The sequence below is a fragment of the Gopherus evgoodei genome, chromosome 3 (genome assembly GCF_007399415.2).
Source record: "Gopherus evgoodei ecotype Sinaloan lineage chromosome 3, rGopEvg1_v1.p, whole genome shotgun sequence".
Lineage (NCBI taxonomy): Eukaryota > Metazoa > Chordata > Testudines > Testudinidae > Gopherus > Gopherus evgoodei.
In genome coordinates, this window is record NC_044324.1 from 172,819,700 (window position 1) to 173,063,253 (window position 243,554).

At 43.5% G+C, this 243,554-nt stretch overlaps 1 protein-coding gene, 1 long non-coding RNA gene and 1 other non-coding gene across 10 annotated transcripts; 1 reads left to right on the top strand and 2 right to left on the bottom strand.

Annotated features, from left to right (window-relative positions):
• Positions 1 to 8,584: 8,584 nt before the first annotated feature.
• On the bottom strand, positions 8,585 to 26,913 carry LOC115648995. Its single transcript, XR_003999709.1, has 3 exons — positions 26,524 to 26,913; positions 10,131 to 10,239; positions 8,585 to 8,689 (listed from the first exon to the last, which is right to left on the bottom strand). It is a non-coding gene; the product is annotated as an uncharacterized LOC115648995 (long non-coding RNA).
• A 15,262-nt stretch (positions 26,914 to 42,175) lies between these two features.
• DISP1 (dispatched RND transporter family member 1) lies at positions 42,176 to 223,887 on the bottom strand. 8 transcript variants are annotated; one of them, XM_030557448.1, is made up of 10 exons: positions 222,400 to 223,887; positions 215,960 to 216,028; positions 203,611 to 203,733; positions 104,627 to 105,166; positions 64,369 to 64,398; positions 58,153 to 58,276; positions 56,582 to 56,709; positions 56,018 to 56,115; positions 51,880 to 51,977; positions 42,176 to 46,575 (listed from the first exon to the last, which is right to left on the bottom strand). In XM_030557448.1, the coding sequence occupies exons 4-10, from the start codon at positions 105,133 to 105,135 to the stop codon at positions 42,967 to 42,969; spliced, it is 4,596 nt and encodes a 1,531-aa protein (XP_030413308.1). In that variant the 5' UTR covers positions 105,136 to 105,166; positions 203,611 to 203,733; positions 215,960 to 216,028; positions 222,400 to 223,887; the 3' UTR covers positions 42,176 to 42,966. The 8 variants fall into 8 exon arrangements, with proteins under 8 accessions (XP_030413308.1, XP_030413311.1, XP_030413310.1 ...); XM_030557451.1 differs by lacking the exons at positions 215,960 to 216,028; positions 222,400 to 223,887 and adding exons at positions 213,727 to 213,904; positions 215,337 to 215,351; XM_030557450.1 differs by lacking the exon at positions 215,960 to 216,028.
• Positions 132,388 to 132,550, top strand: LOC115649524. The gene has a single exon (XR_003999849.1). It is a non-coding gene; the product is annotated as a U1 spliceosomal RNA (small nuclear RNA).
• Positions 223,888 to 243,554: the final 19,667 nt, after the last annotated feature.

A 243,554-nucleotide genomic window follows, 5' to 3' on the forward strand; every position in this document is an offset into this window, starting at 1 on the left:
CTGCTGGTCCCGTGGCTTCGGCGGACCTCCTGCAAGCGTGCTGCCGAATCCGTGGGACTGGGGACCTCCCACAGGCAAGCCGCCGCAGGCAGCCTGCCTGCTGTGCTTGGGGCGGCAAAATACCTAGAGCCGTCCCTGCCAGCTATACTGTATCTCGCCAGCCTGGGTTATACCACAGGGTGACCCCAACAGAACTCCAGTCCCAGATCTTCCCCCAGAAATATATGACCTATACTGCCCTGCACTCTTCTGGACAGTACAAATATATTAAGTCATTTATTCCTTTAAGGGAATAATATGCCAGCTTATTGCTTTAAACGGAGTTGCCCAGACACTTCAACTTAAACACACTGGATTAAATAAAACTGTAGCACAAGTTTATTAACTACAAAGAGAGAGATTTTAAGTGAGTATAAATAATGAGGCATAACAGTCAGAAATGGTTACAAGAAAAATAAAGATAAAACACTTACTAGTATCTACTTAAGAAACTATCTTAGTTGCAAAGCAAACTTTCTCACCACATGCTCCAGCAGATTACTGACCAAATTTTCAGGCCAGGAGCCCTCCCCCAGAGTCCAACGGCCCTTTCATTTTGTCTTCTCAAGTACAGAGAATGAGGTGGTCAGGGAGAGAGGGGGTGTGTGCTTTGGGGTGTGCCTTAGAGTGTTTGTCCCTCATTTTTATATTTTCAGTCCTCTTCTTGAAAAACATTTTCAGCTGAAACCCAGGAGACAAAGAGTCTATGTGGAAGGATGTTCTCTGTTGGGTTTTTTCCCTCCACACCTGTTTGAACTTCCTTTGTTTTCCCTCCCTCCTTGATCATAGAGTATCAGGGTTGGAAGGGACCTTGGGAGGTCATCTAGTCCAACCCCCTGCACAAAGCAGGACCAATTCCCAGACAGATTTTTGCCCCAAATTGCCCCCTCAAGGATTGAACTCACAACCCTCGGTTTAACAGGCCAATGATCAAACCACTGAGCTATTCCTCCCCCCAATAATGATAATATCTCTCTTTACTGCTTAAATGCAAATTAAGAAAAGCATACATTCCTTCCTTTGTTTAGGACAGACCTGACTTCTGCCTGGGTAGGGCTGTGGGGTTTGGAACGTGTGTTAATATCATACAGAGGAATCTGATAACATCACATACAATATTGACACTCATATTTTACCAGGACGATACTGACTGGAAAATTATGAGTGTTCAAACGATACCTTACTAGGCATACTATGTACAAAGATTATTTAAAAAGTGTATGTTGAGTGTAACTATTGAGAGGTATATTCTGTCACAGCTGCAAACTGATCTGGGGTCCTCTCCAAAATCAAGGCATCCTTGGCCATTGTTTTCAATTCGTTTTCTAGTTTGAAGGCTATAGTTGCAAGGAAAGGAGCAAGAAACTTAGGGCCTTTTTTTCAGAAGTGCTGAGCACTCACAATGTCATCTGAAGTCACTGCAGGCCACGGCTACTAGCAACTTCGAAAAACAGGCCATTGCTTTTTTAAAATGAAAGAGTAGCCCTGACATTTCTAGTGGATCTGATGGCACTAGGTTACATGCGAGTTCCAGCCAGATACCTGCCCAGAGGATTCAGGGGGCCTTGGGTCTTTGGCGGCAGGGGGCCCCCACTTCAGCAGTAATTTGGCAGCGGGGGGGTCCTTCTGCTCCGGGACCCACTGCCGAAGTGCCCCGAAGACCCGTGGCAGGGACCCCCCGCCACCAAATTACCGCCGAAGACCCGACACTTCAGCAGTAATTTGGAGGCAGGGGGTCCTTCTACTCCGGGGCGGAAGGACCCCCCGCTGCCAAAGACTTGGAGTGGAAGAAGCTCCGGGGGCCTGGGCCCCACGAGAGTTTTCCAGGGCCCCCGGAGCAAGTGAAGGACCCCGCTCCAGGGCCCCCAAAGAACTCTTGTGGGGGCCCCTGCGGTGCCTGGGGCAAATTGCCCTACTTACCAACCCCAGGTGGCCCAATTGAGCAGAAGCCAATGGGGGAGGAGAGTGCCCAACAGTTCCAAGAAGGTGCTTGGTACTTTGTAGGGACACATCTAGAGAGATGAGATGATTCAGATATAGATCAATACAAAGCTAACTAGAGTGACAATATTCACTAGCTTGTATCTTCAAAATTCAATTCAAGAATAATTTGGAATCTGACTTGCTGGAGAATAGACTCTAGTGAGGCACAGTAGAGCCAGTTTAGTTTAAATAAAATTGGAGTTCCTTCCTTTAAGTTCCTGAACCTTCCCCCAGGTGTCACAGTCATGAACCCAAGCTGAACTTTTTCTAACATTTGAAAAAAATCAAGTAGTTTTCCTCCCTCTTCCTCCCATTGTTTCTATGTGTGTGCAGTTCTCCTGTCCCAGATTCTGACTGGGAATGGAAGTAACAAATCACATGAGAAGAACTTGCCTCCATACAGTCTCCAGTCCTGTGTTAGACTCAAGAGATTCTGAACATTTGAGTTCCACCGCTCAATTGCCAGAAGAATATCCTCAGTGTTAAAGCCTATAGTAAAAAAAAAAAAAGAACAAAGTGGTAACATTAGTGATAACTGAAGCTTCATTTTCCAGTGCTGGTCCCTATGTGTACTCTACACACAAGTACCATGTGTGCCATGTGCCTGAAGATGCAAGTTTTTCCAAGCAGTGTTCATTGACCCACACCTGGGCAGTATCTCCCCCATACTCCCAACCGAGTTTAGAAGGGGCGGTGTGGGTTGACATCTCTCCAGTTCCCTCTGCCACATAGTCTGAGTTGAAACCTGTCCTCTTTCGCTCTTTTAATCTCTAAAAGAGTTTTTGTATATATTTGCTATTTAGATATCTTTGTTGTATACATAGTCTAGTATAGTGTAAGAAAACCCTGCACCTCCAGTTGGGGGGAAGCCCTCTTTACCCCAGGGACTATGCCCAGGGTCCCAGGCTTCAAGAACTGTGTCTTCTGCTCTCACTCCTTTTCCATTAGTGATGAACATCAATGGGGCCTTTACTGTCTGGGTGAGGTACACATCTCTGTGAAGTGCATCATCTGCAAGTCCTTCCCATCCAGAACCAGAGAAGCCTGAGAGCTCAGGCTGAGGGAGCACCTGATGAGGCCCAGCTCTGATCCTGGTCAGGAAGACCCTTTGTACATAGGTCTCAGCTGGCCAGCAGTGCCCCTCAAAGCATGAGCCATGGAGCGCAGCCACTGTCCCAAAGCCCAAGGACTAAGAACACAGGGCTCCCCATGACAGTAAGAAACATTCTCATGAGCATGAAGGGCAGATCCCCACAGTGGACTGCCCACAAGAAGCGCATTCCCTCCCAAGCTGTGTCAGGTTGGGTGAAATGTCATGTACGGATACTATGGAACTGGTGCCAAAGGCTCCCCCAACTGGAAGGGAAGGTGAAGACGAGGAATCAGACAGTGACCATGGTACCAGGGCACACAGACAGGCCAATCTCATCCACAGTCCAAATCTATCACAGGTACCGCTTTGGCAATATGGAGACCAGCTAGCTATGGAAGTCGAACTGGGTTCCTTCCATGTCTCGATGGAAACCCTGCAGACTCCAGCCCGTATGGAGACTTTTCTGACACTGAAGGAGGTCTTCCTCCCCTATCCACAGTTTCCACTTCTGTCGGACCCAATGGTTCTCAGGGATGTTCCTATCCCAGAGGAGGAACCACTGCTACAGTTTCAGGAGAGACTCCCCTTATCTATCCTTCAGAGGGGGCCTCCGGGAACCAACAGCATCACCATCAGACTCAGAGAAGATAGTCTCACCAATGTCTCCAACCTGGCTCAGGAGCTCAGACAGAGCCTCAGTAACCCTCTCCACCTGGCTATGACCCCATCCCCAGGCTGGGACTCCTGGTATCACTTCCCAAGGGGAGAAATAGATCTTCCCTATGGCCATACTGGGGACCCAGAGACCCTTATAGCAGACACCCAGCAACATCGCAGGAGTCCTACTGCTCTTCCTCCTCTTGTCTGCTGGTTCTGTTGGTGTATGAGGAGGAAGATGATGAGCTGGTACCACTAGTTCTGACTGGAGCCTCCTCATCACCAGATGACACTCTCATCCCATTGCCACCCTCTCCTCCAGATGACCACCAACAATATCAAGATCTGCTCCAGTGGGTGATGACTGACTTGCAAATCCCACTGGAGTTGGTCCAGGACCTCCAGCACTGTCTCCTGGACATCTTACAGCCACAGGGACCATCCATGGTGGCCCTTCCTACAACAGGCCATACTGGAACCAGACAGCATGGTCTGGCATGCACCAGCATCATGTGTCCCCACCCCAGAGTGAGCCAAGAGATGTTATTTTGTGCTGGCCAAAGGACTTGATTTCCTCTTTACACACCCTACCCCTAATTCACTGGTAGTGCACGCAGCTGTGGAAAGGGCTCGGCAGTACCTGCAGAAATCCGGTACCAGATAAAGGGTCGAAGAGGCTGGATCTCCTGGGCAGGATTGTCTCCTCCTCCTCAGACCTTCAGTTTCGTATAGCCAACTACCAGGTTGGCTAAGTATGACTTTAATACTTATACCAGGCTGGCAGAGTTCAAAGACAAACTCTCTGTGGAAGATCAAGCCCAGTTCCGGGCCATGGTGGATGAGGAGAGGCTAGTGGCAAAGGCAGCTCTCTGGGCCGCAGTGGCTGTGGCTGATACTGCATCCCAGGCCTTGGCCACAGGGCTGATCATGTGTACAGACTGTTAGCTCCAATCATTGGACTTCCCAAAGGAGGTCCAAAATACTATACAGGACCTTCCTTTTGACTAGGTCAATCTTTTCAATGAAAAGACGGATGAGTCTCTGCATTCCCTGAAGGACTCAGGATCCACCCTGAAGTCCCTGGGGACCTACATTCCAGCCTCAGGAGAAAACATCAAAACCAGCCCTTGAGACCACAGCCACCTTTCTCCTGTCTCTTTAACTACCAACGTCCACCTGAATCTTTTTGCAAGCGACCAAGATCCCAGCCCCAACCACTACCACATCATCCACTTACTCCCAACCATGGGCCTGAGGCCATTTTTGACATACGGGTCAAGACCCATGCACCACCATCAATGCTGCCTACTTTGCCACCCATCATCTTTGGAGGAGATTCACCTTCACCCACATTTGGAACAAGATCACCATGGACGGTTTAGTTCTGGAGATTATCCATCATGGATACTCCACGGAGTTCCTTTCCCTCCCTCCTCACAAGCCTCCCACGTGGCTTCCCTGGAGAACCCTTCCCACCAATTGATCATTCAACACGAGGCAGACTCCTTACTCCACCAGGGAGCAATAGAGAGCAACCTGCTCCAATACCAGAGAAGAGGGTTCTTCTCCCCATATTTCCTTGACCCCAAGGAAGGTGGAGGGCAGAGACCCGTCCTGGACCTTCGACAGCTCAATATTTTCATCAGGAAGCTGAAATTCAGGATGATTACACTGGCATCAATAATCCCTGCCCTCCAGAAGGGGCTGTGGTTCACAGCTCTCAACATGAAGGACTCATTTCTATGTGGACATTCACCCATCACACAAGAAATTCCTATGATTCAAGATTGGACAGCAATGCCACTAGTTTTGCATCCTCCCATTTGGTCTTGTGACAGCACCAAGGGTATTCATGAAAGTGTTCTCAGTATTAGTGGCCCAGATGTGTCACCTGGGATATATGATGTTCCCACACCTAGACGACTGGCTTCTGGTGGGACATTCCCAACAAGAAATTGTCTTTGCAATAGAGACTCTTTGATGCCTCCTTGTCTCTTTAGGATCTGCATAAATGAAGACAAGTCTGTTTTGTCACCCCCACAGATGTTACATATCATAGGAGCAAGGTTGGACCGGTCTTGGCACAAACTTTCCTTCCAACAGATAAATTTTATGCAATGAGCAGCCTGATCATTTGCATTACCCACAATCCCTGCACAGTGGTGCATCAGGGAGGGATAGCTCAGTGGTTTGAGCATTGGCCTGTTAAACCAAGAGTTGTGAGTTCAGTACTTGCGGGGGGCCACTTAGGGATCTGGGGCAAAATCAGTACTTGGTCCTGCTAGTGAAGGCAGGGAGCTGGACTCAATGACCTTTCAGGGTCCCTTCCAGTTGTATGAGATAGGTATCTCTCTATATATTAATCATTATTAATGCCTCTCCCTATTGAGCCATATAGCTGTATGCACCTATGTGACACCTTTTGCCAGGCTTCACTTGCAGTACCCATAAGCCTGGTTCCACTCAACCTACTGGCTGATTAGGGACCTCATTGACTCCACCATTCCCTCAGGAGCTCTCACCTCTCTTGCTTGGTGGTCCAGCCTGACCAAGATCATGGTGGGGACCCCCTTCGGCCCTCCCATAACAAGGGCCACCATCATGATGGATGCCTCCCTGAGAGGATGGGATGCTTATCTGGACTGCAATGCAGCTCAAGGTATGGGAATACCACAGGAAGCCAAGCTGCATATAAACTTGCTGGAACTCGGAACAGTCCACCTAGCCTGCAAGGCCTTCCTTCCCCGCATACATTCCCTCCATGTTCAAATCCTATCAAAAAATATCACTGCGGTGGTCTATATAAACAAACGGAGGAGCAAGATCTTATCTCCTCTGCCTGGAGGCAGTCAGGCTGTGTAGCTGGTGTGTCACAAATCAGGTTACCACATAGGCCACATACCTCCCGGGTGTTCAGAACTCCCTACCAGACAGACTAAGCAGAAGTCTCTACATAGACCACAAATGGAAAACACACTACACAGTTCTGACCATCATCTTTGCATAGTGGGGTACTCCTCTCTTTGCATCCCAGACTAACAGAAAGTTTCCCATGTACTGCTCCAGGGGAGCTATAGGCAGTGACTCATAGGACAATGCTTTCCTGCTTCCCTGGATGGGTGACCTCCAATACACCTTCCCCCATATTCCCCTCATACCACAAGTTCTCTGGAAGATTCACTGAGACACAGCTACCATGATCCTTCTAGCATCCTATTGGCCCAGTTCTGGTTCACTGATCTAAAACTGTCCACACCCCCACCCATCAGGATCTGCCTATTGCCAGATCTCCTGATATAAGACCACGACAGGCTCAGGTACCCCAACCCGAGCTCACTCCACCTCCCAGCCTGATGTTTGGATAGGTGTCGGATCTAGCAAACTCATGCTCGGCCAGGAGAGCCTTAACCAAAGCAAGAAAGAGTCAACCAGAACATGCTACTGGTCTAAATGGTGCTGCTTCTCAATTTGGGTGCGCCACCACCACCATTCCCTCTCATCATGGTGGGCATGGCAGTTATCCTCGACTATCCCCTTACCCTGAAAACATCAGGTTTAGCCTTTAGCTTGCTGTATGTACATTAGCAGCGATTAGCACTTTCCTTCCCCTGGTGGAGAGACACTCTATCTTCACGCACCCGACAACAGTATGCTTTATGAAAGGCTTGAGCTGAACCTTCCCAGCAGTCATCAAACCATGCCCCAGTGGGACCTTAACCTTGTCCTGTCAACTCTCCCAGGGCCACCCTTTGAGCCTCTGGCATTCTGTGCCATGACCCACCTCTCCATGAAAGTGGCATTCTTGGTAGTCATCACTTTGGCCAGAAGGGTCAGAGAGCTAGTGGCCATATGACAGACTCTCCTTTTTCCTCCCCAAGATTGTGTCCAAATTCCATATCAACAAATTAATTCCCTTACCTGTATTTTTTCAAAAACCTCATGCCTCTCCTGAGGACAAGAAAATGCACTACTTTAACATCAGATACACCCTGGCTTTCTACCTGCAGAGAAGCAAGCCGTTACAAAGTCTCTGAGCTTCTTTGTCACCATAGCAGAAAGATCAATAGGACAATCCATATCCTCACAGAGAATTTCTATGCAAGTCTCAGGATGCATATTAGAATGCTACAGGATAGCAGACATCCCCCTGCTGGGAATGTTCCAGCTCACTCCACAGGAGTGCAAGCAACCTCCACGGCATCCTTATCGGATGTCCCATTGCAGGACATTTGCAAAGCTGCAACTTGGCGATCTTTCTATACATTTACTGCACAGTATGCCCTGACTCAAGCAATAGCTGCAGATGCAGGAATAAGAAGGGCTGTATTACAAACAGCTCTGCCACCAGCCTTCTCACACCCACCTCCACACCAATCACTGCTCACAAGTCACCCATATGTGGAATTCACATAGGCACCAGCATTCAAAGAAGAAGAGGAGATTACTTACTGAGACTGGAGGTTCTTCGAGGTGTGTGGTCCCTATCTGTATTCCACCACGCGCTCTCCTTCCCCTCTGCTTCAGACTTGATTACAGTAAGAGGGAACTGGAGAGGTGTCAACCTGTACTGCCCCTTATGCCCTCAGTTGGGAGTATGAGGGGAGATACCGCACAAGTACCAGTCAACGGACACTGCTTGGAGAAACTTTCGGACTCAGGCACATGGCACACATGCGCACCCACGTGTAGAATAAAGATAGGCACGTCACAATCATGCCAGGGCCCTGCGCCTTTTTATTTTTATTTTTAACTCACCTGGTGCGGTCCACTCTGGGGGTCTTCGGCGGCATTTCGGTGGCGGAGGGTCCTTTGGTGCCATGGAAGACCTGGAGTGGACCCCGTGCCACTGAAGTGTCGCCAAAGCCCCAGATCACCGCGGAGTATTTGAATCGGGCACTGCAGTTAATAAAGCCGGCCCTGATGAGATACAAGTACTTCACTGAGAGCAGATTTCACCATCACTCAAGTTCACATTAAGAAGAACATTCACCCAAGACAAACACTACCTATTTCAGTGTTCTGCTAAAACTGGAAAATCTTTCCTATTTACCAGCAACGTAAAAAGAAAATAATGCTGGTCAATAGGAAACAGCTCCCCTTGTGTTTTCCTGTCAGAGTATTTTCTCATATTTCTGTGGTCAGTTGTACTAACAGTGTCCTTTTCATCAGTGTTTGTCTCTGAAGAGGCTCATTCATAATATTCTTGTTCAAGTATATACACATGTGCCTTCTTGATACTTAAAAAAAAAATCTACAACTTCATTCATACACCAACACACACACACATCAGAGAGCTGTTAAAAAAACAGGAATTTGCTCACAGCCATGGTCTATTTTCAGACAGACTGGGTTTGGGAATTTTACAATATTGAGAGGACTTGGCAGTATGACTGTATTTCCTCACCAGGACATGTGTGCAGCCAGAACATGTGGGGAAGGAACAGCTACCCTTCAGACTAGGGGAGAGAGATCTACGTTTATTCCATGTTCAATTGGTGACCGGAAAACAGCTCCAATAAGCCACTAGGTCTCCATGATGAGGTAGGCGATTAGGGGTGGAGTCAGCCATTTCAGTGTACAAACAACAGGCCTGTCTTTCTGCCCCGACTGCATTGTACTGCATAATGAGTGAGGGCCCGGCTATACAGACATTTTCATTGTGTTAGAGGATGGGTTTGTTACTAGCTGTATGGGTGGCATGGGACCAAACTGCGTTTTGTGGATGGTGCAGCACTGTAAAGTTCATGGTTAAAAGAGTTTGGTTCCTTCTCTGTATGACCAAATCATGGTAAAATAAATTCAAGAGATTATCCTGATAGACTGTGGTCCTAAAATCTGCCATGTAGATGCCGGGGCTGCAGTTAGATTGTGTAGTAATAATAGGTTTAAGGAAGAACAACAAACCAGCCAGCAGCCAGGGTATTATAATTTTTCTGCCATGCTTTAGTGTAGATCCTAATATGGCACCTGAGGAATGCACCACGATCCTTTTAACTGACACACCCTAGGGATAGCCTATTATGCTGATAAAGTGTCTGTACTGGGTAAGGTGAAACCACTTAAAAGTTTAGAGATTTTAAACAACAAACTACTGGATTGTATAAAAACTCAAGTCTAAAAGGGACACTGGCCACATTTCCATTTTCTTTAGTCTTTATTCTTCTCTAATCAACCAGTAGGCCACAGTTTAGGGTTTCACCCATAACACTGGGTCAAACACCACTAACTACTTTGGGAAGCATTCAAGCAACGCAATGAACGCTGGCCTGATTAAGCAGCAGCCATTGCCATTCGTGGATAAGCTAAATTAGTCTCCTGTAGTCTAAGTCTACAGTTTAGGTAGGGCCTTGTAACTTACCATAGCGCTCCATGTGCTCAGGCCCTCAAGGCTGCTAGGGAGGTACCCATCAGTGCTGCATCACAGAGACCTTGCTGAAGCATTTGGGGCCCTTCCCGCCACCTGGATCCTTCACAGAAGAGGTATCTGGTTAGAACAGACAGCTGTGAATAGCATCTAAGGCTGCATTGAAGGTGGATTTATTTGACTCTGATTTTATTTTAATTTTTTCTGGGGCTACCTCCGGTGCCCCAAGGTAGGCCCTCCACAGGCCCATACTCAATATGCATTAGAGACAGTGGTGAGGAGGAGCCTTGCTGAAGACCCCTGGGTTTTATTCAGAGCCCAGCTACAGTTCTTGTGTACAAAGATTGCACTTTCTGGCCTCGTACATGGATGTTCTTGCTCTGACATGGTTGTGGTTTGTTTTGGTTCTCAGCCAAGCTCAGAATTCACCAAGTTCTTCATTCAAGAAAATGCGACTCTCCAAACTTTGGCTTCTCCATAATTCTGCAACAAGAAGATGGGGAGGAGTGTGGCTGGAGAGGTGTGAGCTCAACTCCATGTGCTGGAGAAGCAGCTTCTCTTTCTCTGTGAACCTCCTGAGGCTCTTAGACTCCTGTTGGAGTTCTCCTCCCTCCTGCTGACGGTCTGTCACTGGCATGACAAGGTAGCACGTCTTGTTTGAACCCAGGAACCTTTGGCTGGGTCCCTCACCTTTCAAGTTCCAGGATATATAAACTAATGGGGCCTGATGACCATGTTTGATTGGCCAACACACTAAAATTGGGCTTCTCTTTGGAAAAAAGATGCTAAGGCATAGAGTCTTGCATCTAACTCCTAGCTCTGCTGTAAGCTTTGCTCTGCCACAGGAATATCAATCACAGTGAAGACAGCAGAGTGCATGCAGCACAACCTGTGAACAGCAACACTTGGTTTTATTCTGGCTTAAAATAAAGGCTGGAGATGTGCCCCCAGTCTCAGTATTTACACTGGGACTTTGAACCACCACAAACCTTGGGAGTTTTTGCACCTATGTGCTTGATTCAGGCTTCTCTGCAATAGAGACTCAATAGCTGTCTAGATCAATTTCTTCAATCTTTGCAGGTTAGTGACCTTTTATTCTAAGTCAAAAACATTTTGTGACACCCCCCTTTCATTTACTGTAAAAAAGTTTAAAAATACATCAATGATAACAATAAGCCTAGATAATGTATTTGTGTGGGTTTCTTGAGATGCTGACAGAAGCTAATTGACCTTGAAGGACAAGGGTGTGTGGGGAGTGGGGGAGCAAGGTCATATTTGCTTTAGATTGTAATAACATTTTCAATGCCTCAGACCAATTGAGAAACACTGTTCTAGATGGCTGCCAAACAGCCTGCAATGCAGCCAGTGCCTTAGTGGAGAATGGAAAGAATGATCTCCCATTTAAAATCATTTCTTTTCCCTCTAATACTACACATGCTAGAAACAAATGCAGTCGACAAGGTAGTGTCTGGTGAGTTAAAAACTTTGATTCCCAAGTATTTAGGCTTTGCCTCTGCTTAGATGCCAGAGGACAGAAAGTGCAATACTCCTTTCCTTATCAGAACATTTCTGATTCATCTGTTTAGTATCTTTATTTCCCTTCTCATGAAGTCTCCAGAAAGTAAGTCTGTCAGCAATTCATGACTGCTTCCCTTCTCACCGCCTAGCCCCTGATCACCAGAAATAAATTAGTGCGATTTATGATTCATGCCTTGCCTTGCCTTGCCAGAACAATATGCAATCTGATTACATCTGGAGACTCTGAAGAAGTGGTGGGCGTTAATACATTGACTTGTAATTCATGTTCAGTCCAGAGATCCCACCCCAGCAAAACCCTATGGTGAAGTGCTACTACAAGTCCCCAGATGGATTTCCAGAATGCGCTCTCCCTTGAAACCATTGCCACCTTCTTCTAGTCACTGCAGAGAAGCAATGGATGTTTCCTATTTACTAGCAAACTCTATTAGGCTATGATTTGTCTGCTCACCAAGAAAGTTAGAGCCTAAATCTAAAAAGAGGCATATGAGGGCTGTGATGTATAAGTGGTGAAGGGGACACCTCAAAAGAGGGACCTTGAAGAATAATGTTTCATGGCTGAATAACATTTCACTGTGTTACACCTCTATTTAAAGAAATCCAGGCTGGTATTACAGGAGGAGAGCTGTTCTTCAGAACAGAAAGGAAAAAACAAAGAGGGTGATACTGAAGTTAGGAGAAACAGCCCAGATTCCTCCATTTATAGTGGTAACCATCTGTTGGATAGGAAAAACTGTGTGTTTTGCCAGCCATTCTAGTAACCGTCAGTGAAACAGACACTTTTCACCCAAAGATCTCCATGTTTCACAACAGTAAGCAAATATCCCTATTGTTAGGAAAACTGAGGTACTGGCAAATTATGTTGCTATCCTAAGGACACAAAAGCAAGACAGTGGTAGCACTGGGAATAATACCTGGATCTCCCCTGCTTTCATCCCCTTGGGCTGTTCTGCCAAAGGGAAGAAGATGCTGCGTTCCACACACACCCCTGTCATAAACAGATAGCTAAGGGTTAATGTCTCTTACACCTGGAAAGAAGTAACCTGAAACACCTGACCAGAGGACCAATCAGGAAACCAGACTTTTTCAGGTCTGGGTGGAGGGAAGTTTGTGTCTGAGTTCTTTGTCTTGTGCCTGTGTCTCTCTCGGCTATGGGAAGGATTTCTCTATTTTCTGCTTTCTAGTCTTCTGTTTCCCAGTTGTAAGTACAAAAAGATAGGTTTGTTTTTTTGTAGTTACATGTGTGTAGTTGCTGGAGTGCTTTGAATTGTATTCTTTTTGAATAAGGCTGTTTATTCATATTTATTTTAAGCAATTGACCCTGTATTTGTCACCTTAATACAGAGAGACCATTTTTATGTATTTTTCTTTCTTTTTTAGACCTGTTGGAGTTTTTCTTTAATGGGGAACTCCAGGGAATTGAGTCTGTGCTCACCAGGGAATTGGTGGGAGGAAGAAGTCAGGGGGAAATCTGTGTGTGTTCAATTTACTAGCCTGACTTTGCATTCCCTCTGGGTGAGGGGGGAAGAGAGATTAGCTCTCGGTACTTCTGTTTTCCAAGGCTGGAAACGGGGAGGGTGGAATCCCTCTGTTTAGATTCACGGAACTTGCTTCTGTGTATCTCTCCAGGAACACCTGGAGGGGGGAAGGGAAAAGGTTTATTTCCCTTTGTTGTGAGACTCAAGGGATTTGGGTCTTGGGGTCCCCAGGGAAGATTTTTGGGGGGACCAGAGTGGCCCAAAACACTCTAATTTTTTGGGTGGTGGCAGCTTTACCAGGTCCAAGCTGGTAACTAAGCTTGCAGGTTTTCATGCTAACCCCCATATTTTGGACGCTAAGGTCCAAATCTGGGACTAGGTTATGACAACCCCCATGCTGCAGTTTCACTAAGTACATTCACTCCCAGAAGGCCATGCTCCCAGACAAGATCTAGACCAGCACAGTGTTTGGTAGGGTTGCCAACTTTCTACTTGCAAAAAACCAAACACCCCTGCCCTACCCCGCCCCTCCTCCAAGACCCCGCCCTGATCCGAGGCCCTGCCCTACTCACTCCATCCCCTCCTCCCCGGCTCTGTTGCTCACTCTCCCCACCATCACTCACTCATTTTCAGTGGGCTTGCTCAGGGGGCTGGGGTATGGGAGCTGGTGATGCTCTGGCTAGGGCTGCAGACTTTGGGGTGGGGCCAGAAATGAAATGTTCAGAGTGTGGGAGGGGGATCCAGGCTGAGGCAGAGGGTTGGGATGCGAGATATGGAGAGGGCTCTGGTGTGGGGCCAGGGATGAGGGATTTGGGGTGCAGGGGTTCAGAGTGTGGAGGGTACTCTGGGCTGGGGCAGGGGGTTGTGGTGCAGGAGGGTGTGAGGGCTCTGGCTGGGAGTTCAAGGGCTCTCGCTGGGGGTGCAGACTCTAGGGTGGGGCAGGGGATAAGGGGTTTGAGGTGCAGGAGGGTGCTCTGGGCTGGGACTGAGAGGTTCAGAGGGTGGGAGGAGGATCAGGGCTGGGTGCAGGCTCCAGGCGGCGCTTACCTCAAGCAGCTCCTGGAAGCAGCGGCATGTCCCCCATCCAGCTCCTACGTGGAGGTGCAGCCAGGCTGCTCTGTGCATTGCCCCATCTGTAGGCGCCACCACTGCAGCTCCCATTGGCCACGGTTCCCAGCCAATGGGAGCTGCGTGGGTGGTGCTTGAGGTGGGGACAGTGTGCAGAGCCCCCAGCTGCCCCTACACGCCGGAGCCGGAGGGGGCACATGCTGGCTGCTTCCTAGGAGCCGCGCGGCGTGGAGGCTAACAGGGAGCCTGCCAGCACCACTGCACAGCACTGCCAACCGGATAGTCAACGGTGCTGACCAGAGCTGCCAGGTTGGGAAGTTTCCTAAGAGGCCTGTGGAAATGGTTCCTTTGTGACTGTGGGTAGTGCCGATGCTTCAATTAGTACAGTGCTGGGAAAATGAAAAGCAATATAGAGGGTCTATTTAGGTTGTTTGTAGAACTCCTGCAAGAGATCAGTGTGACCACAGAACTGACCCCGTGCAGTGCTAAACGCAAAACTCATTTCTCTGACTTAGATTCATCTCCATTTCTTCACACAGCCACACACACTCTCTCACACATACAGATCCTACAAACTAACTGTGCCTATTTCTCTTACAGGCTGGGAAAGGAGAGAGATGCTTATTATGATATCTGTTTTCCAATACTTGGGAGGTGCACAGATATTGTAGTGATGAGGGCTACAGAAATACCTAGATGGGTAGGAAGCAGAGAGAGCTGCCAGGAGATTGTTTGGGAGACAGACTGGCACATGTTGTGTTGAGAGAGAAGAGAATCAGGCACAAGGGACTAACAGCTTTTTTTAAACAATAATCTGAATGGGATCTGACCCAACTCCTACTGAAATCAATGGAAAGATTAATCAGGAGTTCAGCCAGGCCCTCAGCCAAACAAATCCATTCTCATTTCATTCTGAGCAGTTCCATTTTACAGCAAAAGTACAAACTTTGTTTTCCAAACTCTTAATGCTTCTTGAAAAGTTCTGTGTTATGCTAGCTCCTAGTGGGGTGGACCAGGTGGGCCTCAGTCCTTGACATCTCAGGCTGGTAGACTTTGCCCCACAGCATAAAGGATGACCACAATGGCTTCTTCTGCAGATGTGGTTTAGGTGCAGCTGCCTAGGACACCACATCCAACAGAGGATACTGTTGGAAAAGCACTGGGACCACTCGGGTGACTCACCAGTCTTAAATCTCCCTTCTCTGGCTGCAGCATTTCGGCCCGTCTGGTGTCCCCACCCCTTCCCCAGAGAGCATCTGTTTCGGCTGAGTCATGGTTTTCCTGATATGCTCCAGAATCCTGCCCTTGCAGCACCATGTTTATAGCACGAGAGTGTCCAACAGCACAGATGATTGGGTGGAGCATGTGGGAAATAGAGTGCCGGGTGCACATGGCTGCAGGGGCAGCAAAGCCTGCCCAAAAGTAGGGGGGCTGGGACCCAGGGCAGGTGGAGGGACCCAGGCTCCCCACAGCTGCCTGCACAGTGGCTCTTACCCCAACCGCCCATGGCAAGAACCATGCAGGCAGCTGTAAGGAGCCACGGCATGGACCTTCCACTTGCCTGGGCGGAGGACCCATGGGGCAGGGACACAGGCTGGGAGCTGCTCTCAGCGCCCCCTGCATCACACGCAGGTGGAGGGTCCACAACTGTCGGGGCTCCCCTGCCAGGCTCCACCAGCTGATGGCCTGGATGGGGAGTGGGGATGGGAGGGGGGAAGAGGGGAAAGAAGGGCAGAGTCCACCCTGGCAAAAAGTGGGAGGGCCTTGGCCTCCCATTCCGGCACCACTGCATGGCTGACTAGCACATGGCATGTACTTCTGGAAAGGGGCCTTTCGTATGGATTTGGTTCCGTAGCTAGGTGGGAGGGATGGAGGAGGGCAGAGAAATCATCACTTTGGCTACTGTACTAAAGCAGCCGGGACTGGCACAGATAGGCTGCACTCTCTGGGTTTTCCTTACAACAGCCATGCATGAACTTCCACGGTAGCAGCAGGAAATGCGGTTCCTAAAAGCAGCTCATCTGCATTTACTTTAAATCACTTCCATCATTCTAATGCCTTCAGAAATCTCACCCTCAGGGACATTAGGAAATGTGCATTTCCCGCTATCAGCGCATCACACGCAATTCAGGAAAACTAGCTGCCCAGAAAATATTTTGCCCACAAGATGCTAGTAACACCTGGCCTGGTAAACCAGCTTCTCTGCTAGGCTTCTGAAATTAGAAACAACTCTAGGGGAAGGGGAATGTGCAGATCCGTTGTCAGCAGCATGACATATAAATGGCACTTTAATAACACACTTGACAGTAATGAACCAGAAACAGCCATTTATCCTAATTGGAGGGACAGTGATTATATAGGAAAGTGCTGGACCCATGGACAGCACCGTGCAAATGGCATATATTCCAACTTAATGATTAGGTGAACTCTCCTAACAGATTTTGTCCATGTGCATCTTCAGTGCATTCCCCCAAACAGAAAAATCAGCCTGTTGGAAGCTGGTATCAGCGAATGTTTGAAAATGGAGGGTTAATTCTGGTTGCTGAAGATATGTGGCTTGAATAAATGAGAGAGGCCTATAGACAAGGGATGGATCCCATATAGAAATCCTCCCTTAGAAAGGACTGAAAACACCTGAGGTGCATCTGGAATACAAGAAGGGAAACATCCAGTCTGGCAGTTACCTCTGATTGTTATAGGAAACAAGAAGAACTTGCAGGCTTCCTCCCTGTGAAGATAGGTGAATTGAAGTCATGACTGGCTTGCAATAAAGCCTTTGCTGATACTTATTACCTCTGTGTAAGCTTGAAAGCTTGTCTCTTTCACCAACAGAAGTTGGTCTGATAAAAGATATTACCTCACCCACCTTGTCTCTCTAATATCCTGGGACCTATAGGGCTACAACAACTTCATACTTTTCACCTCTGATAGTCACCTCTCTCATTCTGGTAAATCTCATGCTGGAATTTCTTTGTCTTATCTCTAAATGGTTCCCACTGATATGCTTGATAGGCTTCTGACAAGGCTCTGTACTGTCTTTTGGCGGACGAGATTCCTTCCCAGTATTCTCCCAAACCACCAGACTGGAGTTTTGCAGAAGGAATGCAGGCAGTTGCTCATGTGATGTGAGTGCCTCATATCATTCTGCACATCAGCAGCTTCTGAGGCCAGTGAAGAAGCATCTGTGCCAGACTTTGAATGCAGCCCCATTCAGGAAAGTGGTTGTGACACAAGGTCGTGAGGGTTTGGAAGGGTGTAAAACAGGGGACAAATAAAGGGATCCAGAGGGACCCATAATGGACTCCAGCAACACACTGGAATAGGAGATTTCCAAGGTTGGAGGGAGGCAAGCATAGACCCTTGGCCTCAGCTATCACATGAATAAATTACCAGTTTGTACAAACATGCAACAGGCTTTTAAGTTTCTGTTAATTGACCGGATCCTTGAGCCCTATGGAAAAAGAATAAAAACTTTGCCACCTATTAAAAAAATACAATAGGAAAGACAGTGAATTAACAAAACATCCTCTGCCAGCAAAGGAAGCCATCAAAATTTGCTCCTGAGCAACGTGTGACATTAGAATCAGAAAACATTTACACTAAAGCCACATTAGTCAGAGCATTAAGATATTAGCAGAATTGGCTGCATGGAAGCCATGCTAACACAGTGCTAGTTTTATGTGCTGAAGATTCTGGATAAATACACAAGTACTGACCAAACAAGTACAGTGCTGGCAGCTTGGCTAAAAAAACCCATCAGAGAAGCTGTAAAACACCAAGCACAATGTGCTCCCACATAAAAACCAAAACAACCCCCCAACAACCTGGGATAAAAAGACATTCATGGCCTCTGAATACTTAGCAAGATTAGACATAAAAGCCTCTTAGGCTTATTCTGAATTGTACTTTCCTAATGTCAAAGGGTTCCCTTGCCTCAGAGAGATGTTTATACCCTCATGTGGGAAGCCAGAGGCTTTCAGATAAGATAGTGTCTTTGGAAGAGCAGATCTTTAAAGGCTCAGGAAGATAGCAATTATCATCAGTCAACTCTCTGTTCAGAATGGAGGGATTCCTGTTTGAGTTGGCTGCAGTCTCATGCCTCAAGTCTTTGCCCAGGCCATTAAAATAGAACATCGCCCTGCAGCTGAAAAAGGGCAAAGAGCGGAACGTGTAAATAGCAATTTAAAAAAAATCTTGTTAATTAAAAAGATACTCTGTGCTCTCCTCCCTGTAGGTGAGTTCTGCAGCCTGAACAGTCAAACCTGCCACATGAAATATAGTGAGAGTTAAAGGCAACTTTTCCAGAATTACTTTCTGACTGGGGATGACAACATGGTCACTGCTGCTATCTCTGCTTTTATTTTTGTATTAAAGGCAGTGTTTCCTAATGGAGAGAGCTGGGACTCAGGGGACCAGAGTTCTATTCCCAGATCTGCCACTGACCAACTGAGTGACCTTGGGAAGTTACTGTGCCACTCTTGTCTCAGTTTCCCCATCTGTAAGATGGGGATAATATTACTGACCGCTTTGTAAAGTGCTTTGAGAACTACTGAGGAAAAATACTACACTAAGAGCTAGATATTATAGTGTATTGTCATCTTTGTCAGTAACCGCTCCACCTGGGATGATGGACTAGAAATGGGGCAGGCAAACTTTTTGGCTGGAGGGCCTGTAAGGGGAGGTTGTGCTGCCCCAAACAGTCAGGCATGGGCCAGCTAATGCTCCCTCTCTGACTTCCCTCCCCCCGCTTCTCACCCCCTGACAGCCCCCCCCCGGACTCATGCACCATCCAACCCTCCCTGTCCCCTGATGGTCCCCCTGGGACTCTTGCCCCATCCATTTTCCCCTGCTCCCTGTCCCCTGACTGCCCCCCACTGCCCCATCCAACCTCTCCTTTCATTCCTGACTGCCCCCTGCCGCCCCATCCAATCACCCCCTCCTTCCTGACTGCTTCCCCAGGACCCTGCCCCCATGTTCCCCACCCTCTGACTGCCCCGACCCCTATCCCCCCCGACCGCACTAAACTCCCCTGCCCTCTATCCAATCCCCCCTGCTCCCTGCCCCCTTACTGCACTGCCTGGAGCACCAGTGGCTGGCAGCGCTACAGCCGTGCCACCCAGAGCACCTGGACAGGCAGCCACACCACCACGCAGCACAGAGCACTGGGTCAGGCCAGGCTCGGCAGCTATGCTGCCCCAGGAGCTTGCAGCCCCACTACCCAGAGCATTGTGCTGGCAGAGGGAGCGAGCTGAAGCTGCAGGGGAGGGACTGGGGGCGAGCCTCCCGGGTCAGGAGCCAGGCAGGAGGGCCTCACGGCCGGATTTGGCCTGCGGGCCATAGTTTGCTCACCTCTGGACTAGATGGAGAGGGACAATAGCCAAGGGAATTGAACGTGGGTTTGGGAGCCAAGAATCACAGTTTCAGGGTTAACTGCACCTTTGAACTCCCCTCTGCCTTGCTCTTCCTTGAGGGCACTCACATAAGGTTTCAGGCTCCCAGCTGTCACCTCTCTTAGCTGGAGACATGCATCCCCCTCCCTCCAGACCATGGTTTTAGGCTTGCAGTTCCTTTGTATCTCACTGTGATTGCTCCAGCAGGCTGACCAGTGTCCAACACATGCGGTTAACTCTTTCTCCAGGGTACATCAGTTCCCAACCAGCCTTCACAAAGCATGGTACATTTATTCTAAGGGCAAGTGTATTACAAAGAAAATAAAGGAACTTAGATACATGCTAAAAGCTTAGCAGAGGTCACCCCCTTGACTCCAAACAGGGCTCTGGGCAGTGTCAGTTTTTCAATCCTCTCAACTGGGTTTGCTCTCCATGTTACCAATTCATGGCAGGTTTCAGATCAAGAACCAGAACCACTTTGGGACAGTCCAAATGTTTAACACGGTTTGGGCCTTAGATCTTTGGCCTCCTGTGACAGGTAATCACCAGCCAATGGCCTTCTCTTCCGCGTGAAGCTTTAAAAGGCTGAGTTCTTGCCTAACAGGTGTGAAGGAATTTGCATTAATCAGCCATTAGTGATTCCAGATTCTGCAGGAAACCCCACCATACACACCACCTATATTGATACAAAGGGCTATGAATATTCCACAGCTCATACTGTTGGCCCAGCCAATATAATGGCTTTTCATGCTTTCAATTAAAATACCACATGGTTCCCAAAGATACTTCATGGGGTTGCAATATCTGTCACTGCAAGAACTGCAGAGCTCCTTTCCTGACTGCCACTGACTCGCTGTATGATCTCAGGAAAGTCACTTAGGGACAGGGTTTTTTTTAAAGGTATTTAGGTGCCTAAAGATGCAAAAGTGGGATCTTGATATCAATGGGAATTAGGCACTCAAAGGCTTTTGAAAATCTCACCAGGTGCCTAGCTACATCTTTAGGTATTTCAATGCCTTTTAAAATCTGGCCCTTGATGCCCAAGTTTGAAAGGAGCTGAGTGCCCCCAGCTCCTATTTACTTCACTGGGTGTCCCAGGCCCTTAATGTCCGTGGGCCACCCTTTTCTACTCTGTTAAATGCTTATAAATCAGCCCCTATTGCTGTTTCATATAGGGTGACCAGACGTCCCACTTTTAAAGGGACAGTCCCATATTTAAGCTCTCCTGCAGGCATCCCGATTTTTTCTTAAAAACGAGAAAATTGTCCGGTATTTTCTTTCTCACTCCCCATGGGTACTGGTGGGTCCTGCTGCTGGCTGGATTCCTGCTCACCAGCTGCCTGCCCACCAGCAGTGAGTGGGGGGGTCTAGTCGCCAGCGATGGGGGTGGGTGTATAAGGCTGGTGGAGGGGCAAAGATGCAGCGCGTGGGGCCTGCTGCTCCCCCTGCTGGTCCATCAGCACAGCCCCCACTGCGTGCTGGCTCTCAGCCAGCAGGCCCACCTCCCGCCCTGTTTCCAGCCGGTGCTGGCTGTGTGCTGTGGTGGCTGGTGGGTGCAGGCAGGTGCCAGGCAGCGGCCAGTTAGGTGTTGCCTCAGCTGTCCACACAGTGGCCCTTTACGTGCTCCCCCTCTCACTGTCCCCTCCCTGCTTTGCCCCTTCATCCTCCCCCCACCCAGCTCCGCTGCTCCTCCATATCCCCCCCAGCGGGGCATATCTCACTCCCAGCCCATAGTTGGAGCACTCAGCTCACCGACAGCCTGGTTGGCAGGCTGGCTTCTTCCTTCCCCCCAACCTCTGGCTGGGCCAGCGCGCCAGGAAAGCCCCTGAGATGCTGACCAGGAGGAGCTCAGCCCTGCACGTGTCAAAGCCCCGCACAACTCTCCACCCCTCAGCTAAGCTCTGGAGTGGGAGCAATTTCCAGCCTGTTCCTGCCCCAACCCTGCAGGCTCCACAGCAGCCCCTCCAGCAGGGGCTTAGCACCCTCTTCACCTGTCCCTCCCCTGCCCCATCCTGGGTCCTGTCCCCATGTAGTGTAGGGCTGCTCTGTCCCCTAGGTACTCTCCCCTGCTAAGCCACCTCTCTGGACCAGTTCATTGGGCCCTGGTGCATAATATATCCTGAGGGCTTAACCCCTTCCTGTCTGTGCTGTAGTCAGAGGTGGCTTATGCCGGTGACCGGCAGCGGCCTGCAGGTGTTAGCTGCCTTTCAGTACTGTGTGGGTGGGAAGGAACAAGCTGCTTCCAGCCACACGGGTGGGGGGAGGGAGAAGCAATAAACTCTGCAAAGACATGGGCCAGGTCATTCCTTCCCTCCCCATTCTCCCTTGCGGCTGGAAGCAGCTCCCGGCTCTTCCCTCCCATGTAGTGCCAAAAGGTTGCTGCTAGCCACATTCTGGTGTGAACCCTGGGAGAAATTGGGGGGTGGGGTGTGACCCTGTGTGCCTTTCCCCCCACCCACATGTTGCCTTGGGAAGACATGGTACCAGGGGAGGCAAGTCCATCCCAGGGGCCCAGCCCAGCATGGAGGGCAGAGAGTGCCAGACAGGGAGGGAGGGTCAGGTCGGTTGGTCGGTCACCCCCCACATGAGACTGGTGTATGGAAGCGTGTGTGTCACCTCTCCCCCTGCGGGGAGGTAGGGGTATGTGTCACCTCTCCCCGTGTGAACCCTAAAGCCTTAAAGATAAGAAGGTAAGTAAAAAGAAATACTGTGTAGCTGAATTCTTTTAACAGGGGCTCAGTCAACTTGATGTTAATTTGAATGTTTGTACTGCATAGTTCTGACTGATTGCTGTTGAATTCACTTGAATATAAGTAATTTTACCAGGTGTTCTGTATTCAGCATAGGAAAATATGGTCACCCTACTCTCACATGGCTTTGATCAACACAAAGTGCTTTGAGATGATCTGGTGATGGGTGCTCTCTGAATGCAAAATAATGTGATTCCATCTTTGAGAGAAAAAGCACAGGAGTACTTGTGGCACCTTAGAGACTAACAAATATATTTGAGCACAAGCTTTCGTTTGAGAGGAATCTGTAACATCACAGACAGAAAAGCTGTTTTCAGAACATAGGAGATGGGGGATTCGGGGGGAAGAGTTTAAAGGTGAAATTTTTCTCATTCCGAGTGCCATATTCTGCCTTTGATCACATGACTTCAACAGCAACTGCACCCAACTAACATAGAACAAAACTGTCCTCAACAGCTAATTACACATGCAACTAACCCCAGGTAAAATGGACTCCAACGGGGGTTATGTGCACATATCTAGAGGTAGAATTAGGCTCTAGGAGAGTTCTCAGCATCTTTCCTCTCTATTCAGACAGCATTAGAATGGTCTGGAAAGGGCCAGACCCCAGCACACAGGTTCCTATCTTCAGTGTTTAGGCAAACCCTGACACCCAGGACGCTCTTTGAACTAGGTGAGCTCATGTCTGCCAATTTTTAAAAATAGAACAATTTTGAATAAGGAGCTCAGAGAAAGTGTGAGCAGCTACTGTCTATGGTAAATGAAAGGGCCACATACTGCAGCATACCGAGTAACAAAGAGATTGGGGAATTGATGTAGAGAAATCCCTAATACTCCCAGGCACACACCTGTTGGTTAAGGCGGCCAACAGGACGTTGGGTTGAGTTTGTGCCCAAACAGAAGATAAATAAAGAGTATTTCATATTGTAAAAGACATTAGCTAGCTGCCTCCTGAGCCCAGCTTCCTCTGGAACCAGAGCCCTGAAGGATAAAGGCGGGGGGCGCGGTCTGGTTTAAATTTGTTCATCTCCCTTCCTTCATGACCCCTGCCCCATCTGCCCTAGGAAGGGAAGAGATTTGTGTGTGTTTGTTTGGGATGCCTTTGGAATGCTGGGTACATCAGCTGAGTAGATGCAAGTTTAACATGTATGGCTGGAATAACAGCAATTTATGCCTATGCAGTACTTTACAAACATGGATTAATTCCTTGCAGTTGGGTATTGTCAATCCTATTGCACAGCTGTAGAAGCTGAGGCACAAGTGTTTAAATGCCTGGCCTTAAATCACACGGAAAGTCAGTGCCTGAGCCAGGACTGGAACTTTAAAGGTACGTCTACACAGCGAGTGGCAGTGAATCTCAGAGCCCAGGTCAACAGACACAGACTTGCTGGGTTTAGGCTACTGTGCTAAAAATGGCTTGGGCTGGAGCTCAGGCTCTGAAGCCCATGAAGTGGGCCTGAGCTCCAGCCTAAACCACAACTTCTACATGGCTGTTTTTAGCAGGTAGCCTGAGCCCCGCAATCCCAAGTCTGTTGACCCAGGCTCTGGGACTCACTGCAACGGGCTGCCGCATGCTGTGGAGGTGTACCCTTAGTTTCCTGCTCAAACCACTAGACACCACTCTCTGGACATCCAAATAAAAAGCATCTTATAAGTGAGTAAATGAATATCCTGATTTGCCTGGGACAGTCATAGGGTTTGTTGGCCAAGTTCTGAGCGAACTCACTGAAGGCACAAACATCTCCACTGGGAAGGCAGGTTCCTTTCCACTGTGTGGTCCTGTTGGCAGGCCTCAATTCAGATCCCACAGGCCTTGCCTCCCTAAGGAGAGGAGGGATTTGTTTAGCCAAGGAAGGTCAGTGAGTTGTCCTGATATGTTTATAAATCCATCTAGTTTCCAAAGTGTTCAATGCCAAAGCAAAATGTCCTTAACTAAAGAGCTCTTTGTGCGAAAGGTGGAAATGAGCAAAACAGCAGAACTAGATGCTGTTTGGGTTAGACTAATTCATGAATGGAATAGAAGGATGCTGCAGACCAGGACTGAGGTGTATTGCAAAGAAAGCTGGTAAATCACCCAATGTACAACTTCCATGAGAGAAAAGTGCACCTCAAGTAACCCCATGGGAACTGCAGATTGATCTCGGCTTCCCTACTGAGCATTCATTTGACTGGCAGGCTGTAGAGTGCCAGCAATCTTAAAAAAAAAAAAAAAGAAAAAGAAAAAGAGAGAGCACCCTTCTTTCATGAAGAGGAAAGAAGGAAATGAGATTAAGGGACTGTAGAGATGTTGCAGGTATCTCCAAATACAGTGAAGCTCACTGACTGATATTTGGGTAGGGTGGACCTTTTGGGTGAAATCCTGGCTCCATTGAAGTCAATGGCCATTGACTTCAGCGGAGCCAGCAATTCACCCATGGTTTCTGTTTATGTCCCTGTGATGAAACGTCATTCATAGGATGACCACTGCCTGCAGAAAGCAAGGCTAACAAATATGGGCCCATTAAGTTAGCTGCATGAGAGTCAATGCATGATTTGATCCCCTTTACTTTGAAGTGATGGAGACAAATCAGATACTTTTCGACACTGTCACACAGAGACAACTTAATTTCAGTGCATGTCACACTGCGGTGAAGGCTATGCAGACAATTCGCCAGATGGATGCCTGACATTCTTCCCAAATTGGAGTGAAGAAACAGACTGTAGTTTATGTGAAGAGAAGCCAAAGATGAGCAGAGGCCAGAGATAGGAGAACCTCAAAAGAATCATGGGGCTCTATAAAACTAATTGAAATTACTTGAGTATTTTTAAATTGAAAAATGGCATTTTTCAAAAGTAGAAATTTTAACTTTCCCCCCATTTTTTCCTGAGTTGTTGTCTTTTCATTTTTTTTAATGAATCCCCAAACTACAGCATTTTCAGTGTTCATTTCTTGGGTTTTCCTCCATGTTTTTTCTCTCCTCCTGCTCCCTTTAAAGTGGCAAAATGTGGGGGTGGAAAAAAAAAAAGAAACAATGGGAAAGAATGGCGGTTAGGGTGAACGTGGGGGGAAAGTGAAAGGAAGAGAAAGAGGAGTAACTTGAAAATCCAACACCCACCCCATGAAAAACTGGATGTTTTCCATATGAATTTTGGCAAAATGTTTTCAACAAACAAAATCATCATTCTGTAGAATGAAAAGATTTTAAAAGTTTTTATGAGCATTCTTGACCTTTTTTGTACTATAATTAGTTTGATTTGTCATTTTACAACCACTAAAAAAATGCTCCAGAGGGTTTACAAAACACTTATGACATTTCAAGAGTTTTCAAGCTAAAACTAAATGCAAAAAACGTTGCCTCTTTGAGTCTACAGATTCAAATATGATTCTTAGTCTCAGCTGTAACGAAAAGTGAGTGACTTTGCATGGTAATGTGCCTGTTCTGTTTTTTCAGTTGATCTTTTTAAGATGAACATTGACAAGCCTTGTATAGTCCTCTTCACAAAATCCTGTACTGAGCAGAACTTCGTATTAGCTTGGCATTTGCAAGTACAACTCTGGGGCCGAGTACTCTGGCAAGGTGCCAACAAAGAATAATTTCAGAAATGGGTTTTCCAGTGAAAATGTGATAAAATTAAAACATTTTTATTTTAATTTAAAGCTTTTGTCAGATTCTTAGAATTTGCTTAAAATCCCAAACCTGGAAATTTGGGAAGTTTCAGCAACTACAGTGCAATTCAGGACTTTGATTCTACCAATTGCCCCTAGGTTGGAGGGAAGAGAAGGTGGGATGGGGAGAGCTGGGAAGTAGTACTTATTTTAGTCTTCGTTGCGGCTACTGTATGAAAAGAACATCACAGTAAGGTCCTAAAGGTTCCATAAGGATTCTGGTTTATTCCATGATTTGCTTTCTTAGACAAGATGTTTCCTTGGTAGTATTTAGAACAAATTCCTAAACCACAATGGTTTGGGGACGGTTTTGACTTCCTACCTCACTTGAACTGGAATTGTTTGATATATATTATGGGTGAACACCACTTTTATTTATTTTGGGGGGGGGAGCAACACATAATTTCCTCAAGCTGTGTCAATATTTTGCAGTTTTAAAGCCCTAATTTCTCATAACACTAATTATTGTTACATGCACATAAAACATTAAGGGATTATTCCAAATCCTCATTAACTTACCAGCCAAAGGAACAGGAAACTGCAGCAGGAAAAGCCTGTAATTACCACTGTGCATCCCCCGTAACATCAGTCACACAGCATCGGGACACTGTCTGGCTTGTTCTCAGTTTCTCTTCAGCTCAGATATCCTTTGTGCAGAGCCAGCTCAGAGAACACAAAGATGGATTAGACATTTGTCTGAATAAGAATAGCATCTGATGTTACGTTAGCTAGGTAAAAATTAAAAGGGCATATCAGCTGTCACGCTTCAAGGGGATAAGCTGATCACCAGCTGGGGTTAGGAAAAAACACGCCTCCCCACTCCCCAGAACAGGATAAAACAAAGACAATAGGTGCAGGATGAAGTTTTAAACCTTCCTTTGAAACTAGAGGCATTGGAAGCAGGATCCCTGATCAGACATTTCATTCTTCTGGAAAATTCCTATGATGCTACCAAAACTCTGGGCAAGATACAACTTGTCATGTTGGGCCAGATAAGGGTAATATACAAGGATTTTGTCCCCTCCCTTCCCAATGTCCCTTTTCTGGCAGGTTTTATAAGATGAAGCATGTGGATCTGTTTTCTGCAATTTGCACGTACAAATGAGAGCTGCACCATTCTGTCAAGATGGTAAAAACACTGCTTAGCATTTTATCTGCCTTGCTCACGTTTTCCTCCAGGACCAAAATGATAGCTGCGAGCGTTTTCTGAACAGGTTTTTTAAATTATTTATGACGATTGTCCCTACTTGCAAGAGCCAGCTCCTTTCTTACGCCTGTTTTTCTAACTCAGTTCTAAAGCATTGCTGTGTCCATATACAACCCTATTCACAGTGCCAGTAATGACGTGCTGAGTTGAATTCTGCTGTCAGAACTCACGCAACTTGACTTCAGGGAGAGGTATGTGTAGGAGAGAGCAAAACCTGACCCCCTGCTCTTACGTCCCTTCTAGAACTTATTCCATGTGTTGTTTCAGCTTCTCTTCAGAGTGGCTGAGCTTTGAAATGACACTGCAGGGAGCTACGCTTCCTCGCTTTCCCAGTCAATGTTGCAGGCCCCACTTGGGATCTCAAAATCAAGCCAGAGTCTTCCTGCATTTTACATCATTTCTACTAAGAAAAATCCTTAAACTGACATTGGGAGCCAGCAGCAGGATGGTAGCACAGGGGCCTAATGTGCTCCTAGCAGCTTGAGCCACAGAGAATGCAGGCAGCCACGCTCTGTAACAGATGGAGGATGTGCATCATCTTCAGTATGACATGGTACAGCAATCCAGGCTGGAAATGACCCATGCCTGGCTCACTGGGGCCAGGGCCTCCCCCAGGGGAAGGGATGAAGTTCCCTGACAAGCAGGAAGTGGAAGAAAAAAGAGTTATCGACCTTTTGTAACTGTTGTTCTGTGAGATGTGTTGCTCATTCCATTCCATTCTTGGTCTGTGCATGTGGCATGCACACGCCTAGAATGGAATCGACATGAGCAAGCACTCAAAGAAGAAACCATTTCTGGAAACAGATACAAACATGAACTTTAGTCAGTAAAATGAGCCAGTGTGACTCAGAGACCCATAGGGAGCAGACTCATTGAATAAGAACAGGATGGTTTTAACAGTGTCACTTTTATGACAATAACAAACCTTTAAAAGCAGATGTTGCTGTCTCAGCTATACTGCTGGAGCTAGCTGTGTTTCAGTGAAAAATGGATCCCCTGAGAACCACACTCACTCTCTCCTCCTTGTTACAAGAAGGGTCTGTACAGGGCACACAGATGAATTATTAAAAACCTGAACCAGATCCTACAGGATGTACATAATTTTCAGTTGCACAGGTGTGAGCACAGCAACCTTCCTGTCCAGCTCTACTCTGGAGGAGTGAGGAGCCATCATTCGCATGGCCTTAGCCTCTAGATTTTCATGCTGGCAAACTCTGAATTGAAGCTCCAGCTTTTAACTTGGAGAAAAGATGCAAAAATGAAGGCTCTGATTAATACAATTGCAGGACACAAAGGAAATAAGACCAATGGTACTGGCTGAGTTTTGCGCTGATGCCACAGTCCTTACTCAGTCCTGAGCAGCTTTTCCTGTTAAGAGCCACACAAACAAACAAACAGCAGATTAGTCAATTGAATTAAGGCTTTTCAGGCCTGTGTGTAGCAGCTGGAAGAGCTCTGAGCCCAGAAGATAAGCTGGCTTTAAAGCAGCAGCAGCAACAGCAGGGAAGACAGGAGCCAGGCTCAGAGCCAGGGGCCTGATCAAAATGCTGGTGGATGCATCTTGAAACAGGCTACCAGCTCATCCTGGGAAATGAGGATTGTTATTAAAGAACCTTACAGAAGAAGAATGCTAGAGTCTGAGGCCAGGTATACGTGTGAGTCCGTAGTGTAGAACTACATTACTCAGGGGTGCGAAAAATTCTCCCTGATGTAGCTACCGCCTCATGGGGAGCTGGATTAAGTACGCTGACGGGAGAAGCACAGTGGCATCTTCACTAATGCGCTAGCGCACCATAGCTCTGTATATGAAGACAAGCCTTGGTAGGACAGAATGGGAGTCTCTGTGACCCTCTGGTGCCAATAAAGTCTGCACAGAGACTGTATCTTAAAGAATTGAGCTCACCTACTACATTGAATCCCATTGAAAAGCTGTTTTAGAGCTCCCCTTCTCGCACATACACACTGATTGCATAGAGAGGAAGGAGGGTTTTGTGCTTAAGGCGCTGGGCTGGGATTCGGGAGATCTGGATTCAGTCACGGCTCTGCTCCAGACTAAATGGGTGACCTTGGGCAAGTCACTGAATTTCTCAGTGCCCCATCTGTAAAATGGGGCTAATACAACTTCTGCTCTGCCTCCTCTGCTAGGGCAGGGGTTACATCTATACAAACACAGAGCAAGAGCCTAGCACAATGGGGCCTCAGTCTCAGCTGGAGCCCCCCTTATTGTAATACAAACCATAGTTTATTATAGGGTATAAATAGATAGTAATCCCAGGACCTGAGAGCAGTTCATTGCAATATGAATGAGGTACTGAACTGAGTGCTCAGAGCACCCGAAGCTCAGTCCTATCATGACGATTTCCTCATGCTTGCAAGGAGGGGACGCTGCTGGGATGAAGGGAGTGTGGCCCTGCCTTCTTTCCGACCCCAGGCCCCTTATGGTAGCTGCACCTGTGGCTCAGAAGAGCAGATGCTTTCCCATCCTCAGAGGCCATCAGCTTCTCTCTCTGCGCTGGGCACTACATACACATTGCTCCCGCAGCACTCCCAAGCTTGCTAGTTCAAAGAGAAAGGGAGGCAAGGTGAGCTGTCCATGTGCTAGTCCCGCTCTCCCATCTTAGTATGGGAGGTTAGGACTATACTGGCTTCATAGCCACCAAAACACTTCAGCCCCTGGAAAAACACAGAGTGCCAGGCCCACAATTCACAGCTCTTTCTTGTCCAGCTTGTCCCTCAGGTCACTCTCTGCAATGTCAACTGAGGAGCTGCAGGGGACCTAGGATGCATTGCCACCTCCTGCTCCCTGGGTCCAGCCCTGGCAGCATTCAGCTGCTTGCCGCGGCACCTACTACGCACTGACTCCATAACTGCAGATTGAGGCCTGGAACTCAGAGAGCCACTTCATCCCTCCAGATGTTCAAAAGAGTCCAGCTTGAAGTAGGTGCTTTATATGCAGACACGACATCAGGAGGATTTATCTGTTTCCCTTAGTGACTGTCGCTGAGATGCACCAGAACAGCTGCTGCCTTGCAGAACTGAGGGACAAGAGACTGAGAACAAGACTCTCGAACCAATCCAATCCCATCTTTCCCATGTCCCTCACTCTCTAGAAAAGGGCACACATCCAAGAGTCTAGTTCACACTAGCCTACTAGTTTCCACTTCAAGGTCCTTTAAAGCAAAACATGCCAATCTGAGGGCTGTGGTAGCTTGGAGGAAATCGCTAAGACACATCCCAAAGTAGTAAACATGAAGAGGCTGTGGCTTCCTTGCTGTCTGGGTTTCCTAAGGAAGGGCGGACTCCTCTGCAGAGAGAAGGGCAAAGGGAGGGGGTGCAGGGTTGGGGAGGAAAGCACTAACATCAACATGTGATAAAAATCTCTGTTCTCTTAATCCTAAATCACAGCAGCGTGAAACCAGAGCAAGTGTGAGAGCTTAGGACTCCAGCTGGTTTTCACATCAGTCCCTCTTCTTTAATGTTACAGAGTATTAAAGAACTGGGGGCCAGGGGTGAGGGGTGGGGGAGGAAGCAAGTGTGAGTTTGGTCATTAGATGCCAGGGCTGTTTCCAACCCCATGCATAATCAGACTAGCAACTATGCAGACACACAGTCCATCTCTGAAGTGCACACTGCCCATTCTCTGCTCCATCCATGGCAGACCACGCCAGCATTAATACAGACCAGGGCTATGTTTGGGAGTGGGAGGGGACACTATTACAAATGTGAAAGCAACCAGCTCTCCTGTGCGCTGACAAATGGGCCATGCATGAGCAGTTTGGGATGCAAACCAGGGGGCTGGCTTGATGGACAGGAGCAACTGGTGGTGAACTGGTGGCTTGAGGGTGGTACTGGCACAGAAAGGGTCGTTTTTGTAATGAGTCACTGTGATGATTGATGCAGCCTATCAGTATCTGAAGAGAACAAGCACTCAGGAGGGAAAGGTCTTGCAAAGGGGAAGAACAACTAGCAAAGTAATGGGGCAACAATGAGCAAAAGGAAAATTTTATACCGAATCTCAGGCAGATAAATTGCTTAGAGTTCCATTAAACTGAAGAAGAATCCTCCAAGAGGTTACTTGGCCCACTACTCCCCAGTGTGTGGGGTGTCACACCTGCTCAACTACATGAGATCAAGCACTGGCTAGTGACTAGGCGACTGCAGTGGCCAAACTAACACTAGGACTCGATTACCTAATGGGCCTTTTCCAGGATGTCTCTGGGGAGTGGAAGGATAAAAGCAGGGCATACAAAGCCCATAACTGCAATATTAGGGGTCCCCCAAAACTGATTTGAATCCATTCAGTGGGATCTCCAGCCATGTCCCCTTAGGCCATTCAGGCAGCAAAGCAAACAGGAGTTGAGGCTGAGCGAGAGAAGGGAGGACGTGGAAGAGGGAGAGATGGAGGCAGATCATGGAGGAAAGGTTGTTTGAAGGACAAGATGGCGGTGTGAGATGTGGAAAGAAGGGGCACTGGCAGTGGAGTGTAGTTAGGCCTATGTTTAACTATGATGCACCAAAAAAAATTTCCCACTTGTTTCCAACCAGTTTTACAGCCAACTGAAAACTGGCTTGAAGGGATAAACACAGTCAGGCAAGTGGCTGAAGCCCAGCATTTAGATTTTGTTTTTAAAAAGGCATTTTACAAAACAGTGTAATGAGAACCAATAACAAAACACTGAAAACAAAGTCACTGTGCCACTCTAATGCTAGGCCCCTGGTAGAAATACCGGAGTAATGGTTAAAAATTTAAAAGGAGCTGACAGTAATAGGAATACAGTGTTTGGGGCTGTTACTGTAGGATGTATAAAAGGACAAATTAAAAACACAACAAAATTGTATTTCATCAAGACATCCAGAAAATGAAACTGACCAGTTCACTGCCCCTGTTCAGGCTTAGCGAGGTGCAAAATTAAACAGCTAGCTCATATGGCAACAAGTAACTTTTTGGATGAAATAACCCAAGTATTTAGCCAGAGCAGGTAAATAATTTTAAGCAATGGAGCCAGACATCTATTGTCCATATCAGACTCCCATAGAAAGGTTCCTGTTGCCTTTTGAACTTTCAGATTGTCTGGCTGGGCAAAGTCAGCTGAGTTTTTTGTTAAGGGGCAGGGAGCAGTAACCGACTTGAGACTCTCCCATTGCCCAGCCGGTCACAGTCAGGAAAAACAGGAACAAGATTCCTTACTTCCTGTCCCAAGGGAGACCTCAACTCTGACCCACCCATTCTAGAAACGAGAGGCAGTTCAATCTCTAGCTGAAGTCCCAAGCAGTGACAGCCAAATGTGCTGGATTGTGCCTGGTGTGGACTCTTGTCTGCTCAGTACCCTGCTCACTACAGGTTGATATTGTTCTTTTAAATGTGTCTTATTTAAATACTGGTAAATGTTAAGCACTTGGAACGTTGACGTCCCTACATAAACTATAGTGCTCTTTTCCATGGCCCTGGGCTTGCTAACACTTGTTACCATTGCGTACAGTTCTTACTGCTCTGAGGAGTCCCATACAAACCAGCCCCCAAACCTCATGCAAGTTCTCATTATAGTTGTCCTTTTCCAACTCAGGGATCTTAAACATTGTGGTTCACAGACACTTCCCAAGCCAGTGGAAAAGTTAGCATATTTTAAACATTAAACTCCATCTGTATCCTGTTCAAGTGTTCAATATAAATATAGCTTTGGGGTACTTTTTTTTTTTTTTTTTTACTGGACTAATTGAGGGCTATAGAGCTAAATTGTCCAGCGCACCCACTGAGCTGTCTCAAATTCTTGCTTAGGGGCTTAAGTATCTCACAGTTAAAATACTTCAGTTCAAGTTCCATATTGATTTTCAGCTGCAAATGATGAAAGTTCCAGGATAGAGTAACACTTGAGTGATTGTCTTCATTAAGACACCTTCTTTTGGTAAGGTATTATCTTTCCTTAGTGCTGTTCAAATTATGTAATTTATTCAAACTTCTTTGGGAAGTGATACCATCTAAAGATGCCTGCAGACAACTTACTGAATTTTCATTCTGTAATAGAGAATGATATGCTTTTTGCCTTGGATGTATTCATTTTTCTAGATAATTCAAAAGTCTTTTTAGAACCTAGTAAGTACCAAGTTCCCCACCTGGCAAATCATCTTAATCCTAATATTGTTTCCATTTTCTCTGGCTTACTATTTCCTATTAAAAAAAAACCCATTCTTTCTTTGCTAGTTATTTAACACACACTATATACAACACTACACAAACATACATACCATTTACATATGATACAAGGAGGGCTATTTAGATCATAAACTCTTCAGAATAGAGACTTTGCTTATGTCTTTGTGAAGCATATTTTATACAGTATCCGAAGAATACAATTACAACTCATGTAATTACAGGCTGGTGCAAATCTTCAATGTAATGTCAGCCTATGCTTTACTTTCTGCCCTATGCTGTGGTGGAATGTTGCTGTAAATTATGAAAGTTTCATCCCAGAAGTTGTTGAAATCAGTCCTGTGCAAAGTTTTGAGATCCATTTGTTAAATGCTCTGAGATCCATCAAAAAGAAAACGCTTGAGATTCTTCAAGAAGAAAAAAAGAGTTATCTCAACTGTGCATGACTCTATCAAGAGACAAGCAAAGAGAAATCAAGAAACTCCAGATTGTGAACAGTTTTATCTGAAAAGGAAAGTGCCCCCAAATAATGTTATCTCCCAGCAATAAGTTAAATTTTGACAGCTACAGTCAGGTGGGAGAAAAGCCACAGGATGCATAATTATTAACTGAACAGTCCCATAAAGTCCCCTGCCTCATATGAAAATAGATGTAGGTAAATGAATCAAGGGGTTGACCTGCCATCTGACCAGGAATATTGCAGGAGTAAAAATATTTACAACGGAGGAATATTAACCTGCAGAGTATTACAGAGCAAGCTGCTTGGGGCAGGGACCATCTTTTTGTTCTTTCTTTGTACAGCACCTAGCACATGGTCCTGGTCCATGGATCGGGCTCTTATTCATTACTGCAATAACCATTGGTAACCACCACCAACAGTGACCAATTGAAGCAGCAGAATGAAGAGCTCTAAGACCCTATAGAATGAAGGCAAGAAGAAAGATGCTAGAGATGAATGGAAGTATGAGCTCTAGAGAGGCTACGGTACTCAAATTTCAGTGGTAGCTGTGTTAGTCTGTATCAGCAAAAAAATCGAGAGGTCCTTGTGGCACCTTAGAGACTAACCAATTTATTTGGACATAAGCTTTCGTGTGCTAGAACCCACTTCATCAAATGTAAGAAGTGAAAAATACAGGAGCAGGTATAAATACATGAAAGGATGGGGGTGCTTTACCAAGTGTGAGGTCAGTCTAATGAGATAAACCAATTAACAACAGGATACTAAGGGAGGAAAAATAACTTTTGAAGTGGTAAGACAGTGGCCCATTACAGACAGTTGACAAGAAGGTGTGAGTAACACTAGGGAGAAATTAGTATTGGGGAAATTAAGTTTAGGTTTTGTAATGAGTCAACCACCCCTAGTCTTTATTCAGGCCTAATCTGATGGTGTCCAGTTTGCAAACTAATTCCAGTTCTGCAGCTTCACGCTGGAGTCTGTTTCTGAAGTTTTTTTTTGTTGAAGAATTGCCACTTTGCAGTCTGTTATTGAGTGACCAGAGAGATTGAAGTGTTCTCCTACTGGTTTTTGAATGTTATGATTCCTGATGTCAGATTTGTGTCCATTTATTCTTTTGTGTAGAGACTGTCCGGTTTGGCCAATGTACATGGCAGAGGGGCATTGCTGGCACATGATGGCATATATCACATTGGTAGATAACGAGCCCCGGATGGTACTCAAGACATTTTTCAATACCTCAAGGGGGCAGAGAAAGCAACAGAATGGTCTTTAAGCAATGACAAGTGTAATGTATGGATAAATGAAGTACATGGAAGATTAAATAGCCAGCCTCAGCATTCAGAGTAATGGAGAGAGGTCAAAATGAGATACATTTGCCAAAGGAGACAGACTTAAAGGCTTCAGGATCATGCCAGAACAGACAAGTCAAGCAGTTAGGACATCGGAAAACTGACAACATTCCAAGGCCAGATGAGATGCATCCCAGAATTGAGAGGAATGCAGCATGGGAGAATGGATCTTGGCAGTTTCTGCTCTGGAAAGGACTTAAATAGCAGTTTCACATCAGGATTGAGGAGCTGGGTAGACAGAAAAATGTGTACTGAGGACAAGGATTGGCACTGGTCAGCACCATGATTCTTTCCAACTTGAGAACACTAATGTCTCCATCACTTGGAAAGGATTCCCGCAATTCTACAAATTCCTTAAAAATTGAGGAATTTTATTGTAGCCAAAATGAGAGTGGGAATGTACCTAGCTCTGCACATATTGCAATCTGCAGAAAGGCACCCGCCTTTCCTAAATCTACTCTGAAAGTATAATGCAGCCCTTAAGTACTCATGCCACATGCCCTGGTTTACTAGGAACACCCTGTTCTGCTCATTGTAGCACTCTGGACTCCTTGGTCATTGATGGGTTGTGGCTTTACACATATAATCTCCCTTTGCAAATGGGTTTAAGGCCAGGCATTAAAGTGAAACAGGAATTTTTATGACAACCAAAAAGAAAAGGGCTGTGTTTCTCCTCTCGAAACACCACGGTAAGTCCGTTCATTTTAACAAAGTTACTCCTCACTTACACCATTGTGAGAGGGGAATCAGATCTCTGGAATGACATTTGTATAAGACTATCCTATAACCAAGTGTGCGCGTGTGTGTGTGTGTGATTAACCTATACTGAAGTCTGTGTTTGTACGTATATAAGTATATGAAGCGTATGTCTGCATGTGTGATATGAGATATTGAAGAGTGTATGTGTGTACACACACACATACGTCATTGTAAGTTAATCACATATATCTACTATATGTGTCCAGAAATAAATCAGTGCATCATTCATCTAAGTCTTAAACCGTAATTTGTCACTTCATTGAAAACTCTTTGAAATAGTTATCAGAAGAAGATATTAAGGGCAGATGTCAGATTCCTGAGTGTCATTTTTAGGTTTTAATCCAAATATACCTAAAGGGTTGGGATATCAAAATGTGGCTCTAATGTGATTGTAATTAAGAGTCAGCTAAAAATTTGATCCCTTTTTAAATAGAGAAGTTTCCCAGAAGTGGCACCAAGAGAAGACTATGGACATATTTTGGTAAACACTCTTTTCTAGTGTTTAAGAAGGTTGGTTTAGACCCCAAAGGAAAAAAACATCCATCTGCTCTACAGAGTCCTGGTGGGAGAATTGGAGCTCTAACAGTACAATCATTGTGGCTAGCCTGAAGCGAGAGAACAAATGTTAGTCCTGCTGCTTGTAAGACGACAAATCAGCACCAGCTTTAATTAACTTTAATGGTTTGGAAACTAGACCAGACAAACTTGTTTAACTAGCAGAATTTAAATACAAGCAAGAACCAGCGGCTGCCCTGTTTCTTCCCTGGAATGTGTTTACCCGTTCACAGGTAAAGTGACATTTATATCATTTATGCCTTTTTATACTTCTTTGCCATTTTAAACATTGTGCAGGACACATTTGTCAAAACCTCTCTGGAATCCACAAAAAATGAGCTGTTTCTACAAAGTATCTGGGTCTATGGATCTTTGTAAACTGGAGAGGATAGCACAGGATGTACCCTGTGCAAACTCCTCCCCCCCGCAACACAGGAAATGAGCAAAGCCAGAGCTCTCAGTTTAAAGTTGCTTATTAATTAATAGTTGTATTACAATAGCAGCTAGAGACTCCGATCGAGGATCTCTTGTGCTACACACTGTCTATCTCCACACCAGGACGCTACCCTCACCCTAAAGAGCTTACACTCTAATGGCACAGCTCCACTGCAGCTGGAGCTAGAATTTCCAGCTCAGGCAGAAATACATGCGCTAGCTTAGTTGAGCTAGTGAACTGAAAATAGCAGTATTGCCATGGTAGCATGGGCAGCAGCTCGGGCTAGCTGCCCGAGTCCAGTCCCATCAGAGATCCTAGATGTGTACTCGGGCGGCTAGCCCAAGCTGCCACCAGCAAACATCAAGGCTACCGTGCTATTTTTAGCATGCTAGCGTGATCAGAGCTCGCGCATGTACATCTACCTGAACAGGAAATTACACTCCCAGTGGCAGAGCAGATGTTTGCTGAGAAGACAGTACAGATGAAGTGTGGGAGGGGAAAGAGAGGCACAGAGAGGTGAAGTAATTGGTTCAATGTCACAGAGCACGTCAGTGGCAGAGCCAGCAAGAGAAACGAGGTCTCATGAGGGCAACCCGGTGGCACTATCCACTAGACTAGACCATGCTGCCTCCTTCCTATCTGACATAAGGACTTCTTAGGGGGACAGCAGCTCCTCCCATACTTTAAGCAAGAGCCATACGCCTGGGCCAGCAAGCAGCTTGAAATGAATGTCTTCAGTGAATGAGCAGACTAGGCAGAGTCCTTCCTGGCACTGCTGGTTTCTCAGTCTTTTCTTCAATTTTCAAGGATCTCAAAGAACCACCACCACCATAGTACAGCAGCCAAATATATATGCTGCTGAAAGCCTGAGCAGAAAGCATTGTCACTTTCTATATTACTATCCTTGAAAAGAATAATTAGCCCTTTTCATCTTGGAAGCACTTTTCAAACATTAGCTCTCACAATATCCATGTGAGGTAATGTAGGTGTTATCCCCATTTTACAAATGGGAAAACTGAGGCCTGGGTAAAGTAATTAACTTGCCTGAGGTGAGAAACAGAGTCTGTCGGAACTGGGATTGGAATGTAGGAGTTCCTGTTCCTCCGTCCTATGCATCTTACCACAAGTGCATTTCCTTACTAAACTATCAGACAAGGTTTATGCTCACTCTTTGCCACTGCCAGAGCAGAGTCTTAGAAGATAAAGGGCTTACTTCTGATCTTATTTATATCAGTGTAAATCAGGGCTAACTCCACTGAAGTCAATGGAATTTGTAAGAATGCTTTGGGAGGAGAGTCGGGCCCATATTGAATGGAAGCACATGTTTTCAGGACTCTTTTTGTTTTTATTATTAATCATGGTTAACTGTCTGCTTAGCTTACTCTGCTGAGGAGCATTTGAATGTTACACTATGCCTGCACTAGAAACTTTTGCTAGTACAGCAATGTCAGTTAGGGAGTTGGTTTTGGGGGCAAAAAAGCCTCTAGTGTAAATACAATTATTGTGGCATATAAGTGCTTTTGATGGTATAGTTTATTTTGCTCACTGAACTGTATATAAGCTATACAGCAAAAGCCCGTTTGTGCTGATACAAGCTGCATCTACTCTAGTAGCTTGTTGGCAATAGCAATACTAGCAAACTTTTAAAGGCAGACAAGGCCTTAAACTTGTAAAGATAAAAATACATTTTAAAAATAAAAAGGAAAAATTATGTACAAATACAGTATCTTAGGAATCAGCAAGTGAAGGGTAATGAAATAAAAAAGCACAGAGAGGAAGGATTGTCTTGTGATTAAGGCACTAGATTGGAATTCAGGAGAGCTGGATTCAATTCTGGTGCTTCCTGAATGACCTTGACTAAGTCCGTTTCCTTTGCTTTGCCTATACAGAGTGTGAACTCCTTAATGCAGTCATGGTCTCCCGATGAGTCTTGTCTTTACTGTGCCTAGCACAATGGTGCCCCGTTCTTGCTACTGTATTTCAAATACTATTACTGATACTTTACATGCTGTACTACAAATGAAGTTTAATATCGTTTGCCAGCTTTTGGCAAAAATATAAAGGTCAATTTCAATTAAATCAATGGCAGTGTTATCTGAGTAAGCACTGAGCAGAAGCATCCCTCAATTTTTTGAAACCATCTGCTACTTACATGAAGTAGTGTAAGATTTTCTATTAAAATAAAATGCATTTGTATTTCATCACTTTGGACATTTCTTACAGAGTTAAAAACTTGCGACAGGTTAACCTATGTAAGTTTTGATTTATCTTGGATTGACTGTCCAGCTCCCATTTGGCAAAACCAGAGGTCTTCCAAATCCAAGGAACTTTCAAGGGAGTAATCTCACCTTGCCAAAATACAGAACCAGTTACAGCTGATGCCAGATGATCACTAAAGGAGTGTGTTTTCATTTGCAGGAATACAAGCTAAGAAAGCCTTAAAAATGTGGCTCGTTTTCTTGTATTATATGAGACTACTGGCTGCTCCTCCCAACCACGCAGGAGTTGTGCTAAATGTACAGTGCTTGCATATTGGGTGTGGCAAGATATTTTAAAGGGTTTAGCATAACCTTCCTAGTATATTGTTTTTGTTAAATACATTATTTTTATTAGAATGATGTTACTTACCATCCAGTACAAGCACATGGGAAGACACTGTCTATCTTAAAGATCATACAATCTAAATAGACACGACATGAAAGCAATCTAAATAGACAAAACATGAAAGCAAAATGTCATCTATATGTTAGAACTTGGTTTGTTGTTGGCGTTTTTTCCTTCCTCCCCACCCCTGGATCATCTTTTCCTACTTTTCCTCTTGTACTGGTAGTCCAACCAACCTGCTCTGTTATGGCTCCCCTTCTACCATACCAAGCCCTTGCCACGTGTAATGAACTCCCATCATGAGGCATCTGCAAGGACAGAGCCCAGGACCTTAAACACCAAAACACAGGACTTGATCACATGAGTTCAAGGAATAACTGTTAGCTGCTAGCAGTAGAGGAATCTTATCCACTATGCAGACTGGCCGTAGGGAACACACCACACTTGGTTGGTGTGTTACATATAGATTCAGGCGTAGGAGAGACAGCCAGAGAGACTCTGCCCATGGTCAAAGTTTGCTGCAGTCTCTTGTGGGCAGGTGCTTCACTTACCTCCATGCAGTCACTGACAATTCTTGCTCTCTACACGCTATGTATGTTTGGGGCTGGTGCAGTATCGCGGAGTGAGGAAAGATCCCATTTTCTCATTTGCTCTTAGCAGTCACTGGCAGCTTCCCCGAGGGAGGTGGATTACAGTTATTCGATTATTCCTTGGGGAGGATGCCTGGGGGAAGAGTCCCACGTGGTCTCACCTGCCTCCAGCAGTCACTGAGAGCTCCTCTTTTGTTCTTTCCCTCTCACTACATGGGGTGGGTTGGAGCTGGAATGTCTGCCTTGTGTGGATATGCACTGTACTGTATACATGTGCATTTACACAAATGAAACACACATGCACACATCTGTTATAAAGAAACGCCGTCTACGCAAACAATGAACTCATTCTCCTTTAGATATTTCTGATTGCTACTTGTCCAGCTAAGTTTGACTTGGCAGGAATAAAGATGTCAGCAGGGGTGTAATCAGAGTACAAAGTCACAAATGGTAAATGCTATTGTTCATCTGCCAAGTACCGAAGCTCATTTTAATCTTTTGTAAGTACACATTACTTCACAACTCCTTATCTACCCAGATAGTTTTGCTATATCAGCCCTTCTTATGACATACACATCGCTATTTTAAAATATTGGGTTGCTCCTTTATCGCTTACCACCCCTATTATACAAACATTTACTAATAACCAGTAGGATAGGGTTTCCTTAGGCAAAGAGCCTTCACGGAAATGTTATTTAGTAACTAGCTGCCAAACATACCAATACATCTCTGTAGAGTGCCCCAGCACTACAGTTGTCTGGACGAGGGACTTCCAAACGGTCCGTGGATTTCAGTGGCATGAAGATGGATGACCACAGGTGTGGTGAAAGCAACACAAGCATTACACTGTACTTTGGTAGACTAGAGTGAAGGCAGCCTAAACTAGCATCTACATCTTTCTCCTTTTATTTCACACCTTATTGTCTCATAGCTCTAATGGGCCTTACATAGCAACTCCACCACTGCAGGTGCTCTAGGAAGCATTATGGAGAAACCTTCCACTGTAAGAAAGCACATCTACTGGGCCCCTGCCTTTAAGAAAGAGCAGTGAAGCCTCCCTTCCATGACTGGTCAGCTCTGTTAGTCGATGCCACTTGGGCTATCTCGCCTCCCCTATTCCCTTCGAGAGTTGCTAGCACTGCTAACCTCCCCCCGTTATTTACTGAGCCAGAAAATGTGTCTAATGTCTAGCCCATTTGGTGGGGAGATTCTTTGGGTGGTCCTCCCCTTTATGCTTCTGCATAAGGGGGTGGGCATGGTTTGGCCAGGAATTTAGTGAAGATTTGTAAGCCAGAGAAATCTGAGTTTTATTTGCAGATCTAGGGAAGTCAATTACACTACTCTAGTCTATTCTATAATCTTCAGGTTCTTATGCTGACCCCATCTTTGTGGTATCTGAGCATGCTGGGGCTCCCAGCTAAAAGAGAAGTGGTTTGTCACCTGACACTGATTTGTCACGTCCCTTGGACATGAAAAATAGAACAGGAAAAATTTACTCTCCTCTTTCACTGATTCATAGTGTGCTTAATATTGGACAACACCCATTCCATTAAATGAGTCTTTTACAGTTATATTATCTTTAAAAAAATCAGCATAATGTTTGCTGTAACAGCTCAATTACTGGGCACAAGATTAAACACTAACAAATATTCAGTTAAGATACTCTATAAAATTTCATTTCTGAAATCTGCTTTGGCAAACCACTGATACCTGCAGCTCTATGTAAGACAAATCTATATCTGACATCTGAGAAAACTCCGCAGTTCTGTGAATACAAAATGCTTGTAATCCAATTTCTTGGTCATGTGGCTTGGACCAATATTTGTAATTAGGTCACTCCTTTGGGTAAGCAAACCTCAATGTGAAATTAAGACCTAATTGTTTAAAGCCTTTTTGACTTGACCTCCTCCAGCCTATCATCAACAAGACTATAGCATAGTTATCAACCGTGCTTCATCTGCAGGGGTTTCACTTCCAACTTGTACAGAACTCAGTGAAAAAAATACTATATTGGAAGGCCTTTCACTCCTGATTTTAATATTAAATTACATATACGATTTCTCTGCTATTGTCATTAAAAAGTAGGCATTTTCCAGTTACCATCTGAATTAAGGTTACCACTGTTAACCTGTGTCCTTAAGAGGTCTCTATATAGTAACTGTCACTAATGGCCAGTTTTAAATGGGTTCTACTGTACAGTATGTATATCTAGTAATGACATCCAGTGCATCTCTCTCTCTGTTGACCTCCAAAGAGGCTGCTTTTCTTATTTCATTATAATATCACATTAACAATTAAACATACTCCCAACTGAACACACTGAAAACACGGACTACAGGAGATCTTGATTCAAAACAGCCATGGCAACTCCTGCTCTTTCAGGTGCCAGCATTGTGTTCAGCAGAAGGGCTGATTAGATTTGAATCATTCATAGCTCCTGTAAGCCTCCTAAGAGAGCAAAGGAATTGAGTAGGGAGTATACTTGGACAATATGGCAGCATCCCCTTTCCTCAAAATGTTACCAAATCTCCTAAATCGTGGTCTGATAAAGGGTACAGTCTCTTTGGAATGCTTTATTTTTCAGCATGGTGGGAAAAGGAGAACTCAGACTCAAATATCTGGGACAAACTAATTTAAGTGCAAGCCTCTTACTACTTACAGAAAGTCATTCTCAACTTCAGGTTTCATTACATAGTAATGGGTTTTTTAACTAATTTTAACAAGTGTTCATTGTTCTGTAAAATATATTTTCCATTTCAAAATGGTGCTATAATATAAATTTGTTTTATCCATAGTGTTGTTTTTAAATTAAATTAATTTTAAAAGAGACACATAGGATTGCCAAATGTAAGATTTATTATAGCGTTTTTATTAACAAACTTTCATTGGAAAGTTCTGGATGCATTAACAGAGCAGGCACATTGGCTTCAATGTTTGGCATGTGACCGTCAACAGAATTGCACTTCACTGTTATAGTTCTGTTACAATATTGTGTATTTTCAGGGCAAGACTCATACCCAGCCTCTCTCACTATACTGTTCAGTATGTGTTTCTGATCATTTTGGTCAGCCTTCAAAAGTTGGCCGGTTTGCGATGGATTCGGATCTATCTTGATTTCAGTTATCTTCTTCTGCATTGATACTGAAGTTCTCTTGTCTTCATTCTCACTTACTTCTGTACCCCTTAAATCACACTTGTCTCTGATTTTACAAAGTCCCTTTTGGTTACTTGATACATTATTCTCAGCTTCAGAACAAGGTTTTATAAGAGAACCAGCACTTCTGCAGATAAACGGTGAGGAGCTTGTCACCTTTGGAAGAGTTCTTATGCTCTCCTCTGTATTCTGAAGACTAGGTGGATCTCTCCTGTTTATTCTTTCATGTGTTTGAAACTGTTGTACTGAATGCAGAAAAAAATTTCTAGGCAGAGAGTTCTGCATCATGGGTCTTTTCAGTCTCCTCTGAAGACAACTGCAATGGAGCACATGTTGGACTGGGGGAACATAGCTTTCAACAGCTTGCTGTAAAACATTTACAGGAGGCACAGAGTTTTGGATCTGCACAACATTACCAGATGATGGAGCACAATGGTAGCACAGAGTGTCACTTAACTGCCTATATGCATCTGGACAGCTGCACTGCCTGTTCTGAGAGGAGAGTGGGCACACGGGATGCTGATCAATGCATGGCTGTACTATGGTTGAGCCAGCTTCATTTTTGTTGCTTTTATTCAATTCACTGTTATATGCTGAATGCACAGGCATGCATGAATTTGGGGGTCTGCCATTGAAAAGTTCTGAGCAGATGTGGGTTTCTTCATAACTTACTTTCTCCGATAAATTACTATTACTGGTATGTGATGCCAGAGGCTCTAACTCATAATGCTCCTGCTCCATTTCTGGTTTTTGCCCTCCGGAATCCAACTGAAATGTGTTGACAGGATGTGCTTTGTTTTGTCCTTGGTCTCCTTGGCTTCCTGACAAAGCTTGGGAGAAGATGTTGCATTGCAATTTTTTTGGCAGAGGAATCTGGCCACAAGTGCCTTGAGGTCCAAGGCAACGGCACATGCATTGGAAAAAGAAGGTTGCAAAAGCCCAACTAATGCACATTATAAGCATCATGAAAGTGCCAAGTTGGGTGTATGCTAAAACCGTGGAAGGCATCATCATTGCTCCAGCCACAAATGTGGTCAACGCAGCCATTGCAATTGCAGAGCCCATGCGGCTTAGAGAGAAAATGACTTTTCCTTCTCGGTCTGGATCAGGAGCTAAGCGATAAGCAACTCCGTAGTGAACAGCGAAGTCCACAGATAAGCCAACAGCTACAGAAATAGTGACAGACTCTAACACATTTAGCTCCCATCCGAGAAGAACCAGAGAGCCAACAGTGACAAATATAGTTCCAGCTATAGAAACTATTGCATAAAGGCTTATAATTATATTCCAAGTTGTAAGCAGCATTACGCTAAATGCAACAGCAACTGAAAGACCCATGGCAATCAGAGTACCATCAGAAAGACTGTCCTGCAGGTCATAGAACTCTAAATTACTCACAAACCATCCATTGCCAAGACCCTCAGGAGCAGAACTAAGCTCATTAGAAATCCATGAATCCACCTCTCTGTAAAACTGATGCATTTTCTCATAAGCCAGTGTGAAGAGATAGGTGCTTTGGAATTCCAGTACCACAGCCCTGATGGTATCGTTTATGTCAAAGCGAGGCCCTGGGGTTTTGCTGTACAAATGGTACCCAGTGCTTCTTTCTAACTCCATGATGGCCCTCTTGATGCACAACTCAAAAACTTCTTGTTTGTACGGAAATCTCCAATGGCTACAGCAGGGATAAAGAGCTGGCTCATCACAGTCCTGATTTTCCATCCACTGCTTAAATGTCTCAATAAAGCAGCTAGCGAAGTCTTGTTCTTCAGTTTGGTAATAAAACGTTTGATTTCTTAACTTCTGGCAAAAATGTAAAATCCAGACCTGTGAAGCTGGGTTTGCAATATTAAAACTGCTGTCTAGTTTCAGCTTTCCTTTACTTTTAGGATTTAGAGGATCTCCATTATCTTCAGGAGAGACACCCCAGATTACTGTAATTGGCATGTGGAGTTCCTCTCCATGGTGGACACGTTCAAACATAAAAAGCTTTTTGTACTCTGCATCATAGCGTTCAAAAGGGTGAGAAGACCTAAACACCTGAAACTCGGAGAGCTCCAGTGATGGTAATTTCATTTTTGGATTAACACATACAATATATGCTCCACCTACAGTTAAAGCGAGGAACCAGAACAGCCAAATATATCGAAACTTGATAACGATGCATGGCAAGACTTTTTCAAAAAATATCCTGGATGCTTCTGAGACTGCGAAAATAATCTTGTGGCACACTTGGCACAACACTGTGCAGCAGTCTTTGTTGCTATATACCCTTTGCTGAGGTTTTTTGAAACAACTGAATATATTGAGAAGATATCGTTCATGTAACACAACTACTGCTGGTAACCATGTTACCATTAAAACATAATTCACCAATATGGCAGTGCCAGCGTAAACACCAAAACATTGGATTGCTGTAATATTGCTGACGTAATTAGCATAGAAGGCAGCCGCGGTGGTAAAACTGGTTACAAACATGGAAAGAGCAGCATGTTGCAAGGTGATGCTGACCGTCTCAGAAGTATCAGCGTGAGATTTATCAAATTTTGTGTAGTTCCAAACATCACACAGGACAAAAGCATCATCTGCACCAATTCCAACAAGAATAATTAATGCAGTGAGGTTCATAAAAGGGAAAAACTCAAAATTAAATACTACCCGATAAAGAAAGTAAGATACAATCAGGGAACTAATTATTGCAAACATGGTCATCAGCGTGATAAACATGGACTTTGTGTACACACACATGACTAAGAGAACAATGACAATGGCTATGGCAGGATACACAGTATCCATTAATAGGTAATCTTGAAATAAACTATGTTTTATTCCAAACTCAATCCCTGTGATAGTCGTTATACCATCCGAAGAGTTCCAGTTCTCAAAATTATCCAGGTAAATGTTCATCATGCTTTCTCCTTTTTCTGTTGGAGAGAAGAGCATGCTGTACTTTAAAGCTGGTAAGACATAGTCGGCAGTCTTTGGGTTTAGAAAATCTTTGTCCACTAGATAGTGCAGAATCTGGTAAACAGCATTGTACTTTGTACATTTACGAGGCACATTTGTACATTTGAGCTGGTCCTTCCTTTTGGCTGCCACATCCCAGCAATCTGGCCCCAGGGTTCCGTTGTAGTAGTATTTGGCACATGTACGAAGCAGCTTTAGGGTGTGAGAAACATCTCGTTCTACAATTTTTTGACATGATGATCTGTTGTTTAGAATGGCAATATAGTTGCCCAGCGTCCAGCTGGGACAGCATGAAGCAGCAGTGGTCCTCTGGCAGAGATCATCAAACTGGGAATGAGATCTTATCTGTGAAGAGACAGACACAGAGTTATAACATTAGGGCAAGAGCCATTTGAATGGGCACTTTGCATTTAATTTTTAAATTTCAAATAATTCACAGACAGGTTCATCGAGGAGGGATGAGAGTGACACTCATGGAATTCTGTGCCAATATTTGTAATTCTTAAGCACACATACACACAGGCCCTGATCCTCCTCTCAAATACATCAAGGTAAATCAGGAGACCCTCCATAGAAGTTCATAGAGTCCTAACAGTGTAAAAACTAGTATAAGTGATAGGACAATCAGGCCCATATGCTCAGAAATTTTAAGAATATTGTACATTAACAACTATAGTCAGCACATAAGAACACAGGACGGGAAGGAACCTTCTGGTTATTGAGTCCAGTCTCCTGCTATCACAGGCAACCCTGTCATATAATCCCATTCATAAATTCATTAAGCTCCATCTTAAAACCAATTAGATTGCCCCCACTATTCCTACTGGAAGGCTGTTCCAGAACCACACTTATGATTAGAAGCCTTCTTCTACTTCTGCTTGAAGATGCAGCAACTGAGGTGCACTCTTTCCTTCTAATGCTTCCCAATGTTTATTTTTCTAAACTAATCAGTTGCCCAGAGGGTTGGTTGTGATTTGTTCCTCATCCCTCCTGAGACCACACAAAGATGATCCTAGAAGCTGTAGGGACTTCTCCCGGCAGCTCTAGCACAAGCGGATGGGATAGCTCAGGACAAGGTGCTATGTAACCTAAGCTCCCTTTTACAGCTCACTTTGTACATGAGACATTTTTGTCTTTCTGCATTTGGCTGACTTTCCTCTGACTGACTCTAAAGCCTTGTCTACGTATGAAAATTATATCAATTTAACTCCTTAAACTGAGAAACTGATTTAATTAAATCAGTTAAATTAGCTCCATCGGTGTAGAAACTCTTATTTCAGCATAAACAGTGCCTAATACTGATTTAACTTAAATGGGTAAGGAACTGACTTAAGCTAAATCAATATGAATCACTAAAAAGTAAGGGTGTCCAAAAAGAGGGCTGTACTGATTTAACTATGTCAGTTTCTTACCCAATATAGTTACATCAGTAACATTTTCTCAAGTAGACAAAGCCTAAAGGCTAAATAAGGGCTCGAAGAATTTAAGACCCCCAGATTCCATGCACACACTGCAAGTCCAAACTCTTGGCTTGGAAACAACAATGAATTGGAACCAATCTTGCAAACACTCCAGAATGGGCATAACTTCACTCACTTTAATGTGAAGTTACACAGGTGCCTAAGTGTTTACAGGAATGAGCCCTGAAACCTTTATCCATGCAGATTTCACATCAGCTAAATAACTGACATACTACTTCTTATTTATACTGAAATTACACTGGGTTATCATCAGTGATCACTTGTAACACAAACAAAACCCATAATTTGGGGACTGTCATGATGGTTATAAAGCTTTAATATGGACTTAATTTTGTCAAACAATTCCTGAACAAGAATGACCTGACATTCCATAAAAACAGGATAATTCACATTTGATTGTTTCCAGATAAATACACTCACACATGCAAACTCAGGAAAAAATGAACAACCTAATAAATAAAAGGAAGCACTGGAATAGCATATCTGTATTTTTCATGGCACATCTCCAGAATTATCCTATGAGGATATAATATGCAAGTTCTGGGTCAGCCAAGCGAACTGGCAGGAAAGGATTGCATTGTTCTCTCTACATAGTCAAGTTCAAGATAGGACAATGAGGCTTATATGTTATTCTTCAGTACTCGCTGCAAGCTATAAACATTTGCTGGTAAAGTAACTGTTGCCAAAGATCAAGTAACATAAGATGGCAGCTGAAACTTGGAAAGGAAAAACAAAATTTCGTCTGGAATACCTTTTTAAAGCATTATGTAAAAACATTATTTACAAAACATTAGCATTGCAGGATTAGGCCCTACTTTGTTGACTGATCAAAAGATATTGCCAAGGTTAGCTAGAGGGCCAGCTCAGCAAGCAGGTGCTTGGGGCGGCCAAGGGAAAAGGGCGGCATGTCGGGCTCTTTGGTGGCAAGTCCCTTGGTCCCTCTCGGAGGGAAGGATCTGCTGCCGAAGAAGAAAGCAACGCGGTGAAGCTGCTGCCGATTGCAATCGCGATCGGGTTTTTTTTTCCCCCTCTCTCGCTCTCTGCTTGAGGTGGCAAAAACCTTGGAGCCAGCCATGGTTAGCTGGTACTTGCCAGGTCAGCTGTGTCACTGGCAACATCTCCATTTGTTACTGGGATATCTAAAGACGTGAAGGTATGCATTCTGCATGTATGCTACCTACAAGGGCACGCCAGCTTGGCAAATGGATCTGCCTGGTGATGTTGGCTTGTGCTCCTATATTTGGAATCTTTGAAGTTTATGAAAAATAAAAAGCATACGGATAGTAAGGAAAGCTTCCTGTAATTGATTTGGGAAGGAAAGGACTTCTCTAATTCTAGTAATTTAAAAATTAGGGTCCTGATCCTGTAGCCAGTCTGCATGTGGAATTTCCATTGAAGATTATGGGAATGCCATGTGCTGAGCAGCTGCAGGACGGCGCCCTAAGTATTAGTAAACCAGATGGTTAAAGTTGTTATAATATACCCAAGATAATTATTGTGTTTAAATGTTAAGCAGCTGGAAATAAGATTTTAAAGATCCCTTCTTCTGTTGATGTGCAGGAGATTTATACAGATAGCTCATATTATTGCAAATAATAGTTTGGAATAGAGATCCTACATATCAAGAGTAAAATATATGAAACCTTAAGTTTGCACTTCAACTTAACTTGCAAAATTCCAGAAAATGTACTGCCTAGTTTTGCTATCATTGAATTTAACAAAAGTTTTGCCACTGATTTCAATGAAAACAGAACTGGGGCCCTTAATCAGGCGTGAATTTAATAAGTGAACTGTAGCCAACAGAAGAGAGAGTCTAACAAAAACTAAAGGTCAAAAAACACACCCATTTCTTGAGACTCGTTAGAGTGGACACTGACCTATGCAGTAAGAGGTCAAATACCAGCAAAAGAACATAGCAATTGAAAGCAAGGCACATCTAAGCACCTCATGAGATCCAGGAGGTGCTTGAAAAGCAATTACATTTATATATGGTTTAAGAATAGCACAAGCCATTTAGAAGCAATATTTTTATGAAAACAAGTTTTCGTCCAAAATGTCTAAGCAACTGGCACCTAGTTTAACTATTTTTTAATTAAAAGTACTGTGCATATAGACAGGTAATAATTACAACATCCATTCTTATCAAGTTACAAATCCAACTAACTAGCTAGCCACACCACCACCTTGATCCATGCAATTGTTCTCTCCAACTCACTGCTTGATGATTAAATGCTTAACTACAAATCGAAGTTACAAGAAAAAGATCTCTTGTCCAAAATGTTTGATCTGCTACAAATATGCTATATAAAATATCTACAGACACTGCTAAACTTCCATGATCCTAGTACTTAAGTGGTAGTTTGTTTGTTTTTTAAGGGAGAGACGTCTTCATGGCTTACTACATGGTGCTTTTTCTTCAAAGTAGCTGCCTCTTATTCTTCTTTGAAAAGGGTTGACTACTTTTTGGCAATCAGGACTTTTAAATAAGTAGTACTGAGATAATAAATTCTAGAAGTTCAAGGTATATTTAGAATAAAAGGGTAAATTTTTCAGTAACATTACAAGCTCCACAAAATTATCCTTCAGACGTAGCAAGCTATCTTCATTTAGCTATCCAAAAATATATTTCCTTTTTATTTATGACACAAATATGCTGTGACCTGGACTGATCAATGTTGAGTGGCATTTATTTGAAGCAGCAGTCTATGTGGACATTCACAGACTAGCACTTCTTAGATAGCATTTAGAATTAGTCCTTTATATTTAAGTGTCACATACAAATAAAATATAACTTGATATCTTAACTTCAAAATCATTGCCATGACTCCAGAAATCCTACAAAAATTGGGAGTGACTATAGAAAACCACTGTTGTCTTGATTTTGTTAATCTAAATTTCAGCAAGATTAATTTCTCAGCACCACTGGCTGTAACATATTTCACTGCTTATATTGGGAAACTCAGAATCCTAGGCAAGCAAATACCAGCTAAAAAAACCAGGGAGGAAATTGGCTGTCTTATGGTGACTGCCTGACGACACTGATAAAACAACTCTTGATCAAATAACACAATCTAAAAAAACATGACTGGTTAAATGCCTATGTTGTGTTTGTTAGGTTAACCGGTGATGGGAATTTTGTTTGGTGAGGGGGAAAGATAATGGGCCTCCACCCAGGACATTAATTGATAATTTCTAAGGTCATATATTTTTAATTTTATCTAAGTTAATTTCTACACCAGGTCTCTGAGTTTACAAAAAATTACAGTTGCATTGCAATTTAAAGCATTGTGTTTTCAGCGAGTGAGAAGCTTATACTTTTCAGATGTCTTATTCAAATACATTATGCCTTTTAGTTCAGAATGCACTTTGTAACTGTCAGTTAACGTCCATTATTAGTTGAAACCAGACCTCAATCTCAACGATGTGCACAGTTAACTTCTAACACATGCAAGACCAACTATTAAATTCCCTAAGGCTGGCTGTTGCCTTTATCATTTTGACTCTTTACGGAATGAGAGCAAGGCCCTATTGACACTGACCATAGAAAAAATATCTACTAGTCTGGGTTGACAGGGACAAAGTGTCTTCCTTCATTCTTTCATGTTCTAAGGTAGAAGTAAATGTTTAATTCAGAACTATGCAATCTGGACTGGATTACTTTTGCTGTTTGCCTAGAAACTGTATTTATGTCCCTTTGATGTCTCTGATGCCAAGCTATTCTCTTTTGAGTTCATAGGGCTAAGTGACCCACTGACAGCAAGAGATGTATACAGAACAGAACAAAGATGCTGACAGCCTGTTTTAAGGGAAATAAAAGTACGGGGCAAAAATGAAATCCTTGCCTTCTTTGGGAAACAAAATGGTTGGTGTATTATTATGAAAGGAAATACACTGCAAAAGAATAACATGTACCCTTTAGTTCAGAAAGTGCTGGAGCAGGGAAATAGGCTTTATCTTTAGTGAAGATCACTTGAGGTGCAAAAACAGAAATTCTGATCTGTAATCTGGCAAAAATTGTTTCTGAACTAGTGCCGGCCCGTGGATTGCTTACTTTGCAGCAAGAAAACAACTTGAAATGCTTTCATCTAGCGGTTAGCTATAACGGACTGGGAGTTTCAAATATATATTACTCTGCTTAATCCAGATGAAAAAGGTTTTCTTTACTTACCCTCAAATTATCTACACTGCACATTGATTTAATTGCATGCAAGTTCCACAAATTCTCTCCTTCTGTGGAAGTAAACACCACTCGTGAGTATCGATCACCTGGAAATATAGTAAGAGGGTTTATGAATTTCACAGGTATGTCTGATATAAGAGACTAAAACAGATTCCCATCATTCAAAAAGTAGATAATTACTTTAACTATAAGTCTTCAGAACATTTGTCTGAAGGTGGGAAACTACCTTTTTTCCAAGGGAGGAGATGGATGGTCTCTTTATGTGAAAGACTTGATTCCTATAAGAGCTTCAATCTCCCTCAACATCTTAAAGCTGAAAGAATTCTCTAAACTTCAGTCTCCTATCTTAGTCAATTTTATACAGTTCAGCAATCCTAATAAATTTCTAGCCACGCTCATTGTCTGTCCTCTGAAATCTGACAAGAAAGAAGGAAAGGTCTCAGCAGCAAACTATTATAGGCCTACCTTAATTTGCAACATATTGGTAGTGGATACATGATATAATCCAAGGCTGCCTTGGTGAAACAATATACTTGGGGATATCATTAATAATTACAACGACATTTATAAAATGATTTCTTTCCTTTAGGGGCTGGTGACTTCAGTTGAAGTTTCTGGGAAGTCCTTGGGGCCTTTTTAAAAAAAAAATAAAATCTGTATTCTGGAAGTTAGATAGGTCGAATGCACACAAATTCCACCATAAAAGAAGCTTCATTTATTAGTTAAAAAATATTAAGTTACTTTTATCTGAAACAGCTTTCAGCAACAGGGAATAATGTCTTAGTGGCTACCAGAACTTACTACTTAGCTAACCAGGAATGCATATTACACACACACAAATCTTAAGTACCTTGGAGTACAATATGGTACTTTGGGCTTCATATTGCTTGATTTTGTGCAATTTGGGGACAGACATAGAAGACATCCAATAATTCACAATAATGCACTGTAAGTACAACAGGTAGCACAGATGAAGATACTAAAGCCAGAACAGCGAAAGCCATGCCTTTGTAACTCTAAAGCAGATCTCAAGAAACAAAAGTCTTGTCTTCCAAACTAAAATTTGAATATTTAACATCTTTGTAAAGTCAGTCTTACTATATGGCGCTGAAACTTGTAGTCTTAGTAAGGTCTTAATAACTAACCTCCAAGTTTTTCATAAACAACTGCTTTGGACAAATCCTCAGTATCAGATGGCCAACCCTTCTCCCTCTCCCAAAAACCCAACCCCCTCCCCCCCCACACAGCACAAATGAACTCTGGAGGAGGCTGCAACAGAAACCTACAGGACAGAAAATTATAGAATGAAAATGGAGATGACTAGAACATACATGGAGGAAAGACTCGAATAACACGACAAAGCTGGTATTGGACTGGAACCCCCAGGGCAGGAAGCGATAAGGGAGGCCAAGGATAACATGGCAATGCACAACATACGCAGAACTGAACGCTATCTAAATGACATGGGAAGAAGTTAAGAGCAAGAGATCATCAAAGATGGGAGGCAATGGTGAAGGCCCGATGTTCCGCATAGTTTTGTAGTTGAACTTTAAAACATGCACTATTATGAAAAATTATATCAATAGTCATCAGATTAAAAATCTTATTTTAACAAAAGAAAACAGCCAGATCTTCCCCAACTGTCAATGAGCAGAGGAGACAAAAAAACAAACAAACATAAAAACCAGCATGAGGTACACCATACAGAATTGCCACGGAAGAGGGAACAGGCTTTTCTAAGGCCTGGTCTACACGAGGTGGCGGGGTGAGGAAGCGATCTATGTTACATAACTTCAGCTACATGAATAATGTAGCTGAAGTCGACGTACTTAGATCAACTTACTATGGTGTCTTCACCGTGGTGAGTCGACTGCTGCCGCTCCCCCGTCGACTCTGCTTGTGCCTCTCGCCAAGCTGGAGTACAGGAGTCGATGGGAGAGCGCTCAGGGGTCGATTTATCTCATCTAGACTAGACACAATAAATTGACCCCCACTGGATCGATCACTGCCCGCCGATCCAACGGGTAGTGAAGACATAGCCTAAGTGTTTTAGGAGTAGTGAGCCGTAACCTCCCAAATCCTGGTGATCCTGAAGACACACAGGGAGAGAACTCAAGGAACAAAGAAGGCAAAGGGGTCCAAGATGAGAGAGCTACCTTGTTGCCATTGCCTGAGTCCCCTGGGATGGTGTAAATGCTATCATGGATGGGACTGTAGGAGTTAATGCTGCTTCAAGCAGCATTAACTCACAAGTGGATTTCAAGATAGATCCTCCCACATTTGCCCTTGCTCAGGAGAAATCTGCTTGGTCTCAATTATCTCCACTCATGGAAAAGGAAAGGATGATCTGGGCCTGTCATAAACAGATAGCTAAGGGTTAATGTCTCTTTCACCTGAAAAAAAAGTAACCTGAAGCACCTGATCAGAGGACCAATCAGGAAACAGGATTTTTTCAACTCTGGGTGGAGGGAAGTTTGTGTCTGAGTTTTTTGTCTTCTGTCTGCCTGAATCTCTCTCAGCTTTGAGAAGTGATTTCTATTTCCTGCTTTCTAATCTTCTGTTTCCAAGTTGTGAGTACAGAGATCATAAAAACAACAAGGGTTATTGTTTTTCTTTTGTATTTACATGTCTATAGTTGCTGGAGTGCTTTGAATTGTATTCTTTTTGAATAAGGCTGTTTATTCAATATTGTTTTAAGCAATTGACCCTGTATTTGTCACCTTAATACAGAGAGACCATTTTTATGTATTTTTCTTTCTTTTTATATAAAGCTTTCTTTTTAAGACCTGTTGGAGTTTTTCTTTACTGGGGAACTCCAGCGAATTGAGTCTGTACTCACCAGGGAATTGGTGGGAGGAAGAAGTCAGGGGGAAACCTGGGTGTGTTAGATGTACTAGCCTGACTTTGCATTCCCTCTGGGTGAGGGGGGAAGAGAGATTGACTCTCGGTAATTCTGTTCTCCAGGCTGGGAACGGGGAGGGTGGAATCCCTCTGTTTAGATTCACGGAGTTTGCTTCTGTGTATCTCTCCAGGAACACCTGGAGGGGGGGAAGGGAAAAGGTTTATTTCCCTTTGTTGTGAGACTCAAGGGATTTGGGTCTGGGGGTCCCCAGGGAAGGTTTTTGGGGGGACCAGAGTGCCCCAAAATGCTCTAATTTTTTGGGTGGTGGCAGCAGTACCAGGTCCAAGCTGGTAACTAAGCTTGGAGGTTTTCATGCTAACCCCCATATTTTGGACGCTAAGGTCCAAATCTGGGAATAGGTTATTGACAGGGCCAAATTTTCTTACCTTTGTTAGAAGACAGACCTTATATTATTAAAAAAGAGAATTTTATAAAATCTACTTTGGTATTTACTTTGCCTCTCTCTCATTCTGACAATAGAAACAAATTAGTCACTTTCTAGTCAATTCACATTCATGTTCTCATGCAGTGTTATTAACATTTATACTGCAGTAGGCCCCAGAGGCTCCAGATCAAGACTGGGGCCCATGGGTAAGTACTGTGTGCACACATACCAAGACATGGTTCCTGTCCAAAAAGTGCTTACTGTCACAAAGCTGAAATATGTGGCTGGTTAAATATGAAGAGGAATGTTTATTTGTTTTAAATAGCCTTCCCCTTGGGTATTTTAAATTTCATGGAAACATTTCCATTGGTCTTAGGTTTTATAAAGGCTTGATTTTATAAAACCTAAATTTTGGGCCAGATTTGACCTCACAGATGTCCTTTAAAAATAGTGTTGCAAGAAGAATATATAAGGAAAAGTGAATTTCTGTGTTTAGATTTAAGCTAAAGTACGGATAATGCATTACTAATGTCTTAATGTATATTAAGTGCTACTTCTGTACTAATATATTTTAAGGTACTAACATTTAGGATTGTCAACAACTAAAACCAAAACCTTTTCAAGAAATGCTCTATAAGAAAAGATGAGGAGTAGTGCTCAGTGGGAACTGCTGATGGAGTTTAAAATGTGATTTAGTCTAAATTTCTCAGAGCCTTATGCAAAGAGGAAGAAGGTGCATATCAAATATAGGGAGCAAGACCTCTTTTTTCTAATAGTGAAACATTTCCTGTGAATATTCCCACAGTATTCAGATTTACTATTAACACCATTCCACTCACTTGGAATATCGCAGAAAAAGCTGTCTTTGTGGAAATTCCAATCTGCTTGCCTTTTCTCTCTCTCATAGTGATCATCTGACCATCTGTCATCCTGATGACTAAAATAGAGGAAACATTTTTATCTTATTTGAACACAGAATATAAGATTCTTAAAAGGAGTTTCCTAACAACTTACACATTTTACCAGCTTTGGCCAGAGAAAATAGATACAAGTGCTCATATGACTTCAACATTCAATAACTCAAATATTCATGATGCTTTTATTCTCCTAGGGATCTTAAAGCATATTATCTTTATTTTAACACTGAAAAATTCTTGTAGTTCAAAGTGAAAAACACAAGACATTTTCAATTGTTACACTATATCATAGGGTAAGTTTTATCAAACCCTCTCTTCAGTCTAGTTCCATACATGAGGCCTAAGGAATATTGGGGGGGAGGAAGGGGGTTTGTCTGATCCAATGTCCCTTCAAGTCCATGGGAGTGTACTCATTGACTTCTGGGGGCGTTGGAGCAGGCTCTATTGCAGAAAGCTGAGACAATAAGATGATTAAAAAATTCTTACCTTTTAGCCTGTTCATCTGCATATTTAAAAGGATAATTTGCCAATGTTGCTTTGTACCCTGTGTTTTTCACCATATTATTCCATGTGACTAATCTCTGGCCTATTGCAGTCCCTCTTGGCTCGAAACCCTAAGGCAGAACATTACAGAATTTTATTAGTACATTTCATTCCGTTGCTTTAAAAGAAGAATGGAAAACATGAACATCAAAGTGATGGACAACTATAATTAGAAAGTTCAGTTACTCCAGACATCTAGTTTAGAGGTGAATTGCTTTATAACAGGATGTTTTGACATAATAATGACCAATTGCATACGTCTTACAGAGTGGTTATAAATTCTGATTTATGTTACACACCATCAGTCAGAAATAGTGATTGTCTATACTGCCTAACCAATCAGTAAATTGGCTCTTGATATTTTCAGCGGATAAATGGTTTGAGCTAACTTATCTCAATTACAGAATATTTTGTAGCGTGAATAATTATCTCTGTTGTTATGTCTGCATGTCTCTTGTCTTTTTTCCATTCCCAGAAGAATAACTCAAAGCCTAAGAACCATTTAAAAGAAAAAAATGTCTTGACTAATGCAATTTAAAGGACTGCTAACTGTTTCAAGAAATACGAGTTTACTGAATTCCATTTTTTTTTTGTACAGTGGAATGGTATTATAGTATCAATATAACAGTAACTTTGTAGTACGTTAGGATAGTCAAGTAAAACTCTTTCCATGACAGTTCTAAATACATGGTTGAGCTGGTTCAGAACAAATAAGAACTGACGGCAGTCTTTATCAGAATCAGATAAAGATTCCTTTCAGACCTTCAGTATGGATAGGACTCCATCACTCAAAGGTTCTTAGGTTCCCTCTTCCTTTAATAGATCCTGGCACCCTACTCTGAAACCTAATTTAGAATGTATGATCTCCAGGATGGAGAACCTGTCTTCTGTGATTATGTTCTAATACGTTGAGTAAATTCGCAACAATATTAAATGCATAGAAATTCATTTGTGGAACATGTATAAGTTTTGGATAGTTGTCTGCTGGGTACTGGAATTCAAATCTAGTGCATAACAGACGCTGATGTGCAACCACCTCTTTGTATCCCTCTTAACTCTTTTGGTGTCTTGATCTAATAGGACATTTGCATTAGAAGAAATACCAGGAACTCTACTATCTACTACTCTCTTCCATAGGATTCATTAGATAAGTCTCACAACATCTGTTAGCCTTGCTAATACAAGAACTTCTCTCTTAAAATATACTCAGAACAACCCAAATAGATTTATGGTGACAGAAAAATGTCATTTTTACAAACAAAATCTGAAAAATTCAGCAGCTCCTCATCCCTTGTGAAAATATAACTGGGTCTGGACTGCAAAGTTCATATCCAAATACCCTAAAAGCTCAGGTGTGCTCAGAATTGGGGTTTTGGTTTGGGCACATCTGTATTGGAAAGCAATGTAACAAGTTCTCTAAATACTACTTAGGTTACCTGTTTACTATTATTGTTGGGGGAAATAGTACAGCAGAGAAAATTATCTGACAGTACAGGAAACAGTTGCTAGCTTACCAGCAAAGGATCAGAGAAGTCTGGAAGATCTGGAACTAATATGCCAACCAATGCACACACCACTATTAACACAGTACACATGCCTAGAACCACCACAGGCCAGTCGGCTATCAGGGCTGCATAACTATAAGGAAAGAAAAAAAAATCTTAGCAAGGAAAGAGGAATTTGAAAACAAAAGAAGGCAAGAACAGAATTATCACACACCTCTCTCCTTATGGAATAAGACCCATCTAAAGCATGGTACTATTTTTTATTACACCTAAATGGAGGCTTCAGACCTTTGCCAGGTATCTATGTGAGATCCAGTTTAATCTCATTTTCATTTTTTTTTAATTGAAGTGAGAAACAGATCAAAAAAGATGATGTTAATCTCCAGCAAATCCCTCTCCTCTTGAAACTTCATTTGGGTTCTTGTTGGAAAAAGTCTTTTTCACCAGTCCATTGGTATTTCTTTCAAGATTGTTATAAAAATATAGATTTCAGTTTAGCATTTTTTGTGTGCTGCTACTGCCTCTAAGATGATTATTTCTGACTTACTCAAAAATAGATTTCTTTGGTTTACAGGTCAGGTAATGATAATTGCTACTTTTACTCAATCTATTCTGGCAACTATGGATAAAGCACAATTAACATCATTTTAAGTCCAATTGCTTCATAAGACCAAGTATGCATTATTGATTTTTATACTACTTCCTCAACTTTATAGTTCTGGTTTGGTCAGAATGTTTTCTCTGATCCATACTACACAAGAAAATAAGTGATTTGCATAAGCCAGAAGAACCATTTGCTTTGTAACTTAAATCTACAATTTTAAAAAAGTTACTCAGAGCCTATTATGATAGTCCACAGAATTTGCTGCAAGTTCAAGGGTGAAAATAAACTGCAATACCCACACATATACTCAGATTCTTGGGGCAAAGAAGCTTTTACACATGCTTAATTAAATATTTATCTCAATAAGAGGTTCTTGTTAAATTGACAAAAAGTGTGCAATAAAAAAGCAAGAAAATGAAAACCAGAAGTACAAAGTTGACTATAATTAGTCTTAAATCAGTCACTTGAAATCAAGGTCCTGGAGTTCCAAGGACAACTTTACAGAAAGGTTATGCTGTCTAATCTTCAGAACAGAGGGGACAAAGTCCGGTGAGGTTTGTGATGCATTTTGAAAAAACATTTGAGTATGAATCATAGCATATTGATATTAGTTGTACACATGTAAATATTGATCAGGACAATTTATATTCTACTTCTTCCTCAATCTCCATGCAGACTAAAAGAAAGGTTAGTTTATATTACAGTTCTCTCTATACCTACTTTCACTACCCCAAGAGACTGTTGTTCTTTTGAAAATCAGACCAGCACAACATCTGTATGTTCTTACCTGGATCCAGTTACACTCTGTCCAGAGATTTTCTGTCCTATTGCTAAAACAAAATCTAATTCCTCTTTTTATCCAAAGGCAACAGGACAGCCACTCTGGCAGCAGTTTACCATTTCTCTATAATAAATCCAACAGTATCCAACAATGCTGTTACTGACTGGTTTGGGGGTCCTCTGCAGTGTGCCTCAGCCTGAAAAATCTTCACTCCAGCAATGAGAAAGGGGTATGTTCTATAGGGTTCAGCACAGATTTGGGAAGATTCAAGTGCTATTGTGGCTTTGCCTCAGTTTCTCCATAGATAAATGTGGAATAATTTTTACCAATCTCACACAGGAATTCTCAAGCTTATTTAGTGAAAGTTTCTAAATCTGTTTGAAGTGCAATTTGTTATTAAAAAAACATAAATGTACAATTTGCCCAAGTATCTAACTGCGCAAAATTTAAGGGAGAGGGAGTAGATGACTTAACAACATTTTTCTATTTACAGGATTCAATATTTCTATACACACCGGATTCTACCTTGACTAGTTAAATGTTTGTCGAGAGCTCTGAAGACTTGAAAAGTTATTTTTCACCGTTGTGTTGGTGAAATTTGTGTTGCTACTGCAAGAATGATCCCTTTACCCTGTTGTGTGTGTGATTCCATTCTCTGCTGAGCAGCTTGCTCTCATCTCAGTTGAGCAGAACTCTACAATCTATAACTAACAATAAAGAAAGTTGTGGTCTATGTGACCTGTTTGAGGACTTTAATAAACCTTATATAGGAAACATTACCAGATCTTTACTCTTGTAAATTGTCCTACTTTTTTTATGTCAGTGTAGTGGGAAGATCTGATGACCAGCAAGCCTAGTGGATAGGTCTTGGCCTTACGGTTTCTGCTGGCCTAGTCATCCCAGAGGAAGCCCCAGTTGTGGTCTCAATCGCCCCCTTGTGCTCTGACTGGTCCCCCACTTAAGGAGCAGGAGAAAGGGTGCAAAGTAGGGAACCCAGGCCCCCCTACTTCACCGGGTCCCAAACCAGGGCCCTAGAGGTTATCAAAGTGTCCAGCCCAGTTACTGAACTACCCCAAATTATGTGTTCTCTGAGCTTGCTTCCTAACATCTGGAGCTCCTTTGTTTGGGGCATGATCACAGACTACGCAGACTTTCCTCAGTCTCTTACTGTCCTGTTCAGTTAGTTAATATCTGTTAGAGCTTTCAACTCCCAAAGAAAGAGGGTGAATCCAAGTCCCTGCTGCAAGAGCAGCCTTCACAAAGCTGTTGCTACTCTTGACACAACTCTCAGCATCAGCCTGGCTTCCTGGTGTCACATGCAGGGCCGCCCAGAGGATTCAAGGGGCCTGGGGCAAAGCAATTTCGGGGGCCCCTTGCATTAAAAAAAGTAAAGCAGCAAAGAATCCTGTGGCACCTTATAGACTAACAGGATTCTTTGCTGCTTTTACGGATCCAGACTAACACGGCTACCCCTCTGATACATAAAAAAAAGTTGCAATGCTATAGAATACTATATTCTCATGGGGGGCTTGCCCCACTTGCCCCCCCCCGGGTGGCCCTGGTCACATGCGCTCATTTCCCCCTTCTCCTAGCAGTAGTATCCTTTAAAAACAGTTCCTGGACTGAGAACGTGCTATGCAAGTTGCACTTGATAAGGGGCGGGGGGCCTCCCTAGCCCAGCATTGCTCCACTCCCCACCCTGGTTCAGTGTTGGTCTCATCACAGTCATACACTGGATATTTGTATCAGCAATGATCACTGCAGCCAGAACAGCAAAAGCATCCATTTGAACTATGTGACAACATTTGTTTCTATATGTAAGCAGAGTCAGGATGGCCTCTACCCTGACATCTGGTGGTGAATTATGGGGAGTGTGGAAAGAATTTCAGGGAGTGTGGAAAAGAATTTCAGGTGTCTGCATTGCCCACGGCAGCCTGGGATGGTTATTTTGACAGCTCTGGGATCCTCCATTTCTTTGTTATTGGGGCAGGAGGAATAAAGTGTTGTCACCCTGATTATGTGAATGAGGAACTATGAGACTGCTTTATGACAGAGTCTCACCATCAATTAAGTAGCACTTGCTAGACAACGGACATGGGTGCCAAATGCCAATGAATTGGGAGAGGTTGGGGACTGGTGTGTGCACCTGATGGGATGGGCCATTTTTGAGGGCCTGGAACACCAATTGCACCTCTGCCTCTCTCCACTGTTCAAGAGCACAGTTAATTTTGATTCCAGTAGGAGTCCATCTAGAGGCTGCTGAGCTGAATTCACTTTGGCCTAATGGTGCACCAGCACTGGGGCTCCCCTACTACAAGCTGAAATCACTAAGAGCTGAAATCACTAAAAGAGCTAAACTTACTCAGCTGAGATCACTGAGTGCTGTGTTAACTAGTGGGGGAGCCTGAAGATCTATCGCTAAGAGGCGGGCAGAGTGGAGCAATTTGCAGCATATTGGAGCAGCCCAGGGAACAGTGAGCAGAGCAGAGCAGAGCAGAGTGGAGTGGTTTGCGGTGACGGCTGGAGCGGGTCGGCTGGAGGAGTGGCACAGAGTGTGTGGAGTGGAGCTGGTCGTGGTGAAGGCTGCAGCAGAACTCCACGGAGAGGCGGAGCAGTCGGCCCCAGCCCACGTAAGGTGCCCCTTAACACCCTGTGTGGCCGCCCCCCATTTCCACCCAGGCTGGGGATGTAAAACTCTGCAGATAAACTTTTGAACTCTGGGGCGGCGCTGACCAGGGACAGAGACTTTTGGGTTGTTGGACTTTGGGGTGATTGGACTTAAGACCCTAAGGGGAAAAGGACATTGCCAAAACTTATTTGGTGGGTCTTTTGCTCAAGGTTTATGTTATGAATCCTGTTTGTGGTGTTTCCCCAATATGATGCCACATTGTTTCCCTCCTTTATTAAAAGGATTTTGCTACACTCAGACTCTGTGCTTGCGAGAGGGGAAGTATTGCCTCCTAGAAGTGCCCGGGGGGGGGTGGTATGTAGTTGTCCCAGGTCACTGGGTGGGGACTCGAGCCAGTTTTGCATTGCGTTATTGAAACGGAACCCCTGGATACTGAACCCGGCCCCTGTTGCTGCCAACTCAGAGGGGCAGAAGGGTTACATATATAATTTGCAATCCTTGTTGGTTTTCAACACTCTGATGCATTTTGTTAATTAGCCTGTTATGTGCTTTTTAGTACCTTGAGCATGCAAACTGAAAATGCAAAAAAATGGCATGAGTATGTGTATCAAGTAGATTCACAATAATTTTAAGTAGCCTCTGACAAATCTGGAAATATCATTACCTTTCCAGCCAGTACACATTTTTGAGACACAGTAACTAATTCTCTTTTCTCAACTTCAGATTTTGTTTGTCTGAGCTTCATTTGGTAGCACTAATGACACTGGCGTAAAGCAAGAAGTCTCTCCAAGTGATTTGTCCACAAACAACCGAGATCCTAAGTTGTTATCCAAAAGGAAAAGTTGGTCTCTCCACTTCTACTTATTTCGTAGCCATTGTGTTGGAGGTGCGAATTTTAAAATTAAACTGTAGTACTTCCCCTAAAAGGCAAGGTGTGGATTTGACTTGAATTTTAAAAATGTGGGTGCATTGACCTGAAGATGAAAGTGACTGACCTCAGACTTCTGCCCCCAAATCAGAAAAGCAATTAAGCATCTGCGTAAATCCACCCCTATTCAAGAAAGAACTCAAATTTTAAAACGGCATGCTTAAAGTTAAAGATGTGTTTAAGAGCTTTCCTGAATCAAGTCCTCAGTTTCCTGCTTTATACCAGCTGATCAAACCCACGAATACATTGGTGCAACTGGTTGAGAAGAGTCAGAGGACTGGTAAGCAAGTCATTTCTTCGGCCATTCAGTAGTCCGAATCAACTGGAAGTTCCCACTAGCCACAAAATTCATAGCTGCCTGAAATTTATTTTATGCCAAAACATCTGCTGCATTCAGTCTAGTCTGTAGTACATAAATGTCTCCTACACTTCTTTGTGATATGGTGCTACATGTTCCTAATCTACCCAATCTATATACTTGTGATTCTTTACTTGCCTCACTGCACTTCTAATGAGCTGGGAAATTATGTCTGCATACTAAGCAATAAAATAATGCTTAGGAGTTCCCCTCTGTGAATCTGTATCTCCGTGTATAATAAGAAAAACCTGGTTCATCATAATCTGGTTGCACACAAAAAGATATATACAACTTTTCAAAACATCTAGTTGTTGTATATTTAAGAGGTTTTCAATTGTTTCAAGTACAGTGGAAATGTATTTGATTGGATTTATATGCAGTATATTAACTGAACAGATCTATTATTTACTGAGGGAAATTCCTGCACGTGGATTATTCCTTTAACATGTGTTCATTTGAAATGGTATCTAATATTTCAGGTGCAAGCACAATTTTGGGTAAGCCATTCTACTTTCTTCCATTAAATGTACAGAGCCTGTAACCATGCTGAATTTGTGTTTAAGGATAGGAAAGATTATTGCAATGTCCTCTCCTGAGCTTTTTAAACCGAAGTGTTTTATAATTATTGCTGTTGGACCAGGGATTTTCTGGAGGTACACTCAGGAGCAGGACCGTGGTCAGCTTTCTTTGTGTGCGCCCGCACACACACACTATTCATAAAGAAAATAAAATTAAAAAAGAATCAGAAGACAACACGGGATATTTGTCCAATTAGTATTATTCTTTCATCTGTTTCTAGAAGGAAACCTAGTCATATGCACAACAGCTAATTTTACAATACACTAACACCTGTGCACGAGACATAGTTTTCTTAACACAGGAAAGAACATGCACAAGATTTGTAAGTGCTTATATGGTACCTTACCTTTTTGGTAATTTGAATGGTCTGGCAGGTCTGGAAAAAAAAAAAAAAAAGAATTGTTGAACATAGACAAAATGCACTAATACCTGCGCACTAATATTTTTTCCCTGTGCAGTTCCAGGGAAGAAAATATTTTAAATTGGCATATTCTAGCCTGGCATTATCCAGAAAAATGGAACCCCCAAAGGTACCCAAATAAAACCTATTTCAACTGCTAATGTTGTTGCTTCTTTACTAGAAATCTAACTCTACCAAAGTTATTCTGAATAGTAAGAGAGAACAGGCACAAATGTATTGTTGCTAATACTTGTTCTTCTTCAAAACTGATCTTCTTTCATGGAGTAATAATCTTCGATATACACTTCATATTTTAAAAAATTGTAATTAAGATGACCAAAAGCGGTCTCTGGGGGGAAAACCATAAATCTACCTAAAGATTCAATATCTATGGATATGATAAACAGATGTTCCGAAGATGTAACTAAAACCACAGTTTCAGGTAAAGCATGAACTTGGCTTACTTTCAATAGTCATCTTTAATACTGTTTCTATATTCTGCAGATAGAAGACACTAACCAATAGACCATTTTTCACAAAAAATTCTCAGTTCTCTGAAAGAATACAGATTTGCTAATTCCCACACCACTGTATTAATGGCTCAAAATTTATGAAGGCTTCTGAGATTGTTCCAGAAGCAACTAAAAAAAAAATCCATTTGTCTAAAAATAAGATACATTGTCCCTGCAAAAGATACGGAGTGAAATCCTGGCTCAGGGGAATGAACTGTACCATTATAAGCATCTTTGTACAGGTAAAACTGTGTCCACACTAGGGTGTTGTACTGCTTTAACTACATATGTTACTAAACCAAAATAGTTATGGTGACAAAAAACAAAGAAACAAAAACCACCCGTGTATAAAACAGCCCCTAAAAAGTTACGACTCTTAGGCAAAGCAGAAAGCACCATCTTATGTAGAATAACGTTACATATCACTTTACACATATGCTGACCAGCACAGTTGTGATAAGAAAGGAATAATCAAAAATATGTTTTTCAAGCAATACTCTAATTCAAAGCATCAAATAAGCTACACATTAGCATACCTATTACTGAGCATCATCAGTGACACACTCCTTACATCAGCTGTGAAGATGAAAGAACAGATAAGGCTAGACAAACTAAACCTAGTTTCTAATCCATCTTTTAAGCATCATGGCTAAGTGCTTGTGGTCTGTGTCAAATGATACAGAATAACTACAACTCTTAACTACTTAATTCCTGATAAATAAATAAAGATAAAGATAAATTAAAATGACATAGCATTTTTAATGTAACTGTACTTTAGAAATACAAAGGAATCACAAGAAAACAAACATTTTCAGTTTATAACCAAAATAGGATGAAAAGGCATAAGTCCTTAAAAACCAAAAACAAAACTAAACCTAGTAGACAGTTATGTTTTACTGTAGGTTGCCCTCAGCTTTTAGAATATTAAATAAAGCATTTATTTTCCTACTGTTATGCTATCGAAACTGATATTTTGATTAAACCCAAACTGATGACTTCAAGAAGTTGAACACATATTTGTAAATAATCATGGAACTCATCACTATTGATGGAGCAGGTGCTCATAATTCCCAGAATTTATAGGGAAAACGGAAAGTCTCATTGCATTTGGTGCTGAACAAACTGGGAAACTTGAGGTAATGGAGGACTTGAAAAATCCATCTGCCACTGGAGAGTAAGCAGCTTTTCCTGACGCATAGAAGAACCTATGCCAAATTCTGCAGAATTTTAGTTTTCCTTTGACTTAATTAAATGAAGAGTTTCTATCCCTTGTTCTTGCGAAGATTAAATGCATTTCACATTTGGAAGGCTAACAATGCAGTGTTGTCTTGCTGGGTCTGGAGAGAGATAGAGGACTGTAATACCCCGCTGCTGCTGCTGGTCCTGCTCCTCAGAGTTCTCCTATGATTTAACAGAGTGAAAACAGACTTGATAGTTGTTACTTTTTACTGCTCCTATTCTGAAAACTGAGGGCAACCATAAACTGACATCCCATCAATTGTACTACTGCTTGAGAAAGCTATGAGCAGCAGTGGAAACAGACATCAGAGCTATTAACTGGGATATAAATGGGAGGAATATAGATTAGCAAACATTGCTTTGTGTTAGCAGCCAGGAAGCTGGAGGGAAGTGGTAGGATGGCAGAATGCCCAGTGCCCAGCTACAACAGCCAGGAAGCAGAGGAGGCATTGTGGAGCCCCTTACCTATGCAGAAGATAGGAGGCTTTGGGATGGGAAGGAGAAGAGAGAGAATGCGCCTTCCCTTCAATAGCCAAAGGGGGCTGGTAACTGGCACATTTGAAACCTTCCTTTTAGCTGGAGGGTGATATGAAAGATGGAATCTCTTAAGTGGGATTTAGGAATCCATATGCAAGATCTAGTAGGAATCTCATGACCCTTCCCCATTTCTAGGAGTAGAGGGACTGGACTTCTCACCATGGTACTACCTCTGGACAGTGGGGCCTTCCCATCTTTCACAATGGACTCTGGAAAGTAGATTAAGTTCTCTGGCAAATAGGTGCCTGCAAAAAAATTTTAAGCCTTGATGTAATAACCTTGATCTAAGATTCAAAACTCCTAGCCTATATGGTAAACTCTATCAGGCAATCACTTGTCCTTTATTGTCTCTGAAAAGCATGACACGCTTATAAATCTCTATATAAATGTTAGAAGAAAAAAAAATCTCCAAGGAAGAAGTTAAGATGGGGTATCATTTTCCCACCTACATTAGAGACCTACTTAGAACATCAATTTTACATATAGGTTTCTCTGTCGTGTTCATCATTGTAGCATGTAAGCATCACACAAACAGTAAACCTGCACTTATTCTCACATCATCCATAGGGAAGGATTATAATTCCCTATTTACAAATCAGAAACTCAAACAGAGATTAAGGTCAAAATTATCACATGGTCCACTAACTTTGGGTGTCCAGTGTGAGAAACTTAAAACAGAGATGCTGAAAAGACTCAACTTCAGATGAGGTCAATGCAGTTACCTCTGAAAAAATAATCAAATTAGAAAGCCAAAATTTGTAGCATCCAAAACTAGTGGACTCTCTCAAAATGTTATGCCTAAGTGACTTGCCCAAGATCACACACGAATTCTGTTGCAGAGTTAGGAACAGATCCCAGATCTACTCATTCCCAATATAAGACCATCCTTCCTCTTTCAGCCCAGTTGGCAGATACCTGGTTTTTAGAAGTCAGGGTGGCTGAGTGTTCTGAATGTGGTAAGGACAAAGTTCTGCAAACCACTCTCAAGGTATCACCAATATATGGTGAGGTTTCTACCCAAAATTATTTGAATCATCGTTGAGTAGCAATAAGACCATGTATGAAAAGAAATGTTCACATACACCAACAAGCTTTTGGATTACCTCAAAGCCAAAAGGCTTATAAACAAGAATAAACAAAGGACAAATTAGCTAGAAAGCTATAATTAAGTGCTCAAGAATTTTTCAGAATGACAGCCACTCTCAATTTAAGGTATCATTCATATAACTATACAAATTATGAACCTCAGCCTTCATTCATGTAATAAAAAAGGTTAAAGCTCTGGTGGCATGATCAACTCTTTTGAGTAGAGGGCTGAGGGAAGAAAACAAAGGAAAGATTTTTGAAATCTGACTGTACACTCAGGTTGAAGTACAAGAGAGAGGTGGATATCTACTCTTAGTTTTAGTACATTGACCCAATGAACAACCGATTTCTAGTCTTTAGAAATAAAAGATTTGCATTCCAATGCATGTTCTTTCACCTGTGAAAATGAATTTCATTCTCCAATCTGGACATTACTACAAATAACTGAACCGCCACATTATTTGGCACATGTGGCAGCATACAACCCAGAGAGATCAGTCTGGTACTGGAATGGTATGGGCTATTGCAAGCAGATTTGTGATGTGTTGGCAGGGTTATGTAGAGAAGTTTGCCAAGCACATGCCTGACTCGCATCAATTCCAATAGCCTTCACTTTAATCAGTAGATAATTAAACCATAAAAAAGAAAGATTAAGTAAGTGGCCGCTGTATAGAGACAAATACTCTCCTCTCCACAAAACTGGCTTTCCACTGAGGTGCTCCAGAGACCAGAACACTCCTCTTTCCCCAACCACTCCATTCACCTCAGGCTGCAGAGCCGCTGCAGTAGCTTCCATGGCAGCTATCCCCTCTCCTCAACCCTTAACTGGTTCATCTGGGTATCACGGCCACACCTGTACTCCTGTCCCCAAAATACCCCCAGAAGGTGGTCTGGTTGGAACAATGTATTTCTGAAGTATGCTGTGACACCTTCCCAGCAAAACTGCAACAGCATCTGCTGCCTGTTCAGTCAGACAAGGTTGGATAGGGAACTGTGTTCATTTTGCATAATTAGGGCTCACTGAACATTTCCATTAAAAGTCTGTAATGAGGAGTCTTTGTACAAAATGTTTTTCCTAGGCAAAAACCTCATTTTCTTTTATACGGAAAAAAACAAAAACAAAAACAAAAACACACACCCCCCCAACTTCAATATCTTTGTGAAAACAAAACCCCTCAAACCCACATTTCTCTTCTGTTTTCTCTCTGCACAAAGTATATTCAGTGCTGAACAAATGAGGATGATTAAGTTCTTCAAGTCTGGGAAGGTTAAAGGTCACACCTGCTATCAAATTTTTTTTCAAAAGGCACGCATAAAAAAAATGCTGTGTACACCAGAATGAATTCCAACAGTGTAACCAATACCTTGCAGCTGTTACAATATCTTTATTACACTGATCAGTAGGAAAAGTTATCCCCACAAACTTCACTAACAAATTCTTTCGTTATGCCCTAAAATACAGAAATGCATAGCAAAATGGCTCTTTCCTTCTTAATTAATCCTGTGTGTGGTTTTTAAAACAGTGGACAGTGTCTACATAACTCTATTAAACTCTAAAGAAACTTTTGGTGAAGAAAAAGATTGTTCATCAATCTTTATGAGAAAGGAACTGCAGGTTTTGCAATAACTTCACTGAACACACTAACAATGTACGTAAGTTACTCATACAAGAAACCTAGCTGGAGAGGATTCAAATTCAACTCAAAGCTAAAATACCTCTGTGCTTAGCACAACAGGGGTAATGCTGAAAAGTGATACGGCAAGGATTTAAGATGGGACAATGCAGGATTGAATTGCTGCATCACAGCACTAGTACAATTTCAGTAAATGCTATGGAAAAGATTGAAGAGGGGACCTTGTAGTGGATCTGAACTCATCCACAATTTACTATGAGCCCTCCACCACGGTAGTTGCAGCCCTCATACCCCATTCCATCCTTCCCTAATGGTTCATGCAGAGGCACAGAAGACCATACACAGAGCTGTTTTAGGCTCTGTGCAGACTCAGCAAAAGCACAATGCATCAGTTTGCATTAGAAAGATTCCCTCTGCAACCTCAACTAGCAATTTAGTTTTAAACAGCAGGGAGCACAGTGTTCTGCCATATTCTGTCTCCAATGCTCTACATTGGAGCCCAAGTCTGTTCTTAGTAACACCCAGGTATTCCCATAGACATCAATAGAGTTGCATGGATGTAATAGAGGGGACAGTTTGGCCCCAAAGTCTTATCCTTTGGCTATAACAAAATATTATTAATTCACATCAGGTTTCTAACTTTCAACTGGACGTTTCCTTGCATAAAGCAATGTTAAGTTAGCATGTGCCTCACTATAGAATCATAAAAATGTAGGGCTGGCAGTGACCTCAAAAGGTCATCTAGTCCACCCCCGGTGCTGAGGCAGTATCAAGTATATCTAGACTATCCCTCACTGATGCTGGTCAAAACTATTCTTAAAAATCTCCAAATGGTGGAGATTCTCCATCTGGACCCAGGAAGGACCCTACTAGCTATGCCCTCCCAGTTTCGCAGTAAACCATTGATAACTGCTCTGAGTACTGTCAAACAGTTATGCACCCACCTCATAGTAATTTCATCTAGACCACATTTGCCTAATTTGTTCATAAGAATGTCATTTGGGACTGTGTCAAAAACCTCACTAAAAGCAAGCTGCATCAATATGGAACTGTGCTAATTGAATTTAATGCTCATCAATAAAAGTTATGCATGGTCTGGTGCTTTTAGCAATCTCTTTGGTTCTTTGACCTAAAGTGCGTTAGAGGAAAACAGTTTGCAAGAAACCCAAATATGTTAAGGACAAGTGGTGCTCTTTAAAATTACATAGAGCTTTTTTCTCAGCCCTCCCATTGCACTTCTAGGTTGGGAGGAAAAAACAGTTACTCACCTTCTTGTAACTGTTGTTCTTCGAGATGTGTTGCTCATATCTATTCCAGTTAGGTGTGTGCATGCTCTGCGTGATGGATGTTGGAAACTTTTACCCTAGCAGCTACCCTTCGGGCCGGCTGAGGAGCCCCCTGGAGTGGCGCCAAAATGGCGATCTATATAAGCTCCTGCTGGCCCGACCCCCCTTCAGTTCCTTCATGCCGGCTACTACGACAGAGGGGAAGGTGGGAGGTGAATGGAATAGATATGAGCAACACATCTTGAAGAACAGTTACAAGAAGGTGAGTAACCGTTTTTTCTTCTTTGAGAGATTGCTCATATCAATTCCAGTTAGGTCACTCCCAAGCCTTACCTTGGAGGTGGGGTCGGAGTCAGTGAACCACACATTGAAGGACCGACCTGCCAAAGGCTGCATCATCCCTAGAAGGCTAGACAATGGCATAATGGGATGTGAAGGTATGAACAGAGGACCACCTGGTAGCTCTGCAGATTTCCTGGAGAGGAATGTGTGTCAGGAAAGCAGCTGATGATGCCCGAGCTCTCTTGGAGTGACGTTTGCCAGATTGTAGCAAGCGCGAATACACCCGATGATCCACGACGATATTGGTTGAGAGGAGACCGGAGCGCCTTTCATCTGCTCCGCAATGGTGACAAACAGCTGGGTTGTTTTACGAAAGGGCTTTGTCCAGTCTATATAAAAGGCAAGTGCCCTTCTGACGGCGAGAGAATGGAGATGCTGTTCACATAGGTCAGAGTGCAATTTCAGATAGAAAACCGGCAAAAAGATATCCTGGCTCACATGGAAGCAGGACAACGCTTTTAGTAAGAAGGCAGGGTGGGGTCTTAGTTACACTTTGTCTTTGTGAAAAATGGTATATGGTGGATCACAGGTGAGAGCCCTTAGTTCAGAGACCTGGTGTGCAGAAGTGATGGCCACCAGGAAGATGACCTTCCAGGAGAGGCAGAGAAGAGAGCAGGTGGCCAGCGGTTCGAAGGGGGGACCAAGTTGAGGTCCCACGCAGGCACAGGTGGCTTCACTGGAGGGTGGATTTTCTCTAGACCTTTGAGGAAGCGCCACATGACCGGATGGGAGAACATGGAGCACCGCGTCATGCCTGGGTGGAATGCAGAAATGGCTGCAAGGTGGATCTTAAGGGATCCGAAGGTTAGGCGCTGGTCTTTTAGGGACCTCAGATAGTAGCAAATGCAGGAAATGGAAGCTCAGAGTGGGTACACCTGCCGCTGAGCGTACCAGATGGAAACCTCTTCCATTTCGCCTCGTAGGTACGCCTGGTCGATGGCTTGTGGCTTTCTAGAAGGACCTGCCATACCAAGGCAGAACAGGCTCATTCAGTCCGGTTCAGCCACGGATCCTCCAGACTGTGAGATGGAGCAAGTGGAGGAGTCGACTGTGGTTCTGGGATATGAGGTCGGGATAGAGAGGCAGGCGTATGGGAGCCTGGATGCACAAGTCCAGGAGAGTCGGGAACCAACACTGTTGTGGTCAGGCTGGGGCTACCAGTATCACATCCCCCTTGTCCCGTTGGATCTTGAGTATTACCTTGTGACCCAGCGGGACAGGCAAGACAGATTGCCCTGAGCTCTCTGATGTTGATGCGCAATGACAGCTCACTCTCGAGCCATAAGCCCTGTATCGTCAGGCCTCCCATCCCAACGCAGACGCGTCTGTAACTAGAGTCAGAGTGGGCTGGGGAGGATGAAATGGGATCCTGGCTCCCACCATCTGAGGGTCCAGCCACCATTGGAGGGATTTGAGTATGCGCTTTGGGATCATGATGCCCATGTCTAGACTGCCGTGTCCTGGTCAGTAGGTTGACGCCAGCCACGCCTGAAGAGGCCTGAGTCTGAGCCTGGTGAGTTGTACAACGTATGTGCAGGATGCCATGTGGCCCAGCAGTCTGAGACACTGCCTTGCCGAAGTGATTGGAAACCTGCTGAGGTTGGTAATTACGTCCGCTATGGCCAGACGCCGTGCCTCGGGAAGGAAGGATCTGTCTTGGTCTGTGTCCAGGACTGCTCCTATAAATTCTATTACTTGAGTAGAGGCGAGGATGGACTTGCTGAGGTTTACCAGGATGTCTAAGTGAATGAATGTGTCCAGCACTAGGCACACATGCGACTGTTCTTGGTGGCAAGATCGGCCCTGTATAAGCCAGTCGTTCAGGTATGGGAAGATGTGTACGTGATAGCGGCGGAGGAAAGCAGCCATGACCGTCATGCACTTGGTAAAGACGCAGGGGGCTGTGCACAAGCCGAATGGAAGGGCTGTGAATTGATAGTGCGTCTTGCCCACTACAAAGTTGAGGAACTGTCTGTGGGATGGGACAATGGCAATGTGGAAATATGTGTCTTTCATATCAAAGGCGGCATACCAGTCTCCAGGGTCCAGTGAGGGAATGATGGTGGCTAGTGAGACTATGCGGAACCCGAGGTTGACGATGTACTTGTTGAGTCCCGAGATCTAGACTAAGTCTTAGGCCTCCCTTTGCCTTGGGCACAAGGAAGTAGTGGGAGTAGAACCCCTTGCCCCTGAGCTCCTGAGGGATTTCTTCCACTGCCCCTAGGATGAGGAAGGATTGAACTTCCTGCATTAGGAGTTGCTCGTGAGAAGGGTCCCTGAAGAGGGATCGAGGGGGAAGGGGGATGGAATGGAACCGGATAGAATATCCCATTTTCACTGTGAGGAGGACCCAACAGTCCAAGGTAATATGGAACCAGGCATGGTAGAAACATGATAGCCGGTCCAGAAAGGGACAATTCTCCTGGGTGAGAACTGGTAGTCCATCTTCCGACGCACCTTCAAAACGGGCACTTAGGGCCCGGGAGCGGCTCAGACTGTCCTTGACCTTGACCAGAGGGAGTTTGAGACGACCTATGTTGGGAATAGGTGTTTCTCTGACAAGAGGGATCCTGTTGCGGCCTCGGTTGAAAAGGGCGTTGCTGATTGGTCTGAGGACTAAAGGGCTTCCTTTGGGTGGCCGGGGTATGCATACCTAGGGACTTAATAGTGTTTCTTGTGTTCTTTAAGGTATGTAGACGGGAGTCAGTCTGATCTGCAAACAAGCCCTGGCCAAGCGCTCTGCCACATGGCGACTCCTGACGTCAGGGTGCACGCAGCTGCGTGTGCCACGTCGAGAGCGCCCTGGAGGGAGGTCCTAGCAATGAATTTACCCACCTCAGCAATGGCGCCCAGTTCCGTATGAACCTATGTTGATAGAAGATCTTGGAACTTTAGGACTTCAGACCAAGAATTAAAATTGTACCTGCTGAGGATCGGCAACTGGTTAGAGATCTACAGCGAGAGACCCTCGGTGGAATAAACCTCTCCCCCAAAAAGGTCCATTTGCTTCACTTCTTTTGACGTGGGAGTGGGTCCCTGCTGGTCTTGCCTCTCCCTGACGTTTACTGCATCTACTACAGGGAACGTGGGGCAGGGTGGGTAAACAGGTATGTGCGACCTTTGGTAGGGACGAAGTATTTTCGCTCCACTCCCTTAGCCATGGGGGGAATGGAGGCTGGAGTTTGCCAGAGGGCTTTTGCGTTGTTTTGAATAGTTTTGTTCATGGGAAGGGCCAAACTGGAGGGCCCTTCTGGGCCGAGATTGTCCACCATTGGGTCCTCATCCTCCACGACCTCCTGAACTTGTAGGTTCATATTGAGGGCCACACGCCTCAACAGCTCCTGGAGGACCCTAAAGTCCATCGGGAGGGGGTCCAGAGGAGGATGTGCCAGCCACAGCCTCGTCAGGTGAGAATGAAGATGACTCCACAAGCAGGATGGGAGGAGGTGGAACATCATGATCAGAGGTGGCTGGTTCCTCCGGGGGAGCCAAAGTAGCCTGCAGTGCAGGTGCTGGATCAACAGTCTGGTCCATGTCCTGGGGAGGGCGACTAAGTGCAGCCTCAGGAGGTCTGCTGGTAGGAAGAGACGGCGGCCGGACAAGTGAGGGAGTGCCCTGGGCTTGATGGTATGCCCAAGGCATCCAAAATTGCCATTGGGGTTGCCAGTAGGTTGCTGGGGGAACTTGAGCCAGGCTTCCTGGAGCAGAGTGTGGAATGTCCAAGACCCCAGATGCCCTCTCTGACCTTCCCGAAGGAGATCTAGAATGCGACGGCCATGGGGGAGCGGTGCAGGAATGGGCTACAACATGCATCGAGTCACTTGGCTGGTACGGGTCATGGTGCCCAGTTGGAGAACGGTGCCCAGCTGGAAAACAGTGCTGGTGTGGGGAGTGGTGCTGGAATGTGGAGCAGTGCCGAGCTGGGGATCAGTGCCACTGTGGTGATCGCTGACCCGGAGATCGGGAATCTGCAGCACGTTGGGCGAGGTCACAGATCGAGATCTGGACTTTGAGCGGGACCAGGAGTGGGCAGTCAAAAACAACCCTGAGCATGACTGGCTCCGAGGTTTGAGATCGCTGGACCAGCGCCATGAGTCATACCAGTTCCATGAGTCAGACCAAGACCTGTAGTGGTGCCAGGACTCAGAAGGGTGCCGGGACTCTGAGCAGGGCTGAGGTGCCGGATCTGAGGCTGGCGGCCAAAACACCGCTAGCTTACCCTTAGACGGGACCGGGAGTTGAGGCTTGTGCCGGTGTCGGAGGTACGGGGGCTGTCATCTCAATGAGACCCCTTGCCACCTCGAAGATATCCAGTGTAGAAAGGAGGATGATCTCTTCCAGCTGTGTCATCTCGTGAGGAGGAGTGGACGTATTAGGAATTAGTCCATGGTCCTGCACCATCGGGCCTGTGACCTCTGTCTCGAGTCTACGAGATGGCCCCGCCGGAGACTGCCTCTTGGCAGCAACCGGGGAATGGGATCGGTGCTGAGGTGGATGTTTTTGCAGCCGGGGAGAGCATCGGTCCTGAGAAGAGCGTGGGATCTTCCGTGGCGCCGGGGCTGGTACCACCCGGGGAGCACTCTGCACCGAGTCACTCGGGCTCACATCCTGAGACGGCCGCAAAGCCGACTCCATAAGAAGTTGAAGGCGAAACTCCCTCTCCTTGCATGTTCGGGGTTTGAACGCCTTACAAATCCTGCACCTATCAGCTTGATGTCCCTCACCAAGACACCTGAGACAGGAATTGTGGGGGTTGCCTGTGAGCATGGGCTTGCCACAGGACTTGCAAGGTTTGAAGCCCTGGGTCGACATGCCCCAGGGCTCCACAGGGATGGCTGTTGACAAGACTGACCTCTAACAACTAACTACACTTAACACTATAAGAGAACAATTAACACTTACTAACTACTAACTATTTACAACAAGAGATAACACTAGGGATAAGTGGAACACTTGAAAAAACAAGAGACCACTGTTCCAACAACTGTCACAGGCGGTAAGAAGGAACTTAAGGGGGGTCGGGCCAGCAGGGGCTTATATAGATCACCATTTCCGTGCCACTCCAGGGGGCTCCCCAGCCGGCCCGATGGGTAGCTGCTAGGATAAAAGTTTCCAACATCCGTGCACATGGCGTGCCACACACCTAACGGGAATTGATATGAGCAATCACTCGAAGAACTCTTTTTACTCCACAGATAGGAACTGTCACACTGGATCATTACTAGATGCTCCAGGAGGTGATAGAAACGCTATCGAAGGCTGGTATGGATTAACCAACACAAAAGGCCATGGGAAAACTAGCAAAATAAGCTGTGGTTTGAAACATGTTTAACCAACAAATTTTCACTTTAAAAAGGATTTTCCACAGCGTAGACAGTGCAAATTGTGTTAAAAAATCTGTTAGCTGAGTTGACAAATGACCGGTTAGCATTTTTTTTTTAACAGCATGACTTGCCTTTTGTACACTAATGTTTAAAAACCGTTAGCTAAACACATTTCAAAACACAACCTACTATAGGCATAGCCAGTTCCTTCCAAAACTTTTAAAAAAAATTCTATAACTATAGATATTCTTGTTTCTCACATAAGTGTTCAAACCTTCTTCAAATCCTGCTAAATTCCTGACCTTTTCAAATGTTACCTTGTGATAATTTAATTGAATGTCCCCTCATTAATGTATTATTAGAAAGAGTGAACAGAAGTTCCTGACCCACATTCTCTATACCATTCATTAATTTCTATGCTTTTCTCAGATTCTCTCTCAACTGTCTACTCTTCAAGATAAACAGTTCCAGTTTATTCTATTTCTCTTCAAGAGAATTTTTCCATGACTAACTATTCTTGTCTCTCGTTTCTGAACCTCCTCTATTTCTGCTATATCCTTTTTGAGATGAGATGACAAGAAATGAACCCAGGATTCCAAAAGGGGAGATATTGATTTATAACACATTTTATTTTAGCACTATTCTTAATCATATTCCTTATACAGCCTAACATTCTGTTCCCCCCCTGCCCCCTCTTTTTTTTTTGGTTAATGCCTGCCCCACAACCACCCAAGGAGTTCATTAAGCTCTTCATTGTGATGGTCAGGTCCTTTTGTCCAAGTTGTTACAGCTAACTTGGAACTCAGTAAGGTACATGAGTAATTCAAATTATTCCTTTATATTTGCATTGCTTTGCATTTGTCTGCATTTACTTTAGCTACAGTCATGTTTTTCATTTAGCTAGCATGGCTGGATCTCTCTTAAGGTCCCCCAGTCTTGACTACTCTAAACAGCTGTACGTCATCTGCTAATTTTGACACAATTCTTCAGCCCTTTCCTGTGATCACTAAACACCAGCCTTAGCATGAAATCTTGTGGCACCCCACCCTTATCCTTTCACCAGGAGAACTGACCATTTAAGCTTGTTTTCTCTCTCTCTTAGCCAGTTTATGATCCAGTCCATTATTTTGCCTCTCACTCTTAGTTTCCTACAATGATGCTTCGAAAAGGTGCTAAAACAATACTACTTTATACTTTTGCCATAGAAGCCACACACATAGAGAGAACTGGCATCTGGTTATTCCTGGCAGATATTATAGATGGTTGGACAAGAATATGGGTCTGTTATATTTGTGTACAGTCTCTTAGTACAATAGGGGTCTGTCCCATGATTAGGACTCCTGTGTACTACTGCATAAAATATAAACAAACAACAATTAAAGGAATTTACATACCCAAAAAGGCTAGTATACAAAATTAGCCTCAAAGTAATTTTAGCTACTAACAAAGAAATGTCAAGAGCCCTTCTGTTTCCAAATCACGTAACTACGGTAAAACAAATGTTTAAACTTTTGTTCAAGCTGCGGTGAGCACATATCTGTCTATCTAGGATCTCATATGCCCCACTATCATTGAAATAGCTTAAGCATCTCCCAAATATTTAAGGATTTCTCCTTAACATATTTGTTAAACCAGAAAGTGTTAGTTCTATTTTACCAATGGGGAACTCAGACAGAGACAAGTAAAGTGATTCACCGAAGTTCATATAAGATGACTACTGGAGAGTAAGGAATGAAATCCCTTTTCCTTCCTAACATGAAACTCAAATAAATCTTTATCTATGCAGGCCTACTAGTAACAATTGGATCCTAAGCACCTCATCACTTGAGACACTTAAAATAAATCTAGACAAAACACTAGATATCATATTGAACGGGACAATCCTGTACTGGCAGGATAATGGCTAGACCAATCACTTCCAATCTGTAGTTCACAGAGATTTGCCTGCTCAAAGTGCTGGCTGTTCTCCTTGGTTTCAGCTACTAGGTTACGCTAAAAGTTGAAAATACATTAAATATTTTCCATATAAACAACTGCTGCAATTGCAACAAGGATATTAAGCTATCATCAGTGAGATGGTCCACCTGATAACAAATAGAAAGTGGTCCATGAGAATCACTCTAATGAGATGTAGTCCACTGTTAGTGACAGTTTAAGAATCCAGAAGTCAGACAATTTAATAGGTCTTCTCCAGCTCCAATTTCTGTGATTAAGGTCAAAGACCATTTCTACTTTACTGAACAAGTCCCTCACCTCCATCTTCCTACTTGCATCATTGCATTTCACTTTGCTCTGAAGTTCACTCTTAAGACAGTCATAATATTAAGTTACAAAGAGCTATACTTACTGAAAGACTTATCAATAGAAAGACTCCTCTGTTCAAGGATTATGAAGTAGTTAACAGTGGCATTTTATTTTGCCCAAGGGAAGTTCTCCCCTTTGTCGGTAGATCTGGTTACAAATAGTGATAAAACATAGCTTTTTATCATCTACTACACTGAGGGATAAGCTAAAACCCTGCAAGACAGAACTAGATCTGAATCACATTGTTCATCTTCCATCAGAACTTACAACAGAAGCTAAATCCCTATCAGGAAAATAACTCTGCTTTCATCATACTGTTCATCATCAGAACTACTTCAACCATTTTTACATGTTTTTTTTGTAATTAAACTGGAAACAACATCTGATAATTTAAACTATCAGTTTAAGAGGCTGAGCAACAACTCAACCAACAAATCCAGATGATTAGATCAAGTTACCCTAAAACGTTTAACAAACCCTACTGATTTAATTTTCTGTTATGTTGTATGACACCTTTCCAGTGTCAGACCGGCTCCTGAAACAGTTTAACCACGTGGTATTTGCACCTTGGTTTGTGCTTAGCTTTGCTTATTGAGATCTAGAAAACTGGAAGTCTTAGACAACACACAGCAGAACATTGCACCAATGTTGTACAAGTTCTGAAGATGCTGAATTCTTCATTTGATAACTCCTTTTGTTTTCCCCTTAGCAAAAAGCAGTAAGAAAGATGCAGAGAAACTTCTGATCAACTTAAATGTACATTTACAAGCAGTAATTCAGAATGCTTTTGTTTCTCTCTTTCTCATGTTGTTAGGATGATATGGGTCCTAAAATAATACTAACTAAAGGTTCATCATATCACAGTCTAAGGCGGTGATCTTGCAAAGACTTACACGTGTGCTAACCCTTATGCATATGAATTACTACTTCAATGAGATAGTTCACATGCATTAATTGATGCATGGATGCAAGTCTTCGCAGTACAGAGGCCAAAAATCAAATTTCATTACAACGCTGACTAAAATATACATAGCATGCATGTCATATTTTTACAACTGAGACAGCCAGACTTAAGGGGTCTCATGTTTTGCTTGTATTCTATCTCGCTTCTCATGTTATTTGGCACATCTTGCCCTACACTCACAGTAAATGTGAGCAACTAAAATTGCCTGTTTCTGCAAGGGAAGGAAGTGGAATTAAGAGAATCAACAAAAAAGCTACACTCTCTAAATGCTGCTTGTTACCACTGATGACTTTGCCAAGGAAACTTCTGCTCTGGTGAGTTAGTGTAGCAAATGTATTGGGAGAAATCCTGGCCCTATTGAAGTCCATGGCAAAACTCCACAAATGTCTTTCTGGTAGTAAACCTACATTAAATCCATTTGGCAGTTAACTGATCCACTTTTGAAAAAGCAAAACCACTTTAGACATCTACTGATCATGAGCTTTCAGCTGATGGCATGACATGCAGATCAGTTCAGCAGGAAAATGGGTTCTGATGGGCAACAGAAGTGTGAAGAATTTTGTACATACTTAATTTGAGTTGGACATTTTTATTTTGATATTTAATGTCAGAGTATAATTATATACTATTTTAAAAATTAAAGCTTCTATAATGTTCAGAAATATATACCCCATAGATAACTTTGAAATCTAATTTTCACAAAAATGCTCCAAACTCTCTTTCATGCTGCCCCATATGGAAAGAACATCCTTCCTGAATTTGTAAGGCCTCCGACTCTGTATTTAAGCTCCTCCAGGAGACTCATTTTTGCCATTCTGCCATCTGATTTATACTGTGATCCCTAAACACATTAACCTTTCCACACTTCCCATCCACGTTCCCTAAGAATAGACCAAGTATCACCTCATCCATTCTGTTTGCTGGTTGTGCCCCTTCCCCTAGTTTCTAGTCTGTTTGCCTGCCTTTAGATGGTGAGCGTATTGGGACAGAAACCATGCCTTCTCTGTCTGGAGGCCACCCAGCACATTATGGGTGCTAATACACAAAACTCTACACACTAAGGATTTTATTTTCCCTCTATCTCCCTTTCACTATAAGTACCTAGCTCTCTCAAGTCATATTCTGAGATAATAATGTATCACATTAAATGTACTCCAAACAGCTGCTCTCCAAACAGGGCAATCACTTTTAAGGACAATTCTTACATACACAACAAACAAGGATATTGCCAACAACACACTTAAAAGGTCTCATCACAGTTAACCATATCTGTAGTAATATTCTCAATGACAGAATTTATAAATTTAGCACAAAGTAATTTCTTCTTCCTGAGACCTAAATGAAGTTTATATATTCTTTCCAAATGGCACTAAAAGCAAAGCTACACAATGCTTTGCAAGTTAAACAAAAGTTTTGAACTATTCAGGAAGACAATAAAAAGGCTTTTTATAATACCACCATAAATCACTATTTGAAAACTAGCCAATAACTAATTTGGAGCAGACTAAAATTATTTCAAGATCCTTCATAAGTCAGAAGACGTTTGTCTTATTGCCTTTCTTTATAATTATAGTGAAATTAACAGATCTGTTCTGGGACTTAAATGATTGCTGGAGTAGTTTTCAGCAGCTTTTTTGGCACAAAGCTACTTCCTTACAAAATGTTATTTATGTAAATACACATATTAAAAAACTAAGCTGTTATTATACTTCCCAGTTTAATGTAGTAATGCAAGGTCATGGTTCCATCTTGTAGGTCTCTGATGGACAGGAAATGAACATGACGTAACAAAACACGATATATGTATGTGCACCAAAAAAAATATAAAAATTATCAAATGACACCAAGGAGGACAAAACGGATGTATGTGAGCATATATTTTAATACATGTATTTCTAAACAGAAGGTTTTGCACTATTTTATTACAAGCCAAACTAACTCAAATGAAGTATGTACAACTTTGACTCTGGAATCAGGAGGCTACAGATTTTCCATGTATTAGCACTTCAGCTGGTACATGCTTCAGTCTTCCTTCCTGTGCAGATGCAAGGACTTGTGAATGTAAGTTGCCAAAGGGTCCACTTCTACTTATTGCACAGTCCTGCAGGTGTGGTAAACTTTGATCCAAATCTTTTTGAAGATAAGCAACAATCTATTACAGTTACTTCCAAAATGCTAAATTATGGGGATGGGAAACATTACTTTTTACCTTTCTATATTATTAAATCTTCTTTAAAAACACTCTGGCTTTACTTCAACAATTTTGTCCCCAGTTCAACGAAGTGCTCTGCTTAATAAGAATGGACTTAAGCATGTGCTTTAATGTTTTGCCAAATCAGGACCTTTAAGGTCACATTCTCACATAAATACACGAGCATAGCTCCCATTGAGGTCTATTGTATTTACATGCAAATATTTGAGGGGAAAATTTCACCGTATGGACTTTATAACCCTATGTATATGTCTACTCATGAGACTATGCGCTGAAGGCAAACTCATACCAGTCTGCCCAGGAAGCCATCTTGCACTCAAAATCAGTCACATGAGCAATATTAGCTACAATGCAAATGTAACTCACCCTTTGTGCTGGATCCAGAGGATGATAGTCAATTAGAGCCCAACTACAGAGCCTAGATATTTATCCCAAGCTGTTGAAACTTGTGCTTTTTAAGCACAAAAGTTCTCTGGTTCAATCCCTACTGTCAGTCAAAATGGTGGTTATGAACATTTGCATGAGTATTTACATATAAATTCACATCCATTTAATAAAAATAAATCTTTGAAAGCCATTTTGGATTCTCCACAATATAAAACAAGTTTGAGATATAGTCATGTAACCGTTAATATGTAAATGTGCATACAGACAAATCTGTACAGGATTTACAGTTTAACCTAACTAAACTGCATTTCTACTTAGGATTTTCCACAGTCATACCACAGAGATATTCTGATATTAGAATTTTTAGTGCCACAATTACATCCATTTTTTAAAAATAGCAGCATATAACAATGCATATTCAACCGCAGTACTAAAACATTACAATGACTTAATATACCCATTATTTTATTTTATTTTAAAAAAAAAGAGGCTTCTCTAATCCATTGCTGACTTTGAGTATGGCTACACTGGAGAATTGCAGCACTGGTGGTGGGTTTACAGCGCTGCAACTTACCGTCCACACTTGCAAGGCACATACAGCGCTGCATCTCCCTGGCTGCAGCACTGCTCCGCCAGTGTGGCCACCAAAAGTGCTGTAATTGGCCTCCAGAGTATTCGGAGGTATCCCAGAATGCCTGTTCAGCCACTCTGCTCATCAGCTCGAAATCTACTGCCCTGGCCCCAGGTGACCCGCCCTTTAAGTGCCCTGGGAATTTTAAAAATCCCCTTCCTGTTTGCTCAGCCAGGTGTGGAGTGCAATCAGAATCTTTCCAAGTTTCCATGCCTCCACGCGCCAAACGAGTGCCAGCATGGAGCAATGGGAGTTGCTGGACCTCATCAGTGTTTGGGGGGAGGAAGCTGTGCAGTCCCAGCTGCGCTCCAGCCGTAGGACTTACGATACCTATGGACAGATATCAAGGGCCATGCTGGAAAGGGGCCATGACCGGGACGCGGTGCAGTGCAGAGTTAAAGTGAAGGAGCTGCGGAGTGCCTATTGCAAAGCCCGCGAGGGAAACTGCCGCTCCGGTGCTGCCCCTACGACCTGCTGTTTTTACAAGGAGCTGGACGCGATACTTGGGGGTGACCCCACTGCCAATCCAACAACCACGATGGACACTTCAGAGCGAGGGAGGAGTAGGGGAGAGGAGGAGGACGAGGGGGAGGGGGAGGAAACCGAGAGTGAGGGTACTGGGGTGGAGGGAGACATCCCAGAGTCCCAGGAGGCATGCAGCCAGGAGCTCTTCTCAAGCCAGGAGGAAGGTAGCCAGTCGCAGCAGCCGGTACTTGGTGAAGGACAAGCAGAGGAGCGGGTTCCCAGTAAGCGGCTTTTATTTTCAGGATGGAAATGTTTCGGGAGAGGAGGGAGGGTTAGGGCTGCATGCATGCATACCTAGATGTGGAATAGCCCATTGATGTGGTCTATCACGTCACAGTAATCGGCCTCGGTAATCTCTTCAAAAGTTTCAGCCAGAGCGTGGGCAATGCGCTTGCACAAGTTTATAGGGAGAGCCACTGTGGTCCTTGTCCCAGTCAGGCTAACGCGTCCGCGCTACTGTGCCGTGAGGGGTGGGGGGACCATTGCTGCACACAGACAAGCTGCATAGGGGCCAGGGCAGAATCCGTATTGCTGTAGAAGACCCTCTCGCTCTTCCCAGGTGACCCGCAGCAGCGAGATAGCTTCCAGGATTAACTCCTGTGGAAAATGTTGGGATACTGCTCAGTGTAGATGCCCCTTGCAGCAGTTTGCTTTCCCCAATGCACAGAAACCCCTGCACATCCCTGAAGCAATCAGTCCCCCTTACTTACCATTTCGTGGCTCCTGTGGGTTGTGTGTGCTCTGTTTGCTATGGGAAAAGTATGCAAAAGTGAAGACTGCAAACTCCTTCACTGTGTGGGAATAACTGTCTGGGTGAGATTATAAACAATGCAGCCTCTGTTAACTGTTGCCATTTGAAAAGTGTCCTTGACTACTCGACTGCCCGTATCGTCCACTGCTCAGAGGCTACAAAACCTCAGGAAGAAGCGGCAAAAAAGCAAAGAAGATATGCTGAAAGCAGTTATGGATCACTCTGCCAGAGAGAGTAAAAAACTGCAGGACTGGAGGGAAAGGGAAAGCAGGCTCCGCCAGAGAAACGCAGCGGCTAAGAAAAGAACAAAACAGCTGATAAGCATGCTGGCGCACCAAACGGACTCTATCCAGTCACTCGTAGCCATGCAGGCAGAGTACTACCGTGCCGGCCCCCCACATCCCAAAGGTCTTTCCCTTGTGCCCCAATATCAGCTCAAAACCCACTTCCCCAGCATCCAGGTTCTTACCACCACCAGCTGCCCCCAACACCTGTACGTTCACCAACCAGCCCAGAGAACTACGACCCTTACCCTCTGCAGTCAGCCCCCATCAGGATGAAAATACTGCATGGTGAAGTGCAGCAGTCATTGCACAGCACACCAGACAGGACATATTCAAACCTCTGACTGTACAGTTCACCACCCCACCCCCCTGCTCTTTTAGGTTCCCAAAATGATGTGTGTTTGTCAAGAAAGTTATTTTATTTTCAATAAATGAATTCCTGGCTTTGAAAACAGTCTTTATTATTGCAGAAAGTGAAAGATACTGTAGCCCAGGAAAGAAACAGGCACTGCAAATGATTTCAGGAAAAACAGATTCCTACTAACATTGTAACCACTGCACTTCACTCCCGTGCAAGGCACCAAACATTACTGCTGGTTTTCAGCCTCAAATTCCTCCCTCAAGGCATCCCTAATCCTTGTAGCCCTGTGCTGGGCCTCTATAGTAGCCCTGCTTTCTGGCTGTGCAAATTCAGCTTCCAGGCGTTGAACCTCGGAGGTCCATTCCTGACTGAATATTTCACCCTTCCCTTCACAAATATTATGGAGGGTACAGCACGTGGATATAACCATAGGGATGCTGCTTTCCCCCAAGTCTAGCTTCCCATACAGAGATCTCCAGCGCCCTTTTAAACAGCCAAAAGCTCACTCCACAGTCATTCGGCACCGGCTCAGCCTGTAGTTGAACCAGTCCTTGCTCCTGTCAAGCTTCCCTGTATACGGTTTCATGAGCCAAGGCATTAACGGGTAAGCGAGGTCTCCAAGGATCACAATGGGCATTTTGACGTCCCCTACTGTGATCTTCCGGCCTGGGAAAAAAGTCCTGGCCTGCAGCTTCCTGAACAGGCCACTATTCCGAAAGATGCGTGCATCATGCACCTTTCCAGGCCAGCCTGTGTTAATGTCAATGAAAAGCCCACGGTGATCCACAAGCACATGGAGAACCAGAGAAATACCCCTTCCGATTAATGTACTCGGATGCTAGGTGGGGTGGTGCCAGAATAGGAATACGCGTCCCATCTATCGCCCCTCCACAGTTAGGGAAACTCATTTGTGCAAAGCCACCCAGAATGTCCTGCACGTTCCTCAGAGTCATGGTTCTTCTTAGCAGGATACGATTAATGGCCCTGCAAACTTGCATCAACACGATTCCAACGGTTGACTTTCCCACTCCAAACTGGTTCCCAACCGATCGGTAGCTGTCTGGAGTTGCCAGCTTCCAGACTGCAATAGCCACCCGCTTCTCCACCGGCAGGGCAGCTCTCAATCTCGTATCCTTGCGCCGCAGGGTGGGGGCGAGCTCAGCATACAGTCCCATGAAAGTGGCTTTTCTCATCCGAAAGTTCTGCAGCCACTGCTTGTCATCCCAGACTTCCATGACGATGCGATCCCACCACTCAGTGCTTGTTTCCCGAGCCCAAAAGTGGCGTTCCATGGTGCTGAGCATTTCCGTGAATGCCACAAGCAATTTAGTGTCATACACGTCAGGCGACTCGATATCATCGTCAGACTCCTCACTGTCATTTTGGATCTTAAGGAATAGCTCAAACTGCCAAATGTGATGTGCTGGCGACACTCATCAGCAAAGTCCTCAGCAGCTCGGGCTCCATTTCCCACAGAAATCGCGCTGCACAGAAACCGTTGGGAGACTCACAATGGCGCCAAACATGGACGGAAAAACAGTGACTGCTGGGATGTGAAGCGATGCATCACGGGGTGTTGGGACAGGAAGCGGAATGACCCTCACCCTTCCGTCCCCTTCCCACAACCCACGGCGCCAAAATGGGACGAGGTGCTCTGTGTGATAGCTGCCCATAATGCACCACTCCCAACAGCGCTGCAAATGCTGCAAATGTGGCCACACTGCAGTGCTGGTAGCTGCCAGTGTGGCCACACTGCAGTGCTTTCCCTACACAGCTGTACGAAGACAGCTGTAACTCCCAGCTCTAAGTGTAGCCATACCCTAAGCCTATTAAATTCACTCATCTTGTTCAGACATCATCTACTTTATTTCCTGAGAATAAATTCATTATTTGAATCTGGTTTACTTATTAAGAAGCAAGTGAGAAAAAATTCAGGACTTGGTAAAAATGTCAGTGGTTCAGTATTTTATTTATGGAAAAGAATAAAAAGAGTACTAGATTACTGGATAAATTAAAGAAAGAAGGATTAATGTAATTGGTGTTTGTCAGCATAAAAAAGTTATGAGAAGAATAAAAAGTCTGCATAAAACCATCCGTCAGTGGAATCAACTAGATATACAATGAACTTTTAAATTTTAGCATAAGAAGAATTCTGCAGAAGTATTTTCTTATAGAATATGACAGTGAATACTGGAAATGTGAGGAAAAAAATAATGTGATCATTGTATCTAATGATCCTTTTCTGAACATTCATGAAATTTTTGCAGTTTGCTTAAAAGGCAAACAGGAGCCTGCAGACTCCAATCACACAACTCAAATTAGATTCCATGGTCTAGTCACCAAAATTTTGTTTTCCAGTCTGCAAAATTCCATAATGCTGCTAAGAGTTGGCATTCACTAAATCACTATTCTGTGGTCTGCTAGTTAGTACATGGGACTGGGAGTAGGGAAAAACCAGGTTCTGTTCACAGCTCTGCTACTGATTTTCCATGTAAAATTGGGGAATTAATTCAGGACAGATCATGATATCCTTACTCATAGTGAATAGTACCTTAGGCCATGGCTACACTAGAGAGTTGCAGCGCTGGTGAGGGGGTTACAGCGCTGCAACTTAGGATGTGGCCACACTTGCAAAGCACGGCCAGCGTTGCAACTCCCTGGTTGCAGCGCTGGCTGTACACCCGGTCGAGCCTCGGGTGTAGGGATTCCAGCGCTGGTGATCCAGCACTGGTCAGCAAGTGTGGACGCCCACCAGCGCTTTTATTGACCTCTGGGGTATAAGGAGGTATCCCAGCATATCTTAGAAGCCTCTCTGATAATCATGCACACTCCACTGCCCTGGGCTCAGCTGACCCCACCTTTAAATGCCCCGGGAATTTTAAAAATCCCCTTCCTGTTTGCTCAGCCAGATGTGGAGTGCAATCAATCATTCAATCAATCAGCGACCATGCCTCCACGCCCCAAACGAGCCCCAGCATGGGACAATTCCGAGCTGCAGGACCTCATCAGTGTTTGGGGTGAGGAAGCTGTGCAAGCACAGCTGCGCTCCAGAAGGAGAAATTATGATACCTATGGGCAGATATCACAGTCCTTGCTGAGAAGGGGCCATGAACGGGACGCGTTGCAGTGCAGGGTCAAAATAAAAGAGCTGAGGAGTGCTTACTGCAAAGCTCGTGAGGGAAATCGCCGCTCAGGAGCTGCCCCCACAACCTGCCGTTTTTACAAGGAGCTGGATGCCATACTTGGGTGTGACCCCACTGCCAATCCTAGGAGCACGATGGAGAGTTCAGAGCAGGGAGAAGTGGGGGAGAGTGTAGAGGAAGCCGACAGTGAGGCTACTGGTGTGGAGGGAGACACCCTGGAGTCCCAGGAGGCATGCAGCCAGGAGCTCTTCTCAAGCCAGGAGGAGGCTAGCCAGTTGCAGCAGCTGGAAGTTGCTGGTGAGGAAGAAGCTGAGGAGTGTGCTCGGGGTAAGCAGATTTTTATATTTTGGGAGAGGAGGGTTTGGGTTATGGCTGCCTGCATGCATGCCTAAACGTGGAATAGCCCATTGATTTGCTCTATCACGTCTCTGTAATCTGCCTCGGTAATCTCTTGAAAAGTTGCAGCCAGAGCGTAGGCAATGTGCTTTCGCAAGTTTATAGGGAGAGTCACCGTGGTCCTTGTCCCGGTCAGGCTAACTCGTCCGATCCACTGTGCAGCGAGGGGTGGGGGACCATGGCTGCACACAGGCAAGCTGCATAGGGGCCAGGGCGGAATCCACATTGCTGTAGAAGACCCTCCCTCTCTTCCCAGGTAACACGCAGCAGTGATATATCTGGCAATAGGAAACCCTGTTGAGAATTTAGGGATACTTGAGTGCAGGGCGCCAGGTTCGCAGTCCCCCCCCAGCCCCGCGGTGCGCTCTGGTCTCCCCCCCACCTTCCCAGCACGTAGCCAGCCCCACGGTGCGCTCCGGTCTTCCCCCCATCTTCCCAGCATGTAGCCAGCCCCACGGTGCGCTCCGGTCTCTCCCCCCCCTTCCCAGCAGGCAGCCAGCCCCGCGGTGCGCTCCGGTCTCTCCCCCCCCTTCCCAGCAGGCAGCCAGCCCCGCGGTGCGCTCTGGTCTCTCCCCCCCGTTCCCAGCAGGCAGCCAGCACAGCTGTGCATTTCCCCCCCCCTCACCAGCAGGCCGGCAGTTACGCGGACCGCCCCCCCCCCCCCGCCAGCAGCTCGCCACCTTCCTGTTCACTACTGTCCCCTGTGCAGGACACCAGCTACCTCCTGTACCCAGTGCAGATAAACCCCAGTGACCCATCGGTCAATTCCCCCTCCCAGGTGCAGTCGGGGCAGAAACACTCACACCATTGCTCGCCATGCCTTCGCTTCCCTGGCCTGTCTGTGTTATGTTAGGTATGTGGGAAGGATGCTACAGAAAGTCTAAAAACTCCTTCACTGTGTGATAATAAACAATGCAGCCTCTGTGTATTACATGTTTCTATCTATGTTTTTTTTAGTGACCTTGACTAATGCAGCCGGATCACCGGCCTCACATCGCTTGCAGAACTTGAGAAAAAATCCGCGAAAATCAAAAGAAGAATTGATCAAAGCAGTTATGATTCACTACAACAGAGAAAGTAGGAAGACGCAGGAATGGAGAGAGAAAATGTATGAGTGGAGGCAAACAGAAAGCAGGAGAAAGGAATTCGCTACCAAAAAAACCTCAAAGCAGATGATAAGCCTCCTGGCTCACCAAACTAAGTCTTTCGAGTCTCTCGTAGCCATGCAGGCAGATCTGTACCGTGGTAACCCACACCCCTCCCAAAGCTCTCTTTCTTGTTCCCCAGTATTTGCACAAAACACCTTTCTCCAGCAGCCAGTTTCTTATTACCCCCAGCTGCCCCCAACACCTGTACGATCACCTACCAGCCCTGATAACTACAATTCTTACCCTGTGCATTCCACCCCCATTACCCTGCAGCATAGTAATCCTGAAGTGCAGCAGACATTGAACAGTAATCCAAACAGGACATATTCAAACCTCTGAATGTACAGTCCACCACCCTAACCCCCCTGGCCTTTTATGTACTGTACTTTGAATAAAGGATTTTATGGCTTTTACAATACGTTTTATTATTGCAGGAAGTGGTAAATAATGTACCCCAAGGTAGAACAAAGCACAGCAAAGGCACCAAACATTACTGTTGGCTCTCAGCATCAAATTGCTCCCTTAAGGCATCCCTAATCCTTGAAGCCCTTTCCTGGGCTTCTCTAGTAGTCCTGCTCTCTGGCTGTGCAAATTCATCCTCTAGGCGTCGAACCTCGGAGGTCCATTCCTCACTGAATCTTTCACCCTTCCCTTCACAAATATTATGGAGGGTACAGCATGCGGATATAACCATAGGGATGCTGCTTTCCCCCAAGTCTAGCTTCCCATACAGAGATCTCCAGCGCCCTTTTAAACAGTCAAAAGCTCACTCCACAGTCATTCGGCACCGGCTCAGCCTGTAGTTGAACCGGTCCTTGCTCCTGTCAAGCTTCCCTGTATACGGTTTCATGAGCCATGGCATTAAGGGGTAAGCGGGGTCTCCAAGGATCACAGTGGGCATTTCGACGTCGCCTACTGTGATCTTGCGGTCTGGGAAAAAAGTCCCGGCCCTCAGCCTCCTGAACAGGGCACTTTTCCGAAAGATGCGTGCATCATGCACCTTTCCAGGCCATCCTGAGTAAATGTCAGTGAAACGCCCACGGTGATCCACAAGCGCTTGCAGAACCACGGAGAAATACCCCTTGCGATTAACGTACTCTGATGCCAGGTGGGGTGGTGACAGAATAGGAATATGCGTCCCATCTATTGCCCCTCCACAGTTAGGGAAACCCATTTCTGCAAAGCCATCCACAATGTCCTGCACGTTCCCCAGAGTCACAGTTCTTCTTAGCAGGGTGCGATTAATGGCTGTGCAAACTTGCATCAGCACCATTCTAACGGTGGACTTTCCCACTCCAAACTGGTTCGCCACCGATTGGTAGCTGTCTGGAGTTGCCAACTTCCAGACTGCAATAGCTACCCGCTTCTCCACTGGCAGGGCAGCTCTCAATCTCGTGTCCCTGCGCAGCAGGGTAGGTGCGAGCTCAGCACACAGTCTCATGAAAGTGGCTTTTCTCATCCGAAAGTTCTGCAGCCACTGCTCGTCATCCCAGGCTTGCAGGACGATGTGATCCCACCACTCAGTGCTGGTTTCCCGAGCCCAAAGGCGCCATTCCACGGTGCTGAGCACGTCTGTTACTGCCACAAGCAACTGAGTGTCTTGAGCGACAGGCATTTCAATATCATCGTCTGACTCCTCACTGTCACTTTGCAGCTGAAAGAATAGCTCCACTGCCATGCGTGATGTGCTGGCAACATTCATCAGCAAGGTCCTCAGCAGCTCAGGCTCCATTTGTAACAGAAATCTCAGAAATCGCGCTGCAGACTCACAATGCCGGCAAAGTGCTCGGAATGTGTAGCAAAGCACCACGGGGCATTGGAACAGGAAGCGGAAAGACCCGCACACTTCCTTCCCCTTCCCATAAGCCACAGCGCCAAAATGGGACGAGGTGCTCTGTGGGATAGCTGCCCACAATGCACCACTCCCAACAGCGCTGCAAGTGCTGCAAATGTGGCCACACTGCAGCGCTGGTAGCTGTCAGTGTGGCCACACTGCAGCGCTGGCCCTACACAGCTGTACGAACACAGCTGTAACTACCAGCGCTGCAAAACTGTAAGTGTAGCCATGGCCTCAGACTAGGAGTAGTCGTCTCTGGAATCAATAGGAATACTTGAGAAGGTACTAAACATGAGTAGAGGTTTCACAATCTAGCCCTCAGTCTCGGATTTCCAAAGGTATTTAGGCTCTTAGCTTCCACTGAAATCTGTGAAGTTTACAGCCTAAACACCTTTCAGGATCTGGGTCTTAGTGCCTCAAGTTTACTTATCTTAATGTTTACAGGTAGACAATTACCTACACAGGTGGGCTGTAAGGTGTAAATGATTTGTAAAGAACTCTGAGGTGCTACAGTAAAAGAAACTACAGATTTTTATTATTGTCTCTCAAACTTGCCAGTTTGCGATCGTTTTATAGTTCTGTTAATAACTACCATTTTCCCAGGGCAAAAATAGGTCTTAAAATTGTTTGCATATTTTTCATTTTTCTTTAATCATAGATGCCTGAGACAGAGAATTGCTTGTATGATATCTGTGAGGAAGGCAGACAAACTGTGCAATAAAACAGGTACCACAGTGGAAAAAACTACAGATTAAAAGGATTCTATATTTTCAGATTTTCCAAGGTTTTCACACTGAAAGAACCAAAGATTGAAAAACTGCTTCCATGAGGAATAATCAACGTTCTTCCTTTAGCCAATACAAGGATGAAAAGAGTGACCATCCATAGTATAAGCGACCAGATAGCTATGTCTCAAATTAATGTCAAATCTTTTGTCATCTCACTTAGTTGTCGTAATGAGCAACTTATTAGAATTCCCATATAATGCCTACAGTTTGTTAATACACATTGCACCTCTGAATTAGAAACAAAATAAAGTTCAGTTTCCAGTATATTCATATTTGTAAATACTCAGCTAAGTAAATCATGTCATGCGTGCTCTCAAAAAAATGTTTCAACCACTCAGTATATAGTACATGCTTTTATATAACGGTACAGTCACCTCCTGTCATTTATACAAGAGCAATGGCAATACTATATCAAAACTAGTTTTATTTCTGTAGAGCAGTGGTTCCCAAAGTTGTTCTGCTGCTTGTGTAGGGAAAGCCCCTGGCAGTCCAGGCCGATTTGTGTAACTGCCACGTCTGCAGGTTCGACCAACTGCAGTTTCCACTGGCTGTGGGTTCGCTGATGGGAGCTGATGGCCTGGAGCAATGAACCGCGGCCAGTGGGAGATGTGATCAGCTGAACCTGCGGACGCGGCAAGTACAAAAATTGGCCTGGACCGCCAGGGGCTTTCCCTGCACAAGCGGCGGAACAAGTCTGGAAACCACTGCTGTAGAATATCTTTAAATACATTCCATAATGTCAATGAATGATTACTAAGATTCCAGTAAACCCAGGATTACTACATGTAAAAAACATGTACATTGTTCCACTAGTGCAACTGGACAACTTGTAGAATGAACATCAATGCAATATTGATAAAGATTTATTTATTTAGCAAGGGTGGTGGGGAGAAATCTCATACTGCTGTTGTTGTTGTAACAAAATGAATGTCAATTACACTCAGGAGGCTCACAATTTGGTCTGGGTCTACACCTTAAATCTGGGTTTCCATAGCAATGTTGTACAGTGTATGAAAAATCCACATTCTTGATCAATTTAGCTATGCCAACCTAACGTCAGTGTAGCAGCAACTAGGTTAACAGAAGAATGCTTCCCTCGACCTAGCTACCATTGCTCGTGGAGATGGAGTTCCTATACTGATGGAAAAACCTTTCCATCCACACAGGCTGCATTCTGCACTGTGGTGGCACAGCTACAGTGCTGTAGCTATGCTGGTAAAATCTCTGTAGTGTAGAAATGGTCATGCTGTTTTCTCATACACATTTATTCTCCCTTCTCTGTTCAAGTACTTTTGCTTCACTGAGAAATGTGTGCATCAACTATTAAATTACTTGCTGCTAGATGAAGATGGAATTATGAAATGCTGTCACAGGGGAGGAAGGACAGATTGTTGGAAGGGGCTATATATAGAGAATTGTGGTTATTTACAAGCTGCTTTTTGAAGTCCATCTTCTTCATCCCTCAAACAGAAAAAAGCCTCAGAATACTAGGAATATACCCAGCCCTACATACAGCATCTCCATGAGAATACTGAAAAGCAGAGAGACAGCCTTGTTGAGTCTAGTTTCTCCCTCCATCCCCGAAATGTCTAGTGTTGTCTTGTTTTGAAACTGCACCTTGTTATTAGCCTACTATAAAATGTCTGGAGAATGAAAACAGACAGTATATTTGGCCAAAAAAAAACAAAAAAACAAAAACTAAAAAGAAGTGTGGTGGGTTTTTTTAACTGCCTGTTTTCTTGCTCTGCATGTACTTTCACAAACAAGCTTTATGTAATTTATGCAAATTTTAAAAGTTGTCCCAACCACAAAACCAGACCATCCTCTTAAAGGGGAGCACAGTTGATGCTATTTTTCCAGCCAATTTAGTAAACAAGGAAGGACTTGTTATGTTGTTTGCCACTCCTCTTATATTATCTGTTAATTTCTCTCTTCTGAAGACTACAGTTCAAAGGCCTAGCAGATCACTAGTTAAGTACTAACTATTCTGTTGTTCACAGAAAGGTGAGGGATCCAGGGCATGGGAAATTCATTTTCAAACACACTTGGTCTCTGCCACTTACAAGCACCAGGTTCTAAAGGTCAAAAGACTGTAAGACTCTGGTACTCTGCAGCACACAGACCAAAGCAGGAATTTTAGAAGTTCTTTTTGCTATTGCATAGACACTTAGCTCAAAGCAATCTGAAGTCTAGACAGATAGCAGTGCTTACTTAGTATGATTAAAAAGCCTGAAAAAGTCATTAGATTGCTTAATGAATAAGTTGTTTAAGACCATTTAGTTTTGACCTGCACAGACTATTTTAATTTTGTCAAGCATTTCACTATGAACTGCCTTTTTTTTTGCACTATGGTTTCTGCATGTTATCCCATTGCCTGAAGCTCTGTGTAAGTGTCTAATGAAAAATACAGAATATTGTTTTCATAAGCAACTTATGTACAATAGTCATCATCATGGGAACTAAGAATACCTATTAAGCCAGAACAAGCCCAATAAATTAAGACTGAGTATGACTAATTTGTAAAAGGGAAGTCGGACTGAAGACTAAAAACCTAGGCTGACAAACTGACACTCGAAGATCAGTCAGTTTGGGAAAAGAAAACAGAGCCAACCTGAAATTTCAGTCAGAGGGACGATTCTTTCCCTTTACTTGCACAAGAGGATAGAACCCAGATTTGGCAAACCTGGCTGGTATCACAAAAGGGATGTACCAGTTGGCTTCACTAACCCTTCCCTTCCCTGGCCCATGGAAGTCCTCATTATAGGTATCCCATGGAGCAACATGTTTCATGGGTAGGGAAAGGAGCTGGCTAAATTGGGGCCCCTGCTCTCCCAAGCATTGTACTTCCAGCCGCCATGGGAACTCAGAGTAAAATAATTCCACAAGACTGTGTGAAGCAGACCTTCGCGCCCCGCTCTCCCCCCATGAGAATAAAGAGATGGACGGGATTGGGAATGCTTTATTGTCACAACGTAGATTACTACCACGCAGCAACTGCTGGCACATACTGTGAATTTTTAGTGCATTTATGGGTGGACATCAATCCACTACGTACAAGAAGCAAAGTAAGTGAACAACAGAAACTGCCATTTAGCTGTTTGAATGTTGATTAAACAGATCAGAACCATCTCCTCAGGGGTGATCTGAATAAGTGATTACTTTTGGAAACGTGTATTATTTTAGTTTTATAACAAGGTTTATTGAGATAAGTCTCTGTCTTACAGATGTTTATTATGGTTTATGCACATACACTGTACACAAAAAGTAATTTATACCTCAACATAAAAATTAAAACAAAGGAGCCTTTAAATTTACCTTTAAATGTGTGAAACACATTGTAAACTAAATATGTTTATATTGAAAAGTGTTTGAAAGTATGCAAAATATTTTTAAATGAGATTCAGCATAGAAGTATTTTTAGAACAGTTTTTAAATATTGCTGAAGTGAGAAATAACCTCCTAAAACATTAAAGTCAGTAATTTCTTCTTAAATATAATATATAGCAGCTCTGCAAGCACTTGAGGAATGTACTAGATAACAAATATCCTTTTCCTGGAATTGAGGAGGGAGCTGTTTCATAACAAAGTCATGTTATTATGACTTGGTATTTGGCAAACCTTTCCACTCATTTTTAAAAAGCCTTTTTAAAAACAAGAGCTTTTTATTTCTTTCTGGTTCTCAGCTGTCTGCCAAGTAACTAGCAGCAAACTGTAAAATGGATAGGAGGCAGCTAAAAAAAATTCCATCCCCAGTTCACAACTTTTCAGCCACACAATTTTATAAAACCCCCTTTTTTTTTTTAAGGCTCTCATTAAAAGGACAACTGTATTAAAACATTTGGAAAATGCAATTTAGACAAGTGTGTGACACCAAACTCTGAGATATAGCAGACCCTAGAATCCCAGAACTCAAGACATAAATTACTGACCTCACAATAGTTTTTTTTAAAAGTGGACTTAAATTGACTGAAAGTTACATTTGCAACAGAAGATGAATGATAGGTCTGAAAACATGAGCGCTTTCTTAGCACTTTATGTATCTATGTAAAGTAGCGTATTTTAGTCTTACGTAAAATGTGAACAGTTTTGCCACTGATGCGCTATGTCTGCACTGTTGCTGAATTCTGCAGTTTTATCTCCTCTCATAAAATGTGATGTTCTTACTGAAACTTCAGCTCCTGGAATCATGTGACAAGATGAGAAGCTCAGCTTTCATTTAAAAAGCAAATTTTTAGCACTCATGGTTGCTGAGAAAAAGATGTAAAGCTAAAGCCTAAAAAAACAAGGAAAAAAAAGCCAAATTTGTTATTTTTAGAAGTATCAATTTTAAGTTAATATAAAGATTTTTTGTGTGGTTTGACTCATTTTGGAATGCTTCAGGTTGACAACACTGTAGTGTGACCTTAGAGCAGTGGTGGGCAACCTGCGGCCCATTAGGGTAATCTGCTGGTGGGTCGCGAGACAGTGTTTTACATTGACCATCCAAAGGCATGGCCGCCCGCAGCTTCCAGTGGCCACAGTTTGCCATTCCCGGCCAATGGGCGCTGTGGGAAGTGGCACAGGCTGTAGGGACATGCTGGCTGCTGCTTCCCGCAGCTCCCATTTACCAGGAACAGTGAACCGCAGCCACTGGGAGCTGCGGGGGGTCATGCCCACAGTCAATGTAAACACGGTCTCGCAGCTGGCCAGCGGATTACCCTGATGGGCCTCAGGTTGCCCACCACTGCCTTAGAGAAACCACCACCTACTTGTGTCAGTTTACCAATCTGTAAAATGGGGATACCACCTTCTATTCTTTGCAGAGAGTTGTAAGGCTCAATTGTTTGTATAGTATTTTGTATATGTGAAACACCATGAATTAGTATTGTACTTTTAATTTTCTTTAATGCAGTGTTTTGTTCCATTTGAAAAATTCATCACATTGACTTTTGTTCTCTCTCTCTCCCCCTATATGCTGGGCTGCATAGTGTCCATCTTCCCTGGCAGCTCCAGTCCCACCAGTACTTCTGGTTGTGAAGATGGGTCATACCACCTCTCCTCCTCCTTTTGGAGGACAGGAGACTCTAATAATGGTTTTCCTGATTCCTCCCCCCTTGTCTCCATCTCCTTCTTTGTGGTGAGTACCCTGGTTGGCTATAGAAGTAGCTGAAAACAAAGGTACAGCAAGAATAAGACCAATGTGACTTGCCAGCGTTCCAAACACTACAGTTTGAGAATTGCTGATGTGCCCAAGCTCCGCCTCTCTCAGCCTCAGTGAGGGTCACTGGGATGTGGGAGCATTTGAAAAGGGGGGAGGAGGTAGAAAGTCCTCCAAAAACTGACTAAAAGTAAACCACAACCCTCCCTATGAAAAATAAAATTCAGAAAACATTGGTTTGAAAGCAAAATTTAATGTCTGGGTAATTTAATTCTATAGTTTGGGCAGGCAGCTGGGATTTCAGAGATAATAAACCATTTTACAATGAGATCTTTTGCTCATGGCAAGAGAATTAATTCAAATGTTTTCTTAACCATGTCCCAAGTGTTAAGTTAATTCAGGACATTTGCCATCTCTTACCCAAGATTTTCAAATCTCAGAGGTTTGATTTGTTAAAAGGACATCGTCAGTGTTATTAGGCCCAACATTTGATCTATTTTATCTACTTCTATATGCATGGACTTTGCAAATAATTCTTTTATGTACTATACCCACCATCACAAAACTCAGCCCACTCCTAACATGTTCAACGTTTCCCCCATCCCCATTGTAAAATAAAATAGCAACAGCTCAGGTCCCCCCTGAGCAACCTTTCATACACAGGTAACTAGTTCTTCCCACTCAACCACAAATATTTAGTGAATGAAAGAGATTTAAGTTTTAAAGCTGTAAAAGGTTATAAAAACTGAGTAAAATGAGATTTTAAAAGTTATTCAAAAATATATTAATTTGATGGTATTCATCTGAACAGTTCTTGTTAGATGTAGAAATTTTATTGCAAATGTAGTCAAACTACAAAATTTCAAGTTGAACACATTATAAACCCTGCAATCCAGCTCAGTTTAAAAGACAAGCACAAATGTGCATTACTTCAGTCTCTCTTCTTTATACTCTTTAATCCACAGGGATATACCAGCCCTTAATTCTTTTAAGATTAGGTCACTGACAAATGTTATGCTTTAGGCTTGAAAAACTTGACAAAACCAGCCATGCTGAATAATTGGTTACCTTCCTATAAGCTTTACATTTTAGTGAAAAGATTTGTGCAGTTTCTTTCCATATAATGTACCTTCTTCTCCAACTCTGCAATTGTAACCAATACCTGAATATATATTTATACAATTGAAGGATAGCAATGAGAGCTAGCTTGATTATACACTAAATTTAACTAAACTTAGGAAAACTTGCATTTAAAAATACTTTTGCCAATACACACAAATGATTTCCAAATTAGTGTATGTATGAAGAAACATCTCTTTAAACCTCAAAAATTAGACTGATTAGTTTCCTGTTCAAGTATGGTTATGTTTGAGTAAAAATGGCACTAACTCAACAGATCCATTCCTTTTGTGTATTCAGTGCTATCTGATCTATTTAGCAACAAAAATATGGTTTTACTGTTTTATACTTTTTTAAACACTGCAAAGCCCACAAACAGTAAACTGAACAACTGTCCTCCCCTTCAAGTGCCTTTACAAGCAAGGTCACAGGGATCAATCCCCACTCGTTTAACAGCTATGAGACCATTTGTAGTGGAGGTAGTGAAACACCAGTTCTTTTGCCAAAAGCATAATTGAGGACGCTCAATTTTTTCTGTGACTGCAACCATCCCCACCATGCCACAATATATACAAGAGATCAACAACTAGATCAGGGATCGGCAACCTTTGGCACCCGGCCCGTCAGGGTAAGCCCCTGGTGGGCCAGGCCAGTTTGTTTGCTGCAGTGTCCGCAGGTTCGGCCGATCGCAGCTTCCACTGGCCGCGGTTCCCCGCTCCAGGCCAATGGGGGCTGCAGGAAGCGGCGTGGGCTGAGGGATGCGCTGGCCGCCCTTTCCGCAGCCCCCACTGGCCTGAAACTGCAAACCGCAGCCAGTGGAGCTGCAACTGGCCGAACCTGCGGACGTTGCAGGTAAACAAACCGGCCCGGCCCACCAGGGGCTTTCCCTGATGGGCCGGGTGTCAAAGGTTGTCAATCCCTGAGTCTGACCTAGATGTACAGCAGCTAGCTCGACCAAAATGACCCTGATCAGAAAGGGATGGGGGGGGACGTTGCACTTCCAATTATGATGAGAGCATACTCTCTTCACATATAAGGTATCTCCCCTTAGTTCTCAGCATGGCACCCAGCCTCAGATTCCCGGTCACCTCATTAAACCTAAATGAGGAGGTGAAGATTATCAAAGACATCTGGGTAGGGGAATGAGCTGTTGGAAGAAGCGAGACAAATTCAGAGTCTGACCACCTATTAGCAGTGCTGTGAAATCTCTCCTGAGAAAACATGCTCACTATAAAAGGAATGATACGTGGGGGGAAGAATGTCCCAAACATTTTCGTATAATGATGGATAGAGAACCCCAACACTGATAGTTAATAGTAGCAGATCCTACATAAAGTTCTAATTGCAGGGTCAAATTCTGTCCTTATTTGCAGCAACACAACCCTATTGCTGACACAGGGATTACACAGGTGTAGCAATTTACCCCAGATAACTTTTATTACTGGTGATGAGGTGCAGTGAGGAAAAAATGCCTCAAGATCCCTGATGTAGCTGTCATAAACAGATAGTTAAGGGTTAATAGAACAGGAGTACTTCATGTCTCTTTTGCCTGTAAAGGGTTAACAAGTTCAGTAAGCCTAGCTGTCACCTGACCAGAGGACCAATCAGGGGACAGGATACTTTCAAATCTTGAGGGAGGGAAGTTTGTGTGTGTGCTGTTAGAATTTTGTGGTTGTTCTCTCTGGGTTCTGAGAGTGACTAGACGTGCAACCAGGTTTCTCTCCAATCTCCCTGATACAGGCTCTTATAGATTCAAAATAGTAAGTACTAGGTGATAAGGCAAGTTAGACTTATGTTTGTTTTCTTTATTTGCAAATGTGTATTTGGCTGGGAGGAGTTCAAATGTGTATTTGGCTGGAAGGATTTTAATTTGTACTTGAATACGTAGGCTGGGAGGGTGTTCCCAGTGTCTATAGCTGAAAGACCCTGTGATATACTCCATCTTAAATTTACAAAGATAATTTTTACTGTTTTTCTTTCTTTAATTAAAAGCTTTTCTTGTTTAAGAACCTGATTGTTTTTTTTATTCTGGTGAGACCCCAGGGAACTGGGTCTGGATCCACCGGGGAATTGGTGGGGAGAAAGGAGGGAAGGGGGAGAGATAAAGGTTAATTTCTCTCTGTGTTACGATTACTTTCTCTCTCTCACGGAGAGTCTGGGAGGGGGAGAGAGAAGGAGGGGGGAAGGTGGATTTTCCTCTCTGTTGTAAGATTCAAGGAGTTTGAATCACAGTGATCTTCCACGGTAACCCAGGGAGGGGAAGCCTGGGAGAGGCAACGGTGAGGGAAAGGGTTTACTTTCCCTGTGTTAAGATCCAGAGGGACTGGGTCTTGGGGGTCCCCGGGCAAGGTTTTGGGGGGACCAGGCACTGGAATTCCTGGTTGGTGGCAGCGCTACAAGTACTAAGCTGGTAATTGAGCTTAGAGGAATTCATGTTGGTACCCCATCTTTTGGACGCTAAGGTTCAGAGTGGGGAATTATACCATGACAGTAGCCATTAGAAAAAACATCTTTTTATTTTTAAATTGAGCAAATTTGACTTGAAAATCAATGCATCACAATATATATGGAAACTCATGACGCCCATTTCAGACAGTAAGTTGTCTTCAGCAGCATTCAACTGCATGATCAACAAGACCATCTTTTCTCTTCCTGCAGAACCCTCCCTTGTTATTCTACAGACAACAGCCTCCTTCACTACACAAACCTGATTCATTCCCTGAACAGTATCCATCCTGTGCACTAAGACTGCATCATACAAACACATAAAGAGCACAAATCAAGGTTGAATAAGCTACCTTAATTTTGGTATTTCTTAGACGTGCAGTGGTTGAATTTGAACCTTAACATTAAAATAATGTAGGTTTTTGTATGTGATTTTGTAAGCTTAAAAAAAACCCAAAAAAAAATGAAAACAAATTCATTAGGTGGAATTATACTGGCTGTCACTTGGGTCATTATCAAATTTGGGCCCACTGACTTCTACCAGTTGAGCTAACAGAATTAAGTGGTAAAGCAGGTGAAAATCTCGTTATGTTACGCATGAAAATTTGAAAAAAACATTTTTTTTTCCTCTTGGAAATTTATCACAAAATTGATGAAAAACCATAGCAACTCGGGTTTTGAAAATAATTTTTTATTTTAAAAAGTTTATTTTCAAAACCCCAAAACATTTTCACTAAAAATGAATATTTTTACTGCCAAAATTTTGGTTCCTGGTTTTTCATTTAGATTAAACATAAATTTTCCACCAAAATGTTTATTTTGGTTGAAAAACTAATTACATTTATTTTGACAAACATTTTGAACAGCTTTACTAATTAGGAGTATCAATGGGCTGTTATTCTTTTATATTGATCAACCATCGGGGGGGCAGAGGCAGGGACTACCCATACACTCTGCCAGCGCATAACTGTTTGCTAGACAGTAGAGTACTATTGAGACTCAGAAATCCTGGGTTCTCTTCTAGAGAGGGAATGTTCTGCCATGGTCTCCACACCCCTTCTACTCCACCAGAAACTTCCTAAAGACTTCTACATCTGGGCTCCAACAAGGGCTAGCACTGAGAGCACAAGAAAGATGGTCTCCTCGCTGTCAGTTTTGTTGCCCAGTGACAGTGGACCCCAGCAACCGGAAAGAGCAATTGCAAGGAAAATCCTTTATAGCCATGCAACAAGATCACTCACAATCCAGATGGAATCCTCTAAAAATCTAGCTGCCAGAGTCTAACAAGCCTCTACTGAGCACAGACGCATGGTAATTTCCCCATCCCCCGCCCCCGAGTATTAGAGCTGAGCCAAACTGAATGGCTTTTCACAGGGACAAGAAAAGCCACCTCTCTGACCCTAGGGTGAACCCATCTGGTAAATTGCAAGTGCCAGCTCTAAAGCATGGAGATGCTTGTCAAATAGTTGTAAGAATTTAATGTTGGTGAAACATTTTTTTTCCCCCAAACCTCACTGGCAGAAATGGCCGAACTATTTTTGTTGAAACGTCTCAAAACAAAAACAAACAAAAAAATTCAGCTGAGGCAGACACCAAACATTGAAAATTTCAAGCTGAACAGTCTGACAATGTTATTAAAAAAACTGAAAATAGGGTCTTATAATGGAAACTTTTAGGTAACTTTAACTATTGAGACTTTGCCAGGTCAGCCTATAATAAATGTAATAAATTTCATTGCTGGAGCTATTTATATTCACAAAGTTTTCTTCACATCCAGGTAGGCTGGATAGTTTTTCACTACCCCAAGAAAACAGTTTTTAATCAAGGTTGGGAACCACTGATGTACAGTGAGATTCAGGAAATTAAAGTGCTAAACTGGGTTCCCTAAATCCTGTAGTCTTCACCCAACGCAGCAATCCTTCATCTGTGTCTGTGGCGCTCTATAGCTATGAAGGAACGAATACAATTTGTTCCATAATGTGTGATTCTATTATAAAAACAGGCTTCTATCCCTCACTCTACAAAGTTCCTCTGTGATGATTTGCTAGTAACTTCACCTGTGAAAAGTTTGGCTTTTCCTCATTTTCAGGGTGCCAATTTGAGAGGCGGAGCCTGATTCACAAAACTGCTGATTACTGACAGTTGTAACTGACAGCAGCAGGAGCTGTGCTTTGAAGAAAAAGAGTCCTGAAGAGACTGCTGTAATTTTAATAACCACTATCTAGATAAAAGTATCAGAGGGGAACTGTGTTAGTCTGGATCTGTAAAAGCAGCAAAGAGTCCTGTGCTACCTTATAGACTAACAGATGTTTTGGAGCATGAGCTTTGGTGGGTGAATATGTGACATGCATCCGACGAAGTAGGTATTCATCTACGAAATCTCATACTCCAAAACGTCTGTTAGTCTACAAGGTGCCACAGGACTCTTTGCTGCTTATCTAGATAAAGTGTAACAAACCTTGAATTGATTGAATTGGGAGGCTTAGGACTTGTCTATACTGGCAAGTTTTGTTGCCAAAAAACTGCCTTTTGGCGACAAAACAGTAAGAGTGTACACACCACAATGGGACTTTTGTTGCAAAAAACGCCCAGTTTTGGCGACAAAAAACTTCCACACCTATGAGAAATGTTTGTCTTCTCCCTTCCCTTTTTTGTCCACAAAGAGTCAGTGTAGACACTGCTGATTGTTTTGTCGACAGAACTGGCTTCCACCAGTATCCCACAATGGCTGCTCTGATTGCTCTGCTCAGTGTTTTGATCTCTGCTGCCCTGCAGGCATGCGCCCCTCATCCCCGCCTTCAAAGCTCCGGGAAAATATCTGTGTGCTGCTCCGTTTGGGGAACAAAGAGCAAATCACTGGAATGCTCCTGTTCTACCCTGCACTAGGAACACAGCAGCAGGCAGACTGCTGCTGCAGGGGGAGGGGGCTAGACTGCTTTGCCATTCCTCAACACGGAGAGCTCATGGAGCTACTCTTGATGCTGCTCTCCGCAGCTATGGGGGCTGTGGGAGAACTCAGCAAGAACCCCAAGATACACAGAGATCAGCTCTTCCTTCCCACTATAAGATACATACCCACGGTGCATTGCTCATCCTGTCGATGATGGTGTCCTCAATGTGGACATGATCTGTCGACAGAGGGAGCAAGTGTGAACACCCTTTGGCGATTTTTGTTTTGTCGACTTTTGGGTGTTGACATAAGTTTTGTCTGCAAAACTTGGTAGTGTAGACAAGCCCTAAGGCGTCTGATAGATGAATGAGTCTCACTTTCAGATCCAAAAGATCAGATAACAACAGAAATACTGAATGAAAGATTGCAGCCCATTTGCTATCTGTGATCTTCTCAACTGGTTGCATAATTCTAACAATTCAGCTAAAATGATCACTATTTGCTCTCCTAGAAGCCCAAGAGCTGACTAGCAATGAGAAGTAGTTGTAGGTGATATCACCTGAAAGCTGTAGGTGATAACTGATTAACAGAAAGAACTGCATGACTTCCAGATGACCCAACCAACTCCAAGGAGGGTATGTCTTTCCTACACTACATAAATGTTATTGACATGAATTAGTTCCCCCTGAACACTAAACCCTCAAATTCAAATAGTGAAATTATTAAGATAAAGTATATCATCCACACAGTTTGCATGCATTTAAGTGGGGTGTGCCTCAGATTTTATTGTCTGCAAAACAGTATGTATAAAAGGTTTAACTCAATCTTCCTTTTGACCTTTTCTTATATTTGTAAAAAGTAAAATGGAATATATGGAGAATTAGTTGCGTATTGAACACCATTGAAAATTCATTCCACTCACCTTACACTGGCTACATGTTGTTGAACAGACTGATGTTGAAAATGGTCAGGCCATTGATGATGAAGGCAGAATGATGGGGAGTGTTGAAGGCAGCAGGTGGCCTGATACATAGGCGTATGTTTTTGGCAGATAGATGCTGAATATTCAGTATGTGGCTGCAGGCAGCAGGAAGTCATAGGAGATGGTGCTGTGCTCCCAGCCAGTGAATGACATTCTTGCTGCTTATTATGGCTACTTATAGGATGATGGTATGGGCAAGGGTGGCAGCAGTGTGTCAACATCTGTTGAGTTCTTTGGTTGTCTAAAGGCAGAAAGGATGGTTTGATTGTACCATTAAGTTGCAGGCATCCATTTGGACTCACTTTTGCTCTTGGTGCTTCCTTAGAGGGGAGATGTTGGGCTGCAATGCCTCCATCAGTAGCTGAAAGGATGCTGGGACTGGTAGCACTGGAGAGGATGCTGCCATTACTCAGGACCACAAAATCACTATTGCCATTGTTCATAGCCATACTCCGATTGCTAGATGGATCTGCAGTATTTCTGGAGAAAATTAAATAAATCAAATTTAGCAGGCGGCATAATTTTTTTCCAGTGTTCAAAAATTTGAAACAAACAGTTTACATCGAAAACAGTAAGACCCTAGTCCTAAAACTAGATCTCCATATACCTCCCAAATTCATACAACTAGATCCAAGGTAGGTGGACCCTTACCTACATTAAACAGCATGGACTTTCTGCAGGCATAAGGGCCTGCCAGTAGATCTAAGGGCTTGTCTACATCACAAAGTTGCAGCGCTGGTGAGGGGGTTACAGCGCTGCAACTTAGGAGGTGTACACATCTGCAGGGCATCACCAGCGCTGCAACTCCCTGTTTGCAGCGCTGGCCGTACTCCCGTTTTGTCTCGAGTGTAGAGGATCCAGCGCTGGTGATCCAGCACTGGTAATCAAGTGTAGACACTTACCAGCGTTTTTCTTGACCTCCGTGGAATAAGCAGGTATCCCAGCATACCTGAGGAAGCCTCTCTGGTAATCAAGCAGTTCTCCTTCCCCGCGGTGTGCTCTCGCGTTCCCCGAACCCCCGTGCAAGCAGGTCTCCTTCCCCGCGGTTTGCAGGGGAGTTCGGGGAACGTGAGAGCAAACCGCGGGGAAGGAGACCTGCTTGCACAGGGGTTCAGGGAACGCGAGAGCAAACCGCGGGGAAGGAGACCTGCTTGCACGGGGGTTCGGGGAACACTGGAGCAAACCGGGGAAGGAGACCTGCTTCCCCGCGGTTTGCTCTCGCGTTCCCCGAACCCCCCTTGAAGCCGCCCAACAGCGCTGCAGTGTGGCCACATCTAACACCACTTGCAGCGCTGGTTGCTGTAAGTGTGGCCACTCTGCAGCGCTGGCCCTATACAGCTGTACTAATACAGCTGTAACAACCAGCGCTGCAAAATTGTAGATGTAGACATACCCTAACTGTATTGTTGAGGCTTAAAGCCCGGATTTAGCAAAGTACTTCAGTACATGCTTTTGTTTCTCCATGCAGAGTATATCATTGCTGTACATTTCTTAAATGGAAAAATAAGCATCTCTCCAAGAATTAAGGACAACCTCTCTGAAAAGGAGATCTTATATTTTAAAAAAACTGATTATTACATCAGTGGAAATGATTAAGTTGGATAACAGAATAAATGAGACAAAAAGTTAAAGCCTGATAATAAGATTACAATAAATATCACATAAGAGATGGGTGGTTTTTTTTTTTACAGTAATGATTAAAAATGCATCAGATTTTAAAAAGCTAAAGTGTGACATAATCACCTTTTGGGAGCTTAGTCAACAGGATAGTTGAGTTCTAAAGTTGATTTTATCCAACTTCCACTCTTGACTAAGGCCATGTCTACATCTACAATTTTGCAGCGCTGGTTGTTACAGCTGTATTAGTACAGCTGTATAGGGCCAGCGCTGCAGAGTGGCCACACTTACAGCAACCAGCGCTGCAAGTGGTGTTAGATGTGGCCACACTGCAGCGCTGTTGGGCGGCTTCAAGGGGGGTTCGGGGAACGCGAGAGCAAACCGGGAAAGGAGACCAGCTTCGCCGCGTTTGCTCTCGCGTTCCCCGAACCACCCTGCAAACCGCAGGGAAGGAGACCTGCTTGTTCGGGGAACGCGAGAGCAAACCGCGGCGAAGCTGGTCTCCTTCCCCAGCTTGCTCTCTCGTTCCCCGAACCCCCGAGCAAGCAGGTCTCCTTCCCTGCGGTTTGCAGGGTGGTTCGGGGAACGCGAGAGCAAACCGCGGCGAAGCTGGTCTCCTTTCCTGGTTTGCTCTCGCATTCCCCGAACCACCCTGCAAACCGCAGGGAAGGAGACCTGCTTGCTCGGGGGTTCGGGGAACGAGAGAGCAAACTGGGAAAGGAGACCAGCTTCGCCGCGGTTTGCTCTCGCGTTCCCCGAACCCCCCTGCAAACCCCAGGGAAGGAGACCTGCTTGCTCGGGGGTTCGGGGAACGAGAGAGCAAGCCGGGGAAGGAGACCAGCTTCGCCGCGGTTTGCTCTCGCGTTCCCCGAACCACCCTGCAAACCGCAGGGAAGGAGACCTGCTTGCTCGGGGGTTCGGGGAACGAGAGAGCAAACCGGGAAAGGAGACCAGCTTCGCCGCGGTTTGCTCTCGCGTTCCCCGAACCACCCTGCAAACCGTAGGGAAGGAGACCTGCTTGTTCGGGGAACGCGATAGCAAACCGGGGAAGGAGACCAGCTTCGCCGCGGTTTGCTCTCGCGTTCCCGGAACCACCCAGCAAACCTCAGGGAAGGAGACCTGCTTGCTCGGGGTTCGGGGAACGCGAGAGCAAGCTGGGGAAGGAGACCAGTTTGATTACCAGAGGCTTCCTCAGGTATGCTGGGATACCTGCTTATTCCACGGAGGTCAAGAAAAGCGCTGGTAAGTGTCTATACTTGATTACCAGCGCTGGATCACCAGCGCTGGATCCTCTACACCCGAGACAAAACGGGAGTACGGCCAGCGCTGCAAACAGGGAGTTGCAGCGCTGGTGGTGCCCTGCAGATGTGGACACCTCCTAAGTTGCAGCGCTGTAACTCCCTCACCAGTGCTGCAGCTTTCTGATGTAGACAAGCCCTGAATAAGAAAACAACTGTCTTCAAAGTGGTATGTAGAAACCACAGGCACAAAGCCTCAGGCAATTCAGCAGGAAACAGCTCAAATCATCAGCCTCTTAGCTGGGAGCCACTAGGTTAAAGTTCTCTAAAGCAAAAGGTGACGATTGAATCCTTTTTGCAAGTGGGCTCTTAGGGATGTCGTGGGCTCTACAGCCGGCTTCATGGAAGGCCACGTTCTGTGGATCTGTGCAGTCTTCTTACTGCCAGCCCCAACATGCCTTCCAAATATCCCTGCTGATGAGTGCAAAGATAGCCCTTCAAGAACTGGGCTCCCCAAATCCTGCCTCCCATTCAGGGAGCTACATTGCATACAGAAAAGAGGCAGAGAGCAGGATGAGCTCTCTCTAAAAAAAAAAAGGACATCAGCAGGAATGGAATAAGCCATAGGCAGCTGTGTCTCCGTTTCAAAGGCCTTTTACTTGTTCAACTAAAACCTGAAGTTAAAAGTGACACCAGACCAAAATACATAATTAAAATGAACACATTCTGTTGGCTGTCTCTGGTTTACAGCCAGCTAGCTTGTGGTTGAGAAGCAGTAGTGCACCCTAGAGCTGGCTGGAAAAAGTTCACTTTGGTCAGTATAAAGACTAACTGAAAAAGTACTATTTATAAAAACAGACTTCAATGTAAACTAAAAGTAACCATCAAAACCGTCCACTGCAGTTTGCCGACACCTTTTTAACAGTTAGTGAGAGAGACAGGGCTGCACAGCAGCCAGCATTTAGCAGTAATCAACATGGTGGTTACAGTTTCTGCCCTCCCCTCACATCAACCACTAGCCATTGAAAACCAAGCTTATAAATATTTTGAAGAGATTCTTTTTAAAGGCTATTTTAAGAAATCAAAACACTTTAGTTTGCCATCTAGAAGTCTCTGTAGATGTTTGAGATAATGCATAATAGCACCACAAACCGTACGGTTAGACTCGGAATATCTAGCACAACCAACATGCTTTCCAAAACTTAAATTTAAAAAAAATTCAAGTATGACAAAATCCCAGGCTTAAGTTATTTTCCACTGAGCCAGTTGAGGAACTCACCCTTCTTACTAGCAGCAATCCTGAGGACAATTAGGATGAGCACTGTGGTGGAAGCATTAGCTTAAACAGTGAAGAAAGGTATTAAAGACAAAGTTTTTCTTACAGATGATTTTGTTCTGTGTACACAGTGTAAATAGGTCACAGTTACGTACATTGGAGCAGCGATTGAGAGAGAGTGGCTGAAAGCCAATGAGAATTTAAGGTGCCAGCAACAGCTAATCTGCCTCTCTTTTTAACTATAATTTTGTTTTACGATTTGAAAGAAGGCATGAGAAGATTTGGATAATTTTAAAAAATAAAACAAAAAGGTCTTCAAATACCACACCTAGCCAGGATAGGAATTTGTTTCACAAGTACCTTTGTAGATTATTTTGGGGGTGGGGGGGAAGAAGGGTGAGAATAAGATACTGTTAAAAATAATTCCCTCATACTTTTAAAAATAAGATAAATCAGGTCATTAAAACCACTTTACCCATCTTAATTGATTAAATACAACATTAAAATTTAGGATTAATAGTCTGACAGGTGTTAAGTGCGAGTGGTAACTTACTGGTCTGAGGCCATGTCTACACTACCACTATGTCAGCAAAATTTGTCACTTGGGTTGTGAAAAAAACATCTCCCCGAGTGACGCAAGTGTCACCAGCATAAGTGATAGAGTGAACAGCACCATGTCAGTGGAAGAGTGTCTCCCACTGACACAGCTACCACTGCTTGTTGGAGATGGTTTAATTCTGTTGACAAGCATGGGAGGCCGATGAACTGACCGTTGGGGGAGGCTAGTCCCCAGCCCCTCTCCTTCTGCCTGAGGCCATGTCCCTCTCCTTCCTCTTCTATCTTCCTCCCTCACAGGAGCCCAGAGCACCCCACTGTGACCCCTAGTCCCAGCCCTGGATGGCATGGCCACAGGACCCCCAGGGGCTGGTGGTGCTGTCCAAGCCACTCTATGAGTCCCAGCAGCAGGCAGACCAACCCACACCCCAGCCCCAGCCAGCCTGGGCCACGGAAGAGCACTGGGAACTGCAGGAGGGCGTTTGGGGGTAGAGCATTGGCAGGGTCATGCCAGGCTGTTTGGGGAGGCACAGCCTCCCCAAGCCTATGATACCCGCCGCCCATGTCGATGGGAGAGCTGTTTCCCATTGGCACAGAGTGACTATGGGAGAGGTGCAGCTGCATGGTACAGCTGTGCTGCTCTAAGGTCTCTAGTGTAGACATAGCCTTAGACGTTGCAGGAAGACACAAGCACACAGATAAAGAATGAAAGATAAGCAAGAAAGTTTAACTCGTTTTCTTCTCCTATACTGCCACTGAGCATTTAGAGGGCTAAGAATGTTCAGCCAGCTGAGCTATTCAATTGGTTGAACAACTAATATCAAGCAGAAAGTGCTTTTGCCCAATGGAACGCTCCCCATGGCAAACCCTGGTCCTGCGTCTCAGATGTTATCCTTCCCAATCCTCAACTTCTAAAACGAAAGGAAAATGTAACCTCTGATAATGCACCCTATGCTATTTGTTATGGATCATATGCAGAGCCCAATTCTTTATGAAGTTAACTCTAAATAGTAACTAGTCAGAATATGACAACCGACACATTTGCTAAACAGTATTTTCTCAACAGTCCAATTCCTCAAATTCTTTCTGAATATTCCCTCCTCTGCTCTGAACAAGTCGAACCTTTTAAGAAACTTTTCACCAAGCACAGAAGAGTAAATTCAAGTGGCTGCTAAAGCTTGTCTCAGTGTGAAAAGACATTAGTTATATGAAACACTGTTGTGTTTGAACAGCCTAGTTTTCTCCTCAGCTGCATGGTAGCTTCAAAAAGAGGCTGCTACAGGGGACATAGCTCAACATCCAGAAAAAGAAAACTCTTATTGAGTTGTCTGGCTGCATTTTAGGAATTTCTGTCTGCTTATATTTGCTCATTCATGGATAGGATTGATATGCTGCACGATGACATTGATAATTAGTTCTGAACAGGAAATTACAGTGCATCTGTATCATTGCTTGAGGAAATTGTATCTTTGATTGGCTTACAGGAGTTCTAAAGTATTTACTAGTGCTATCAATAATACAACAAGGTGTGCAAGAATACCAGATGCCTAGACACTTCAGCAGGATGAAAGTGGTTGATTTTTGGTCTTTAAGTGCAACACATTTGTAGCATATATCAATGAATGTAACAACACTTCTTGGAGAACTGTGATTTTATGTGGTACGTTTTGTAGCAGTTAAGTACCACTATATCTATAATCATACTGGATAACCAGTTAATGTAGAATTTTTGTCAGCATCATGGTCATTTTAAACAAAGTCTGAAAAGATGAAGAAATAAGTCTTTATTTGATGTCACTAATAACTATACCAGATGAATGGCTATGAAAATACATTCAAAGTGGGTTGGAAGTTGGTCTCTATAGGAAATATTGCATTAATGGTGGCTCTATATTATTAAGGAAGTATCACATTGTGTAAAAGCATGTAAATCCCATGGATTCAGTACAGAACTGGAATTCAAGAGACCTAAGCTAATTTCTTCTATTGATTCACTGTGCACCCTTGGGCAAGCCATTTGAGCTTTGTGACTTAGTTTCCCTATTTGTAGAAAAATTGGGATGATGTTTACTTGATTGTAAAGCAATTTGAAATATACAGATAAAACGCACCATGCAAGTGCTTAAATATTTGCTAAAATTATGCTATTTTAATAAATCATATTTCAAAATGTTTTAAGAAGAAACTGTTAAATGTATATACACAACGCTTACTGGTAAATGGAGTGACTACTGTATATACAGTAGTCCATACATGGTCTTGGAAATTAGGTCCTCTGTCAGCCAGCTTTGGACATCACATTTATCCACTACTCCTACTACTGGGCAATGCCCAGGGATTCTTCAGCCTCCACTAAAAACATGCAAAGGGGTATCAGTTTAACATCTTCTGTGAAGACCAGATGAAATTGTATTCTAAAAGAGATGCTGCCTCTGCTTGAATGTTAGAAATCTCTTCATGTGGAAATTCGGAGACAATCTTCAGAAAGAGTTGTTTAGAAGCTGTTTGATTTGGCTCAGGTCAGATCACATTACAGACTGCCATCTTCCACAAGGTCGTATATAAGATTTGATGCAGCTCAGTATTTGTTCATGCACCTCTCTTGGTGACCAGACTACTTGTGAACTATTTCAAGAGATGAGGATTCTGCAGATGAAGCTGATGCATTCTTTCCTTTAAAGTACCAGAAACTTTAGTTTTGTCAGTTTTCATGGAGCCTTCCAGCAATGCGGTTAAGCACCTGTTTCTCTTGAAGGATATTAGCCTCATTCAGGTAAATGGGACCAACTACCTCACAAGCCTAAGTGCTTTGCTGGATCAGAACTGGAGAGAGGTTAATGTAGTATAAGGATCATAAAGCAAAATAAGAGTTTGGTTTGTTTCTATTCATTAGGTTTGATGAGCTATCTTGTGCTTTTATATAAACTAAAAAGCACTTGTCAAAAGAGTACCAACAAGAAGTTTTAATTTTGTTTCAATTAGCTCATTCTGCAGAGTCTAACTGAAAACTTCACTGAACTATTCTGTTCTTTATTCAAAGTTCATTGGGTTTTTAAAAGTACAGGAAGTTACACAGCAAGTAGAAGGTAAGAATAAAGCATTACAGTATCCAATTCCATTGTGTCAGACTCTGGTGCATACACAGATTGATATTAAAAGCAATGAGTCAAATTCTTTTCAAGATTCTGGTATCATACAGGCTTAAAAAATGAAAATTTGAAAATTATGGTTAAGACTAAAAATACAATTCAGTAAAATCTTTCAGAATATTCAACAGTTAACAATTCATTTCACTGCTGTATATCACCAGAATTTAGTTTTATTCAGATTTACAAATGAAAGCTTCAAAGTGATGGATGGAAACTCTAGACAGATATTGAGGCTATGGCTACTGCAGGTCACATATACCCAGCTCTAGTTACTCTTAAAGAGTAACTTTAGTCTTATCTGAATATTTAATATAGTACACACATAAATGCACCCACTAGTCTGGCTGGCTGAATGGCCAGCATTTTGAAGGTTAACGTCCATCTAGAAACGATGCCAGTTGGATTACCACCAAAAAGAAGGTGGAATTGCCTTTAACTATTGTATACTTGACGATGGAAATCGCTGAAAGAAGGTACTTCAATGATACAGTCAAGGCCAATAGTTTGGAGCATCGTCATATCTGGAAGCTACTGCACCATATAAAGGCAATGTTATATAACAACAGTTTTATGAGTGATCCCTCTATTATTTGGAGAGTTAATACTGAACTCTGCTTACCCAGCAGACCTCTCTACCATGTAGGCTGCAAAGCCTTCAGAAAGTACCCAATACCTAAAGATGTTAAAAACGTAGGATTTGGTGTTCCTTAACTTCTATGTTCTTTTAAAACTTAGATAAAGTCACCTGTTACTTTGGCTGAAACTGAAAGAATTTTCATGGCTTTAAAGTTTGTTAAAAAAATGCATAGGGCTTAAAAAAAAACATGAGTTCAAGAAATACCATCTGGACTAATAATGCTTGCAGCTGAGAATGACAGAAGTGCAAATTCAAATATGAAGGATGTCGTGGAAATTTGGTAGAAGCAGCTATATAGCATAGATAATTTATGGATCTTTAAAAGAAGTTTGGAACATAAGAACAGCCATATTGGGCCAGACCAATGGTCCATCTAACCCAGTATCCTTTCTTCTGACAGTGGCTGGGGCCAGATTCTTCAGAGGGAATGAACAGAACAGGACAAGTATCAAGTGACCCATCCCCTAGTCCCAGCTTCTGGCAGTCAGGATTTTAGGGACATCCAGAGCATGGGGTTGCATCCCTATCTTGGCTAACAGCCATTGATGGACCTATCCTACGTGAATTTAATTCTTTTTTGAACTGAACCTAGTCGTACTTTTGGCCTTCATAACGTTCCCCGACAACAAGTTTCAAGAGTTGACTGTGTGAAGAAGTACTTCCTTATGTTTGTTTTAAACCTACTGCCTATTAATTTTATTGGGTGACCCCAGGTTCTTCTGTTATGGGAAGGGGTAACTTCCTTATTCACTTTCTCCACACCACTTATGATTTTATAGACTTCTATCAGATTCCCCTTTAGTCACCTCTCTTCTAAAATGAACAATCCCAGTCTTTTTAATCTCTCCTCACAGGGAAACTGTTCCATATCCCTAATCATTTTTGTTGCCCTTCTCTGTACCCTGTTCCAATTCCAGTGCATCTTTTTTGAGATGGGGCAACCAGAACTGCACATGGTATTCAAGGTTTTGGCGTACCATGGATTTATATAGTGGCACTGTGATATTTTCCGTCTTCTTATCTATCCCTTTCCTAATGGTTCCTAACACTGTTTGCTCAATGTGCCGCAGCAGTCAAAAAAGCTGATGTTTTCAGAGAACTATCCACAATGACTCCAAGATCTCTTTCTTGAGTGGTAACAGCTAATTTAGAACCCATCATATTGGATGTATAGTTGGGATTATGTTTTCCAACATTCATTACTTTGCACTTAATACTGAATCTACTGTTTTGTTGCCCAGTCACCCAGTTTTGAGAGATCCCTTTACAACTCTTCTCAGGCAGCTTTGGACTTAACTGTTTTGAGTGATATTGGATCGTCTGCAAACTTTGCTATCTCACTGTTTACCTCTTTTCCCAGATGATTTATGAATATATTGAACAGCACTAGTCCCAGGACAGATTCTTGGGGGACTCTGCTATTTACCTGGTACTGAAGTTAGGCTTACTGGCCTGTAATTGCCAGGATTGCCTCTGGAGCCTTTTTAAAAAATTGGCATTACATTAGCTATCCTCCAGTCATGTGGTACAGAGACTGATCTACGTGATAGTTAGGAAACAACTAATTAGTTTATTAAACCATTTAAGAAAATGTATCTCTCAAATCTCTGTCTTGCACCAAAATATAACCCCCAAACTGGTTTATAATAGTTCGCTTCTTTTAAATTTAGGGTAGGATACAGCTCAGACTGCATTTTAAAGTATCTAAAACATTCCAGATCAGGAGCTGCAGACATCCTCCAGACAAACAATCTATTAAAACTGTTTTTTTGTTTGTTTTGTTTTTTTAAGAGAACGATAGTCCTGATAATAAGCATGATACTTGATGTGATGAAAATCTCTCTCCATGCCAAAAGTTTGTCTGAAACAATTTAATCCTAAATGTTGCAAGAAGTGACACATTCTTAAACTGAGCAATATTTAACAATCTTAGCTATCTATTAGTCTCCTTCCAGAAGAAACAGTATAATGGATTCAAGTCCCATCACACTACAGATTTGTTAGTACATAAGTGTGTACCCTTGTTCTCAGTTCTATAAACTCAGATAAATCCTTCCAAGACTCCATTTACTATACCATTAATTCAATGCACAACCATTCTGAAGAGGCCTTTCTCCCCTTTCACTTCACCAAAATTATTTTTGCCATTGCTTCCTCCTCCCCCCTCAAAGTTCACAAAAGTAACAAGTGGCGCCTAGTCTTTGATATTGTCTTTCATAGGACAGCCTAATTCTCTATCAAAGCAGTATTTGTTCAGAAGAAACTTTTAAATGCTTTATGATTGTTGATCTGTTTTTGGCTCTCAGATGGACATTCCTAAAATTCTCTAGCATTTAATTTTTGTGTGTTCACAATATGTGGGAGTTGGTTTCTCTCAATTTCCTGATTCTTGCTTTTTATTTTGGTTGTAAACCGCTAGTTCGTCCTTGAAAAGCCTTCATTATTTAGTTACGGAAAACTATCACAAAATAACAAAAAGCAAAGGTCCGTCCTCTCCACATATAGAACACTTTTCATTTACTTAGTTTATGTCTACTTTAAAATTTATCATCTGTGTAAGAAGAGACGTCTTTTCAGTTTCTATTCAGTAGCAATTGTTTATAAGAAATTCTTAGCAATTTTTAAAACACTTTTAAACATATTACAGTCTTTTTAACACGTTGAGTATACCAGTGTTAAACATTTTTGAATGCTACAGCTACATTTTGGATGTTTGATGGTACTGAACTTATATACTTCCTATTTGTCTGGGATTTTTGCATTTTTTTTCACTGTACAGTAACTAAGTGGACCATAATCATAATAATCTCACTTTTGAATATATTCATGCCTTTCTTTGCTGATAAATAGCTTTTCAGTAATCTAAATATTTGTGACAAAGTAATGGTTAGGGTACAAACATAATAAAGCTACCTACCCAAGCCATATAAAAGAAGAAGAAAGCATCAAATTTACAGAATAAAAAATTCTTCTTCTTCTCTTGCCACATTCAGTATCTATATTAAGCTGTTTTTCCTCCATCCCCTTCAACGGCTTGATATGCTAACAAGCTGGCCTGTCTTAAACCTGGGACACTATGATTTCATTTCCTGCATTGCAGGCTAGGTCAGGAATTGCAATTCCTGTGACAGGGAGTTTCCAGATGTCACCAAGCCAGGATTGTAGATCATGCTGCAAATGGGCACCTAGTGAATTGATTTCATTCAGCTGGCACACTAAGTAACCCATCAACAGCTAGGAAGTGAAGGAGTGGGGATTGTGGAAAAGAGCCAAGGGTGGGGAAGACAATATTTTTAAGACCTTCATAAATATCTTATTAACCAGAAGTTAACTTGTGTAGCACGAGCTATGAAAAATAGATTATTATTGGAACCGTCTGTGGTGCTTTGACAAGCCCTTTTTTCTGGAGAGAGAAAGAGAGAGTCTGGAGGTGTGTGTGTAAGTAAAAGATAGTTTAATACTTTTGTTTGCTCATACAAAAACTACCTGAAGAGGATTTACCAGTTTATTGCAGTTTGTTTTTAATACCATCACATTTGTGATTCAACAAAAAACTAAATGCACAGGGAAGAACAAAAAGGAATTATAATAGGTCACTGCAAAAATTACTGTTTTGGAAAAAGGCATATAGCTAGAGACAAGTATGATCACTACAAATGTTTTCTTTATATCTATTTATCTCAGTGTATTAGCAGAAATAGCTCAGCAAAATGTAAGAGCATGGAAAGCAGTAAAAACTCATTGCCTGCAACGGAAGTACTGTCCTTACACTTAATCTTATTCTTAGTTTAGTGACTTTCTATTACCATATAAAGGGTACTTAAGTTTTCATAATCACTAATACTCTTATCCAAAATAACCCTACTCCATGTACACTCAAAAATCAGAATCACTCTTTTTTTGGGTGTGTAAAAGGAGTTACTTGTACTAAAAGATTCAAAGGGATTTAGTAAATTGTATAATGGGGTTACCATATAAATATACCTGCAGAATGTCACCAAAAAGAAACCCTTTGCTATGGTACAATTACTGCTATAACAAACCACTACAATGCCAATTTGAAAGATATGTTATGTAACAGGTTAAAAACCTGTATATTTTACAGATTCATTACACAGGAGTGTATTGCACTAACAAAACTCTCTGTACCTAAAAAAATTCTGTTTCTCTCTTGATTATACCATGCCCACTGATTTGTAATTATGATATAAACTGGTAAATTTTATGCTGAAATTTTTTAGTACACATCCAAATTTCAAAATAAAATTATATTTGGAGATCCTTAAAAATTCCATTACTAATGATTTTCTCTTAAAATGAGAAAAATGATGTGTATTAAATATGCAACCAAAGTGATAAATATGCATGTCAATACACATCAAGCAGAGATATTATAACCACTACATCAGTTTACTTGCTAATAAAAATAAAATGCATTATCCATAAGTAGTAGCAGATACTTTACTAAAACCATTGTATGTGCAAAAACAGATTAAAAAGAACATTCATTACACTTCAGCAATATTTTTCTTATTAAGCTAGACATCCTAATAATAATTTTTTGCAATACACTTTTCAATGTACTTCATTCCTGCATTAAAATTAAAAAATAGCTATTTAATCTCACATTAGTTAATTTAGACTCTGAAAAACAAGTGAGAAACTACATATAATACTGCTATAACAAAAGATCAAACCTACCTACTATAGTAACAATGGATATTTGTATTAGCCCTGTTCTGTTCCAGGCACTCAAATGTTTCTGAACAGCTGTAACCTTTTACAAGAAAGGAGTCTGCTTGTTACAGTCAGCGTAAGTTTTTAGTGCAAATAAAGTGAATATACATCAAAGTCTTAAATCTACATTTGTAATAACTTCTAAAATATCAAACAGTTTAATCTCTAGCCTAAAATGTATTACAGAAAAAATGGTTGGATTTTAAATACATTTCTATGTAAAATACTTTCCATGCTTCCTAAACACAAATAAAACAAATTAGCAGTTATAGAAAGAAATGCTACCTTGAAATTGACTAACAGTATCTCCAAGGTACGACAATCATCTTTTATGAAATCATCTGGAAGCAGAGCGTGATTTGTGAACTACTCAAACAGCAGCAACACAACAGAAAAACAAGCTGGTTGGAGCTGCCCTACAATACTGCAGAGACAAGCCTGAATGACAAGCATACGCAGATTGCCTTGAATTGGGCATGTTAGGGGCTGGAACTTTCAGTGTTTGCTCTCCTATAGACAGCTGAGTTTCTCTCCTACTTAACCCTTGGGGGCAAGATCTTAATGGTTACAGCTGGTATGGTGAGGGCTTGATCTCAACACAAGGTCAGGAAGCCAGGATATGAAGATGACAAGTAATTTCTAGCTTTTTCCTGCCTCTACAGGAGTATTCCACCAAATGCTGCTGTTAGTTATAACTTTCTTTGATCTTTTTGATTTAGGTTAGTAGATTAAAGCCTGTTGGATGGTGTTATTTGATGCTTAGACTTATTTTAAGTTTTAGGGATTCAGCTTTCTAGCACATCAGTTTTATCACTTAAGTTTATATGATCAGTATTAAATCTGTGTATATTTCTATGGATTTTGCAGACCAAACTCTCTCTTACCTTTACATTCTAAGGGGGAAAATATAAATGGATGCAACTTGCTCCAAAAACAAGTTATTTATTTATTTTTGACATGAGAATAATTTTATGGAAAATGGGATACCAAAGACAGAACTGGTTACAATATGCTCCTTTCAAATTCACTCTGGTCCTTTCCTGTCTCCTATACCACAACTCTCAAAAAGCCCAACAAATCTGACAAACCATGCAGAACAAGTGTGTTGTTTACAGATGACACAGAAAACTACCGTACCTCACCTTTCCTAAACAAGTAAAATTTAAAAACTCCAACCCCTTAAAAAGCAAAAAGAAAAACTGGTCGACTAATAATTGAAAAATGTTGTCTCTAAAACTAAAGAAATTATGGGTGGGGCAGATAGAGATTCTCATGCATATAAGCCATATCAGTGCTTTGCCCTGTGCTGCTTTTTAAATTTGTGAATTTTTTTTTGTTACATGACTATTAAAAAACAAGGATGCTCAACAAGCTAAGTTATCAGACTTGGTGCTACTATAGTTTTCAGAACTCCATAGGTCTTATTCATAAGTATTTTACCAAAACAACAGCCAGAAGAGCTTTTGTCTTTAGTCTTGGCTTCCCATTAGGCTACAACATAGCCAGCTAACATGACTTCATCATCATCAGACTCTTATCAGACCCGGTCTACACCTAAAACTTAGGTCAACCAAGCTACAATGTTCAGTGCTGTGAAAAATTTCACACCCTGCGTCATGTAGTTTGGTTGACCTAACCTCAACTATTGAAGCATCTAGGTTGATGTAAGAATTCTTTCGTCAACCTAGCTACCCCCTCTGAAATGTGGGTTACCTGCATCAACAGAAAAAACCCCATTGCCGTTGTAGCCTAGACATACCCTCATCATGCCTGCTTCCATTCCATCTTTGATGCTTAGGAAAAGACTTCCTCAACCAGCAGGCTGAACTGCCATCAGCTCTTAAAATGCCTTAACACATTTCTTCCTCAGTCTTTCAATAACAAATAAATAGGCACATTCTAATGATAGGCTATTAGACCACTTTGAGATCAGAACTTCTGATCATCTTCATCACCTAATGTTCGGTGTCAGAATTATGATCTGTCCAACGCAGACAAATCTCTTTTGGGGCATGAGCTGTGTCTTCTGTAATTTGGACCATGCTCTGAATGATGACAGTGCTCAATAACTTTGTTTATTTTTACTATTTTGTTTATTTCTTCAAACTTCTTTAAAGCACCTTTCTCAACAGTTCTAGGCACTTTTATCGATATTTAAAATATAAGAGAAGGCATACTACTTGCTAATGTAAAATAGTAAAGACAAATTGATATCTTCCCTCATCTATTATGAATTAATGAGCTGTTGTCTCAGCACTACCAGCTAAAGCAGCACTGCAGTGCCAATTTTTCATTTTAGGAACACAAACAGAAAATTATTTTATTCAGTACTGTTTCTTTTGGGGGAAACTCCCCAAAACACTTAAAATATTGCCAGAGTACAAAGACTGCACATATAGATTGAAACACTTGTTAGAAGCTACAGCATACCTGATAACCATACAAAATTATCTTTTAAAAAGATTACATAAAAACCACACATCCATTCCTGATGTATTAGATTTCAAAATGTACAATCTTGAAATGTTTAAGCCAAGGTGGATCTGAGTACTACTAACTATGACTTGGAAGGGTCTTTTTTCACTGAAAACACAAATCTCTGCTTGTGTCCTGGAGCTTCCACACCTTCTTAAGAAAAGCATGGAGTGTGCTGGGCTCCTATCTCACAGGGATTTAAGAGTTGTGAAGATAGCATGCTCTTTCAATGAGAGTAATCACCTTTACCCAAGCACTTGAGATACTGGATATGTTGGTCCAAAAATGAACTATCTGGGAGGCAAAATCCATTTTCTACTAAATGCTAGAAAACGTACATGCCGTCCAAAATCCCCAAACTCACATTAATAACTAAATTAAGAATAAAAATCTGAGTTAATTTACTTAACTTTCTAAAAAAAAAAAAAAAAAAAAGAGAGACCGTTGCTTAGACATATTCCCCTCAGCATCAACCTGGCTACAGGAGCGCTGGTTTCCATGCTACACCCTTCAGGGCCAGATTGTGGCAGTAAGGAAGCGAACACTGGTTTAGCAAAGGAATTTTTTAGCCATAAACACAAACTCTTCAAAAACCAAAACACAAACAAAATACCCCACACAGCATAAGAGAGTTACAGATCTTAGGAAACAATTAACTCCTGAAACCAACACCTCCTTGTTACTATGACCTCCCCAACTGTATAAATCCTTGGTTTAGTCTAAGTCCTTAGACCAGGCAGCTCTTCTGCTAGTGGAAATGAAATGACCTCTATTCATAGAGAAGCACTAAGCACCACCTTTTAAAAACACAGCTTCACACCTTTCTTGCCCATGCACTTCTGCTGGGGAATTTCAAGGCCTCCCACAGCTGCCAGGTAGAGTTGCTCAAAATCAATGGCCCTGCGAGTAGAAAACCCATTGTTCCACCAGACTGGAGCCATGCAGTGTTGATGGCCTTTAGCTGCTCTATCCTAGCTTCCCGGACATAGTCTCTCCACTAGGGCAAGGATAACACTACAGTTTAAGTCGACAAGTTATGTCGCTCAGTGGTGTGAATTAGCCAACCTCCTGAGCGACAAAACTTATGCTGACTTAAGCGCAGATGTGGACAGTGCTATTTTGATTGAAAAACGTCTCCCACCAACATAGCTACCACTGCTCGCAGGGGCTGGAGTAACTAAGCCAGTGGGAGAGCTCTGTAAGCCGTCGGCTTAGAGAGGCTCCACTAGAGACCGTGCAGCAGCACTGCAGTAAACTCTCTAATGTAGCCATAGCTTAGGTGTCAAATCCCAACTACAAAATGGATGCTCTAACTCACACTAATGATTACATTCAAAATGGAGTTAAACATAACAACATTCACAAAAGACAATGGAATGCATAATTTGACACAGATACACTCCCCAAATCGCCACAAGCAGAATGTAAGAAAGCTAATCTCAGTCACAGAAAGTTAATTCACCAGATATTTTTGCAAAAGCTACCTAACTTATAAAATACCATCTCTGTTTGTGGTCATTAAAGATCATATACACCGCTACCTTGAAATAACGCTGTCCTCGGGAGCCAAAAAATCTTACTGCATTATAGGTGAAACTGCGTTATAGAATCATAGACTTTAAGGTCAGAAGGGACCATTATGATCATCTAGTCTGACCTCCTGCACAATGCAGGCCACAGAATCTCACCCACCCACTCCTGTATCAAATCTGTGTCTGAGCCACTGAAGTCCTCGAATCATGGTTTAAAGACTTCAAGGTGCAGAGAATCTTTCAGCAAGTGACCTGTGCCCCACACTAAAGAGGAAGGCGAAAAACCCCCAGGGCTTCTGCCAATCTGCCCTGTAGGAAAATTCCTTCTTGACCCCAGATATGGAAATCAGCTAAACCCTGAGCATGTGGACAAGACTCACCAGCCAGACACCCAGGAAAGAATTCTCTGTAGTAACTCAGATCCTACCCCATCTGACATCTCATCACAAGACACTGGTATATTGAACATGACTCTAGGAGCCAGTCTCGCCGTCACTCACCGCGCCGGTCGACCTCCCGGCACCGAGCTGGTGGCAGGTCCCGGTCCCGGTCGACCTCCCGGCACCGCGTCGGTGGCAGGTCCCGGTCCCGATCCTGGCACCGAAGTAGCGGCCGGTACCGATCCAGATCCCGGCACCGAGACAGAACCCGGTCCCGATCCCGGCGCCGCTATGACTCCCGGTACCGATCCCCGGCACCGAGAAGATCTTCGGTGCCGAACCGCGCAGACCCTTATCAGCCCGGGTCGGCCCCGCCATGGCCTTCTAGGCAGCCGTCGGTGTCGTCTCAAGCGGACAGCGTGTATGCGCTGGGCACCGACAGGCAGGCGGCATTGTTTCAGGACCCTCCGCAACAGGACCAGGGTCCGCAGCAGTGGGGGTTTTGGACCCCCTGGGCATACCATCAAGCCCAGGGCCCCCAACACATTCCTGCTAGGCCTGCAACGGCGGAGCACAGGGTGCCAGAGGCTTCATTGTCTCGCCCTCCTCCCTCCCCAGATGGAGAGGAAGGATCGAAGCAGCAAGACCCTGCTCTTGCTCCTGAGACAGAGGCGAGGGCTGAGGGGGACCTTCCACTGGACACTTTCTTGCCGGGGGTCTCCTCATCCTCCTCCCCCGACGAAGCGGTGGCTGGCACCTCCTCCAGTAGCCCTCCTCCGCTGGATCTCAGGGCGCACCAAGACCTCCTTAGGCGAGTAGCTCAGAATCTGAGCCTGCAAGCCGAGGAGGTCTCTGAGATCGAGGACTCTATCGTCACCATCCTCTCATCTGATGCTCCCACCAGGGTCGCCCTACCCTTCATTAGGACGATCCAGGCCAACGCCAATACAATCTGGCAGTCACCGGCCTCCATCCCCCCTACGGTGAGGGGCGTCGAGAGGAAGTACATGGCCCCCTCCAAGGGCTACGAGTACCTCCACGTCCACCCGACACCGTGTTCCCTGGTGGTACAGTCGGTGAACGAGAGGGAGCGCCACGGACAGGAAGCTCCAGCCCCCAAATCCAAAGAGGCCAGGCGTATGGACCTCCTCGGCCGTAAGGTCTATTCGGCTGGGGCCCTTCAGCTCAGGGTTTCAAATCAACAAGCCCTGCTCAGCAGATATGCTTTTAACTCGTGGGTGGCAGCGGACAAATTCAAAGAGCTGCTGCCACAGAAGGCCCGCCAAGAATTTGTGGCCATTCTGGACGAGGGCAAGAAGGTTGCACGAACCTCGTTGCAAGCTTCTTTGGACGCTGCAGACTCGGCTGCCTGCACCCTCGCCTCGGGGGTAACGATGCGCCGTATCTCCTGGCTTCAGGTCTCTGGCCTTCCACCGGAGCTCCAATACACCATCCAGGACCTCCCGTTCGAAGGCCAGGGCCTGTTTTCAGAAAAGACAGACCCCAGACTTAAAAGTCTCAAAGACAATCGGGTCATTATGCGCTCCCTCGGGATGCACATGCCGGGAACGCAGCGCAGACCCTTCCGGCCACAGCAGCAACAGCAGCGCAGGCCATACCCCCAATTCCGCCAACGGCAGGACCTCAATAGGCGCCGTGGCAGGAATGGAAGGCGTAGACATTCGGGGAACCAGGGGGGGCAGAATCAAAGCTCCTCTAAGCCCCCGCCTGGGCCCAAGCCTTCGTTTTGAAGGTGCGCCCGAGGGCGCAGTAACAGTTTTCCCCCCGGATCCTTCCCCCCCGTTTTCCAACCGCCTTTCGTTTTTCCTCCCGGCGTGGACCCAAATAACATCGGACCGCTGGGTCTTACACACGGTGCAGGCGGGATACCGCCTGCAGTTTATATCTTTTCCTCCTTCCCGCCCCCTTCCTCGTCCCTCTTCACGAGCAATTCCTTCGACAGGAGGTACAGACGCTCCTCGACAAAGGAGCTATAGAGGCGGTTCCGGAAAACGAGAAAGGCAAGGGGTTTTATTCCCGCTACTTTCTGATCCCCAAGGCCAAGGGAGGCCTCAGGCCTATCCTCGACCTGCGAGAGCTCAACAAATACCTAGTGAAGTTGAAGTTCCGCATGGTATCCCTGGGGACCATTATCCCATCCCTGGATCCGGGAGACTGGTACGCCGCCCTCGACATGCAGGACGCTTATTTTCACATTGCCATTTGGCCACACCACAGACGTTTCCTTCGATTCGTGATGGGCTGCCTTCACTACCAATTTGCAGTCCTCCCATTTGGCCTTTCTACGGCCCCGAGGGTATTCACAAAATGCATGGCAGTCGTTGTGGCACATCTTCAGCGCAGTCGTATCCACGTGTTCCCTTACCTAGACGATTGGTTAATTCGGGGCACGTCGGAACTACAGGTTGGCAGCCACGTCCGCAGGATCACCGGCCTGTTTGCTACCTTGGGCCTCATGATCAACATAGACAAGTCCACCCTGCTCCCCACGCAGAGGGTGGAGTTCATTGGGGCCGTCCTGGACTCCACCGTGGCCAGGGCTCTTCTGCCGTTACCGAGGTTCCAGGCGTTGTCGGCGATCGTTCAGCGATTGCGGGCAGCCCCCTTGACATCAATACGGACATGTCTAACCCTGTTAGGCCACATGGCAGCATGCACATTTGTGACCGGTTACGCTCGGCTCCACATGAGGCCCCTCCAGTTGTGGCTCATCGCACATTACCGGCCGGCAAGGCAACCGCTAGACATGCTGATCACAATCCCCCAGGGGGTGTTAGATTCTCTCGGCTTGTGGTTAGACCAGTCCGTAGTGTGTGCGGGGCTCCCTTTCCACCCACCTCAGCCTTCGGTGTCCCTAACAACGGATGCCTCAGATCTCGGCTGGGGGGCCCACCTGGGAACCCTGAGAACACAGGGCCTGTGGTCCCTGCAGGAGGTGAAGCTGCACATCAACATGCGGGAGTTGAGAGCGGTCCGCCTTGCTTGTCAAACGTTCTGTCACCAGCTTCGAGGTCATTGTGTCGTGGTATTTACCGACAACACGACGACCATGTACTATATCAACAAGCAGGGCGGCACCAGATCCTCTCCCCTATGTCACGAGGCGATGCGACTCTGGGACTTTTGTGTAGCCCACTCCATTCACCTCACGGCTTCCTTCCTCCCCGGAGTACGGAACACGCTGGCGGATCGCCTGAGCAGATCCTTCCTATCACACGAGTGGTCCCTTCGCCCGGACGTCACCCTCTCAATCTTCCAGAGGTGGGGTTATCCCCGTGTGGACCTCTTCGCGTCCGGGGGGAACAAGAAATGCCAGGCGTTCTGCTCCTTTCAGGGCAGGGAGCCCGGGTCTATAGCGGATGCCTTCCTTATTCCGTGGACGACCCACTTGTACTACGCGTTTCCCCCGTTCCCACTGGTCCACAGGGTCCTTCTGAAGGTGCGCAGGGACAGGGCTCGCGTGATCATGGTAGCCCCGGCGTGGCCCAGGCAACATTGGTACCCCATGCTGCTGGACCTGGCCATAGCTGACCCAGTTCCCCTGCCCCTTCACCCGGACCTGATCACCAAGGAACACGGGACTCTCTGTCACCCGGACCTGCAGTCGCTACACCTAGCGGCGTGGTTCCTGCGTGGCTGACCAGTTCTGAACTGCGCTGCTCCACCCCGGTACGGGAGGTACTTTTGGGCAGCAGGAAGCCTTCCACTAGAGCGACATACTCGGCCAAGTGGAAGCGTTTCTCCTGTTGGTGCGTGGAGCAAGGTCTCCGCCCTATGGAAGTTTCGGTGGCCAATATTTTAGACTATATTTGGTCCCTCAAACAACAGGGCCTGGCGATATCGTCTTTGCGGGTCCACCTGGCAGCTATCTCCACCTTTCACCCAGGTGGGGATGGCCGCTCCGTTTTTTCTCACCCTACGGTGACTAGATTCCTGAAGGGGCTGGAACGTTTATACCCTGACGTCCGACTCCCTGCTCCAACCTGGGATCTTAACCTGGTGTTGTCTCGGCTCATGGGGCCCCCCTTTGAGCCATTAGCTACTTGCTCCCTACTCTATCTCTCTTGGAAGACTGCCTTTCTAGTAGCTATCACCTCAGCTAGACGGGTGTCGGAACTCCGGGCTCTCGTGGTAGACCCTCCGTATACAGTCTTCCACAAAGATAAGGTGCAGCTGAGGCCACACCCTGCCTTTCTCCCCAAGGTGGTCTCGGCCTTCCACATCAACCAAGAGATATTCCTCCCGGTTTTTTTCCCGAAACCTCACTCTTCAGGCAGGGAGCAACAGCTCCACTCGCTTGATGTCCGTAGGGCTCTCGCGTTCTATGTGGAGAGGACTAAACCGTTCCGCAAATCCCCCCAGCTTTTTGTGGCAGTAGCGGACCGCATGAAGGGGCTTCCTATCTCCTCGCAGAGGTTATCCTCATGGGTAACATCCTGTATCAGGACCTGCTATGACTTGGCCCACGTCCCTACGGGCCGTGTGACTGCGCATTCTACCAGGGCGCAGGCGTCGTCGCTGGCTTTCCTCGCCCGTGTGCCCATCCAGGAAATCTGTCGGGCAGCGACCTGGTCATCGGTCCACACCTTTGCTTCCCACTACGCCCTGGTCCAGCAGTCAAGAGAGGATGCGGCCTTCGGATCTGCAGTGCTCCATGCCGCTACTTCTCTCTCCGACCCCACCGCCTAGGTATGGCTTGGGATTCACCTAACTGGAATGGATGTGAGCAATCACTCGAAGAAGAAAAGACGGTTACTCACCTTTGTAACTGTTGTTCTTCGAGATGTGTTGCTCACATCCATTCCACACCCGCCCACCTTCCCCACTGTCGGAGTAGCCGGCAAGAAGGAACTGAGGAGCGGGTGGGCCGGCAGGGGTATATATCGAGCGCCATGGCGGCGCCACTCTAGGGGGCGACCTGCCGGCCCACTGGAGTTGCTAGGGTAAAAAGTTTCCGACGAGCGTGCACGCACGGCGCGCACACCTAACTGGAATGGATGTGAGCAACACATCTCGAAGAACAACAGTTACAAAGGTGAGTAACCGTCTTATACTGTTTGTAAATTATGAGGGTCCCTGAGCTGGAACCTGGAGTACAGTGAGAGCCTGGGTTCCTGTACCAGCCACTGGGAAAGGGTACAATCTGGTCAATAGAAAGAAAGACTTCCTGAGACAGATAGTTTTGAGGGACTTTGATACCTCATAATGGAAAAACTATAATGACCTAGTGAAACCAGACATAGGGGGAGCACCCTGAGTTACGGAGAGGGATCAGTCGAGTCCAAATAGAGAGAAGGAGAGACATAGTGTGAGGAACTAAAGGAAGGGGCATCAGACTGGTCAAAAGCTAATCCCCAGCCACATGGAGGCGTCACAGCAGTGAGCAGTAAACCCAATGACAGGGTCACTTCCAGGATACTGGTCACAGGTGAGGCATTGACCAGACCATGTGACTGATACCTTTCCAACATGGCAGCAGCTCCTGCCTACACCTTCTTCGCTGGCTGCCTCCTCACCCTTCTCTATGCCTAGTACACCTATGGGAGAAGCATTACAGATACCCTTTGACACGGCAATGTCTTCTGAAGGAAGAAAGCTATTCACGAAAAGGGAGCTGAAGGACTTTGCTTGTACTAGATGCTAAGAGGAAAGCTAAGGGTCTTTGTGGGAGCTTTGCACACTTCTATAGCCCTTCAGCCAGAGAGGAGTTCAGGCGCTTTGGGAATTCTGTGGGAAGGAGACAGGGTGTGTGACATAATATTTTTTACTGGACCAACTTCTGTTGGTGAGAAAGACAAGCTTTTGAGCTTACACAGAGCTCTTCTTTGGGGGAAGGTGGGGGCTAATGGGCTTTACAGGACACTGCAGGAATGCTGTCAGGATGTTACAAGAGGCTGAAGGACTGGAGAGAAATAAGAGCGGTGGATTAGAGAGAAGAGATTTATAGAGAAAAGAGGAAAAAAGTTATTCAGAGGTTAAAATGGCCAAGATAGACTTGTTCCATATGAGACAGACAATACTATGCAAGTATTTTAAACGTCTTTACTTTTTTGTTTTAAATAATTCCTATCTCTCTGCTAGAGTTTACTCATGGTATTTTTCTTGGGTAGAATATGCTTATTGCAATTTTGATGCCAATATAAAATACAGAGTCAGCAATGAAGCTAACCTTATTTACAAGAAAAGGGACAGGGGACAAAAGAAAACGCAAAATTTGGCTGTGAACAGTGTTCCCTCTAAGTTTTTCCCATGTACGGAATAAATTTTGTTACATGCACCAATATGGAAGTGATGTGTGACACATCACCTCCATATCATCACTTCCATATTGGTGCACGTAACAAAATTCATGTGGCAGGGGTGGGGCCGAGGGGTTTGGAGTGTGGGACGGGGCTCAGGGCTGGAGCAGGGGGTGAGGGCTCTGGCTGGGGGTGTGGGCTCTGGGGTGGGGCCAGGGATGAGGGGCTCAGGGCTGGAGCCAGGGATAAGGGCTCCAGCTGGGAGTGCGGATTCCAGGCTGGGGCCAGAAGTTAGGGGTTCAGGGTACGGGAGGCGGCTCCAGGCTGGGGCAGAGGGTTGAGGTTAAGGTGGGGGTGGTGAGAGCTCTGGCTAGGGATGCGGACTCTGCGATGGGGCTGGGGATGAGGGCTTTGGGGTACAGGCTGCTCTGGGTCTACGGCAGGGAGAGAGAACTCCCCCCAGCTCTCTCTCCCCGTAGCAGCACCTGCGCTAAGGGGGGGAGAGGCGCTCTCACTGCCATGGCAGCTCCAGGGCACCTCTCCCGTGGCAGGGCTGGGCTGAGGGAGGGGCGCCTCTCCCGTGGCAGGTCCGGGGCAACCGTGAGTTTAGAGAGAACTTAGGCTGTGACTCCAATGTATATTAGTTAAGATTAGTTATCTGTTAAATGGAAAAGGTGCCAGATTCAAAAAGCAAAGGCATTCCATTTCTGTTGGGTGGGGAATGATGGATTGTTCATTTTCACTGACATGTTATATGCCACTAAGTACTCTTGGCTGCTTATCCAATTCCTTTGGGTCAAGAACAGAGTAGAAACTGAGGCTCTCTGAAAAAAATAAAACAGAAGAGGGTAATAGTACCCGGGACATTAGATATGACAAGAAGCAGGTAAACCATCTTACGTATCTTTTCATTTCAATTGTTTATGGTATAAAATAGATTAATCAGATCCAAGCCCTTTATTTCAAAAGTCACAAGTCATTGCAGTCACAAACATGGTTTCAAAGGAGCCACAAAGGTTGCTGCTAAGGACACTCTACTCCTGTACAATCACCTGAGATGAAATCCTAGCCCCACTGAAATTAATGGGTGGGTTTTGCCATGAACTTCAATGGGATCAGGATTTCACTCCTGGTCTTAGGCAGGAAAGTCCAAGGTTTTGGTGGATTCAGGCTCCAGTTAGGCTTTATCCATTGCATATACTATGTAGTAGACTGAAACTTTTAGCACAGCATGGTGTTAAACTGCATAAATAAGCAAACAACATACTAAAACATGAAGTGGAGTGGTTTGGTGCTTTATCCAGGATGTGATTAGACGAGGCCACAATACATGGACGGGACTGAAAGAAAAGGCTGAAGTGGTGGGAATGGTAGGTCCTTTAGTCACCAATCCTGCAAACACATATACACATGTAGTTTTACTCAGGTGAATAGTTACATGTTTTCAGTATGTAAGCCTTAGAAGTTAAACTATAGATAAAGTTTTGACTTGCTTCAACTGCTTAATATTTACTGTGTTTTATGTGAATTTAATTTTCCTCATCTCAGGGATGCAACAATCCAGAGGGCAAGGATTCCTTTAGTTCATGTCTCACTAAGGAAGGTGTGCTTACCCAACCATCTCTCATCATTTAAGCTACCACTTATGTGGCAGCTGTACAAAAGGACTATTCAAAGCCTGATGAAGACTGTATCATCCCATGGCAAGGGGGTAAGAATAATTACAAGTAAAGCATGTACCTTTGTACTATCTAGACTTTTAGAAACTGGGGGAAAATTTAATTAAATACAAATTGTGAAAACTATTTTCTTGTATATTAGAGGAAACACTGATGGAGCAGTAGCCACTTATGTTTTCCCCTTTTTTATATAAAAAAAATAAAAGCACAAACTGAGCAACTCAAACTGCCTTCTCCTAAGGGATTGGAATGGGAGAAGGAAAACAAAACTACAAAGGTACTGAAGAATGTACATATGTACTTCTATGTAAATAAATGTGTGTTTTTGTCATATTTGTGGATTAGGGGAAAGAGCTAAGAGGTATGGTGGGAGAGAAGGGAATGGATGGAAAGGATCCAAGATATTTAAAACGGTTGCTGCTTTATCCTGGCATTCATCTAAATATCCTCTCTTTTCAGCAAAGTTTACACAAACACAGGTCTAACAAGACCGCTAGATACATATGCAAATCACTCCCAACATAGGGAATCATCATATCCCTAGGAATTAAGTACTGAGCCTTTCAGCTTTAGGCTGCCAGTTTGAAATCTCCCCAGTTTAGTGATGGCCAAAAATTACTGCTATCTGATAGATCCTCAGTAGATACGATGTAAATTGGTTGTCCCAATCCAGTTCCCCACTCAATAGGCCTTTATCACAAAATTTTCCACAACAGGCACCCTAAAGAAATTGAGTTTGAGAAGAATGAATGGAGTGTAGAGAATGCCCTACCACTTAAGGCCCAAGAAGCAGTCCTTCCAGCTCCAGGCAGAAATACACTGTAGAGAGTGGAGTAGGAAGGGAAAACGTTAAGGGTCGATACCGCCCATGCTGTAACTTCGTCGATGGATAAACAGATGCTTTCAGGCTCTTAATCTAGGACATTTTGGAAGCAGGAAATCCACCAAACACTAAGACTATTAAACAGAACTAGACACCTTTGATGATTTGTTTGTTTAAACCCAGTGAAAAAGAAATATTTGAAGTTGCATCATCTTAAGTGATACTGAAGGCTAAGTAGTGCAGACTGAAGGTGTCTAGTTCAAAGAGTGTTGTAACAAAATAAGAGTTGAACTTCTTAGGGCAAGACGGTGTTACTCGTCTATGCAGTGCCCAGTACAATGTGGTTCCAATGCTGACTGGAGTAGACACTCAAATCACTATGGGCATGGCTACACTTGCACATGTAGAGCGTTTTGAGTTAAACCAGCCTTCATAGAGCGCAGTAGGAAAAGTGCTGCAATCTGTCCCACTCTGACAGCTGCAAGTGCACTGGCATGGCCACATTAGCAGCTCTTGCAATAACCATAGAGAGCAGTTCATTGTGGTAAGTATCCCAGCATGCAAGTGGCTGCAACGTGCTTTTCAAATGAGGGGAGTGGGGTGGAGCGTGACAGGGAGTGTGTTGTGTGTATGCAGGGGGAGAGAGAGTGGGTTTTGGGGGGGTTGATTGCATGTCAGCATGCTGTCTTGTAAGTTCAGACAGCAGCAAACCCCCTTTCCCTCTCCCCACCCCACCTCTATCTCTCTCTCACATACAGCATTCCACAGTAATGGTTGCTTTGTCTCGGAACAGATAACCATGCCAGCTGTCAGAAACTGAGCTTTCAAAGGGTGTATCGGCATGCCTGCCGTGATTCCAAAACAATGACAAGAGTAGCCACTTAAGGGGATTATGGGAAGTTTCCGGAGGCTGATCAGAGTGCAGTAACGCAACACCTCGTTCACACTGATGCTTGGGTGTTCCAGCCAATGCGCACCAAGTGTTAATCTTCTCGCTGAGGTGGAGTACCAGGAGTGCTCTAGCCTGGAGTCAGAGTGCTCTACATGCTTTGTCAGTGTGGACAGGTAGTGAGTTAGGGCGCTCAGGGCTGCTTTAATGCACTCTAACTCGCAAGTCTAGGCAAGCCCTTAGGTTCTGCAAACAAATACAGTAGTGTAGAAATAGTGGTTACTTATTTATTAAATATTTTAAGCGATTCCAAATATGACAATCATGTTTTCCTAGTCTTTATATAAAATGGTAACAAGCCATTCTCTCCAGCAGGGATTCTCGGACTTGGGTATTTGAGAAGAACTTGGCTGTACCATACATCCCAGCTGTGCCTATAGCTGCATCTTACTACATAGGTATTGGCAAGGGAGATACCATGATCATGAAAGTGGTTCTCCCAGGGTGAGGCTCATCCATTCCACCGCAGGTGTGCTGACCCCTGCGATTTCCCCAAATGCGGGAAACTCGACTGCATAATTTGTGGTAGTGGGGGATTGCATTTGCACTTTCCCCTGGCACTTGGTCAAAGACACAAAAATAAATAGATAGGTATTGTATCCTACTGCTCAATTTGTTACGCACTGCCTACTTATAGATGATTAGAAAAACTACAGTATCAGTTAACTTCGCTGTAGATCAAATGGAGATAAACGTTTTACTGACAATGTCCTTGCATTAATATTGACATTAATTGGAAGTAGCCCTACATTGCACCACAAAAACTACAGAGTGCTACGTCCCACAGAATTATGCACCACTAACAAACTAACACTTTCCTCCTCACCCACATACATGGGCTTGGGAGCCAGTAGCCACACTTTTAAAATAAAAAAAAATCCAAGTAATTTATTAAGCAGAAAGTATCACAAGCAGCAAATTCAGACTGAATATATTCTTGTACAAATAATGTGGACTATGAAATAATGCCTTCATAAATAAGGCAAAGCATGTAGGTTAAGACACAAGGTTTTAATATCTTATGTAATTTTCAAGTGATGATATGAGCACCTCTTGTTCAAAGCAAAGCCTATTTGAAGACGAAAATTGATTGGTTTCATTAGCTACCTGCTAGTAATGGTACCTAATTTTTCAAAGCAAAGTTTAATAGTTCTGTTATTAACCAAAATGCATTGCATGATTCTATAAACAGAGAACAAGTTACATTAAAGTGCAGCTGTAAAAACATATTTACACACCCTTACATACCACAAATGTACGTTTTCCACTATGAACTGGAACTTATAAGAATCTTACTTAAATATGCACGCACAGAATATCAAACTAGGGTGTTTTATAATTACCATGGAGGGAAAGCTATAAAGGAGTGCTTTATCTATATACCCCAAAAAAACAAATGACGCATAGTGATATGTAATAAGCATTCTTTGTACAATATTAATATTCTAACCACTTAATAGCATTATCTTGATGCTATAGTAAAACTGCTTGCACTTAGGATTCTACAGCAAATATCACGTATATTTCTGACTAGTGCAATTAATCATGCAAACAACATGAAAGTGTGCTCTCTCCTAGCATTTGGAAAAATTTAGGCAACAACAGTAGTACAAAAAAAAATGCAACTGCCACTATACCAAGTTAATGTAACCACAGGAATTTTTTGTCCAAATTCACGTTCCTATTTCAGATAATAAAAATGCCTACCCTGTTGTATTAATTCAGGTATTAAGCATACTGATTTTTAAAAGGTACAGAACATTTGTAGTCTTTAAGCATCAAAAGCACTAAACTAGAATCAGAATTTACTATGACCACAAAAATATTAATAATGCAGATAATACATACCCTGTGGAGTTCAGAATTATTCTTTTTTGTTATTCTCCTTCATGGATGAAGGCAAAACGTTGGAAGTGTTCAATTAAGAGAAAATTAGGCAACCTTTGTAGCTCTCAAACATTTCTTCTACCGAATGAAGAGTTCAGACTTCAACCTGGGAGGTTACTGCTTAGTCAAAAAAAACCTGCTATGCCAAGCACTCTAATCACTTGTTTTTTCAAGGAATTTCCAAAAAGCAATGTCCAAATCTTCAAAGAATGCACGAGCTGCTCCCCCCGCCCCACATTTTGTTCAGCAGCAACAGTTTATCCACACCTTTCTTGATTAGGGAAATGAAATAAGCACCAGACGACTTTTCTTCTTCACAAAAAAGCTCCAAGTGGTTTGAGTAAACGGACACTGCTACAGCTCATACAGAAGGTTTTATTTGATTTTAGCTTGCTGACACACTAATGAAGGCCCAAGCAGACAAAGCAACAGAAAAATGTTATTTGAGCACAAATTTAATGTTTATTCACTAGCCTGCTTGTCTTTGAGAGAGGGTTGCCCAAACATAACTCTTGCAATGCAGAGTCAATCTTTTCTAGTTGTCTCTTAGCAAACATATGGGAGCCTGGGAATTTCTCATGCATTCAGATAAATCAAGAACCAGACCTTTCAGACCACTAACATTTAGAACCTTTAGAAGATGTCAGATTTCTCTGAGACTTTACATTGTTCAGATTACACCAAAGCCACCTCTTTTAAAAATCAAAACAAAATTATTTCATATTCAATGGGGACTTCTTCCTTTCAAAGGCAGTTCTCTAAAACAAATCTGAGACAAACATGTTTTTACTTTTACTATTGTAGGTCTCAAACTTTATAACAAACAAACCTAAACTATTAAATATATGCATCATATCTGGCTCTTAAAATGTAAAGCAGCTTCTCTATTTGTCTGCATAATTTTCCAAATGCCACATCTATCCTTTTTCGATCACGATTCTTACACATATTCAGAAGTCATGCCTTAAAAAACTGGGTCCAATGTTTTCAGCAAAGCAGCCGTGCTCATCAATTACCTGAAGCTAAACCACTTTGGGTTATATCCTTGTTGGATCTCCTGAACTATGCATGACTAGTCATTACTCTGATAGGAGTCTCAAAAGTCCTAGAAAAAAACACCGGTGCTGCAGGAAGTTGTATTGCAATATAGCCAAACACTTTAAACTCCCACAAAATTATTTTAAAAATCATACACACTTTTTTCTTGGGACCAGTTCAACTCACTCCACATATCCAGAAAGTTAGGTCTTTCCAGAATGGCCACTTGTCCACATTTTAAGGCTTGCCAAGGGCTTGGTATGTTCAATGGGACATCTGGCTAAGAAAAAAAGTTCAGAGTCTGGCTGAACTCTGACTATTTTGGCTATAATTTTTCAATTAAAAACAAATCTCTGCTTGTACAATTACTAGGTAGACAAACAAGGCTACCTGTTTCGAGCTATACTTATCTGTATGAGCTATATCTATTTTTAGGTGACAGTTTATTTAATATTACATTTCCATTTACCACTGGAGAAATTTCTTTTTAAATAGATAAGATGTAACAACTCAATTCTCTTAATACTTCCCAAACAGGAATTAAACCATCTGAAAGGGATCTAAACCTCAAACAGTTTAACTATAGAAAAAGAACTGTACTTAAGATAAAACTTTCTTTAAATATCCTCCTCTTCCTGCACTCCCTCCCTCCCTCCCTCCCCACCCCCCCCACCCCCCCGGCAGGCCTTGGGAACCCTGAAAGCACCAAAACAGTTGCAGTTCCCCTGTGTAAGAAGAGAGGATTTAGGAAGGCTGAACAGGGGTTTTATAGCACCCTGCACATCAGAGAGCACAGCCCTGTGAGGGATCATTGTACTCCAGCACAGAAGGGAGCTTGGGCATGGACCAGTGGATCCACTCAGTACAGATTCAGTGACAAAATACCATTCTCACCCTGGACAAAACATTAGGTGAGAAGTACACAGCAGCTTCAGAGATTATTGTAGCCCTAAGGGCTTGGCTACACTTGCAAGTTAGAGTGCGTTAAAGCAGCTCCAGTGCCGTAACTCACAACCCATCCACACTGGCAAGGCACTTAGAGCACTCTGACTCCGTGGCTAGAGCACTCCTAGTAATTCACTTCGGGGAGAAGCAAAGCGCTTGCTGTGCCTTGGGTGAAACGCCTGGTTCTTGATTTATCTGAATGCATGCTCTCAGCCCCCCAAAAACCCACTCTCTCCCCCCCACATACACACAACACACTCCCTGTCACACTCCTCCCCCCCATTTGAAAAAACACATTGCAGCCACTTGCGTGCTGGGATAGCTACCACAATGAACTGCTCTCTGTGGCCGCTGCAAGTGCCGCAAATGTGGCCATGCCAGTGTGCTTGCATCTGTCAGTGTGGACAGACTGCAGCGCTTTCCCTACTGCGCTCTACAAAGGCTAGTTTAACTCAAAGCGCTCTACGTTTGTAAGTGTAGCCATGCCCTAAGACAGCAGCAGCTGCAGAGCAGTTCCACAGCCTGAAGAAAAAAAACTGTTCTTCTCTTAACAACTCCCCCTTCAGCCCACTTAGTTGGGCTATGTACTGCCTTTAGAATTTGGGCATTAGTAATCTTAGGCCTGGTCTACACCTCAAATGTAGGTCCAACAGGTGGTGTTGCTCAGGGATGTGAAATGTCTCCTCATGAGAGAGACAGTTAAGTCGATCTAACCTCACTATAGACAGTGCTAGGGGTTGACAAAAAAATTCTTCTGTCAGCCAAGTTACTGCCTCTCAGAAATGTGGATTTACTACAGTGACAGAAGAACCCCTTCTGTCACTGCGGTAAGTGTCCACACTATAGTACCACACTAGTGCAGTTGCAGCTGTGCTGCTGTAATATTGTAGTTAAGCTGACTTACGCCCTCCTGTAGACAGTGCTAGGTCAACAGAAGAATTTACTCCTGGAGGGATTCTGTGCCACTGCGCGTGCGCAGAATTTATGTTCCCCACAAATTTCTTTACTTCCCCCCAGAAAAATGACTTCCTGACAGGGAAGCAAAGGGAAGCCAAAAGAGGAGTCATGCAACCTTCTCCAGCAGTATGTTTTGGGTGCCCAAAGCAGCTGGCAGACAGGTAAATCACTGTGGGGCAGGAGGCGGGACTGGTGAAGACCCAGCTGGTGGCTCCTACCCTATGCTGGGCTCAGCTGGTAGTCACAGCTTGGCTGGGGAGGATGGGACTTCCTCTTCTCCTGCACAGCATCTGGGGTCAGGTCAGACCCACCCCCAGATTTCTCTCCTGGCTGCAGGAAGCTCTGCAAACTCCCCCCCGTACTCCGCCCCTGCTTCCTGCACCCATTGCTCCTCAGCTGCAGGGGGAGGGATCCCAGTACAGGGAGCTGCTCCTCCATCTATCCAACCCCATGCATCCAGACCGTCCCGCCAAGCCTCACTCCCCCACATTCCGAACTCCCCCGATGAGTCCCACTGCCCCTGCACCTGGACCAGCGCAACAAACCACCCGCACCTGGATTCTCACCATACCAAGCCCCAACTAGCTGCTCCTGGATCCCCACCCCACCGAGCCCCACTCCCCCAGCATCTGGACCCCCCACTAAGCACCTCACACCCAGATCCCCCTGCCAAGCTCTATCATCCCACATCCAGACACCCCCTGTGCTGAGCCCCAACCACCTTCTCCTTGACTCCCCTGCAGTCTCCCATTACTGTTGCACTCAGAACCCCCCAACAAGCCCCTGTGCATCCAGATCCCCCCACACCTGGATCCCCCACTGAGCTGCCCACACCCAGATTGCCCCACATAGAACCTTCTCAACCCACAGCTGGTTCCCCCCACATTAAGCCCCTCCACACTTGGATCCTGCCTTGCTGACCCTGTCTGCCCACACAGAGGTGCAAGGCCCTGGGATGTTTCTGGGCCTGGCCCAATCCTTACGCTGTGTCAGGGTTGGGTGCAGCCTCACCGTTGAGTCCATGTCCTGTAGTGGAGCTGCACAATGATCTCCCACCTCTGTGCAGCTAGTGGCCTGTGCTCCCCAATGCCATGCTGGAGCCTCCACATTTATTTGATGAATAAAATTTGCAGAATTTTAAAATATTGTATGCAGAATTTTTAATTTTTTGGCATGGAATTTAATTTTTTTGGTGCAGAATGCCCTCAGGAGTAAGAATTCTTCAGTGGACCTAACTTCTGCATCTGGAGAGGATATATTTACTACAGCAAGGGAAAAAGTCTTCTGTCACTATAGCAAGTATCTACACTACAGTACTGCAGCTGTGTCACTCTAGCATTTGTAATGTAGACATACCCTTAATAAAGCTAAGAAGTAGCAAGCTGTTGAATAAAAAGCAGTGTTCTAATATTAAAACTTGACAACTTTTTTATATTAAATCTTACTTAATAGAACAGTCATGTGTAGTCTACAGTATTCAACATGCTTCAGCCAGATATTACTACACTGTACCTGTCACCACAGTAATATTGACCCTTTCCAGCAGCAATACAATTCTCAAATATTTATTTGGTACAAAAGTCACTTGACTAGTAAAAGGAGCCACAACTCTGGATTTTATACAATTTACTAAGAAGCCCATTCATAGATTTACAGTATCTGGAACTTCTGCATGCTGGAAAATTACATACTCCTTAGTTCTGTTAACTAATGTACACACAGTAAATTTCTATTCAGATTACAAGAGCTGGGTCTCTGTGTGTTATTTCACCCCCCCACACCCCCCCCAAAATCCCTACAATATTTAAAAAAAAATGTATTACACAGTGTTCTTCAAATTTTAAGTTCACCATAAGTTGCATTCTGCTGAACTGAGCAACCCTCCTATCACTAGAATTGGTCTCTGCAGGTCAGAATTAAGACATTGGTGGGATGCCTGCACTGCTTCTGTTGAGGACACACTCACTATGAATAACTAAAGGAATTCCATTTCCAGAACTGAATCTAAATTTCTATTTTTCATTTTTACCCAAATTACTGTACTTCTCTTTCAGCATAGACATTTGTAACTGTTCAACCAGAGAGCCTAATTATCTTTATCATGTATACAGTAGCCTTCATAACATTAGTAAGTTTTTCGGTTTCTGTGAACAATGGTCAGAAAGTAAATGTCCATACTTTCAGAAGAATACACAGATCATAAATAAAATGGCTGGGCTTCTCACTAAAGAGCCTGTTTTAAGACTACAGAGTGTCATGAGTTAGCTTGCAAACCACCAGAATAAGAGGAACAAATGACAGCCAAAAAAAGTTGTACTGCTGACTATTTATAGATTCATAGACTCTAGGACTGGAAGGGACCTCAAGAGGTCATTGAGTCCAGTCCCCTGCCCTCATGGCAGGACCAAATACTATCTAGTCCATCCCTGATAGACATTTATATAACCTACGCTTAAATATTTCCACGGAGATTCCACAACCTCCCTAGGCAATTTATTCCAGTGCTTAACTACCCTGACAGTTAGGAACTTTTTTCTAATGTCCAACCTAAATCTCCCTTGCTGCAGTTTAAGTCCATTGCTTCTTGTTCTATCATTAGAGGCTAAAGTGAACAAGTTTTCTCCCTCCTCCTGATGACACTCTTTTACATACCTGAAAACTGCCATCATGTCCCCTCTCAGTCTTCTCTTTTCCAAACTAAATAAACCCAATTCTTTCAGCCTTCCTTCATAGGTCATGTTCTCAAGACCTTTAATCATTCTTGTTGCTCTTCTCTGGACCCTCTCCAATTTCTCCACATCTTTCTTGAAATGCGGTGCCCAGAACTGGACACAATATTCCAGTTGAGGCCTAACCAGCGCAGAATAGAGCGGAAGAAGGACTTCTCATGTCTTGTTTACAACACACCTGTTAATGTATCCCAGAATCACGTTTGCCTTTTTTGCAACAGTATCACACTGTTGACTCATATTTAGCTTGTGGTCCACTGTGACCCCTAGATCTTTCTGCCATACTCCTTCCTAGACAGTCTCTTCCCATTCTGTATGTGTGAAACTGATTGTTCCTTCCTAAGTGGAGCACTTCGCATTTGTCTTTATTGAACTTCATCCGGTTTACCTCAGACCATTTCTCCAATTTGTCCAGTTCATTTTGAATTTTGACCCTGTCCTCCAAAGCAGTTGCAATCCCTCCCAGTTTGGTATCGTCTGCAAACTTAATAAGCGTACTTTCTATGCCAACATCTAAGTCATTGATGAAGATATTGAACAGAGCCGGTCCCAAAACAGACCCCTGCGGAACTTGTTATAACTTTCCAGCAGGATTGGAAGCCATTAATAACTACTCTCTGAGTACGGTTATCCAGCCAGTTATGCACCCACCTTATAGTAGCCCCATCTAAATTGTATTTGCCTAGTTTATCGATAAGGATATCATGCAAGACCGTATCAAATGACTTACTAAAGTCTAGGTATACCACATCCACCGCTTCTCCCTTATCCACAAGACTTGTTATCCTATCAAAGAACGCTATCAGATTGGTTTGACACGATTTGTTCTTTAATGTTGTTTTTTAAACATGTCATCTTATTAGAATTCTGATGGAAGAATATTTCAAGAAAAACTGATTTACCCTGTATATTGTTGAGGTTTGTACAGGGCTTAGAGAAAGTCCCTGTATCTTCTCAAAATACAAGAGCAGGTAACTCCAGTTAAATTTACTACACATACCCCCATATATTTCAACAAGGAAAAATTCTTCCCCAAGGGAATGTCTCAATTTCTGGATTAAACTCAGTATTATCAGCTGCAGAATGAAATTATTAGTGACAGGTTCATTGAATTACTTCTTACAGGCGGTCACTAGAGCTTCCTCTAAACCTAAAACTGCCACTGTAAATTTAACTAATGACAAATGATTTTTAAACTTTAAAATTAGAGGTAAACACCACATTAATGGACCTCAGTTTCAGCATTCCAGTTATCTCACTCAAAATCACTTTAATATGAGACTGCCCAGTGATGAAAGCACATTTTAATGCAAGATTTAGCATAACCCCAAATAGAGCATGATGAAATGAAAAGATATACAAGACTCAGAGAGCATCAATGAAGTGTTTTGCATTTTTCTAGATAAATTAATTGTAGCCTTTTACTGTGCATGACAGTCACAACATACAAAAGAGAAACTGTCACTTTGAGTTTAAATACATGCATATCATTAAAATCAGAGTCATTTTCCTCTATCAATCCACAAACCGAAAAAATCCAACTAAAGGAGAGGATTTACAGGCACTGAATTATTGGTCACAGTAGAAACGGAACTTAAAAAAGGGGGCACTGTAAAGTTATATAAAACATAATTTGAACAATATTTTTCACCCACTTCATTGCCAAGCCTACAATTTCTTTAGATATTCTCCCTCTGTCTTCCTTCATCTGTACACAAGTACTTAAATACTTCTAATAAAAATATTTTTAGTTTATTAGTGATGACAGATGCAGATAGTCCTGCTTGGAAACATGCATTTTCCTTTTGTCAACATAAACAGGTACAGTATGGGTAACAGTAGTACCAACCTTCCTCCCTACTTCAGTGACTTGCCAGCATGCCTTGCCTGACCAGAACAGCGACAGAAAATAAACCTAGTTCAGACTTGGCCTCTTCACTTCATACTAACAAGGAGCGCAACCATGATGCCTTTGATGTAGATACCTGGTAATGACAGGCCCCCTGATGTTAATTCTTTTGGATAGTGGATGATTTTTGTTCTTAGGCTTAATCACCAAATTAATACTGCAGCTACAAGCACATTCTGCCATGAGTAGCAGAAAAAGGCTTGACCTCAAAACCTCACAGTTTCTTTCTGTGGTAGGTGCAGACCAGACTACTGTACCCCTTTCGGTACCCTGTGGTGCCCCTCTTCTGCCTCTCCCCCCCCAGCCCAGGTGCTCCTGCGTAGAGAACTGGGGTGAGTCCTCCCTCCCCACTGTAGCCCTGGAACACCCTCCAGCACCCCCAAACCCCACATCCCCAGCCAAAGCCATCCCCTCCACCCTACAACTATGCTCCATCCCTGAGCCCCTCATCCATGGCCCCACCCCACCCCCAGCTGGAGCCCTCACATCCCTGCACCCCAACCCTCTGCCCCAGCCCTGAGCTCCCTCCCACACTCCAAACCCCTCAGTCCCACCCCCACCATATGAATTTTGTTATGAACACCAATATGAAGGTGATGTGTCACACATCACCTCCATACTGGTGCACATAACAAAATTCATTCCACACATGGGTGGGAAAAATTAGAGGGATCACTGCTAAGAGACACTTTCCAGCAAATCAATTAGTGAGTTTCCCCTCTCACGGAGGTTACAATTTCCATTGCACCATATTTCTTTCCTCTCATGCCACAGTCACCATCCAGCTAGAATCTCTTCCATGGTTGCTTCAAACTGGTGGGAAAAGTCAGTCAGTCCACTGCCCCCAAATATCCTGTATTTTTATAGACACCTGTTAATTGATAAAGGAATATAAAAAAAATTCAGTGAATATAAAGCCCTCTTCACAAGACAGGCCATAATCCATCAGTAACACACAACAGAGTGTGTTACTGGCTCATGAGTGCATTCCAGTGTGCATTGTGCAGCCTTTAGTTTTTACTTGGAAAAAACTAGAGATGGGGGAAGGAAGAAGGTAGTAGCTAAATTCTGTTTTTCAGCCAGCCGATGATACCAGTGTCACAAGCCATACTTTTAGCAAAACCAGAAGAGAAGTTTTATAGGTGTGGCTCTGTGTACCAAAACCATTTCACACAGCACTGCTTGTCTACCAACAGCCGTCTCTTCCCACCCTCCAAAACATAGCACTATCTCCCTCACTCTTTCCTTCTGCTTTTCTTTCCCTTATCCCTGATCACTTATTTCCATTCCTCCTTACTTTCCCTAGTGCCTTTGGACCATGCCACTTTCTGAGTCAGACTGGCAGTTCAAAAGGTGTATTTCATGCGGTGGCAGGTTTTCTAGAAGCAGCAGTTTCTTGCATTGTCTTTCAAAATAAGGGAGGAGAAATCCCTGTATCCGTCCTCACAGGCAGGCTCAGTATACAGTAAATCTGGCAGGATAAACACTATTTATCATTTCATAATGTTTAGAATCAGGAGACAGTTCTAACAAATCACTAAAATATTTCCATATGCATGCTGATTCCACATAACCATAACACCATCCCATTCACCAGTTTCACCTTCTAATCATTACAGTGAGCTTCACTGCACTTGTATTCGAACCAACACTGAAATGTCAGCCACCATACAGCTTGTTTATGAGATATATGTCAAGTTCTCCATGTTTAGGCTATAATAGTCATAAAGCAATTTAAGATCATGGCTACACTACCCCTTATGTCGGCAAAACTTATGTCACTCAGGGGTGTGGAAAAAACCATACCCCTGGGCAACATACATTTAGCTGTGCATAAGCACTCATGGGCACAGCGCTGTGTTGGTAGGAGATACACTCTCCCACCGACAAAGCTACCTCTGCTCATTTAGGTGGTTTTATTACGGCAACGGGAGAGCTCTCTCCCATCAGCATAGAGGGGCTACACAAGCAATCTTACATTGGTACAGCTTTGCCGCTGTAAGCTTGCTAGCATAGACATGGCCTAAACTGATAAGAAGGAGAAACAGAAAATGGGAATTTTGCTGTGCTTTAAATTAGTGATCGCACCACCCTTTATGTCTGTAGTACTTTACATCCTCCCTCCTGCCACACAAGTACATATACCAATTAAAAAAAATATCAACATGCAACTCTCATTAAACATTAAAAACAGTAAGGTATTGATTCAAAACAGATCCATTTAAATATATAGTAAGTGAGAGATGCTTAGTGGCATCACACTGTTGTTACTAGTGTGATAGATGCACCTGTTTTCTGGAGCAGAGCAATTTCACAAATTCCACAAATGAGCCAATGATCCATTGAAATAAGAGCAAAAGAACTATGATTGTGGTCAATGCTTACAATTAAATGTGCATACCGTGTCATAGCAAAAGGATTAATGTACAGATGGCAACACCTTTTCGTAATACTATGCAAGCTTAATAGAAACCCATAATGCACAGCGCCAGCTAGAGTCAAATGCATAGTGCCATCTGAGGACCTGATATGTCTGGAGGAATCGGCTTTGCCCCAAAACGTCTGTTAGTCTATAAGGCGTCACAGGACTCTGTTGCTTTTTACAAGTTTGCTTGTTATTCATTGTGGTGGGTAAAGTGTGTGCATTTTCCTCCCCTAAAGCATCTCACGCCCTTCACAAAATACATTCCGCACCCCTCAGTTTGAGAATCTCTGCTTTAAATGACTATCAGTGACAAACTAACTTTTAAAGGAGGCATTAAACGGGTGTCCATTGTTTTACAAATGTGACCATCTTGAAAATATGTTAGTCAGATCTTTCAAAATGTGGGGTGGTAGATTACAGCTAAGTGGGTGTGGTCAGAGGGTTTCTCCTCCAATATTGAAGCTGGTTTTCTTGGGGTATCTGAGTGGCTTGTTCCATGATGTGATCTACTTTCCTGGTGGAGTGTCCTTGTTTGGTAAAGGCGATTTTAAGTGTGGTGAGGTGTGTATCCCAGCCTTTCTCCTTGAACCATATTCTATGGTATCTGAGTGCCTGGTTGTAGATAACAGATTTCTTGGTGTGTTTGGACTAATTACTCTATCTGTGAGGGTAAGTGTGGTGATCCGTGGGCTTCCCATATCTAGTTGTCTATATGGTCACATTGTTGAAACTGACTGTGGTGTCCAGGAAGTTGATGCTGGTGCAGGAGAGTTCTAGAGAGAGTTTGATGGATGGGTAGTGGTTGTTGAAGTTGTAGTGGAAATTATGAGGGAGTTTAGGTTGTCTGTCCAGAGGAGGAAAATAATAATATCCATGCATCTCACGTATATAATTGGTTTTTGTAGTGTATTTGTCCAGAAATTCTTCCTTGAGGTGGACCAGGAAGAGCTTGGCATATCGAGGAGCCATCTCAGTACCCATGTCTGTTCCCATGGTCTGGACAAAACTATTGTTGAATGTAAAACTGTTATGGTTGAGGATGAAATGGATGAGTTTGGTGATACGTTTCTGGTGAATTTATGAGCATTGTCCATTGTCTTGTAGATATTTGAGACAGGCATTGATGCCATCATTTTGAGGAATGTTAGTGTATAGGGAAATGACACCCATGGTGGCAAGGATAGTGTTCTGAGGGAGGTGATTAATGTTGGGGTCTTTCTGAAGGTCAGTTGTGCCCTGGAGGAAGGTGGTCCTTTGTATAGTGAGTGATTTGAGGATGGTTTCTGAGTCCTGATATTCCTTCAGTAAGAGTTCCGTGAAGAGACATGAATGGTCTCTCTGGGTTCCCTTGTTTGTATATCTTGGGAAGCATATAGAACATCTCTCGGGTGGGTTAATGGAAGATGAGGTTGTAGACTCTCTCTTGGAGCTGTTTGGGAAAGGATTCGAGGATATTCTTAAATTCCTGGGTGAACTGTGGTGTGGGATCTTTGAGTTCTTTATAGTGGGTGGTATCAAAGTTGTAATCATCACAGTTGAGAACTACAATAGGACTCCCCTTTATCTGCTGGTTTGACCACTATCTGGTGGTTGGATTTCAGAGGCCTTCGCTACACTGGAGAGTTGCAGCGCTGGTAGTGGCTTTACAGCGCTGCAACTCACTCACCATCCACACTTGAAAGGCACATACAGTACTGTATCTCCCTGGCTACAGCGCTGGCTGTACTCCACCTCGGCCTGGGGAATAACAACTGCAGCGCTGGTGATGCAGCGCTGCTCTGCCAGTGTGGCCACCAAAAGCGCTATTATTGCCCTCCAGAGGTATCCCAGAATGCCTGTTCAGCCACTCTGCTCATCAGTTCGAACTCTACTGACCTGGCCTCAGGTGACCTGCCCTTTAAATGCCCTGAGAATTTAAAAAATCCCCCTCCTGTTTGCTCAGCCAGGTGTAGAGTGCAATCAGTGAACCTTTCCAGGTGACCATGCGTCCACGTGCCAAACGAGCCCCAACATGGAGCAATGGCAAGTTGCTGGACCTCATCAGTGTTTGGGGGGAGGAAGCTGTGCAGTCACAGCTGTGCTCCAGCCGTAGGAATTACGATACCTATGGGCAGATATCAAGGACTATGCTGGAAAGGGGCCATGACCGGGATACGTTGCAGTGCAGGGTTAAAGTGAAGGAGCTGCGGCATGCCTATTGCAAAGCACGCGAGGGAAACTGCCACTCTGGTGCTGCCCCCACGACCTGCTGTTTCTACAAAGAACTGGATGTGATACTTGGGGGTGACTCCACCATCACTCCGACGACCACGATGGACACTTCAGAGCGGGGGGGAGGAGGAAACCGAGAGTAAGAGTACTGGGGTGGCGGGAGACACCCTGGAGTCCCAGGAGGCACGCAGTCAGGAGCTCTTCTCAAGACAGGAGGAAGATAGCCAGTCGCAGTACTACTTGGTGGAGGACAAACAGAGGAGCGGGTTCCTGGTAAGTGGCTTTTATTTTCAGGATGGAAATATTTCATGAGAGGAGGGAGGGTTACGGCTGCATGCATGCATGCATGCCTAGATGTGGAATAGTCCATTGATGTGGTCTATCACATGGCGGTAATTGGCCTCGGTAATCTCTTCAAAAGTTTCAGCCAGAGCGTGGGCAATGCACTTGCGCAAGTTTATTGGGAGAGCCACTGTGGTCCTTGTCCCAGTCAGGCTAACATGTCCGCACCACTGTGCCGCGAGGGGTGGGGGGACCATTGCTGTACACAGGCAAGCTGCATAGGGGCCAGGGCGGAATCCGCATTGCTGTAGAAGACCCTCCTGCTCTTCCCAGGTGACCCGCAGCAGCGAGACATCTTCCAGGATCAAGTCTTGTGAAAAATGTCAGGAGAGTGTTCAGTGTAGATGCCCCCTGCAGCTGTTTGCTTTCCCCAATGCACAGAAACCCCGAGGACAGTACAGCCCTGAAGCAATCAGTCCCCCTTACTCACTATTTCGGGGCTCCCGTAGGTTATGTGCGCTCTCTTTGGGATGGGAAAATTATGCTATTGTGAAGACTGTAAACTCCTTCACGGTGTGGGAATAACTGTCTGATATAAACAATGCTGCCTCTGTTAAGTGTTGCATTTTTTGCCTTTTTACAAAGAACCTTGAGATCTCGGCTGCCCGTGTTATCGACAGCTCAAAGACTACAAAACCTCCAGAAGAAGCAGAGAAAAAGCAAAGACGACATGCTGCAAGCAGTTATGGATCACTGTCACAGAGAATCAAAAAGTGTAGGACTGGAGGGAAAGGGCAAGCAGGATCCATCAGAAAAATGCAGCGGCCAGGAAGAAAAGCAAAAAGCAGCTGATAAGCATCCTGGCGTGCCAAGCAGACTCTATCCAGGCGCTCGTAGCCATGCAGGCAGAGCACTACCGCGCCAGCCCTCCCTCCCCCGTCCCAAAGCTCTTTCCCTTGTGCCCCAATGTCAGCTCAAAACCCCCTTACCCAGCATCCAGGTTCTTACCACCACCAGCTGCCTCCAACACCTGTACGTTCACCAACCAGTCCTGAGAACTACAACCCTTACCCTCTGCACTCAACCCCCATCACCATGCAGTATTGGCGTCCTGAATTGCAGCAGTCATTGCACAGCACTCCAACAGAACACATTCAAACCTTTGACTGTGCAGTTCCCCACCCTACCCCCCTGCCCTTTTAGGTTCCCAAAATGATGTGTGTCTGTCAAGAAAGTTATTTTCTTTTCAATAAATGAATTCCTGGCTTTGAAAACAGTCTTTATTATTGCAGAAAGTCAAAGATACCTTAGCCCAGGAAAGAAACAGGCACTGCAAATCAACTTAGGAAACACAGATTCCTACTAACATTGTAACCACTGCACTTCACTCCCGTGCAAGGCACCAAACATTACTGTTGGTTTTCAGCCTCAAATTCCTCCCTCAAGGCATCCCTAATCCTTGCAACCCTGTGCTGGGCCTCTCTAGTAGCCCTGCTCTCTGGCTGTGCAAATTTAGCCCCTAAGTGTTGAACCTCAGAGGTCCATGCCTGACTGAATCTTTCACCCTTCCCTTCACAAATATTATGGAGGGTACAGCACATGGATATAACCGTGGGGATGCTGCTTTCCCCTAAGTCTAGCTTCCCATACAGAGATCGCCAGTGCCCTTTTAAACGGCCAAAAGCACACTCCACCGGCTCAGCCTGTAATTGAACCAGTCCTTGCTCCTGTCAAGCTTCCCTGTATACTGTTTCATGAGCCAAGGCATTAACAGGTAAGGGGGGTCTCTAAGGATCACAGTGGGCATTTCGACGTCCCCTACTGCGATCTTCCGGTCTGGGAAAAAAGTTCCTGTCTACAGCTTCCTGAACAGGCCACTGTTCCGAAAGATGCGTGCATCATGCACCTTTCCAGGCCAGCCTGTGTTAATGTCAATGAAAAGCCCACGGTGATCCACAAGCGCCTGGAGAACCATAGAGAAATACCCCTTCTGATTAACGTACTCGGATGCTAGGTGGGGTGGTGCCAGAATAGGAATATGCGTCCCATCTATCGCCCCTCCACAGTTAGGGAAACCCATTTGTGTAAAGCCATCTACTCTGTCCTGCACATTCCCCACAGTCACGGTTCTTCTTAGCAGGATGCGATTAATGGCCCTGCAAACTTGCATCAACACGATTCCAACGGTCGACTTTCCCACTCCAAACTGGTTCCCAACTGATAGGTAGCTGTCTGGAGTTGCCAGCTTCCAGACTGCAATAACCACTCGCTTCTCCACCGGCAGGACAGCTCTCAATCTCGTGTCCTTGCGCCGGAGGGTGGGGGCGAGCTCCTCACACAGTCCCATGAAAGTGGCTTTTCTCATCCGAAAGTTCTGCAGCCACTGCTCATCATCCCAGACTTCCATGACGATGTGAACCCACCACTCAGTGCTTGTTTCCCAAGCCCAAAAGCAGCGTTCCACGGTGCTGAGCATTTCCGTGAATGCCAGAAGAAATTTAGTGTCATACGTGTCAGGCGACTCACTATCATCATCGGACTCCTCATCAGTTTGGATCTTAAGGAATAGCTTAACTGCCAAACGTGATGTGCTGGCGAGACTCTTCAGCATATTTCTCAGCAGTTCGGACTCCATTTCCCACAGAAATCACGCTGCACAGAGATTGTTGAAAGAGGCAAGATGGCGCCAAACGTGGACAGAAAAACAGGGATTGCTGGGATGTGAAGCGATGCATCACAGGGCGTTGGGACAGGAAGCAGAATGACCCTCTCCCCACAACTCATGGCGCCAAAATGGGACAAGGTGCTCTGTAGGATAGCTGCCCATAATGCACCACTCCCAACAGCGCTGCAAATGCTGCAAATGTGGCCACACTGCAGCGCTGGTAGCTGTCAATGTGGCCACACTCCAGCGCTTTCCCTGCAGAGCTGTACGAAGACAGCTGTAACTCCCAGCGCTGCACACATGCAAGTGTAGCCAAACCCAGAGACTGTATAGCTGTTCTTGTGGCAGTGGAGAGATTGTGGTGGATGTGATTAAGCATTTCAAAGTCAATTTTTTCCCTTGAAGCAATTAATATAATGATCAAATGTGTGATTTTGCCTAGTGTGGGGTGTCTAGTCAGATGATTTTTTTTTCTTACAATTATTGGTGGGGAGGTGTCATCATTGTTGTGAAAGAATTCTTCTAGTTCTCCACAATTTAGTACGGTATCAGGTTCCGTGGTAGGGTTCTTTGGAAAGAGCACATAATTCAGCACCAGTGAAGGATAGTTTTGATAAATTGACGATGTTGGGGTGTCTGGAAGTGGGTCTTGGAGCCATGGTTTCTCCCTGAGGTAGTGTTCGCTGGGTTGCAGAGTTTGTTCCACTTTTTGTTCTTGTGCTGGATAACTGTCATCAAGTTTTTTTGATAGTAGTTTGGGCTTCATGTATGATTTCCAGGTATGTTTCCTGGGTTTTTTTTTTTTCTTCTTTCCAGTGAGCAAGAGCATATGATGATTTCTTGTTTGAGGTGATCCCTTCTAATAATATGCCAGATATTTTCATCCTCTGGACAGACAACTTAAACTCCTTCATAGATTTCCACCACAACTTCAACCCCCAACACCCACCCATCAAACTCTCTCTAGAACATTCCCGTATCAGCATCAACTTCATGGACACCACAATTAGCTTCAACAATGGAACCCTACAAACAACTGCATACAAGAAACTCATGAATCACTCTTACCTTCACAGATCCAGAAACCACCCCAACAAACCAAGAAATCTGTTATCTTCAGCTAGACACCACAGAACATGCTCCAAGGAGAAAATCCGGGGTAGACACCTCACTATAATTAAAATCGCCTTTACCAAACAATAACATTCCACCAGGGAAGACGATTGCATCATGGAACAAGGCACACTAATACCCTGAGAGAACTAGCTTCAATGTGGGGACTGCATACTCCAAGCTGTCACCTAGCATCCCATACTGGAACCCATACGGGGTATCAAACAATTACAACTCATACTCAGTGGGGATAGCATCTTGAAAAAAACCTTTCCTGAACCCGCTCATTTGGCCTTCAAAAAAACCCCAACAAAACAACCCAACTTTGCCAAGCTCATCATCAGAAGCAAGCTCCTGTCATAAACAGATAGCTAAGGGTTAATGTCTCTTTCACCTGGAAAGGGGTAACAAACAACACCTGACCAGAGGACCAATCAGGAAACAAGACTTTTTCAAATCTGGGTGGAGGGAAGTTTTGGGTGTGAGTTCTTTGTCTTGGTTCGGTGACCCTCTCGGCTCCGAGAGTGATTTTTCTATCTCCAGGCGTTCTAATCTTCTGTTTCCAAGTTGTAAGTACAAGGATAGTAAGACAATAGGTTTATATTGTTTTTTGTATTTACATGTGTGTAGTTGCTGGAATGTTTTAAATTGTATTCTTTTTGGATAAGGCTGTTTATTCATTTTTTTCCTTTAAGCAATTGACCCTGTATATTGTCACCTTAATACAGAGACCATTTTATGTCCTTTTTCTTTCTTTTTATATAAAGCTTTCTTTTTAAGATTTGTTTGAGTGTTTTTCACTGGTTAAGGCTAAGAAACGAAGGGAGGGGGAAAGTCTCTTTGTGTTAGATTTACTAAGCCTGACTTTGCATACCCTCTGGGTGAGGGGGGAGAGAGGTTAGATCTCTCGGTACCTGTGTTTCAAGGACTGGAAGCAGGGAATCTCCTAGGGTCATCCAGGGAGGGGAGCCAGGGAGGAAGTAACAAGGAAACAAGGGGAGGGGGTTATTTCCCTTTGTTGTAAGACTCAAGGCATCTGAGTCTGGGGGTCCCCCAGGGAAGGTTTTGGGGAGACCACTGTATAATGGCACTGTATAATTCCTGGCTGGTGGCAGCGATACCAGGTCCAAGCTGGTAACTAAGCTTGGAGATTTTCATGCTAACACCCATATTTTGGACGCTAAGGTCCAGATCTGGGAAGAAATGTTATGACATGGTGTGCAGCGTTGTGGGAAAGATAGAATCCAGAAGCCAGCAGGAATATTCTATTTTTCTTTTCTCTGCTAGGGGCTTTTAAGCAGAGAGGGTTTGGTTTTAAAAGGAACCAGTGAGAAATTTTTTTTTCTGTTCTCTCCTGGCAGTAGCTTGCATATTAAGCAAGGAACTATCAAGCTGTGACAAAGGGTCTTTTGTAAACACTAGCACTCCGATTGTGAGTCAAGTACCCAGCAAAACACACATGCAAATAAAGTGGTATTTCTGGTTTAATTTACATTTAAAAGATTAGCTAGACCAAGAAAAAAAGGCACTGTTGCTAGGCAAATGCCAGGGGACAACAGAGAGCCTGCAGTTCAGACAATAAACACCAGAGGGCACCCCAACACAAGAAAAGAGGAACCATGCCTTCCAAGACAAAACGGGATACAGAGGGACAAATCAAAGACGCAGACCACAGGCGACAAATGGAAAAAAGAGAAAAAGAGGTGGAGCTGAAAGAAAGAGAAGAACAGATCAAAGAGGCAGCCCATAAAAGAGAACAAGAAGCCAAAAATGCAGCCCACCACAGAAAACAAGAAGAAGAAGAGGTAGCCCACTGCCGAGAAATGGAAAAACAACAAAAAGAAAGTGAAGAGAGGGAAAAACAGAGAAAACATGAACTGGAGTTAGCGCAGGCTGGGCAGCATGCTCCAGCCAATCCTAACAACCCTTCACCAATTATGGTTCCACATCCCAAGAAATTTCCCACCTACAAGGCAGGTGATGACACTGAGGCCTTCTTAGAAAATTTTGAAAGAGCCTGTCTTGGGTACAGCATCTCTGAAGACCAGTACATGTTAGAATTGAGGCCACAGCTCAGTGGACCTTTAGCAGAGGTGGCAGCTGAAATGCCAAAGGACCGAATGAACGATTATAAACTGTTTCAAAACAAGGCCAGATTAAGAATGGGGATAACCCCGGATCATGCCCGTCAGCGTTTCAGAACCCAAAAGTGGAAACCAGAGGTGTCATTTCCCAAACACGCCTACTATGTTGGAAAGAATTATGAGGCCTGGATATCAGGAACCAATGTTAAATCCATAGACGAGCTTCACCTCCTCATACAAATGGAACAGTTCTTGGATGGTGTTCCTGAGGACATAACACGGTACATACAAGATGGAAAACCCAAAAATCTCACCGAGGCGGGGGAGATTGGAGCCAGATGGATGGAAATGGCAGAAAGCAAGAAAGCTACGGTCAAGGGGAACGAATACCCCAGAGGGCATACCGACAATAAACCCTACAACCGAGGGCAGCCAAAGACCCCACCTACAACCGAAAGAAAGCCACAGACACCCTATTCTTCCACCTCACCAGTCTCCAGTAACTCACCTCAACCCAGTGACCAGTCAGCTGGAAGATGCTTTAAGTGTAATGAACTGGGACATATAAAGGCCAACTGCCCAAAGAACGCCAACCGAGTGCAGTTCATTACACCACCATCACACCAAAGATCCCCAGGCCCAGATGCCTCTCAAATACCCTTGGAGCAAAGGGAAAATTTGAGAGTGGGCGGAAAGAAGGTTACCGTGTGAGAGACATGGGGGCACAAGTGTCAGCTATCCATCAATCCTTCGTCAACCCCAAATTCATCAACCCAAAGGACCAAGTGACAATTTACCCCTTCATGTCACAAGCTGTAGACTTGCCTACAGCTAAACTGCCTATCCAGTACAAAGGCTGGTCAGGAATGTGGACTTTTGCAGTCTATGACAATTATTCCATTCCCATGCTACTGGGGGAAGACTTGGCCAACCAGGTGAAGCGGGCCAAGAGAGTGGGAATGGTTACACATAGCCAAACTAGGCAAGCTTCCAGACTCATTCCTGTTCCTGAGCCGTCCACAGGAAACCCATCTGTGCTACCAGAGACCCAGACAGAGGTAGTGGACCCGGATTCCATGCCAGCCACTGAAACAGCCACAGCACCTCCAGTCCCAGGCCCGGAACTGGAACAGCAACCAGCACCAGCAATTGCAACATCTTCAAACTCAACGCCAGAAGGCGCCAGCGAGCCAGAACTGGCAGAAGCAACAGACAGCCATACCCAAAAGGCTCAGCCAGAGCCTGAAATACCCTCAGGTGCACCAGCGGAGAGCGGTTCACCAGCAACGGAAACAACCCCATCACCTACATCGCTTCCAGAGGGACCAAGTCCAAGTCCACAGTCTGAGGAAGAACTGGTGACCCCAGCCTCAAGGGAACAGTTCCAGACTGAGCAGGAAGTAGATGACAGCCTTCAGAAAGCTTGGGCGGCAGCACGGAGCACCCCACCGCCTCTCAGCTCTTCTCACCGATCCCGGTTTGTTATAGACCAAGGACTTTTATACAAGGAGATTCTTTCTGGTGGACACCGGGAAGAATGGCAGCCGCAAAAACAGTTGGTGGTTCCAACTAAGTACCGGGGGAAGCTCTTAAGCTTAGCCCATGATCATCCCAGTGGCCATGCTGGGGTGAACAGAACCAAAGACAGATTGGGGAAGTCCTTCCACTGGGAGGGGATGGGCAAGGACGTTGCCAAGTATGTCCGGTCTTGTGAGGTATGCCAAAGAGTGGGAAAACCCCAAGACCAGATCAAGGCCCCTCTCCAGCCACTCCCCATAATTGAGGCCCCATTTCAGCGAGTAGCTGTGGATATTCTGGGTCCTTTCCCAAAAAAGACGCCCAGAGGAAAGCAGTACGTATTGGCTTTCGTGGACTTTGCTACCCGATGGCCGGAAGCAGTAGCTCTAGGCAACACCAGGGCTAATGCTGTGTGTCAGGCCCTAACAGACATTTTTGCCAGGGTAGGTTGGCCCTCTGACATCCTTACAGATTCATGATCTAATTTCCTGGCAGGGACCATGCAAAAACTGTGGGAAACTCATGGGGTGAACCACTTGGTTGCCACCCCGTACCACCATCAAAGCAATGGCCTGGTGGAAAGGTTTAATGGAACTTTGGGGGCCATGATATGTAAATTCGTCAACGAACACTCCAATAATTGGGACCTAGTGTTGCAGCAGTTGCTGTTTGCCTATAGGGCTGTACCACATCCCCGTTTAGGGTTTTCACCATTTGAACTTGTGTATGGCCACGAGGCTAAGGGGCCATTACAGTTGGTGAAGTAGGAATGGGAGGGGTTTACGCCTTCTCCAGGAACTAACATTCTGGACTTTGTAACTCCAAGCGCCACGCAGACCCTGCCAGAACAGACATATCTCCACTGATATGATGATCAACAACCCCCACAACACACCTTTCAAGATCCATGGGTTCTACATATGCCTATGACAACATGTGGGTGTACCTCATCCAGTGCATTAACAGCATGAACAACAACTATGCGGGTGAAACCAAACGATCACTACACTCTTGAATGAACTCAAAGAAAAATGATTTAAGCCCCCCCCGTACAATATCACCTATGGGTGAACACTTTCCACAAACAATTGCTCTGTATCTGACCTCTCAGTCCTTATCCTCAAAAGAAATTTGCACAACACCTTCAAACGATGAAGGTGGGAGCATAAGTTTGCTAGACACTAAAAATCATGCTCTTAATAAAGATACTTGATTTAAAGCTTATTACAACAATCTGTAACCTGATAACCCCCCTTTTTTGTCCTGTGACTGCAAAGGTGTTAACAGGCCACTTCACTTTGAATGGTCTCTTACAATAAGCGTTAACTACTAGTACTAAACAATCTGGTCCACCTTGCATTTGGCTGAGACACTCTTGAGTACCTTTTACAGACCTGAAGAGCCCCGTGCAGCTTGTTTCTTTCAGAAATTGGTCCAATAAAAGATATTACCTCACTCATCTTGTCTCACTAATATCCTGGGAGCAACATGGCTACAACGCCAACAATACGGAATAGAAATGGTTACAGCCCTAAATCAGTTTCAAACCAGACCAGTTAATTACACAAAACTGTTAACTGAGTAAACCTCATCTGTTAATTATCAAAGCCCCAGCCTTAGTTGAAACGCCTGAAATAGATTTCTAATATTTAAGCCCTTTTCATACAGAAGTTTAAAAATATTAGGACAGGTGGGGTGAGGTTCTTTAGTTGCTACGGAACTATTTCAGAAGCTCATTTGTCTTGTTTAAAGCACTTCTCTTTAGTACTAGATAAAGCTTTAAAAAAAGTTACAGGGTCAATTTGATGTTCTTACTGTTAGTCATTAAAATTAGAAAGTGATTTAAAAAAAAGCTTAGAAGTCTTTCCTATTTTCCATCACAAACGGTTCCTACAGTAACCAACTTGTTTCACTTCAGCTATTTCATCTTCCTTGGTCTCAGATGCATGAAACTTATTAGCATTTTTAAAAGAGCAGACAAATTTGAAGACTTGGGCAGTTTGACTGCTTTGCTTTCCATTTTACCTACATTCCTTAAGGACCCCTAAAGACACATCATTTTCCCTCATTTAAATGCCACCTTCAGTGTCTTTATCCCAGTTACTCTGAGTGTTCAGAGTATTAGCCACAAGGATGGTATGTCTACATTGCAATTAAAACCCCATGGCTGGCCCATGCTAGCTGGTTCAGGGTGGGGCTATTTAATTGTGGTGTAGACATTCAGGCTGGAGATGGAGCCTGGGTTCTAAGACCCTGGAGGTGGGAAGGTACAAGATCTCGTTCTGCAACCTGAGCCCCAATGAACTCCTGAACCACAGTTAAACAGCCGGAGCCCTCCAAGCCCAAGTCAACTGGCATGGGACAGCCACAGGTTTTTAATTTTACTGTAGATATATTCTTCAATTAACATAAAGATATTCTCTCGCTGCTGCCCCAGAGTTGAGCCCATTGATCTGCAGGACTCCCAACCTCTGTGCATGCACCCAGATACATTAAAAAACATTTATAGTTTGTAAATGCTACAGAATTTAGTGATTGACAGCCTAAAATACTTTAGATAAGAAACTGCAATTACCAAAACTGCAATTTTCTAGGAATTGCTTTGCAATAAAGCTAAACCAAAATGTGCCATATGCCATTTAACTTCCATTGGCCTTCTGTATAATCTGAAAATACTTCTCTTGCGAGTGAAAACATGGTCTCCAATAATAGTTTGGAAACTAGAAAAGCTAGAGAACCCATGCTCCACAGGAATTGTCACAATATGGTCATTAGTTTACACCACATTCCATGATAGAGACAGAAAACAGAATATATAGTACACCAGATATTTATAAACATCCTATGGAAAAGGCAACATTGGCAGACATATATGTATTAGAAAATACCTACTCTATGAATAGAGCCTTGCAAATCCGCGGGTACCTACTTTATATCCGTGGACCATATTTGCGGATCACAGCTCGAATGCAGATTCAAATTTTATAACCACACAGGGCTCTGCAACACAGACTCACGAGAATAGAGCAGCTATCATGCAGCCCACAGGCTCCAGCTCGGCTCTGTGAATCACGCAGCAGCAGGGATAGCCTGCTGGGCATTCTGGAGTTGTAGTCCTCAGCTTGCTTGGATGGAGGTAAACTACAACTCCCAGAAGGGAGTAAGCCAAGCGCCATTTTGAAAGAGTTGTGGTTGTAATTTAAACTAGTGTGTGGCAAGGGTGCATGCTATGAAGCAAGTAGTTGTCACCACTGTCTGTACGGACCGGGTCTGCATGCATGACAACCACTGCAGCTACACAGGGGTGTCTGAGCTGCCCGCTCCTCCCCCCAGAAGGGTGGTGCTGCACACAAGGGCCCAGGATTGTAGCCCTCCTCCTGGGAGTGGGGAAGGAGGTATGGCAAAGGTGGAGCAGGTGGTGGGGCAGGGGGTCTCTGGGGAGAAGTGAGGGGCAGTTGGGAGTCGGGGGCTTGGCACAGCCCTGCATCAATGCTGCGTGGTGACCTGTGGAGCTGTTTAGAACCCTGCAAATCCGCAGACAATTTTTGCGGATTGTGGATCGGATGCGGATACACATTTTTTTAATTAATGCAGGGCTCTATGAACCCTAGTGGAATACAGCCATGGTAGAAACTTGAGCTGTATCTCACTTGTGTTAAGACTAGAACAGACTTATTGCCAGCATTTTAATCACTACGTTGTCAGTCCGGCTCAGAGCAGGTCTAGAACAACTCCAGAGGTTATAGCCAGATTCTAGTGGTTCTTCTGTGGAGCTGCTCCACCAATAGTACTGCGGAATGCAATTTAAAGAAAAATGCTCACGTATACAAGGCCCTAGAGAACATCTTTTATCCAAGGATCTGAAAGTGCCTTACAAACATGGGTAAGTAACCTCATTTTACAGACAGCAAAACTGGGGAACCAAAAGCTGAACGCTGCCAAAGTCCACACTGAGTGTAGCTGAGTAAGTAATAGGCCTCCTGCCTCCCACACTCTCTAAGCAACACTTGCAGAAAAAGATCCTCAAAATTTGGAAAGATGATGATAAGGTTGTCTTTCAGCCAGGGCCGGCTCCAGGCACCAGTTTATCAATCAGGTGCTTGGGGCGGCAACTCGGGAGCGGGGCGGCACTTTCAGGTATTCGGCGGCAATTCAGCAGAGGGTCCCTCACTCTCGCTTGGAGTGAAGGACCTCCAGCTGAATTGCGGCAGATCTCGATCGCGTATTTTTTTTTGTTGGGGGGGAGGTTGGCTGCTTGGGGCGGCAAAACCCCTGGAGCCGGCCTTGCTTTCAGCTCATGAAAAAGCAGAAAGTAGCTGAAGACAAGTTACTAGACAAACAAAGCTTGACCATTAATTTCTTCTAGTTTAAGAATCATATCTGTGCTACCCTCTCTTGTCAAAACTACTTGCCGATAACAATTATGCTTTTTTTATTAAGATGTTTAGAATTTGTGACCTTTCTAAAGTAATAAATAATCTTTAAAATCTACAGCTCATTGTGTATTCATTCTATTATAACTTTCCAAGGTTGTGCAGTGCCTCAGGTGCTGGTGAGATTTTACAATGGAGGCTGATCAAAGGGAAAGGTTTCCAAAATTAAAATTTTACCACACTACTATTATCTTCTTGTTTGATGTATTTGCTAACACAGCTGCTGGCTTGGAATGGAACTTCAAAACTAGTGAGTAAAACATAACAAAGAAGCTAAAGAAAATATATCAAAGTTAACTTTCAATTATATTTTAAATGCAGGAACCGAAGGCTCAAATACAATTGAAGTCTGAATCAGTCTTCTTAGAAACCTTTGTTTTACCAAATAAGTCACAAACTTTCTCATTCATCTTATTGAAGGGCTACACTGCTGAAAGATGGGCTTTGTCCTAGACAGACTAAAAGTCTGACTGAGACCCTAACACTGTACAGGGAACATCCTTATTCCTTAGCAGCTAACAGATATGGAAGACTAAAGCCATATCCACATTAGGCGATTAACTGAGCTAAAGAAACATGGTTAAGCAAGTCTGCAATACAAAATAGCAAGTCAGAGCTTGCCTACTTAAGTTAAAAACAGTAGTTTAAAAAGCCACAGAACAGCTCATCCACACGGACTGGTCAAATTGCATTAGAAATTAGTTTAAACTAGAATGTGTTTAAACAAATATTAGCCTTGTATATACTATAAAAAAAATCAAGTTAAGGGACCTGGCCACATGAGAACATATATATATATATGTGCTTCTATAATGCTCTCCATATCTTTATGCTGTGGTGCTTCATGGCACTTCAGGGAATTTTGTCCAGTCCTGCTCAGTTGGTATGATGTTAATTGCAAGATAGGACTGAGGCAACAGGGAGTAAGAGAATGAGGTAAAAGAAGACCCTAGTGGGTATAAGGAAAATAAGTAAAATGGTTCCAAAAAGGATGTCACCACATTGAAGGCTGCTATATAAACTTAGATCCATACTTTCTTTAATTCTTCTCTCTCTAAGAAATATTCTTTTTTTTTTATTTTTGAGGAAAAATTTTAAAAAACATTTCAAAGAGAGGCACAAAAATAGAGTAATTGCAAGCCAACTTACACACGCTACAGTTCCCAAGAAAAGAAAGTTTAAAAACTCTAAAGACAACATGGCTTATCTTTTTGCAGCTTGTCTTTTACATTCGTCACCACAGACTAGACTATGAGGGATCTGAATTTCAGACATTTTGTGAAGATTATGGATGTACCTGTGGGGGAAAGGATAGCTCAGTGGTTTGAGCATTGGCCTGCTAAACTCAAGGTTGTGAGTTCAATCCCACTTGGGGATCTAGGGCAAAAAACAGTAATTGGTCCTGCTAGTGAAGGCAGGGAGGCTGGACTTGATGACCTTTCAGGGTCCCTTCCAGTTCTATGAGATAGGTAAATCTCCATAAATTATAATGCCTAGAAAAGCTGACATTATGGCTATGTCTACACTAGCACTTTTGTCCGTAAAACTTTTATTGGTCACGGCTGTGAAAAAACACCCCTAACTGACAAAAGTTTCTCCAACAAAAACACAGTGTGGAGAACGCTATCTCCCACTAGGGTGACCAGACAAGTGTGAAAAATCGGGACAGGGCTTGGTGGGTAATAGGAGCCTATATAAGAAAAAGACCCAAAAATCAGGACTGTTTCTATAAAATTGGGACATCTGGTCACCCTAGTGACATAGCTACTGCCGCTCGCTGGGAGTGATTTAATTATGCCAGCAGGAGAGCTCTCTCCTACCAGCATAAAGCAGCTACACAGGAGACTTTACAGCGATACAGCCTAGTTCAGCAAATAGCTAAGGAAACGGCCAAACAGGAAAGAAACTGACAACACAAGTAAACCATGGTTGTTCACTTGTCAGACAGCTTTGTCAAGCAATTTTATCTGAGTAAAAAATAAAATATTCCCCCAATCCTGTCTGACTTAACTGATAGCGTGACTGATGAGAAACAACTAACTTCAGAACAGCATACCAAATAGGCTTCCAGAAACAGGGACACATTGAATTAGGGTCTAAACAAAGAGTTATTGCCAGCTTTAACTGCATAAAAAGAAAAACAAGAACACATTTCCTGGGAGTTTTTTAATTGCACTTCAAGCGCTATTGTTACTAATGGCTGCTTCAAGCTGTAAAAATTGCAGCCTCTGAGGGCAAAGGGCAAAGCAATCTCACTGATTGCTCACACCATTAAGATCATTTGGGAACAAGCCTTAAGGTTATCAGAAATTTCTAGTCACTTGCCCATAATACATTTTGCAGCATTTCTGCATCTTAATGATCAGCAGCAGTGAAGCAGAAATCCTTTAACCTAATAGGTTGCATTGGAAGGTAATTTGGATAACTATGTATTTCACATTTCCAAGTGCAAAATCAGAGAAATGAATTGGACAATAATTTAGAAACTTGTTCACTGACCTCAAGTTTTACAATGATCTTAAAATGTTTCTACAAAAATTTGTTAATCACAAAAATAGTTTCTGTGCTAGTACCTGCATGTAATACTACAATGAGAAAAATACACACAAACATACATATAGAAGTTAAACATTGTCTTAAAATTACATGTCTTTTTAGAGAGACAAAGTGAGTAAGTTTCCAACACCTGAAGAAGAGCTCTGTGTAAGCTCAAAAGCTTGTGTCTCTCATAAATTACCTCACCCACCTTGTCTCTCTAATATCCCAGGACCAACCTGGCTACAACAACATTGATATCTTTTTGATTATTTGCAGAAAATAAAGTTTCATGCAGGCAGAGATAATTCAAACTGAACGAACAAACTATGTAAGCTTAATTACATTAGAAGTTGCTGCTTTGACTAATTCTTGGGAAATTCTGCACCACTGCACGCACGCAGAATTCATGTCCCCCACAGATTTCTTAGCTTCCCCACCAAAAAAGTGGCTTTCTGGTGGAAAAGCAAAGGGAAGCCACAAAAGCGATCACATGCCCCTCCCCAAAAACGCAGGCACATCATTTCATGAGCTCAGAGCCACGGGAGGAAAGATAAATCACTGCAGGAGGAGGGAGTGGGGCTCAAGAGCCCTCAGCCAGTGGCTCCCACCCTGGGCTGGGCTGGGCTGGGGAGAATGAGACTTGCTCTTTGTCTGCAAGGAATGGATGGGGCTAGGTCAGATCCACCCTCAGAAATCTCCCCCGGCTGCAAGCTCTTCGTTCCCCCCTCACCCCTGCATCCAGACCACCACCCACTGAGCCTCTCACACTCGAACTCCCCACCCCAATGAGCCCCACCCACCCTGCACCTGGACCACTCAGAGAAGCCGCCCACACTAGACCCACTCCCCACTGAGCCCCAACCAGCTGCACCCGGACCTCCAGCCCACGAAGCCTCACTCCCACCAACATCCAGACCCCCATGCTGAGCTCCTCACATGCAGACCCCCCCATGCCAAGCCCCATCCTCTCACACTCAGACCCCCCGCTAAGTCCCAACCATGGTCACCAGGACCCCCCTATAGAGTCTCACTGCCCCTCCACCTGGACCCCCCCCCATCAAGTTCCTGTGCATCCAGATTCCCCCGCACTCTCCACCAAGCTGCCCACACCTGGCTTGCCCAACACAGAACCCTTTCATCCCACACCTGGATCCCCCCCACACTTGGATCCTGCCAGGCTGAGCTTGCCTGCCCACATCTGGTGCTCTTGGCATGGAGGGACTGGACCTCAGGTGTTTCTGGGCAGGCCTGGCCCATGCGCTGTGTGAGGGTCGAGTGCAGCCTCACTGCCAAGTCCCTGTCCCAAGAGGGAAAGGGGGCTGCAGGGCGATCTCCCACTTCCGTGCAGCCAGTGGCCTGTGCTCCCCACCTGGAGCCTCCACATTTATTGACAAATCAAATTAGCAGAATTTTAAAATATTGTACATAGAATTTTTATTTTTTTGGCACTGAATTCCCTTGGGAGTATTTGACAAGGGCAGGAAGTGCTGCAGAAGTCTTCAGGAAGAAGGGGCAGGAGACAACCTTATGTTGCTAAACAACAACTTCTGCCAATTAAGGAATCATACTGAGGACCACCTAAGCGTATACCTTCACTGCATAGTTAACCTGGGCTCTTACCCTGGGCCTCCCCCTACTGTACACATATATAAAAACTTTTACCTTGGTTTATATGTGCTTTAAGCCCAGACTTGCTTAATCAGCAGTGGGTATAGGTTAAAGTGAAACTCAGGTCCTAAAATAGCCTCTAACCTGCCTGATCTGCAGCATGGACACAGGCTAAATCGCAAGTTAGAAAACTCAGGCTCCAATAGTCCTCCAATACCTTCCCACAATTCTAAGGACTCTACTTTGCTGCCCTTCTACCTACTCACTGCTTTTGAACCAGAAGTCACTTGCCAGTTTACATACACTTAGTTGACATCTGAGTGCTCCATATGCGCTCAGCACTCAGACACTCGGGAGACCGTCGTCCCAGTGGGAGGCTAGCTGGCAGAGGCTCACACCAGTGTTCTAGTGGACTACTGATATGAGGTCTGTAGGGTCCAATATTTGGAGTGATGTACCTTACTGGTCTGGCTGATCCCCCAAACCTCACAGTGCCTGAAATCACCACCTGTATGATAACATCACCAATAGCCTGTCAAAGAAAGAGATTAAGCTGATGGTGATTTAGTAGAGGGAGAGAAAAAACTTGAAATCCACATACTACAAGGCAAAAGACATCAACAGCAAGTCTGGAAACTCACTGTCAACCTGCTCCCGCTACAAGGAGTAGAACCAAGTGCTCAGCACCACCCCAACCACACAACTCACTGTTGTGCCTGACAGGCTTTGGAGACTGAAGATGTCCATTTTTGGACTGCAGCCAGAGACCCTTGGCAGCAGATGGGCATCCTGTGCCTGGAATCCACAGACCTGGTTTGCGGAAGGGGCCAGGGAACAGACCAGCAAAGAAGCAGCAGCATAGCCACAGCTGGGTAAGAGGCTACTACATCTTTGCTATTGTTTGGGGAAAAGTACAGCACATGTGGGAAGGTTTTGCTGTGCTATGACCAATGCAATTATTGTTATGGAAGATATTATGTGCTGCAGGACACCCTTTACTTCAACTGAGCACTTGTTTGGACCCAGGCACCCACTCAGGCCTCTTGGGAGAGGACCCTCAACCAGTAGAGGAAAAGAAAAAGGATCAGGGACAATCAACTGCAGGACATGCAGAAGGATGCTGACTGCAAGTTGGACCAGCACTTAGAGATCCAGAGGCAAATGATGGAACACAGGAAGAGGGAGGCAATAATGGTGGCAGAGTACTTCAAGCACAACAGGGTGTTGCAGGAGCGGAACTGACAGCAGCAGAGGGAACTAAGCAGCTCTGTCTGTTAGCCAGAAGGCAACAGAACCCCAGCACCTGAACGTATGGACTCTCCTCTATGCTACCATGTTTTGCCGCCAGCACAGTCAATGGAAAATTCTGGAGGAGATGTATGGAATGAGCCAATTGATGCATCAGTGGAATGGAAGTGTACCTGGGCAGATGTACCCTGTTCACTCTACCTGACATGCAACCACAGAGGAAAGAGAATGGCTACACTGGAGTTTGCAATTCTATTACCAGTGACACTGCACCAACTGGTGTTACTGTTGGTTTAATTGGCATGCTGTGCTCTTCATTTTTATTAACATTTACACTACGTAGTGGCAGCTGAGATGCTTGTGTTTTTAATTATTTATTTGCACAACTAATCAGTGTGTGAGTGCTTGGGAAACAAGAAAAGAGACAGGAAATATCCTTTCAATGAAGTCTCAAATAACTGATATGTATAGCGAATCACTTTGCTTCACATTTCCCCATGGAAAGCCAGGAGGTGGTCACACAGCGTAACCCTTGCTCTTCTAGACCCAGGCCAATTACCAGAAGTGCACTTTCTGGTTGCCTGTACCATACTTGTAAACCAGCACTGTCTTCCACCCAGTCCTGATAAAAGTTCTCCCTCTTACTTACACATACACTGTGCAGTGCACTGCACACCCCAACATGAATGGTACTGGACACACTGATATCCAAACAGATCTTCAGGCAATACCTTCCTGTCCAAACAGGTGATTACCTGATCTTCTGAGCATTCTAGCGTCATACACTCTGTAAGTGCATCCCCTTTTGGGGTTCATGAACCTCCCTCAATGGTTGTCCATAATGAGTGAGTAGCATCTTTTCTGGATGACATATTCATGTGCACTTGTGGGGTGAAGTGATGGGGACACAGACAATGGCCACATGTCATTAATGGCCCCAGCACAGTTCAGGGACCCCATCTCCCAAAGTCAGCTATTATTTTGGGAGCATTAGCAATTGTCATCACACATGGGTAGGGCCTTATCAAATTCACGGTCATGAAAAATGTGCCACGGACCGTGAAATCTGGTCTCCCCCATGGTATCCGATCTTTTGTGTGCTTTTACCCTATACAGTACAGATATGACGGGGGAGACCAGCATTTCTCGAACTGGGGGTCCTTATCCAAAAGGGAATTGCAGGGGTGGGGGTCACAAGGTTATTTTAGGAGGGTTATTTTGTCATCCTTACTTCTGTGCTGCTGCCTTCAGAGCTGGACAGACGAAGAGCAGTGGCTGTTGGCCAGGCGCCCAGCTCTGAAGGTGGTGCCCCACCAGCAGCACCCCAGAAGTAAGAGTGGCACTACCATACCATGCCACGCTTACTTCTGCACTGCTGCTGGCAGAGGCTCTGCCTTCAGAGCTGGGCTCCTAGCCAGCAGCCATCACTCTCCAGCTGCCCAGCTCTGAAGGCAGCACTGCCACCTGCTGCAGTGCATAAGTAAGGGTAGCAGTACCATAACCCGCCCATACAATAACCTTGTGCAGTGGTGAATTTAGAGTTAGTGAGGCCCTGCACACAGCTTCATTTTTGGGAGACCCCCTCCACAGGACCCAGCCAAGAAAAAGAACATTCTTTCTTATCTACCACCCGTTTTTCATTTTTTTTTTAATCCTCCTCCTATAAGTAAAAGGAAGTACATGAAAATAAAATGAGGTACCTTGATTGGGGCAGGGAGTTAGGGTGCAGGAGAATGTGCGGGGGTCAGGCTCTGGGAGGAAGTTTGGATGCGGGCTCTGAGCTGGAGGTGGGGTGTGAGAGGGGTCAGGGGAGTGGCACATACCGTGGGCGGTGCAGCTCCCAAAGCGACCGGGACACCCCTCTGGCCACAGCTCCTAGGCAAGGAGTGGGACAGGGTTTTCTGTGCACCACTGCCCGCAGGTGCCACCCCCACAGCTCCCATTGGCTGCAGTTCCCAGCCAATGCGAGCTGCGGAGTTGGTACTCGGGGCAGGGGCAATGCGCAGACACACATATCCCAGGGGCTGCAGGGACATGCTGGCCACTTCCGGGAGCGGCATGGCGCAGAGGGAGGGAGGCAGCACAGGCAGGGAGCTGCCTTAGCCCTGCTGTGCTGCTACTGGCATGTCTCTGTGCACCCCTTGGTGGGAGGGGGGCAGCAGATCTCTGTTTACTGTCTGGGGCAGGGGCAACGCATGGAGCCACCTCCCGCCACCAGGGACACACAGAGGCATGCCAGCAGCCAGCCGCTTCCAGGAGCGGCGTGGGGCCCCTGGCCATGCAATGCAGGCAATCTGCCTGCCTCAACCCTACTGCGACACCGGCCGGGACTCAGGGGCAGGTTGTCAGATTAGATTTGTCTTGCATTTTGGGGGTCCCCTGTCAGTGGGGGCCCCGTGCCACCACAATGTCTCATGGTAAATCTGCCTTTGACCTTGTGACCACCCCACAACTTCTTTTTGAATCTGGATCCCTACAATTACAACATCGTGAAATTTCAGATTTAAAAACAGCTTAAATCATTAAATTTACAATTTTACAATTTACAATTTAAAAATCCCATGACTGTGAAATTGACCAAAATGGACTGTGAATTTGGTAGGGCCCTACATATGGGTAAACCACAACAACAGCTGCCTCCCAAACCTCAACCATCACAGCACCTACAGCTGACTTGACAACACTGAACTGGTTAGTCACTGACTGAGAGCAGTCTGGGGTAGCAAGCTTCCAGATGGCAACAGCAGCCCACTTCTGGACTGGCATGGCCTCCCTCATCAATGTGTCCTGGTGCTGGAAGATCAGGGCAAGCCCCTCACATAAGACCCTGAAGCTCTCCTTCCTCATGCAGTAGTTCTGGAGCCAGTGCTGGTCATCCCAGGGCTGCAGGATGATGCAATCACACTACTCTGTGCTCATGGCCCTGCTCCAGGTCAGCAAAGAGGAGATTCCACAGCTATTGCAACCTGAATCAACTATCTACACTCCATCACATTTTCATGCAGCCCTCCTCATCAAGCACGTCACCCTCAGAAGTGGTGACAAGATGCTGCCAAAATGTCATCTACTGTGTCTCAAACACTCTGCTTCTACTTGTAGAAATGGGCATTGCATTAACTACGCCAAAAGTCCTGAGCTGGATCCATGCCTGGACACCATCTAGAATGGAGGTTGCAGGCAGAAATGAGAAGTGTGCCAAGCCAGAAGTGCAGTAGTTAACGGTGCTGATAAGCTAAGATCATTTCAGTACAAGGGCCCAGGAAGAACAGACAATACTGTGAAACAATTCATAGAGCAGCATAGCTTACTGCGGTGCTCAGAATCATGGAACATGCCCCCTGAGACCCTAGCACCTAACCCAGGTTACTGCAGTAGCAGTGTGGATGCTGCTCCATGGGTATGACTTGAGCGTAGCTTTGCAGCACACATACTAGCAGCTGGGCTTGGTTAGCTCAGGTTCCCAGGGCAGCCAGTTATATGCAGGGCTGGCTCCAGGCACCAGCTTGGGGCAGCAGATTCTACAGGGGCGGCATTCCGCCAAATCCCAGGGCAGCATGGACTTTTTTTTTTTTGATTTGCCGATTAGGCCGCCCTCTAGGGGGCGGTGGTGTGAAGGAGGGGAGCGCCCTGAGTGCTCCATCTGCCCCAGCCCGGCAGCCCACGTTCTTCCCTCTCCGCCGACCGGAACGGCGCAAAGCCCGCCCGGCAGGCAGCGTGGCGGTCGGGGCCACGTGGCGAGCGCCCCGCTGAAGCCCTGGCCGCCCCCCTTCTCTCTCTCCTCCCCGTTCCCTCCCCCATCCCCCGCTAGCCGGGGCACGTCTGCAGCGCAGGAGTCCCCCTGCACCCTGGCTCTGGCCACCCTGCAGGTTTGTTTTTCCCCCTCTGCTTTGCTGCTCCGGCCGCACTGCAGGTTTCCTCCCCTCCTTCTCCCCGCTTTGCCGCTCCAGCCGCACCACAGGGTTTTTTTCCCCCTGCTTTGCCGCTCCGGCCGCACTGCAGGTTTTTTGGGGTTTTTTTTTTGCTTGGGGCAGCAAAAAAGCCAGAGCTGGCCCTGGTTATATGGGCCCATGGTGCCTGTGAGCCAGCAAATTCAGGGCCTGAGGGCCCGGCTCCACCGATGTTCGGGGCCGGTCTCTACCTCAGCCCTGCCTGCTGCCACTGTGTGCCTGCCCCAGAGTGTTCCTGCCTGCCCTGGGCAGCGGGCAGAGAGTCATCACATGCAGAGGGAGATGGTACACACGTGGTGGCGGGCCCCCGGTACCGGGGACTTCCTGGACCTGAAAGCAGCCCGGCCCGTAAAAGCACATGCAGTGACTGTGCCAGGTGAGTGTGGTGCTGGAGGGAGGGGGAGGGGAGAGGAAGAGTGGGGCCCCTCTCCTGGAGCTCATTGCTGCCGATGGGGAGAGGTTTAGGGGTGGGGACTGTGGAGTCCTCCTCTCTGGCCCCAGCACTGGGGCAGCCTGTCTGCGCCCCAAACTCCTCATCACAGCCCTATCCCACCCCAAAGCCTGCACCCCCAGCCAGAGTCTTCACCCCCCCCACTCCAACACTCTGCCTAGCCCTGAGCCCCTCCCACACACCAAACTTCTCATCCCCAGCCAGCCAGAGCACTTACCCCCCAGCCCTCATTGTGCAATATAGGGAAACTGTGAAACACTTACTGTTTCCAGTCCATTTTTACATTATTTTAAAATATATATATCAGCTTACAAGGCAGGGGCTGGGGGGAGACTTGGACCTGTTCTGGATACCACCAAAAATTATCCAAACCTGCCTCACACCCAGGTAAATTCTGCAGTTAAGATATATCCTAAATAAATCAGACCCACCATCCTTCCAGCTGATAGATGGAGTGTGATGAAGATTCTCAAAGTGTTAGATGCGTGAAGTAGAGGAAAATACAATATGATGGTGACCAGGAATATTTGGGAAACAAAACAAAATGACTGAAAAAAAGATAACTACCACAGAATCCCCTTTAGAGGCACAGTAGCTACACAAGCCAAGAAAGCTCATAAAAGGTGCATTAGTGGAGCCACTCTCCTTAAACCTATTATTAATAGAGACTGCTACTCATACAAGGACTAAGTTTTCTCCTCAACTACTAGGACAAAACTAATCCATTAAAAAAAGGTTTAATTACCAATTAACTTCTCTCTCTGCCAGTTAATGTGACCTGACCTGTGTTGGACATGTGACTAGATTTAACAGCATCAGTCTTTTACAGGTGATGTTTTGGCACAAAGAAAGTTTTTGTCTGAGCTGCCTCCATGCCTTGGTGATCCATCCTATTCAATAATTTTTTTCTTTCTCACTGTAGATTAATTGCAAATGAGAACCAAAATATATTTAAGACATTACTGCCCCCAAAATGTAGATTTTGTAAGAAGGTTTTACAAAGCACAATATTAAAATAAATGCTATTAGGCTTTTAAAAATTCCATTGAATGCAGTTGGTTTGGATTTATTCATGCCTCTGCAGCATTTACAACCCAAAAAAGTGCAGCATTTCTAGAGCATAAGAACCAGAAAATGAAGGTGGCCAGTCTGTTTGCTTCTTTTTTGCCTACATTATTTTGCTTAGTTCAGGCACTAACAAAGAGCAAAACCAGCCAGAAGTGAAATGAAAAACACTTATAATCTCAGGAGTTATAAATGAGACCGGTGAGGATTTTTTTTTTTATCCTGACCGTTCTTTTTAACTGAATATAAACATTGAGAACCAGTAAGATACCAGACCACTAATTTCAATTCCTTGCACGCTGAATAGTCCAGAAAATAACTAAGTAGTACAGGGATTAGCAATGGGATATAAAGTTTTTTTTAGCTCTAAATGACTAGTTTATGTCTAGCACAGGTCAATAAGGATCAAAAATAATCAAACCATTTTTTAGTTGCTTATGTAAAATGAATCTGTGATCTCCATTTACAGTACAATTGTTAGTCTTTGCAAAGGGTTGAATGAATTCTTGGGCAACCATCAAGCTTTTTCCTCACTACTGGTAAAGGTTAGGGCCATGGCTGTTTAAAAATAAATAAAATAAATAAATATAATCTCATCTCTCCAAAGCAAAAAGATTTCTTCTTCTTAGAGGAATGCCTGAGAAAACAGATAAATCTTACTTTGCAGAGTACCCTGAAGACTGAACTTGAGCTCCACCGGACTCAGGGTGGATGTGGAACATGCAGATTTTAGAGTCAAGGACACTCTGAGGAGCATACCCTGCATTAAGCACCTAGATGTACAATTCTGTAGTCTGTTAAATCCATTGCCCTGCTAATCTCATCTACCATATGAACAGAAAAATCTCCCAGCCATCCTCAAAAATGTAACTAAATTTGTTATCTTAAACAATAAAAGAAGATGCAAGTATATTAATGTGTTTTAGTGGCAGACCTCTAGAATTCTTAAAAACTGATTCATGTCAGGAATATAATCTTAAATCTACAGATTCTTTACTCAAAGTGGTGAATATAATTCAGCTGTAAGCACATTTTTGCTTGTTACCCATGACCACACCTTTTTTGCACAGAACATTTTATGAAGCTCCCTCCAGACAAAAGTTTTTAATTAGAAGCATGTTAGAAAACTCTGCCTCAAGCTGTCTGAAATTTTGGAGCATTACTCTTTGGATCTCAAGGCACAAACTGTTCCTTGAAATTTGGAAAAAGAACGTTAAAAGAAGTACCTGTACCTGGATTAGTAATGACAGACAGAAACACAGCCTGCAACTATGAGTTTCATCGGGCAGGAAGGAATCTCAGTCCAGAAATTTCTAGCTGGAGCTGTTTTCTGGGAGTTTTCAACAATTAAACATTGTATGGGACGTCTGTGCTGATCACTGCAACATAGTATTCAGGAGGGGAAAAGTTGTATCAGTTCTGCAAACGGAGTATTTGAATAAAATATGGATTTTTTTAAAAACGTGTGGGGTATAAACACTCTAGAATTAGATGCGTGAAGTAGAGGAAAATACAGTATGATGGTGATCAGGAATATTTGGGAAACAAAACAAAATGACTGAAAAAAAGATAACTACCACAGAATCCCCTTTAGAGGCACAGTAGCTACACATGCCGAGAGAGCTTATAAAAGGTGCATTAGTCGATCCACTCTCCTTAAATCTATTATTAGTAGAGACTGCTACTCATACAAGGACTAAAAACTCTAGTACCAAAGACTATGCAAAAGTAGTTGGGACTGTCCTGATTTTAATTCATGAAACTTAATTTTCAAGCTGTAAATCTCAAATCTCTGAAAACAGCATGTCTTTACAAATTAAACAACTTTATTACTATATGGAAATATTTCCTCACTAATTTAAGTCTGTTTTTAAAATTTAGCTCTCATAACCTAGGCAGCTGTCTGCTTTTTTTTAAACTGCAACTGATAAACTAATACATGACAGGAATATGAAAAGAAACGCTGATTTGGTGATTAGGTGAGTAGCAAAGCCCTTTTACTGTAGCCATCTCTCTGCCATCTCAAGATATATGCATAACAGAGTATTTCCAGCAAATATTTTTCCTGTTTTACTTCTGAGCATGAAAGTAAAAAATGCTACTGTGAAATAATCAATTGTATCACTTTACAGAAACTATGAACTACTTCTCTTCAGACCTTGCACTTAAAAGATCAAAGCAAGGCAGTTAATGGCAAGGAACAATACAAATTCAAGTCAAAGCACTAACAAATCTGATCTAAAAATTTCTGCAAACGTTGAAAGAAATACATTTACTAACAATGCAATGATCACTGCTCATAAAACTTGTAAACATTACTTCTGATTCAGAATGTTTTGTTTGGAGTTTGTGACCATTTAACTGTAAGGTTGCATTTATATTCAGGTGTCTAAACAGGTTGGATAATTAGTTTACCCTGGAGACTACTCTCCCATTAACAAGATAAGCATTTATAGGCATAACTCTTGTCAGCATTATATGCAGTTAAAACCCACACACATTGATGGGACAACAGACTCCTTTGTCTACACAGGTCTCTATCTGCCACAGAAATACATCAGAGGTGCTGCAAAGGCCTAGATTTTCTACACACATATCCAGTGCAACTCCTTGTAAATATGCCACTTGATGCAAACGTAACTAAAAATGTTACCATAAAAAATATCGTGCTAAATTCCTGCAACACGGTAATAAGGCCAATGAGCTGATTTTCTGATTAAACAAAAACTATAGTTAAAGTGAAAAATAAAGAAATAAAATACAGGTAAAGTGATGCAACTGTATATTTGGGTCCCCTCGCCCCCCGCCCAGGTTAAAAGTCTTCTTTAAAATTTGAATTCTAGTTTTATGTAAAATAATATAATTTCTCAAGGCCATGTCAACACTAGCACTTATGTCAGCGAAACTTTTGTTGCTTAGGAGTGTGAAAAGCAAAAAAACCCACCCCTGAGCAATGCAAGTTTTGCCGCCTTTAGCGCTGGTGTGCACAACACTACGTCGGCAGGAGACATTTGTTGAGCTGGTTTTATGTTGTTGACAGGAAAGCTCTCTCTCATTGGCATAAAAGCTACAAGAGTGCTCCTAAAGCGGCACAGCTAGATCGGCACACCTGTGCTACTCTAAGCTTATAAGTATAGACATGGTCTGACATGTCTTGTAAACACAAGAGGAAGGTGGCTCTAGAAGTTCATCTCTGCCAGTGCTGACTGAACGGTACCAGCAGTTTTGGTGGTGGAGCCACATAGCTAGTTAAAATCTTTGCCTGAAAAGGTGTTATAAATAGTGCTGGGGTAAAATTGGCCAGTGGTGCAACATAATCAACAAGCTGTCCAGATAAGATGGCAGCCAGCCACTTATTTTAGTGACTGTGAGTTTGTTGGTATTAACTTTAATTATGAAAACTGGATTTTTTGTGGGGGAAGAGATGGGAAGAAAGAGGTGGAAATCCATATTATAAGGCCTAACTCTAAAAACAGAGTCCCCAGAACTCTACATTTATAACAACTATCAGAGGAATGTGGAATTTTATAAACATTAACTCTCAATGTCCACATCAAATGGACAACAGTACAACATTTTGCAGCCTGGCAATTCACTTTACTTCTCTGCACCTCAGTTTACCCAAGGCCAAATGCAAGTCAGAGGCAGGGCTGGAACTAGAAACCAGGGGTCCTGACAGGTTTTACTACGCCTATTGCTTACCTGCAGAGGGACAGCACAGCCTGCACAGGCTGGGAGGAAAATGCTTATGTTGCTCATGGCTGGTGGAGTTGAGGAGCATCAAACTAGTGTAAATGTTAAATGTTATTATTTATATTAATACCTAAATCCTGATTTGAATCTTAAATTCTCTGCCTCAGTACTACTCTTGTGGCAGTCAGTTCCGCAGCTTAGTTGTGTACTGTGTAAAAAAGCATGTCAATTTTTAAAGAAATGCTATCAGTTTGAAATCTAATATCTTTTAGAAAATGAGTTTAAAAGTATTTTCAGTTATAAATGGAGACCCGCTACAGTGGAACTCTGCAAGTACAGAGCCTCGGGGTGTATTCCAATAGAACCCAATGCAGGACTGGAGACTAAGGGCCAGGTTTTTAAAAGGTATTTAGGTGCTAAATGATTATATAGGGGGAGAGCAATGAAAGCATCTCTCTGTATATAGTTAATTAAATATACAAAGTAAAAAAAAGTGAAGAGAAAAAATAAATCGAGTTTTTAGGTATTATAATCTTGGATATTACTTGGATAGAACAGTGATTAAGACGATGTTCCTTGAAATGTGTTTTCTTTTAATTTAATTGTGTGTCTTCTTGATAACACTGATATTTCTGCAGACTCACCATTTTGTTGCAATTCCTACACATTGTATTTGCCAAGACTAAAGACAAGCAGTTATTTCTGATTTAAAAAAAAACCACACAGGATTAAGGGCTGTGAAATGCAGCCAGACATCTGATTCCTATATAGTCTGCACCTGTGACATGATCATGATTAAATGGTTGAAATTAAGCAGCACCATGACAGGGACACACAGTGTTGAAGCAATACATACTTTTCTACACTTCCCTGCTTTACCATCATGTGAAAAATGCTAGTTACTGGACACTTGAGAAAGCTGAAGTTACTTGTGAACTTGTGATGCAAAAAAACTCACCGAGCTTCCTCAACCAAAACCACGCTGAGATGCAACAGACTAACATACTAACAGATGTAACAAATTACATTAAGATTTCAAAGATAAGCTCTCAAAGCTAGGAAATGAAGAATTGAGGTTGTCCATGCAACCTTAATTTGAGCCTCCTTTGCATGTGCATTATGATCCAGTCTTTAGTTAAACGATCACTAGCATGTTTTCCACAGGACCCTTGCCTCATTCATTTCACAAGATGGACAGTATTCGATGAATGGGTTGCTATCTAATATTTATTTTTATCTTTATCATTCAATGTGCGCCCTCATCATATTTACTGCACTCTCTTCAGACACAACTCTAAACACTGAATTGCTAATTTCCTCATGGGCTTATTTATGGTGTTCACCATAGGATCTGAGTGTTTCACAAACACTAATGAATTTAGCTTCACAATTCCCCCATGAGGTACTGTGGTATTAATATCCCCATTTTAAGGATGGGTAACTGAGGCAGAGAGAGACTAAGATAAAAAATGAGCTTTAATTTTGGGTGTCTGACGTGGGTGTCCAGTTGCTGGAACGCATCTACCAATCAGACTTATGCCCTGAGTCTTCATGATATTTAGCAGTTGGCACTTTTTAGGTTCAGAGCACAGATCCCATTGACTTCAGTTACCCTTATGAGTGTTCAGCACTTCTGTAAACCAGCCCCAAGCATCTGAAGGTGGGCACCCAGATAGAGAGAAACATGTAATTAGTAGCCACCTGTAAAAAAAAGTTTGGTTTCAGCGACTTTCCTAGAATCATACACAACCCTGATTCATTCCCTGAGCACTATCCATCCTGTGTACTGAATAAGGTAGAGCGTCAGGGGTGTGGGGGAGGGAGCATATATCACACTGCATATGCACAAGGGGGTGAACCTTAATTAATCACCTTATGCATATGCATAAGGGGATGCAGTCTTAATTCTAGCACTTCCTGGTTTGAGTTCTTGATTTTGCAGTAGTAACGTTCTTTGAACATCCTGATCCCCACGTCAGTCATCAGCCCAGTTGGAACCTTTAGATCAGGGGTCAGCAACCTTTCAGAAGTGGTGTGCTGAGTCTTCATTTATTCACTCTAATTTAAGGTTTTGCATGCCAGCAATACATATTAACGTTTTTAGAAGGTCTCTTTATAGAAATCTATAATATATAACTAACCTAGTGTTGTATGTAAAGTAAATAAGGTTTTTAAAATGTTTAAGCAGCTTCATTTAAAATTAAATTAAAATGCAGATCCCCCCAGACCGGTGGCCAGGACCCAATCATTGAAAATCAGCTCGTGTGCCACCTTCGGCACTCGTGCCATAGGTTGCCTACCTCTGCTTTAGATCTATATCACAGATCTCTGCCTCTTGTGCCAACAGAGCAACTGATGGCAGCAGGTTCCCGTCTTGTATGTGGGATGGGGGCCACCCACTAAAGCGAGATCACATTTTGCTGGGGAGTTTCACAGCTATTTCCTGACAGCTAGGGACTGTTGAGAATGTAAAAGGAAAAATATCCTACTAAATAAAAAAAAATGGAGCATATTGCAGAGGAAAGATTAAGGATTATCAAGTATACATTTGTTAAAATCTTTTACTATTTGGCAAGCTTTATTCAATTAAACTAGTTGTGAACAGTCAGACAAGTATATGGGCCCAGCCTTCCTCCGTTCAAGGAGAGGTTACCACAGTACAGTTCTTAAGAAGGAGCTGATGTAAATCAAAGTGCTCTGTTGGCAAAAACAAGCACTTTCTTCTATGAAGAAGTGCTATGAGTGCCACAGGCTATCAAATTAATTTAGTTTTCTACTTAAGAATTTCTCCTCATTTGGTGAAAGTAGGAATCTATGATAGAAGTTTTCTTTGAGTGCTTCATGAGGCAAATTTTATCTTTTTTCTGCAGTCCCATTTCTGTAGGTCTCACTACACTTAGAATGCCTTTGAAGGAAAGCGCTATTCAAGCTAGGTCCAGAGCAAAAATACCCATATTCTTGGCATGCCTATGGATTAAGATCCCTAGCAGACCATATTTATTGAAAGTTTTACTGCTGTGCTCCTGGACTTGAAAGATATTTAGGTATGTATCATTTACAACCTACATAATTTATACAAAGCACTTATGAGTAAACCCAGCAGAAGGCCAAATCCCAGTCAACCTAAGAGTTGTCCTATTTTACTAAAATGACTATGAGAAGTGTTCAGGAGAAGAGATTAGAGAACAGAGACTATAAAAGTAAAAGTTTATTTTCCATATGATCCCGATAACCAAGGCAAAAGAAAGGACCTTGAAGGAGTGATATAGGTCTTTCTGAACTAAAGAATCCACTGCAACATGTGCTTTTTGCACATATCCTATATTAAGAGTGTGTTTTCTAGAACCACACATCACGAGATTTTAAGGATGATGAGGTGGGAGGGAAATCAGAGAATTCTCTTGTTTTACAATTACTCCATGCGCTATATGTCAAACCTGTTTCAATGCAACTCTCATGACTGCATGCTTTGGCTGTTTTTACTATTATGCCACAAATGCTCATTATTAGCTCTTATTCTTAGTTTTCTGATCTAATTTATTATCTGCTGGGATATTCTGTTTTCTGATCAAATAGGTAGACATCCATTTTAGCATCTAGGCCAACTGGCAAGCGTGCTTTACAACAAAATGTATCTGATTATGCTTTTTGGACTTAAGTACCATCTCCACACCAATTACACACAAATCTACCTGTCCACTCCTGACCTTTATCCTTCCAAGCCCACATTGCAACCTGACTTCAAGGCCAGATTAAGAAAGTTTGGGATCCTAGACACACCATTACACTGCGGTCCCTTCCCTCCACCCCCCGTCCAATGGCCCTGCTCTTTGCTTGATATGATAGTAACAGGGGGTCCCCTTCCTTTCCAAAGGGGCAAGGAGCAGCAGAATGGTGCCCTCTTCTCTTTCTCATGAGAGGCAAAGGCTCTCCGCCCTGTCGGAGAAGCAGAAAGGCAGAAGTGGTAGCAGGGGAGCCCCCAGCAGGTCAGTGTCAGAGCCAGGAATAGAGCCCAGGTTTTCTGAGTGACAGCCCACTGTTCTCAGTTCCCCATCCAGAGGGTAAGGGCTTCTCCAAATGCTAGCTCACAAGGGGGCCACAGGAAGGGAGAAGAGCTCTGACCCCGCCCTCCCCAGGACAAACCCCCTCCTCCCCACCAGATCTCATGGGAGGGGCAGGGAAATCAGAAACCCCCAGAACAGTAACCCTTCCCCAGATCCTGGTTCCCACATAGGGCGGAACAGAGACGGGGCAGACCACCCAAGCATAGAGCCTCCCAACCCCACTCACATGAGGGGGACAGGGAGAAAGACTCACACACCTCCAGGACCTCCCCTCCCCCAGATCCCAGTACACCTATGGGAGGGGAAAATGTGGGGCTGACAGGTGGCCCCCGTTCCAATCCCTCCCACTGATCCTGACACCCCCATCCCCCCGTCAACCCCTAGTGCACCTCTGTTCCCTCTCCCTTAATCCCCACCACCTCTGACAAGCTAACCCCTGCCCTCCAGACTTCCCCACTAACACCCTTTTATTCCCCCCCGCTGCTGCCCCAAATTCTTCTCTCCTTATTCCCTGATTCCTCTGCTCCCTAATTCCCACTCCCCTCCCAGTAACAAGCATGTGTATTTTTCCCTTTTCCAAAAAGAAGTGGAGTGCCTTCTGAACTTTCTGCTATACTCAGATTATATTTCCCCAAAGTAAAACAAAACACCCTACAATAGAGGCAGATTGTAGCAAGATGCCTCCCTTTTTTACTTCAGATTTCTACCATGGGTTGGATTTGAATTCTCAGTGCCTAGGTGGTGCACAGATTTGATGACTATAGCATTCCCTCAGAGCTAGGTAAAGTCCTGTGACTCTCAGAATCATACAATATCAGGGTTGGAAGGGACCTCAGGAGCTCATCTAGTCCAGCCCTCTACTCAGAGGACCAATCCCCTGACAGATTTTTGCCTCAAATCCCTAAATGGCCCCCTCCAAGGTTGAACTCACAACTCTAGGTTTAGAAAGCCAATGCTCAAACCAGCACTGACGGTGCGAGTAGAGAGCCCAAGGGTGATGAAAGGCACTTATGTTTGCTTCTAAGCATTAGGTCAGGGGTAGGCAACCCATGGCACGTGAGCCGATTTTTAATGGCACGCTGGAGCCTGCTGGGACTCCAGTGTGCCATTAAAAATCCTGCCGATGCGGCAAGCTGCAGGGTCTGCGCTGCCTGGCCTGAGCGTCCGGCCCAGCGCAGCAAGCCGCCGGCCCCTCCCCCTCTTCCCCTGGAGTCCTGCCGCCGCGCGCGCAGCACTCTGAGGGCCGGGACTGCGCGCTCCCGCGGGGCAAAGTTTGGCTCCGTGGGGAGGGAAAACTGTTCCCCGCTCATTCGGAGCAACGCCACGCGTACACAGCGCTCTGAGGGGCGGAGCTGTATGCGCATGACAGCGACAAAACTCCAGATAAGCGGGGAGCCTCATGGTAAGGGGTCCGGGTCTGGGGGTGGGTTGGATAAGGGGTGGGGGCAGTCAGGGGACAGGGAGCAGGGTGGGTTGGATGGGGGGGTGGGATCCCGGGGGGTGGTTAGGGGCGGGGGGTCTCTGGAGGGGGCAGTCAGGAAGCAGCGGGGGTGCATGGGGCATGGGAGTCCCGGAGTCTGTTAGGGGGTGAAGGGTGGATAGGGGTCAGGGCAGTCAGGGGACAGTGAGCAAGGAGGGTCCGGGGGCGGGGGTCTCTGGAGTGGCTGGTCAGGGGACAAGGAGCTGTGGGGGGCTGGATGAGTCGGGAGTTCTGGGGGGGCGGGGCTATCAGGAGGTAGGGGTGTGGAGAGGGGTTGGGACAGGCAGTGAGCGGGGGGGGTTGTATGGGTCCAGAGTTCTGGGGGTCCTGTCAGGCGGGGAACGATAGGCATGGGAGTCCAGGGGGTCTGTCTGGGTGTGGGGGTGTGGATAAGGGTTGGGGCAGTCAGGGGACAAGTAGGCGGTAGAGTCCTAGGGGGGCAGTCAAGGGACAAGGGGCAGGGAGGCTTAGATAGGGGGTGGGGTCTTAGGAGGGGGTAGTCGAGACAAGGAGCGGGGAGGGTTGGGGCTTCTGGGAGTGGGGCAGTCATCCAGCCCTCTGTCCTAACCCTCCCCCCCCCCCACACACACGCACACACAGCCCTCTGCCCTGAACCCTGCACCCCCACACACACCCCAGACCCCTGCCCTGAGCCCTGTACCACCCAGCCCTCTGACTCCTTCACCTCCACCATGACCCCAGCCCTGACTCTGGCACCCCCACAAATACCCAGCCCCCCTACCCTGACACATGCACTCCCTTCACTTGCTCCCAGCCCTCTGCCCTGACTCTTGCACCCCGCACATCCTCAGCCCCCCCCCACATCCCATGCACCCTGCACATCCCCACCCCCACCCTGAGGACCAAACGGGAGCTCCTGCACCCCCACTCACATTCCCACCTGCACCCCTCACACCAAATGGGAGCTGACCAGGTAAGTCCCCCCACACACAAACCTCCTGCCCCAACCCTGAGCCCCCTCCCTCATTCTAGCTCCTGGCCAGACCCTCCACCCCCAGCCCTGTGCTCGGTCCACTCCCGCCCTCAGCTCAGCGCAGAGAGAGGAAGAGAATGGGCCAGAACCAGGGAGAAGGTAGGTACCCACTGTATGTGGGGAGGGCCAGGATCCCAGACTGGCAGCGGGCTGAGCGGATCTGGCAGCCGGGATGCCGGCTGGCAGGAGGAACCCTGAGTGACAGTGGGCTGAGCCGCTCAGCCCACTGTTGGTCTGGGGTTCCGGCTGCAGGCCCCGCACAGCCCGCTACCGGTTTGGAGTTCTGGCCGCAGGCCCCACTCAGCCCACTGCCGGCCTAGGTGAACAGAACCCCAGACCAGCAGCAGGCTGGCGGCGTAAGATCAACATTTTAATTTAATTTTAAATGAAGCTTCTTACATATTTTGAAAACCTTGTTTATTTTACAATACAACACTAGTTTACTTATATAATATACAGACTTGTAGAGAGAGACCTTCTAAAAAACATTAAAATGTATCACTGGCACGCGAAACCTTAAATTAGAGTGAATAAATGAAGACTCGGCACACCACTTCTGAAAGGTTGCCGACCCCTGCATTAGGTTATGTATGAAGCTACACTCTCTTTTGAATGTCATTTTCAGTTTTGCTCAAGTCACTCCAAATTCAGATTGCTAACCCTACACTGCATCTCCTTGAGACACAGCAAATTTCAAAAATCAATCCCAATGACTACGTGGGAACTTGGAGCATTTAGAAGAATCTACCTTTAAACAAAAAGCTGTTCTTACCCTCCGCTATATACTGTGCCAACTATTTAGGCCAATGTATGGAATAAGTGGAACTCTGGCTCCTAGCCCTGTGTGCATTCCTCTAGATCACATGACCTCTAGGCGAACACTATCTCCACTTTATGTATTTTCATTAGGCCATGTCTACACTAACGAGCTTACAATGGCATAGCTGTACCGATGCAGCTGTGCCACTGTAAGATTGCTCATGTAGCCACTATGCCAACAGGAGAGAGCTCTCCCGTCAACATCATAAAACCGCTTCCACAAACAGCAGTAGCTATGTCGGTTTGAGAAGCTCTCCCGCCGACAATGCGCTGTGCACACCGGCACATCTGTCAGTGTATTTTATGTCACTCGGGGGGTGTTTTTTCACACCCCTGAGCAAACTAAGTTATACTGACAAAAGTTGTAATCTAGACATGGCCTTAGTCTGTACCCACGTGAGAGCTGACTGAACCGCCATAATGCACATCTCAGTGCCATGTACAAGGTGGGCACTTTGTATACCACAGCAGTTCCAAGAGCTTTCTAAGGCATGCAAAGCAGCTGCTTTGCATGTGGAGACCCTCAGCTGTGCAAAATACCATCAAACATTTCTGGACTCTCACATCCAGCTAGTGCTGATTTCTTAAGACAGCATGTGACACTAAGAATTTCACAGGGGTCATAACATACACAAGTTGGTTTAACATCCAAATTCCAACAGGAAAATATTCAAAAGTAGTCAAGGATACCAATCTTCTCCAAGATAGATTAAAACAAACAGAGGTTTCAAGGCCAACCTGCTTGGGAGCTACAATAAATCAAAAACACATTAAACAATTAAAATTATCTCCCAAACGTGATCAGGGTTGCCTCAAAGTCTCTAGAAAAATTCTACTAAGGTTTAAAAGAAGTTTGGTCTTTTAGGCAGACTAGTTTAGCTTTGGCAAAACTAGAGCATCTAAAAATCAGATTTATACTTATAATGGAAAACATTTTTCTCCAACTAGACAGAGGATAAGAGATGTTCTACATTTACAAAAGGTAAATTGTAAATACTGTTCTAGAGTGAAGAAAGCTTGTAGTGGGGAAGGAACTCAAGATCAAAATATTTTATGCTTGTGCAATTCAAAGCAAGCTTACAAGTGTGTAGAGAAAAGCAACTAGAAATAAATTGTACATTTTAAATTATTAACCAATTAAGACCATTTGTCTCAGATCATTTGCAATTCCTGACAAATCTGGGTTTGCTGACATCATCAGACTATGAATCATATATCTCACAAGGCTGGGGTGAAGGAAAGCCAGAGACCTATTATGGCAATGAGATATGTAACCTACAAGGTTAGAACTGCTTGTTAGGAAATTGTTTACAGCCCTTTGAGTTGTGATCACTGAAGGTATTTCCTCAATTCACAGGATTTCTTAGATGAAACAATCACTTTGAATAAAACGTGGCTTCATGTATACTAAAAGGAGAGATTCAGCACCATTGTGGAGGATTTGAAGGGTACCAGAATTACGTTAAGTTCTTTTAGTCAAAGAAATAGACCTGTTTCAATGGCATAGTATGCTAGTTCAGAGACCACATCTTAGTTAAGACAGAGTTTTTCCTTATTTGGTCCAAGCTATTCCCTTTTTAATTCCAGATGCAAGTTCCTACTGGGTCAAGCCCCAGGCAACATTCACTCTTGAAGTTTAAATCAAAGAGCAAATCAATTTAAGGAAGAAACCAATCATTACAGTAATAAACAAATAATCCATGGCCTGTGTACATTTCCCAAAACACTATCTGGGTCTATCTAAGTATAAATATAGCCTCTAATGGAATGTCTACACTGCCATTAAAACCTTGCAGCAGGCCAGCTGACTTGCACTCACAGTGCTTGGGTTAAGAGACTATTTAACTGCGGCCTAGACGTTCAAGCTCAGGTCCAGAGTTCACACTGCTGCATAAGCCTCAATGTCTACCCCGCTATTAAACTGTCCGGGCCAGCCACAGGTGTTTAATTACAGTGTAGACATACCAGAGCCACTGCCTTCCCAGTCTGCATATCCTCTCCATCCTTGCTCTTTAAGCAGGGCAAAGACCAACTAGCCAGCAGTGGAGAAAAAGAGCCACACCGATTAAAATTTCACCACTATGGATGGCTTTGTCTACACTATCACTTTTGTAGATTGGGGGGCAGGGGGGAGGTGGAGTGTTTTTCTGCATACAACTTAAGTTTCACTGACTAAAGTGCTCGTGTGGACAGTACTATGACAGGAGGAGAGGCTCTCCTGCCAACATAGCTAACATTGCTCAGAGGGGGTGGTTTAATTATATATTATAAAGAGCGGCTACACAGGAGAGGTTACAGTGGTACAGCTGTGCCACTGTAAGGTCTGTAGTGTAGATATAGCCTAGGTCATGCCTTCAGTAGTTTGCTCTAAACTTAATTAGATGGTTGTCAGTCATCATTATCTCAGTCACACTCACCCTCACCCAAGTAGTTTGTACCCTATCAGCTGCCGGACTGATTCAGAGCAGGTTCAATAGGCAACAATCAACTGATTCTCTCTGCTAAAATGATTATTTATCATATTTAATCTGGCCCAACTTTTTTTGCTTAGTTGTTTGATCAGCTCTTAACCAACTGATTGCCTTGCTAATTAACCAAATTACTTGCCATTACACTGACTTTGCTGCTTGATTTGTTTCCTCTCTGCATTTTTAGCTTTGTACCTGTTCTCCCCACCACTATCCCTCTGTGCTTGCACAGGAAGAGGGGAAGCCCTTACACCAGGCATCCTCACTTCCCTCCTCAGAACGTATTTCTTTCACCCTGTCTTCCACTATTAACTTCCATTCCCGTGCTGTCAACTCCTCCACTCTTCCCCTACCTCAGACTCTACCTAAACTATCAGAAGGTTTAATATTCTTTTCCTACAGTAAAGAACTCAATCTTATATTCTAGTATTTCTTTCCTTTACTAAACCCCTTTAGCTTCAGGCCCTATGGTGATCTAATTTTGACTGTAAGCTTCTTGGGGCAGTAATGATGTCTTTTTAGAATATCTTTGTTAAGTGCCATGCAAAATGATGGTGCTACAAAAAAGCAATACTTACATTTCTTCAGCTGTTCAATTCTACAGCCATACAAAGTTTGACTTTCTTTTAAAAGAGACTGCTATCTAGCAAAAACTGCTGAATGTTCAACTAGGGTTAAACAGGACAAATCACTGAAATCTAGCTGAACTTTTTTCAAACAGCATATTAGAAGAACACATTCTAATATACCAGAAAAGTTTAAAGATCAGAGGTGAATTTTTGCACTGAACTACTTTCTGTTTGACACAGTGCTCTAATGTTCTACTGACTGTGGGAACACCACATACATGGTATTAATATAAAACCTTCAGTAAAGGAAGAGTACCTTCATTTGGACACTGTAGTTAGTTGACTTGTGTGAAATTGAGGGTAAAAAAAAAATTAGAATAAAAACCATCCCAACTATATTTAACTTTACAACATAAATGAAGAGTGATTATATTTTCAGCTAGAAGGTAAATACTAAAATAACTATGTATTTTAATCTAATTCTTCCAAATTAAGGATGTGGAGGCATTAGTATGCAATATTTGTCAGTTCATACATTCAGTAGGGGATATTGACTTTTTTTCAGAGTTCATAGATTCTAAGGCCAAAAGGGACCATTCTGATCATCTACTCTGACCTCCTGTACAACACGGGCCATAAAACTTCCCTAAAATAATTCCTAGACCATATCTTTTAGAAAAACATCCAATCTTGATTTAAAAATTGTCAGTGATGGAAAACCATCAGTGCCTTTGGTAAATTATTTCAGTGGTTAATTACTCTTACTGTTAAAAATTTACACCTTATTTCTAGAGTGAATTTGTCACTAGCTTCAACTTCCAGTCACTGGATTATGTTATACCTTTTTCTGCTAGATTGAAAAGCCCATTATTAAACGTTTGTTCCCTGTGTAGATTCTTATATACTGTAATTAAGTCACCCCTTAACCTTCTCTTTGTTACTAAATAGAATGAGCTTCTTGAGCTTAATCCATGTTGATGGTAGAATTTTGATGCACTCTCCACAGGCTTCATGAGACGTTATAAAATCAGTTCACAATAACCAGTGATAACACACACACGACCATTTTGCCAAGGGAGAGCAAGCTTGGATTCTCCTTAATTAACAAACTTGGGACTAGATTAGTTTTGGATTATTTCGCATTCTTAGGAACCCTTAATTCAAATATTTAAAGAAATAAGAACACTTTTCTTATATGCAGAAAACCACTTTGAACTATATGAATGAATACCACATTTCTATATTTTTCTGTTCATAACTGCATATTCCCTTTAGAGAGAGAGAGTTACACAGCCTTTACAAACTGGGTATAGGAGAAACAAAGAGTACAGTACAATTCAAGACACCAGGAAAAGAAATGATGGTTCAACCATGTATAAAGGTTGCAAAACGGTCATGCAGTATAACTTAGGGCTTGTCAAACCTAAAATGCTATAGTGGCATAGCTGCGTTGCTGCACCGCTGCACTGTACCTATACCGATGGGAGGGATTCTCCTGTCAGTATAGGTAATTCATCTCCCCAAGAGGCGGTAGCTATGTTGACAGAAGAATTCCTCTGTTGACCTAGTGCGGCCTACTCTACACCAGCGTGTAGCTACAACAGCAAGCAGCGTGTGGATTTTTCATGCTCCTGAGAGATGTAGCTATATCAATGTAGACCAGGCCCGACTGTAGATCAGTTTGGCAGCAGCCATCCTCATATAACAAGGTATGATGAACATTTAAAAAATCAAGTCTAATCATATAAATTGTGAATGCGCCATGAAGATTTATTTCTTGAGCTATCCAGAACTTCAACTATACTAATGTTACTATTACTTAGTCATACCATATGGGTTTCTGCAAGAGCTTTTTTTGTGTTTAGTCAGAAGCAGGGTTACATCATTTTATCAGTTTCATCACTTTATAGTTCAATACATTCACAAGTCCACTTATAATCCAAATAAATGACAATATAGTATTTAGTAATTCCATGTAGATAAGGGAAAACTGTTGTTTCATTTTAATACCTTAGGGTTACATTTTCCTTTACAGTGCATATTGCTGGCTATTCCACTCCCCCGGCTTGTGTCAAAATCCCTCAGTGAGTTCATCAAGAGTTTCAACAACACAGGAAGAGTCGAACAGATACCAGGAAAAGCACTGCATGCATTACAGAAAGAATTTAGCCCTTAGATTGCTAAGGAGGAAGTCTGGATGGTTCACATTAAGAGAATGTGGAGCTTTTTGACTCCAGAACAATCAGTACCCAGTCCCAATCTGTAGTGACTCATAGTTACTACCTTCTTAATGGCCTCTAAGAAGCTAGTTCTCTCCAGTTTTTAGTGGACCTATATCCATATTAGAACACACACACAAAAGCCATAAACCTCACATCATTACCCTAATAAGTTCCCTTCGTAACAATTTCAGCACAGAAACCAAGGATTGAGAAAGCATAAAACTGAACTAACTTCTGCCACCTGCACTCTAGGTCAGGGCTGCCCAGTTGGGGCAGTCATGCTTCTACTACTGTACCTGCATAAAACCTATGGCTATCAATCCAAAATCTGTCTGAAATCTGACAATCATGATTTTCAAAATGGTTTCTACAAATACAGAGATACCAGACAGTAACGTGTAACAGTGAACGCTGGTCCTGTCTCAGGACTTGTCTACACTTAAAACGCTACAGTGGCTCACCTGTACCACAGTAGTGTTTCAGCATAGACACCACCTATGCCAGTGGGAGGATTTCTCACATTGGCATAGGTAATCTACCTCCCTGAAAGGCGACCTAGCACTGTCTACACGGGGACTTAGATTGGCTTAATAATGCCACTAGGGGTATGGATTTTTCACATCCCTGACAGACACAGTTAAACCAACCTAATTTTCTAGCGTAGACCGGGTCACGCACTCCACTACCATTTTACTGCTTTTCCCAGCAGCAGACTCGTCTGCAGTGATAACAGTTTTGGATGAAATGCTTCTCAGCATTTGAGAATGAATAAGAAAGAGCTGAAGCTTCATCTACTTTAAGTTAAGTTCTAGAAAGATTTGCAGAGAAAATAGATACTGTTCATGTTATGCCCTATTAAAATAGAATTTGCCCTACAACAGCTTTGAAAAATCTCCTGCTTCTCTTGTGCATATTCAGCAGCTGAATATTTCCTTAGTCATAGAGCAAATATAACTCCCTGGTTCATTAGCCATTTTTATTTTATTCATTTTTTTCCAAATCCAATTTACATTTTTCATAATATAAATAATAAATATTAAAATAAAGTAGCTTGTCTTCTTTATAAGCAAGTTCAGCAAATCCTATCTTTTATCAGCTTCATTTGTTAAGTCTTATAATGCTTTCCAATTTTGGGGCAGCTTAAAGTTTTGGGAGCCTTTATACAACTATCCAAAAACCACCTCATAAGAAGTGTAATGTCCCTTTAAAAGACTTATTTGTATTACAGCATGATTATGTCACAGTCTGTTTTGTGGATAATTTATTATTTCACTTTATAAATGCAAGTGTTATTGTAATTGTTGTCCTCTGTTCCTTCCCTCCCAAATCTCCACATATCATAACACTACACAATGTAATCTTTTGCACTTTAAAAATCCAACTTCTTGCTTGGAAACAGCTTTGAAAAGTTGGCATCTAGCCGACTTGCAAATGATACTACAGTTTAAATACCTTCCCAGCAAAGTTGCACATTAACTTCAAAATACTCTGGGATCAGCCATTAAAATGTTTTTGTTTCAGTTACAACACTAATGAAAACCAAATGTCTGAATATATTTTAAGCTGGTCTAATGCACTAGGGATTTCACTTAAAAGAGAAAGGTCTGAATCAACTTCCATTTACCCAAATGAACACAGATTAGTCAGTACTACACTATGCAGATGTATGGCCAACACTTGGAGTAAGATTAAATAATTATAAAGAACATTTCAACCACAGATCAAATGAAGAAAGTCTGAGTAATTGGCTGAATTTGATTCTTCTCCTAAATCTTTTAGTTACAGTCCGCTAAAGCTATTGAGCTGCAAGCTTACAAAATCCCATTTACAGGTGGATTCAGGACCCTAAACCTCTGCTTTGTTAATGTGTAAGCCAGCGGTTCCCAAACTTATTCTGCCGCTTGTGCAGGGAAAGCCCCGGGCGGGCCGGGCCAGTTTGTTTACCTGCTGTGTCCACAGATTCAGCCGATCGCGGCTCCCAGTGGCTGCAGTTCGCTGCTCCAGGCCAATGGGAGCTGCTGGAAGCAGTGGTCAGTACATCCCTCGGCCCGCGCCACTTCCAGCAGCTCCCATTGGCTTGGAGCAGCAAACCACGGTCACATCTGTGGACGCGACAGGTAGACAAAATAGCCCGGCCCACCAGGGGCTTTCTCTGCACAAGTGGCGGACAAGGTTCGGGAACCACTGATCTAAGCCATTGCAAAATACAGATTTTCACCTATCCATGGTAAGGCACATCAATTGATCTTGCTCTGTAAGTTTAAGCAAACCCTAAATATTTGCTTGCACAACGAAGACCTTTGAAGGAACCTATTCATTCTATCAGAAAAATGAGTTTGTCTAAGCTAACCCTTTATGGGATGATTCAAAAACTGCATCTTAAGAGGTCAGACAGCGAGGACAACCAGAAAAATAGGCTATACCCCTAAAAGAGTGATTTTATGTACTGGATTGTGAACCAGTAAAAGACAAAGAAACAATTTTAACTTTAGGATTCTGGACTTGTGAGTTTCTACCAGAACTTCGTCAACATAATTATTTTGACAAGTTCCTATTAAGTGTTCAAAGGGTAGAGGGTAGTCTTGTGGTTAAGGCATAGGACTGGACTTAGGAGATTCATTTCCTTGCTTTGCCAGTGACTTCCTGATGACCCTGGCGTATCACTTTATATCCAAAACTCAGTACTCTGTGTGTAAAATAAAGTTAATTCTTCCCTACTTCAGAAGGGTTTTATGAGGATTAATGTTTAAGAATCTCAGATATCATGGTGAAGAGGGTTTCGTAAACAGATTACCCAATTTACTTAAGGCCATATCCGAATTTCTGAATATCAGTTCTCTCAGGCTACAGCAGAATTTCTCATTGTTGTCCAAATTACTTCCAATCTAATTCTACCTTTGAATTTTCACTTTAAATTAATGTATTTGTTGCATTCATTTCTTCAAGGTCATTCCCCGCAGCCAAAAGAGAACTGTTAAAAAAGCTAATGCGGTTTTAGGATGCATCAGGTGAGGTATTTCCACCAAAGATAAGGAGGTGTTAGTACCGTTATATAAGGCACTGGTGAGACCCCACCTGGAATACTGTGTGCAGTTCTGGTCTCCCATGTTTAAGAAGGATGAATTCAAACTGGAACAGGTTCAGAGACGGGCTACTAGGATGATCCGAGGAATGGAAAACCTGTCATATGAAAGGAGACTCAAAGGGCTTGGCTTGTTTAGTCTAGCCAAAAGAAGGCTCAGGGGGGATATGCTTGCTCTTTATAAATACATCAGAGGGATTAATATTAGGGAGGGAGAGGAATTATTTAAGCTTAGTATCAATGTAGACACAAGAACAAATGGGTATAAACTGGACACTAGGAAGTTTAGACTTGAAATTAGACAAAGGTTTCTAACCATCAGAGGAGTGAAGTTCTGGAACAGCCTTCCAAGGGGAGTAGTGGGGGCAAAAGACATATCTGGCTTTAAGACTAAGCTTGATAAGTTTATGGAAGGGATGGTATGATGGGATAGCTAAATTTTGGCAATTTATCTTTGATTATCAGCAGATAAGTATGCCCAGTGGTCGGTGATGGGATGTTGGATGGGATGGGATCTGAGTTACTGCAGAGAATTCTTTTCTGAGTGCTGGCTGGTGAGTCTTGCCCACATGCTCAGGGTTTAGCTGATCGCCATATTTGGGGTCGGGAAGGAATTTTCCTCCGGGGCAGATTGGCAGAGGCCCTGGAGGTTTTTCGCCTTCCTCTGCAGCATGGGGCATGGGTCACTTGCTGGTGGATTCTCTGCAGCTTGAGGTCTTCAAACCACAATTTGAAGACTTCAATAACTCGGACATAGGTTAGGGGTTTGTTATAGAAATGGACGGGTAGGGTTCTGTGGCCTGCTTTGTGCAGGGGGTCGGACTAGATGATCACATTGGTCCCTTCTGACCCTAGAGTCTATGAGTCTATATTTAATCCCCCAAAAAGAACTGTTTAATTGTCCAGTGATTGTTATTATTGCAGTCTTGTGGTTAATTAAAGAGAGCATTAGTCTGAGAATACAGAGTTAGCTTCTAGCATGATCATCATATTTTGATGTGCCACACCTTTATCGAAGCCTCAGGAGTTACTAGGTGTGAAGAGACATTTTAAATAACAATTAAATTAAACATAAGCTTTAGGAATAAAGAAGAAAAATTCAGTCCTGAGTAACACTACAGTAGGTCATACGCATAAAAGAATTATTTCTTTCTATAGCAAAATTAACCGCTCTGTTGTTGAAAATAATTAAAAACCCCAGACCTTTAAAAAGTCAACTAATTAATGAAAAACTACATTTCCATTAACTTTTTAAAAAAATTAATAGTCAAGGAATTTAAAAAAGAAGAGTACTTCTCACCACTGTATCAATACTTGTCCAAAAGTCAACCTAAAAATTGCATTCCGTAAACAATGAATACCTTGTGTAGGAGATAAAGCGCAAACTATGAAATGCAAGTTACAAAATAGCTTTTTTAGCCAAGAATCAAGACAACCTGTTGACAATTTATTTCTTTAACAATTAAATTAGAAATGTAACCTATTTCAATGAAAGCTATAATGATAATTGGATATGAATCATAAAGCAAAATTTTTCCCTGAAGAAATACATTGTAGAAAACCCTGCAGGTACCTTTCCATGGCAAATACTGTACATTTCTCTGAAAGAACCAAAAACTCAGCACAAGCTATCCCAGAACTTATACCAACATCTAATTTTTCATGACATGCTCTGACAACTTTGTTGATTATGGTCCATATTTCAAAAGTTTAGAACATAGGCCACCTGTTTCCGACTAGCATTCAAACTGTTTCTATTGTACAATCAACAACAGCTGCTGAAGAGTCTAAAATATCAAGGATTAGAAACAGACAATTATTAATGGCTATATTATACTAAGACAGGTCAAAAACTTCCTGCTAAAGATGTATATATTTCAAATGTACATTTCACACTGCTTTCTTCATTTTGTTCTTAAGACCATTTACTGTAATTCAAACTTTAGGGTTGTTTTACCTGCAAGAACAGCAAATAGTTGTGCCACTCTGATTGTGCTAGGGACAGCAGAGGAGGTGAGCTGTGCAGAACCCTGCATGTAAGCTTCCAGATCACTGCATGGTTAAGAAGTTCTTAACAGGGGATTTTCAAATTCTCATGTGTGTAAATTAATACTTGTTATTCATCCAAGAGGCTGTACAATATCTTACTGTTAGAACATTTTTGTGGATAGATTAAAAAGTCTGCAGCGACAACAGGAACTGTCTCACCCAAGCAGAGATGCTAAGCATGCACATTCCAAGCCAAGAAGGAAACCAAAGATGCAGGCAAGTGAAAGTTGACAATTCAATCAAGTAAAATCTAAAAAGTAGCATCTGGCAAGAATTAAAGCAAGAATTTTGATGTCATTTATCAAGTGGTTAATTGTTTAAAAAGAAAGTTTAAGACCCAGCTAGTGCTTTGCTTAAAACAAAAAGCATATTTATAAACTGATATATTCCCATCAGACTTTCAGAAGTGTGATGAACCATAAGGGCTTGTCTCCAGGTCAAATTTGTTGTGGATCAACTTGAAATGTTTCTCATTAAAACATCTTACAGCCATACACAAAATGTTTTGTTACAAATCTTGCTCTTTAATGGATGTTATAAAACCCACTTTGGAGGTGGGTTTACTTAGATGCAGGAAGAGCTTATCCACAGCAAAATATATTTGGATACATCTGCATCCTGTACCATGTGTTGCACATCTATCAAGTCTTCTCACCAGTACCCCATACTGCTTTGCTGTCTACCTTAGTCTCCTATATACCTCATTTTGCTCTGGGGTCATTCTGACCGGGTGTAACCTCACTGTTTAAAAGGTCATCCTCAGCCAGGTGCCGTCCTTTGTGATTCCATCATGAGGAGTTCACACATAGCAGTGTTATACTTGTGATAAATCTCTAGTAATGCCTCATACTGCTGTTTTGTGATCCCTATGATTCTGGCTTTTTAGTCCTCTTGGGATAAGAGCTTTATCTAGCCTGGCTGGCTGGCAGTAAACCGATATGCAAGTATCATGGCAATTGTTCAGTAAGGGGCACAACCTGAACACTTTCCAGTGCTGCAGTATAACAGAGGAGCTCCAGCTGAGACTATGGACATTCAAAGTACAATTTGTCCGAACAGAGAAGTAGCACAGTCTGATCTTACTATGTGGACTTTGACTGTTCATTGCTCCATGTGTCACCATTGTACCAGTGTTTGTAGTGAACAGTCTGACTGATCCACAATGACCTAGGTGAACCCTGTGCCACTCAGTCATGAGGGTCCCACCACCTCTATTCAGAGCAGACGGATGAGTCTGAACCACAAACAGAGACTCATACTGTGGATAGCATCAATTCTTGGAAGTATTAAAATGATACCTCAAAATACAACACAACAAGAGGGCAGGCTACATATGTTGGGTACTGTAAGGATATCTCTATGCTGGCAGAACTTCTTACTGATTCATGGGCTTTTAAACTCCACCCCCAATGCTTAATGCAAAGGTGGCACTGGAGACTGCACAAACTCATTTATAGTAATAAAATACCCACAGAAACACTGTGTAACCTTCCTATGTCCTGTCCCATACCCTCATTGCAGTACTTATTAGTCTTTCCCCTCCACACAATCACCTCCTCTTCCTTCACAAAAACAGTGGAATTGCATAGCATAACAAGAAAAAAGATTCTTACTGAAAATGATCTTTTTTATTCTTTTTTTTCCAGCATGTCAGTAGGATCAGGAAGAAAAGAAAAAGAAAGAAGCACATTGGATTATGGAGAGGCAGGCTACATTCCTAGAGCAGATGGCCTACTAACTTTGCACAGCAGTGTAGCAGCTCAATAAAATTTTAAAATGCTTATAAAGTTCATCTTTATTTATTATTTGTATTGTTTACAAAAATAATTTGAAAGTGTGTTTTCATTCATGTTTGAATCTTAGACCTTCCTTTCTATTGCAAAGCATCCAGTTAAAACCACCTTACTGGTACAATAATTCCATCAAAAGTAGAACTGTATTAAAAGCATAGCTTTACAAACTATACATACAATGCATTAAGAATAAAGAAATATATGTAATAATGTTATCATATGCCTTATACAACATACGCATTTCTCATGAGTAGGAGCACAATATATCCATCACAATTATTCTACACATAGGCCTCCTCCCTCGCTCTTCAAAATGTTCACCACGTGTGCACATCCCACTCCCATCACGTGCAATGCTCTCCCTTGCTCTCACAAAGGTTGTACAAAACACAGCAACCAGATATAATCAGAAGATGTCCCTCATCAGCATCCAGACCTGACAGGATCCTCCATCTACCTTTCAGTCTTCCAAATGCACATTCCACAGTCTTTCTGTAACTACTCAGGGTATAACTAACCAGGTCCTTTTGCCTCTCCAGTGACAGGCTTCCTAGGCCAGGAGAGCAGAGAGTAAACTCTCTCTTAGAATGACTGGAGGAATGGCAATGTCATTAATGTTCATATAGACCATCAGTGCAAAAGTTCCATTTGTCATTACATGAAAGTGTCCAAACCTTCTAAAAATCATGGTGTCATAGACCTTTCCAGATCACTCCACATAAATATCAGTGAAAGTTCCACACTGATCAACCAAGCCATGCAGTACCACAGAGAAATAATCCTTTCTGTTGATGAACCCTGAAGCCTGATGTAGGAGGCAAAGAATGGGCACATGGGCCCCATCAACATCCCCTATAAATTAAGAAACCCCAATCATGCAAAGCCATTAATAGCTCCCTGCATATTGCCTAGAATTATGACCTAGAAGGAGAGCACCTTCTTGACTGTGGTGCACGCCTCCATTGCAACAGCTTGATGTTTGATCTACCAACACCAAACTGGCTACGAACTGATCAGTAGCAGTCAGGGGTGAAAAGCTTCCAGATGGCAATAGCCACATGCTTCTCCATGCTGAGGGAAGCTCTCACGTACCTGGTCTACCACTACAGCTCCAGGGGCAAGCTCTGCACAAAGTTCTAGGAAAGTGGCTTTTGACATCTTGAAGTTGTGCCACCACTGCTGTCATCTCAGGTCTGCACCACTATCCTGTCCCACCAGTCAGTACATTGCAAAGCCAAAAAGCAGTGTTCTGAGTGAGTCTGCTCCAGTAAAAGCCGAGGAAGTGTGATTGTTTTCAGACTCTTCCTTCTCAGGTTCCCGTATTATTCTGGTTGTACAGCCATTGCACAACTTGAGATATTATACCAGCAGTCTTTATATGTATGTCAACAAAGATTGCAGTGCTCAACAACACTTCCTTCGTGCTGTCTGACAGTGCTTTAAATGTGGCACTGGATCACAGAAACAAGGAGGCTGATGGGGTGAAACAAGATGAAACATAAAAGTTATTCTGTTTGACCACAAACTCCAGAATTCCATTGCTTTCTGGCACAAAAAACTCAAAATGCAGAGCGCAAAAAAAAAAAAATCCCAGAAGGCATGCAGCAGCATGGCAGAACAACGATGCTATGTCTGACCAAAATGCTGAGTGCTCGTTGCAAAACAGTGCTGTAATGGATGGCCACAAAGATATGAAGCAACATTAACTATTTACTCCTGGGGAGATTCTGTGCCAAAAAGTTAAAAATTCTGCCAAATTCTGCATATTTTGTCAAAATAACACTATATAATCATGCCAGTTTCAATTACTTTGGTAATTTTTTTCAAAATACCTGTCAACAAGTATGTCTGTAACAAAACACACACAAAACCTCCCCCAGAAGTAGTGCATTAAAGAAACCCATTAAAGAAACCTATTTCTCTGCCCCCTGTCCCCCATCCTCCCCAGAGTCCAGCTGTGCCACCCCCAGCCCAGACACGTGCACCCCTCCTCCCCCAGAGCCCATCTGCGGCCTCCCCCACAGCCCAGACACCTACACCCCTCCCCCCTGGAGCCCAGCCATGGGGCACCCTCCCAGCCCAGACACTCTCATCCCTCTCCCACAGAGTCCAGGGATCAAGAGGGAGAAACAGCCTGATACTAGGCTTGCGTGGAGTTTCCTGCATGCTGCTTTTCTTCCTTTCAGGGCAAGCCAGGAACTGCAGCTGCCAGGAACTCTCCAGCTCCCTCTACCTTCCTGAGGCAGCATCTTTGATTTGCAAGCTGGACTCTGCAGAGTCCAGTGGCCCCTAGTGGCAGCCAGCAGCTCTGCAGCCCATTTCTGGGGGAGGGAAGAAGGGAATCCTGCATGCACATTAATTTCTGTGCAAATTCTGCATGTGCAGTGGCGCAGAATTCCCCCAAGAGTAATTTAACTTGATTGCAGGATAACAATGTAGGGTGTAGAAATTAATTGTGCAACAGTTGTTGCGCATCACTTAACATGGATAAACAAAACCTGCACCAAGTTCAAAACGTAGACATACTCTCAGTTGCTTTCTCTCTTCTATAGCACTCCTGCATTCGAAACATAGTTGGAAACTGCAACAGTCATAGCAAAAGGCCATTTTTGTTTTTTTCAGAAGGTTACAGGTCACATTTACTAAAAAACTAGACGTTATCTTTGCACTTACTGCTAACAGTTGTCACTGTCCTCATAACAAATCCAATCAATTTAATTTGTTTGTATAGTTTAGCTTTTCTCCTCCATCAAAGCCAGAAGATAGAATTTCAATATTGAACTTAACGTGAAAACATTTAGCAGCTGTTTTATCTCTCAAAGGGAGCAAAAGGAGAAAGACAGCGAACAGGAGAAACTCTCTAGTGTTGGTACATGTGAACACCTTGTCACATCTTACAAAGAAGAACTCGTGCTGCAAGAACATTGAAAACCTTGTACAGTGTCAGACACATTCAGAAGTTGAGCCTGAGTTATTGTGACCTTTTAGCTAGATGCCAACCATCTCTACCCTCACTACAGACACCAACTAAAGGAACTCTCTACTTCAAACTTCTAGCTAAATTTCTACCAATAGAATGCAGCAAATGTCATTAAGAAGCTAAGTTGGTTGCAGCATGAGACTAGTACTCATCCATCCCAAACATGTCACCTGTAAAACACACTTGCTGTCCACCACTCTAGGGAAAGGAAGACCCAATAAATTTCTTAACTGTGTGATAAGCTTGAACACTAACTGTACAAGACAATAAAAGCCACAAAGACTCAATGTACTGTAGTATGATTCTACAACTACCCCACCTCCGCCCCCCACAAAAAAAAAAATTTTGTGCACCCAAAACCATTACAAAGTCACTTCTAAATTTCAGTTCTGTGAAAACCTGAAGACATACTTACAAAACACTCAGTTTTAACTAGACAAAAGGTCCTTGATTAATGATCTCACTCCACTGCATGAATGTCTTCAATTCCCATTAAGGAAGTTTAACTGCGATTCATATGCCAACACTTAACATTTAGAATGGGACTAGGAAAATACTTATTTTGTGCATTCCCTGTAGGATGCCAATACAAAGCATTTTGGATTAAATGAGTACGCTTCCCAAAGGTCAGTCTAGTTAAATAGGCCACTGCACTGACTCAGGGAAGGGGGGGGGGAGGAAAACAGCACTAACAGCAGCCATACTGGGTCAGACCAATGGTCCATCTAGCCCAGTATCCTGTCTTCCAACTGTTGCCAGTGCCAAATGCTTCAGACAGAATGAACAATACAGGGCAACTTTCAAGTGATCCATCCCCTGCTGTCCAGTACCAGCTTCTTGCAGTTAGATATCCCTAGGCTCTAGGGACAAGAGGTTGCATTCCCAGACTATCCTGACTATTAGCCACTTATGGACCTACACTCCATTAACATTTCTAATTCTTTTTTGAAACAAGCCCAGGCATACTTTTAGCATTCACAGAAACCCTGGCAATGAGTTCCACAGGTTGGTTGTGCGTTGTGTGAAGAAGTATTTCCTTATGTTTGTTTTAAACGTGCTCCCTGTTAATGTCACAGGGTAACCCCTGGTTCTTTTGTTGTGTGAAAGGGTAAATAACACTTCCTTATTAACTTTCTCCACACCAGTCAACATTTTATAGACCTCTGTCGTATTCCCCTTAGTGGTCTCTTTTCTAAGCTTAAACAGTCACAGTCTCTCTCTCTCTCCTCATAGGGAAGCTGTTCCATACCCTTATTCATTTTTGTTGCCCTTCTCTATACCTGTTTCAATTCTAACATATATTTTTTGAGATACGCCAACCAGAAATGAACACAGTATTTAAGGTGTGGGCGTACCATGGATTTATATAGTGGCACTGTGATATCTTCTGTCTTCTTATCTATCCCTTTCCTAATGGTTCCTAACATTCTGTTGGCTTTTTTGACTGCCGCAGTAGTTTGAACAGATGATTTCAGAGAACTATCCTTAATGATTCCAAGATCTCTTTCTTGAATGGTAACAGCTAATTTAGATCATCATTTTGTATGTATAGCTCGGACGATGTTTTCCAATGTTCATTACTTTGAATTATCAACAATGAATTTCATCTGCCCTTTTGTTGCCTAAGTCACCCAGTTCTCCGAGATCCCTTTGTAATTCTTCTTAGGCAGCTTTAGACTTAACTGTCTTGAATAATTTTGTATCATCTGCAAACCTTGCCACCTTACTGCTCACCCCACTTTCCAGATCGTTTATGAGAATGTTAAACGGCATTGGTCCCAGGACAGATCCTTGGGAGACCCTGCTATTTACCTCTCTCCACTGTGAGAACTGACCATTTATTCCTACCCTTTGTTTCCTACCTTTTAACCAGTTACTGAGCCACGAAAGGACCTCCCCTCTTATCCCATGACTGTCTACTTTGCTTAAGAGCCTTTGGTGGAGGACCCTGTCAAACGCTTTCTGAAAGTCCAAGTGCACTATATCAATGGGATCCCCCTTGTCCACAAGCTTGACGACACCCTCAAAGAATTCTAATAGATTGGTGTGGTATGGATTTCCCTTTACCAAAGCCATGTTGACTCTTCCCCAATCTAGAGTGTTCATCTATGTATCTTGTTAAAAATATAGTGAACAACAGAATTATCAGACTGTCAGGTATTGAAGTTAGGCTTATCAGATTGTAATTGCCACTTCACCTCTGCAGCAGTTTTTTAAAAATTGGGCTTATATTAGTTATCCTCTGAGAGTCCTCAGGTACAAGAGGCTGATTTAAGGGATAGGTTACATACCACAATTAGTAGATCTGCAATTTCATATTTGAATTCATTCACAACTCTTGGCTGAATACCGTCTGGCCCTGGCGACTTATTACAGTTTAATATATCAAGCTGTTTCAAAACCTCCACCACTGACACCACAATCTGGGACAGTTCCTCAGATCTGTCACTTTAAAATGGTTCAGGTGTGAGAATCTCCCTCACATCCTCTGCAGTGAAAACTGATATATAGAATTTGTTTAGCTTTTCCACAGTGGTCCTGTCTTCCTTGAGCACTCTTTTAGCACTTCTTCATCCAGTGATCCCCATTAATTGTTTGGCAGGCTTTCTGCTTTTGATAGAATTAAAACATTTTGCTGTTAAGTTTCTGTTTTTTCTAGTTGCTCTTCACATTTTTTTTGGCCTGCCTAATTATATTTTTATACTTGACTTGCCAGAGTTTATGCTCCTTTCTACTTTCCTCAGTAGGATTTGACTACTAGTTTTTAAAGGATGTCTTTTTGCCTGTAACTGCCTCTTTTACTTTGTTGGTTAGCCATGGTGGCTTTTTTAAAAAAAAATTGGTATATACATTTAGCTTGAAGGCAATTCATTCTTCCGACTGTTCCTTTTAATTTATGTTTAACTAGCATCATTTTTGTGTAATTTGCCTTTCTGAAGTTAAATGCTATTGTAGTGGGTTTCATTGGCACTTTCCCCCTACAAGGGGGAATTTAATTATGTGATGGTTGCTTTTAATAAGCAGTTCAGCTACAGTCACCTCTTGGACCAGATCCTGTGCTGCACTTAGGACTCTCCCCTTGTGGATTCCAGAAGTGACTGCTCTAAGAAGCAGTAATTAACGATGTCTAGAAATTGTATTTAGTGTCCTTCTATCTTGCATCTCTTCCTCAGGTGACATATATCCAGTCAATATGGGGATAGTTGAAATCCTGCATTACTGTTGGGGTTTCTGTTTCTGTAGCCTGTCTAATCTCCCTGAGCATTTCACAATCATCATACCGGTCAGGTGGTCAGTAGTATATTCCTACTGCTATATTCTGATTATTTAAGTATGGAATTTCTATCCACAGAGATTCAATGATATAGTTTGATTAATTTAAGATTTTTACTATGTTTGACTCTATGATTTCTTTCATAGAGGCCACTTCTGCCCCCACATGATCTATTCTGTCATTCCCACATATTTTGCACCCTGGAATCATCATGTCCCATTGACTATCATAATTTTACCAAGTTTCTGTGATGCCTATTATATCAATATTCTCATTCACAACCAGGCACTCAAGTTTACCTATCTTAGTATTTAGAATTCTAGCGTTTGTGAATAACCACTTATAAACTTTGTCAATATTTAGTTGTCTGCCTTCATGTGATGTAATTGAGGGAGATTCTTTCGTTTGACTGTTTTGCTTCATTTCCCATCTGTACTTTATCAGTTTCTATTCTTTCTTCTTTACTAGGATCTAGAGTATTCCCTTTAATAAATCCTCCCTTAAGGGACATCTTTGTCCAAACAGTGTGCTCCTTCACACCTGCTTTCCCCCAGCCCTTACTTTAAAAAGTGCTCTACAAACTTTTTAATTTTACATGCCAGCAACCTGATTCCATTTTGGTTTAGGTGGAGCCAATCCCTCCTGTACAGGCCCCTCCTTTCCCAAAAGGTTCCCCAGTGCCTGATAAACTTAAATCCCTCTTCTGAATACCACTGTCTTATCCACAAACTGAGACCCTGCAGTTGTGTCTGTCTGTCTAACTGGTCCTGCAGGTTGAACTGGGAGCATTGCAGAAAACATTACAATGGAGGTCCTGGACTTTAATCTCTTACCTAGAAGACTAAATTTGGCCTCCAGCACCTCTTTCCTACTTTTCCCTATGTCACTGGTACCTACATGTACCACAACCACTGGCTTCTCTCCAGCATTGCCCATAAGCCTATATAAATGTCTCAAGAGGTCTGCACCCGCCAGACAGTTCACCATGTGGCTCTCCTCGTCATCACAAACCCAACTATCTGTATTTCTAATAATTTAATCCCCCATGATTATTAACTGTCTCTTCCTAATAACTGGGGTTCCTTCCCCTAGATGGGTATCCTCAGTGCAAGAGGATATCCTGACATTTGGAAGGAAGGTCCCAACTATGCGATCATTTCCCTCCACTCCAGATTCATGTTCTCCTTCCCTAACACTGTCATCCTCAACTATGTCCCTGAAAGTTTCATCTATGTACCCCTGTCTCCCTTAGCTTCTCCATCTTAGCTATTCTGGTCTCAAGAGCCTGTACTCAGTCTCTGAGGTCCATAAGCTGATTGCACCAAACGTACATCTGCCCACAGGCAGGTAATCGATCATAAATGCTGCATTCAGTGCAACAAACTAGATAGCCCCCAGTCTGCTGCTGGACTTCTGCCTGCGTTTTTACTCTTGCAGGGGTTTTTGCTTCTTTGTGCTATGATTTTTTGTTTGTTTGGGGGGGGCATCACTGGCCTAAGTTTAGAGTACGTTTGTTAGGTTTATCTGGCTCTCACATGCCTTCTCTAAACTCCTCTGTTTCCTAGCTCCTCTGGTTGCTTAGAAGCTGGTTTTTTAAACCCCTGTTCTCCCTGAGTTAGCCCCGACCCCTGGTCAAGGGATCCTAAAGAAGTTAGGAATCCAAGGGTATGTCTACATCTACAATTTTGCAGCGCTGGTTGTTACAGCTGTATTAGTACAGCTGTATAGGGCCAGCGCTGCAGAGTGGCCACACTTACAGCAACCAGCGCTGCAAGTGGTGTTAGATGTGGCCACACTGCAGCGCTGTTGGGCGGCTTCAAGGGGGGTTCGGGGAACGCGAGAGCCAACCGCAGGGAAGGAGACCTGCTTGCTTGGGGATTCGGGGAACGCGAGAGCAAACCGGGGAAGGAGACCAGCTTCGCCGCGGTTTGCTCTCACGTTCCCCGAACCCCCCTGCAAACCGCAGGGAAGGAGACCTGCTTGCTCGGGGATTCGGGGAACGCGAGAGCAAACCGCAGGGAAGGAGACCTGCTTGCACGGAGGTTCGGGGAACGCGAGAGCAAACTGGGGAAGGAGACCAGCTTCGCCGCGGTTTGCTCTCGCGTTCCCCGAACCCCCCTGCAAACCGCAGGGAAGGAGACCTGCTTGCACGGGGGTTCGGGGAACGCGAGAGCAAACCGGGAAAGGAGACCAGCTTCGCCGCGGTTTGCTCTCGCGTTCCCCGAACCCCCCTGCAAACCGCAGGGAAGGAGACCTGCTTGATTACCAGACGCTTCCTCAGGTATGCTGGGATACCTGCTTATTCCACGGAGGTCAAGAAAAGCGCTGGTAAGTGTCTACACTTGATTACCAGCGCTGGATCACCAGCGCTGGATCCTCTACACCCGAGACAAAACGGGAGTACGGCCAGCGCTGCAAACTGGGAGTTGTAGCGCTGGGGATGCCCTGCAGATGTGTACACCTCCTAAGTTGCAGCGCTGTAACCCCCTCACCAGCGCTGCAACTTTGTGATGTAGACAAGCCCCAAGAATAGCAGGCTACAGCCTCATTAGGAAGCTTTCAGCCTAGCCTAGCAGGAATCTAGGCTCAGCACACAGCCCTCAAGAGAAACCATACTATAAAATTGAATCAAGCAGGCACATGGCAAGCAGACACATGACAAAATACTAAGACAACAAACTCACTCCAAGGATTACATAGTTGCTCCTCTTTCACCTGGAGCACTTCTTCACAAAACTCCCATTTGCTGCTCCTGTTTGCTAGCTAACTGTCATGTATTGCTTCCAGCCCTATAAGGTAGTGCATGGGTGTAGATCCTGAACTTTCGAAAGATCTATTTTTTCCTCAGCTGAAAGTATGAAGACATCTGCAGCCAACTACATTATTCCAAATACTCAAATAGAGGCTTATTCCTTTCATACAAAAGGTGCCCCTGAAAAAAGGGAGGCAGCTACAAAAAAGTCAGATTAATAATACAAATTAAAAATGCCTCCAAAATATTGGATCTGTGCCCTAGCTGGCTTCTGAAGTAGTTTATCTGGTTTACTGGCTTAGATAAGGAGTCACCATGGGAACTATAAAATGAAGAGGGACTAAAAGGGGGAAATGAAATTTATAAAGCAACAGTGAAATTCTCTTCAGCGTAACAGACTGATCTTTGAATTTTTTTCATTTCTATAACAGCTCTGTCACTTTAACAATCTGATAGGTCCATAGGAATTGTGTTACAGGAACCCCAAGAGCCCCCGCACAACCACTTTCCTATTAACAGTTGCTCCAAGCAGGGTTTGTTCAATTAGCTAACAACACTATGGGGTAGGGGGAAGCAGATTTGAATGCAAGCCAGAGTGGAAGTCTATATTTAAAAACATCTGGACAAAGAAAGCTACATAGACAGTAACAGGCACGCTTGAATTTGAAAACGAGAACTTCCTGCCCCTTTCAGGACCCTGCATTCTACCCATGGAAGTTCAGCACTAAGACCTTGGTAAAACTTTTCCAGGTAGACAGTTATATTGGTAAAACCACCACCCCATCCCACCCCAGACACTCTTATTACAGTATATGAGTGACTTTTTAAAAAAAATTAGCTTAAGTCCCTACCCAAACAACATGAGCTAATCCGAAAAAAGCAACTATTACACAGGGGTTATACCAGTACAACTATATCAGCTTAAACACACATCCTAGCTTATACTGGTATGAATCTCCCATGTAGACAAGCCCTAAATGTGACAGTAACTGTAGCTCTTCAAATATTCTGTTGCAAGCTTTGCATAGATTTTTTTATATATTGCCATAGTCAGCCAACTGAAAATATGCACTGCATTCTGCAGAAGTTTTCAAAGTAACAAGGGAAATAATCCTGGAGCAATTTTTTTGTATCATCATTTAAAAAAAAACAAAAACAGGTAAAAATAATTAGAAAACTTGTGCCATCATGGTAAATGTTATCACTGTAGTGGGTTTTAGCTAGCAAAATCTTAACTATGGGTACGCACTCTCTGCAGCAAAAAGCCAAAGAAGGAAGTATCAAATATGCTTAGTCAGTCTCAAGTCAAGGGCTCTGGTCTTCACTATGTTAGATAGTAATTCATTTTTTCTGCATAAAAAGGTTTGTTGGGGGACTTCCAATCTTTAAAGAGCTGGACAAAATTAATTCTCACAGCACCCATCTGAGGCATTAGCCACATTCTACAGGAGGAGAAGAGAAGTAGATTAGATTTCAGGGGGTTCTGTCTCCCAGGCCTAGTCTCCCTCCAGTGATCCATACTCTCCCTTATTTTTGCATCTTTTACTTTTAATTGTTAGTTCAAGAGAAAAAGACCAGCATTTGAAATTAAGAGATTGAGATATGGAATATAACAACTCCAACTAGAGCAATAAGTAAATCAGACTGAAACCTTGAAATTTGACATACTGTACCCAACATAATTTGATAAGAGATGTGATTTTTCAGCTCTGGGGGTAAACTTGCTCTGGGGGGGCTGCAGTACAGCAGCAATGTGTACCTCACTGATTGACCCAAAGATCTCATTTGTTTGTATAAAGCAGCAGTGTAGCAACAGTTTCAGTAGAAGGTTCTTGTCCTGTCCTCCTAGCTGGAGGAAAGATGCAGTAGTTCTCTTTGAGAAGGAGGGAGTAGGAATACCAGATATATAATAAAGATGTGACACTAACTAAGATACCCAAGGCCCAACATCATCACAAGAAGAGAAAATGCATGATGAGGACCTGAGATTAACAACCACCATTGTATCCTTTTTATTTATATTTGTTGCATTGAGCCGTATTCTGATTCTATGCACAGTGAAATAGAAGAAAAGGCCTTGCGCTCAAAGAGTGCATCATAAAGTGCTCACTGAAATTCAGATATAGTGAACCTTGATTTAGAAAGAAGTTGGCTGGGGAAAAAAGAAAAGTGATTTCAAGACAAAAGAGTCACTGAAACTTAAAGATGTCTATTAAATACCTGTTTTATTGCATAATGAATTCCAGTCTACAATATTTAAACCAGACCAAGATTAAAACTTGAAATTTCTGAAGAATGGAACTTCCAGAATTCTGCATGACCTACCTTTAGATCAATGTCACAGCTCCGATCTCAGCTGAAATTGCTATTTCCCAACGTCGTAAAACTCACCCTCTAAGACAGTTAAGAGTATAAAGCCAAGATCCTGTGCCAATTGCTTGTAGATACCTAAAAGGGAAAACAGTATACGTTTAGTCATACGATTGTACACAAGAGGCCCTTGATTGTTATTACTTATAGTACTAAAGAATTATATCTGAAGTTTTTTTTCCCTCCAAAGTACGCACAAAACCAGTCAGAATCTACAGGTATACGGTGACTCAAGTTGTGTGGGAAATGATTTTGCCATCCTGGGAAATTTTTTAATATTGCAAAAAGTTTTCCCTTTCCAAATTGGGACAAGATCAAAATCTTGAAAAATTTCAAACTGAAACTAAAAAAACCCCAATTTGTTCAAACATTATTTCATTTAAATACTTTTGAAATGTTTTGTTTGGCTTTTATTTAAATTTCACTACAAATTAAATTTCAAAACAAAGGTATTTCAAACCAAAAGATGGAACTTCTGCTCTGAAAGTGCCAAAACAGGACATAATACCAAAAATTAAAAAACTTTTGACATGGAAATATTTAGTTGAAGAATTCTCAGCCAGCTCTACTTATGACAATTGTTGATCTGGTCATCTGCATCATAATAAACTAAGTGCTCAACAGCATGCAGTCTTCATATGCGACCAATCAGCCTACTTTGGTACAAGGAACTTGTTAAATAAAGCTGCTAAAAATATTTGGCCTTGCCTGAATACTGTAATAGTACATTTCTGTTCTACAAACTCATACTAACTAAAGGACTGAGTTTAGGTTACGTCACTAAATTGAACAGCATTGGTATCAGTTTCTAAATAAGTACTGGCATCCTGGGCAGGAGGAAGCATGTGCAGTCAGAAACATTATTATTATTATTAATCAATAAATAAAAAATAATAATAGCTAAAATTACTTGATTTAACTGACTGAAGATTTATGAATTAATAACCAATACAGATTCAAATACACAAAGAGGGTGAGGGGATGAGAAGTGGAAGAGTTAAAACTACAAAAAGGGAAAAAATTGCTGCATAATTTTTCTATTGAGTGAAACAGTGCAAGCAATACTGATACGTGTTAATCTTTTCCCACGTGTGTTAATTAAACATGAAACTAAAGCTCTTTCCTCCCACCCCCCAACTGGGTCAATCTCAAATAAGGCAACTTCAAAGTAATTAGTGCCCAGTAAGAAACAGCTACCTTTAGTTTCACAACTGAGATTACATTGTAACACAACACAACACTGTTTTCTTTTGCATAATTTTATTATTGATACAACACTCGTCATACGAGTCCACAATAATAAAAGAAAGAAAATTTGTCACATAAGCATGAAATAAAGGAAGACCTACACACAATCAGCCTTGGTGTTAACTCTAGTTGGAGGCCTTAGCAAAACCACATAACCTTCTTGGTGACATAGTTCAGCCTTAGAAGAACTAGTCAACGTTAGCACCATTATCAGTTAATATTGTGAACTACTGAGGCAGCTCTTCACATAACCCTGCTTACAAAAAGGAAAGAACACTGCACGACAGAGTGGACAGGCAGGAACTTTGCTGGCCAAGCTTATATACTGTTAAACATCACTGGACTCCCAGAGCAGAGAGATGTCTTAGGTCTTTCAACACTTTAAATGCTACAGCAGCACAGCTGCACCACTACAGTTGCTATGTTACAGTTGTAGACACCACTTACACTGACAAGAGGGTTCTCCCGTTGGTATAGGTAATCCACGTCCCTGAGAGGCACTAGCTAGGTCAACGGAAGAATTCTTCCATTTACTCAGCTCTCTCTACATGGGGATTTAGCTTAACAATGCCACTCCGAGGTGTGGATTTTTCATGTCACTGACCAACATAGTTAAACTGACCTAATTTTCCAGTGCTTTCTAGACCAGGCTTTAGCCTTGTCATCCCATCATCATAGCTTTAGCCTGGGCTTCTTACAGCACAAAAAGTCAAAGTCACAACTGCACCAGGAAGCTCTAGACAAACAATACAGCCAGACCATCTCTCTTTAGGGCTAGTGAGGAAGAACATCAAGATAATTCCAAAGAGAAACACTGAGATCACAAGCTCACGAATGCTATGTTACTTGTACATACTTAAACGATAGCTAAATACCAGACCCACTGTTGAATTTTTCTGAAACTCAACCTATTATCTTTGTTGGATGTACTGTTGTTAAGTGCGCTTATCGGAAAAGTCAACATAAAAAGCATTATGGAAATTTCTGCATTTCTGGTTTTTAAAAAATAAAACAGCTGAGAAAATACCAACAACTTGCTTTTCATTTTACTGACCACTCACACACGCCCCACTATAAGCAAAAGAACGCTTTAAAACAGCTGCTTAATTTCCTGGTCAAGATATTTGGTTTGTAGCACTTGAAGATATTCAAGACAAAGATAAAACACAATCACATCATCCCCTTATGGAAAGACCATGGAAAAGTCTATGTTCGGATGTACGTTGGCTGGACAAATGAAAGTACTTAATCATTATTCACCACCACCACCACTCACAAAGCAAGTACCAGTAATTGTTTCCTCAAATTGTTTCCACAGTCTCTATCACTTTTAACAGAAAACAAAATTACCAAGGTACCAAATTTAACCTGAAACTGGCAATGTCCACTACTAACAGTAAATTAATGCAAAAATCTATGTTAATGCAACAGTTAAGTATCTACATCAGAAAATGTCTAGCTAAAGTTGTATGTTCAGCCTTAATACAACTTCCTTGTGCACATGCATGATGATAACCTAATTACATGATATACTATTTCTCAAGTACAATATGTATTATTTTCTAAACTCTTAGATACAATTGTAGTATCTTGTAATTTTTTCCTCATTCTTGTATGCTTACATTGGCCCATATGGAGCTCCTTGTAAGATCAGGGTCTCAGTCTTCTTATATGATCAGGAACATCTCTAAACTAGGTATTTTAATAACTTTATCAGACTACCACAGAAACACAATGAGCTGTACTAAAAATGTTAGTAACTAAAAATAAAAAAGTAATAAAATTAATAAAATACAATAAAATAAAATATTTATGATTTTTGTTTTAGCATGTCACTTGTGTAAAATGGTCATGATGTATATACATCATGTACCCTAGTTTCAAAGGGTCTTAATAAAATTAAAATATTGCATTATCCTAGTGTTTGATCCATTGACTTTATTGCCGCTAGTTTCTATAATAAGTGAGAATGTGTGTATAGGGTTAGAATGAAATCTGTTCTGAATGGCAGAAATTCTCCTGGTACTTGTTCACAGTGGTTTAGCATACTGTGCATAACAGAGATAGTTATTTTAGTTCACATGTGAAGTTATCTGTAATTTTCCAAGTAAATCATAACAGTAGCAGCCTTAACTGAATTGCCTTACTTCTATTTGTCTCAAAACCTATACAAAAAGATAGATAAATAAAAAAATTGGTCCCTGAGTGCTCCTATTATAAGTACCTATATGCTAAGTAGGTCCAGTGGTTAAGGTTCTTTGGGAAACCTGGGTTCAAGTCCATGCTCTGCACAAATTTCCTGTGGGAGTTTAACTAAGGCCTAGCCTACACTAGAAGCGCTGTAGTGCACCTCATGAAGATGTTCTATGCCGACTCCATAATAACTCCACCTGTGCAAGAGGTGGTAGCAGCTCACCCACAGACATAGCCCTGTCCATACCAATGCTTAGGTCAGTGTAATTTATGTTGCTCGGAGGGGTGGCTTATTCACACCTCTGAGCAACACAAGTTATACCAAAATTAAATGGTAGCGTAGACCTAGCCTTAGTCTCTATGCCATGGTTCCCCATCTGTAAAACAGGGATGATACTTCTGTACCTCACAGGTGTCTTTTAAAGATAAATACACTGAAGATTGTGAGGTGCTCAAATATTATCATAATGAAAGCCATATAAGTATCTTAGATTTAAAAAAAAAAAAATCTGTATTAGGTATACTTTTAAATTTGAGACAAAAAAATCTATCCAAAAGTTTATTTCAAGTCTAGAAACTTCTTCACTCACTGAAACCGGAGGTGTCGGAGAACTCACCATGCCTATTATAGTTGACAGTAATTTATGGCTGTGAAAGTAATAAAAGACTTGAAGGGGGATTTTTAAAATCACATCTTCAATTTCAGTTCTGCCCTTCAGCACAGTTGTAATTTGAGATATACTATACCCCTCACATTCCAGGTGAATTGAAGTTTTATGTGAACAGTTCCCATACTTTATCTGCTTTGTCTAGTCTCACTGTTGATATTCCATCCCCTAACTAGAAATTTAATCAGGTACAAACATTTAACTATCAAACGATTTAAAGATACAGACAAATGCAGACTTTCCACATTTTCCAGTCCAGAAAAAATATTTTATTGCAAAAATAAATTAAAGTTTTTGATACAGTAAAGAAATGCATAGTTAAATGTGACATTACCATGGAAGCCCTAGAGAAGTTTTTAAGAGTGAAAAGGATCTTTTAATTATGTTGGTGTCATGAGATTCTATGTACCTTGGATTTATAGCTTGAGTACACACAATTCTAAATGCAAAGAGGTTCAAATAACTACATGTCCATCTTTCTGAAAGTACTGTTTTTTTAAAGTCCACTTATTGCTGGGACAAGTATGAGTAATAGGAAGATGATGGTACTGCGGGTACAGTTAGATGCCCTTGATCTTAGACAAGACACTTACCAATATTCTAGTCAAACTCATCTGAGTGGTGAGCTTCCTACTTTGGGAATAAGGAGTGACAAGCATAACACTAACTGTGGCACCAGGTACTTTAGAAATATGCCCCATACTACAGCCAATAAGAGTGCATCTGTCTACTCTCGAGGTGCCAATGGCATAGAGGACTATTATGAAGTCCACATTAGAAATGTGTTTGTAACCCCCTTGCCAATCTTAAATCAAGAATAAAAGCACTGGAGATCTATATTGATTCTTGGCAATCCAGGAGCAGCAATGATCTTGATTTCATAAATGTCATTTCTGGCTAAAGATAAGAAAGATCCCTTTGCCTTGAATGCATGCTTAGCTAGGAATATAAATATTTTCTGATGCAAGCAAGTAGAACTCAAGTCTCATTCCATTGGGCCAAAACTTCCTTTCCTACCATTTCACCTGAACATGGTGACCACTGACAAAAGTTATGAGAATAGAGGCGAGATGCATCCAGGTACTAACAATTACAGCAAAGATTGGCGAGTATTCTGATTAATTGGTGCTCTACAAAATATTCAAGTCATCTTTGTGTATTGTATATGCTGATTCTGTGTAAGACATAATTATGATGAAACTGTTTTCACTATTGTGTTGAGTTAGTCTGTTTTTATGGAAAACAATTTCCATCAATATTCTTTAGAGCAGCAGATCATGAGTAAGCAGTTCTTATTTGGGCATGAAAGACAGAGAAAGACACACAGCTATACCTGGATCTTTGTGTGTATTAGAAACATTTCACTTTCTAGATGTGCCTATGTTTTCTAACCACGCAAGATTATAGGATATCTGACGTGCGGCAAGACCTGTGCCCAGCTTGTAAACTTAGTTGAGCGGAGGGCTGATTTACTTCCATTTTCAGCCTCAGGATGAACATGCCAGTCTACTATTGCATTCAGCATTTTTAAATTTAGATTAGTCACTTTTCCAGCAGACAGTAACCTAGTTGATCAATATTTCTGCTAGCCTGGGCACATTGTGCCCATGATGGGCTCCTTCCATCTCTCCATTCCCCTCTTGGGCACAGTGTGCTCAGGCTACCACTGCTCTCCATTCTGCTCCCACCCCGGAGGACAATCTGTGTGGCTCCTCCATTTCCCTCTTCCCATCTCTCTTACTCCTCCTCCCCCGGCCGCATATCAGGGTCACTGTGTACCACCCATTTTCATCTCATTTCACCCACCACTGATTCCATGCCATTCCTGGGACCCTGATTTTCTCCATCCATCTCCACTTCCCACCCCCTTCATCTGCACCTCCCCCAACTCCAGCTCTCCACTGCCATGTCTGCATACCCATCCACCCCTGGGGTGCCCACTTTCTTCATCATCACTATTCCCCATGCTCCCACGCTTTCGCAGGTTCCAGCTCTGCCCCCGTTGGGATCCTGCTTCCACTGACAACACCTGCCTCCTCCGGATCCCTGCTCATGTTACTCTCCCCCCCAGTAAGGCTCTCCTATTTCTGTGAAGAGTCTAGGCTACGGACAATATCTCCACACAGGAAGTTAAGCTGCTGCCTCTGGTATGTGTAGGCAGCAGAAAGATTCCTCTGCTTGCAGCACAAGGCAGCCTGTCAATCAGGCTTTTCTGTGTTCGGATTTGTATGGAAAATCAATAAGGTTATGCCCACTGATGCCTAGAAATTTCCCTGACATTTCTGAATTGGTCGGACGCAGCATGACAGGCAAACCAGGCAAACAGGAGTCAGCGAGTTGAGTGTTAGACCACGCGTCACTTGGCCAGTAATTAAACTTCACTTGCCCAGGTCAGATTTCCGTAACCTAGGGCTGCGTGGAAAAAATGATTTTTCCTAGCTTGACCCTATCTCGTGGCTAATAAAAACTTACTCTTCTCACATGGAATGTTTATCATTACCATCTACATTTCTGATGACAATCACCATAGTTTTGGCTACTTAGTCATTCATTTTACCTACACATAAGATCAAAACAGACATCTCACTGGCCAAGCTTGCAAAGGCCTAATATTCAATTCAATGGCATTTCAGTGTTTGTCTGCCGGTAATGCCACATCTTTTGAACACCGCAGCCAATCAGTTCCCAAATTTCAGGCAACGTTATAGGCATCAATGAGCAGAACTCTATTGATTTGGGGGAAAATGGGAGACACATGGAGTCCTTGACATCGGATTAGTACAGTCAAGGCCTCAAGCACCTCTGCAGCTGTCTACAGAATAAACAACTGGTTGATGACCCCCATGACTTCCCTCATAATAATATTCCTATATCATCTCGCTCTGCTTAGTCTCCCAAAGTGGACACCCTGAATGATTTCTCCCCCAGACAGAAAATATAATAATGGGGTGGAGGAATGCACACAGCTTCTAGTATGGTGGAGAATAGGGGACCCTGCTATGGTGCGGGGGGGGGGAGAGGATAATGGGGAGCACATAAACCATGGGAGGAGGAAAGCATGAAGGGGAAAGGGGAGAATATGGGTGCACAAAGACCCCCTGCCATGCAGGGGGAGAATGGGGAATCCGGGAATGGATGTGGGGGGAATGGGGGACACTCAGAACACTGATGGAGGGGAGACTGGAGGAACCTGGTAGAGGGGATATGAGACACATCACTTGCCCTGGGAAGAAGGCAGTGGCATAGGGGTGCTAGTATGGGGGAGAGTTGTGGACCTCTGTACGGGAGGAAAGGGTAATGGGGGGGAGACACAGAGCCACAGACAGAGGTGAGATTGAGGGTAGTTGCAGGGAGTCCCTAGAAAAAGGGCAGAAGGGGAATGAGAGATTGGCTGACAGGGAGTTTGTGGGGTAGAACGGAAGAATACGAAGAGCCCATCCTATGTGTAATAAGATCAGTCTACCCAACTCATGAAGCACTCAAACCTGTGACCCTAACAGCACCCATGAAGCATGCAAACCTGTGACCCTAAGAGCACCCCAGTGCCAATTGGTACACTGTTGTCATGATATGTACCCAAAAGTTCACATGTAATAAATCACTGCTGGAAAACTAATAATTCACTGATCATTAATATTCTTGCATGACGTATGAACAGTAAATTCACAAAGGGTGTTATAGAGATGTGCTGCAAATAGGTTATTAAAACGTATTTACCAAGCTGTGCCTACCCCTGTTCTAAACAAAAGAATGTGGTTCTGCCTGCTTGAATGTATCTCGGATGTAAATTAAGCAAGATGTGACCAAAGAGAAAGAAAAGCGTATTTACATGCAAGATAAATAAAGTCATCAAGAAAGCAAGTGGGGAAAAATGACAATCTTGACGGGGGAGGGAGACTGCATCTTCTAAAAGCCTTCCCTGCCTCTTGAAGTAGGGCCACAGAACTTTGGGAAGATATAAAGAGAGAGAAAAAGCCATTTTGGCATCCATCACTTGAGGGACTAATGGGGCCAGAGCTCTTCAAGTCACAGAACGATTGATCCTTCAACTAAGGGGACTGAATATAGGTGAGAAACCTGTTTAGGCAAAGATTGTAACGTACTGAAATTCAGTTTTAGTGTTAAATGCAAATTTTCGCTTTTGTTTGTAACCTTTTCTATCCTTATTCCTTATACTTGGCGTCACTTAAACCTAAAACATTTTGTTTAATAAACTTGTTTTACTTTTACTGTGAGACAGTTCAGTACTTCGATTGAAATAAGAGCATTTGACAAACCCCAGCTAAATTAATGAGTTGCTGTTTACTATCTCTTTAAAGGAGCAGCAAATTTAACTTCTAGGAGTGTTCCAGGAGAGAGCTGGACACAACAGGGCAGATAGTTTTGGGGAAACTCCAGACCAGGGGATGGGGTCATGCTGCAAAAAGTAACTGGATGGTGGATGCCAGGATGTGACCTACATGCTTGTAAGGCTGACGGTTGTTGTCCAGGCTGTGAGCCACAGCAGCATAGCATTTAAGGTATCCAGAATTGCAGGGCACCTGTTGAAAACCCTTTAATGGTCTGGGTTGAACCCCAAAGCATCACAGACCCTCTCTCTAAATTTGAATAGAGGCTGTTAATCTTGGGGGTTTTAGCATATGATTATCGAATTAATACTTTCTCTAGTCTCAAGAAAGATTGAGGGCTTTCCCTGTTGCCCTTCTATAGGACAGATGGGAAGGGTTAAACAGTAAGGCGTGAAGTAGCACTTAATATATTACGAGCTGTTCAGGATTTTATCCCATGCACATCTTATCCAAGTAGCCTCTTTCCCTAAGAGTGAAATTTACTATATGTCATCAATGACTAAAGTGTAACTCAGATATTTTTCAGATCTTCATTATTATAAAAGCTATTTCACTTTAATCAGTTTGACTAAAATCTAAGAGATATTTTGTAGAAATAATAAAGTTAACTCACTCCTCAGATATTTAACCGTTCATTTTGCATAATTCCATGTCATTTCTAATCTGTGTCAGAGATAGCATACTAAAATAAAAATAGTATTAACTGTCTTCCCAACTAGTATCTACAGTCACACACCCTTTTCAGATTACTATAACCACAAAATTCAGAATGTACATCCATAAAATTCAGTTCCAACTCTAGCCAAGAGACAATGTTAAAATGTAAGTGACAAAGGAATTATTAATTTACAGACTTCACAAGAAAGATCATTTAAGAGGGCAAACTATTAGAATCGAGAAGCCTCAAAAGCTAAAAAATAAGTTATAAAATATTTTACTTACTGTTGAAGAGGGATTCTGTCACACAACTTTTTGACAATAAGCACTTAACATCTTCAAAGTGTTACACATGCCGTAATAATTAATGCTTAGTTCTGAAATGCTTACAAAATTATCATCATCTTGTTGGAAATAGCCTTCTTATTATACTCTTATGGTACAAACTGAAAATTATCTGTTTATATAGGACTTAGCCAAAAAAGTCCTTTTACTCCTGCTTATAGGTGCAGCAAAAGTTAAATACTATTACCAAAGAACAGCTGACATTATAAAAACTGGTCACAGGCAAGCAAGTAACACTATATATTAGAAATCCCATATAGTTACTGAACTAGAGAATAATAAATAGCAGTTGCTAAACCAAATGAATGCTATTGATCAATTCGAAGAGAGATCTCTGGACTTCGTTATTTTTGCATTTTATTGAAATGACCACTACATTTAATGTTCAACAATATTAACAACTCAGAGGTCTGATTAACTCTACAACCTTATCACATTTTTAAGGGCTTGGCGGAAAAGGAAAGCATACTACTAAGACTTACAGTTAACATATGAGAAACATTACTGAGAGTCATTCAGCAGCCTCCTCACGGGAAAGGGTAACATTATGAGAACTTTAAGTGTTTGCATATGTTGTTTTACCTTTGTTCTTTTATTGTCTTATTTCTCACCTCTTACATGTTAAGACTTTTGGGAGTTACTAATTTGACTGCCTTCTCTTTCTTCCTGGGGCCCTCTGGGATCACTTCCTTCATTTCACTCTCTTTTGTTCCTGCTACAGTGACCCTCCTACCAGCCAAGGAGAGTTAGACATGCCATTCTCTGGGGACATTGGTGGCTACCAAAGAGCTGGTCATGGCAGGGGTGTGGAAAGGACAAGGTGAAAGAAGAGAAAGAGAGGGCAATTAAAACAGATAGATAGTTCAATTTCTCTCCATTTCCCTCTCCAAATCAACAGGCTCCCAACTCATACTCAATCATCCAGGGAGCAGAAGCATAACCTTGATATTGAACTCGCATTTTTTTGTATTACATAGAGCTGGCCACAATTTAGGGGGGTTTATTCGCAGTAGATTTTGCTACTTACAAATTTGCTTTCCTTCTGATTTAGAATGAAAGCAAATTTACCAAAATTTCCCATCAAAACCAAAGAGTGCCAAAAAATTTATTTTAGAAACACTGAAATATGGTGTTCTTGAAACAAAACATGAAATTCATTTCTTGTCAATTTCACAGCTGCTTTTCAGGCTCTGGGGGCTGCTTGCTGGAGTGAGGGGAGTCTGCCAGCACCCAGAGTCCCAGCTCTAGACAGGGCTCCAGGAGTTGGCAAGTTTTCTGCCATAGCTGCAGAACCTGAAACCTGCCTTTGTTTCAGCAAAAGTTTAGTCGAATCTGAAGACTTCAATAACTCGGACATAGGTTAGGGGTTTGTTATAGAAGTGGATGGGTAGGGTTCTGTGGCCTGCTTTGTGCAGGTCAGACTAGATGATCATATTGGTCCCTTCTGAACCTAAAGTCTATGAGTCTATAGTAGATTCATCAAAACATTTCTCTACAATGAATTGACATTTTCTGAATAAATGTTTTGCTGGAAAACTCCTGATCAGCTCTAGTATTAAGAGAGCTGAAAAGAGAGACCCACTCACCCTTTTTACATAAGTAATAACTGCTGCTATGCTAGAACAAAAACTTGAGCATTTAAGGTAGAAATTAACAGCTAGGGGAGGAGAGGCATACATTCAAATACAATCACAGCTCATACAGTCTTTTAATTATTACACTGCAAAATGCAAAACCAAACTTAACTCTGCTCCCATAGCCACATTCAGTCTCAAAACTACAGATAAGAAACCCTGGCATCTTATTCTCCATATAGAAACAATATTTTCATCCCATCTATCAGAAAGTAGAAAAATTTCATAGCATTCTCTTCATATACTCTCAAAGTCTCATTATATGATCCATATTTCACACCCTTATTGTAGCTCAGTGGTTTGAGCATCAGCCTGCTAAACCCAGGGTTGTGAGTTCAATCCTTGAGGGGGCTATTTAGGGAACTGGAGATTTTTATAGGATCTCACTTTCCACCTGTCCATCCAGCTCCTAGTCACCCATCTCAGGATATCATCATCCAGAGTCAGGACAACCTAAAGGGGACGTAGAGGTGATTATTATCCATTTCACCCTCCATAAGCACAGCAAAGCCAGACCAGGAACATAATTTCCAACTCCATCCATGCCCCAGCCACACAGTATATGAAGCACAGACACCACCACTTACCCAGTCTCGGGGAATCTTCGGGATGGAAGAATCTCGAGGAGGTAAAGGCAGAAATGCATGTAAAAAAAAGTTGTCAGAGCCATCCTAGACTAGGAATAATAGCTGCTTTTTTTTTTTTTTTTAAATACCCGCACAGCAATGACACCTGCATGGGACAGACTCAACGACAGGGCCCTTAACAGCAGAATGGCAGGCAAACCTGAGGGGGAGAAAGCTTATGATAAAATGTTTGTGGCATCAATACAGAGGCCCCCCCAAAAAAGCCCAAAATGCAGAGAGTTGGAAGCAATATCTGAGGACGGAGAGATTGATGCAGTGGCAAAGGACAGTATGGCCATTGCCAGGGAAAGCACTGCCATGTCCAAAAACAGCATAGGAAGAGGTTTCAGAGTAGCAAGAGGGAGATGCAGAGGCAACTCCTGGGGGCAATACAAAGCCAAAATGCCCTACTGCAGTGCTCCCAGCCATTCCCCTCTCAGACCTAAGCTGAGGGCACTGAAAACAATGGCAATTGGGATCCCAGTTCATTTGAGCCCTCTATTGCCCATTGTAACTTCAAACCTCAGCATGCCACACCAGAAGGCCCACAAACCAGACGAGGTTGAGCAAAGACATATACTCACCTGTAAATTTAACCTTGCCCCTTTGTGTTGTGCCTGCATTGCACTGTTGCACTTGACTGTTTTGTTTCACTGGTAATATAAAGAAAGGGTTCTTTGTAGTTAGATAATAGATTGCTGTTTAATATAGTGTGTCATAATTTAAAGCTGTTTTTCAGCTTTGTTTCAGTTGAATGTTCACTTCTGCTTGTTACATAATAGAGTAATAAAAACCTTCATATGGAGTTGACGACAGTTCATTTTACACAGAAAATTATGTTGGCATTAATTGATAGGGCTTTATAAACAAATGTGGGCAAAGACAGTAGGCGCAATAGGGGCTGCTGGCTCTGTTGCACTTCCACCACCCATAAGCAACACTGGACTGAACAAAAGACTTCAAACCCCCTCCTCTCCAGAAATTAGTAGCTGGATGTACCGCTGCACAATCCAGGCCCGAGCCGTCAAATAAGAGCAACAGGCATCCCTGATAATACCGTCCCGGTTGTTTGCATTTTGTATTGGATGCTTTGCTGGTTGCTCAAATCATGGAGCAAGTCTCTGCACCTCAGCCTCCCACCCGTCACTAAGGATTTCTCCTTTACTCTCACAAATACTGTACAAAATACAACATGATGCTATAATCACTGATGTGTTTTTCTGTTGCTTCCAACCTATTCAACAAATAGCACCAACTCCCTTTGAAACAATGTAAAACTTTAGAGCCTACAAGTCCACTCACTTCTACTTCTTGTTATGCCACTCAGGCAAACACATTTGTTTACATTTCCAGAATATAGAACAGGGATCGGCAACCTATGGCACGTGTGCCAAAGACGGCACATGAGCCAATTTTTAATGGCACGCTGGAACCCGCCGGGACTCCAGCATGCCATTAAAAATCCTGCCCAGCCCGGCCCGCTCTCCTCTGCCCTCTGCTCCCCCTGCAGGGGCAGGGAGCAGAAGCATAGCCATGCACATGGGGTGGGCAAATGGCCCCACTCTCCTGGCACAGCAAGCCGCGGGGTCCGCGCTTCCGGGCCGGAGCGCCAGGCCAAGCGCAGCAAGCTGCCAGGCACTCTCCAGCCTTCTCCTCTCCCCTGGAGCCCTGCTGCCACGTGCAGCATTCTGGGGGTTGGAGCTGCGCGCTCCCGCAGGGCAGCGTTTGGCTCCGCGGGGAGGCAGACACGCTCCCTGCTCAACTGGAGCTCTTCCGCCACCACGCGCAGCACTCTGAGGGCCAGGGCTGTGCTCTCCCACGGGACAGCGTGTCTGGCTCTGTGTGGAGCCTCACGGTAAAGGGCCCAGGGCTGGGGGGGCTGGATAAGGGGTGGGATCCCGGGGGGGTGGCTAGGGGCAGGAGTCTCTGGAGGGGGCAGTAAGGGAGCAGGGGGGGTTGGATGGGGCATGGGAGTCCTGGGGTTTGTGATGGTGCAGGGGTGGACAGGGGTCAGGGCAGTCAGGGGACTGGGAGCAAGGAGGGTTCTTGGGGGGGCAATTAGGGTGGGAGATCTCTGGAGAGGGTGGTCAGGGGACAAGGAGTTGGGGGAGCTGTACGAGTTGGGAGTTCTGGGGGTCCTGTCAGGAGGCAGGGGTGTGGAGAGGGGTTGAGGCAGGCAGGGAGTGGGGGTTGGATGGGTTGGGAGTTCTGGGGGTCCTGTCAGGGGGCGGAGAGCGGTTGGATTGGGCATGGGAGTCCTAGGGGTCTGTTTGAGGATAGGGGTGTGGATAAGGGTCGGGGTAGTCAGGGGACAGGTAGGTGGTAGGGTCCAGTCTGGGGACAAGGAACAGGGAGGTTTAGATAGGGGGTGGGGTCCTGGGGGGCAGTTGGGGGCAGAGGTCCCAGGAGGGGATAGTCAGGGGACAAGGAGTAGCAGGGTTGGGAGTTAAGGGGCAGTCACCCAGCTCTCTCCCCCGAGCCCTGACCCCCCCCACACACACACACCATGTCCTCTGCCCTGAGCCCCGCACACACCCCAAGCCCCTGCCCTGAGCCCTGTACCTCCCTCATACACACCCAGTTCTCTGCTTGACTCCTTCATCTCTCCGCCCCCCACAACCCTAGCCCTGACTCTGGCACCCCCACCCATACCTAGCCCCCACTCTGCCCTGACTCCAGCCCGCCCCCAGCCCTCTGGGTCCTGGCTGCTGGCCCCGTACAGCCCGCTACTGGTCTGGGGTCCTGGCTGACAGACCCTTGCCAGCCGGGGTCCTGGTCGCAGGCCTCGCTCAGCCCGCTGCCGGCCTAGGCAAACAGAACCCCAGGCCAGCAGCAGGCTGAGCAGGCCAGCAGCATAAGATCAACATTTTAATTTCATTTTAAATGAAGCTTCTTAAACATTTTGAAAACCTTGTTTATCTTACAATACAACACTAGTTTAGTTATATAATATATAGACATAGAGAGAGACCTTCTAAAAAACATTAAAATGTATTACTGGCACGCGAAACCTTAAATTAGAGTGAATAAATGAAGACTCGGCACACTGCTTCTGAAAGGTTGCCGATCCCTGATATAGAATCATAGGGTTGGAAGGGACCTCATCTAGTTCAACCTCCTGCTCAAAGCAGGATCAATCCCCAGACAGATTTTTACCCTAATTCCCTAAATAGCCCCCTCAAGGACTGAACTCACAACCTTGGGTTTAGCAGGCCAATGCTCAAACCACTGAGCTATACCTCCCAACATAAGGCTGCCTGCTTCTTGTTTACAATGTCACCCAAAAGTGAGAACAGGCATTCGCATGGCACTGTTGTAGCCGGCATCGCAAGATATTTACATGCCAGATATGCTACAGATTCATATGTCCCTTGAAGTTTCAACCACCATTCCAGAGGACGTGTCCATGCTGATGACGGGTTCTGCCCGATAACAATCCAAAGCAGTGTGGACCAATGCATGTTCATTTTCATCATCGGAGTCAGATGCCACCAGCAGAAGGTTGATTTTCTTTTTATTGGTGGCTTGGGTTCTGTAGTTTCCACATCAGAGTGTTGCTCTTTTAAGACTTCTGAAAGCATGCTCCACACCTCATCCCTCTCAGATTTTGGGAGGCACTTCAGATTCTTAAATCTTGGGTTGAGTCCTGTAGCTAGCTTTAAAAATTTCACATTGGTATCTTCTTTGCATTTTGTCAAATTTGCAGTGAAAATGTTCTTAGAACTAACAACATGCTGGGTCATCACCCGAGACTGCTATAACGTGAAATATATGCCAACAATTCTCCCCCAAGGAGTTCAGTCACAAATTTAATTAACACATTTTTTAACAAGTGTCATCAGCATGGAAGCATGTTCTCTGGAATGATGACCGAAGCATGGAGAGGCATCTGGCACATAAATATCTTGCAACACCAGCTATAACAATGCTACGTGAATGTCTGTTCTCACTTTCAGGTGCATTGTAATTAAGAAGTGGGCAGCATTAACTCCCATAAATATAAACAAGCTTGTTTCTCTTAGTGATTGGCTGAACAAGAAGTAGGACTGAGTGGATTTGTAGACTAAAGTTTTACACTGTTTTGTTTTTGAGTGGAGTTACATAATTAAAAAAACCCTACATTTGTAAGTTGCGCTTTCATGATAAAGACATTGCACTACAGTACTTGTATAAGGTGAATTGAAAAATACTATTTCTTTTGTTTACAAATATTTGAACTGTAAAAATGATAAAAAATAACGTAAGTGAGACCTGTACACTTTGTATTCTGTGTTGTAATTGAAATCGATTATATTTGAAAGTGTAGAAAAACATGCCAAAATATTTAATAAATTTCAATTGGTATTCTATTGTTTAACATTGTGATCAATTGCAATTATTTTTTTTAATTGTGATTAATTTTTTGAGTTAATCGGGTGAGTTAACTGTGATTAATTGACAGCCCTAATTTAAAGTGATGCACGTGTGAGAGTACTGTAGTCCCATTGAAAGCCCAGGTGCTTTGCATGTTGGCATTTGCTGGTCTAGTGCTTGTAGCAGTATTTTTGACATAACTAAAGATGTTAACCTGCTTTACAACTTGTATTTAGAACAGCAGTGCAGTGTTTCAGAGAAAAATTACTTATATACCTAATGGCTAATATAAGATTCCCCCGTCCCCGCCAAGAGTCTAGGAACAATAGGAATCCCAGCACCCTTTCCCTTCCTCTTCTCAGCAGAGGAAGGGCAGGAGAACAGGTTGTTATTTTCATCAGGACATCATCCTTTAACAGTGCCCCTACTCCATCTTTCATGTTTGCCCCTGACTAGCAGGTGCCTGAAGTTTTTAAGCCCTGCTTTTACACATGAGAAGGATGTCATGAGAAACTATTACACAAGAGAAGTCTCTAAATGAAGCAGCCTGCCAAATTATACACAGTTTCTAATTCCTTCATGCAGCCTCAGAATCACATCATGTCCTAGCATATAAACTGGGGAAAAGGATCAGGAGGTAGCCATGTTAGTCTATATCCACAACTTGTTTTGGGGGAAAAGGAGAATAACTTTTCAAAATATAACCAGCATCCAAGAGCATGTTCAAGTCTCATCACATTTCAGTACTATCCATGTTAATATGAATGCTAAAAACTAAATTCTTAATGTACACACATATTTAGGAATGAATGCAAAGATCAAGTCATTTCTTATGCATGGCTTTTTAGATAAGGGACAGAAGAATGAACCACGGCTATTCATTTAGCACTGCTTTAAATATAGTAACATTTGCTGTGTCCTATCTCAGGCCCAGATGGTTTTCAGGTAAGTCCCCCCCGACCCCACCCCCATTGCCTGACAAGCACTAAGTATTCAGTACTTTGCAAATACACTAGAGGTCTCCATCGCTCCCATCAGTGACTAACTTGATGCTAGAATCACTGCAAGGACAGAAATACTACTTTTCCTACAATGAGTTTTCCTACAGCAATGACAGCCCTAGTTAAAGAATCAGTATCAGATAGCAAATGTGAAAAATCAGGAGAGGGGATAGAAGGTAATAGGAGCCTATATGAGAAAAAGACCCAAAAAATCAGGACTGTTCTTATAAAATCGGGACATCTGATCACCCTAAGTATCAGAGGCATTGCTAATGTCTTCCCAAGCTAGAATTTCAACCTATTTGGGAAGAAGGTTACAAAAGGACGAGGAGACTAGACAAAAGATTGGAAAATCTTATCAATAGGACACTATCCACAGAAAATCTCTCTCACAAGTACTTCTAAATTCATGACAAACCCAAGTACCCTAGTGTTATTACCGGTACTGAGATGGGGGACAAAGGGCGAAGAGATCTGATAAGCCCGAGGCCATCCCTATTGCCACCCCAAGTCTAGAGGCACTTGCACCTACACATGAAACAGGTACTCCAACACACACAATGAAGGAGCCATCAAGCCAACAAACCACCACATAAGCAGCAACGAATCCTGTGGCACTTTACAGACTAACAGACGTTTTGGAGCATGAGCTTTCGTGGGTGAATACTGACAAAGTGGGTATTCACCCACGAAAGCTCATGCTCCAAAACGTCTGTTAGTCTATTAGGTGCCACAGGATTCTTTGCTGCTTTTACAGATCCAAACTAACACGGCTACCCCTCTGATACTTGAAACCACCACATGTGCCGGTTTCGAGACACCTCCCCACACGTTGCTTACACGCCGTTGCTACAAGAAACAGCTGGGGTTGTGTCCGGGTTCCTGGCCCGGGAACAGGGCGGGGGGACGCTCTCAAGCTCAGCTCGGAGCCGCACTCGCTGTCACGGGGCGGGGTGACCAGTCACGGCACAGCCACCTCCCTCCCCTCGGCCCGGCTGCCCCCACGCAGGGACCGGAGCGGGGCACATCCGACACCGGGCAGCGAGTCACGCGCGGCGGAATAACCCCCGTGCCCACGAAACAGGAGCCGGGGGAACTGGGCAGCTCGGCCAGGCCTACGCCGGGCAGGGCTCAGGGCCAGCCCGCCCCGAACCCGCCGCAGCCGGCTCGGACAGCCCTGGCCCCACCACACCGAGGCGGCGAGGGCAGCCCGGCGAGACCCCCCCATCCCTCCCGAGAGGAGCCCCCGGGGAGCGAGTGCGAGTGGTGATTCCCTCCCTGCGGGCAACGCAGCCGGGGGGGCGGGGTCGGTCTCACAGCCCCTCCGGGCGGGGGCGGGGTGCACCCGGCTTCTGCCCGGTGCGGGGCCCTCCGGGGGGGGCGGGGCCCGCCCTTCTCTCTCTTACCCCCGCCCCACGCCGCGGTTGTCTCTGGGCGGCAGGAAGCGGGTGAGCGGCCCCGGTAGCGTCCCCAGCGCGGCGCAGTTACCATGGGACGGGCGCTCGCTCTCCGGAAGTCACTGCCGGGAACGGGGAGGGAGGGGTGCGCGGCGAGCCGCCATCTTGAGTGTGGCGCGGCGGGGTCTCTCGCCCATGGGCTCTGGCGGGGCCGGCCCGCCGCGCACGGGGTGTGAAGGGATTTGATGCCGCAGCCCGCCCGCCGGTCCTGACCTGTGCTCAGGAAGGGGGCGTGGAGCCGCCCCGAGGGCCCAGCAGACTAGGGGTGTTCGGGCTGTGAGCTACGGCAGCGGCGCCTTCCTGGCTCCCGGGGTTCCAGGCAGTAACTGGTGCGGCTTGCACCCCACAGCGGGACTGTACATAGCCCTGCACCTAGAGTCCCCCGGCCCAAGAGCGTTTTGTCAGAGTAGTTTAATGGTTAGTTTCCCCCGGCGCACTTCCTTGTTTGCCTTTCCAGTTTGGGCGCTAGAGGAGAAGGGCATTAGGATTATCTGAAGGACAGCAGGGTCGTCCGCTGGTTAGAAAAGAAAAGGAATCAGGACTCTTGCGTTCATTTACTGGGATCATAGGGAAGTCAAATAAACTCTTTATGCTTCTGTTTCACAAAACAGTCAAGTAAGGCCTCAAAGAAATCCTGCGAGGATTAATATATTCAACAAGCAGGTTTGCAAGGCTCTTTGAGATCCTTCAATGAAGGGTGCTACATAGAGTATTGGTGATCAGGCCCACTGCCTCCTAACCACCCTCTCCTGGCCTGGGGTCATCCTACAGCCAGCCTGCCTCATTTCCCTCACCTTCCCCCAAAGGGCTTCTTAATTTCCATACCCTTTTGTCCACTCACAACATCCTTTCTGGAGGTCTGGGTTTATTCAGATAAAATATACTCAAAATTCAAACTGCTGAAACACAATCCATTCATTTTAGCTTCTTATCAGATCACTCCCCAGCCTTTCCCTCCTGTCGCCTCAACCCCCCACACCTCAGGACTCTATGCTGGAAACTGATCACTCCTAACAGTCTCTTGTGCTCCCAGGCCTTCCCTGCGTTAGTAGGTTACTCCCAGAGCCTACCAGGCTGAGTTCAGCTTCCTAGCCCAAACCTAGTCAGGGTTTCCCACTGGAGTCTAGTACTCACTAGGTTTTAGCTTCAAAACTCCACTGACATCAGGATCTTTGCTACAGTAGCCTTTCTCTTTCTTTGTAATTTTCTGCTGATTGAAAAAGGAAACCACCTGATCCAACCCAGGTGTGCCTTTTGACTGAGTCATCAGTACTTCCAGCCTTTAAGAGTCAAGCTACCCTGTTGTTCAATGGTATTGTTGGCTTTGCTGATGGTATTTCTTATCTTTGCTTACTGACATACTACTGATCAGTTATTTCAAGACTGCATGTGCCTGAGATATTTCAGTCTGGGTAACAAGTTTTTCATAGTACTCACACTTACTGTAAAGATAGCAAATAGCACTGAATGTATGTTGCCATGTCAGATTACAAACAGCAGTTGACTTTGACGGGTTTTAGACATTTCAAGTGCAAACAGTGAAATGGGAAGAGGAGTGTGGGGCTCTGTTCCTTAATGGCTTTTGGAGGCTGTTAATTGAGTTGCTCTTCAAGAGAGTCTCTTTAGTTAAACAGCATCCCAGCAACACTAGGAATGAAAGCAACATTTACAGAAGTAATAATACTAGTTTCTAAACCAAGATTGGGCCTTAACCTACAGATAGTGTAAGTAGGATACCTAGGAATACACTTTTTTAGACTTGTTTCATTGATCTAAACTGGTGATTTATGGGCTTAAATGAGTGAATAAACCAGAAGAAACCATCGCTATAATTTTCTGCAATAGGCACTCAAGTGCAGTGCAGTCCAAACTACATCTTTCAAAAAGTAAGGCATGCAGGACATGACTTGTATGTAATTGACATTTTCTGTCATTTAATCTTAGGAGCAATTGCTGTAACCAGATGCCACAGTTCAGTCACTTATTGGTTAGATTCATGTAATTGTGTGACAGCTATACAAACAAAGATCTGGAAGAAGGTTTGTTTCTTTAGCTTCTGAACTGCAAGTCAGAAACAAGAGCTGAATTTTCCTTGGCCAAGAGGCCAGTGTAAATCCAAAAATATTGTCAATTTATATTTTGAGATGCTGGAAAAAGAGATGGTGCAATTATGAAGCCCGTAGAATACACAGAAGTGGATACTGTTTTCTTTAACTCTATAAATTACACTGGTCTACAATTTTTGAGAAGTTGTCTGCTTCAGAGATAAAATGTGATATTTATTATGTATTTTGATGTGCTGAATTCAAATATGACAATTAAAACAACTGATTGGCTACTGTTTCTAAGATATTTAAGTTTTTACATTTTATGTCTATGTATATTGTGTAGATAGTAGAGTTTTAATCATAAATTGTAAACCTAGGTCTTTTCAGGTGTTTATGGTTGCTTTACATGATAATATTTCACCTGTCCTGTTTATGAAACACTTTAAAAATCAGCAAAAGGGTTATATAAATAAAATTTATTAGGAAACAAAAGGCAAAAAACTATTATGTACATAGTTTAATCCTATTCAGTGTCTACTCGGCGCTTCTTGGCTTGTCTCTTGTATTCATTAAATGGAGCATCTCTTGTCACTGTCCAGCAATAGTCTGCAAGCATTGATGGGCTCCATTTGCCCTGATAGCCTGCCAGGAGATTCCACTGCTGTAGTCTGGAGCCCAACAGCTCTGCCTTACTCTTGGGTAGTTCCAAATCCCTGACAAGGTCATTCAGTTCACCTTGTGTTATGAGGTGTGGTTCAGAGGAGGAGAATGGGAGAAAATGTGGGTCCTGTGACATAGATCGTTCAGGACCAGAAGTTTCATCCTCTTCCTCTTCCTCATCTGACTCAAGTGAGAATGATTCTGGTGCATCAGGAACCGGCAGCCCTTCTCCATGGGGTACTGGACGCATAGCTGATGGAATGTTTGGATAATGCACAGTCCACTTTTTCATCTTTGACACACCTTTCCCAACTGGAGACACCATGCAGAAGTAACAATTGCTGGTATGATCTGTTGGCTCTCTCCAAATCATTGGTACTGCAAAAAGCATAGATTTCCTTTTCCTGTTCAACCACTGGCGAAGATTTGTTGCACAAGTGTTGCAGCATATGTGTGGGGCCCACCTCTTGTCCTGATCTCCAATTTTGCAGCCAAACTAAAGGTGATAGGCCTTCTTAACCATAGTGGTTATACTGTGCTTTTGTGATGCAAAAGTCACTTCACCACAAACATAGCAGAAGTTATCTGCACTGTTCACACAAGTACGAGGCATCTCTGCTCACTTTGGCTAAACAGAAATGTGTCCCTTTGCAAAATCAAACACTGACAAATAAGAGAGCACTACACTGTATGATTTCTAAAGCTGATATAGGGCAATTTGTTCAGCAGAGTGATGTAAGCTTCGTTATGATTGCATCATCCATGACTTCTAGGAATAACATGATGCAATTCATATCATGTATGATGCAATACCAGTTTCAGATTGCATCATTCATTGTTTTGCCTAAAAAGCAAGTACTGTCCAAACCCAGTCATAGATTTATTCATAGGTCCAGTCAAAGATGTATTTTAGTCATTTCTGGTTTAAATTGAGATCCCTTCCCTTTATAACTCACTTATCCTCCGCCATTCCCAAGTCAAGGGTCGTATATACTGATCCAATAGCATATCTTGAAAACTAGAACCAATCAACAATTTTAAGCATCATTTTCGTTCTCAGTCACCCAGAATTAGTAAAGTTGGACTACATTTATTTCAGAAGCATTTTGGCTGTAGAGCAGTGTTGCAAGTATTTTTGAGATACATGTTAGAGATAAACAGACATTTATAGCAATGTGTGGAATTAACGGGGGGAATTAGAGTCACATAAACAGAAGTTATACCACATCTGGTATTAAAATTACTGTTTTCAATTTAAAGATATTTGTAAAGTACAGCTATGTTTTCAAAAGAAAATATCTTGGGGGTGGGGAGGAGGCTCTGCACTGGGAACGGTAGGGAGCTGTTAGAGGAGTTGTTGCAAGTGTGGTGGTAGGGGGAGAGAAATAGGCTGGGCTCCCCACAACCACTCCACCAGCAACCACGCTGGAATGGTTCATGACCCCAATGGTCTAACCACATGAGGCAGGAACTACTTCATCCTAGGGGCTGAGGAAACAGCAGGAAGAGAGAGAACCATACTGGGCTCCCTCAAGTCACCCCTCTTGACCATTGTACGTGGCTCCAGCAGCCCATCCCTCTGACTGGGGCACCACATGGGGTAGATACCCCACCCTCCTGGAATGGAGGAGAAAGAGAGACAGGTCAGTCTCCCCCATCCACCTCTGGACCCAGTACACAGTCTCTGGGCTAACAGCCTTCTCTTGCTGCCTGCTAATGTGAGTTCTGAAGCTAAACTTGTTCTGCAATACTGAAGATTCAGTGTGCATTATGTGGGGGTTGTTTCATTGCACAGAATAGAAGTTGTTTTAAAACTTTTTCCTTTTTTTAAATAAAAAATACATAAACTTACACACAAAAACTACACTAGAAGAACATGACTTAGACTGCAAAGTCAAACACTACAAATGTTAAGCAATGCCAGATTTGCAGTTGTCCATGCAATCTTAGTTTAGCCTCCTTGTTCCAGCCTTATGACAAAGTCTTTAATTACATGGTTAGATACTGTTTTTTCCATAGGATCCCTCCTTCATTCAGTGCACACAATGGTCACACAAGAGGGCAAAGCTTAGATTGCACTGACCTCTATAAATCCAACTACGTTTCCCAGACCTGAAGAAGAGCTCAGTGTAAGCTCAAAAGCTTGTCTCTCACTCACCAACAGAAATTGGTCCAATAAAAGGTATTGCCTCACTCACCTTGTCTCTCTAATATCCATAAATCTGGCATTTCCAAATTAAGTGCTTGACTTTATAACAAAGTTCTTTTGACATATTTTTGTATGTTATATATTAATAGACGGTATGCAGTGTTGTAGCCATGTTGGTCCCAGGATATTAGAGAGACAAGGTCGGTGAGGTAATATCTTTTATTGGGCCAGCTTCTGTTGGTGAGAGAGACAAGCTTTCGAGCTACACAGAACTCTTGTTCAGGTCTGGGAAAGATACTAAGGCCATGTCTACACTAGCGAGCTTACAGTGGCACAGCTGCTGTAAGATCACTGTGCAGCCGCTGTGTTGATATAGTGCTATGCACACTACCACTTATGCCGGCAAAACTTTGTGTTTTTCATACCCTGGAGTGACACCAATTTTGCCAACATAAGTGGTAGTGTAGACATAATCCAAGAGTGGCATGCTAAACTATCTGTTCCATCTTGTATTTAGCTGTAAGTAGTTAGCACATATTCTAAGGGACCATTCAAGGTGAAGTGGCCTGTTAACATATGACTACAGGGGGTTTAATGGGCCACTTCACCTTGAATGATCCCTTAGAATATACACTCTCTGTTTCATCTTGTGTTTTAGCAGTGGGCATGGCTATACTAGAGAGCTTACAGTATCATGCTGCTGCGCCGCTGTAAGCTCTCTGTAATGGTTCTAAGCCAATGGGAGAGAGCTCTCCCATTGGCTTAATTAATCCACCCCCAACGAGAGGCAGTAGCTATGTCAGTGGGAGAAGCTCTCCCACCACTATGGTGCTGTCCACACCGGGGCTTAGCTTGGTGTAACATATGTCACTCAGGTTAGTTTATTCACACCCCTAAGCGATATAAGTTATGCCGACATAAGCTGTAGTGTAGACATAACATCAGTATCTTTCCCAGATCTGAAGAATTACTCTGTGTAGCTCGAAAGCTTGTCTCTCTCACCAACAGAAGTTGGTCCAATAAAATACATTAACTCACCTATCTTGTCTCATATTTTCATAGAGTTTAAGGCCAGAAGGGACCACCAGATCATCTAGCCTGACCTTCTGTATATAATAGGCTGTTAAATTTCACCCTGTTGCACCTGTTGTTGAGCCCAGTAACTTGTGTTTGACATACTAGTCATTAAGTTAAGCAAATAAAACTTTGAATACATCCGGGAAGTAGAATTGCTGCAGAAGAAAGTTACCTTTTAATTTAGTCACTTTTTGGGGTGGAGCTACACTTGAAGAGTGTGGAGGTAAATTAAAAAAAGCAAGTGAATTTAGAAAACCATAATTCAATTAATTTGAGGTGAATAAGGAGAATTCCAGTTTTGTCTGGTTCTACAGAATCTTTGCCCACCAAAGCTTCTCAGAAGGATAACCAGTTACATCATGAAAACAATGTTTTCATTCGCTAATTACAAGCAGAGGATGGGATGGTGTTACTCTCAGATCTTCCTAGATGCCTCCAGCTTTTCTTACAGATTGGAGTCTGTTTCCCCCTACCTATCACAATCATTTTAATAGATTATGTAATTCTCATTGCCTTTTCACTAAACTCAATTAAGTGTATCCAGTGACTATAACTTGGGCTTCAGTGTCTTTCTGTTGCTAACTCTTTGTGGCAGAACACGTCACATTTTTGGAAATTTAAAATGGTCTGTTAAGAAATATCTATCTCCTATCAGACAGTGCCATCTAGTGACTAGATGTAGAAACGGCTATAAGTATATTGTAACTAATGAAGCTTCTTGTCAGATAAATAAGTAGTTTCAGGATAAATAAGTAACATTTTGGAAATTAATGAGTTTTAAAAATTGAGTTTATCATTGTAAGTTAATAGCATTTTGGCAGACACAAAAATGTTATGCTTGTGCATACAGTATGTTGCTTATATGGGGATCATCAATGGGTAGTAACATTTACTTATTTAGATTTTTATGTAACTAATTTCTGACACTGACACTCTGCAATATTTGAAATCCATTCTAGTAATATATCAAATGTGTATATAAATAATTTCCTTCTGGCTCCACCATTATCAGTAATTAAGCAACCTTTTCCATAGCAGAGGCAACAATCACAAAAGAAACCCACCACCTCAAGCCTGTCACCAAACTTCACCCTGAAGCCCCTGAAAAGATTGGGGTCGTCAAAGGCCCAACCCAAGGCTTTATTGCACATATAGGCCCTAAACTAGTCTAGAAGAAGTTGATTATACATGTTAATGTCTTCATAATGATCTCATTTTATCTGGCCATGCTCTGCCAATCCCTCATTCTGCACTACTTCTATTGTTGTGCCACACCCCAGGCTGCCCTTTTATGCCTGACATAAAATGCTGCCATTCTCTCTTCATTCAAATCCCTCCATAAAATACAATTCTTCCTCCATTCCCACCGAGAGTTAGCACACCTAACTTGTATGTGCTGCTACACACACTACCAGGGGTTCTCAAACTGGGGGTCGTGAGGCTACTACATAGGGGGTTGCGAGCTGTCAGCCTCCACCCCAAACCCTGCTTTGCCTCCAGCATTTACAATGGTGTTAAATATATTAAAAAGTGTTTTTAATTTATAAGGGGGGAGGGTCACACTCAGAGTCTTGCTATGTGAAAGGGGTCACCAGTACAAAAGTTTGAGAACCACTGCACAATACGTTTTATTTTCTAGTTAAACCACTCTGATAAAATTCCACTGGTGAGCCAAGGGACTGTATCCAATTGTATTGTTCTGCTTCTCCATTTAGATTCTGATCTCCATAGGTAGAGGCCATGTCTTCCTGCGGCTTTTATGGCACCACACATGGAATAAGAATTTAACAAATAATAATATGTATTTAAAAGCAACAATAAAAGGATATTATTTATCCTGTACCTTATGGTTGCATTCAGCATTAATCAATGGGAAAAGATGCTCCCCTTTCAGCCCAAAGCTATTTCTGCTCTTTTCCCCCTTTTTTCTTCCCCACGTTCCTTTCTTGTTTCTCTATGCACCTTAGCTCAGGTTATGTCTACACTACCACCTATGTCGTTCAGGGGTATGAACAAGCCACCCCCTGAAGGCTATAAGTTACACCAACCTAAGTGCCAGTGTGGGCAGCGCTATGTCCATGGGAGAGCTTCTTCCGCGGACATAACTACTGCCGCTCATAACTACTGCCGCTCTTCCGTTGACGGAAGAGAGCTCGCCCATCAGCTTAGAGTGGCTACACTTGAGAGCTTGCAGTGGCACATCTGCATCAGTGCAGCCATTGTGCTGCTGTGGTGCTTCAGTATAGTCACTCACTGCAGAGATGGGAGAGATCCTCCCATTGTTCTAGTTAATCCACCTCTCCACGAATCAGTAGCTAGGTTGACAGAAGAATTATCCTGATGATCTAGTGCTGTCTACACCGGGGGGGGGGGGGGCGAAGGTTAGATCAGCTTAACTATGTCGCTCAGGGGTGTGGTTTTCTCACGCTCCTAAGCGACGTAGATGGGTATACTTAACTTTTTATTGTAGTCCCCTGGCCTTAGTTTTCTCTATTTCTTTCCCTGCAGCAACTCCCAGCTGCTGTCCCCATCCCCAGTCCTATTTCATCCACTAAATGACCAGCAATGAAACAGTTCATGCTTACATGAAAGTGTCCTTGTTGGACCTTAGCATTAACACTTCATCGAGATTACTTGGTGGGAGAATCTGAAGATGTTCATACCTCCAAGCCTCATTGTTTCAAGCTGGCTGCAGACTCAGGAAGACAACACTACTTTGTTTACTCTTGGTTATATTTAGAAAGAAGGTTCTCTCTCTGACAATAAGGCCTAGTAACTTATTTTTTATTTAAATTTTAAATTCCAAACATTATATGGGTCCCATGTAGCCTGCACACCAAGCGTTGACACCACTGACACAAAGGGAGAGTCCCTAACCTGAAGAGTTGATTAAGATATTAAACATGAATGTATTAAATAAATGAAGAGAGAGGATGAGGGTAAAAATGAAAGGAACACTTGGCTCCATCAGTAGCTTTGTCAACAATTAGATCATCTCAATGCAAAAAAAAATTAACTATAAGAAATAAAAACCAAAATAGATTTCACTAATGGCTGCTGGCCCCCTGCCTAGCCATGGAAGAAAAAGTCATTATCATTTGAGTTACTCTGGTTACAAAAAATAGACTACAAGGTGCACAGCTACTCTGATTCCAGTGGGAATTTAATTTAATTAGTGTCTAATTTCAGATCACACTTCTGGCAGCTGTGTTTATTGCACATTCTTTAAAGCCAGAAATTAGCATGCATTGAAGTTACCATCAAAGCTCATTTATCCATATGTCTACATCCTGCCGGCTTATAACAATCTGGGCTTATGTGTTTATTTAGCACTTTATTCAAGTTACAGTAAATAAGATTTAGTAGATATTCTGGGTTTGTCACAGTATTTAGTATGGACTTGTTACACTGTCATGTTACAGCCTTCGTTGGAAGTTTCATCAGAGAAATGCTGTTCACTATAGTAGATGGTATATTAATATGGTGGCATATTGGCAACAAGAATATGTTCCGATCTTGGTAACAGCATGCTCTCTCTCACACACACCCCTCTCCTGCGCTCTTATTAACAATAAAAGCTCCAGTTGACCTTTCACTCCTAAAGCTACTGAAAACTTTATGAAACTGTAAGTTGATCACATTGTTGGTCTTTTTAACTTTTTATAGGTTTAGGAGAGAGATGTGCTCTGTAGTGAACTCAGCAGTCCCTGTCATAGCTGCTTGGTCTACATGCCAGCACTTGCAAAGGCACTGTCTGATGAAACAAGGCAGCGTGAGAGACAAGGAATTTATATATATTAATTTATGAATATTGATATGGAATAACGGTTTGAATATTGTAAATGATCTAGCCAGTCAGATAAAATTATTGTATAACTATGTTGGGTTATTAGAATTACCTGTATGGATCTAACTTAATAGGGGGTAGTGGGAAAAGCAAACAAGAAAGCAACACAATATACCTAGATAAGAACACACCAGCACACATTTTAAACTCTGCGACAAACTATCATATCCAAGGATGCTGTCTCCATCAAGTTGCAAGCCTTTTTTTGCCAAAGCTAGGAGCCTTGAAATGAAATAAACACTAAAGAGTTTTAAAGCACTTCTCAAGGGAAGAAAGGACATGTCAGCAGCTGTTTAGGAAGACAGGTAGAGAGAGAAAGATGCTGCAGAGGGAGCCTAAAGAAGTTTCCTTTCCCAGATCCAGGGAATGGTAAGACTTAGGGAAAAGTCAGAAATGCTTTCAGTATATTTGTTGTTTTAAGACCCATTTTCTCTTAAATGCTTTTGTTCAGAATAAATAATACTTTGCTCTAAGGAGGCTGTACACTCCCAGTCCAGTCACTGCTGTCATTGTTCGTGGAGAGAACAAAACTGCAGAGTCTGAGCTTAACCTGCTGTGGTCCGGTTAGTGCCTGGGCACTGCAGCCAAGGCCCAGTCTCGGAGCGGGAAAATTGCACGACTCCACTCAAAGCCAGGTGTCAAGGTTCCTTCCCCACTCTGAACTTTAGGGTACAGATGTGGGGACCTGCATGAGAAGCTCTAAGCTCAATTAACAGCTTAGATCTGGTCTGGCTGCCACCACCCCCAAGCACTCCCTTCCTTGGGTAGCCTTGAGAGACTTCACCAATTTCCTGGTGAGCACAGATCCAGACCCCTTGGGTCTTAAAACAAGGATAAATTAGCCATACCCCCCTCCTTTCTCCCACCAACTCCTGGTGGATCCAGATCCAACCCCCTTGGATCTAAAAACAAGGAAAAATCTATCAGGTTAGTTTAAAAAAAGGCTTTTAATTAAAGAAAAGAAAGGTAAAAGAAGACCCTCTGGGAGAGATTAGCATACCAGCTACTCTCACAGACAACAGATTCAAAACACAGAGGATGTTCCCCTGGGCAAAAACTTAATTACACCAATGGAAATACCCAAATACCCAATTTGATTCTTCCTCTAATTGCACAACACAGGTTACAAAGAAAAAAACATAAACCTATTTATTCCTTTCTAAAACTTACTACTCTGATAAGAGGCTGGTTCCTTGATCTTTTTCACCCCGGCTGAAACTGAAAACTCTGACTAAACAAAGGAAACTTCCCTCCTTCCTTTTGAATCATCTTGTTCCCCCATTGGTTCCTCTGGTCAGGTGTCAGCTAGGCTAGGTGAACTTCTTAACCCTTTACAGGTAAAAGAGGCATTAACCCTTATGTCATAAACAGATAAGTAAGAGTTAATAGAACAAAAGTACTTCATATAATGGCAGAGAGAAAGGAGGGTCAGGGCAAAACTGGGAGGCAAGATCAAACCAGTATCTTAGATGCCTATATACAAATGCGAGAAGTATGGGTAATAAGCAGGAAGAACTGGAAGTGCTAATAAATAAGTACAACTATGACATTGTTGGCATCACTGAAACTTGGTGGGATAATACACGATTGGAATGTTGGTGCAGATGGGTATAGTTTGCTCAGGAAGGATAGACCGGGGAAAAAGGGAGGAGGTGTTTTCTTATATATTAAAAATGTACACACTTGGACTGAGGTGGAGATGGACATAGGAGACAGAAGTGTTGAGAGTCTCTGGGTTAGGATAAAAGGGGTAAAAAACAAAGGTGATGTCGTGCTAGGAGTCTACTACAGGCCACCTAACCAGGTGGAAGAGGTGGATGAGGCTTTTTTTAAACAACTAACAAAATCATCCAAAGCCCAAGATTTGGTGGTGATGGGGGACTTCAACTATCCAGATATATGTTGGGAAAATAACACCGTGGGGCACAGACTATCCAATAAGTTCCTCGACTGCATTGCAGACAACATTTTATTTCAGAAGGTTGAGAAAGTTACTAGGGGGGAAGCTGTTCTAGACTTGATTTTAACAAAAAGGGAGGAACTCGTTGAGAATTTGAAAGTAGAAGGAAGCTTGGGTGAAAGTGATCATGAAATTATAGAGTTTGCATTTCTAAGGAAGGGTAGAAGGGAGTACAGCAAAATAGAGACAATGGATTTCAGGAAGGTGGATTTTGGTAAGCTCAGAAAGCTGATAGGTAAGGTCCCATGGGAATCAACAGTGAGGGGAAAAACAACTGAGGAGAGTTGGCAGTTTTTCAAAGGGATGCTATTAAGGGCCCAAAAGCTAGCTATTCCGATGGGTAGGAAAGATAGAAAATGTGGCAAAAGACCACCTTGGCTTACCCTTGAGATCTTGCATAAATAAAAAAGAGTCATATAAAAAATGGAAACTAGGTCAGATTACAAAGGATGAAAATAGGCAAACAACACAGAAATGCAGGGGCAAGATTAGAAAGGCAAAGGCACAAAATGAGCTCAAACTAGCTATGGGAATAAAGGGAAACAAGAAGACTTTTTATCAATACATTAGAAGCAAGAGGAAGACCAAGGACAGGGTAGGCCCACTGCTCAGTGAGGATGGAGAAACAGTAACAGGAAACTTGGAAATGGCAGAGATGCTTAATGACTTCTTTGTTTCGGTCTTCACTGAGAAGTCTGAAGGAATGTCTAACATAGTGAATGCTTATGGGAAGGGGGTAGGTTTAGAAGATAAAATAAAAAAAGAGCAAGTTAAAAATCACTTAGAAAAGTTAGATGCCTGCAAGTCACCAGGGCCTGATGAAATGCATTCTAGAATACTCAAGGAGTTAATAGAGGAGGTATCTGAGCCTCTAGCTATTATCTTTGGAAAGTCATGGGAGACAGGAGAGATTCCAGAAGACTGGAAAAGGGCAAATATAGTGCCCATCTATAAAAAGGGAAATAAAAACAACCCAGGAAACTACAGACCAGTTAGTTTAACTTCTGTGCCAGGGAAGATAATCGAGCAAGTAATTAAAGAAATCATCTGCAAACACTTGGAAGATGGTAAGGTGATAGGGAATAGCCAGCATGGATTTGTAAAAAACAAAGCGTGTCAAACCAATCTGATAGCTTTCTTTGATAGGATAACGAGTCTTGTGGATAAGAGAGAAGCGGTGGATGTGGTATACCTAGATTTTAGTAAGTCATTTGATACGGTCTCGCATGATATCCTTATCGATAAACTAGGCATATACAATTTAGATGGGGCTACTGTAAAGTGGGTGCATAACTGGCTGGATAACCGTACTCAGAGAGTAGTTATTAATGGCTCCCAATCCTGCTGGAAAGGTATAATAAGTGGGGTTCTGCAGGGGTCTGTTTTGGGACCGGCTCTGTTCAATATCTTCATCAACGACTTAGATGTTGGCATAGAAAGTACGCTTATTAAGTTTGCAGACGATACCAAACTGGGAGGGATTGCAACTGCTTTGGAGGACAGGGTCAAAATTCAAAATGATCTGGACAAATTGGAGAAATGGTCTGAGGTAAACAGGATGAAGTTCAATAAAGATAAATGCAAAGTGCTCCACTTAGGAAGGAACAATCAGTTTCACACATACAGAATGGGAAGAGACTGTCTAGGAAGGAGTATGGCAGAAAGAGATCTAGGGGTCATAGTGGACCACAAGCTTAATATGAGTCAACAGTGTGATACTGTTGCAAAAAAAAGCAAACATGATTCTGGGATGCATTAACAGGTGTGTTGTAAACAAGACACAAGAAGTCATTCTTCCGCTTTACTCTGCGCTGGTTAGGCCTCAACTGGAGTATTGTGTCCAGTTCTGGGCACCGCATTTCAAGAAAGATGTGGAGAAATTGGAGAGGGTCCAGAGAAGAGCAACAAGAATGATTAAAGGTCTGGAGAACATGACCTATGAAGGAAGGCTAAAGGAATTGGATTTGTTTAGTTTGGAAAAGAGAAGACTGAGAGGGGACATGATAGCAGTTTTCAGGTATCTAAAAGGGTGTCATCAGAAGGAGGGAGAAAACTTGTTCACCTTAGCCTCCAACGATAGAACAAGAAGCAATGGGCTTAAACTGCAGCAAGGGAGATTTAGGTTGGACGTTAGGAAAAAGTTCCTAACTGTCAGGGTAGTTAAACACTGGAATAGATTGCCTAGGTAAGTTGTGGAATCTCCATCTCTGGAGATATTTAAGAGTAGGTTAGATAAATGTCTTTTAGGGATGGTCTAGATGATATTTGGTCCTGCCATGAGGGCAAGGGACTGGACTCGATGACCTCTCAAGATCCCTTCCAGTCCTAGAGTCTATGAATCTATATCTCTTTTGCCTGTAAAGGGTTAACAAGATCAGTGAGCCTGGCTGTCACCTGACCAGAGGACCAATCAGGGGACAGGATACTTTCAAATCTTGAGGGAGGAAAGTTTTTGTGTGTGCTGTTAGATTTTGGTTGTTGTTCTCTCTGTGTTCTGAGAGTGACCAGATGTGCAACCAGGTTTCTCTCCAATCTCCCTGATACAGGTTCTTATAGATTCAAAATAGTAAGTACTAGGTGATAAGGCGAGTTAGGCTTACGTTTGTTTTCTTTATTTGCAAATGTGTATTTGACTGGAAGGAGTTCAAATTTGTATTTTGCTGAAAGGATTTTAATTTGTACTTGTATACTTAGGCTGGGAGGGTATTCCCAGTGTCTATAGTTGAAAGACCCTGTAACATATTCCATCTTAAATTTACAAAGATAATTTTTACTGTTTTTTCTTTTCTTGTTTAAGAACCTGATTTTTTTTTTTATTCTGGTGTGAGATCCCAGGGGACGGGGTCTGGATTCACCAGGGAATTGGTGGGGAGAAAGGAGGGAAGGGGGAGAGAAAGGTTAATTTCTCTCTGTGTTAGGATTACTTTCTCTCTCAGGGAGAGTCTGGGAGGGGGAGAGAGGAGGAGGGGGGAAGGTGAATTTTCCTCTCTGTTTTGAGATTCAAGAAGTTTGAATCACAGTGATCTTCCAGGGTAACCCAGGGAGGGGAAGCCTGGGAGAGGCAACGGTGAGGGAAAGGGTTTACTTTCCTTGTGTTAAGATCCAGAGGGTCTGGGTCTTGGGGGTCCCTGGGCAAGGTTTTGGGGGGACCAGAGTGTACCAGGCACTGGAATTCCTGGTTGGTGGCAGCGCTACAAGTACTAAGCTGGTAATTGAGCTTAGAGGAATTCATGCTGGTACCCCATCTTTTGGACGCTAAGGTTCAGAGTGGGGGTTTATACCATGACACCTTAACTATCTGTTTATGACACCAGGTGACAGCCAGAGGCCTAAAAGCATGAAGGGGATGCACTCGACAAGACCAGAGGTCAGGGATGCAGTTTGCCTGGGAACTGTGACAGACAGCATAAGCTGTGTTAGGCTAGCAGGGTTAGGGAGAAATACAGCTTTCTCTCTGCTGTATACAGTAATCTTCACCGAGGTAGTAAATAACTCCTCATAGCTTCATTACAGCTGAGCCTTGTCTCTTCTTTTACACAAGAGATGCTCCAGGCCCAAATAGAAACACCAAATCCAGTTCTCCTTGAATCTTGAGAAAGTCCCAGCTTGGGTCTACATCTGAAAATAACTGTTCTAGCCAGGAATGGAGCTAATGGAGGAACATGTGGGTGTCCAGCAACCCAGTCCCAAATATGTATCTGTAGGGGGATGTGACAGGGAGGCATCACACCTTCCACATTATAAAGTTTGTTGGCACATCAGTGATTGTGTTGGTACACAAAGAAATCCTCCAGAGGGAAACAAAATCAGTTACCAGTATTGTGCGTTCCAGATTTATATTTTTTGTATTGTCCAGAACCACTGTTCTACAAACAAGGCTCAGGACCTGGTGTTTATTTGTGGCCTGCTTCTCTCCACATAGTAGGCCCCTGTTGACACACAAACTTTCCAGTGGAAAGAAGGGAGGGGGGGGGAAATGAAGATGTTCTGTGTTATCAAGAGTCTTATAAAGGGGATGGGTGGAGAAGAGGAAATCAGAACTTTTACAGATGAAGTCTGCATAACCCACTAACCTCCTGCCTCACCACACTCAGCATCTTGTTTAACTTGCAATCCTGGATTAAGCTCTTACTCTCTGTAACACACTGCTGGGGATACGCAGAACTGTGAGTCACTGTGTTACCTCTCTGCCTCAGCAAGAATGAGTTTTGCTGGCAACTAGAGTGTGTCAGCTCCCTGCCACACCAGCCTGTGTTCCCAAGTAGCGAACTCCTCAAGGTTCTCCTAGCCCAGACCTTGCCTAGCAGGTAATGGTCAGTGAACTCCAGCCCCACAAGCTCCTCAAAGATGTTTCTCTGCAATGCACAGCCCCTGCCACTGTTCCTTCACAGAAGAGATTGTTTGCTGTTCTGTTAAAGAGTCAGTACATCACAGCTAATTAATTTAACTGAGGTAAATACCCCCTTCCCTTCAAACACAGCACTGAATTGGTTTATAGTAAAAGTGAAAAGTTTATTAACAGAAGAGCATGGATTAAGTGATATCAAGTAAAAGAGATAACGGTAGAAATGGTTACAAGTAAATAAAAGTGAAAACACGCATCTAAAAATAAAAAACTTAATCTAGCAAGATACAGTCTTTGTTCAAGATAGTTTATCTTACCCCCAGTCTCCTTTCCAGCTTTTTTACTGGCTGTCCTAGCCAGGACCCATCACAGAGATCAAATCGCTTGGTTTCATTGTCTCCTTAAGGTGCAGGATCAAGATGGAGAGTCTCTGTGTTCTTTCTGTTCCCAAACGGACATCTTCATTTTACAGGTCAGAAAGGTGTCCTGGGGACTCAGTCACCTGTGTCCCTCTGGGGTGCAAGAGCCAGGTTAATTCTCTCTTTCAAGTTCAGGCTCAAGATTAGCCCCACTGCTTTATCTTAATAGTTTTGTTTATAGTTAATATGTAAAAACTGAGATAAACCCAACATTCATTTGTCACCTTTACCTAGGCTAACCTGTCTTTGTCTTCAACTTCTAGTAACATTATACAGATGGAATTCTAAATTCGCACAAAGTTAACACTCATTTTACAATGAAATTGATAACCAGTGTGGCTTTAGCTTTCAGATGAGATCTCACAAAGCATATTTTGTTCAAATATAATTGTAGTAGTGTGTAGGGTGAATACAGGGTGCCTTTGCTCACACTCTCCATTGCTGAACTCCCTTGTCTGATATCACATTGTCTCTGGTATTGCTCGCTTGCTCTTTCTTTCTCCTCTAACCATCCAATCCTTCTGTGATTTCTAGTCCATCAGTGTCTATGACTTCTCCTCTGCTCTTCCCTCCTTCCTGCACTATTGCCAGTTCTCACATTTTATCAAGAATCTGGCAATATTTGGTGTTTTTCTTAAAACTTCAGCTCTTGGAGTCAGGTGATTAGTACCTCAGCTTTCTAGCATTCATGGCTGTGGGAAAAAAATCTGAAAGCTTAAAGGCTCAAAAACCAGAAGGCAAATAAAAACAAGATTTTATTTTTTTATCATTTCAAGATTTTAATGCATAGGATTGGTAATAGAGCTGGTTACTCTTCTCCATTGTCTGTCATTGACACTCTCTCCCATGGCAAGGTCTTCCACATCCCCAGCTCACCCCCCTCTATCCCTTGCTTATTTACATGAACATGAATGTTTCACTGGTACCGTGTGTCACAGTTCAGGGCAACTGCACCTATGTTTCTCCTCAGTGGTCTAGCACAACACCAACTCTTGGCTTTCAGCTCCCCAGCTGTTGTCTCTCTTGGGTGTAGACCTGTGTCTTTTTCCCCTTCTGACCAGCGGATTTCCAGACTACACAATTCCTTGCCTTCAGAGGTTGCCCAAGGACATCTGCTTGCTTTCTCTTTAGAGACCATTAATAGGTGTAATTGCTAGTTACAGGTACCACACGATTCTTTCTATGTAAGCCTACTTTATATCTTGGGTTTTGTAAGGTAAAAAGCACTACAGAGAAAACATATTAAAAATAATAAAGAATTTACATGCATGCTATTAAGCCTACCAAAATTAACCCCATCCCTAATATGGATTCTGGCTGGCCCAGTCCTTCCAACCATACTCTAAGGCTTGGGGCCCTCTATGGATCAGGGGTCCTGTCTACTTGCTGGATCAGAAAGAAGGCCCCGAGACAGTTTAAAACCAGGATATTTATCCAAAAACCTTTTCTTTGTCTGTTGGTCCTTGGACTAATAAATGTGCCACCTATCTAGGTGGGTAGTTTCTCTGGAGATGTTACAACCTGAGTGAATTTGCCTAATCAACCCCTGCTGTTCTCCGACTTACCCTTCCCAGGGAAATACATACAGTTCCAAAACAACACATACACAATGCATTTTTAATACAATGAACTCCAGAGAAGTTAAAACTAATTCAATAGGTTTAACTTAATTTAGTAAAGTTTATTCAGGATATAATTGTCAATCTGTCACACCTTGTCCTCCGCCTCTTCATTTGTTTGCTATGTGAACTTGTTTTTCATCATATGCTAAGATGTAAACTCCTTGGAGCAGGGACTGCCTTTTTAAATGACATGCGTAACAGTATCTAGCACAACTGGGGCATTATTCTTCAGAAAGGTCCCAATAATTCAGCCTGGAGTAAGTCTGACATAATTAGATTCAGCTCTCATGAGTCTTCAGGTCAAATTCAGCAGTGACAGAAGTGGTGCCTTTAGCACTAAATGGAGGCTTAAAGATGAGGTGTAGGATAAAGCCACTGTTTACATCACTGTTCGCTCTGCACAGGATAGAATCCTGTGCATACCAGGAAGAAGTATCTTGTAAGGGCAGCAGAGCCTCTCTGCAGGGAGACAGATCTAATCACAGCCACAGCAGACTTTCCTTTTTACTTCCTTGCAAGTCTCCAGGGAGGAATGTAGGAAGCTCCCCAGTACTAATAAAACACCTACTGCTAGAGGGCTGAATGGTGTGGAAAATAAGCTGCTTTGTGTAAAAGAGTTCCACACTCCTGTTGAGGTTTCCTGTTCAATCTACTCCTCCTCCAATTCTCTACCCACAGACAAAGCAATGCCAAACCCATTCTGTGTTCTGCTATTCCCATCTTTCATTCATTCCCAGTGAAGCCGAGACCCACCCCTTCCGCGGACATGGCATTGGAGCATGGGTCTCAGAGGGCAGGGGGAAGAAGAGCTGAAATAATGTAATTATACATGTTTGTATCTTGGCAAGTGATACCCAACTCACAGTGCGAAATTAGAGACTGGTCCATTCCCTGGAATTCTGATCCAATTGGGAGGCGTTCATACCTGGTTCAGGCCCATGTCTCCACACGAACATTAACTCTATAGATACTAGGACAGGCACCAAAATAAGGCCATGACAAGATACCACACAAATGAAATCAATTGACTAGGCTTTTGGTTTTACTAAGGCTGTCAAGTGATTAAAAAACTTAATCGCGACTAATTGCGCTGTTAAACTATAAAAAATACCATTTATTTAAATATTTTGGATGCTTTCTATATTTTCAAATATATTGATTTCAATTACAATAGAGAATACAAAATGTACAGTGCTCGCTTTATGTTTATTTTTATTAAAAATATTTGCACTGTAAAAGACAAAAGAAATAGTATTTTTCAATTCATCTAGTACAAGTACTGTAGTGCAATTTCTTTAGCATGAAAGTTGAACTTACAAATGTAAAGTTATGTTCAAAAATACCGGCATTCAAAAATAAAACAATGTAAAACTGTAGAGCCTACAAGTCCACTCAGTCCTACTTCTTGTTCAGCCAACTGCTCAGACAAACAAGTTTGTTTACATTTGCACCTGAAAGTGAGAATAGACATTTGCATGGCACTGTTGTAGCTGACGTCGCAAGATACTTACATGCCAGATGCGCTGAAGATTCATATGTCCCTTATTGCTTTGGCCACCATTCCAGGGAACGTGCGTCCATGCTGATGATGGGTTCTGCTCGATAACGATCCAAAGCAGTGTGGATCGACACATGTTCATTTTCATTATTTGAGTCAGATGCAACCAACAGAAGGTTGATTTTCTCTTTTGGTGATTTGGGTTCTGCAGTTTCCGCATCAGAGTGTTGCTCTTTTAAGACTTCTCAAAGCATGTTCCACACCTCATCCCTCTCAGATTTTGGACGGCACTTCAGATTCTTAAATCTTGGGTCAAGTGCGGTAGCTATCTTTAGAAATTTCACATGGGTATCTTCTTTGCATTTTGTCAAATTTTCAGTGACTGTGTTCTTAAAATGAACAACATGTGCTGGGTCATCATCTGAGATTGGTATAACATACAATATATGGCAGAATGTGGGTAAAACAGAGCAGGAGACGTACAATTGTTCCCCAAGGAATTCAATCACAAATTTAATTAACGCATTTTTTTTATGAGCGTCATCAGCATGGAAGCATGTCCTCTGGAATGATGGCCGAAGCTTGAAGAGGCATATGAATCTTTAGCGCATCTGGCACAAATATCTTGTGACGCCAGCTACAACAGTGCCAAGCGAATGCCAGTTCTTACTTTGTGATGACATTGTAAGTGAGTGGCATTATTTCCCATAAGTGTAAACAAACTTGTTTCTCTTAGCGATTGGCTGAACAAGAAGTAGGACTGAGTGGACTTGTAGCCTCTGAAGTTTTACATTGTTTTGTTTTTGAGTGCAGTTATGTAACCAAAAAAAATCTACATTTTTAAGTTGCACTTTCACGATAAAGAGATTGCATTATGGTACTTGTATGAGCTGAATTGAAAAATACTATTTCTTTTGTTTATCATTTTTACTGTGCAAATATTTGTAATAAAAATAATATAATGTGAGCACTGTACACTTTGTATTCTGTGTTGTAATTGAAATTGATATAGTTGAAAATGTAGAAAAAAATCCAAAATATTTAATAAATTCCAGTTGGTATTCTATTGTTTAACAGTGCGATTAATCATGATTAATTTTTTTGAGTTAATCGCATGAGGTAACTGCGAGTAATCAACAGCCCTAGTTTTTACACAAAAGGACCCGTTCCTTTAGCAACATATGGTCTAGGAATAGAACAGTGAAAACTAAAAATACAAGAACATGGGAATCCATAAAATGAATATTAGTTTTCTTAGTGTTCACTCATTCACTTAAAACAAAAAGGCAAGTTTTACATCATTCTTATTTTGATTAGGAAGCATCTGTAGCTACCCAGAATAGACTATGATTCAGCAGGCTGCTTTAGATATCCTAGCATACCAAATTCCATTGCATAGTTCCAATCGGATGTTTTCCACTTTCAAAAGTAACCATCTAATGTCAAGTCCATGATTCACACATCAGAATGTAAAGGCTCCAGTTCAATGCTCATAAACACAGGGAACCAGGTGGCAGATGCTCCATTAACCTTCTTAGCTCAAATAGTAAAGAGTCAGGGCTTGTCTACATCAGAAAGTTGCAGCGCTGGTGAGGGAGTTACAGCGCTGCAACTTAGGAGGTGTACACATCTGCAGGGCACCACCAGCGCTGCAACTCCCTGTTTGCAGCGCTGGCCGTACTCCCGTTTTGTCTCGGGTGTAGAGGATCCAGCGCTGGTGATCCAGCGCTGGTAATCAAGTAT

Excerpts from the sequence above, each read along its gene's own strand:
- DISP1 (XM_030557450.1), bottom strand. The coding sequence starts at position 105,135 with ATGGCTATGAACAATGGCAATAGTGATTTTGTGGTCCTGAGTAATGGC. Across the intron at positions 56,116-56,581 it reads GCAGATGAACAGGCTAAAAG|TCATCAGGATGACAGATGGT; the intron begins GTAAGAATTTTT and ends CCTCTATTTTAG. Across the intron at positions 46,576-51,879 it reads GCAGTGTAGATAATTTGAGG|ATAAGATCTCATTCCCAGTT; the intron begins GTAAGTAAAGAA and ends GTCTCTTCACAG.